Genomic DNA, 243,793 nt, shown 5'->3' with positions numbered 1-243,793 from the left:
TTACTGGGAAATTCTAATTATTGCAGGGTTCGTTGAATTAATTCAAATCACACAAAATGAGCAGTGTTCCAAAATACTTGATATCTAATTCAAGTGGAAAGAAGACGTTATAAGAAAATAAAGGGCGAAAACACAGAAATAGACATTTTATTTCTTAATAACCCAGTTCAAAAAAGTATGCATTTCTCAAGAATAAGTAGGAACAAACAAATATGGACAAAAAATAAAAACAAGATAGTCTGCAAAAAGATTACACAAGAATTGGCTTTTATTCAAAAGTAAATAAAAATAAGTTGAATTATATAACTTGGCAGCAGAAAGAAACAACTGAGATTTTTTTAGTTCTTTATGAAGGGCTAGGTTACATTATTGTATAGATTAATTCATTTTTCAGAGATTACCTGAGAGTTTAGAAAATTATTGATGATGGGATAGTATAGGAGAAAACATTAATTATGCAAAGGAACATGATCAAGAATGATTAGATATTTTGGACATAAAAAGGCCTTGGATAGTAAGGAGTGGTTACCTTTGTTACAGATATTAAGCACTTACTTTGATTGTAACCAAAAAAGTTCAGTGATAGATTCAACATAAAATCTATGGTCAGCATTTTATTAGGGCAAACCTATTTTCTGTTACAATTGATAAAACGATGGAAGGCTGCTGATTATGTCTCCCTAATCTTTACCGGACTTCAGTCTCTTCACAGAGCAAAAATAAAAGCGGCAAAGGCTTAAAGGTAAAATGACAAAGGACATAAAAGGTTTCCTGCAGTGAATACAAGCTTTGACATTAGTTGAGTTTTACATTCAGCAAAAAAAGTAAATGTACCAATAGATGGCTAAAAAATAATCAATCAAGAAATAACATACATATTTTCACATCCAAAAAACTGGTTTTAAAAAAGGCTGGATTATCCCTGATTTATTTATTTTTTTAAAAAAAGAGGCAGTGTGGTATAGGCGCATCAGCATTGGAGTATGACTCTAGAGGCCAGGATACAAATCCCCACTCAGCCATGGAAATGCAAAGGGTCACACTCTCTCAGCCTCAGAGAAAGGCAATGACAACCCCCCACTTAATAACTCTTGCCAAGAAAACCCCTTGATAGTCAGGCACACCTTGTAAATAAATAAAATTATTTAAAACCATATTTTACATGAGGAAGTTATAGAAACCAAGCCTTCCCCTTTTGAGGGACATAGTTGTATTTGCCAGAAATATGCTTTTTCCATAACTAAATTTCTTTCTTCAGTTGGAACCAAAACGTTTTCCAGGATGCCCATTTAAGAGCTTGGCAGCAGTTAATATCATTTTCTGGAGGGGCGGGGAACTTGGCATTCAAACAATCATGCAGTAGGCTGATAAAAGGAAAGAATGTTTGAGATAGCTAATATTGAATTACACTCATGCACATTGTTTACGGTGTATTTCAGAAAGGTTGTATGAATCATAGAAAAGCTAGAATTAGAACAGAACAAACAAATTGCTCTGTCAATTTGCTAGCTTTCTGACGTTTTAAAAATGCTTTTAAATTGTTTTAATTCATACTTGGTTTTGATACAATAGCTTATTTCTTTTTAAATTGTTTTTCAATATTATCAGTGATTGGATTCTAGCTCTACCCAGTTTTAATTCATGTTGAAAGCTGCCTGGGATCTTCCATTAGGAGAATGGACAGATACAATTTTTTAAAAAATAGATAAATAAAAACAGTAGTGGAGAATGGTAAGAAACTGGGACATGTTAAATGAGACAATAAGTTCAGTTAAATCCCTCAAAGCCACCATTATGTTTGTTGTTATTACTGTGTGCCTTCAAATGATTTGGACTTATGGTGACTCTAAGGTGAGCTTATCACAGGGTTTTCTTGACAAGAGTTGTTCAGATATGGCTTGCCTTTGCCATCCTCTAAGGCTGAAAGAGTGTGACTTAGCCAAAATAATCCAGTAGGTTTCCATGCCTCAATAGAGATATGAACCCTGGTCTCCAGAATCATAGTCCAACACTCAACCACTACACTATGTTGTTTTTCCCACTATTATGTAGTAGAGTCAGCCCACCATATGCACAGATTTTGTATCCACAGATTCAACCACCCACAGCTTGAAAATGCAAACTTTGTTATTATCATTTTACATAAAGGACATCATTTCACTATGCCATTGTATTGAATGGAACTTGAGCATCCACGGATTTTGGTTTCCACAGTCTTGAAGCCAAACCCCAGGGTTGACTGTATCTTGATTTTAATGGAAAGAGAAACTTGAGCATCTTTCATTTGCGTAGGAGATGTAACTTGTATAAATATATGGACTTTCATTCACAGTCAGTTATACAGGTGAGATGATATTGAAACATCAGAAGAATTACCAATCACCAGCATGTTTTGAATATATACAGTTCATGGAGTACATTTAGGAATTAAGTGAGCAAGGTGTCATGTATGAGATCTAACTAAATTAGAAGGTACTATGGTATTTGATTTTTTTTTTTAAAAAAGTATCGCAAAATGTTAAGTCCTTTTATTATTCCATCCATCGCAAAGACAAACGTTAAAAACCCAGCGAGAGGAATGGGAGCTGATTGAGCCATGAGAGAAATTGTACTCATAAGATACTCAGGTTGAAGGAAAGGAAGTGGTTTGGGTGGATTCCGTTCTTTCTGGCTATAGGACTGGAAGACCCTCCAGAAAAGCATAGGAATAGGGCCTCCAAGAAAAATTTTGCAAGGCAGAACAAGACTGCTTTCAGGTTCTGGGGTAGGAGGTGTCTCCTCTGAAAATTGAGGCCTTATGGCTTGACTGAACCTTAAATCCTCAGTTTAGCCTTTTCAAGAAACATAATGGTATAACATGACATTTTTAAGTTGTATTTGTTGCCTTCTTTGAAGAAAAATATGTTTATGATAAAATAGGAACAAAATATTTGTTGTATCATTGTGAAAACATAATTCAATATGATGGCCAATCTCAGATGATCTGAATATGGCCAATGGTAAACTTCCATAAATGTTTTATTCCCTGTGCGCCAGAGTGACCTGAAAGATGCAATACATATATACTGAAATGGTGTCCTTCCTGTTTACAATGATGAACATCCAGAATTCAGAATGATGAACATCCAGAATTCAGAAGACTAAGTGAATATAAAGTAATCTCTCTATATCCAGGGATTTTTTATCCATTGAATCAACCATCCATGGATATATATATACTGTATTTTCCGGCATATAAGACGACTGGGCATATATGACGACCCCCAACTTTTCCAATTAAAATATAGAGTTTGGGATATACTCTCTGTATAAGACTACCCCTCTTCCAGCGCACATCAAATAAAAATTAAAAAAAAATCAGATTTGATTTCAATATGGTAATTTTAATTCAAATGCTTATGACATGCAGGTACTTAGCAGGAAAACCTGTTGTATACAAAGTCTGCTTGGATTGGTCAGCTCTCCCTGCCTGCCCAGCCCTCCCTGTCTCCAAGATTTTCTTCTACCATACTTGTACAGCACCGCCCTTGCTACTTTCATACGGTCACCACATACAGAGGGTATGCGGCCGCTGCCATTTTTTAGCTCCCCCCACCATATGCGGTGACCGCAGATTTTCCAGTCCGGCTCAGAAGTTTCAGCCCAATAAGACAACACCCGGCGTATAAGACGACCCCCGACTTTTGAGAAAATTTTCCTGGGCTAAAAAGTAGTCTTATACGCCAGAAAATACAGTATATATACAGTGGACCCTTGTTATACGCTGGGGTTTGATTCCAAGATCCCCCATGTATAACAAAATCCGTGTATGCTCAAGTCCCATTAAATGTAATGGCATAGCAAAATGGTGTCCCTTATCAAAAATGGAAAATCAAGGTAAATTTATACTTTTTTGGAACATTTTCAAACCGTGTATGCTTAAATCCGTGTAAAAAAATCCGTGTATAAGAAGGGCCAACTGTATATCAGAAAACAAGCTTGCTCCCTCTTCAATATGGTATCCCTTCAAGTATTTAAACAGGGCTATATATCACCTCTTAGCCTTCTCTTCTCCAGGCTAAACATACCCAGTTCCCTAAGTCGTTCCATATAGGGCATGGTTTCCAGACCCTTCACCATTTTGGTCGCCCTCCTTTGGACACTCTCCAGTTTCTCAATGTCCTTTTTGAATTGTAGTGCCCAGAACTGGACATATTATTCCAGGCAGGGCCTGACCAAAGCAGAATAGAGCGGCACTATTACTTCCCTTGATCTAGACACTGTACCTCTATTGATGCAGCCTAAAATCGCATTGGCCTTTTTAGCTGACAGATCATAGTAAAAAGCCAAGAAAATACCCGATGAGCTACATGTTTCCTAACCTATGTAAAACAATGTAAAGGAAGGGGGCTGTGAGGTGTGTGTTTTGTTTTTTTGAGGGAGAGGGCCATGAGAAATTCACATGCCCTTCCTTGGCTCTCTGAGCCCCAGACTGATGTGCCAGAAGGACCCTCCTCTTCATAGGAAATGTCACAGGGAACTGAGAGGGGAAAGGATCTGTGAAAATTTTCAGTAGGAACTTCTGCGTGCTTTTACATTACAGAATTATTGCACTAGATTGCACTTTAACTCCATGGTGACATCCTATGGAATCCTTGGATTTGTGGTTTGGGAAGGCACTAGAACGCTCTGTTGAGAATTCAAATGCTCCTCCTTAAACTACAAATCCCAGGGTTCCATAGTATGTTGCCATGGCAGTTAAAGTAAAACCATGACACTCTAACTGTTTGGTGTAAAGAGGCCATCTCTTGGATCAGGGTTTTTTCAACAAATGGCCTTCCTATTTATGGAAAGGCATGTCTGGATTTCAACCTATATTATTAATAAGGGACTGGGTCTTGGAAGTTTTTGATATATAGGATTATACCCAGAAATATGGAAATTGCTTTTCATTATATATGCCAAACTGAGAGGAAATTGTTTGAGATGTATGCCAAGATGGAACCTCAAATAATAATAAAAAAACATTGTTTTATAAGGTAACATGCATCTCAGTGTTGAAAATATTAAAAAAAAAAAAAAAAGGAAGCAGTTACTTCCAAATGTTGTGGCCATGTTTGGTAACTAGAAAATTCTGGAGTAGGATAAATATTGCAGTAAAATGCTTGCTAGAATAAACTACCATTAAATCATCTGAAAGATTTTGTCAGCTTTCACCCAAAGAAATACCTGTTAATTTTTCTAAACTTATTTTTCATATAATAATTGCAGATAGAATGTAAAGCACTGGGGAATTTTATTTGTCTACTGTAGTAAAGAGCCAGAAAATAAGACACATGAATCTGCCATCATGTCAAACTTCACAAATTATATTAAGGTGAAAAAAGAGAGACAACACTGTAATAACTTTGTCTGAAACCGGAAAACTTTTATTGCTTGCTGGCAAAATAAGGTTTAGGCATCTGAAAAGGTGGTCACACATTTAATTTGTTGTAATAACTTACAGAGGCAAAATGTGTTTTGTAAAGTGTTCTTCATCTTAGATTCTGTCATTTATGGTTGCGTATTTTTTCTGCCATGATGAGATTAGCTTCTATAAAAATTCAGAACTGAAAATCAACCTGATATTGAATACAGCTCTCCAGGTGGATTGTAGCTCCCAGCACCCTTCACTATTGGTGATGCTGGCTCAGGTTGAAGTGAGGGCTATAAAAGTCCAGCAACATTTGGAAGGCTTCATGTTCCCATACCCTGATCTAAAGAATATGCATCTTTCTGATTTTGCATAGGCTGATCCACCTACATATGCCATGCTAGCCTGCCAGCTCTCTGGGGCTCTGGCACATACTCTACCAGTTTGCTAACATGAACACAAAAGACTTTAAGCACAAAGCCAGGCTTTTAGAAGACAGCATGGGTACATTTTTTCCCTTACAATACACAACATAATTTTAAAAATCAGACTGTGTAAAACTGCCAGGAAATCCATGAGCAGGAGAGGATATGGCTAATCCTTCATCCCACACATCCACCCCAGATCCAGCACATTCTGACCAATTTGCATTTATCTTCCTCTCTCCTGTGTGGGACATGTAGGCTTTAATTAGTTCAGAGGCAGTATGTACCACTAATTAGGATCCCACAGCATTAATAAGCAGTACTATTCCTTTTTAGGAGCAGTTTTGGAGTAAGGGAGATCATAGAATCATAGAATCATAGAATTGGAAGAGACCACAAGGGCCATCCAGTCCAACCCTCTGCCATGCAGGAACTCTCAATCAAAGCATCCCTGACAGATGGCCATCCAGCCTCTGCTTAAATACCTCTAAGGAGGGAGATTCCACCACTCTCCGAGGGAGTTTGTTCCACTGGCAAACAGCCCTTACTGCCAGGAAGTTCCTCCTAATGTTGAGGTGGAATCTCTTTTCCTATAGCTTGCATCCATTGTTCCGGGTCCTGTTCTCTGGAGCAGCAGAAATCAAGCTTGCTCCCTCCTCAATATGACATCCCTTCAAATATTTAAACAAGGCTATCATATCACCTCTTAACCTTCTCTTCTTCAGGCTAAACATCCCCAGCTCCCTAAGTCGTTCCTCATAGGGCATGGTTTCCAGACCCTTCACCATTTTAGTCACCCTCCTTTGGACACACTCCAGTTTCACAATGTCCTTTTTGAATTGTGGTGCCCAGAACTGGACACCATATTCAAGGTGGGGCCTAACCAAAGCAGAATAGAGTGGCACTATTACTTCTCTTGATCTAGACACTATACTTTTATTGATGCACCCTAAAATTGCATTAGCCTTTTTGGCTGCCGCATCACACTGTTGACTCATGTTCAACTTGTGGTCTACTGGACTCCTAGATCCCTTTCACATGTAATCTCGTCCATCCTATATCTGTGCATTTCATTTTTCCACCCTTCATTTCTCTGTGTTGAATTTTATTTTGTTAACTTTGGCCCAGCTTTCTAGTCTATTCATGTTGTTTTGAATTTTGATCCTGTCCTCTGGAGTATTAGCTATTCCTCCTAATTTATGGTGGGCTGGTGTGCCTTTAGAGGCTGCAGTGGCAAAGAGGGGATGCATTGATTGACAGAACTGACCTCTGTCACATGATGAGGGAAAACAGACTCAGCTTGAATCCAGAGAAAATGGAAGTGCTCGTGATAGGTTCCCCCGGTCCGGGATTGGAGGTTTGTCCACCTGTCCTGAACGGGGTCACACTCCCCTTGAAGGACTCTGTCCGCAGCTTGGAGGTGCTCCTGGACTCGTCGCTCCACCTTACATCTCAGGTGGATGCGACGGTCCGGAGCACCTGTTATCAGCTTCGGTTGATACGCCAGCTGCGACCCTTCCTGGGCCGGGGGGACCTTGAAACGGTGGTACATGCCCTGGTAACCTCTCGTTTGGATTTCTGTAATGCATTCTACATGGGGCAACCCTTGTACCATTTTCGGAAGCTACAGTTGGTTCAAAATATGGCAGCCAGATTGGTCGCTGGATCTTCCAGGGCCACCCATATATATATATATATATATATATCACCGGTATTAAAAGATCTACACTGGCTGCCTATCCACTTCCGAGCGCAAAACAAGGTGTTGGTTATTACCTATAAAGCCCTAAATGGCCTGGGCCCAGGGTACTTGGAGAACCGCCTCACCATATAATCCGCCCCGCACACTCAGATCGGCCGGGAAGCATCTGCTGAGAGTTCCAGACTCAAAATATGCCACAACAACGCGCAGAGCCTTTTCTATCTCGGCCCCTCAGCTCTGGAACTCGCTTCCCGGTGAGCTCCGCTTGGCCACCTCCCTTGACCAGTTCAGGAAGGAGCTAAAAACCTTCCTGTTCCAACAAGCTTTCCCCTAATTGCTCCTTTTATGGCCTCCCTTCTTCCCCCTCACTGTTATTGATGTTGTACATCATAAGCTAGCTGGATATTGTTACATTGTTTAATTGTATTTGATGTTTTGCTATTTTAATGTATTTTTGCTGTGTTATTGTGTTTTTATCTGTAATGGCACTTTTTGTAACCCGCCTTGATCTCTAGAAAGGCGGGCTATAAATAAATATTTTATTTATTATTATTATTTATGAAGATCATCATGTCGTACAGGTAATACAGGTCGCATGAGCAGGTAATGGCAAATCAGAAAGAAAGTTCAGCATAAGAGTAGCAACAGAGCATCTGTACCTGGAAAGCTGCTGACCTGGGAGTCAGGACTAGACTCATCCCTCCAACAGTGGCTTCTGCAATAGGGTTGTTATTTTATCAGGATCTGAGTACTTCACATCCTTAGGAATACTATCTTTAAATACTGCCTCTTTTAAAATTACCCTTTAGATCAGTCGGTTTGCTAGAAGATCATTTCTCTCTCCATTCCTATGTTGGTATTATGAAATGAATCTAGGAAGACTAAACAAGTGAGGAAGGAGAATGCTACAGCCCCAAATTTTCCATCACTAATTCTTCTTAAGTGGAGGCTGACTTTCTGAAAAGGAGAGCCTTCTTTATTAGAAGGATTTCCCATATGATCCATAATGCTGTTCCCACCACCACCACTGAAATGTGTAGAGAACTTCACCATGGTATTTTCTCTGTAGAAAGTCACTTTCTATGTGTGAACAGAACAATGAAAACAGAGGAAAGGAGGCAGTGCACTCCTTGCATGTTTAATTGAACCAGAATCATAAGATCCTAATAAGGCTTCCTTCTTTTTTCAGAATAAAATAGCTTACTATAGTATTATAGTCACAAGAACTTTTAAATGTGTTATTACAGGAGAGAAGATGAGATTCCGTGATAAAGGACCTCCTTACATGGATTATCCCCAAAAGAAATTCTGCCACTGGTCAGGATAAACATCTTGTCATACCCTAGTCTGTCAGGAATTTCATAACCTGTCACCACCCTGCATCTAAAAAAGTAGACTCAAGTCTATGAAAGCTTCTACTACCAGTTTCTTTCAGTTAGTCTCAAAAGTACTACGAGATCCCTTTGCACCCTGCTTTGGTGAGTTTTACAACCCTGTTACCAAGCACCTCCCCTCTGGTTGGATACACCTGGATATTGATGGGCAAAGGTACTGTGCTATGATTCTTCCAACTGAAATAAATGTTGTGCCTCAGAGGAAGGGGGATTATTATTTCTGTTTCTTACCACTTTATCTTGAGTCCCTGGAGATTTCTGCTTTTTAAAAAAGTGTACATTTTTCCAGCACTAATGCCAGGAGTGAGAATTATCAGACACTAGCTGAGGTCCACACTCTAGCAGAGGGCCAACTGCTGATGCCAAGAGGACCCCCTGGCCATGTCCCTTCTCTTTGCTGCTGCCTCACTTGCACTCTCCTAGCATATGTGTAATGACAAGAGCAAGAAGAAGAAGTAGAAATCTCCTTTTGGGTGGTGGTATGGATTAGGCCCAGTGGGGAAGGGACCAAGGATATGGGCAGTAGTGACAGGGCAAGGACTTGAGCTTCTTGCCCAAAGGCCTTACAGAACACTGAGTCATTTCTGCTCATACAAAATGGGAATTTTGTTATGGCCTCATACATACATTAGATTTCTTTCTGTACTCTTCAGATATTAAGTGTAGACCTAAAAGTCTAATGTGTGGCTATGACACATACATTTGTTGATGCCAGGGCATTTGTAACAGGACAAGATCATCCCAGTCCCTGAAATTTCCAGGCCAAACCTGAGAGCTAGGGATGGCACCTTAGTGGCGTCATACTCACAGTTGGTCCTTCGTAAAGAGAGAGAGAGAACAAGAACATATTTTCTTGTTTAGAATCCAAGACAGAAATCCTAGCTAAAAAGGCTTCGTCTCAGATCAAGGTGAAGCGAGAGGATTATTTCTTCTCATTTACATAGACAGACTGGAGAAGGAACATTTATTTTAACAGTAAAAGAAAAAAAATAGCATACAAATTGCATCAAATCAAGGCTGACATTTGGAAACTGAAATCAATTAAAATTTGTAAATTGCAGCAAGCTGTATGGCTAGTTAGAACACAGAGCTTTTTTTACACAGCAAAGAAAGAAAGAAAGAGAGAGAGAGAGAGAGAGAGAGAGACAGAAAGCTTTCCTGGATGACAGAAAGCTCTCATGGATGGAGATTTACACAGTCTTTATCTTTCTCCCAGAGTTGATCCAACAAAAACTGAAGCAGGGGTTCCCAACCTAGGGGTGCAAGATAGAATTTCAGTGGGTGTGACAAATAATGACTTGTGTCCTTGAGTGATAAGTCACAAGTCATCACTTCATTTTTTTCTGAATAAATTAGAATCTAATTGTTTAATTTAGATTTGCATTTTATACATTGGGTTAAAAGCTTATTATTTTAAGCTCAATTTGTTCACTTGCAGTATTGTATGTGGTTCAATTTGAGGTTGAAAAATTAGACTTCTTCTTCTTCAAATGTGATACTGAAACATTTCCTAGGGGTGTCGGGCATAGAAAAGGTTGGGAACCATTGGAGAGTTTCAGCCTCCCCACGCCTTCTACCTGACCCATGAAAGATAGAAACACAAGGCAGAGCCCTGAGATCTGACATTCCTGCTTCCTGTATTTTTAATGGCTATGTAGAAGACAGAATTTCAGCAGGTGTTGATTATCAGACAAGCAACACTTGCTGAAATTCCTGCTTCTTCACAACCATTAGAGTATAGGAGCCCTCTCCAATTTTCACTCTAGCAAATTGGCAAGAAGGTCAGGCAAGACTGCATTCTAGTACTCTACTTGTTCAACTTGTATGCAGGGAAAAAATCATACAAAGAACAGGCTTAGAGAAGGGGTGAAGATAGGAGGAAGGAACATCAACAAGTAAGATATGCAGATGACACCATATTACTAGTGGAAAACACCAGGGACTTGGAACAATTACTGAGGAATCTCAAGGAAGAAAGTGCAAAGGCAGGCTTGCTGCTGAACATAAAGAAGACAAAATAATGACCACAGTGGACCTACACAAATTCAGCCTAGACAATGAGGAAATCAAAATAGTTAAAGATTTCTCATACCTTGGATCAAACATTGATCAGAATGGAGACTGAAGTCAAGAGATAAGAAGAAGACTAGGAATGAGAAGAGCAGCAATTAAAAACTAGACAAGATATTAAAGAGCAAAGATATACAATTGGGCACTTAAGTTAGAATCATCCAGATCATGGTATTCCCCATCACTATGTATGGATGTGAGAGCTAGACAGTTAAAAAAAGCTGATAAAAAGAAAATCAATTCATTTGCGATGTGGTGCTGGAGAACTGATGATACTGTGAACAGCCAAAAACACAAACAAATGGGTCCTTGAACAGATCAAACCTAAAATACCACTAGGAGCCAAGATTATCACATTGAGGCTGTTGTGCTTTGGCCACATCATGAGAAGGCACAACTCATTGGAAAAGACAAATAATGTTAAGTAATGTTGAAAGAGAGGAAGGCCACATGCTAGATGGATGGTCTCTATTAAGGAGGTCATGGATATGAATTTGCAGAAACTAAGCAGAACAGTGGAGGACAGAGAGTCTTGGAGATGCCTCATCCACAGGGTCATCGACTCAAGGGCAGTTAACAACAACTCCTGCTACCTAATGTGTGAAATAGCCCACAAGCATTCATTTTTTGCTGCTTGTTTGCTGGGGAAAGTTCTAAGGTTTCCCACAGAAAACTGGCACACAAAAGGAATACTGCAAACAACTGATGTTTACAAGAGCCACATGAATATGAGCTCCCCTGTTCAGGACGGTGCAATTTTGGAGGGGGATTTGACATTCCTCTCTTCCATATGATGGTGAGCTGACACATACATCCAATGGGGTGGAGTTCACCCGCCCTTCTTCAGCATATTTACTGCTTCCCAGAGTCTCACCAAGCCCTGGCTCGTGCTTTCACTCTCTTTTTATAGCTGACAGCAAGCCCTCTGTGGTGATTGATACTCGCTAGTTGTGTAATGGACATCATAAGGCTGCAGGGACTTCTTAGGAAAAATGAATCAGTCAAATGCAATTGGCCACATGAGACATCCCCTGGAATGGGGCCCGATGTCTCTGGGTTTGTATTTGTTTCTGTGAGGTCAGCTAAGCTGAAGCCCAGCACTTAAAATGTGTTTGTGTATATCGATGCTTGAGACTGGGAGCGGGTCTTGGAGAAAAATGTTACAGCTGCCTGTACAAAGACCAGGCAGGAATGCATTCCTGGAGTGATCGACTGCTGAAGTTCTTCTCAGAGGCATAATTGCAAGATAACTCATGGAAATATGGCCTTGCCCATAAAATTCTCATTACTGATACCCTCCCTCAAGCTTCAGGGGTAAAGGAGGGGGTCTTCTCTTCCCCACACAGCCATCATTTTGCCACCTCTTCCGTCTGTGCTGATGAGCAGGCTTATTAATATAAGATATGCTATTAAAAACTATAATCTTCCTTAGAGATCAACTTCTCCCTTTAAGTCACAGCAGAGTTCCAATCACACTCAGAGATAGGACACTTTGGGGTATCTCCAGTCCAGAGTATGTGGAGAATTCAAATCCTATTTTAGTTTCTGGGCATGAGAGTTGAGGGCATCCTCCACTCCACTGGAGACCACTGTAACTTCTCTGTTGTGTTTCCAATATTAGTTTGGTCAGGAAATCTAAAAACTTCATACGGCTGCACATCTATCAGTTTTCAGTCCAGAATTACATGAGATCTGTCCACCTGATGAAAGCTCCGTGGCACATCCTCTTCTCAGTACTCTCCCACCAGATATCACAAATTTCAAGAGCTTGCAACTAAGGAAATCTCTCCCTCCCTCCCTCCCTCCCTCCCTCTCTCTCTCTCACACACACACCCTGTTGAAAAGTGAGAAATGTCGTCTGTTAGTGGGACTTATCCTCTTGCAGCAGGACAGGAGTCAGAATTCTTTTGGCCACCTTTATTCTGCCATGTCGTTCCCATTTCCATGTCTCTGACTATGATCTCAGTTGACTCCTCCACCACCACATGCATTCTTAACAAGGAGGTAGGGAGAAAGACCCTGTGAGGTAGCACTGCCTTATCCTCAGCCAGATGAGCCATACTACATACTGTTGTCACATATTAATTGCCAGCAGTCTCACACAGGTCGATGGCACTGCTATGGTTTGGTCTGAATGCCTGAAATATAAATGATGTATTGGATGGCGTTCCAGACTCCTTGGCACAGTTGCAGCCTGGCAGCTAGTGTGATCAGCCAATATGAGGCATAGAAATGGAGAGAATCTGGGGATATGCCACTTACCAGTGGGCACAGAGGTGCAGCTCCAGGCTCAACAGAGCAGGTCTGTTCTACTTTTCACTTCACGGCACCAGCTATTGAACAGGAGGTCCTTGTGAGAGTCTACCCTGATGGGACACTCAAAAGAAAAGTAGTTTGCAAGCAACCTATCAGGGTTCCCTCTCTCCACCCCCTGGCTGGCAACCTGCCAACAAGCAGCTGTCAGAGGAAGAGAAGGGACAGCGTCCTCAGCTTCCCTTTTCTAGAGAGCTGGAGATTTGTATTTGTACCAAGGAAGGTGGGATGCTGCCACCCACAAAAAAGATGGGAAACCACATGTCTGGCATCAGGCCTTTCCCAAATATAATCAAAGCATTCTCATGTTTTCTGTGAAACCCAGAAAACTGGGGTGCTGTTCCCTCTTCCTTTTGGTTCAGCAAGTTTTTTTGCAGTTGTTGTTGTTGTTGTTACTGTTGTTGTGTGCCTTAAAGTAATTTCTGACTTAAGGTAACTCTGTTGTGGGGTTTTCCTGGCAAGATTTGTTCAGAAGAGGTTTGTCTTTGCCTTCCTCTGCCTTGCTCAAGATCCCATGTGGGCTTCTATGGCCAGAATGTGAACCCTGGTTTCCAGAGTCCTAGTCAAACACTATACCACACAGACACTTATAAGATCTTAGGAAACTTTACAACAGTGCTGGGCCATGGATTGCTGGTGGTTCACAAGCCATCAGCTGCTGGTCCCTGGAAATTTTTAAAGAAAGGAATACTTGTAGAGAAGAGCACAAAAAGGGTACTGATACCAGAGATGTAGCTATTGGGAGAGTGGGCAAAATAAGGGTACTATCTTGAAATAAGAATTCTTCCCCACAAAATGAAAATTTCTTCTGGTCCCCAGATTTCTAGCATTGCAGTAACTTAAAACTTCAGTTGAACATTTATAAATACAGTTTTGGCATTCAAAAAAAAAGGGGCAGACAGAGTTACCAAGGGAAAGCAAACACAGCAAATATAAGAATTCTAGATGTGAACAATTTTCACTGGCTTGCTCTGCAATGCCAGAAATGTGGGGACTGAAAGAAAATTTAATGTGTGGGACAGAATACTCTTTTGGAAGGGCAATGGCCTAATTTTACCCCCTCTGTAGCTACAAACACTAATATTGGTCCCTGGAACACTAAGGGGAAAAGATTGCTAGTCTCTCACATCAGATATCTTAAGAAGTGCTGGCTTACAACACAATATCTGAGACAACACTGCTTTGTTCTCATTCGGCACTCAGCCCCAAACAATGTCTCTCTGGCGCACATATGGCAGTAGATGGAAGGCAAGCGGGTGCTTTTGCAAAAACAGAGCACACAGCCCTCAGCTCAGCCACTCCACATTCATCCCTCTGGAAATTGCACTCTCGTAAAACAACTACTATTTATCTTTTATACAGCGCCATCAATGTGCACAGCACTTTGCAGAGCAAAGTAAGAGAGAGTCCCTGTTGAAAAGAGCTTACAAGTCAAACAAGGCAAAGAGACAAGAAGAGGAAGGGAAGAAGTGGGTCTGTGTAGCAGTCTATGTACACAGGCCCTTGGATTAGCAGGCCTATCTAGGACTATGAGTAGGGAAAGAAACGTGATTTAGAGTATAGTTCTGAATGGGCTTTGAGGAGACAGGCAAAATTAAAAAAAGGCATAGTGTATACATAAAGGCTCAGGTTTGAAAGCATCTCCAAGGAAAGAGAGGTTTGTTAGCTTTGGCCAACCACCACCACCAAAAGAAAATAAAAAGATGTTTGGATATTGCTAAAGTCTGAACCTGGTGCTAAGGTGATATGGAAAGAGCCCTCAAATGACTTAAAGGCCCATCATGCATCACAAGGAAGGCACTTCAAGGTGGGGGCCTGGGAATTCCATTGATAACTAATTTATGGGAACAGACATTCCCCTTCCTCTGCAAGGGCAGGCTTTGTGAAGACACAGCTTGGCCCTTCTATGATAGAGATGGGAGTCAGTAAATCTGCAGATATTAGAACTCAGAGACATACCCGTGTTAGTCTGCAATATCAGTATGCAAAGGGCTCTTAAAGCACCTTTGAGACTAACTGAAAGAAGTTGTACCATAAGCACCTGAGGAAGCAGACCAAATCTATGAAAGTTTATGCTTCAACTACTTTTGCTAGTCTCAAAGGTGCTACAAGAGTCCTTTGTCTACAGATATTGTCAGACTTAAAATCCCACAGCACTAGCCACTATAACTAATGGTGAAGAATACTAGGAGCATTCCAACAACATCTGGAAGGCCACATTATTTCCATTCCTGTCCTATGACCTGTCTGAAGAAAGGAATCTGGTAAAGATGAAGAGAATCTGCTATTTAACACCCATCTGTTTTTGCTGACTGAGACATTTATAAGCATTTTCTATTGCAGGGATAGGAAACTAGTGATCTTCCTGATGTTGAACACCAGCTCCCATCATCCTCCACCATCAGGTAAGTCAGACAAAGATTAAAAGCACTGGAATCTGATGTCTCAAGGGACATGTATTTCCTACCATGAGTCCTGTTCCCATTAGCAGAACCGTTTCATAAAGGAAGACTGCCCAACTATTAGGCAGTGTGTGGTGGTGCCTGTCTCAGGCAGGGGATGCTGGGACAATAATAATGAGATGATGGAGGATAGAGCTACAGATGCTAATTCCGAGTTTCTTTTCTCTGGTCCCACTCTCTTCCTCCACAGTGGATATTCCTTTGATGGAGTCATTTGGAGACAAGAAATCCTGGCAAATATCCCCCAACAACAAATAGGCCTCAAGTAGCTACCAATTTCCGATCTTTACCAAAAGCAAAAAGTAATCCTGTGGCACCTTAAAGAATATCAAAGGAAAACCTTTCATAGACAGTAGTTCACTTCCATTAGATGTGTGAAGTGTTACCCAAAATTTCAGATGAATATATACAGTACAACTTCACAAGGCTCTGCTCTGCCACCTCATCATGGTTCTGAAAGGGTATGGCAGTGGCAAACAAGGTATGAAAAATTGTACCAACTTTGCATTTATCGTCCAAGGGCCAGCCTGGCTAAGTGTAGACAGTCTGACCATCACAAGATTGGCCACCAGCAACTATGAACCCAAAACAGTAGGGAATTGTGGTGATCTTGGAGGGTCTACTCACAATGATGATGCCACAAGTCTTCAAGTATAGACAATTGACATGTTTGTAGATGTGATGGTAACGCAGTAACATCAGAGAGCAATTGAATGCAGAAAGCACTGACAACACCCACTGCTTCAAAATCAGCCATTTGGTAAAATGTTACGGATATATACAAACATTATAGCATTAGGTAAGCCAACTAATGTACATTCACCTGAATCTTTTGATTAGCCCCAACTAGAGTAAACTCATAGAATCAATGGAATTTACCTAAGTGTTGACTCACTACTCAGTCATTGGTTCAGTGGGTATGTTTTAGCTGGAGCTAACCAACATGATTCAGGCCATGGTGTAGTAAGAACCGGTGATTGGCAATTCAAACTTCTAATGATCTTTACCAGTGTTTTTTCTTGGTACAGGACACACGAGTTATGGTCCTTTGCTGAGCAAAGGGATGTTCTATGTGTGTGAACAGCAAAGTCATTATCACAGCGCTTTTGTAAAGATGCTCTTTATCTTGTGAGCATCCTTCCTGTGAAGCACAGTCCTGCCAGCAGGCAAGGTGGGGGGCAGAGGGAGGGCATGCTGTCTGTGCAAATGTGTTCTGTGCTGGAGAATGGTGGGAGGAAGATAGTTTAATGAATAATGAAACATATTTGAGGCATCAGTGACAGCTGGGCAGAGGTTCAACGGCAGAGACCGCCACAAGCTGTCTCTGGGCAGCAGCCTCTCAGTGACCGACAAGGGCGAGCACAAGACCTGACAACAGCTTTTTTTTAAATGCACTTGCTTTCATTCTGAGTTTCTAGCAACAGTGATGAGTGAGGGGACATGCTCTACCATCTCCCACCCTGTCCAGTCAGCCTCAGGAAACCTGCTTTCTCCTTATCCTGCCAACTCTTTGCTCTTTCTGCATGCTGCGGAGAAATGGTTAGTGGGCCAAACCAGAGGTGGGGGCTGAGCTATAATTAAATTACACACATGTAGCGCCAAAACCAACCCAGAACACAAAATTGACATTTTCAGTTTCTAGATGCTATGAAAATTCACTTTACAAGTTTAAAGCTTTTAGCTTAAGCATCTTGCATCTTAACTGGTGTAGAACTTTTAAGGGAGTAAGTTTAACTTTTTGGCTTCAAGATTTTAATCTGTGCCTTCCAGTCAATTCTGACTTATGGCAATCCTATCATGGGGTTTTCCTGGCAAGATTTATTCAGGGGAGGTTTGCCACTGACTTCCTTTCAGCCTGAGAGAGTATGACATGCCCAAGGTCATCAGTGGGTTTTTGTGGCTGAGGATTTGAGCGCTGGTCTCCCAGCATCTTAGTCCAGCACTCCAACCAATACACCACATTACCTCCTTTCAAAAATTTTAAGCCTTTAAAAAACAAAAGTGAGGATATCCTCAGGCATCAGGACAAGGCATTTTAGTTCCCTAGAGCCATGTTTTATTGTGAAAAAAGAATAGAACTAGATCTACAACATAGGTGATCTATAGCAGTGTCACCTACAAAGCTGTAAACAATTACTCTAGTTTCAACCACTTCCTCCATGTGGTTGAAACTACATGCGCACGCACACACATACCATGTAGCTACAGAGACCTGCTGGATAAAAAAAAAAGTCCCAACAAATCAACATACCCAGATTTACAGATGTTCTGTACCATGATTTATCTCCATTTTTAACTTGTGCGCAACTGCTGAGCTAGAGGTAGGGAGAGAGATGAGGAGAGATGGACATCAGGGTTAGGTAATGAATGGCCCTTCAACTGTTGTTGAATGCATATCACACCATCCCTCACCATTGGCTATCTTGATTACAGCTAACAGGAGTTGAAGTTCAACAACACGTGGAGGACTACAAAAAATTGCCCGGCCCTGCTGTTAGTCTATTTTCATGTTATTTTTGTCTTTATCAGTTATAAGTCATTTTCATATACTAAATAGTAGTTCCTCATAACTATTTCCTACTGGAAACAATGTATAATTCCAGCAGGAGATTAAGTCCTATTATCACCCCCACTATTAATTGATAACTAACATTTACATGATCACCATGGGAGTGGCACATAGGTTAAGGGAAACCAGATTTCTCGGGGTGCCAAATTACATAACTAAGAGCTCCCACTCCCCAATCGATGTTCTACTACTATAGACCTTATGATATAGATCTAAACTTGGAGCAAAGTAACCTGAAAACAGTACTACCATCCTTTTGTTGTGACATTTAATTTGGGATTCTATTTAGTATATATTTTAGGGCTCTTAAGAATAGTGTCTTCAATGATTCTGCATGGTTATCATAAGCACCACACAAGTCCTGATATTTTGGTCCAACATTATGTATATTCCCTAAGGAAATTGAGGGGGGGAGCCAATTAATAAAAGGGATAGTGAAATTACAATCTCATTGTATTTTGTGATTTCCAGGTGATTATAGAGCTGAGATAAAACAAAACAAAACAAGGAGAGATACAGTAACAGCTTAGAACTCTCTAGCTGAGATGCTGGCTTAAATCTCTCTCTCTCTCTCATACACATACACACACACACACAAACAGCAGGACTGTATCAGAGCTGTGTCAGAGAGTGTGGGAAGATAGAGAACCTGTTTGGATACTTCATGAGACCTGCTATCAGCATGCTCAGGACACCCTCTTCTGCTCAGCCTGTCTGAAGCCAATGTGACACAAAAGGACAGTGACAGACATGGATATAAAAATAGGGCTAACCAGGCTTACAAAGCACAGTTTACTGCTGGACAGGTTACTGAGCAGGCTTTCCTTTGTTTGCTTGTTGCTATCAAGTACCCTGAATGAAAGTGCTACAACTGAGCAAGGGCAGCAGTTCTGGCTGACGATTTCAGGGAGATGGCTGCCATTAGACACTGTGAGAAGAGACAAGTTGTTCCATGTCCCAAGGTGACACTGCCCGCTCTCCACCCTAGGATTGTGTCAGCTTTGCCTGGAAGGTGATTCAGAGGAGTGTCTGCTGGTGGGCTCCTCAGCCTCCCATGCCTGTTTCTTGGCATCTCCTTGAGCTGACCCTGGGCTTTGGTGACAGCTGAGCTGGGGAAAGTCATTCAGCTCTTTGCTTTTCTTATCATCAATTGAAAAGATAAACAAGGGGCTTTGCTTCCAGAGACAGGCCTACAGTAGAGTGACAGTTAACGAGGAGGAAACCAGGAGGGTGGCAGACTCTGCCACACTGAGAAGACATCTTTTATTTGATGAAACTGGAGAGAGATCTGGGCAGCACTGAGAACTGGCGTGCTAACAGGGAGCGCCGTGGGATTTCAGGGCCCAGCAACAAAATCAAGGCTATTGCTGTTTTTAATTTGTTTTCACTTGCTTTGTCCATCAGCTTCAAGTGACATGCAGCATTTTTGTATGCAGTTAAGTCCCATGGGGTTCAGTGAAAGTTATTCCCTAGTAAATGGTGTTTAGGACTACAGTCTTAGGCTCACAACCAATTTACACACTGCATAAAATCAGGGAGATGAAGCTTTTCCTGGCATGTAAGAAATGAAGGATCATGTTTGAATCCTGTAACATCTATTCTATAGATGCTCACAAAAAGAATAAATGTATCAAGGCGAGAGGTTGAAGTTTTGCTTCCTTCCTTGACACCTATTTTTTAAAAATGTGAAAAGAATTTTTTTTTTATTTTTTAAAAATTTTATTTTCATTACCTGGTACATCATACATCCTTTGATATTGTTACATCAACATATTTTCCAGTACCCCAGAGTCCCCTCTATTTCTTGCAGATTAATATTTACATTCTATTTTGTTAATTTTAATCTACTTCCTATCCCCAAATAACCGGAACTATCTATACAGTCTTTTTCTCTATCACATCCTATCATTTTCTTGTGACACATGTAGTCCTTAAGAAATCCTACTGGCTTACCTCCCAGGCATCATGTTAACTTAAGTTACATTGGTTATAATTTATACTAAAGAAACATTTAGACATATAAAAATATTGTGAATAGTAGTTCTTCCATCTTTTAGTATAATAGTATTCTTTGCATACATATTAACCTCAAGGGTTTCCCCTTAAACCAAATCTCTAATTTCTTGTACTTAATGTCCCCATTTCTCCTTGATTATCTGTCTTACACAATTTATAACCTATATCATAAAGATGTTATAATATATATCAGTAGAATATATATAAACAAAAGAATTATTTTTTCTGGGGAATCATTCGCATAGGTAGGTCTGCTCCCTTTTTAGAGCTTGGAATGGTACAATTCAGGCAAAGCATTTTCATTTTATTGTGCTGAATGTAGAAACTTCTAACAGTCCAAAGGCTTCAGAAAACAGCGAGGCCACTTGATATTGGTGGCTGGCAAAGGCACAAGAGAGATGCCACCAGCAGGCTTGTGGGATCAGAGTAAAATACTTGTCCTCTGATTCTTAACTTTGGAATTCAAGGCTTCCAGGGAAGAAAGGCTGGTCAAGCATCTATCTTGGATGTTTCTTTCTCTTCTGGACAGCATGCTGATGAGGTAGCCCTTCTGCCCTTTCCTTTCCCTTCTGCACTGATGTGGTGTCAATATGACACAGAAGCCTTTTCAGGACTCCTCTAGGCCAGTGAAATCCTTTTGTCGGTAGCAGGAGTCAATGCCAGCTGCCTCAGAGCAGAAAAAACAATGCCCTGTTAAGGTAACATGCCATCCTTCCTTTTGTTCTCCTTGGCCTCTGCAAGCAATTTAGAGACAGGGATCTCTCTGTTTTATGTATAATTGCTGTTACCTGTAACCTGCCCTTGAGCTCTTGTAGTAGCACTGGCTTTGCATCAAAATAAAACAGGAGTCCCAAGAATGCAGAGTATTTTGTAGGAACATGAAACAATTAGATAGTAACAGAACATCAAGGTGCGGGGCTGCTTGCTCTTGCCACACCATGGGCTGTGTTAGGCACCCCTTGGGCCTAATTTTTAGATTCAAAGCTCTTTCAGGCAAGGACTGAATGAATTATATTCCAGCACACTATTCAGCACAACAGAGCCCAAGCTGAACATGGCCTTCAATTAAAATTAAAACAGCAGCGGAGGGAAGTGAGCACCGGAGAACGAGGATCACAGTTGCACCACTGATTTCCATAAGCTCATATTACTCTTGGGTGCTTACCTGTCAGAGTGTGGGACCAGAATCCTGGACAATCAACCAGTCAGTTTGTTTAATGAAACAACAGAACTTTATTGATGGTTCCAGAATCAGCCATTCCTCATCACGCAGCTTCTAAGCTGAGACTGACCCCTCCCAATCAAAGCAATGTATCAATTACCCCTAAGCCAAAGTACTCCACCCCCAGCAAAAGCCCGCGCAGCAGGACCCCTCCTTCCTATCACTAGTTCCCATCCTCCATCCCTATTCCCTGAGCTGCTCTTCCCACAGAAACAAAACTACATTCCAAGTCTCTGCAAGCCAGCCTCTCAAGGACACTAGATAACTCACACCTGGTCCAGCCTAGCACTACATATCACCATCTCTACAAGCTATGCTAAGCGCAACCCATCCCCCAGCATCCACAGCTTGAATACATCTGGTAGAATACTTCAGGATTCTAACATTACCTAATTCAGAGTTGGTAACAGACAGCCTATAGGCTCTCCCTGAATGCTGCTCTGGTCTTTCAGGGGCCCCATCATTCTTTGCCATGCTAGACTGGAAGTGCACAGACATCATGGCCGGGAAAATCAAGCTTCCAGGCACTTTGTCCTGTGACAATCCAACCTGGGAGGTATTAAAAAGTGGCCATACTTGATCTAACAGAACAACCTAACACACTTTTTGCCCACTTATATTACAACTTTTCTAGGCAGAGGCACAATGACATATGTCCATGTAATACAAAAGCCAAAGTAATACTGGCCGATCCTGTCTTTCTGTACATTTCATAAGCAGTATGAAATTATTGGCTTAGTGGTTAAGACACCAGTTCTGATGATCATGAGGTCAGATGGTTGGCAGTTCAATGCCTAAGTGCCGCATGATGGGGTAAGCTCATATCCCAGCTTCTGCCAACCTAGCAATTCGAAAGCATGCAAATGCAAGTAGATAAATGGGTACCACTTTGGTGGGAAGGTAACAACATTCCATGCAGTCATGATGGCTACATAACAACCAGTCGTCTTTGGACAACACTGTCTCTTCGGCTTAGTAATGGAGAGAAGCACCGCCTCCTACAGTCAGTTACGACTAGACATTCATGCCAAGGGAAAACTTTTACCTTTACCATTATGAAATTAGTGCAAAACAAAGCAATATAAAATCAGTCCAAACTTATACATGTTTTAAGTTCCAGTGATTTCAATAGTAGGATTGAGCACGTGCTTCCATCTTTCCCATTTATACTGCAGGACTTGAAAATACTCAGCTTTGGCTGGACTTTGTCTTACATTTTCACTTTATGAAGGAAAAAGCTGTCTCCTTTGTGGACTTAAGGTTTGTAAAGCACTGGTTTAAATCTACAATCGTAACTATTTTAAAAAAAGCTCAAACAGCAGAATATAAAAACATAATAAATATATTTATTATGGCTTCATAGGCCTCTATAAAGGACATAATCTATTTAATACATGACAAATCTCTGTAAAGTTCATACAAAATATACAGAGGAAAGTCTGAAGTTAGGTGGGGAGTCGTACTCTTGTCAGGCAAGATTGGAAAATAAGAAGTTTTGCTTCCTGTTTCATTTTCAGGTCCCTTATCCATTACACAAGCCTCAGAATTTCTTCTTGCTCTTGAGGTTGGCTTTGGTTTGTTTCTGACTGCCTGAACCAATGGCCAGCTGCTTTTTAAAGTCCACTAGGCAGTCTTTGGCTTCAGAAATGGAGGTGAAAGTTCTAATTGGAGAGTCACTACAAGCTGCTTGAGGGAAAGAGGTTCAGATGCTCCAACTGCACTCAACCCCCTTGTCTGTCTCTGTCATGCTATGTCCAATAGAAGGGGAAATGAAAAAGAAAAATGTATGTATATATTTGAAACCAGGCAACTACCTTCAACCATGTCTTTGTGTTGCATCATGGTCCTATAGTTCATAGACTTACTAAATTCAATTGTTTTTGGTTTTCTCTCTTATAGGTTTTGTGCTCTGGTAAACATCCAGATTAGACTGCTGCAAGGGTGGGAAACCTGTAGGCCTCTAGATGTTAGTGGATCGCAGCTTACATCAGCCTTAGCATAGTGAATGGTAAAGGATAATGGGAGCTCAAGTGCCACATCTGTCGACAAGGCTCCCATTTCTGTATTATCGTAGTGTGGTATATGTGGGGCTCTCCTGGAAAATAGCTTATAAATTTGCAGATGTGTAGAATTAGATAACCAGAGTTCTAATTGGTTCATTTAAAAACACTACACTAATGCTGAAGGAATGACAATGCCTCTGTATTTATTAAGAGATCAGTTCAAGGTGCTGGGTTTTCACCCTCCAAGCTCTGAATAGTTTGGGGCTCAAACATTTCAAGGAAACATGCATCTCATCATATCTATTAAGATCTTCTGTAAACATTATCAGTGGCAGAAAAATTGGGGAGTTGCTCTATTATTACTGAGATGTTGTGATCTAGTATTTTTTATTTTAAAGCAGAGCTAAGTTAACAGGAAACTATGACACCCTCATGTTCTGCAATGTGCCCTAATATTGTCTCTTGTCTAATGTCATTAACATCCTTGTCCTGAGGAAAACGCTATGCCCCTGCAGTCATTCGCTTCCTATTCAGACAGGGCTGACTTTTTATGCCATCTTCACTAGAAAACAGTTTTGGTGTGGTCTTTTCTTTACTAAGGTTTCTTTTCCTTTGGCTTTGCTCACAGCATGATGCTGGAAACCTGCACTCAGCCTAGTGTGACCACACATTTTGCTCTGGCCTTGTTTTGCAGCTGAACAACCCAGCAGCTCACGGGGTCCTAGCTAACCTTGAGTCTTCTCCTCTGGGTGGTGTATCAGGCACCTCTGCATCTGAAATGAGAATACAGCACAGGATATTAATTCCACCAGCACAGGATAATGCCAGTCTTGGAAGACCAGCTAAACTCATTCTAAAGTACAGTCAGAGAAACATCAGTCCCTGGTAAACACAATCAAATCAAACTGGATGATGATAGGCAGGCTCTATCCCTCTTGTCTGGAGTTAAGTTTGGCAGGATGCACATGACTACATATGGAAAGAAGGGACTTAAAATATTTCTATAACTCCTGTTGACAGCAGAGATTGGGAGACCAATTTATGAAAATATCCACACTTTAAAACTGTACTTGCATGAAAGAAGGGAAAACAAAAGGGTACCATGCTGCATTGTTGTGAAATGGGCATAGTTTACAGGGCTCCTGTTTATGTTTCTTCAAGAATGTCACTGCTATTTCCTCAAGAACTCACCTCAAGTGTACTGTAGTTGTGATATATAAATGCCTTTGTATTTGGTGAGAGCAGCAGCAATCAGGATGAATTTAGACGAGCATAGCAACTATGATATGTAGTCAAAGGGCAATTACATTCTTGTAATGCCATGCAATAGAATGAAAGGCTAGTATTAACAAGTAGACAAAAAAGTGTAAATGCTGACCAAGTGCTGTCCGCCAGTCTACAGCCTTGTGTTCTGATTGGTCCAGCATATTCAGAAGTCTGCCCTCACTTCTTCGCTCCTCCTGAAACAAAGTAAAATAATATCATGCACAAAACAGTCTTCAAAACAGAATGTCTCACAGGAAACCTGACATGCAAGAGGGACCAGGGACAAATCACAGTTGGGCTGAACAAAGGAGACAGCTCCTTCACCGCCATCCCAAAGACAACTCTTGCCCTTCTTATTCTTCTACTTTAATTAGTACTGAAATAATGGGTTGCATTCAGAATTAAGAATACTTAAAGTGAACTACCCTTAAGTAAGTGAGATTGAAGGCCTTTTCACACTGCACTATGATTCCCTTTTAACTGCCATGGCTCCCTCCTGTGGAATCCTGGGGTTTGTAGTTTGGGAGGGCATTAGAACTCTCTGGCTGAGAAAGTTGATGCGGAAATCACCATGCTATTACTGTATAGTGTGAACAGGTCTCTGGTGACACCTAACCCATATCCTATCCATTTCAATAGGTCTATTCTGACTATGACTAAGTCTGGATCCAACCCATCATTTTCATGCATTCCTCTGAAACTTTCATAATCAGAAAAAATGATGTTGTAATGTTTAAAATAGCAGTGCATTGTCAAGGTCTGCAGAAGCTGCTTTGAAACCATTTCCCATGTGGGTCTTCTAAATATACATTTATCTTGTTTGTGAGGAAAGAATACTGGAAATGCAGAAAATTTTTTATCTGGAGGCCAAGTCAGGATCTGAATCTGGAGGTTCTTCATGACAACTGTCATACAACTCTGGCTTTTCATTCTGAAGACTGAAGAAAAGCTCAGACCCCTTTTTGAAGGAATTATCTTTCCCACTGAAGGCATCTAAATAATACACAAAGCAAACTAATGAAAAAGTTTCACAAGACTCTCACAGCTGAGTGGAAAAAACACAGAGAACTGACCATTTCTCCAGATCTATGAAGCTTTAACCATCTTTAGGAGATAGGCAGCATTAACAATCTAGCTGCAAAGAACTGAATCAGTTTGAGGAGGCTATGCTCTGATGGCGATGTGGAAAAGCAGCATTGTACAATTAAGATGAGACCTCCATGCAAAGCTGAGGCCTATGTACTGTTAATCCTCAAGGGATGGATGGGAAAAGATCATGCTGCTGAATCTGTTTTAAACCCACTGGTCTCCAGTGACATCCCTTCCTATGCAGAGGACACTCTCCTTGTATGTCTGTGCCACATCAAAATGCTAACTGCCATGGAAACAATTCAAATTTACATGTCTGGCTCCCTCTCCTCTAGAGATGTTCACTTGCTGTTTATGCCAGCAAAAGAATACAGTTTAAAAAGCAAAGATGGATGGTGGCATCTAATAGTAGGCAGAAATGTATAGCTGGCTCTATCAAAGGAAGGGCTAAGTGAAACTGATTTGGTAGGGGTTGACTAAAGAAACTGAGAGGATAAGTGACAAAAAAAAAAAAAAAAGCCAAAGAAATTTGATAATGAAGTTCACCGATGGTTAGACAGAATTTGAGAATTTCATGTCATGCCAAGCATATGTATCATGAAAGAGAGAGATACTCTCCCCATTACAACATGCCAGAAGGCAATAAACAACAATTCAATTTCTAAATTCAAGCTCGGATGAGCAGTGATAAGAGTTGACTGGTTCCCACCAAATGTGCTGCCCTGCCCCTTGTCCTCCCTTTCTCCCCAGCAGTGTCCAAGATTCCCAAAGACAACATGTGTCATCACCACACTCAACATTAGCCCACCTTGCCAGTGGCAGACAGAAAAAGGAGTGAAGCACTGTGAAATTATACCACCTGTTTTAGATTATTAGATGTTCTCAGGGAATGAGAAGGAAGAGAAGACAATACAATATTTTTTAATTGATTTTTTTTGGCTTCTGATTCATGTAAAATTTCATTTCAGACTAGGAATCATATGTAGCCTAGGAAATGCATTCTGATTCAGTTATGCTGTGTGTCTGTTCTATTAGCCTTCTTGCCAAAACCAAACACTATCATTAGTAATCAAATTACTTTAGTTCATTTTAACTGTACACCAAGTGCTGTGTAGGTTATCAGGTAGATTATGAAACTAAACTTGTCAGCTTTGAATATGCAGAATCTTTGCAGGTAATGATTCTCTTTAAAAAACAAAAACAAAACCCTCTTCTGCTGTACCTCAAGGAAATCTGAGCAACCATCCCTGCAGCTTTCCCCAAGAGACTAAAGGAAAGACTGGTAAAAAGCCTCAGGAGCATGCTTACAGTTCAGAGCAAACTGGACTCAGCACACATAATGCCTGGGTGAGAATATGTGGACACTCACTTGTTCCCATTATGCAGAGCCATAGGACTGCCTTTGATCTCAGGTGTCAAAGGGATGTTTGACTTGACATGCCTCTGTTTTAAGGGACAAGACAAGTTCTGACCAGATCCAGGAAACACATTTAGAAAGCAAGAGTTAGTGGTATGAACAAGAGGCTTCCCCTGTGCTGGAAACTGCATAACGCTTTGCTGTGTCCCAGCCAAACTCATCAACAGGCAATCTCATCATTTGCATGCGAATCCCTGAGGGGCTGGGGCCTGTGATGGATTTAAGGGATTAGACAAAACTGAGACATCATGTTGCATCTGCCTGCTGAGAAATCACATTGCCTTAGCACTCATGCGGCTGCCATGGATTACAACCTCGCCGTCAGAAATAAATCAGCAAGGAGACTGCCTGCAGACCTCTGCTACAAACGAGATGGGCAGGGCACATGAGGTAGCAGGCAACTGCGTCAGAAGGAGTCATGACCACCAGGATGCCAATGCCACATTTACATATCTGAGGTTAACTGCCCATAGGGGATTAACTAGTTCAACTGTGGTCACTAATATTAATAGGGAGAGCCAGCCAGATAACCTTGCATCATAACAACTAGGATTAATATCATTTTGTCAAACTAATCACAATGCACCCTTCCCTTACGTGGGGGATCCGTTCTGGAAACACCCCCCCACGAAAGGGAAATACCACATATGGTGGAGCCCACTGAAAATAATGGGGCCCGTGCCCATGCTGCACGCAACATTGCTTCTTCTGACGTGTGGCTTTCAGCATAAGCTGAAAGCTGCGTATGATGTGCGCACACTGTATATACCATGGTACAGTAAACTGGACTGCTGTGAATCAATCAAAGAAAATAGTGTTATACAATGCTGAATTTCTGTGTTTCAGAGATAAAAATTTTAAAAATATCAGTTATTCATACACATACACTTCTGTGTTCTGACAAATAGGTTCCCTATTACACCCTCAGCTCTTAGGGGAAGGAATAGTGGAGTTTTCTTCTTTGAGGCCATGAATGTTCACCAAGAAACAAATATGAGATGTGAGTTGCTGCAAGAACAGAACAACATGCATTTTCACAATACAAATGTCATATATAGTGACCAACCAAAAACATAATGGAGCCATCTAGGTGTAAAAATACAAATTATGGACATGTATGCAGGTAGATAAATTTCCCACAAGAACTCAAAAGAACAAGCTGCCAATCTGGAGACTGAAAATTGGAACAAGCTCATACAGAGAAATCATTTCAAAGTAAAATGTACTTCTGAATGTGAAGCATCCCTTAGGACTGGATGTAAAAACTGGTAGTGTTTATGGAAAAGTAATTAGAATGCAACTTAGCAAGGGGGGGCAGGTACTTATGGTGCACTGTTTGCAAAGTTTATATGCACCCCAAAACAGACATTTTGGCTCTGGTTCAGAAGGGCTGACTGCCAAGATTGGCGTCTGTGTTCAGAGCCCAGTTTTATTCATAACTAAAAGGTAAAGGTTTCCCCTTTGACAAGTTTATCTCATTGTGTCTGACTGTAGGGGATGATGCTCATCTCAGTTACTTAACAGTTGTCAATGAGAACTCTGTGATCATGTGACCAGCATGACTGCACAAAACGCTGTTACCTTTCCACCGAAGTGGTATCTATTTATCTACTTGAACTTTTAGATGACTGGCAGCAGAAGCTGGGACTAGTGATGGGAGCTCATTCCATCATGTGACGCTTGGGTCATGAAATTTGATTTTTGAGCCAAAGAGGTTGTCTTCTGAGATATACATATTTTAGCAAGTTTTCAGCCCTTGTGGAAAAATACTTAGCAGCTATTGCCATGTCAAAATAGGACCGGGGATCAGGACAGCACTTATAACATTCAAGCACCAATATTTTACATGCCTTCTCATTCCACACCAAGAATCCATAATGAATTATAATTCAGCCTTTCATTTTAGGTTACACAATCCTGTGACAAAGATTAGTTTGAAGAGAGAGAGAAAAAAGTTGTTTTCAAGAGAACAACTCATGGAAAAGCAGTTGGCAACAGCTGTTGAGATATTCAAAGGGTTTACTTCTGTAGTTTAGGGAGATTCACTTTTCTCTTGGCTCACCATATAACCCTAACTCACAATTCCTTAAAACATCCAGGGGTAGCCATGTTGGCCATATAGCAAATTCAAAAACATGTAAAATCCACCAAACAGTGACACCTTTATTGGCCAACCAAAATGCACAATATACATGTTGCAAGGTTTTGAAGCTCCACTGGCTTCTTCATTAGGCAAGGTGTTAAAAACCATACAGGAAGAGAAAAAAAATAAAGATGTTAGTCATAGGCCTGCATTTTGCTGTTTCTGTTCTCAGTTCAGATGGAATGGAGGGGTATTACTTGCAGACTTGCATCTCTTTCTTCTGGCCATGTGGCTGCTGGGAGATTCTGAAAGTCCAGGAAATTTAAAATGCATTTGCAACACAAAAAGATACTTCCTTTGCAATCCAATATGTCTCCATCCTTGAGCACAGTGCTTGGACATGTGTTGTTTTTTTAATCTTTTATGCACAGTAGGTTGATCCCATGTGGTTGGTAACAGTCTCTGCATAATGCAATCATATGGGCAAAGATCAATGGAAGCTGCCAGTTCCAAACAGGAACGTCAACAATCTCATCTCACCCACACTGCTATATCGTTTAGATGGGGGCTGAGGAACCCTGTGGCCCTCCAGTCTCCCACTCCACTGGCCTTCCTGCTGGAGCTAATGGGCGTCTTCCTGCTGGAGCTAACGGGAATTAAACTCCAACCAGCAAGCCCTACAACATCTAGAGGACCAGATGTTCCCCTCAGATTTAGAGACGGTCTGCAGCTAGGGGGGATCAGCTTAAGGAAGAGAACCTCTCAAGCAGCCAGAGGTATATCTGAAATATATCATGGCCAAACTTACTGGGAAATATACTCTGAAAAAGGAGTAGGCATAAGCAAGCCACAACTTCTTTTTTCAAAAATGATATACCCTGAAACAGGAGGAGACCTGCTGGCCTGTGCATGCAAGCACAACCTAGCACCTTTGTAGCCTTAAGAAAGAATCTACCCTTACCTTTGCCCGGCGCAACCGTGTCCGGCCCTCCAGAGCCCCACTGATGTTCTGACTCATAAGACAGCCATCAACATGCCTCTGATATGCTTTCCAAGGCACCAGAGACTTACAGATGTAACACTTCTCGTGCCTTCCAGGCCAGGAGAGAGAGAGAGAGAGAGAGAGAGAGAGAGAGAGAGAGAGAGAGAGAGAAGTGCATGAGATTTACTCTACCTGGAATATTTCTGCTTCTCCAAGGCATTCCATGGGGAAAGTTCATTGGTGGGAAATGGACCTACGCAGCAGGATGACCAATAAAACTGGTCCAACACCAAGCCAAAGGAGAAACTGATTAGCAGTATTCTCCCAACTACTCTTCTGTGTCCTGCTGCTGCAGCAGTGGGATAGTAATGAAATCAGCTCCTCTGACTATCTCAATGTCTATGTCCCTTCAGACATAAAACACACTGTCAACACAGTTGAAATGAAATGTTATGCCTTTGCAAAAGTGTGTTACATTTTGCCCCCAAACCAAGTGTGTTAAATCAGATATGTTTTTCTGAGTCTGAATGAATCTATCTAAACAATAACTCTATCAAATCTGTAAGGGTACCACCTCCATCTTAGAGTGTACAATGTTGAGAAAGCAGCACCAAACCTGTGCTGGGTGCCAGACTGTTTGGCAGAATAGCCAGCCTCTCCCAACTCCAGTTTCACTCCAACTAGCAAAATTATGTGCACAAAAGAATTTGACTCTGCTCAAGAAGGAACGGCCTGAATATGCTCAGGAGGACAGGAGAACAAAAGTGGAACTGGATGCAGCTGTTTGATTGTTGGACCTGAATTAGAGGGTTCTGACATCCCTCACTATTTCATGCCATTTAGAATGAGCCTCATGAGCCCCCTTTTTGTTACATTACTGCAGTACTTTTTCCATTTTTTCTTCCCAGTCACTGCTGATTACCAAGATAATGTGTCTAAACAGAAGCTGTCCTCTCTATAATTAGCCTAATTCCATTAGTGATGTTGCCATCCAGTGTTTGTAACAGCAAAATTATTTCCATGGCAGGGATTTTTACAGTCAGATTCTTTCTCATGATGCTGTGTGGGTGGGAGAAAGAGGAGGAGGAGGGGTGGCTATAAGAAAGATTAAACAAAACCAGTGTCATCTGCACAAAGTCTAATTTCATCAACGATATCACTATAGGTAACATCCTTGCCAACCTTCTCCATCAGTATCTGTCTCACAGAAATATGCAGATACTCATTCAAAACCAACCCACTCTTGCATTGGCTGCCTGCTTTCAAGTTTTATGTACAGCCTCTAGGGTAACCTACCACAGCTCAAAGTTTTGTTGCTTTCCAGGGCTTGTTACTTGCCTTGATTTGTTGTAGGACATGGGGGCAAAGGCTGTCCAAAGCTTTGTAGGTATACTTTTCTACTTCTACAGGATTTTCCTGGTTGGCCAATGTTATAAATCATCCTATAAAACTGAGAGCAGTTCAGAACTGCACATGTCCATCACAGTGAAAAACCATTACTGCAGAATGGTGCAAATGTACAACCTTATCCCAGGAGAAACCAGATAGAACACCTGCACCACTGGTGTGCAATCTTCTTCTGTCTAACATGGAATGGACGAAGGCAGCATGGGAAAAATAAGAGAAGGTAGAAGAAACACAACTCAGATGAATCAGGGAAACCACAATGGTGAAGGATGCCACTGACACTGGAGTACCAGCTCTACATGTTTCTGTTTTGTGCTACAGTTCACCCTCATATCCATACATTGTTTATCCACAGATTCAACCCTGGTTGCCATCAACATTCAGTGGTGGGATATGTGACCCTCAGAGAAACTGTAATTAATTCAGTGCTTTCAAAGACAAAATACAAAGGTGCTCTGGAAAAAAGAAAAAAAGAAAACAATAGACAAGAGTCAGATGCCGTTTCCCTTCATAGGAATCTTCTCGGATACTAAGGTGAACTGTAGTGGAGGTGTGTGATACTAAGGTGAACTGCCATGGATTCAGGGGCTCATACAACAGAAATATCCAGAAACAACCCTAAAGAGGCATTCAGAACTAAAAAGGAAAGTGGTGTAAAAGGGCATCATACCTACTTACTTGTCAGTGTCAACAGATTTTGATGTCTCTTTGGAACAGGCAACTTTACTCTTGGCTTCTCTTTGTCGTCGGGTCATCACTTCAAAACAAAAACAGAATAGTTGCTCCTCCTCTCTCCTTATGAACCTTAGGAGGTTTGTCAAAATACACAATACTTGTCTCAGAAAACATTTTCAAAGCCCTCCTGCTCAAGCAGTACCAGTTCATTCAGGGATATCACAGTGGGGAAAAGTGAGAAAAGGTCTTGTTTATAATGGCATTGCCTTTCCTACTGTGAGAGAATTGTAAAGCTTCCACCCAGAAAAAGAATTCACTAACTTTTCTGTTCTTCTAACACAACATAACCACACATACAAAAAACCTAATAAAGGCAGCATATAGAGCCTGACTTCACTAATCTAAACTATAGATTCTATAGCTTAATTTCAACCTTCAGACAACCTCTCTTGGCATTCTAAAATATAAGGTTAAATGTCTGCTGTTTTAGCACTTGAAATTATCTGTTTGCTCATTGAACTCTCTTGCCTAGGTGATAACAGGTATAAGAATCCCCAAGAATACAGGGATACTGTATATAGGGGTTCAGAAGCCCTGTGTCCTAGAAATGGGCCTAAATCCAATTGGACACAAAGACCCTTTTATTCAGTCAGAGGAAACAATCTCAATCAGTAAAAGCGAAAACTATTCCAGTGGCTTTGTATGATTGTGTATGACAAGTTCAGAAGCAAAAAGCTTGTACTTTGGGTTTTAAAAAAAAGTCAGTGTAGAATCCCAGAAAATCTAATTTCTATATACAGAACAACCTTTTATTTGAATTACCTTAAGACCATATCTACTCTAAGTGAAATCCTGACTTTTGGGAAATTTTGGAGTCTCTTGGCAAACATCTGAAAAATGGAAGAGAGCCAGGGGACAGGAGAGAAAAAGCCATAGGACCTCGGTGGGAGATCGGGTGAGGGAAAGAGGTAAAACAGTTAGTTTCTTTCTCTTGGATCGTATAATTCTCTTGACTTTAACAGAAGATGTGCCCCTTGTTTGCAAGCTACTCTATCCAAGGTTCCACATCTTCTAACCCAGCGTTTCTCAACCTGTGGTCGAGACTCCTTTGGGGGTCGAACAACCCTTTCACAAGGGTTGCCTAAGACCATCGGAAAACACATATTTCTGATGGTCCTAGAAACCAAGACACCCCAATTTTATGGTTGGGGATCACCACAACATGAGGAACTGTGTTAAAGGGTTGTGGCATTAGGAAGGTTGAGAACCACTGTTCTAACCGAATAGCATAAATGTTTTCTTTGACATTTTAAGGATTAGAAACATATTTACAAGGCAATGGCAAACTTTGTGATGCACTTAAGTACTGTTGTTGCTGTGTGTCTTCAAGTCATTTCCGACAGGTTTTGCTTGACAAGATTTGTTCAGAGGGGGTTTGCCTTTGTCTTCCTCTGAGGCTGAGAGAGTATGACCTGCTCAAGGTCACCCAGTGGATTTTTATAGCTGAGCAGAGATTGAGACCCGGGTCTCCAGAGAGTCACAATCCAATGCTCAAAACACCACACCATGCTGGCTGGTTCTCTTACACACTTAAGTATACATACATACATACAATCTGCCACAAAACCTGTCTCCTCTTTTTCCAGTTAGAATTGGTGGTGATGGCAATGAAATAAGGGATGTGTCTCAGTACGCTCAGCCAGCTGCCCCAGCTCTTCTCACCAAACAGCTACAAGGATAGTATTTAAATGTTTGTTTCATACAGTTGAATTCCTTTCAACATACTCCTGTTGACAGGCCACCAGCTATGCTACTTGGGGAACATATCACATATCCTCAGCCATTTCCACCAGGGTGCTAGAGTTTCTAACACAGAAACAGATGTTGCTTTAAGCACTCTTGGGCAATCTAGCGGAGGGGACAGTGTATTAGAACACTTTTATAGCCTGGTATCAGTTCTTCCTGTGCTCAATATTCTCATTAGGAGAAAGGCCTGAATCACTGTTATAGGCACTATAAAACGGTTATTGTTTGCTCAACATCTGCTGTAAAGTGGGCGCCCACAGAGTTCAAAATAGAAAGAGGCCTTATCAGTGCCAGTCTGGGCTTTGAAGTATACATTTTGGCTCTGTAGTTCTTTTGTCTTCATTAGCTTGGTGGTTACTATAAAACACTGGTTCGTCTGCTAGTTTTAATGGATGCCTCTTTACCACTTACTTGCTGTAGTGACCACTATATAGTATGTGAGCTCTCTGGACCAAGGTTTATGCTCGCTGAGGATTCTGGGATGCCTGGATGCAGGCAAGAATGGAGCTCCATGCTTGCACATTCACAGAGATGCTGACCCATCACCAAAAGAGGACCACCTGTGTTTCTGTAAGTGTGGACTGGATCTGAATCAGTGACTTGGACTCAAGAAGCTTCCATGCCCTGTTGTTAATCTTTAATTCACTTGACACTCCCCCAAGGCTTTTTAACAAACCTGTGTGCAGCTAAAGCAGAGCAGATCTTTAAGCTAGTGCACAGTTGTTAATATTCCTGTAACAGTCACGCTCAGAGTGCCTTGTGCTCAGCTCAGGTGTTAATCAGTGCTATTTTTTCCAGGAGAAGAGAACACATCTGGCTCAACAAGCCTGCTAGAAACCTTTGGGACTAGCATTACAAAAATGCCAGGAAAGACCAACAACTGTACTACTAAGAGAAGGAAGGAAAAAAATGGGATGGTGTTGGCAATGGGCTCAGCTCATCACAGACAAGTTGGACTGTTTCCATTACAAAAGCTGAGCTCTACAACAATCCCTACAGGATTGTGCCACCAAACCTTACCACCAACAGAAACACCAAATTTAGAACAAGTTTCTAAATGAGAGAGCTTGGAGTGGGACAGTCTCTTTAAGAGCAATTACTAATAAATAAATCTCTTCTTAGAGCAAAAAAAGAAAAAAACAGGGTAGTCCTACAACCATCAATATAAAATGAGCACAGCATCTTCCCTCAAAACATGCTGGGCTAAGCTATACATGTTCATAAAGCTCACTGTAGCTGAATTAAAACCTATCAGGCATTGGATTTTTCTCCGTCAGTGAAAAAAGAAACTTGTGTTCCCCTGGCTGTTCTAGATATTATGTCCTAACCGCATTTGTTGCAGTGTAGAATTGTATTTTCCATGGTCCTGTTCCAAGGAAGCCCACCACAGAATATTTGGGGAGGGACAGCATGTGGCTCCCCAGCAGCTATTTTGCATAGCTTAGTAGATTCCCAAGAGCTTCTGCTTTCATTTATTTTAAAAAATATCTTGAAAACCATGTTCATATTTTTAGAAGTGTGAGAGTCAGAGGCAGATCAAACATGAAAAGGCTTCCTGTGGCAGCTTTTGGTTAGCTTTGGTAGCCTGTGTACCCACAGATTGGGGAGAAATAGATGTGGTGCAATGCATACAAATTAAAAAAATTTAGCAAAACTTCAATTTATTCTTTTACAGAGGTTCCTTCCTGCACTCCCATTTCTATGGTAGAGCACCATGGTAGGAGTGTGGTAACAGTATTCTTCAGAGAAGCTAGCAAACCTCAGTGTTTTTTAGAGTGTTGTTATGTCATTCTTGTCCAAAAAAAAGTATATTTGTTTATCATTCACAAATACAAAAAACATGGAAGTCTGCACTTGGGAAAGCAACCCTGAATGGAACAGATGGCTCTATACAGGGCCCTCCTCCCTTCCCTTATAATAATCTATTCTCGTTTACCAAACATGCTATTTTTTTACGCGTGCTTTGTCTTATAAATGTACCGACTCATAGTACACTGGTCCTTTTAAGAAGCAGTAAAGCTTTTCTCAATGCCAGTTTTCTTACTTTTATGCTGTATCAGTGCCGCTTCTCTTGGTGTTGAAGCTTTTTTTAAAACAGCATTCACATCAGCACCACTAGGGCTGCAGCTCAGAGAAGTGATGACTATGTCACTTTGAACCTAAGGTGGAGCTGTAAAGAGGAGGAGAATGGTATATCTGACACCTTCACCTCTGTTAAGGCTGGGAATGTGGTCACTGAAAGAATGAACCTGGACACCTTCCAGGAGGAAAGGGCTGCTTTTCTTGTCCATGTACTTTTGGTGAGATCTAACCTTATACTTTGAGCTAGTGCATTCTGGGAGTCACTGCTGGGAGGAGTCTGAACCATAAATTCTACAGAAGGCTGGCAGAGGCGCGCATTAGGCGTGCGAATTTTAATTTTTCTATAGAGTCAGGGAGGTTTTGGAGAATAGAGGAGAAGCTGACCTGTAAACATTGTTGGAGGGGGGCTCTTTAATTTTTTCACTTTTCTTTTCCCTTTTTTCCTTAAGGGGCTTGTGGGAACTTTTCCTTAGAGGAAGTGAGTCAGAGACTTTCCTCTGGAAGGAGCTAGTAGCCAGGAGCTCTACATAACTATAGGCCAAGTGACTTGAACTCAGTGACAAGAGCATGGGGACAAAGGCCAAGTTTAGCAGGGGAAGCCCACAGTCTTGTTTCAGTGTCTCCTTAAGACTTCTCAGTATGGACACTGAAGGCCCTGCTGCAGTCACCTGCAACACTTGTGGGATGTTTGTCTTCTTGCCTAGGGATATGGGGAACTTCACCTGCCCCAAGTGCAAGCTGGTAGCTCTCTTAGAAGAGAAAGTACAGCAGCTGGAGGCCCAGGTCGCTACACTTCAGCATCATAGGGAGCAAGAGGTTTTCCTGACCAGAATGGACCAGATGGTCCTGGATGGGAAACACACAGAGGAAGTTGCTGGGGAGGAGGAGGTCACTTCACACACAACAGAAGGAGATAGTTGGAGCAAGGTCACACACAGAAGTAGGGAAACCAAGGAACGTTCTGTAAGCTTGCAGCTACAGAATCGATTTCAATCTCTCTCTACTATCAGGGATGATGAGGAACAGCAGCAGGGACAGACCTCAGGGACAGAGCAGAGGACCCAGAGAGCTCCACCAAAGGGAACAGCCGCTGCTTAGCCTTGGAGGAGGCGTGTGGTGGTCGTCAGGGACTCTTTGCTGAGAGGCACTGAACCAGTGGTTTGTGGGCCTGACAAGATGTCTCGGGAGGTGTGCTGTCTCCCTGGGGCAAAAGATCTGTGATGTGACGGAGAGGCTGACAAGACTTGTCAAGTCTACTAACCATTATCCCTTTCTTTTGGTTCATGTGGGAACCAATGATACTGCAAGGCACAGCCTTCAGAATATCATAAGGGATTATGAGGCTTTGGGTAGGAAGTTGAAAGAGATGGATGCACAGGTTGTCATCTCATCTCTTCTCCCAGTTGAAGGGCATGGTCCAGGAAAGGAAAAGAAAATAGCAGATGTAAATAATTGGCTCCGTAGATGGTGCCGCCAAGAACTGTTTGCATTCTTGGACCATGGGCTGCAGTTCCATGAGGAGGGACTTCTGGCAAGGGATGGGTTGCATCTCACACCAGTTGGCAAAAACATTTTTGCCAACAGTCTTCAATAATTTGATCAGGAGGGCTTTAAACTGAGTTATGTGGGGGAGGGAGACAGTATTCTGGTAGGCAAAAGGGCTGGAGAAAATAGTCAAACTGACACAGAGGGAACAAGGCAAACAGTGCAAGGACCCAAAAGTGGGAGGCAAAAGAACTTGCATAGGCAGCAAGTAAAGGGAACACATGGGCTTAGATGTCTCTACACTAATGCACAGAACATAGGAAATAAGCAAGATGAACTTCAACTCCTAGCACAACAAAGCAAATATGATATAACAGGCCTCACTGAAACCTGGTGGGATGAGTCTCACGACTGGAATGTAGAAATAGACGGGTATAACCTTTTTAAGAGAAATAGGCCAAACAGGAAAGGAGGAGGAATAGCCTTATATGTCAGGGACATTTACACCAGTGAAGAGATCCAGGACATCAGTCCTGGAAGCCAGGTGGAGAGCATCTGGATAAAAATTAAAGGGCAGGGAAACAACAAGGATGTTATTGTGGGAGTCTACTACAGACCTCCAAGTCAGACTGAGGAACTGGATGATGTCTTTCTAGAACAGATGACCACACATTTATAAAGGAGAGATGTAGTAGTGATGGGGGACTTCAACTATCCTGATATTTGCTGGAAAGCAAACTCAGCCAAATCCTCAAGGTCTAGCAAATTCCTCACTTGCCTTGGAGATAACTTCATTGTCCAAAAGGTGGAAGCGGCAAAAAGGGGATCAGCTATTTTGGATCTGATCCTAACCAATAGGGATGACCTAGTTAATGGAGTGCAAGTGGTGGGAGCCTTAGGTGGAAGTGATCATGTTCTACTGGAGTTTGTTATACAATGGAAAGGAGAAGCCAGGCATAGTCAAACACGCATTCTAGACTTTAGGAAAGCTGATTTTAGTAAACTTAAAGAAATACTGAGTGTGATCCCATGGTCAACAATACTAAAAGAGAAGCGAGTTCAAGATGGATGGGAGTTTCTAAAAAGGGAGATACTGAAGGCACAATTTCAAACAGTTCCAGTGAGGAAGAAAAATGGGAGATGTCTCAAGAAGCCAGGATGGATGACTAAAGAACTTTCAACTGAGCTAAGTTTTAAATGGGACATGTATAAGAAATGGAAAAATGGGGAAATCACCAAAGAGGAAATCACAGCAAGCCTGTGTAGAGATAAAGTCAGAAAAGCTAAAGCGCAGAATGAAGTCAGGCTTGCTAGAGAGGTTAAGAACAACAAAAAGGGCTTTTTTGGATATGTCCGCAGCAAAAGGAAGAAGAAGGAAATGGTAGGGCCACTGCGTGGAGAAGATGGCAAAATGCTAACAGGAGACAGAGAAAAGGCAGAATTACTCAACACCTTCTTTGCCTCAGTCTTCTCAGAAAAGGCAAAGGGTGCTCAACCTGAGGATAATGGAGCAGAGGAGATTAGGGGAATTTCAGCACAGAATAAGTAAAGAGATAGTAGAGGAATACCTTGTTAATTTAAATGAATTTAAGTCTCCAGGACCAGATGAACTACATCCAAGGGTATTAAAAGAACTGACAAATGTAATATCGGAGCCATTAGCAATAATCTTTGAGAACTCCTGGAAAACAGGAGAAATCCCAGCAGACTGGAGGAGGGCAAACGTTGTCCCCATCTTCAAAAAGGGGAAAAAAGAGGATCCAAACAATTATCGTCCAGTTAGTCTGACTTCAATACCAGGAAAGATTATGGAGCAGATCATTAAACAGAGAGTCTGTGAACATCTAGAATCACAAAAAGTCAACACGGGTTTCAGAGAAAGAAGTCATGCCAGACAAACCTTATCTCTTTCTTTGATAAAATTACCAGCTTGTTAGATGAAGGGAATGCTGTGGATATAGTATATCTTGATTTCAGTAAGGCCTTTGACAAAGCTCCCCATGATATTCTTGCAAACAAGCTTGTAAAATGTGGGCTAGACAAGGCAACTGTTACATGGATTTGTAATTGGTTGACCGACCGAACGCAAAGGGTGCTCAACAATGGCTCCTTTTCATCCTGGAGAGAAGTGACCAGTTGGGTCCCACAAGGCTCTGTCCTCGGGCCAGTTCTATTCAACATCTTTATCAATGACTTGGAGGACAAAATTGGGGGAATACTTATCAAATTTGCAGATGACACCAAATTAGGAGGAGTAGATAATACTCCAGAGGACAGGATCAAGATTCAAAATGACCTGAACAGACTAGAAAACTGGGCCGAAGCTAAGAAAATGAAATTCAACACGGAGAAATGTAAGGTACTGCACTTAGGGCGGAAAAATGAAAAGCACAGATATAGGATGGGGGACAACTGGCTGAATGAAAGTACATGTGAAAGGGATCTAGGAGTCCAAGTAGACCACAAGTTGAACATGAGTCAACAGTGTGATGTGGCAGCTAACAAGGCCAATGTGATTTTAGGCTGCATCAATAGAAGTATAGTGTCTAGATCCAGGGAAGTAATAGTGCCACTCTATTCTGCTTTGGTCAGGCCCCACCTGGAATACTGTGTCCAGTTCTGGGCACCACAATTAAAAAAGGACATTGAGAAACTGGAGCGTGTCCAAAGGAGAGCGACTAAAATGGTGAAAGGTCTGGAATCCATGCCCTATGAGGAACGACTTAGGGAGCTGGGGATGTTTAGCCTGGAGAAGAGAAGTGTTTTGTCCCAAGAGCAATGCTATGGACTTTAGGTGTAGTAAGGCCTCTGGCACTCAGGAACACAGCCTGAACAAAACACTTGTCCACAAATTTCTTAAGTTTTCAAAGGTTTTACTGGTTACAAACACAAATAACATGAAACTGATCTGTTCTCTCTCAATAGTCCTTCCTAAATACCTTGTTCTCTCTTTGGTGGATTCTATCTTTCTTCTTCTGAGGACTATCTTTCTTCTTTTGTGGACTTATCTTTGTCAAAGGAAAATACTCTCTCCAGGCCTGACTTGGCTGAAATCTTACTACACAACTGATACTAACTAGAGGGAGACAGTATAAGACCCTGGGATTTCCCACAATCCTTGTCTTTCTTAAAGCTATAGATCTGTATTTCCCCTCTTAAACTAATACACAGAAAACCTAATATAATCTTAACTAAATATATGTCTCAAGAGCATCAAAGATGCTCTGGAGGCATGACAAGAAGGTTAAGAGGTGATATGATAGCCCTGTTTAAATATTTGAAGGGATGTCATATTGAGGAGGGAGCAAGCTTGTTTCTGCTGCTCCAGAGACTAGGACCCGGAGCAATGGATGCAAGCTGCAGGAAAAGAGATTCCACCTCAACATTAGGAGGAACTTCCTGACAGTAAGGGCTGTTCAACAGTGGAACAAACTCCCTCGGAGTGTAGTGGAGTCTCCTTCCTTAGAGGTCTTCAAACAGAGGCTGGATGGCCATCTGTTGGGAATGCTTTGATTGTGATTTCCTGCATGGCAGGGGGTTGGACTGGATGGCCCTTGCGGCCTCTTCCAACTCTACGATTCTATGATTCTATGACACAAGCTATGACTCTGGAAGTTAACAGTCCTACCTTTTGCAAAAGGGAAACTAAAACCCTCTTTACTTAGGATCTCATTCTGACACTTGTGCAAAGGACTAAGGGATGTCATACGTTAGTGACCCAAGTACTTTCTACTCTGCTGATTTGCAGACTGCTGCACTATTGCCACCTACTTCCTTCTTATGGTGGAGGACACTTCATCTTTCTGCATGGCACAGCCATCAGAGGATGTTACTGCAGCTGTTAGCTCAGCAGGGATTTGGTAACACAACAGACCATTAAGGAACCAGCTGGCCTTATAAAGTGCCTGTCTCTGGACTGGCTCCTCAATCTGAATAGTAGTTTGCCCAGGCATAGACTCTCAGGTGGACCAACCTCATGTATTTGCTTGGCTGTTTGCTTTACAGTTTTCCTCCAGGCTTGACAAGTTACCACACTGCTCAGGTAGTTGTGTCTGTTCTGAGAGACATGTCAGCGCAACTGCTGGGGTCCAACAACCCTTGTCAGCAACTCAAACGAGTCCTGGGGTTAAGCCAGACCCTTGGAGCAGAGCTGGCAAATTTCCAGAAGCCGAAGTATGGCTCCCAGAGTCCAATTGGGATGACAGCAACTGGATGTCTTCCAGGAACTGCAGCAATGCAGGAACCTCCAGGGACACACAGCAAACCGATGCTGTAGCTTCTTCTGATGAACCACCAGAGAAACAAAAGTCCCCAAAGTGCTCTTTATTCACAGTGCTATAATACAAAACTAGGGCCTGTTACAGACAGGCCAAAATAAAGCTGCTTCGAGTCACTTTAGAGGTATGGTATTTCAATGATGCATGCATCCTAAGAGTCCAAAAGCCGCACCAAAGCCACGCTCCAGTCCTAAGGACTGGAGTGCAGCTTTGGTGCAGCTTCCAGACTCTTAGGACTCATGTATCATTGAAATACCATATCTCCAAAGTGACTCGAAGCAGCTTTATTTTGGCCTGTCTGTAACAGGCCTAGATATCTCAAACTCCACAACATACCAATCCAACTCCTACTTCAAACCCACACCACACCCTTGCAACCCCTGGGTTTATATAGACTCCAGACCATGTGGTCTCCCAAACCCAGTGAGTTCAGGTGTGTAGCCATGCCATGTGTCTCCTCTGCAATCCAGACACATGTTTTATCATCCATGGCTACGTGCGCTTGGACATTGAAGTGTCCTTGGCCCAATGAGCATCAGCTGTGGATGATCAGCCTTGCCACTGTGCTGAATGCTCATGGCCAAACACACACACACATATCAAGCATTTCCCTGTGTGCTGTGTTTTAACCCTTCAAATCCTGACAAGACAGACTCCAATCAGTCTTGTATTCAGAGAAGACACAGGTCAGTCTGATCTAAAATTTCTGAACAGCTTCAACACATCAGCCCCATGGGCACGTCCAGCCATATTATGTGCACACATCATGACCCACACCTGACCTGGGGGGGAGGAAGGGGGTGAATGGCCCTAAGTACCATCCAAGCTGAAAGAGTGTCTTCATGTTACCAGCTCAAACAAGAACCAGCAATGTTACAGTAGGCAGTAAGAGAGCAGTCATCATCAGGCAAGTCAGAGGTTCCTTTGTAAGAAAAAATACTGAAAGATGTTAAGAGTTTATAGTGCCACAGACCTTCAGAGTAAATCCAATTAAGAAGTCCTGACAGTGGATCACTGACCCTTAAACCAACAGTAAGGGAGAACTACAGCAGTCTCCTTGAAGATCAAGAAGGAGGATGGTGTAAAGAGTTTTTATTTCCTTCCATACTGCACTGCTGCCCTGATCACAGAGACAAAATATAAACACAGTTCTGAAGAAACTAGTAAAGTGCTGAGGATACACAACATAGGCATTCAGAAACACACCACTCAAACGTGTTGCAGCAATTTTAGTATTTGGTATACTGATTCAATAGAAAATTATGAAGGTGTAGTAGAGATAGGAAAGCTGTTTTGAGGTGGAATGGGCTGTAATTCTAGGCCCCAGCAAAATTTCACTTTGTACCAAAACATTGCATATCACTGATATAAGCTATGCCTTAGGAGTGGTAAATTATTAAACAAGAAGTCTATGCCACAAAACACATTCCAGTATTTTAGCTGATGGGGCCCTTTTCCCTCTCACAGCAAGGGACAGAACCAAATCCCTAAGTAACTGATCATACCCAAACTATCCACTGCCAACATGCCAAACTCCTGTGGTTGGTTGGGGTTCTTGAGTTGGGATGCATACCCAGCCAAAATTGGTTGTAATTGGTTGGCTGAACCCAAATGGCGCTCAACAATCGCTCCTTTTCATCCTGGAGAGAGATGACCAGTGGGGTGCCACAGGGTTCTGTCCTGGGCCCAGTGCTATTCAACATCTTTATCAATGACTTGGATGACAGACTTGGGAGCATACTTATCAAATTTGCAGATGACACCAAATTAGGAGGAGTAACTAATACCCCAGAGTACAGGATCAAAATTCAAAATGACCTGAACAGATTAGAAAGTTGGGTCAAAGCTAACAAAATGAAATTCAACACGGAGAAATATAAGGTACTACACTTAGGGCGGAAATGTGAAACGCACAGATATAGGTCAGGGGACCCCTGGCTGAACGAGACTACGTGTGAAAGGGATCTTGGAGTCCAAATAGATCACGTTGAACGTGAGTCAACAGTGTGATGCAGCAGCTAAAAAGGCCAATGCGATTTTAGGCTACATCAATAGAAGTATAGTGTCTAGATCAAGAGAAGTAATAGTGCCACCCTATTCTGCTTTGGTCAGGCCTCACCTGGAATACTGTGTCCAGTTCTGGGCACCACAATTCAAAAAGGATGCGGAGAAACTGGAGCATGTCCAAAGGAGGGCAACTAAAATGGTGAAGGGTCTGGAAGCCATGCCCTATGAGGAACAACTTAGGGAGCTGAGGATGTTTAGCCTGGAAAAGAGAAGGTTAAGAGGTGATATGATTGCCCTTTTTAAATACTTAAAGGGATGTCATATTGAGGAGGGAGCAAGCTTGTTTTCTCTTGCTCCAGAGAACAGGACCTGGAACAATGGATGCAAGCTACAGGAAAAGAGATTCCACCTCAGCATTAGGAGGAACTTCCTGACAGTAAGGGCTGTTCGACAGTGGAACACACTCCCTCGGAGTGTAGTGGAGTCACCTTTCTTGGCGGTCTTTAAACAGAGGATGGATGTCCATCTGTCGGGGATGCTTTGAGATCTTCTGCATGGCAGGGAGTTGGATTGGATGGCCCTTGTGGTCTCTTCCAACTCTATGATTCTATGATTCTGAAACTCATGGAGGATATGACTCTCAGGTTTTACATGATGCAAATGAAACCAAGGATGAAGTGCGCGCAGATGTGACCATCTCCCAACCTAACCTCTATGGGAACAAGCAGGTTGCTATCAGTAAATTTACTTCTTCTTCGTGGTCTCTGCGAATCATACAAATGGGTTTTACTGCGCCTGCGCAGTGCTGCTCGGAAACCTCTAGAATCACTGGGCAAAGTACACTTTGCAACATATAGAAACTTTTTGGCGGTAACCCCGCCCCCCTCCTATAAAGCCCCGGTTCCCGCTCTTTTCCCCAGTTCCTTTTTTCCGCCGCGTTTGGCTGCTGTTTGGAACCGCGCTGTTTTTGCTCGTTTTGGATCACTGGTTTTTTCGGACTTCGGACTGTTTTTGGATTTGGCTTCTCTATTTCCCCGGCTATTTGACCACTGGACTGTTCGACTTCGATTTGGATCTCCCTCGTTTTCGGCATTTGGCAAGTATGTCTCCGCCGTTCAAGAAGTGTGAGGTCTGTGGGGGTAAAGTCCCGGTCCAAGACCCACACTCATCCTGCCTCCTGTGTCTGGGAAGAGACCATGATGCGAAGGCTTGCCCATTATGTAAATCCATGTCCTCCCAGGCCAGGAAAAATAGGGAGTCGCGACTGACATCCGCGATTGCCCAAGGGAAGATCCGGGAGGTGGACCCTCGTCCTTCTTCAGCACCTTCTGCCTCGGTTGCGTTGCCTCCCGTCTCCTCGCGCAACAGCCCGGCCAGCGCTCCGCCAACATTGGCCACTCCAGGCCAGGGCTCTAGGGAGCCCAGTTTGATCTCTGATGTGGCCCGTGGTTCTGCCCAACCCAGTGCCTCCTCCAAGCCCGCCAAAAACCCCCGGGGATCGGGGTCTGCGGTGCCTGTCCCTGCCTCACCAGCCCGTGGGGACCATGCCTCTGGAGCGCCTACTTCGAAGCGAGGACCTTCAGATCATAAGGCGTCCACAGCGGCTTCGACTTCATCTTCAAGCCCGAAGAAGTCCAAGGACGCATCCAGGCATTCTAAGGCTCATTCCAAGTCTTCTAAGCCGGAGGGCTCTGAGGCTGCTAAATCGGGAGCTGACACCAAGAGGGACAAGTCGAAGTCGGGATCTAGGGTCTCGGAGCTCCCTATTCCCTTCTTCCCACTCGACGCCCCGCGGGAGCCGAGGTCTACCAAGAAGAGACCCTCCTCCGCTTCGACCTCGGACGTCGTGACATCCAAGAAGGCCAGGTCGACTCCACCTGCCAAGGCTGTCCCTCAGCGTGACCAGTCCAGGTCCCGGTCTCCATCACCAAGGGCCACATCTGACGGAGGCAGGCGCCGTCACTCTTCTCAAGGCGTGGATAGGCGTCACCATTCATCTCGAGACGACCGCCCCAGCGTTTCGGCCACAGAGGGCGTGCCTTCTGCCCCTTGCCTTTCGGAGTCAACGACTCAGGCCTCGCACCCGAGGGAGGTAGACGCTCGAATGCAGCGGAGGAGATCGCCCACCCCCCTGCCATGTTCACCGGTCCGTGACCTCGACGACGATTCCTACTTTTACGATTCCGAGACCGACCGGTACTATATGGCGGTACCGAGAGATGTAGCCATGCTCAAGTTCCCCTCCACACGGGACCGGCACCGAGAGGATAGGCGTCAAGATGTAGCCATCTCTTCTAAGTCAACTCAGGCTCCGTCTACCCACCGCCCGGCTGAACGCCCTGTGCCCAGAGTCACAGTTGACCTGCTGGCTTCCGACTCTGAACCGGACCCCCTCCCCGAGTCTGATCGTTCCTCCGACGAAGGGGACCTTCTGCAGGATTCCCCACAGGGGCTTCATCATCCGGAACCGACCTCACCGACTGACGACGTGAGGTCGTTTAGTGAGCACGTCATAAAGATGTCCCGTGCCCTTGATATAGAGTTGGCCTACCCTGACGAGACCGCCAAGGACCCGGTGGAAAGACGTGTTCACGGCCGCGTTCCGACGCCTCCCGCCATACCACTCCTGCCTTCATTAGAGACCCTAGTCAAGCGCTCCTGGGATGCCCCCTCTTCCCTTCTGGGTCCGCCCCGAAAAATAGAGTCCCTTTACAGGCTGGCTTCTCCGGTCGCCCCATGGTTGGCCTCTCACCCTCGCCAGAACTCTGCAATTGTTGAGGGAGCCCAGCAGACTGCCATCCAGCGTCAGGCCTCTTCACCCCTTGATAAAGAGGCCAAGAAAATCGATGCCTTGGCCAAGAAATCCTACTCGGCGGCCGCTTTGGTGGTCAAGGCCACTAACTATGCTGCCTGTATGGGCGCATATATTCAGACGCTTATGGAGGGCATTTCCCCGGTTATCCCGGATGAAGTACAGCGCACTCTGACTGAGATTAGGGACGAGACCCATTCCATTGGCAGCTGGTTAATTACGGCCTCAAGGAACATCGTGGAGTGCTCCGGTAGAGCAATGGCAGCTTCGATCGCTTTGCGGCGTCACGCATGGCTCCATGCCTCTGATTTGAACCCCAACGTTCGGGCCACCATTGAGGATATGCCGATTGACGACTCTGGGCTGTTCCATGCGGAGACAGATGACAAACTGAACAGAAAGTTCAGAATGAAAGCGGCCGCGAGAAAGCATGGCATGTCGGCCCCGGCGCCCTCTCCGTTCCGCAGACGCTCACGCCTGTGGCAACACCACCAAGGTCAGTCCCAGAGGTCCTTCTACCAGGACCGTCAATTCAACCAACAGGGCCAGCGTCAGAGGGATCCTTCCCAGTCTTCTTCCTCATCTGGCCGCAGCAACCAGCCTGCCCGGTACCGTAAGAGCCGCCGGCAGGACTTCGATCAGGCCAAGAAGAGGGCATGAAGATCCCTAGCGCACTTCGTCCATCCCACTCCGTTCTTTTTAGACATTCTGAGGCCCTATCTCACCATCTGGGCCTCCATTACTTCCGACTCCTGGGTCTTAAACATCGTCCGCAGGGGCTATACCCTCGAGTTCGAAGAGCTCCCGCCCACCAGAGCTTTTATTTCCACAGTCCCCTCGGACACCCTTCTCGACGAAGTGCGCTCTCTGCTCCAAAAAGGGGCAATTTCACCGGTCCCACCCGAACTGTTGTCTAGATCCTTCTTCTCAAGGTACTTCACGGTACCGAAGTCGGATGGTGGGATTAGACCTATCTTGGACTTAAGACATCTTAATCTTTTTCTTAAGTACCGACGTTTTTGAATGGTAACTTTGGCTTTTGTCTTACCATTGCTTCACCAGGACTTCTGGTTTGCCACAGTGGACCTCAAGGACGCTTATTTCCACATAGGGATTCGAGACTCCCACAGGAGATTCCTCGCCTTCGCCATCGGCTCCGACGCCTATTACTACAACGTCCTGCCGTTTGGTTTGGCCACCGCTCCAAGGGTGTTCACGAAGTGCATGGCACCGGTTGTGGCATTCCTTCACCGCAAGGGCATCAGAGTCTTCCCGTACCTGGACGATTGGCTGCTGGCAGCCCCCTCCCGAGAAGAGCTTCAGGATGCCGTCCACTTCACTCTGCTCCTCCTCTCAGATCTAGGACTGGTGGTCAACCTACAGAAATCTTCCCTGACACCATCCAAGCAGGTCCGCTTCATCGGCGCCATTCTAGACTCGGAAGAATGCACCGCGTTTCTGCCTCAAGACCGATTCTTGACCTTGTTGGCTGCGGTGAACGCCGTACGGCTCCACAGGAGAGTGAGGGCGAGAGACGTCCAAGTGGCTTTAGGGCACATGGCATCCACAACTTTCGTGACTCCTTGGGCGAGACTACGACTGAGGCCACTTCAGGCCTGGTTCCTGTCAGTCTTCAACCCCATGTCGGACTCTCCAAACAAATGGCTTACCGTACCGAGACCCGTCGCCGCCTCTCTTCTGTGGTGGTTAGACTCCCACAACGTCTGCGTCGGCATGCCTTTCGCCAAGCCCCAACCACAGCTGACCCTAACGACGGATGCGTCGATGGAGGGCTGGGGCGCCCATCTTCTGGACCTGTCTGTAAGGGAGAGGTGGTCCCGACAAGAGTGTCTTCTCCACATCAACGCACTGGAGATGTTGGCGGTGGAGAAGGCGCTGAGAGCCTTCTAATCCAGCGTCACGGACAAGGTGGTCCTTCTCAGAACGGACAACAACACCGTGATGTACTATCTAAACAAACAAGGAGGCACCAAGTCGAGGACGCTCCTGGAGATCACCCTGAGAATCTGGGACTGGTGCATCCAGAGGCACATCCTACTACAGGCGATTCATCTCCCGGGGGACGACAACACGCTAGCGGACCAGCTCAGCAGGGCCTCCTCAACCTGCCACAAGTGGAGGTTGCACCCGGAGACAGTCAGCGACTTATTCCGTCGGTGGGGAGCTCCTCGGATCGACCTGTTCGCGATGGCCTCCAACAGTCATTGCCCCCAGTTCTGCTCTCGAAGGCACCACGAGAGATCTCTCGGAGACGCCTTCGCCTTTGATTGGTCCGGAGAGACGTTGTACGCCTTTCCCCCGTTTCCCCTCCTCACCAGGGTAATCTCCAAGATGTTGAGGGACCATGTCGATGCGATCCTCATCACGCCGTGGTGGCCGAGACAGCCGTGGTTTCCGTTGCTGATCCACCTCTCCAACGACGAGTTCCTCCGGTTGGAGTCGCAGCCAGATGTCCTCACTCTCCAGGAAGGGAGAGTTCGGCATCCAGACATCGACTCGCTACCGATGGTGGCATGGAGGCTCCGCAGCTGATGTCACTCCCACCCTCGGTACAGAGGGTAATTCGCGCCGCACGCAAGCCGGCTACCCAGAAGTCTTACGCCTCCAAGTGGAGGAGATTTCTGCACTTTCTTGAAGAGAGAGCCCTGCCACCGGATGGTGTCACGGTACCGGTGGTACTGGAATTCCTAATGTCTTTAGTGGATGCGGGGCTCTGCCTCTCGTCCATTAAGGTCTATCACTCATCTATTTGTGCTCACTTCCAATACAATGGTCTGCCCTCTTTTTTCAAGGACCCCCTTGTTAAGAACTTCCTAAAGGGCTGCAACAACCTTCATCCCCAGGTCTCAGCTCCTGCCCCGGCCTGGAGCTTGGATCTGGTACTGTCTGCTCTCCAATCCAAGCCCTTTGAACCCTTGGCCACAACAGACTTGAGACTATTGACTTGGAAGACTGTATTCCTGGTGGCTATAACTTCTGCCCGCCGGGCGGGTGAACTATGTGCTTTACGGAGGGATGAGCCCTACCTTCGGTTCCATAGGGACAAGGTGGTGCTCCGGACGGATATCACCTTCCTCCCTAAGGTGGTTTCATTTTTTCACACATGCCAGGACATTGTTTTGCCCTCCTTAGCCTCGAACCCGTCCACGGCCGAAGAACGCAGCTTACATATGCTGGACGTTCGGCGAGCCTTGGCTTTCTACTTGGACAGGACTGCGGGTTCGAGCCGCTCCAAGAGACTATTCCAATGTTATTCGGAGCCGAGGAAGGGACTACCAGTATCATCTCAGAGATTGTCAAAGTGGGTGGCAAACACTATACACCTCTGTTATGAACTCTTGGGCAAGCAGGCTCCGGCCAGGGTACGCTCGCATGCGACCAGGGCGGTTGCGGCATCCTCTGCCTTTCTTGCAGGAGTTTCTTTAGAGGATGTGTGTAAGGCTGCGACTTGGTCCCAGCCTTTGACTTTTATTAAACACTACAGGCTGGACACCAGGTCTAAGAGGGATGCAGCCTTTGGGAGGGCAGTGTTGGTTTCAGGTTTACATTAACCAGGCTGCTGTCTAATCTATGTTATGATACTGTTCTTATACAGTTGTACACATTTTACCTTGTCATCCAGGGTTCGTTTTCTCCTGCCTTGGATGTTGTGTTGCCTTGTAGATAATGTAGAGTATCTCTCAGGTAACTAAGGTAACTGACACATGTTTGGACTGGTTTGAGGTTTATTGTTCAATAAAACACATTGCTTAACCTAGCTTGGTTTCAGGACACTCCCTCCGCCATGACCTAAGCTTGGCAGTCTAAACCCATTTGTATGATTCGCAGAGACCACGAAGAAGAAGGACAGGTTACTCACCTGTAATGGTATTTCTTCGAGTGGTCATCTGCGAATTCATACAAATCCCGCCCATCCTCCCCTCGGTGTCCTGCTCGATTGGCTCTGTTGACATCGCCTACTTGGCGGAAAAATTTGGAACTGGGGAAAAGAGCGGGAACTGGGGCTTTATAGGAGGGGGGCGGGGTTACCGCCAAAAAGTTTCTATATGTTGCAAAGTGTACTTTGCCCAGTGATTCTAGAGGTTTCTGAGCAGCACTGCGCAGGCGCAGTAAAACCCATTTGTATGAATTCGCAGATGACCGCTCGAAGAAATACCATTACAGGTGAGTAACCTGTCCTTCTCCATTCCATTCCCAGCTGCATAAACCCTACTAAATACAAATGAACCCTTGTATGCTACCAGACAGCTGTTATCATTTAGCCATTTTCCTGGTGATGAGACTAAAGCCCGTCTGCCTGGTGACAGAGCTCATGCTTGCTACAAAGCCCACCACTACCTCATCCCCAGACTGTTCCAGTGAGAGTCAAATTTGGCTAATGTATGAACATTGTGTGAAGGATCAGAGAGGTATTTATATATCTTTGCTCTCTGCTCTAATTGAAGAAGTAACCACAGGGCTAGTGAGGGCATGGAAAGATTTGGTACTAGCATTAGCCACTTCAAACTGAAATGGCTTGGCGGTTGATGGTGACTGACAGGAAGTGATGGTAAAGAGGAAAGGTCCTCAGGGGATTATGAAAAGATATGAGGAATAAATTTCATTCTATTTTTTATTATGGAATAAATTCTAAATTATTAAACCAGATTCACTTCTCCTATTTTCAAGATCTCCAATCACAAAGCATGTGTCCAATTACTAGCCATTTATTTATATATTTATTGTATTTATACCCTGCTCTTCAGCCACAAAGGCTCTCAGGGCAGCTTACAGATAGTTAATTAGACAGATCCCTGCCCTTAGGCTTACAATCTAAGAAGGCATGACACAAAAGGAGAAGGGAATGACAGTGGGGAAGGAATCAAGTTCAGCAGTTTTTCCCTCCCTCTGAGGCCGGATGAAGGAAGATAGACTGGAGCGAGGGCTCATCTTCTCTCTATGTCTAGGCCTGATGGAGCTGGGCCTACCTTTCTCTCTCTCTGAAGCCAGATGAAGGAAGATGGAGTGAGGGCTCTTCTTCTCTCTGTCTAGGCCTGATGGAGCTGGGCCTACCCTTTTCTGAAGATGATTTATTCTCATAACAGCAATAGTACATAGTTTAGAGGTATCTTTTTCAAAATGGCAACAAAGGCCAAACTACAGTGGTTTGAACATACTGAAAGCAAAGATTTTCTCAGTTATGCAACTGGAATCTCTGTCCCTATTAAGATATAGGTATAGGAAAGCTACGGTACCTTGCTCAAAGTTATTTCCATTGTATACACAGCACTGAGTACTGCTGCATGCAGTGCATAAATGCATGTATGCATCAGAAAATAACATACCAAAAACATATACAAGATTTCTCAACTGTATAACTAGACCAACAGATACTTCTAGGAAGTCTGCAAACTCTTGTTAGAATTCTGAGAAAAATCTTACTTAAAAAAAAAGTTACCAGTTCTCATTGCAAAAGAGAAAGATATTTGAGGAATTAATTGCAAAAGAACTTAAAGGGGGGAAATCCCTAAAAAGGAATGTAAAAAGCATCTCAGATTCACTGTATTTAACTTTCATAGTTTCTAACTCAATAGACCATGATTTCTCAAATGCTAAGTCAAGTTTTCCATATTTCAGGGCAACAATTTCCGAACGGGAATAATGGCTACTAATAATTCATTGTAGCTTTGCTTGACAATGTTAGCCCTCAAAGAAAAAGAAGCTATGCCAATTACATAATTCACATACCATTAAAAATGCAAATTGGCATCAGTCCCCTGGCTTATGATGTATTTCTAATGTTGTCCACAGTGCTTGATTAGGTGCCCTTTCCCTACCTAAACAAAAAGAATGCCAGGCACTGTATTAGCAGTCCTTTCACTTGATTTCCTGTAGTATCTCAATACAACATCAGTGAGTTTGTGGGGGGAAATTGAGTGAAATTCTTGCTAATTAATATACAAAAATGTTTCGTCATCAGAAGTAAACATTTAGTAGCAGCTGAAAGCTGTATTTAATGGGATTGCTGAGAACATTTTCCAGCATTTTGCAGGTGGAAAGATTACAACAGCTGCAGAAAGATGATGCATGTGTGCAACTTCTCTTCTAAAGGGCTGTTCTTCAGCACTGAAGGAGCCTAAGGCCCGAAACAGATGGGCCAAAAAATGCAGCTTCAGGTGGGCTTGGGCCGCCAAGCATAGACAGCGGGGAAAGGCTGCTCTTGGCTGGTGGCCTGTTCGGGGCTGCGGCGACAGCCTGCTTTCAGAGTGGGCTGTCTAGTTGCAGTGTCCCATGCAGATTAGGGGCTGACTGGGGCTGGAGCAGCCAGGGACCACTCCAAGCTATTGGTCTGTTTCACCCCTAAGACTATCAGGAAGTAACCTATACTGAATACAATGTGAGTTACACCTGAGTACACACGCAGAGGAACCTTTTGTAACAAGCAAACCTAGTTTCACTAACAACCAACCTAAGACCATTTGGAAAAAGCCTTCAGAAAGTAGCTGTTTTGCTTTAGCAACTGATGCAGGGGATGTCAATCAAAGCTATAGGCAAGATTTTTCAGTGGACATTTACCAAGTCTGTAGCCAGATGTGATCAGAAGATGAGAAACAGCAGCCAATCAAAGCCAATTAAAATACAAATTTAACTGCTCTTTAACCTGCTTTCTAATTTTTCCATCTTTAACTAAATCTTCATTTAATAATTCCATTATTATTTGGTTGTGATCTGATATTTTGTTTATTACTATTTTGGCATCTTTTACTTCCTTAAATAGTTCTTTAGAAATGAAAAACATTATCGATTCTTGAGGCTGAATTATGAGGATTTGGGGGGGGGGGGAGTATAATCTTTAATATTTTCATATTTTTGTCTCCATGGGTCAATTAGTGTAAATATATCTTACATCTCAAAAAACGTTTCAGGGAGTTTCCCTTGCTTTTCCTTTATTGTTTTCTTCGCATTTCTGTCTAAAGCTGGGTCTAAAACCCCGTTCCAATTGCCCATGAAAATACAATGTTGATATTCTAATTCTTGATTTTTTGTTTTTTTTAATTGCTTTTCTCTCCATTAGTCCATATACTCCCACTACTACTGTTTTCTTTCCATTCAATATGATTTCTATTCCAATGTATCTTCTATCCACATCATTTATACCGTATTTTCCGTCGTATAAGGCGACAGGGGGGTATAAGACGACTCCCCACGTCGCCTGCCGGCAGCGTCCCTAGACACCCTTGAGGGGGTCTTGTGCCGGCTGGAGGGGTCCTCTCTAGAGGCCTGAGAGAGGATCCTCAGCAGCTGGGCTCTCGCCACCATTTTTTTTCAAAAGGCGGCAGGGAAGGGGCTATGCCATTCGCCTGTTTCTGGGGTTTAATTCTGGCGCATAAGGCAGACTTAAAAAGTCACCTTATACGCCAGAAAATATGGTAATTTCTTTAGTTGTTATTTGATTTTTTACATATATTGCCATTCTTTTTTTTTATTGCTTGCAGCTATAAAAGGCTGTCCCATTTTAGGAATTTTAATAATAAAGAAAGAAAAAAAATTATTTATATTTTCCCGCCTTTCCCAGGTAGATCGAGGCAGGATTACAACCTGGTATAAATATACAAATACAAAACAGAGCAAAAAATACATAAACACTTAACAATTAAAAACAAGCTATCAAAAGGCAACAGTGGGATAAAGACAGTGGGGGGAAGGAGTGGCTATAATCCATAAGAACAACCTTATCTTGACGAGGATACCTCTCCGAAACTTAAGCCACATCGAGGCTATGTAACTTCGCCTGAAGGCAAGGGATAGTCTAGGGATTCTGTGGTATACTGACCACCCTGTTACTTAACAGACTCCCTAGCTGAGCTGACACAAGCAGAGCTGATGTTGGAAACTCCCAGGCTTATCATCCTGGGAGATTTCAACATCCCCCTCGAGATCAGTTCTTCAGATCTAACAGGTGCAGCTCAGGAATTCATGTGTGCCATGACCAACATAAGCCTATCCCAGATTGTCTCTGGGCCTGTGCATTGCACAGGTCATACCCTCAATGCCGTTTTTTGTTCGAAACAGGATCATCCGTGGGCGGAGGTCATCTCTACCTCCGCTCTGTCATGGATGGACCATTTCCTGGTCAAGGTTGGACTTAAGTGATTCTGTCCAAGCCTTGGTATCCACCTGGCACAACAATCTTACTAAGGCTATAGACACTATCGCTCCTGAGCGTCCTTTCCAGCCCGCTTCTAATAGAAATCCTTGGTATACTGAAGATCTTAGACTTGGTATACAGTGCGCCCGCGCCATACGCGGGTGTGCCATACGCAGCCTTGAGCATATGTGCTCAAGCCGCGGCGCGTGCGCGCGCGGGGCGGAAGGGGCAGCGCGTCCCATTCAATTGAATGGGCGCACGCGTCCGTTGCGCCCCATGCGCACCCGCGACGCCACGCACGAGCCCCATTGTTTCCAATGGGGCTCGAGCATAGGCAGAATTTGCGTCCCCCGCATAAGGCGAGGACACACTGTACAGAAGATCTTACCCCGCCGCTGGCGCTTATCCAACAAGACACACCATAAGACTTTTCTTAAAGCCTATTGAGTGGCAATAGATGCAGCAAAGAAGTCTGTATCTATTGCGTCTGCGAAGTCTCGTCCAGCAGAGCTTTTCAGGGTGGTAAGGAAGCTAACTCAGACTCTTTCCACTCTGAATCCCGTTACAACCTATGGAGGCCTGCTGCGATGCTTTTAATAACTACTTCACAGATAAAATCTCTCTGATAAGGGCCGACTTAGATGCCGGTATTAGTACAGAAACGAAAAGAGGGGTGTCCAGTGGCTCCATTAATGAGGTTTTATTGGATCAATTTCAGTCTATGAGTACTGAGGACATAGACAAGCTGCTCAGAAAGGTTAAAAAGACCACTTGCCCTCTTGATCCCTGCCCATCCTGGCTAGCTATCCAGGGAGGCGAGGCAACTTTGACTTTATTAAGATCAATAATTAACACCTCCTTCAAGGAAGGATATTTTCCAGCCAGCTTAAAACTGGCTGTGGTTAAACATTTACTCAAGAACCCTTTCCTTGATCCCCTGGAGAGCTCCAATTACCAGCCAGTTTCTCTTCTTCTGTTTTTGGGCAAGGTGATTGAGAGGGCAGTTGCAAACCAACTCCAAGCAGTCTTGATCCATTTTAAACTGGCTTCAGGTCAGGATACGGAGTGGGGACTGCCTTGGTCACCTTGGTCAATGATCTCCGTCTGGGCATGAACAGGGGAAGTGTGACCCTGTTGGTGTTCTTGGACCTCTCAGCAGCCTTTGATACCATCGACTATGATATCCTTCTGGAATGCCTGACAGAGTTAGGAATTGGCGGCTCTGCATTGCAGTGGTTCCGGCCCTACCTCTCGGACAGATTCCTGATGGTGTCGCTTGGGGACAGTTATTCGTACGAGAGGGAGCTCAAGTCGGGCATCCCTCAGAGCGCAATTCTGTCCCCAAAGCTGTTTAACATTTACATGAAGCTGCTGGGTGAGATAATCTGGAGACATGGGGCGGGGTGTTGTCAATACGCTGATGACACCCAAATTTGATTCTCTATGTCTCCAACTGCTTCAGTGACCAAAGAAGGCATCTCCCCTTTGAATGACTGTTTGAGGTCAGTAATGGATTGGATGAGGGAAAATAGACTTAAATTGAATCCAAATAAAACGGAGGTAGTCGCTATAGGAAATCCTGCACCGGCTATGGAGATTTGTTCACCAGTCCTGGACGGGGTCACACTTCCCTTAAAGGACTGTGTCCGCAGCTTGGGGGGGTACATCTGGATTTGTTGCTTCAGCTGTCTTCTCAGGTTGATGCGACGGCTAGGTGTGCCTGTTATCAGCTTCAGCTGATACGCCAGCTGCGACCCTACCTGGAGCAGAGGGACCTAGAAATGATTGTACATTCACTGGTAACCTCTCGTCTTGATTTCTGTAATGCACTCTACATGGGGCAACCTTTGTGCCACATTCGGAAGCTGCAACTGATTCAGAATATGGCAGCCAGGTTGGTCATAAGTAGAGCTAAATTCAACCCTATTACATCTATATTGAAATCTCTTCATTGACTGCCTATTAGCTTCCGGGCTCTGTACATGGTGTTGGTTATTAGCTATAAAGCCCTACATGGCTTGGGTCCAGCATACTTGAGGGAACGCCTCCTCCCATACAATCCTTCCCGCACACTCAGGTCCTACTCCAGCCAAAGAAAACCAGGCTGGTGGTGACTTCCCAGAGGACCTTTTCAGCTGCTGCTCCTAAAATATGGAATGACCTGCCGGAAGAGATCTGCCATATTACATCTTTGGAGGCGTTTAAAAAGGTGATAAAGACAGATCTCTTCCAGCAGGCCTTTCCAGACTAACCTCCAGCTGAATTAACCAAACTGATCTATTCACTCTTTCACCACCTCTCCTGATGATCTCTTGGAATAATTCGACCTGTGTCGATCCTTAGTTACTAGTACACTGTACTGGGTATATTGTATTGTGTCTTGATGTTTATGTGTAATTTTAGAAGGAGGAGGGAGGGTTAAGGGAATTAGGGAAATTTTTATTATTGTCTGTATATCTGTTTTATTAGACTGTTGTTACCCGCCCTAAATAAATAAATAAATTATTATTATTATTATTATTATTATTATTATTATTATTATTACTGCTAATTTTAATTTTGATGGAAATTTACCCTCCCTTAAGGATGCATTGAATATAGATTGTAGTAATATTTTCACAGCATCCCCACCCTGGGTGGTCAACCATGACGGGCAAGGATCGAGAGGCCACATTGTCCTCCTTACCTTTCCAAGAAGCTTGTCCACTTCATCAGTATTTACAAACTCAAATTGATCCAGTTTAATACAGTCCGTGGAGTCTGTGGACATTTCTCTAATTGTTACTGTCAAAGTGCTGGCTTCTAGATCAGCTCTTATCTGAGAGATTTTATCTGCAAAAAAAGTCATTAAAAGCGTCACAGCAGGCTTCAGTTGGTTCTAACAGCTGGCTTGGGATGGAAGATAAATCGGTTAATTCTGTAACCACCTTGAACAGCTCTGCTGGGCGAGACCTTGCAGACGCAATACATGCAGCACAAAACAAGTTCTTTGCTGCATCTATTGCAACTCCATAGAGATCCAAGAAGTCTCTATGGCGTGTCTTGTCATGTAAGCATTGATGTTTCCACCAGCGGCATTCTAGTAGTTGCGCAGTCCGCTTCATTTTCCAAAGATTTCCAGTGTACCATGGTTTTTTATTCGAAGTGGGATGGAAAGGAAGCTCAGGAGCGATACTGTCTATAGCCCTGGTAAGATCGTTATTCCAGGTATCAACCAGGGCATCAACAGGGTCACAGTCGTTCCCAGTCATGAAACCCTCTAGGGCTTCCTGGAACTTAACCAGTTCCATCAGCCTTCAAGGGCAGACCATTCTAATAAGTCCTCTACCCCTGAGGTGGATATGGGTAGTGGCCTTCAGTCTCACTTTAACCAGGAAATGGTCCGTCCATGACAGAGCACAGGTGTGAATCACCTCTGCCCACGGCTGTTCCTGATCCGTACTTGTCTCTTGTCTCCTTATTTGTGTCTCCTGAATACAAGCAATTTCTGTTTTTTCTTTTTCTAGGACATGAAATATTTGTTTTCTTTTATACGGGGAGTTCATACTCTTTACTTTCCAGGACAGGAACCTCATTTTTCTTCTTTAGTTTTCACTAATTTGTCTTTTCTTCTTCGTTTTTTCCTTCTATATCCTCTTCTTCACACTCGTTCTCTAATTGTCTGTTGTATCTTTCTCTTCCAACCTCTCCAATTAATACATCTTCTTCTGTTTCTTGTTGTAAATCCTCTTCCAATTTCTTCTTCTCTCCCTTTTCCTTCTCTTCTTTTTTGTTATTTTCCATGTCATTTTGTTTGTCTTTTTTCCTTTCTTTGCTTTCTTCTTCTTCTTCTCTAAACCAACTACTGTAGAAAATGCTCGTTTTGTCAACTGAGTCTATTTTATATTGTCTCTGTCACCAGATAAAAGAGACACCTTCCAATGTTTTCCACCTATATTTTATATTTCTCGTTTGAAGCATTTTAGTAAGTGTTACGTAATCTGGCCTTTTACGCAATACTTCAGCTGGCACGTCTTTAAACAGCATGATTTCTGTTTCATTTATCAGCACCTTCTTTTCATAGCTCGCTTTAATTATTTTATCCTTTATTCTTTTCCTAATAAAATAGAGACAATGTCTTATTTCTGGCTGCTGTAGAATTTATACAAATTTTTTTAACTACATCCATATTCAGGTATTCTTTTGAACATTCAATTAAGTTCGCAAAGGCAGGAATAATATTTTCATATAAGTTTTCATTATATTGTTCTTTTAGGCCTCTTATTTTTATACACATCTTTCTTTCTTTGATCTTTCGCATTCTGCTAAGTTCATTTTCTTGATCTTGCACTTGTGTAAGGTTTCTTGTCACTTTTTCCACCTCTGTTGCTCTGTTTTCCAAATCTCCAATTTTCTTATTTAAATCTTTGACTTCGTCTGATATTCCGTTCATTGTTTCTTTCAATTCCTCCATTTCTTCTTTAAAATCTTGTCTTATCTCATTCCTTTAATCTTTTATTTCTTGAATTATATTTATTTCTATTTTTGAATGGCTTCTAGAATTTTCAAATTCAGGTCAGACATTTTCAGTTCAATGGTAGGTTTTCTCATTATCATTTGTTTCTGTTCTGATAACTGTAAAATTTTCTTTTTTTTCTCTTGTTGTCATTAACATTTTGTCCACTTCTTAATTGTTTTAACCAATTAATCTAATTTATTCCAACTGATTAAATAATAACAATATAACTAAATTACTATACATTTCTATAGAGAAAATCAATGTTTCAGATTACACCAGTCAAGTTACCTCCCAAGCGAATTTACCAAAAAGTGATTAATCCCCTTCTATTTCACTGATCTGTATTAAATTCCTATACAGTTATTCCTATACAATAAAAGTTATTATTTTCCTATACGGTGAACCCTTTCTTTACTTGGAGGATACGTTCCAGACCCCCCTCCCATGTAAAAGAAAATATGCGTAAGCTCAAGCCCCAATGGAAATAATGGGGCTCATGTCTGCCCCGTGCCGCGGCTGTGTGGTGCCATCCGCGGGCCACGGTCACACACCCCATTACTTCTTCTGGGGTGCGTGAGGCTTTTTTTCTGGCACAGCTTCCAGCATATGCTGGAAGCCGCATATGACGCGGGCACACTGTATATAATTTTGTATCAGGATTTAAGCCAAAATCTAAATATTTAAATCTATATCAAAGTCCAAACCAGATTCAATTTATTTTATTTCAATATATACTAATTAGCTCATATGATCCAGTCTATTCAATTCTGTTCACTTGACTTTATCTTGTTGTAGTGTGGCCAAGTAGTCAATAAGTGTTGCTGTTTCTCTAGTCCCAAACTTTCTTTCCCATTTACCTTTACCTCTCGTTAAATATTGTCACTTTACTTCCGCTAAGATCACTTTTTTATGTTCGCTTGTTCAATGACCTTGAAAACGCTGACTTCAAATGTACTTTGTTCGATATGTATTATGTCCCCTTTATTATTTTTTCCCTTCTTCTCCGTCACCGTCTGCTTCTCGTCCTCGTCCGCTATCCTCCTCTCCCTCTCCATTACCATCTGCTTCGTCCACTGTTCTCCTCTCCGTCACCGTCTGCTTCTCATCCATGTCTGCTATTCCCCCTCTCCCTCTCCGTCTCTGTCTGCTTCGCATCCTCGTCATCCTCTCCTTCGGCATCACCACCTGCTTCTCATCCTAGTTTGCTGTCTTTCTCTCCTTCTCTGTCACCGTCTGTTTCTCATCTTCATCCACTGTCCTCTTCTCCTCCTCTCCTTCTCCATCACTGTCTGCTTCTTGACCTCTGTTCTCTTTCCTCTCTATCACCGTCCGGTTCTCCTCTCCTTCCTCATCTCCGTCTGCTTCTTGCTGTCAATATTTGCTTATTTATTTCATAACCTTTTAAATCACTACTCTTCTACCCCTTCAAAGTTTTTCTCACCCTCCAATGGAGTATTTGGGGTTGAGGATCTGTTTTACATCCCAACTTTATTGACTATATATCAGTCTTCTTTCCCCATCCTCTTTCTTTAAAAAAAGGGGGGGGGGGTTTCGGCAGAGTTATGCTGGAGTAATTCAACCCCAGTTCACGGCCACAGTTCACCCTTGTTCTCTCAGGGACCTCCATTCCAATCTCCCTGAAGATTGTTCTTGAGGATCGTTCTGAGAATCAAAATTAATTTCTATCTTGAGGACCCTGTGGGCCCATCTGAGTCCCTTTTATCGGGAGGACCTTTTTAGCCAGTTTGGTGTCTAAATTAGTATGCTTTGCTGGCTATAAGCTCCATGAACGATCGCTTACCACCCACTTCTGTAGTTTGTGACCATCACTCTGCCATCTTCCTGGAACTGTTTCTCTTACAAAACCTCCCTATTATTTTAAGTGATTCAATATTTAGTGAATGGAAAAAAGACCTGACAAAATTCATATGGGCTGGGGAAAAACCAAGGATCAAATGAACATTATTAATGGATACCAGAGAAAAAGGACTGTCATTGTCAGATTTAAAGCTATATTATCCATTCCTGCTATATAGATTGGTTAAAAGACTGGATACATCTAGAGAATGAAAAATTATTGGATTTGGCGGGATTTAATGTGAGATACGGCCGGCATGCCTATCTCTGGTATGGAAAGCTAGAACAAAATAAAGACTTCAACAATCATATAATAAGAAGAGCACTATGGAGGATTTGGAAGAAATACAAAGAAAAAATATACTGGCAAATTCCTGATTGGTCATCCTCACATGAGGCCTTTATGAGAAAAGAAAAATTAATGGTAAAAAGATGGTTAAAATATAAAGGAATTCTAAAAAAGAAAATGAGAAATTAGGTATGAAAAGTCATAAAGAATTAAATAAGAAGGGAATAAATTTGCAGTGGTTTCCATATTGACAATTGGTGGAAAGATTCAGAATGGACATTAAACAATACAGAATAACAAGTGAAAAAACAGAAATGGATGAAATACTTAATGATAATAAAAGAGGAAACATATCAAGAACATATAAGATGTGTTTAAAATTAGAATTAGAGAAAGAAACAATAAAATCATGTATGGTTGAATGGACTAAAAATATAGGACACAGTATTCAATTAACAATGGGAAAGAGCCTGGGGCAATTATTTGAATTTCACTTAATGTATGGATATAAAGAAAAATCTTATAAAAATGATACACAGATGGTATCTAACCTCATTTAGAATTGAAAAAAATCTACAAAAATAGAGAACGTACTTGTAGGAAATGTCAAAATCAAATTGATTCCTTTTATCACATGTGGTAAACTTGCCCAAAAGTTAAGAGATATTGGAATGAAATATATAAAAGCAAGAAATCTATCAAATTAAAATTAAATGAGAACCAGATACATGCTTATTAAATATGATAGACGATAAAGAGGGAAGAAGAAATTTAAAATGGCAACGATATTTGATAACAACGGCAAGAATGACTTTAGCAAAACATTGGAAAGAATCTGAAGCTCCAAACATTGATGAATGGTTACTTAAGGCATTAGACACAATAGAGATGGACAAAGTAACAACATCGTTGAAGGATGAATCAATTAGAGAAGAACAAATATGGGATCCTTTATTAAAATATTGTAAAAAGAGATGGTCAAATAATTGAAGATAAGAACTGAAAATAGAAAGATTAAATTGGATAATGTTCTTTGGCTTCTGTAAAAAGTAGATGAAAATTAATATAGAAAAGAGAAATAAAACAGAAATGTGCATAGCCTAACACGAGTAAACAAAATATGTATATAAAGTAGTGAGAAGGGGACAGAAATAGAAATGAAAAGAGGAAATGCTGTTAAAAAATCCTCAATAACATGAATCAAATAAGGAGATGGGATGGGAGGGAGGGAAGCAAGAAAGGAGAAAATAAATATTGTAAGAATTCAAGATGGAATATGTTTTTAATTGTACATATCAATTAAGATTATTTCTTTAAAAAATGCCACAACATAACATACACAATTTCTCAAGATGCAGGCTAATATAGCATGACATCCTAAGGAAAGGCATCATACTGAATAACACACTGGATCCGTCAACTCTGTATTTTTAAAAATTAAAACTCTTAAGCTTTTAACAATTTGGTCTCCATACAATTGGACTCCATACTGACATTATTGTTGTAGTATGCCTTGACGTAGTTTTTGACTTATGGTGACTCTATCACATGGGTTTCTGGTAAGATTTTTTTCAGAGGGAGTTTGTCGTTGCCCTTCTCTGAGGCTGAGAGGATATGACTTGCCCAAGGTCACCCAGTGGGTTTCCATGGCTGAGTGGGGATTCAGACTCTGGTCTCCTGGAGCCCTAGTCCAGCACTCAATCCACTACCCACACTACCTATTTCTCCATATAGATTGCAACTGAAAAGACCAACACAAAGGCAGCTTCAACTGAGTTAATCACCACAGACAAGCAGCAGATGAGAACAGGTGTAACAAACCTGGAGCATCTTCAGTTGTATCTTCTCCTGTGCCATTACAATACATGGCATGTAGCTCAATTTCTGAAATGGGGAATCTGCGATCACACAAAGGACAGGGCGTGGGGTCTTCAGCTGGAGGGCTCTGGGCAGACATGTTCTCTGCAACTTCTTCTGCATCTGCCTGAGAAAGGGGTTAAGAGATTAGTCAAGTGGTTTTCTTGAAGCCTTAATTCTTCAAGTTCCATTGAGCTTTCTTGGCCTCCTGCAGTTTCTGACCCTCCCTAAGCTCTACACTTCCAGCATCAGTTTTTATTCTCTCTGAACAGCCAAGGAACCCTGCTTGCTTGGATGAGTAAATGCTACAGTACTAATATCTAAGGCTTACTTCAAAGACTCCCTGCCTTCCCAAATCGCCATGATGCTCCCTTGGAGATCCATGTGTTCTATTTAAAGCATAGATCACCTGCAACATCATTGTGATTCTCCTGGGAAAATGTAAAACCACCTTAAATTGAGAAAGCAAGAGGAGCAAAAAACCCAAAAACAACTGATAGAAAATTCACACACTATAAACCCAGATTTTTATCAGTCCTGAGGTGGTAGCACTGCCTTTGGAGTGTGCCGCCTTATGAGATAAAAGGATGCTGCCCTCATCCTCATGGCTGACTTGAGTCAATGGGAAGGGTTAACTTTGTTAAATCATGGACTTCACAGTAGCATGTTATGGGCATATATGCATGCATGGTAATGTTGTACCTGAATTTGGATATATCCTTTGAGAAGATATTGAATGATATCAGTGTTTCTAAATAGAAAGGCTGAGGTATCAGATTGAGACAACTGTTGCAACAGAATAAGTATTACAAGCATTTTCAGCAAGTCTTTTTATCATAGTTCTATGGTGATTCCTTGTAGACAAGACACTGGGTGTTATGCAACATTTGCTTGCATATTTCCTTTCTGGCCTTCCAGCTGGTCTCTGTATGTATGGATACTGAAATGTAGCCAATCTGCTTTATTCAGAAAGTCAAGGTATATTTGCAGGTAGAAGATCTCCCCCCCCCAAAAAAAGGTATGATTTTCTTTCCAAGAAAGCAGTATCATAAGCACACCTGTTTGAAATTGAGATTTGCTAGATACTGTGAAAAATCAGGCTCATTTTGCCCACTGATGGAGGGTACAAGAAATAAACTCTGATAACTAAGAATGATACCCTAACATAGAATTGTAAGTTTACATGTGTTCTGTTTCTTTTCTTATAGTGTATGTTTTGTTATCATTTCTCAGAAAAAATCTCTCCATGTTTTGCCTTTAGAAAATGTCCTAGTCGTTAAGCAATATTACTTCCTGGTTTGGTTTTTTGTGCCTTCAAGTCGCACTGTCTCTCAGAAGGACTGACAGCATCAACATTCCATAATTCAAGTATCAACTGTCATTCTCAACTGTCACTGAGGGAGAGTGAGACAGTTGGTCCCTCAGAGAGAGGGTGTCAGTTATGACAGTTGGTGTTAGAGTAACTGCCTCTCTGTTTTGTTGTTATGGTTGTTTGGTTGGCAAAGTAACTTATTTATTAAAGTAACTTATTTATTAAAGCCCTCGTGTAGAGTGAAGGCTTGAAGTGCTCTTGTCATTATTTCTCAAGCCAGGAGCTTAAGGCCATTTGCAGTGGTGAAGGAATATTTTCCTTCTTGGCCTGAATACCTTTGCAGACATCTCTTCAGATTCCTTCTCCCTGGCGTCCTGTCGATGTGGTTCAACTCTGTAGGTGGTCGTTGTGGACACAGCGTGTCTTTCCATGCTCTAACAACCCAACCCTATCTCTCCTTTCTATCTGATTCCAAGGAAGCTGTCTCTGTACTGAACCAATGTCTGTGGTCAGTAAAGGACTGGATGAGGGCAAACAAATTGAAACTTAATCCAGACAAGACAGAGGCGCTCCTGGTCAGCCATAAGGCAGATCAAGCAATAGGGACATTGTCTGTGCTGGATGGGGTTACACTCCCTCTGAAATCTCAGGCTCACAGCTTGGGTGTGCTCCTGGACTCCACTCTGAGCCTGGATGTCCAGGTTTCAGTAGTAACCAAGAGTGCATTTGCACAGTTAAAATGTGTGTGCCAGCTGTGTCCATTTCATGAGATGTTAGATGTGGCTACAGCGACACATGCCTTGATTACATCCTGTTTGGACTACTGCAATGCACTCTACATGGGGCAGCCTTCGGAAACTGTTCGGAATCTTCAGTGTGTGAGAAATGCCGTTGCCAGAATGCTGGTTATAGGGACCACATAACTACCTTGCTGAAACAGCTTTACTGGCTACCAGTTCGTTTCTGGGCACAATTCAAAGTGCTGGTTATGACTTATAAAGCCCTACACAGCTTAGGTTCAGATTATTTGAAAGACTGTATCTTCCCATACAAACCTGCTAGAGCGGTATGATCTTCCGGGGAAGGCCTTCTCTCGGTCCCTCCACCATCACAGGCTCGCTTGGTGAGGACACGAGAGAGTGCCTTTTCAGTGGCTGCTCCTGCCCTCTAGAATGCCCTTCTACAAGAAGCAAGACTGGCCCCTCTAAATTTAATAATTGTTCAACTTTTAAATCAATCCAATTAATAATCCATTCCAGACAGCATGCATGAAAGTATAATTTCAAATTTGGCATTCCTAATCCCCCTCTTTCTTTGTCATCCATTAATGTTGTCCGTTTAATCCTTGCCTTCCTTCTGGCCCACACGAATCTCTTTAAATCCCTTTCCCATGTTATAAAGATTCCATCATTGTAAATTATTGGCAAATTTTGAAATAAAAATAAGATTTTGGGTAGGATGGACATCTTAATTAATGCTATTTTCCCTAATAATGATAGTTGCAATTTATCCCATTTTTCCAAATTTTTCTTTATTTCCTGCCAACCCTTTTTATAATTGTTATCAAATAAATCACTATTTTTCTTAGTAATGTAGATTCCCAAATATTTCACTTTTTTTTGTATCCTAATTCCTATTTTCCCCTGAAGTGTTTCTTGTTTCTTTTTTGTTATATTGCACGTAATTATAGCTGATTTTTCTTTATTTATTTTTAATCCCGCCTGATCTCCAAATTCATTTAATATTTTTAGAACTTTTGGTGTATTTTCTATAGGATCCTCTACCACTAGTACCACATCATCTGCGTACGCCCTTACTCTTATCTCCCTACCTTTAATTTTCGTTCCCCGTATTGATTTTTCTTCTCTAATTTTATTACAGAGTATCTCCAAACATGTTATGAATAGTAAAGGTGATAATGGGCATCCCTGTCTTGTTCCTTTATTTATTAATTTCCCTGCCTTATTTCCATATTCGAACTGTCTTTGTTTTGTAAATTTCATTTTTTTAACAATTTCATCTGTCATTTTTATATTAAGTTGATTGTTCAAAACTCTTATCTCTCTATCTATTTTATTATTCTTCGGGTCCTCTATTTTTTGTTGTTGTTGCTTTCTTTGTTTTTTTTCTGAAATTATTTTTATCTCATTTTGTTCCTTTTTCTTTTTTTCCCCACTTTTTTCTTTATCAAATGGCCCCTTATTGCTGCCTTAGCTGCATCCCAAACCATTTTCATATTAGTGTCTTTTTCCAAATTTCCCTTAAAATAAAATTTTATTTGTTCCCTAATTTCTTTTTCTGTCCTTTTTTCTTTTAATAACTATTCATCTAATCTCCATCTATAATCACTTTCTTTTCTCAATAACTCCAAGTAAACTTGGTTATGATCTGAATTTTTATTTACTTTTATCTTTGTTTCTTTAATATTCCCTACCAATTCTCATGAGATGATGAACATATCTATCCTCGATGCAGACCTATGTGGGTTTGAGTAGAAAGTATAATCTTTTGTTTTCCCATTTTTATATCTCCATACATCCAATAATGAAAAAGTTTCTAACATTTCAAAAAAAGTTTCAGGCAATTTCCCCTGTTTTTCCATTATTTTTTTTGTTGATAATCTATCTAATTGCGGGTCTATCACCCCGTTCCAGTCCCCCATCAGAATATACGTTTCATAATTTAACTCTTTTATTTCTTTAGACAATTTCTTATAAAATTTAGCCTTTTTTTCCATTGGGCCATATATTTCTACAACCAATGTCTTTTTCCCATCTATAACCACTTCTATCCCAATATATCTTCCCTCACTATCATTCATCTTTTCTAATACAGATGCTTTATTTTTTATGTATATTGCTACACCATTCTTTTTTTTTCATGTCTGCTGAGATAACTGCTTCACCTAACTTCGGATTTTTCAGATATTTCACATCTTTCTTTTTGATTCTAGTTTCTTGTATACTACAAATGTCCCATCTCTGTTTCTCTAATTCATGGAAAATTTTCTTCTGCTTATATCCAGAGTTCATTCCTTTCACATTCCATGAAAGGAATTTCATCTTTTTCTATATTTGTGTTTAACCACAGTTCTCTTTGTTTTTCTCACTTTCCTCTTTTTCCCAGTCTTTCTTTTCTACTATCACAGTCTCAGGATTTTCTCTCAAAATTCTTGCTTCCTCATCCCACTCCAGATCTATTCCTCCAACTGCTCCCAACAAATTTCTTTCTTCTTCCACTTCCGTTTCTTCTTCAGGGTCTCTCAATCCTTCTTCCTTATCTTCCTGGATTTTCATTTCATCTTCATCTTGTTCTTTTCTTTTTTCTTCTTGTTCTTTCTCTTTCATCAATTGCATCTCTTTAACATCCTTATTCATCTTCTCATCCTCCTTAAACCAGCTATTGTAGAAGATCTTAGCCTTCTCCAGAGTGTCAATTTTATAAAATCTTTGTCTCCATGTAAACGATATCCCCTGTAATGGTTCCCATTTGTACCTTACATTTTTGATTTGTAACATCCTTGTCAGTGTGGCGTAATCCCTTCTCTTATGTAATATCTCACCCGGGACATCTTTAAAGATTTTTATCTCCACCCCGTCTATTGTAATCTTTTTTACATAGCTTTCCTGTATGATTCTGTCTTTGATTCTCTCCCTGGTGAAGTACACAACTATGTCCCTTGGTAGATCTCGGTTCTTTGCTGCTGCAGAATTAATTCTAAAGATCTTATCGATGTCCAGGTCTAAATATTCTGGTGTACAGTTGATCAATTTCGCCAAAACCGGTACAATTTTATCATAAAGGTCTTCATTTATACATTTTCTTCGGTCTTTTAAGTCCCTCATTCTATTCAAATCTTTCTCATGTGCTTGTGACAGTACTAGTTCCTGTGTCACTCTTTCAAGTTCCTCCGTTTTAACCTCCAACTTACTCATCTTCTTTTTTACTTCTTTCATGTCCTCTGAAAGTCCTTTCATTGCTTCTTTCAACTCCTCCATATCTCTTTTAAAATCTTGTCTTAATTCTTCTCTCGAGTCTTTAATCTCTTGACATATATTTAATTCAATTTTCTGTATGGCTTCCAATATTTTCAAATTTGAGTCCATTGATTTCAATTCTATAGAAGGTCTTCTTGTCTGACTTTGTTTTATTTCTGCTTGTTGCACCATTTTCCTTTCTTTCTCCTTCTCACTTGCTCTTGTTACTATTGTTCCTTCTATTTTTTCCATTTTGACAGTCGTTGTTATATGTCCTCCTGACCACAGGCGTTGCTCTTTTATCTGTTGTTTCTTCAGTTCTGTTCTCCTTTGCAGTCATTGTTGTTTGTCCTCCTGACCATAGGCGTCGCTCTTTTATCTGTTGTTTCTTCAGTTCTGTTCTCCTTTGCAGTCATTGTTGTGTGTCCTCCTGACCATAGGCGTCGCTCTTTTATCTGTTGTTTCTTCAGTTCTGTTCTCCTTTGCAGTCATTGTTGTGTGTCCTCCTGACCACAGGCGTCGCTCTTTTATCTGTTTTTTCAATTCTGTTCTCCTTTGCAATATCCCTCCCAACCACTCGGCGTCGCTCTGCTCTTCCGGCTTTCCCTAATCTTAACCTCCTCTATTTCTCTTGCTTCCTCTCTTTGGCCTGTTACAGACTGCCAAAATAAAGCTGCTTCGGGTCTCTTTGGAGGTATGCTGTTTAAATGATGCATGCACCCTAAGAATCTGGAAGCTGCACCAAAGCTGCACTCCAGTGCTTAGGAATGGAGTATGGCTTTGGTGCGACCTCCGGACTCTTAGGACCCATGCATCATTTAAATAGCATACCTCCAAAGAGACCCAAAGCAGCTTTATTTTGGCAGTCTGTAACAGGCCTTTGTTATCTATCTTGCTATGCAACTTCCCTTTTGGTCACTTCCTGCCCTTACACGCGGTTCCCGACCTTGAAAACACCGAGCCCACAAAAACCCACTTCCCCACCGCCAATTTCAATTGTTTTTAACAAGTCCAGAGTCTCTTATTTCTCTGTATCCTCTCTCAATCTATACAGTTCTTCACCCCTGTCGTCTTCTTCTTGTCCTTGTCCACCACCGTCTACTTCTCGTCCTCGTCCGCCGCCGTCTGCTTCTTGTCCGCCTCCATCTGCTTCTCATCCTCGTACAGTGTCCTCTATTTCTTGTTCGTGTCTGGCGTCTTTAACCACTCCTCCTCAAATCAGTGTCGACTTTCTCCTCTCCTTGGGTATCTCTACTTCTTCATCTATTTCCCAGACCTCCTAACTATATCTCGCTTCTGCTTTTCTCAGCTTTCTCCTCCCTTTCTTGCACCTGCCGTTGTTAGTTTGTCCTCCAAAAAGAAATTCTTTGTTCCAGCCGGGCGCTTTCCGTCCGTTCTGTAAGCATTCGTTAATGAATCCCAGGTATTAAAGCTTACAAACTTAGCTCTGCACGGAACTCCTCTTCTGTCAAATGAATTTTATATAGTCCTCTGATAAAGGCTTTTTGTTGAGGATCTGTCTCTGGGAAGCAGCAGCTTTTTCAAGAGACTTTTATGTCTTCCCCCCTTTAAAAGTCCGGCACGGCAAGGCTTGCCTTTACCCCTGTTTGCGGTTGCAGTCTGCCCTTATCCTCCAGTTACAGTGCCCAGATCTTCCGATCCTAGGATCCAATCTGGGCAACAATCCCTGTCTTCAGGATCCCATGAGCCCACCTGCATCCCCCTTAATGAGGGGATCGATTTAACCCCACTAATACTACCACAAACAGCACAGCTTCTCACCCGCTACTGAGAGTTGCTGTTAACGCTCCGCCATCTTTACCAGAAGTCTGTTCAGGCAGTATTTTAATGTTTAGTCATGGGATGGGTTTTATATGGGATTGGCATTGTGATTTTAATGTTTGTAATTTTATATTGTTTTTAGCTGATGTTTTAATTGCTTTATTGCAATAAGTTTTTAGAATTGTTATTGTGAGCCACCTTGGGTCCCTTCAGGGAAAAAGGCGGGATAGAAATAAAATAAAATAAAATAAAATAAAAATTCTCTGTCAGAGAGCTCTGGTTCCACAATAAACTACAAATCTCAGGATTCCCTAGCACTGAGCCAGGGCAGTTAAAGCAGTCTCAAACTGGATTATTTCTGTAGTGTGTTTTGCACCTTGGAGTAAAAGACTAGAATATATTACTGGTCAGCAGTGTTTAGCACTTGGATAGTAAACTGCCAATGAATACCAGATGCTGCAGGCTATATTTCAGAGGAAGGAACTGGCAAAACAACCTCTGACAATTCCCTGCCTTAAAAAAACCACATGAAATTCATGGGCTCACCATAAGTCAGCAGACAAGTTGAAGTTGTTGCTGTTGTTTTGCTGTTGTTGCTGCTGTTAGCATTGTTGTTAACGGCCCTCAAGTCGACTTCAATTCACTGCGACCCTGAGGATTAGACATCTCCAAGCCCCCCCTGTGCTCAACCTCTCTGCTGAAGTTGTGCAGGCCCAGGCCTCTGTCCTCCCTGATCAAGTCTAACCATCTGGTATGAGGTCTTCCTCAGTGGTGTCACTGGGATTGGCATCACATGGTGCAGTCACAGTGTCAACCCCCCCCCCCCACTGACCTCCTCCCATATCACACCATACAGAATCCTTAGAAATGTTTTTTGTACTAATGTTAGTCATAAATCATAATTCCCATATATCGCTGAATGTAATGGTAAGAGTGGTGACAACAATTAGCAAAATTAAAATTATACTTTTAACAAACATCATGATGCACACAAATCTAAGTAAAATCTAGTGTGGTGTGATTTTTTTTTTAAAAAAATTAAAATATTTTTTAAATTAAAAAAAGTAAATTTAAAAATTATTTTAAAACCTGGGGCCTCTCCTTTTTCCTCCCTTTCCCCACTGAGCCTCATCCCACTCACACCATATCTTCAGTATTTTGGAGGGATGGCAGAGAACACCACAGCCTATTTCTGTTTAAAGGCAGATATTTGGGGAGCCGTGGTGTCACACACATCCTTATGGTGTCACCTGGTGCAGTCTGCACCTCCCTAGTGATGCCACCTTTCCTAGCATCATTGCCTTTTCTAATGATTAATTTTCTTCTTCTTGATGTAACCAAAGTATGACAGCCTCAATTTAGTCATCTTGTCTTCCAGAGAGAGTTCAGGCTTGATCTGTTCTAGAGCCCAACTGTTTGTCTTCTTGGTCATCCATGGTATTCTCAGTACTTTTCTCCAGCACCACGTCTCAAAGGAGTTGATTCTCTTCCTATCAGCTTTTTAAACTGTCCAGCTCTCACATCCGTATATGATGGAATAGAACGGATTGGATGATTCTCACTTTAGTGTTCAGAGTAATGTCTTTACACGTTATGATCTTGTCTAATTCTTTCATAGCTGCCCTTCCCAATTCTTGTCTTCTGATTTCTTGACTGCAGTTTCTGATCTGATCAATATTCGAACCAAGGTATGGGACCTCTTTGACTATTTTCTAGAATTCATCCTAGACAATTTTTTTTATTATTGGCTAGGATGAATTCTTGCAGATCTTCTATGTCATTATTTTTGTTTTTTTTAATGTTCAGCATTAATCCAACTTTGGCATTCTCCTACCTGAACATCTTAAGCAATTGCTCCAGTCTTTGTTCCTGCTAATTGTATTGTGTCATCTGTGTATCTTAGGTTAAATGTTACTTCCTCCTGTTTTCATTTCTTCTTCCTCTGAGTCCAAGCCTGTTCTGTGTACGATATTTTCTGAATATAGGTTGAACGAATAGGGTGATAGAATGCAGCCTTGCCTGAGCCCTTTGCCAAGTGAGAACCATTCTGTTTCTCCACATTCTGTTCTGATGGCAGCCTCTTGTCCCGAGTATAGGTTTTGCATCAGGACAATCAGATGTTGTGGCAACTCCCATTCCTTTAAGTGCAAGCAATATCTTTTCATGATCTAGGCAGTCAAAGGCTTTGCTGTAGTCTATAAAGCACATACAGATTTTCTTCTGGAATCCCATGGTGCTCTCCATTATCCATCATATGTTTGCCATGTGATCCCTAGTGCCTCTTCCTTTCCAGAATTCAGCCCAATTGCCAGGGGACAAATGATGAAGGAAAGCTGCTGCCTTCATGCTCTGTATGTGAGCTTCCTGGAAAGGTCTGACAAATCATGTGTGCAACAGATAAGCCCTCAGCTTGATCCAGCAAGGCTTTCGATGTCTTTGTCAAATGCCCAGTTCAGCAGTCTATGAGCTTCTCATGGGCATCTGGCTAGCTACTGGTCAAGGCAAATAGGAAAGAGCTGTTTGTCCTTAACAGCTGGCAATCAGAACTATATGACTCTAAATAGGGATATTATTTCTAAGGTTTCATGAGTAAGAACCACTGAAAGATTTATCCACTCAACTCTGTTATTCTATGATTCTACTATAACTGTGTCCAATCATAGTTGAAAATGTTGGAAAGGATCCTGAAGTAAGAAAGAGGGCATTGCTTTCAAGGAGGTTCCAGGTACTCCTGTTTCTCTTTTTGTTGACTACACACTTCCATCTACCCAGACCTTTATTTCCAAAGAGCTTAGGCTTAATATGTGGATCACTGGTAGGTTAGTAAATAGCTTAGTATATAGGTCACACTGAGGAATTTATCCAAGGCCACTCAGTGAGTTTCCTGGCAAGCTGGGAGACTTGACCTGCCTCCTTACTTCAGATCTAACACAACATCCATCTCACTTCATAAATACATGGCAGCGATAAGCAGGTCCTTTGTGTTAATGTCCAATATGTATTAAAAACCACCCTATGTCTTCTTAGTTTGTGTGCGAGAAACATGTTGATTCAAAAAGATCGGCCCTAGGTCTATGGCAGGGACGTGGGATGAAAAAAACACCCATCCAAGTTCTCTCTTAGCTTTTTGTGGAATCAAGTTAAGCACTATTATCTGCATGTCATTAAGCTCACCCATTTCTTATCTCCTGCAGAGTTTCCAAGTCACTGCGCACTTCTCTTGCTGAAATATAGAGGCTCTGCCTTATTCATATTTGTAAACGGCACAAGGCTGACTACTGCCATCTTAATACTAGCTTCTACCTAGTGTCAGTCTACTCAAAAGGTTTCTAAACACTGAAAGCAAAGAAGATTTGCCAAAAGCATTAAAATGTCTTTTTTAACATTAAACTAGCTAAATGGAACCTATGGAAATAATCTAAAATGAGTGGTTTTATTGGGGTGAGACAAGGAGACATACTCTTATACAAAGGCATTTGTGTCCTTATAAATGTGCCATTCCAAGGAAATCATCACCAGAGGTAGCTTGACTGCTTAGGCATGCCTCATGTTTTGTTTTATGAGTGGTCTCCATTATGTAGGCCTGTTGCTTAGCAGCTTCATTATAGAATCTACATTGTCAAGTAAGAACCCAATTCTGTGTGAGGAATTTCATTGACTGATTGAAAACTGCTTCTATGTGTGGGTGGGTGGGTGTATGATTGGTTGTTTTTTAAAAGGACCAATCTCTAATGTGCCAAATTCCCCACTGATAAGTGATCAGTCCAAATTGCAGGAACCAACAAAAATTTTGCATGCAAAATCATACGTGAAATCTTTTTCTGCACAGATCCAAGTCCAAAGGGGAAGAATCAGGCTGAGAATTCTGCAACTGCTCAGCTACACGGCTGCTACTACTACTACAACAACCAATCTTCCTGGGTATTTCACATCTTGGCACTGCTACATCTTGTTAAGTGCCATTATGCTGTGGTGTGTCATGAAGACATACCAAGCATAGAATGAGACATGCTAAAGTTGAAGATTTTCTGATCAAATTGGTGTTATCCTAATAAGATGACACATCCACAGATGTGAAGAGCTCTCTCTCTCTGTACTCCTTCCCATTTCCACTTTATACAGCATTGCCAATCACATCTTTTGCAAATACTAGGTGTCCAAATGAACTGCTTACATTCCCACAGTAAATAACTCACTGTAAATGTAAATGCAGCATTGTGTAGCAACGCTTGTCAGCCCCCTCCTCCTGAATGATTTTTGACAAGCCCTGAGAGAACACCGTAGCTAAGAGAAGCCTCAGCTGCATGACTGACTGTCCACCCAACAAAGGGGAAAGCAGCACCATCCCACAATGTTTGCAAGAAGAGATGCCCTGAGCGACCGAGGCTTTCTCCACTCAAACAGGGCCCCTTACACCCATGGGGCAGCAGCAGAGGCAGCATTAGTGTGGACAACATTTGCTGAACAGGAAATCAAGCAGGCTGCTGCATGACTTACATCCCATTAGGCACTGAGCCATGCAAGACAAGATACTTCTCTTCTTTGTCTAAAGAGCTGAGGGTCAAGCTCTACTACACCATTCCAGTCTCTTTGCTCATCCATGTTACAGCCAGAGCTTGCAAATGTTATTTTTTTAGATTACAATTCCCAGATTACTCCAGCCAGCATAACCACTGGTTGGGTGATCTTGAGATTATATGGGAGGAGGCAATCCTGTAGATAACCTGGACCCAAACCATGTAGGGCTTTAAAGGTAATAACCAACACTTTGTACTTTGCCTGGAAACTAACTGGCAGACAGCGGAGTGATTTTAATGTTGGTGTAATATGATCACTCCTGGATATCCCAATAATCAATCTAGCTGCCTGTATTTTGAACTAACTGAAGTTTCCGAACTTGGTACAGAGGTAGCCCAATATACAGTGGATGGTAGCAGTATAGCCTTGAGATTATCAGCGTGTGCACTACCATCTTTAGGCTCTCCAGTTCTAGGTAGGGGTGCAGCTGGTGTAACAAATGAAGCTGATAGTAATTACTCATGGCCGCTGCATCTATCTGAGCTGTCATTTGGAGCAAAAGATCCAGAAGCACCCCAAGCTACTAACACAGCCCTTCACGGGGAGTATAACCCGATCCAGAACTGGGTGACACACCTCCAAACCCAGGTTAGGACCTTTTACAGTAAACACCTCTGTCTTATCTGGATTCAGCTTAATCCACCCCCCAATCCTGCCCATTACCTCCTCCAGGCTTCATTCAGAGGAGACACACTATCCTTAGCTGAAGCTATATCTGAAGGCACCCTGCCTTGTAGCTGGTAAATGGCACTGGGGACAGAATGGCACCTTGTGGTATGCTATACAACAATTCTTTTTTTGAAGATCAGCTATCCCCAAGCACCATCATCTGGAACTTGCCAGAGAAATAGGACTAGAACCACTGAAGCACAGTGCCTCCCATTCCCAAATCCACCAGGCATTCCAGAAGGACACCATGGTCGATGGTACTGAATGCTGCCGAGAGGTCCAAAAGCACTAACGGACACACTCCCCCTATTTTAAGACAAATGTCCTCCCCAACCATTCATAAAAATGTAAGAGACCATCTCATTGTTCCGACTATGTCAGAAGAGCTTTCCATTTTTATAATCACCATGCAGACGTAGCATAAGCTGTGAGAACTCAGCTAACCAATGGTTGTACTGTTCTATTAGATCAATGGCCTGAAATGTACCATTAAGAGAATAAATCAGGTTTATTAAGATAACTGTGTCAATGTAAAACTGCTCTTACATGTAATAGTCACCCTAATGCAAAGAGATACCCTGTACAGTCAGAACTGGCTTTTTACATATGGATCGTCTTATCAAGCTTTCTTCAATCCAGCTGTACTCATGTACCCTGTCAGAACAGTCCTTGGAAATCCCTTTGATAATGCCTTTCCCCTTAAACTGCAACTTAAATAGGTGTCTTTACTGCAAACAGCAGCTGAAGTCAGATGTCCCTGTTGTGACAGGTGCATGGTGACTACAGAACAGGTATGATGATACAGGAAGGCAAAACAGGTAACAGTATTCATTTGGAGGTAATCATGGGAAGTCTTTCTCTGGATTACTCTACAGAAGCATCTATGGCTGGTAAATCAAGACTCTGAATATTTGGCCAGCTCACAGAGGTGTAGTGGCAATTCCAAAACAGTCACATTCAGAACAGTGCCAAAACATGTGAGGTTCAGTCCTCTCCCTTCTTGGGTAAGCATGCATGCCTCCTCCTCCCTCAGAGGGCAGTAAAGAACCAATGACAGAAATTTAATCACACTGTGAAGTCACAGCTTTGCCAACATGCTTATAACTCCTTTGTTTAGTCAGAGATGTGTGTCTTGGGGACAAGCAGCTAACTCCTTTTCCAAGCAGGGTCGAGTGGGGTCCTTCAGCTCACACCACCTCCCAAGTAGCACACACTGATAGGTGTTGTGCACAAGATGACAAATGTGAGAAGTGAACAGCAATCTTTTCAGCTAACAAAAGGTGCCAAGTCCATGGCTGCAGAGACGGCGCAACAGAAATTACTAGGAAGAACTCTTGACAAAAGTGTGGGGGGGGGGGGGTAAGAGGAAGACCCAATGACAGCACATACATACACACACATTCCTAGACGAACATTTCCTACCAGACTATATTGTTTGCAAGGCGGCTCATTTTAGAAGACAGGCAGGAAACGAGACTCTGCATTCCAGACGCTTCACTGGCTGTTATCCCTTAGGGATTTGCTTACCTGCAGAGAGACATCTTTACTGGATGAATGGATTTCTCTGCTCTCGGGCTCAATAGCTTGCGATGGACTCGGTTGGGTCTCTGCAATAGAAGTCTCCCATGTTAGCAGCAGCCCAGCCCCTCCTGATTCTCCCAAGCCCCCTTCAACCCTGCAGCACATTCCACACTAGCTGATAAAACTTACCCCATTTACTTTACAGTGTCTTCACAGTTTCTAAACATTTTTTAGACTTGTCACAAATGTTAGCAGACAATGTGCAACAACATAGCTGGGGTAGAAGTTTAAAGCTATAGTGAAGAAATGTGTGGATAATGCCACTGATGGTCTTCAGCTTAATAGGGAACACAAATCAATAGGGTGTGTAGGCTGCATATCTGGTTAGGTTTTTGCTGGCGAACAGCACGCTGCAAGAGCCAAGATCTCCCACTCAAGAGAAAGGCCACACACCTATTGCTTTGCTCTACAGCTTGCCTTTTCTTTGTATCCTTAGAACACCACCCCTCAATTATTACCAACAATAAAAACCTCATCTAGCCTCCTGCAGAGTACCTCACAATTAAACCTATTCTTGAATGAGATGTGACAGTGGGGGGGGGGGGGGAAGCTTGCTTTAGAAAAATAAATTTCAAAATCAGATTGGTTTGGAAGAGAACAATTTAACCTTGAACAATTTTCTTGCTTACTGAATATAAGAAAATTCCTTTCACCCTAGCATGATTTCAAAAATGTATGCTTAAGGCAGATGGATTTATAAGCACTGTTGTATGACTGATTTGCTTTGAACTGAGGGGAAAAAGCATACATTGTTCAGGATTGCCATCAAAGAACCAGCAGGTGGGGACCACTGATTTCCTATTAAGTAACCCTTCTGTCAGAGCTGGGTTTGACACCCTGGACAGTCCAAATTAGCAGCTCATTGAAGCTTCACTTCTGCAAACACCTTGTTGTAGAAGGTAGAGAGGGAAGTTCATTTGCTCAACCAGAACTGGGAGGAAGAAAGGTTTCATTCAATTTCTGTCGTCGCCCCTAGGCTCTGGAACGGCCTGCCGGATGAGATCCGTCAATTAACATCTTTGGACAGCTTCAAAAAGGCTGTCAAGACGGATCTCTTCAGGCAGGCCTTCCCAGACTGAAATATCCCGGCCTCAGGATCTCAGGATTCCCCCCTCCTCAGTAATGTCTCCAAAGCCCCCTTTTCTTTAGAACTGAAGTTGCAGTGGTTTATTGGTTGGTATTATTTTGTTTAATTTATTGTTATTTTAACTAGTTATTGTGGTTTTAAATTAGATATGTTGTTTAATAACTTTTTAAGGGGGGAGGGAAATATATTGTTTTTATGCTGTATGTTATTTTAATGTTGTAAACCGCCCAGATTGGTTCGCCACAGGGCGGTATATAAATAAAATTTATTATTATTATTATTATTATTATTATTATTATTATTATTATTATGAAGCACAAGTTCAAGATTTCTTGTCCCTAAGAAATAAAGACTGACATAAAATACTTACATAAGTGGTATTAGGACAAAACAAAGCAATTTGGTAGGTGATGCTCATTCTTGTGCTTAGTCTGGTGTCAGGAAAGAAAAAAGGAACAGAAAGTGGAGCAGTTGTGCCCGCATGCTAGTAGCCTCCTTTTAGGACGCTTCAAGGAAACCATGGAAGGGAACATAAAGTCCCACTGCTTTTCAAGGGAGTCATCAGCACTACTGCCCAAGTGAAAGGTGTTTGAAGAGAGTTCAGCAGATTGCCTTCTTATGGCTGAGACAAGAAACACAAAAACTAGAGTGCAAGGGAGCAGGTAGAACTTTGTGTTTTCTAAGGCTTCTCCTAGGCACTGATCTCATCCATCTCAGATATATGGAACTTCAGAATGTAAAATCCCACAAGTAAATACAACCCTGCTTGCCAGAGAAGGATTTGACCTTCCTGATTCAAGACTGTGAGTGAACTGTAACAGGTCTCCGTACCAGGGCAAATGGTGATCTCTTCCTCAGCACGATTCTCTGTGGAAATGTCTGGGCTTCTCTTACTGTCCAGGGGGGTCAAGGCAGAAATGCTATCAAAACACAAACAACATAATAAACCAATGTCACAGCATGCAGGCCTGTGAAAGTCAGATACAGTCCTGGGAGTGCTGGCTATCCAAGAAGGGGAGCAGAGAAAGCTAGAAAAGGAAGGCACAGGTTCAAAAGAGTTCTCCTAAAACAATGGAACCACAGAGAAGCTCTTCACTAGGGACACTTTCTAATAGTAAAATATAGGGTCACTGTGTCATACAAGAGAAATAGGAATTTCTATTTAGTACTGCAAATGCTTTTTGTTGCTGGGCATAAGAGTACAGGAGGCAACAGAACAGTCCAATCCCTAGTGAGGAACTCCTTGGAATGGGAAGGGGTGGAGATGTATTTGATACCAAACTCTTTTTTCTCCTATCCTTACTGCTAAAAAATTTTATTCCTCATTTCATCATTGCACACAGCTCTCTAAAGCAGCAGGAATCTGACACAACTTAAAGCTTCCCTACAGTAAAATCCTGCCAACATGAACAGAGCATCTCCTTCATGCAGCATTTAACTGTGTCTGGCTCCTCTTATTCTGACCTTCCAGTGTCGCCATTTTCTTTGCAAAACATAACTTCCCTGCATCACAAGAAGATAACAGGCTGTGCCAATGTGACATCATCCTGTCACCCTTAGAGTTCAGCGTGGTTCTTCCACTGGATTGATCAAGTATGCAAGTATACACTTGAAAAGCACAAATCCCCATACTGACAAAAGGGAAGATTTATTAAACTCAGCCATGAGCCTCAGAGAGTCAGGAACAGCCACCATGGATTTATGATAAATAAGAAAATCCTGATGGGAAACCACAAGTGACTTCTCTCATTCTCTCTCTAAATAAACCATCTCAAAGCATTTGTTCTGAGCCCAAGCCAAACACAGCTTACTCTGTGTAAACCATCAAGACTCACTTCAAAAGGCCTCATGCTAAACAATTTGCTATGACATTTATAAAATGGGCTAATCAATTTGAAGTCAACCCGCATTGCTTGCTACACCAACTATCTCCTAGTAACAAAGCATATAATCATTTATTAAAATCTCAATCTAATGTACTTTGCACAACATAGGAAACAACAATGCTGAGTGGCCCACAGAAAGTGGGGGAGTGAGGTATCTTTTGCTAAAGCTGCTTTCAAAATCATTCTAGCAGTGTAAGAATTGAATAGCATCTAAAACCCACTGATCAGGGTGTTTGCGCATTGCCCAGCACAGGGCTCTACAGGGCCAGCTGCCAGCTGCCAGCTGGCAACACTTAATGTGCACAAAAATGAGAAAACTGTAGCCACTGTCATTTTAAACCAGATGTGCTGTCTGATGAAGTTACATGTCACAGCACGTAATGGTCAATCTTGATCCTAGCAGCTCGATGAGGGCAACTGCTGACCGCATTGGATGTTCCTAGAGCTATAGTTTGGCAAGTGGACCATCAACCCTATTGAAAAATGTAAACAGCAGCTAATAGAATCATAGAGTTGGAAGAGACCACAAGGGCCATCCAGTCCAACCCCCTGCCATGCAGGAACTCTCAGTCAAAGCATCCCTGACAGATAGCCATCAAGCTTCTGTTTAAAGACCTCCAAGGAGGGAGACTCCTCTACACTCCGAGGGAGATTGTTCCACTGTCGAACAGCCCTTACTGTCAGGAAATTCCTCCTAATGATGAGGTGGAATCTCTTTTCCTGTAGCTTGCATCCATTAATCCGGGTCTTGTTCTCTGGAGCAGGAGTAAACAAGCTTGCTCCCTCCTCCATATGGCATCCCTTTAAGTATTTAAACAGGGCTATCATATCACCTCTTAACCTTCTCTTTTCCAGGCTAAACATCCCCAGCTCCCTAAGTTGTTCCTCATAGGGCATGGTTTCCAGACCCTTCACCATTTTAGTTGCCTCCTTTGGACACGCTCCAGTTTCTCCACATCCTTTTTGAATTGTGGTGCCCAGAACTGGACACAGTATTCCAGGTGGGGCCTGACTAAAGCAGAATAGAGTGGCACTATTACTTCTCTTGATCTAGACACTATACTTTTATTGATGCAGCCTAAAACTGCATTGGCCATTTTAGCTGCAATTACCCACAGACTATCACCCACAGTCTAAGGGGGAAATGGAAGAAGCATTCAATGTAAAAGCCTTGACCAGAAAGACTGGCTGTTTCCATGAATGCTGTCACTGGGTTGGAGTCAGAAGATCTTTTCTGATCAAGCACCAGCTAATACAGGGGTAGCAAAAGTGTTGCTCACAGACCTCAACTGGCACAAAACCTTTTATTTGCGGCTCCCACATCCTTCCACCTCTCCCATTTAGGAGACAAAATCTCACTCTTAAATGGGTCAAAACTCTGCCTGGAATTATGCTGAGAAATAAAGGTTCCATATCCAGCCCCCAAATTGTCCTTTGAAATAAGAAAATTGGCTAAAAACGAATATATATATATATTTTTACACAGTGGTGCACACTCTTCTGGTTACTTCTGGCTTGTATTTTGGACAATTTGGAGTTGAAACACACACAACTACAACCAGCTATATTGGTCAAAATTCAGTCTCGCTGTAGCTGCCCACACCTTTGCTACTGGCTGTTAGTTCAATGAGAAGACATCAGACAGAGAAACACCAGTGACCTCATGCCAAGAGCATTTTAATGATAAAACCTGAGAAAGCTAACTTGAGAATCAAATAACTTTTGCTTGTGTCCACACTGCAATTATTGAAACTTTCCTGGAAAATTATTCATGAATCTTCCTGCATCTGTTCCATCTCCTACCATTTCCTGATTTCCACTGCTAGCCATCCAAACCAGCATATTTCACTCCTGCTTTGGGAAGCTTAAAGGAACCAGACCTCTCAGGAGGTATCCCTGAAACGGCCAGAGTACTAGGCCTTGCCAAAGAAGGCAGCAGGCACCCAAATGTGAAAAGCCAACAACAGCAGTCTCCCAATCCTGTCATTTAATCATCTCAAGAAAACAAGGTTTGGAACTTCCCAACTAACCGTGCCACTTGCTCATACTTGAACTGGATTTCCTGGAACATTGTTTGCTCTCTCAAGGAGACAAAGTTACTGTCGATATTAGGAAGCGTTTTCTTGGTCTTCTGTTCTTCCGTCTTCAAAGAATATATATATATATATATATATATATATATATATATATATTAAACACTGTTCCACTGAGACTCTACAAGTTATAACAACTCATCTTTTTACTACTCCCAGCTGATGGCTTTGTGGTGTCACATCAAATTAAATTGTCAGTTTATTAGGGCAAGTACTGTAGCAACCTATTATTATTATTATTATTATTAACCTTTATTTATAAAGCGCTGTAAATTTACACAGTGCTGTACATACAATCTTTTTAATTAGACGGTTCCCTGCCCTCAGGCTTAAGCTACTTTTGACTTTACATTTTAAAGACTGAGGCATTTTGCTGGTGGTTATATTCATTTACTGGAAGATATATCTAAAGGTAATGAAAGAATACTGTATTGCCATGACCTCAAAAGAGAAGATTCAATAAAGGACCAGAGTCATACACAGCATTTGATAACTGTGTAAACAAGAATGTTCTCCCTATTATCATACTTCAACACCAACATAACTTGCAGTAGACAACAGCCATGTGTATATTATTATTATTAACCTTTATTTATATAGCGCTGTAATAGACAACAATGCCCATGCTACAGCTTCCAAAGAAACAGGTAAGGCCTCAATGACCAGGTTTCGTCAGCAGGTTTGTACCTCCCAAGATCAATTACACTGAAATATACCTACTTACCTCTGTGTAATCTGCATGGGTTCTCTTTCTTCAAGCACATCTTCTGCAAATAACACTTGGGAAGCCTAAGCAGAAAGAAAATAATAATGTATCCATTATCTCTATACTCAAACATGGGGTTATTTGGCCACAGAATCATAAACAGCTGAAGAAACCAGAAGAAGAAATCTTGACTAACCTTCCAGTGTATGGCAGAATCAGCATACCAACCCTTATCTAGACGCACTATGCCACAAAAAGAGAGTTGTGGTACACTGTGTTGTGTGAATCAGGTGGTGAAGGTAGTTAAGGTCCCCAGAAAGCATTTAGCTCAAAGGATTAAATCCAAACACATTCATCTTGTCAAAGCCAAACTAAGAAAAAATCTGTCAGGAACAGAACCACTGACCACATATATTGGCTTGCAATGTTGTCCTTAGCTGGAACATAAATAGGGGGGAGGGGACTCATAATGTCACAAAATGATCTGAGAACTCAGGGGCTTATAACTGAGCACACCAATTGTAAACTAGGTCTGTGTCAGAATTAAAATGATCATAGCACTTGGAAATGGATTATCATTACAATTCAATGAAAGTCACTGAGGAATTAAATAAACAATACTCACATTGCTTATTTTACTATAAAAGCTGCAACTGAAGCAACTCTTTGAGAATCAACTCCAGAGGCCCTAAAGGTAACTAAAAAAATAAAAAGTGACCACTCTCTCACATGTTCTATCCATTTTTTCTTTGCTCCTCTTATATCCTCTCATTTTTTCCTTTATGCAGTAGTTCTCCTTCTCTTTCCCCTACTCTTAAAATACATTAGCCAAATGCAAAAGATAGCAGTGCCGCCAGAATAACCTGTCTTGAGTCAGGCACAGAATAATAATAATAGGATTTATTTATATGCCACCCAATCACTGGAAATCTGGGTGGCTTACAACAGAGGGGATAAAAGACTGTTCCCTGCCCTCAGCCTTACAATCTAAAAAGGCACGACACAAAAGGAGAAGGGAATGGTGGGGTGGAGGGGATCAGGTCCAGCATTCTTCTCTCCCTTTGAGGCCTGGACCAAGGCAGATGGACTGGAGGGAGGGCTCTTCTTCTTCAGGCATGTAATAAGGCTCTTAGAATCAGCAAATCTGTAGACTCATGCATGTCATCCCATGGCAACAGAAAACTGGGGAATCCAAAACCTGTTTTGCCCCCCCCCCCTGAACTTTCCATATCTAAAAACCCAAAATGACTTGAATACAAATTGTGAACTTCCATACTATTGCACTGAACAAGCAGAGAGCAAGGGAACCAGAATGCACTACACAGTAAATGCTCAGACCACAAAGAAGAGCAAGCAAAAATCACTGAAATGTACAAGCCAGGGGTAGGCAACCTTTTGGAGCCGGGGGCCGGGTTGCTGTCCCTCAGACAAGTCGGGGGGGGGGGCCGAAGCCGAGGGGTGGAGCTTCCACCCTCCGGGGGTGGGGCTGCATATTGGGGGCAGAGCTTCCACCCTCCAGGGGTGGAGCCACCCTCCAGGGGCGGAGCCTCCACCGAAGCCCCGCAAGGAGGAGGAGGCGTGTGCCCGCCCTCTCCTCCTCGGTCCCTTTCTGGACAAACACCCCCAACCTGCATTCCAAAACACACTCAACAGCACATTTGTGCATTTCACACTTTGGAAGGTGACACTCTCTTGGCTTCAGAAACAGTAGTTGCATGGCTCTCACATCATCATCACCATCACCACAGTATCATTGTCAAAGCAAGGGAGACTTGTTAGCATTAAAAGCACCCAAAACACACTTTGGAAGGTGACACTTTCTCAGCTTCAGAAACAGTAGTTGCATGGCTCTCAAGCTCACTCATCATCATCACCATCACCATGACCACCACCACCACTATCATTGTTACAGCAGACCTTTTAGCATTAAATGCACTGAAAATACACAGAAATGCACACCTCCTCCTCCCTTCCTCCCTCCCCTTCCTCCCTCCTTCTCTTCCTCCTTCCTCCTCTTCTTTCTCCCTCCTCTTCTTCTTTCTCCCTCCTCCTCCTCTTCTTCCTCCCTGCTTCTCTTCCTCCTCCTTCTTTCCTTCCTCCCTCCTCTTCCTCCTTCCTTCCTCCTCCTCCCTCCTCTTCCTCTTTCCTTCCTCCCTCCTCCTCCTCTTCCTCCTTCCTCCTCCTCCCCCCCCACCCCTTCCTTCCCTGCCTGGAGAGAGCCGGCCAGGGCCAAGGAGACCTCGCTACAGCGAGGTTCCTTGGCTCTGGCAGCCCTCCCGCCGGCGCAGGGAGCCGGCCAGGGCCAAGGAGACCTCGCTACAGCGAGGCTCCTTGGTTCTGGCAGCCCGCCCGCCAGTGCCAGCCCCGACCTCCCAGAGGTCCGCTGCCGCCGTCGGAGCACTATTCGAGGGCTCCGGTGGCTGCAGCGGGCCTCCTGGAGGCCGAAGTCTCACGCGACCTTTTCTGTGGTCGCGCGAGACTTCACCTCTGGGCGCCGCCATTTTTTGCCCAAAATGGCAGTGAAGTCTCGCGCGACCTTGGACAAAAAAAGGCGGCGTCCAGGGCAGCAAAAAGCCATGACCGCCGCTGCTGGTGGCGGCGGTGGCAGTGGCGGCAGCAGCAGGGGGCTGCTCCAACGGCCTCCGCGGGCTGCATCCGGCCCGCGGGCCGGAGGTTGCCAACCCCTGGTACAAGCCAATGAGTAGTGTCACACCTTGGAGAAGAAACAAATCTGAAGCCATCTTCCCTGCCCTGAGGGATAATTCCTAGCATTTTGATTTTATCCACCTGTTCAGTACACAGTGCACCTCGATGTAGTTCTAATGCCTCAAAGGAAAGGACAAGAAACATTTCAACAGGGAAAGACTGAAACTGTGGGTAGCCAAACTACAGGTCCTGCCCACAACACAGTTGCCCTAATGTATCATCCTTGTCTGCTACTAGACGCAGCCAATGAAGTAGAAGAGGGATGGGGAAATTCACATGTGCTGAACATTTCCCTACATTTAAAAGGTATGAGAAAGGAGACATACATACCCTGTGTTCTGTACGGTACATAACATTTCATTTCAGTCTAATTCTAGACAATGAATCATGACAAATGTTCATCTAAACAGACAGCAGAGGTACATATTCCCTTCTTGAAGAACAGTGGAGAGAGTTTGCAGCGGTTGCTCAGACATTGTGACTGTTGCAGATTCATTTCACTGAAACAGGACTGAACAAGGAAGCACTAGGGAAGACCTGAAGGAAACTGTAGTTACTGGCTTTGTTAATACCTCTGCAGTTCAGCAGATGAATGGGGCCCAGTCAAGTGGGCTTGGCAGCAACTCAAACCACCAGGAAAAACATGACACAGATTTCACATCCTAAACTAGGACTGATAGACCCATATTACAGATCCAACAAGTGGCTCAGGAAGGCAGGCAGCTAAGTTGAGGAGGGGGAAAAGGAGGAAGCAGCAGTCTGTACTAAGGAGGCACTTTGGCACCTTAAATGCTTTAGGGCTGCTACTACTGTCAACACAAACGGGTGCCGGAACAATGGTAGGTAATTATGGCAAAGGAAAATGCAGTGCTCAAATGAGGCTTAAAACATGGGGAAGTGGCCTTTGAATTACCTGCCATCAGCTCCATGTTCTATTACAGGTGGAAGAAAGAAAAGGGGTATTAAGAATCACCTGGTAGGCTGAAGCCCTTCCTTTACAGTGCTTTAGTGCATATTTATGAGTTAGAACTTGAGCTTTTTACATTTTAATTGTGTTTTCAGGTTGCCCCAACAACTCCATTTGTTTCTCATAGCCCTAGAGCCATTTTAAATGTCAAGTCTATTACTCCCCATTTTTGCTGGAAGACTGCTTGATACTTGTGCACTAGAAGGAAGGAGAAAGAAGGCTGATGCTGAAACTTTCTAAGGAATTCTTCCAGGAATTCATTAGGGATTAACATTAAATCCTAGCAGGTGCTATAGCAAGTGTCTTTTCTCAGCCACCAGCACTACTAGACCCCTTGGGGTTTCCTAGATTTTCATCAGCATTTCACCTGCCACAAAATCTTCCAGGTTAAATAAGGCTTGAATTTCTGAGAAAGGCAAGCAGACAAAAACAGCTTTGATACAAGTCTGGCCTGGTCATCTTCACTAATCATAAATGAGACACACGCGAAAAGGACCAACCAACAAAATCCAGGGCACAGGTCCAACACATTCTCCTTCACAGGTCACCTTTAAGGTATGTTTAAATATAGCCTCTCTAGTTTCAAGACTCGGAGACCTGAAGCACAGGCTGCACTGCACTTTTGCTTCTCAAAGAAAATGCAGACATGACAGTTTTGCCTCAGAGTGTTCAATATTACAAGACAGAATATAAATATCACAAAACAAGTTAAGTATCTTTCCATCACCAGGGTAAACAATCAAATACACTTGAAAACAGTAACAACAAGGTTGAGCCTCAGTCTGAGAGAAGATAAAGTTATACAATGATCTAGCAGTGAAGTCATTATGAAAAATGAGGGTTGGAAAAGGCTGACATAAACCTAAAATACAGCAGCAATAAATACTTCATCTGACTAGCAATCTGTTTAAAACAGCAGCAATGACCGAGAGCTGCCTCTGGCTCTCGAAATGAGACACACAGCGGCACCTAGTGGTTATGTGGCAGATGATAAAAATGACAGATTTAAAAACAATTAAAACAAGGAGAACTGAGGGTTTTTTTGGCATAAGCCACAATTTGCAGTATAAAAGCCTCCCTGTTACATCTCAGCCTATGTCCACACAAAATTAAAATTAGATATGAAAACCAGCCACTGCTGCCTAGATGCTAGAGCATGGGGAAAAGTTTCTTTTTGGATTACAACTCCCAGAATCCCTCAAGATGGCTGGTGATTCTGGAAGCTGTAGTCCAAAAAAGCAACTTTTCCAAGCTTTAGTAGATTTCATAGCTCTTCACCAATTAAACCGTACTAGTCCTGTTTTTTTCTTCCACATATTTTGTTTTAGCTACCTTATTTAGCAAAGCAGGGGGAAAGGAGACTTGTTGCTATTGCTAGAAATCTGGGAGTCAGAACTCTTTGCCAATCTACTAAGAATCACACAGAAATTTGCATCCCATCTGCCTTCTGCACACCCATAGTGTAGGCCAAATCCACAACATGAAATAAGGCCATTTCCCATGCCAGTCTTTCTTCAGATTTAAACAGTAGATAAGAGCAGAGCAAATTTACCTGACAAGAACCACTTGCTGTTTCTTCTTCACACTCAGGATTTCTCCCCTGCCTCATTTTCTCCTCTGGATTTTTGCTCAGCTCTTCATTCATTGGAGACAGATGCCACGCAACATTCCCTGGCTCTTTTTTCTCATCAATATCATCTTCTTCTTGCTCATCTGTACCGTCCCTTCTGCTAAAAACTTCCTGTTCCTTCCCATGTTCACTTCGCCTCAGGGAACATGAATTAGGAACCACAGGCTCCCCAAAGGCTGCCTTCTGCAGGAGCTGCCGCTGAGCCTGCTTCAGGCTTTTTTGGTAAACCTCAAGCTGGCACAGGATGACTTGGGTATATTTGTTAGGATCTATGCCTTTAGGGCAGAAGGGAACACCCCAGTAATAGTGCACTGTGTCTTTTTCTTCTTCTTCTTTTTGACTCGCCTCATTAGTCGTATGAAGTGAGTTAACTGGTGGAGTGCTTTCATATGTGTCAATCTTTTGCACAGACTCACTAGAAAAACATGTCTTCTTCTTACCGGACTCAAACTGATGTTCAAGCTCAGAATCTTGATGGCTAGAGGGATCCAAAATGCTATGCTTCTGAGGCACTTTATCTAGGGTTTCCAAGCAATCCACAAGGGAGGCTTTTTCTGAGCAACTTTGGAAATGTTCATCTTTTGGCTTTGAGAAGTTTCTTGCAAACAGTCTTTGAGATGTCAGGGGCCACATGCCCAAAGGTTTTTGTGGAAAAGTGGGACTTAAGGTAACTGTTGTGTCCTCTCCTAGACTCAGTGGTGTGTCACTGGAACTGCTCTCTGCTGGTGAGGAAGGATTTTCATTTGACCTTGCAAAAGGCTGGCTCTTCCCTGGAGATACAATTATACTGGAGACTAGTGAGCTTTCCACGATCTCCTGGCTTAACCGCGTCAGTACTACGAAGGGCCTCTTGGCGACATCTATCTGTCCATTTTCATCATCTTGGTCATTGGGTGAGAGGGAACTGTACCTGGAGCAAAGAGAGTGGGTGCAAGGAGGCACAGCTGGAAGGAGTTCAGGAGCCTCTTGTCCAGCTGGTTGACTTTGTGCCAGAGACCCTGGTGCCTGGGAAAGAAGAGGCACAGCAGCTGCAGCAGAAGACTCAGAAAGCTGGCAGCTCTAGAGGGGAAAAAATACACACATAAAGACAAGGGATTTTCCTTACAATATGAACCTTCCTAATTATGAAGTCAAGCTGACTGTCATTCTACCCAGAAGAGATATAAATGGACACTTCTACACTAATCTACCAAATGATAACTAAAGATGAAGTTAACTATTAGCCATGAATGAATCCATTAGCATGGTGAAGATTAGCTAATGTATTGTAAGCCTACCGTGTCAGATATATTTATGCCTTACATAAGGACTCGAATTCCAGCAGGAACATCATGTTGGACTACTTAGAAAAGTCACTTTTTGGTTACCACCTCCCACAATCCCTGCAACCAGCTAGCCATGCTGCCAGAGGATTCTGGAAACTGTAGTCCAACAATCTTCTCCAAGGTCTGGATAAATCCTTAGCATATAAGTGACTCTTCTCTTTTTTCCCCCCTTTAAAAATGTTCAAAAGTATGTGCCTCTGTAGATCAGGTCCACTGTGTACAGAAATAGGAAATTCTCCCCTGTACCCTATCTACTTGATTTTTTAAACCCACTCATGTGCAGGAGTTACTTAAAAAAAAAAGCCTGAGGCTTACTTTTTCTATTTTAGTCTCAGTGCTGGAGGTGATGGGGGGGGGGCAGTGTGAGAAGTTAGGACAAAAATTGAGTAGTGGGAGGGAAAGCTTACACCTTGCCTACCAGTGCACAGCAGTCCCAATGTAGATCAAGGCTCTGTGTACTTATTTTTAAGTAAAAAGGATGAGGGGATCAGTTGCTTGCTACGTGTTTAACACATGCAGTTTGATCTTGAGACAGGCAACCCCAAAATACCCCTTCTGAAAAAGTGAGAGAAGGATGTTAATGAGTATTTCTGGGCAGTCCAAATATCTTTCGACCAGTCCAGGAAACCCGTAGTCTTGGTTTTATTTTTTATTTTTCTCTGTCGTATATCCGCCAGATCCAGACCACATCTAAGGCAAGTAGATTCTTTTTATACAATATTGCCAAAATCCGACCATTTCTATCTGCCTCTACTGCCAAGATTCGGGTCCATGCGACTTGATTTCTGTAACCTCCTTCGGGCAGGGCTTCCTTTTTCTCACCTCCGTCCTTTAATTTCTGTCCAGCATTCAGCTGCACGTATTTTCTCTCCTTTATTGCCATCCCTTCACTGGCTCCCCCTCCCTTTCCGTATTCAGTATAAGCTTCTGTTGTTGACTTTTAAAGCCTTGCATGGGGTGGCCCCTCCTTATTTATCAGACCTTCTTTCTCCTCACCTGCCCACCCGTGCCTTCTGTTCTGGTAGTCAAGGTCTGCTGTCTCAGCCTGGGATTTTCACTGCCCTGTCTCGGCTTCGTTTCTTTTCACTTGCTGCCCCTCACTCCTGGGACCTCCTTCCCCCATGAACATGGCTCATCACTTCTTTAACCAGTTTCAAAACTGAGTTGAAGACAATCCTGTTCAGGGAAACATTCCCAGGCATTGCATGACTATTATTTGTTATTTGATGTTTTTAATTTGTTGCCTGCCTTATTTTATTGAACCCTTTCCTGTATTGTTATGTATTATTTATATGTATTATGCTATTATTTCTTAGAATGTACGCCATGGGCAAGTTTACTTTTATGTATTTTATTGTTTCTATGTACAATGCTGTGTAAATCTATAGCGCTATATAAATAAAGCATAATAATAACAATAACAACAACAATCTTTCCTCACTTACATTGAGGCTCTCTGCAATAGCTTTTCTCAGAAGCTCCTCCTCTTCCTCTTCTTGTGAGTTCAATTGCATGGCTTCTTGCTCACTCATTTTCAGAGCCAGGGCAAACTGCTCATCTTCTGTCATTTCTAAACAGTGGAAGAGAAAAGCATATGAAATAGACGACTTACAGTTCTTACACTATGAAGAACTCGGCGTGTGGTGGAGTCTCCTTCCTTGGAGGTCTTTAAACAGAGGCTGGACAGCCATCTGTCAGGGATGCTTTGATTGAGAGATCCTGCATGGCAGGGGGTTGGACTGGATGGCCCTTGTGGTCTCTTCCAGCTCTATGATTCTAAGAAAGGGCCTGGGGACTCTTCTTCACAAGGGAGGGGGGAACTAAATTTGATCAAAACTGTTACATCTCAGTTTACCTCACTGTGTACCTTCACAACTGGAACAGATAGTGCTAAATGCAGAGTAATGCATTTTGTGAAATATCAAATCATTGAACCAAAGTCAGGGCATTTAGCTGAGGTTCCCATAGTAATCTCAACTTTGACTCTTCAGGTGAATTTATCACAATGAAATATTTTTATCACATAATCACCCAGCAGTGGCTCTTTTTTGAACTTCTACATGCAATATAGCATCAAAGAGCTCAAGGGGAAAAGGAGTAGTCTTTGAACACTGAACTGTGCATGGAGCAGACTTTTACACTATGAGACAGTCTGCTGGCAGAGCAGAATGAAGTTCTTTCTGCTCAACAATTATTATTAACCAAAACATAAAATAAAAAAAACACCTCCCAATGGTTTGTGATTGATTTGCTCTCATGGGGACACTCCATGAAATTGAAGAGGGCAAGGGCCATAGGATGCATTCTCCTAGACTTACTAAAAAGAGTAGAAGCAAAGCTCAGAAAGATTATTTTGGGGGGATACAACTCCCAGAATCTTGCTACCCAGCATGAGAAACCCCTCCAAGTTTATATAAGAAGTATAACCCGGAGAATGCAGAGAACGTTCCTCACATCAAAAGAAGGTCAGTTAACTAGCCACAGCCAAATATTTCTTTGGATGCTCTCAGTCAAGTTTATTATGGTGCCAACTGTACCCTTCCTATATAAATATCTTACCTAAATGACTTTAGATGGTATCCTGAAAACGCAACTGATTTGAACAAACATAAAACAAAAATAAAACAAAAATAAAACTGTTCTGGGTGGAAAACTGTCTATTCACTGAGATTTCTGACCCTCCCATTTTATTCAGCTAAAAATATCTAAGCCTTTGGGGGGGGGGGGGGCAGAAAAAGCAACTCCAGCACCTCCCCAACTTTCTGGGGGTTTGAAAAGTACATTGAAACACACTTAGACAAACCATTTTAAGCTGATTCTGAGCATCCCTTTCCAAGAAGCCCTCTCTCACACAACTCTTAAGCAAACAAGAGCACCCAAGCTCAAAATGCCATATGAAGAGAAGTTTAGAAAAAACTAACAAAAGGAGCTTTGGACAACCAGGCCATCTGTCAGATGCAATGGATGCTGATCAGATCCCTTACTGCTCTCATCAGAAGTGTGGGAATACCAAACAAATCAGGATACTGCCTCAGTCTCCTCTACTCTGGTCAGGCCCCACCTGGAATACTGTGTCCAGTTCTGGGCACCACAATTCTAAAAGGACATTGAGAAACTGGAGCATGTCCAAAGGAGGGCAACTAAAATTGTGAAGGGTCTGGAAACCATGCCCTATGAGGAAAGACTCAGAGAGTTGGGGTTGTTTAGTCTGCAAAAGAGAAGCTTAAGAGGTGATATGATAGCACTGTTTAAATATTTGAAGGGATGTCATATTGAGGAGGGAGCAAGCTTGTTTTCTGCTGCTCTAGAGACTAGGACCCAGAACAATGGATGCAAGCTACAGGAAAAGAGATTCCAGATCAATATTAGGAAGATCCTCCTGACAGTAAGGGCTGTTAGACAGTGGAACACACTCTCTCGGAGTGTAGTGGAGTTTCCTTCATTGGAGATCTTTAAGCAGAGGTTGGATGGCCATCTGTTGGGGATGCTTTGATTGTGATTTCCTGCATGGCAGGGGGTTGGACTGGATGGTCCTTGTGGTCTCTTCCAACTCTACAATTCTGTGATATTGAAATAAGCACCTCAGAACAGCCTTGATGATATGTGGACCACTGAACCCTAATTTTCCCTTCTCCTTCTGCCTACAGGAGAAAGGTAGGCAGATTGAGCTAAAGAAAACCCCCAAAACAGCAAAATACAGTGAGTCCTTACCTTATGCAGGGGCTCTGTTCCGGACGCCCCCCCCGCCCCCCACGTAAGGCAAAAACGCATATATTTGTGGCGTGGCACAGTTTGCGTGACACAGGTGCATGTGCAATTCGTTCAGCATAATCTGAAATTCGTGTATGGTGTGCCTGTGTATGGTGTGGGTGCAGTGTATGGACTTTGAATAACCTCTGCCAATGGAAAACCCCGTCTGAAGAAACTTGCCAAAAAAACCCTGTGATAGGATTGGCATAAGTCAGAAATTACTTGATGGCACATAACAACAACAACAACAACGATCAATGTACTGAACCACAACTATGTGACATAATGTAGTTTCATTTCATTCTGCCCAATGTGCATGTTAACTAAGTATGATCTTTCTGAAATATTGAAATGGAACCCCAGTAAGAGTATTCAGGCATGCCTGTCCTGTGCCAAACAATGCAAGATAGAGCAGTAAACCCACTGATAAAAGTCAAGTTCCATGGAAAAATGAGAAGGTGATTCAAGGTCTGAGCAGACAGGATTCAAGTTAGGAACATGAGAGACAGCTTGATCAGGAGGTAGAAAATGAAGATCCTGTATGCATTACAGCTCAGGGTTTGAATAGTCTGATCACTGGATATCTATTATACTGAAGCTTGTTATGATTCAGTTATATGTAGCTCAGTCAAGAAAGGAACAGACTGAGTTTGTTGTACTTGAGCAGGGCTGTAGATGACAGGGTGTCCTGGAGGTCTCAAATTCACAGAGTTGCCTAAGCTGAAGCCAATTTGACAGCAATTATCAACAATATCACAAAGGACCTAGTAGAGTTCAAGTATTTGCAAAATATTTTAAACTGGAATTAGAATGACTGGAATTCAGATTAAGAAACCAGCTGCTTAAAAGAAACTGTTTTTAAGCGCATAACCTAATTGGATCATAGAAGTAATTTATCACTAATAGGCCTAAATCCTATTGTTACTCCTAACAAGAGAAGGTCAATTGAAGCAATAGGATCTACCTATGTGTTAATGTACCATTCAGCATTGATTGAGTTTACTGTAGTTAGAACTAACCAACTGAATTCCAGCCTTAATGAGTTACTTATAATGAATCCCCCCACCCCACTTTTTTGCAGTACTTAGTAATGTAGCAAAGCTTTAAAAATACAGCGTTACATGGTTTCACTACTTAGCTTTGTTTTATACAACAAGGTAATGGCTTACAGCATTCTGAGATTTTACTCTTGTTACTAATTCATGGTTCTCAGTTTGTGGTTCTCCAGAGGTTTTGGATTCCCTGACCACTGGCTATAGTGGCTAGGAGTTTGGAGAATTTAAGCTCCATATATATGGAAGTTGCAAACCACTGAAATATTTACTGTAGTTACTGTATTTTTGAATTATGAGAGGAGACAGAGTTTTAAAACTATAACAGAAACTGACTAGTTTGGGGCCTCAGAAAATAACTAACATATTACTTTCTAAATGCTAACTATCCTAGCTATGCATCTGATTTCGAGGTGTAAGCCCACATAAATGGGAAGCAGAATCACAATCATCATAGTTATGTATCCAAAGCCTCTTATATATGTTTGCATAAACAAACTAAGAACTACTATAAAGCACAATACAAATAAAACTCCACATAAAAAGCAATATTGTAATTTGGCCATTTCTTTGGTATTAAACATCCAAGACAAAAAATCTTCTGGCATGTCAGAGAGAAATAATAAGCTGTGTTTAATTCGCTTTTCAAATTCACAGGTGCTTAAAAATATTATTTATGTCCTTATGAAATGCCCAGCTAACACAACAGTGAAAGGAACATTCCTGAGAGTAGTAGGGCACTTGTTCTGTCAAAATCATGCTGTGTCTCCCTGGCTATCATGTATTATTCTGCTTAACATCTGATCATTTCTAAACACTGTCTTCAAACACTCACACTCTGTGTACACTTGATTACATTGATCATAATTTATGATAATTAGAAATTATAAGTAGTGTGTTAGCTTCATAGTGGTGTGGACAAACAGACTATTTAAAGAACTTGGAAATACAAAAAATAGAAGCTGAGCTCTGAGAAACAAGATCTGTCAGAATGGTTGGGCAGGTAGTCAGCATAACCAGCATTCAGCAGAGAAAAAACTATTTCCCTGTGCCTTTCAGGTAGACGCTGTCTGTATGTGCAGAACTCCATGTTAACTCTGAATAGCTCCATTATAATGCTCAAGATGTTCTCTTTGTTTGTTAAACCCAGTACAATTCACTTCTAGCAAGCATCCTGTACACTTCTAGATCTACCGATGCAGTACTAAAGCAGTAATTAAAAATACTGTAGGAAAATTTAACCTCACAGGACTATCACAATCCTAATCCTGCCAAGAAAACATGGAGGAGAGTTGTCAGAGCATTCTTTAAAAATCCTGGGGCTGGAACCAGTTCAGAACCTTCCTACAATTTACTAAGTATAGGTTGAGCATTCCTTATCTGGCAGACTAAAAACACCAGAAATGTTTCAGTTTGGGAAACTACCATTATATATGTGTGTGTGTGTGTGTGTGTGTGTGTCATACATAGTCTAGGGGCACCCCAAAGCAACTCAGTTGTGATACTTCTGCAATTAACAATAAACTACGTGGATTTTTAACAAGTGTATAGTAGCTATGTGGAGAGGATGAATTCACATTAAAAACATGGTGGAAATAGTGTGGTCTTTCAAATATTAGATTGAGACTGTAATCAGCCCTAGCTAGCATGAGCTGGTGACAAGGCAGATTATCTGAAGATGCTAAGAGTTGCAGTCCAACAATATGTTTACCACCCTGTATTAAGTCTACTGCAGAAAGGGGCTTTAACCCTTTGTCCGTACGATGGGTTGGTACTTCACCTACATTTGCTATCTGCAATGAGAAAAAACAGCCTTTATGTTAAAACCCACACAATCGCTATTGATTCAATAAGTCTAGCCTTGCCTAGAAAGGAGGGGCTAAGCCATCCCCAACCTCCCCAGGCAGCCTCTTCTCTAAGAGGCCAATTTGTCATAAAACCCAAGCAACCCTTTACAACACAGGCAGTGATTTTTATTTCAAAGAAATGAACCTTAATTTGCCTAAAAATAAACACTAAAAGGCTAATTATAGTTCTAATAAATAAAAGAGCAGACATGTAAATGGTTGTGCCTAATTAATTATTGCTAATTGAACGCTCTAATATAGTGGATGAGACCTGCATCCTAAGCAGCAAACTGAAGTAAAGACTCAGTACTTCTGCTTTGACCAGCTTCGTCAGTGGCAGCTGAGGCCACATGCTGTAACTTGTTGCATTCTCAGGGAATTCTCCCATATTGCAGGGAAGTAACTGATTTCATACATGTACTTAAGAGCAAAGGTGAGGCTTTGTGTTTCTCCAAAATGAAACCCTCTCATAGTTACATGTTGTGTCCCCCTTATATGGAATTCCAAAATCCAAAATACTCCAAAATCCAAAATTGGCCACATGAGTGCCTGAGGCAGTAACACCTTGGCTTTCTGATGGTTCAGTGCACACAAACTTTGCTTTATGCACAAAATTATTTAAACTATTGTGTATAAAAATACCTTCAGGCTATGTGTATACGATGTATATGAAACACAAATGATTTTCACATTTAGACTTGGTCCCATCTACAAGATATCTCATTATGTATATGTAAATATTCCTAAATCCAAAACAAAAAACAAAAGAATACCCAAAACACTTCTAGTCTCAAGCATTTCAGATAAGGGAGACTTTTTTCTGCTCCCATCTTAAGCCTCTTCCTCATTTGGAGTACTAATATGTACATCCTTCTTTCTCCAAAGAAACTCACAAAAGACTACATACAGACTACTGGTGTTTTTTCCACCTGGACTGCACCTGTTCTAAAGAGAGATTCATGTGTGTTTAGAAGTGAATTCCATTATATAGGGTGCTACTCATTCACTACACTCACTCACCTACCATTTACTCACTATAAATGAAGGGAATTCTGTGGATGTAACATATCTTGATTTCTGTAAGGCTTTTGACAAGGTCCCCCATGATATTCTAGCAAACAAACCAGCAGGCAATGGTATTGTTAGATGGATTTGTAATTGGTTGACTGACTGAACCCAAAGGATGCTCGCTAGTGGCTCTTCTTCATCCAGGAGAGAAGTAACTAGTGGGGTGCCATAGGATTCTGTCTTGGGCCCAGTGCTGTTCAACATCTTTATCACTGGCTTGGATGATGGAATAGGGGGGCATGCTTATGAAATTAGCGCATGACACCAAATTAGGAGGGGACATGATCATAATTCAAAATGACCTTAGCAAATGGGAGTTGGGCCAAAACTAACAAAATAAATTTCAACACAGAGAAATGTGCTACACTTAGGCAGAAAAAAAATGAAATACCCAGATATAGGATGGGGGATGCCTTGCTTGCAACAGTACATGTAAAAGAGATCTAAGTCACAGTAGAGTACAGGTTGAACATGAGTAAACTGTCACAAATCAGCTAGAAAAGCCAAAGTGATTCTAGACTGCATTAGTAGTAGTACAGTGTCTACACTGAGAGAAATAATAATACCACTCTATTCTGCTTTGGTCAGACTTCGCCTGGAACTATATCCACTTCTGAGCATCACAATTCAAAAAGGATATTGACAAACTGGAACGTGTCCAGAAGAAGGGGAACAAAATGGTAAAAGGTCTGGAAACCATGCCTTAGGAAGGCAGCTTAGGGAAGGAGGGATGTTAAGCATGGAGGAGAAACAGTTAAGAAGTGACATGATACTTATGTTTAAATATTTGAAAAGATGTCATACTGAAAGATGAAGCAAGCTTGTTTTCTGCTGCTCCAGAGACTAGGACACAGAGATTCCACCTAAACATTAGGAAGAACCTCCTGAGGGTAAGAACTATTTGACAGTGGAATACTCTCCCTTGGAGTGTGGTGGAGTTTCCTTCTCTGAAGGTTTTTAAACACAGGCTAGATGGCCATCTTTTGGGAGTGCTTTGATTGTGTCTTCCTGCATGGCAAGGGGCTGGACTGGATCGCCCTTGTAGTGTAGTGTCTTCCAACTTTTTTGATTCAATGATTCAATAAAATTCTGCAAATCTGAGTATACAGATGGAAACCTGTAGGTGTGTGTTTGACTGAGATCAAGCTGAGACTGGCTGTGTGAAATAGTAACAAACATAATCTAAGAATAATTTCAAAGACTAATTTCATGTCACAAGCAGAATAAGTAAATTTAAAAAAATAATCTGAAAGACCAATTGCTGAATAAACTGTAATGTGCACTCTGAATCTCATGACCAACTAAACTACAAGCCAGAATATTCTGTAAATAAGAAGCTCACTATAAATTCTAAACATTGTCTCCAGACAGTGCTTAGACCCAGTGAAATATTATATAGTAAGTGCCACTTTTTATCTTTCTCAGTATTCTACTGTCAAACAGCACAGCCTCTGGTAAAGTCCCAATGCAAATGACCAATGTTGTACTTTTGTATGCCCACAGTGATCCTCTGAGATCTTTGCCTCTTCTCCCATGAGGAGCATACACAATAACATTTCACTCCATACATTGGAGGTTTATGTGTTGAGTCTATGGCATGGATAAAACAAAGCAGGTAAGGTAAGGCCCTGGCACAGATATATTGCTGGCACATACGTAATAGTAGAATTCAACAACAAAAACAAACAAACAAGCAAACAACAGCAGGATATTGCTCAGTCTCCTATTCCTTCTTCCCTCACCCACCCTTGTACACATGAGACCTACGTGCAATTTTTCTTTTTGCTGCAAACTTCACTGTATCCAGCTGCTGCTTTGTTCTCTTCTTCTGCAGGTTGTGTTCCTCTTTTGACTCTTGCTGCAGGAGAAGAAATATGATAAATACATAAAACTACTGGTGGTGCTACTGTTTGCCACCCTCGCACACCCCCACCCCCACCTTCATCCAAATGTCTAAGACCAGGGGAGGAGAAAAGGGGAAAAAGAAAAGAAAAAGCTGGCATAAAGGCAGACTCCTCAATCAGTGAGAAATGTGACTTTCAGACATGAATAAAAGAGCACTCGGTAGCTATTAAAAGAACTGTGTGATAACTATTATGAGCAGCAAAAGATGCAGGCAAATGTGTAAACAGATGAGCAGAAAAGGACAATAGACTGCACACCAGTCACTGCCATGCAGAGTATCCACTGCATAGGATTTTAACGAGAAGTTATTTTGCCTTTACATTCAAAATGTGAAACTGGAAATGGAAAAGAAAACCCTTTTTAGATTAACCAGCAGGCAAGTCTAACCGGGCAGAATGCTTCCTTTGTACAGTGGGAAAGGTTTCTTCTAGCCACGCTCCTTCTACAAAGAGTAGGGGCCCGTTGGTTTAGCAAAAAACAAAAACAAAACCCAACCCAAAATACACTACTCTATCTGACACTACTCACTATGAGACAAACCATCCTACTCTGTATCATATTTCAGTCTAGCAACTCCATTTACTCCCCTCCAAAGGGAGGGGGGGGTCACATCCATCAAAACAGCTATCATGCTACGTCCTCCCTGAACTGTCAAGTAAGTATATTCTTAAGAGTCAACAGCTTGAGCATTTGTCAAGGATAGTTAAGGTCTAAAGGATGTAACAGTGGAAGCACAATTGCAAGCTACAAGAAGGAAGAGAAATTGAACAAGGCAGGCATGGGACTCATTTTAATGGGTGAAAAGCCTAAACTGGAAACTGATCCAAGGAGGAAGGTGGACAGATTACTAAAGTCAGGTATACACATCCAGCGCATATACAGCACTGGATTGATATCAGGAAACAAAGGCAGATGATGAGTTGCAAAACAACCCAAAGGGATCTGACATTATGAACAATTGGGGGGGGGGGGGAGTCTCAGTCAGCTACTCAACTCAGAAAGGGAACAGTAAAGTGTTCAATATCTGTTTTGCAAGAACAAAACAACAAAGCATTGACCCAACAAGCAATACTGTACTAACAAGGCACATGGGGGGATGCACAAAAATATCAGAAAAGAATATATAAAATTATACTTGATCAGTCTAAATGGGATGCTCATTAAATTTAAGAACCTATCAAGAATGTCCATGAATTTATTGAGAACTGGCACAATAGAGGCAAATCATAAGAAGCAAGTGTGGTGATACTATAGATATTTTGTCTGTTGGTCTAGCTCTCTTCTCTTGTCAGTTAATTCCCTTAACAGACAGAGATTATGTATGAAGGCTGCAATCTAGAGCCCATAACTATGCTATGCAAAATACAAAGTATAACAGGTACAGAGAGCTCATTCCCTTTCTTCAGCCAGGAGTAGGGAAACCCTGTTACTGTGCATCAGGCTGCCTCACAGCCCCAGATATCAATATGCATATTGATCTACTCCAAATTCATGGCCTCTTAAACCAGCATGAATTATATGAACTAAATGAAAGTACTATAAAGTAGGTAGGCAAGTGGCTAAAAATAACAGCACTTAGTGGGTAATAATGAATTAATTGATACTGTGGGGGGAGGGGGGAGAGGTAGCAGCTAGGATTCTGAAGCACTCAGTTCTGGAGCCAGTGCCATTACCATCATAAACACGGTCAATGAAAAATTATCAGAAGGGTAGAAAGCTTAGAGAGACAGCATAGTGTACTGGCTTGAGTAATGGACTAGGATGCTGGAGAACAGGATTTGAACTCTGGCTTGGTCATGAAACCCACTGGGTGAGCTTGGGCAAGTCACATGCTCCCAGCCTAAGGGGAACAATGGCAAATCCCCTCTGAACAAATCTTGCCACGAAAACCCCATGATAGGGTCACCATAACTCAGAAACAACTGGAAGGTGCACAACAACAAAAAAGCCAGGCTAATCTGTTGAGGAAAAAACAGCAAAGCATTGAAAAACTAACCAAATTATCATGGCATAAACTCTTAAAAGACTAGGGCTGGAAGCAGACACAGAGAGAAAGCCTCTGTGTCTGCTGGGGTTTCCAGATTTGCAGGGGGAATGTGCTGATCACACCACCAGCAACCAGAACAGGCTGGCAACTGATGCGCATTCCACAAAACACACACACCCACTCACACCTCTGTGTGGACAGACTCTCCATAATGGATCAGTTGTGGCTACAAGCCACTTTTTAAAAAAAGTTTTTTTATTTTGGTTTCACCCCAAAATAACTTGATGCACACAAACACACAGGTGCTGTGCTGGCAACAGCCAATAAGTTCCCTCGTCTTCCACAGCCACCAGCTCACTTGATGCCACATGCAACCGGATGCTCAATCTCACGATCAACCAACTGCCCAGTGACATATCAGCACAGCATGATCATGAAGACCCCCCCCCCCCCCCAAATCTTGTTTTCCCTCTGAAATTCACTTACTGGATCAGAGGGTTGCCACCATGGAGGGCCAGCTCAGGGAAATCCATAGTGATCTCCAAGCTCTCCTAGAACAATGAGGCCCTGTCCAGCCATCATGCCCCCCCCCCCCCAAAATACAAGCTTTCTTTCTCTTCCTTCTCCCCATGGCTTCCTGTTGGACTAGCCAATTTATCAACGTTTTCATCAAACCCATTTTATTGTTGGTAATCTAACATGTTTGTTGTTATTGATAGGGGTGCAATGGGTCAATGGCACAGCTGACCACTCATGCACTTTTGAAATTGATTTGCAGGCAGCAGGCAACATAAACAACAACAACAACAACAAATTATGGTCAGCATAGGAGCCCAAAAGTGAAAACGCTGTGTCTCATGTGGGAATTTCCAGATGACAGGAGCTTGGCAGGTTGCTTCTGATGGTCGCCTGGCCCCTGGTTTCCATGCTATTTAGAATACACATGAAAGCACTGGAAGAGGTTGTCTGGAGCATGAGGATTCAGTGCCATTAATGCATGATGATATCCAACTCTCCTCTCCACCTAAATCCAAGGAAATTATTTCAGTCCTAAAATAATAGCTAATGTCAACAATGGATTGGATGAGGGTAAACAAGTTGAAGCTTAGTTCAGACAAGAGAAGGGCACTTCTCCACAGTCAAAAGGTAGATCAGGGGATAGAGATTTGAACTGTGCTGAATAAAATTAAGTTTGCAGCATGGGCACAATCCCAAATTAATCCATGAGCATAGACATCCAGACTTTGGTGTTGGCTAGGAGTGCATTTGCACCATTAAAGTTAGCTGTGCCACTTTTGTCTGTTTCTGGAAATGTCTGATCTGGCTACAGTGAAATAGGCCATAGATGCCGAGAGCCAGTGTGGCATAGTGTGGCATTGGGACTATGACTCTGGAAACCAGGGTTCAAATCCCCATTTGTCCAAGTAAACCCATTGGATGACCTTGGGCAAGACACACTCATTCAGCTTCAGAAGATGGCAATGGCAAAACCTCTCTGAAGAAACTTTCCAAGAAAACCACGTGATAGGTTATTATTATTATTAACCTTTATTTATAAAGCGCTGTAAATTCACCTTAGGATCGCTGTAAGTCAGAAACAAGTTGAAAGCACAAAATAACAAGCACCCCACTTGGATTACTGCAACATGCTCTATGTGGAACTGCCTTTGGACATAGTTTAGAAATTTCAGTGGGTCCAAAACTTTGTACATTTGCATACTGTTATGAAGTTCATTTATTTTGTACTTACCTCCTTTGTCACATTATGATCTGAAGTAACACTTTTATTTTCTTGCTGTATTTGCAGTATTAGCTTTTGGTAACGCTCTATGCATGTTTTCTTTTTCTTTTGAAGTTGTAGTATTCTATTAAGTCGTGGTACTCTATTTTATAGAGCCAAAGTGGTATAATGGTTTGAGCGTTGGACTAGGACACTGGGAGACCAATACCAGCTCAACTATGAAAACCCACTGGGTGCCCTTCAGCAAGTCATACTTTCTCAGCCACAAAGGATGGCAATAGCAAACTCCCTCTGGAGAAATTTGCCAGGAAACCCCTTAGTGTCACCATAAATTGGAAACAATCTGAAGGCACACAACAAGTTCTATTGAGTTCTCAATATTTATATTCCTTTCCATTTGTCATCCATACTGGCTGTAAATAGCATTTGCATTTATAATTTCTATTATATTCTTTAGTGTCCTTTTGCCTATGTTTTTGTGATGCTCTTTTATAGTTTATGCATCTGTGGTTGAGACCCTTCCTTTTTGTATTTGTTTTTGTTTGATCATAGAAGTCTGCTTGAGTTTTGAGATCTTTGGGGAAGGCTGCTCTCACAGTAATGCTTGATAAGGATGTGAGAGAGAGCATTCTGAGTGGGGAAGGCTGCTCTCTCAGTAATGCTTGATAAGGATGTGAGAGAGGGCATTCTGAGTGTCTGCTCCCAGGTTATGCCCAGCCAAGGGAAGTTAGGTTAGGCTTGTGCCCTCCTTGTCCTTCTCTAAAAAGTCCCTTTTAATTCAAGTGGGCTTTTGGCAAATAACATATTATTGAGGATGAAAGGTGCATTTAATAGAGAATGCTATACAGAATTCCCAAAGGAAGTTGAAAGACCCTCTTCCCATCGAGACCTTGGAGGGAGAAAAGAATTGGCAGTACCTGCTGGACTTGATCATCTTCCCCACTGCCATTCCCTTCTCCTTTTGTGTCATGACTTTCTAGTTGTAAACTTGAGGGCTGGGGACTATCTAATTATAATCTGTAAACTGCTCTGAGAGACTCTGTGGCTGAAGAGCAAGATATAAATACTCTAAATAAATAAATACTTTTTAAAACTAATATACTTTTAAACTGCTTTAATTCAGTGATTGTTTTAATAGGAAATATATTTAATTGCATGTTAATATGGTACCTTATTTCTGTTTTAGCTCTATGCATTCTTTAATCCTTTTGAAAGCCTCAAGTGTTTACACAAGTGAACAATATTTCAACACTGATTTGTTAAAATTTTGCAAGGATTCCAATGACTTCATGGATTTTTAAAATTTAAATCCTTCTTCAAAAGAAAAAGCATTTTGATTGTGGGCATAGTGGTTGTACAAGGGAAGGTATGCAACAATTTCCCAATGCACAATGAATTGTTTGCATATGACTAGAATAGAGTTTGAAGAGACCACAAGGGCCATCCAGTCTAACCCCCTGCCATGCAGGAACTCTCAATCAAAGCATCCCCAACAGATGGCCATCCAGCCTCTGTTTAAAGACTTCTAAGGAAAGAGACCCCACCACACTCCAAGGGTGTGTGCTCCACTGTTGAACAGCTCTTACTGTCAGGAAGTTCCTCCTAATGTTGAGGTGGAATTTCTTTTTCTGTAGCTTGCATCCATTGTTTTGGGTCCTATTTTCTGGAGCAGCACAAAGGAATCTTGCCCCATCCTCAATATGTCATCCTGTCAAATATTTAAACAAGGCAATCATATCACCTCTTAGCTATCTCTTCTCCAGGCTAAACATACCCAGCTCCCTAAGTCTCTCCTCGTAGGGCATGCTTTCCAGGCCTTTCACCATTTTGGTCACCCTCCTATGGACATGATCCAGCTTCTCAACACCCTTTTTGAACTGTGGTGCCCAGAACAGGGCACAGTATTCCAGTTGGAGCCTGACCAAAGCAGAATAGACTGGCACTATTACTTTCCTTGATCTCTGGACACTGTAATATTATTGATGCAGCCTAGAATCATATTGGTTTTTAGCTGCCACATCACACTGTTGACTCATGTTCAACTTGTGGTCTATTAAAACTCCTAGATCCCTTTCACACATAGGTGCGTTACAGACCGCCCTAAAGCGGGTGGTCTGCTGCCGCCGCCATTAGCTACAGTGGGAAGCCCCAGCGGCCAGACCGCGAGGCTTCTGGCTGCAGCGAAAAAGGAGCGCCAAAATGGCGTTCCTTTTTGGCCCCCAGAAGTGGCGCCATGAAGCGCGCACTCGTGGCGTCACTTCCGGTGCGCCACATCTGGACACTGTGCGTCCAAGACATAAAAATGGCAGCGCCCATGTGGATGGGCTCTGCCATTTAGGACGCGCTCCGCGCATGTTGGGAACAGAGCCGGTTAGGAAGGGGCAACCCTTCCTAACCCTAGGACGCGCGGAGTGCGTCCTAAATGGCGGTCTGTAACCCGCCATAGTTTCATTCAGCCAGGCATACCCCATCCTATATCTATGCATTTCAATTTTTAGTCCTAAGTGCAGTACCTTACATTTCTCTGTGTTGAAATTCATTTTGTTAGCTATGGCCCAGCTTTCTAATCTATTAAGGTCATTTTGAATTTTGATCCTGTCCTCTGGGAGATTAGCTATTCCTCCTAATTAGGTGTCATCTCCAAATCTGATAAGCATGCCCCCAGTCTTTCATCTAAGTCATTGATAAAGATGTTGAATAGCACTGGGCCCAGGATATAACCCTGTCACTTCCCTCCAGGATGAAGAAGAGCCATTGCTGAGCATCCTTTGTGTTCAGTCTGTCAACCAATTACAAATCCATTTAACAACTGCATTGTCTAACCCACATTTTACTAGTTTGTTTGTAAGAATGTCATGGGGGACCTTGTCAAAGGTCTTACTGAAATAAAGATATACTATATCTACAGTGTTCTCTTCATCTACCAAGCTGGTAATTTTATCAAAAAAGAGATCAGATTAATCTGGCATGACATGTTTTTCAGAAACCCATGTTGACATTTTGTGATTATGGCATTCCATTCTAAATGTTCACAGACTCTCTGTTTAATGATCTGCTCTAGAATCTTTCCTGGTATTGATGCCAGAATAATTGGAGGATAATTGTTAGGATCCTCTTTTTTCCCTTTTTTGAAGATGGGGACGTTTGCCCTCCTCAAGTCCGCTGGGACTTCTTCTCCTGTTCTCCAGGAGTTCTCAAAGTATATTGCCAAAGACTCTGAGATTACATTTGCCAGCTCTTTTAATACTCTTGAATGTGGTTCATCTGGTCCCGTAGACTTGAATTCATTTAGATTAACAAAGTATTTCTGTACTACCTCTTTACTAATTCTGTGCAGCATTTCCCCTAATATGTCTCTGCTAGGTTATAGCTGCCATAAAAAAAAATCAAACCAGAGGCTCCAGCCACAATCCCATCCACCCATTCTGCTTAACTTTTGCTATTTCTTTGCATGCCAACATTTAATTTTCCCTCCCTAACCTAGAACAACAAATTATACTTTTGCAAACCAAGACTAATTGTGCAATCTTCTGCTCATATATGCTAATTGCTTCTGGGTCTTTAGGAATGCTATTCTGCAACAATGTATGCTTGCAGCTTCTCCTAATTTACCATCATCTGTACATTTTATAAGTGTGCAAATTCCAGTCATTAACATAGATGTTAAACTCAAGCAACCTTGACATCAGGTCCTTCCTCTCTGTACTGTTATTCAGAACTAGATTTGCTACCGTTTTCTGCTATCCTTTCATCCCAGGAATATGCTTGCCCATAAATTTCATGTTCCTGAACTATTTTTTTAAATCACCAGAATAAGCAAACCATTTAATATGACAATTGTTTTTCACCATTCTCATTCTTCCCACCTGGAGACATTTATTTAATTTTTTTTTTCCTTTTCTTCCAATAATTATTTTATTTATTTGCTTATATCTCACCTTTCTCCCAAAGTGGGAACCAAAGTGGCTTTAATCCACTTTAGCACATGGGTAGGATCAGCACATGGGTAGGGATGTTCAATCCAGATGTTATGGACTGAAAGTCCCACATTCCCTTACATTGCCCATGACAGCTAAAGCTGTTTAAAGTTGTAAAGCAAAATATTGGAAGGTATAAAGGTTCCTCACATCAGATCTGGCAGCTAAGAAACAGAGCATAAACAGGAACCAGCTAATGCTGTTAGTACCTGTTCCCTGTCACATCTCAAGCCAAAATATGATGGTTTTTCAGATACTACACCACATACTCCACCCTTTGGGCATAGAACACTGGTCCCTGAAATCACTCAAACCAGCATTCCAGATGCCATGAAACTAGCCTCTTAACTCTCCCACCCAGGTTGGTGGTTGACCTGCTAAGTTTGATTTTCATCTCTTCACGTGTGAATCTTCATAAGCTTCACACCAGACTCATAAAATCATGTTTAAAAACTCTTCCAGAATCAAAAAGAAAAATGCAGTTTCTGTAAAATGAGGTGTTATAGACCACCCTAAGGAGGGAATTATTTTACTTGGAAAGCCAACAGCCAAAAGGGCTCTGGGGGAGAGGGCAAATACCAGAAAGAGAAAGATGATCACCTTCTGATATGACTCACCAGAAGAAGCCTTCTTCAATCCTTACTACTGTGCTGTTCCAAGCCAATTGCTTCTGCCCATTATTTCAGACACTTCTTTTCCTTGCAAACTTCTTTGGATTATCATAACCCTAGCTACACTGCAAGAATATGGCTCTAGATTATCATTTTTATTAAGCAGATCCATTTCCCTCAGACCCAATATAGCCACCTACAAATCCCTTCAGACAATACAGCCCTGCCACTCTTCCCCTGTCTTTACTCCCACTGTTTTCTAATATTCCCTTGTTGTCCATTACATTTATGGTGACACCTTAGGGATGAGTCTTGAAACTACACAGAAAGCTCTTGAAGGTTGCAGTGCATTAAACCTAAAGACAGTGTTTTTAAGTAACTGTAGAAAGCTGCAGGTTGGACATGCAATAATTTCAGCAAAGAAAATAATTTTGTTTTGTCAGATCTATCACTCTTATGCTTGAAACACTATTCAAAAACTGGACAGTGGACATATGGTTACAAAAGATTAAGCAATCCATGCTCTTGTCATGGAAACGCAAATTCTAGACTTTTAATAACCTTTCACATGCACACACACACTCTCCACCACTCCTCTCTCTAGGATATCACACAGATCAGATTAACTGAAACAAAACAGCAATTTGGGTTTTGTTGGGTGGCTGGCAAATCTGAACTACTCCATCCTTTTCCTCACCTTCAGTGACAGAGAATGAGATGGGCAGTGGACCTGATTCAGGGCTATATATGAGCTAGAGAGTCGCTGTAAAGAAATTTCAGAGGACTACAAATTATTATATTTCTCATTTCCTGGGCTGCACATAACCTTCTCCCATATCACATACTCCCACAAATATTTGCTTCCATATTATTTGTAAATCAAAATGGGATGTAGGGTACCATGGCACAAGAGAATTTAACTGGACCCCTTCAGTTACCTCAGTCCACAACATGCATTTATTTGGCTGTTATTCACACAGAGGTTATAAGCAGGTAACACATTCAAAAGCCAAATGGTTGTAGACGATGAATACCAAGCATTCTAGATTACCTTCCTTTTCCTACTAGAACAGCACTTCAACCTTCATAGATTCAATACCACCAGCTCAAAATCCTACCGCTGTATACATAAAAGGTAGTCATCTCTATGTATTGGAAATAGCACACAGTTTGCAGTTATTTTGCTATTTATTAAGGAAATGTGTACTGTTCATTGTTGCAAGAAGAAGGCTTTATCTTTCTAGTGTTTGCCAGTTTAAGTTCTACATGAGGACTCCTGCAGTCCAGTAGCGTGGCAAAGGAGTGTTCTTAAAACATTTATAAAAGATTCAGTAAAAACTGCACTCTCCAATAGGCACCTATGACAATTGTGCACTCATATCCCACACTGTACTGTACTAACAACTGCAATCGCTGCACTACTAGGAGTGAAAATCACATTATCTCAATGAGAAAATATTGTTGGAAAATGCAGTTTTGGAAAGATGTGTTAATCCTCCACACTATGAGTAAGCATTTGTTGTGAAAATAAATGATAATCTCAATAGACCCTGTGTATGATTTGCTCTACTCGACAGTTACAGTCCAGGGAGATTCTGTACTGAATCCAATTAATCCTCATGGCCTAAACACACGCACAGACATTTCAGTGATTGAAATTTTAAAAAGCATACTTATGTAATAAAATTAGAAAATGAAAACACTATTTAATTAGGTCTTAGATCTGCTCATGGGAAGCTCATGTTTCTAGTGAGACCAAACTCCTTAATCCAGAAGCACTCTACATATAATAATAATAATAAAGCTTTAATGCTAGCAAGAATGGCCTTGAGATACCTTCACTGAATACAGAGAGGAAAAGAAATCAACAAAGGCAGTGGGGCTGCTCTAATCTGACCCAACCTTTTAATAATGCTCATCCGCCTATGAGTATATCACCTACTCAAGGGACCATTCAACCAACTGCCTTTTTAATAAGACTGTTAGTCCAAAAATAATCTTAATCAATTAAATATCGCCAACACTGCTACAAGGTCATTCCTAATGCAAAACTTACAAGGAAAACTAATAGTTATGCTCGATTTGATCTGCTTGCTGTACATCTTCGTTCACAGTGAGGATAAAGTCTTCCTTTCTTTTCTCTAGGTTAAACCTTTTAAAATATCACAGTCAAGAAGTAATCTACATTGCTTTATTCACATACGGATCTAGAGTTTAATTTATGCTTATACAAGCAATTCCAGTGTAAGCTTTGTCCAAACACCACAGAAGAGATTAGTTCTTAAAGCTCTACACATTTTAGTGTGAAAAGAATGGATTCTTTCCCTATTTTTATGCTTGGTAATTGGGTTGATTTCTCATAACCTAACTTTAGACCTGGAAAATAAGCCCCACTGAAATTACTTTAAATATCCTCTTCACATCCAAGGAAATTACGAGTACACAAGTGTCTAAAAATTCTAGATGTGTTGTTGTTGTTTTTGTTGTTACTATTATTATATTTTATTTGTATAGCGCTGTAGATTTACACAGCGCTGTACATACAAACAATCAAATCAATAAAAATGAAACCTGCCAATGGTGTACATTCTACAAAATACATAAAAAACAATAGATAATAATACAAGATAGAATTAGATAAAAAAGCAGACAACAAATTAAAAATATCAAGTATCAAGTATCAAATCAAATATCAGATCTCAGATAACAACTGGATGAACAATCACACAATGCTTGGGAATACTTTCCTAGTCTTAATATACTCAACACTGATTTATGCAAGAAAATATTGGGAAAGCATGGGAAATAGAGCAGAGGGAGAACACTGATGGCATCTGAAAACAAAATTATCAGGAAAATCCTTAGTCATATCAGGAAAAATTAAATTCAGAGATTGAGAATTAAAGAAATGAGTAATCTCTATGATAGGCCAAGCACAGTGAGGAAAATTAAGGCAAATTTATTATAGTAGCTCAGTCATATTCGATATAAAGATAACAGAAAAGTGCCAAATAACTTTTGAAGAAAAGCCACATACTAAGGACTGATTCAAACCATCCACTTAAAGTGTGCCTCACTTCATTTTAACTTTTGGAAGATAGTCCTATAAGTTCAAATCTGAAGACAACAGGAGAACATAGAGATATTTAGGATGAGGTGGGGAGTGTTGCTGTAAGGTACAGTTTTAGTGCAAGTAGAAAGTCAACCTGTTCTCTCAGCAACTTTGGGTCGTCCCCCCCTTTTTTTTTTAAGGAACTGGTATTAATTTCTGCGCACCAAAAAAGAATCCACCAGAAAAGACTCACTGGGCAGCTGAAACCAAGTATTCTCAAGACAAATATGGAGAAGCGTTTTGTTAGGTTCAGCCTGGAAGGGAGTTCTGATATAGGCAAAACTGGAAGCATGCCTGGCAGGAGTAAAATGGGTAAGGGGTTACTCTGAACATTACTATGGAAAGAACAGGTGTAAACTCAGAGTCTGTTCTGCATAACAGCTTATCCAACTGAAGTTTATTAAAAAGGAACAGATTTCCCCTATGAAATATACTGGATTTTCCATAAACCAAAGGGAAGGGGAAAGAAGTGGAAGAAAAAAGTGAGAGCACAGCAAGATGGCAGAATAAAACAGAAATATTTTGTAGCAATCCAAACCCACCCACACGCATCAAGCAGCATTAGCTTTTCTCTGCTACAAATATGCCATAAACAACCATCTGGGAGTCTCTGGAATGGTTAACACCTGTCAAGTTACTACAGCCAATAACAAAACAGTCCATTTCTGAACGCCTTGATAAAAGTGGAGTGCTAAAGGGAAGACTAGATTGATTTGTCTGGAAAATAGCAGCAGCAGCACACATACAAAATGACAACCTAACACCATTCATTTTTTTATCAGACTATTATTTACTAGGTGGACAGTGCAATTCAAGTAACTTGCCTTGACCATATTAAGACATTTTGTATGTTTCCTACCTCACCTTCTCCTATGCAACTTATATTGACTGCATGTTTCAATTATATAGTTCACAGCTTACTACCCTAATAATAAATTCCTCACAGGGATTCACAGTCTTTATGGCCCAATGGCAGCAGCCCAAGAGCTGCAGTCAGTGGGAGGGAGAATCAGAGGGGGTGGGGGCAGGCTTTCACTTAGTCTTTTTCTGTTCAATTTCTGTACAAAATCACTGGAGTGAGGGGGAGACTAAAGCACACATGTATTGTTATTACTAGGTGCTACCAAATTGACTGTGATCCTATGAATGAGAAGCCTCAAGTCACCTTGTCATCAACTTCATAGTGCTAGGAAAGCAACACTCATATAGATGTGTTACATATATGATACATACACAGGACTACATGAACGCTAGCCTTCAACTCAGCCATTTCTGCACAAGACTGCTGAGATAGGCAACTTAAAGCCCAATCTGGGTTACTGGTTCCCTATCATATTCAGTGGCACAAACACAGGGATGCTGGTGGCTTTGGAGTTGTTGGGGAGGGGGAGACCGAAACCCCAAGTGACAGAGCAGCAAGGGGTGAGAATATAACAGCTGCTACAAAATCTTTGCATTGGTCACCACTGAATTACTGAGACAATTCAAAAGTGTCAGTACTATTTATTTATTTAAAATATATATCCCATCCTCCATCAAAAGATCTTAGGGGGTCATCCATAAAAGTGCGGTTAAGAATCACTTTCTGCTATATCAACCATCTCAGGATTTAAGATTGATTTAAGAAACACTGTTTGTGGTGACTTTGATTAAAATGGCCCAAGGGCAAAACCACATGACAATGTCTTCTCAGTGGTAGTGGCACAAGTCACCTCCCTTATTACTGTCATTTAAATGTCAGTTTTTTAAAAAAATGTTTTTGCATGCTTTTTCCTGATGGGGAAAGGCTATATCTACAAAATCACTGATTCTTTCTGATGGATCTATCATATTTTATGATATATCTCTGACAGTAAAATCATGATTGTAATACCATTTGTGTGTTACACTGTGTATTATGTAGGCTGTTAGCCACCTGGAGCTCTTTGTGAAGATGAGTAGAATATAAATACAGAGAAATAAATAATCCAAAATGAACTGACACCTTTCATCTCCTCAGGTGAGCTATATCTTCTTCAGTTGTTATCAGACCAGACCAGCCAACCAATGACCAGAGGCTATACTAACTGAAAGAAGAAAAATATATAGGTATAATGGTCCTAGCATCAACTATTCTTAACACACTGGGACAAGTGAACAGCAGAAGTTTAAAAAAACAATGACCAAGGACAAGCATAATTACATATACAAGAGACAAAACAGTATCCTATTAACAAAATAGGAGATAATATCTCCACTCAGAAAAATCTGCATAGTTCTAGGAAATTATTATCTATGTAAGGATGTGATGTTGATATGCTCAAAAGACAACTTATATTAATAGAATTTTGGACACCACTTCCATAAGACAGGAAGGCAATGTTTTACTCTATTCCTTACTTAGTCCTTAGGGTGGAATAAATTTGCAAGAGAAATCAATGAAGATAGATTTTGGAAAAAAAAAAAAGACTTGCTAGAAAGGGTTGATGGTGCACCAGAAGACAATAACCACCTTCTAATGCATTTTCATTCCCCCCCCCCCAATCTGATAAGGCAGAAAAGCAACCAGAGAGCGTAATGGGCTTTTGTTGAAGAAGGCAAGATTTTAAACATCATGCTCTAAGTAAAGAAAAGTTAAGATGTTAATAAAAGAAGTTTGGGAGTAGCTTGACCACTGAATGACTTTAGTAGAAGAGAGCAGTTAGGCACTGGTAAGATAGTAAATATCCTTCTTAAAATCAGGCAAGCTGACCAGCCTAGATTGAGAACAGGGAAATAAAACAAAATTGCATGCCTGCCATAGGGAATAGAGAGCCATCACTTGATGCACCAAAGAACTACAGATCAATTAGTAATAATGAAGGAACATATTATTCCCTTGTGTATGTCACAGATTTTACCTGAAGCTCAGATAATAAGATGCAGCAAAGAACTATACAGTTTGCAGATTTTGTGTTATTATCCTGTTCCCAAACCAGAAACCATATTCCTTTTCTGCTTCAAAATTATCTGATTCAAGGAAAGTTTTTATTTCTCTTCATAGTCTATGCCATGAAAATGTGTTTCCCCAGACTACCTGTCCTCTTTCACAGAATGCATTAAGCCAAACATGGTAAGCAAAAACACATCCAGGCTCTCTCTTAATCCCTTCAGTAGGTAGACTCTGAGTATATTTGTAAGAAGGTTTTCAAAAGGATCAGATATGTATTGGATGAACAGCCAATCATTTCATTATATACTTATTGAATTCCAGGTTGCAGGATCAGCATCAGCTGTGCAATCTGCATATCTGAAATCAAATGGCAAAAGCAAGAATTCTTCCTCTGCAAAGCTACGTGATTTTCCCCCCAAAATGTTTTGGCTTACTCCCAAGATACTACAGTACTAAGTCTTGAAATGGAGAGACCCAGTTCAGATCTGCAAAAACAGGAATCTTTCCTTGACTATTGGAAAAGGGAGCACATATTTAAATGTTTCTATACACAACTTCCCCCAGACAGAAAGACAACACATTAGGTGGGTGTCTCTTTGCTAATCCACTAAGTTGCAAAAAGCCACTTCTCTCTCGACTTCTTCATTCAAAATGAGAGGGCAGGTGTGGCAAGAGACTGGGGGGGGGGGGGTGATGGTGGCTCTAAGCATGCTGTGTAGTTGCCATATATAGGTGGGTGTTTGCTAAGAGGGTCCCTTTAATAGTCTGACTCTCCTGTTTCATTAAATGTTTATATGTAGGGATATAAATGATGCAATATTTATGAATGCTGAATTATATGAAATTGTTCTTTTCCCCCTTGGGTACTGAATTGAAATGTTATTGAAATTTAATATCTATGTTGTTTGGTTGCTTTTTTATATACTGCTGTACTTGTTTTGATGTTATGATGAGTTACTGTGGGATTTCTTTTGCAAGAAGCAGTGCACAAACATTAAATAAAGCCTATGTAAATCTTTTCCTAAGATGCTGGTTTTCTACATACAAGGAATTGATTTTCAAAATGGAAGAATGTATAAACATATGAACCTTTAGTCAAAGGTGGTACAAGCCAGGAAGGAATATACTACTTGAAATTTCTACATGTTTCAAGTAGTTATGAGAGCATAAGAAGTGATCATGACTTATACACCACTCTCCCAAGGTGCTTCTTTTTCAGATATATGTGTTATGGGAGTTTACTATAACACGGAAAGTTCACAGAACTGAAAGCAAATCTAATACAAAGCTGACATCAAAGCCTTCACTAAAAATGCATGAACATGCATTTTTAGAAGCTACTACTGTACTGGGATTTTACCACTCAGTGCCATGCCATTTGTTCTATTGGGTACACTCTTAAACTTCATGCTTCCTAACTTTTGTATCAATCCACTGGAGACAATCACAGATGTGGAGAGAGGTATCATCAGCATGGAGGTGATAGCCAATTCTAGTTTTCTTTTACATCTATCCATGTCTGGAAGTATGAAGCCACTGAATGGAAACAGTAATGGGCTGGATGAGAGTCAATAAACTGAAGCTCAATCCTGACAAGTCAGAGGTTCTATGAGCATCTCACTCATCTCTTTGAGACATGCTATTCATCCTATTCTGTTAAAAGACATGTTTGCTCTCAGATCCAGCTTTGTCACAACCAGTGAACTGTCTCCACACTAGTGACAGTTAAATCACAGTTCTTTTCTGGACAGAAAGAGTGTAGCTATGATCTTGTAACTTCCATGTCAGAATATACAGAATACAGATACTAGGTGATTAATTGCTAACAGACACTGTGAATTCTACTTGTCAGTGCTTAAAGAGTTTCACTCTCTTCTGGGTCTCAATTCAAAATTCTGATGATTACCTTTAAAGACACTCACAACTTGGGACATGGGTACATGACAGAGCAGCACTCTTAAATTTTCTTTGTTCAAGAAAAGCCTGTTAAGAAATCCTTCAAAGTGTATTGTGACTATCATCTTTATGTAATGCTTTCTCTTCTTAGAAAAAAAAGATGGGTGTGAAAAATGCGATTTTCAATCCCTGGAATTTCCAGCTACCACAGTAAGGAAAAAATTCTGCCTGAGTCATTGGAAAGTTGGAGGAGACTGCAGAGGTTCTAAAAAAAGTAATTTTTAAACTCACAGCTCCCTCAATTCTTAAACTAGCATACCTACTGATCATGCTAATTAGAAGATTATGGGAGTCGCAGACCAAAAAGTAACTTTCCCAAAGACTGGAAACTATGGCCCTGTACAGATAGGTAGGAAGGGGCCTGGAGTGGCGTGGTGACATCTCTTGTGCGCCGCCCCATTTGCATGCTGTATGCAAGGCATGTTACTGGAGTGTGCACCATGTGAGTGCACGCATGCCAAATAGCGCCTGGAGAGGACAGAGCGTGAGGACACTCCACTCTCCTGAGCCCTAATTTTGGCCCCAGGATGGCGGTTTTTGCCCGCCTGTATCAGGCCTATGCTGAACTAGAGGTCTGAGCATTCTGAGCAGTTTTCATATGTAAAACAGATTTAATAGATTATTTAATACACTTAGAATGCTGTACAGACTTAATTCATCATTTCATCCTAATGAAAAATGCAAATCTATAGAAGAAAGCTGGTGCAATCACATTTTTCACCATGTAGCTGCCTTTATTTCCCCCCCCCCCTAGTTATTTCTTGGAAATAGCACAAGCTTCAGCCAAAATTCTGAAATAAGGCACACTTTTGTAATTTTAGGAACAAACAATTGTTGAATAGGAAGGACCTAGGAGAAGTTAGGAAATCGGAAACAATGAATATGCTGGACTTTCAAATGATTAAATGCAACTTCAGCACAGACAAAGCAACCTAACGGAAGCACATTCACTCTGTTCTACTGCAACTACTCTTCCCCTTTTGCCATCTTCTTTTAACAATAGGCTATTTTGGCATTATGATTTCCTGATCATCTAAGTCTATTTAAAGCTATATACAAGATTTTACTAGATTTGGAGTATGGTGCAATGGACAAAATGTTGGACTTTCATGTGGAAAAAAGTAGTCCAAATTGGTAGTAAAGCTTACCAGGTAGCTTTAGTTGAGTTGCTATCTTGCAGTCTAACCTATTTTGCAGAATCCTAAGCTCACTGGAAAAAGGTAGGATACAAAATAATAATAATAATAATAATAATAATAATAATAATAAATTCATTAGAGAAAGAAACATATTTTATCTGAATTCCCAGTCAATGTGCACATTATTGAGAAAGGAAACCATAATTTTCATCAACAGCAGTTAAAATAAACTGATAAGGAGGCCAACCATATACACACAGATAGCCTCAATTCTCTTTTGTCTTCAGCATGTGTTACACAGAGGCAATCAGCATCCATATCTCTCAGCTTCTACCGCAAAAACACTGGTCCATGCCCTAGTGGTCTCACGACTAGACTACTGTAACCTCCTCCTGGTAGTGCTTCCTCTCTCTCACCTCCACCCATTAATTTCTGTTCAGCATTCAGCTGCACGCATTATTTCACTCGCTCGCCGTTATGATCATGTCTCCCCTCTGTTGTCTTCCCTTCACTGGCTCCCTCTTCCTTTCTGCATCAGGTACAAACTTTTGTTACTCACCTTTAAAGCCCTGCATGGGCTGGCCCCTCTTTATTTAACTGATCTTCTCTCTCCCTACATCCCTACTCGCATTCTCCGCTCTGGTAGCCAAAGTCTCCTCTCTCAACCCAGGGTTTTCTCTGCCCCGTCCCGGATCCGTCCCTTCTCTCTTGCTGCCCCTCATTCCTGGAACCTTCTTCCTCTGCATGCATGGCTCATCACTTCCCTAACCAGTTTTAAGGCTGAGCTGAAAACCATATTGTTTAGGGAAGCGTTCTCAGGGAATTTGTGATTGTCATCTGGCTGTCTGATAATGTTTGATGTGATTTGCTTTTATATCTGATGTTTTTTAACTTGTTTTTTCTTTCCTATATTGTAATTTTATCTATTTCTCTATCCAATTGTTATTACTTTTAGAGTGTACGCCTCGGGCAGGCTTTTATATATTCCTTAATTTTACTGACTTTGTACAGCGCTGTGTATAATTACAGCGCTTTAGAAATAAAGTTTAATAATAATAATAATTAGAAAGGCCACTAGGAAGAAACATTTCTCCAAATTGTCCTTAGCAAATGCTATAACAAAATCCTAAGAAAAATAAATAAACAAACTGTAAGACAGCACAGAGGAATTTGACAATAAAGAATGACTGAGAAATACCAGGGAGACTCAGTCTGCTAGAGATGATCAAAAGTGAGATTTTGGAGATTTTCCAGCTGCAACAGATACAAAACATCCTAGCCCAAGAGGAGAACTGGAAGCTTATTCTAAAGATTTCTGTCAGGGGGATGCCAAAGAAAGGGCCCAAGGAACCTCCAACCACATCTGAACAGCTGCCAGATGAATTGTGAACGTACTCATCTCTAGAACTACCGTTTATCCCATGTATACATGATCTTTACAATAAGGAAACAAGAATGAAATTCAGGACATGAATTTTATATTGCATACCTAGCATGTCTGAGACAGTGTTTCAAGTCAGACACATTTTTTACAATTCCCAAGAAGCAGACTTTTTTTTTCCAGGAGAGAAAATGAGAAGGCAGGGTTATAGCCCAATTTGAAAACAGAACAAACAGAATAAATCCACTGACTCAACTGACTGTGAACTGTTTTCACTTAAACAGAACCTAATTGGCTCTTTAATGGCCTCCCTGCGAATATCCTGTTCTGTAATATGAGCGATTAGGCCCCCAGAATTTATACTTTATAGGCCTGAACTTACAGTCTCACCAAAGTGTCTAACATTTTTATAGATATAGTTTAAGTGCTGTTGTGCTTTCAAATGCTTATGTGATAAGATAAATAACTGTAGCCAACAAAAGGTCCTGTTCTCCCATATACAGGATACTCTCTTGAAGCTATTGTCTTCATCTTTGTTGCCAATGAAAAAAGGCAACACAGCACAAATCAGAAGTCAGTTTAGCATATTTGCCAAGCTGGAGGCTTACCACAAAGGAATAATCACTACCACATGATCTAGTTCTTTCAAGGAGTTGCGCAGCAGGGAAGATCTCCAGTAAGTGTGCAGACATTACTTCCAACATCTTTTCTTTTTCTTTTTTTTGTGATAAATCTTTTCTTAAAGTAAAATATTTTCCCTCTTGTTCATTTAACATGGTGAGGGGTAGTTCTTTTTAGCCTTTTTGTGGTGTAATAACGATTCCTTTATCAACACTAACCATGAAAGAATCCAAGTGCAACATCTATAGTAAGTATGGAAGCAGAAATCTTAGTAATGTGTAATGTGTTCCCCTCAATTTTGAAAAAGCACCGAGCAAGGATGTAAAAAACTGCAAACAGACATTTGCACGTTAGTTCCTCTGCCAGTGCAGGGCTTAGGTTCAAGTCATGGGGACACATGCCTTCCCTGGAATCAGTAATGCAATAGCTAACTCCTGAACCTGTATAAATAATGCTACTATCAGCACTGATTTAATGGTCAAGGGTCTTCATTACTGAATTCTGTAGAATGCCACACAACTTGACATTTGTGTCCTGATAGTTAAATATAAATTTGAAACACTGGACAGAACATGACTCCTCTCTAGACAGGTTCATTTCATCATCTCCTCAAACAGTTCAGCTGAACAAGATTTTGCAGAGGCTATGACAGTGGAGATTTCTTTGGATACTGCTATTGCTGGAGCATAATAATATAATAACTTGCAAACACCACAACTAGTTACTTCTGGAAAGAACTCAATATCATCGCCAGCACTTTGAATACCAGTCTATCCTGAATAGCTTCCAGAACAAGTCCTCAGACCATGTCAGCATTTTCAGGAGTTACATGTAGAACTGTTTTACTACCCCACCCCCTGGGAACTTTGCTAATAGGTGTGATACAAAATATTTTAGATAAAAATACATATACATATACATTGAAAATTGAAGCTCTGACAGCTATAATGATTTTGCTTCAACTGTGGGTATAACTCTTCCATGAAGATTTGTATCTATCAGCCTGTATTCATCCTTTCCTTTCTCAAAATTGGTTTACTACAATGAACAGTATCTTTAGCAGTAATATGAATTAGGAGTACTCCAATAATAATAATAATAATAATAATAATAATAATAATAATTTTTATTTTTATATATCTCGCCTCTCCCTACGGATCGAGACGGGAGAACAACACAAGTATAAAATTCTCTCTCTCTATGGCTTTACTTGGCGAACAAAGATTCAGGAAGTACTCATCCCGCACTTTCTACAAGCACGTTGATAACTAAAAAGGCCAATCCGAGATAAACAAGTCCGGTTGCAGAAAGCACAGCAGAATGTCTCCTTGGGTGATGTTTCCAGGTTGTGGTTCTTTCTGCGTTGTTGTTTCTCTTTGAGACTCGTTCGGCGTGAGCTTTCAAAAAAAGCTGAAGCATCGTGGATAGTGCGTCTCCATGCCTCCTGATGCGAGGCCAGGGTGGACCATTGTTGGTGATCAATTTGGCCAAGACTGAGATGTTGTTTCAGGGAGTCCTTGTATCTCTTTTTTGGGGCTGACCCATGGTGAGTTCACCGTAGAATACAATTTTGGGGAGGCGATGGCCCTTCATCCTAGAAACGTGTCCTGCCCAGCACAGCTGCGTCCTCAATAGCATGGCCTCAATGCTGGTGATCCCTGCTTGCTCAAGGACAGCAACATTTGTCACATATTCATTCCAGTGTATGTTTAGAATTGTGTGTAAACTGCACTGATGAAAGCGTTTGAGGAGTCATAGGTGTTGGTGATAGGTGACCCATCTTTCAGATCCATAAAGGAGAATAGACAGTACAATGGCTCTATACACACTGATTTTTGTGCTTCGCCTCAAGTGTTTGTTACTCCAGACTCTTTTGTGAAGCCTTCCGAATGCACTATATGCCTTTGCTAGTCTGTGATCGATCTCTTTATCAATCTTGGCATCTGAGGAGATGATGCTTCCCAGGTAGGTGAACTGCTGGACAGACTTAAGCACAGATGTGCCTATAGTGATGTGAGGATGGTAGTGTTCTTCCTGAGGTGCAGGCTGGTAGAGAACTTCCATTTTCTTCAGGCTGACTTCCAGCCCAAAGAGCTCTGCAGCTGTTGCAAAGCAGGATGTTAGGCGCTGCAGAGCTGCTTCCATGTGGGCAACGAGGGCAGCATCGTCAGCAAAAAGCAGCTCACAGACTAGTTTAGAGTCTTAGTACGAGCCCTCAGACGGCTTAAGTTAAACAGGCTACCATCAGTACGGTAGCGTATATAAATGCCGTCTTCTTCTTTGAGATCTGCCATAGCCCTTTGGAGCATCATGCTGAAGAAGACTGTAAATAGAGTTGGAGCAAGAACACAACCTTGTTTCACATCATTAGTTATTAGAAAGGGCTCCGAGAGAGCGTCGTCATATCTGACTTGACCTTGCTGGCCTTCATGCAGCAGGATAATCATTTTGAGAAATTTGGGGGCGAGGTGTTCCTGGTAAGCAGTTCTCTTCTTTGCCAACAGCTCCTGGATCTCTTGGTTGTTTTCATCAAACCAGTCTTGATTTTTCTTGAGGTAGAATCCTAAGGATTCTTCCGCAGATTGCAGGATGCTGTTTTTGATATGTTGCCAAAGCACTGTAGGAGAAGAGTCTACAGGATGGTCTTCAAGTTTTGTTTGCAAATTTGCCAGGAAGTTGTCTCTCAGGGCAGCTTGTTGAAGATTGGTGACTTGGAGTCTCTTCTTTAGGATGCCACCCCTCTTAGGTTTAAATTTAAAATGAAGATTTAGTTTACATCTTACGAGGCGATGATCTGTTTGACATTCTGCACTGGGCATCACTCGAGTATGACTGATATCGCGAATATTTCTCTGGCGCACTAGGATATAGTCAATGAAGTGCCAGTGTTTGGATTGGGGATGCATCCAGGTTGTCTTCAAGCTATCTTTCTGCTGAAAGATGGTGTTTGTAATAGTCAGCTGCTGTTCTGCACAAAACTAGCAGGAGGCGTCCGTTATCATTACAGTTTCCAACATCATGCTTGCCTAGAACAACTTTCCAGGCTTCGAAGTTCTTTCCTACTCTGGCATTGGTCACTAAGGATAATGATTTTGTCTTCTGCAGGGACTTTTTGTGTAAGGTGGCGTAGGTTTGAGTAGAATTTGTCTTTCTCCACAGGGTCGGCTTGCATAGTTGGGGCATATATACTGAAGAGAACAACATGTGGGAGGCGTAGGGAGATAATGTGATCAGAGTGTCCTGTTGGCAAGGTTTCGAGTTTGGAGGCAGTGGAGTTTTTGATCATAAAGCCTACACCTGAAAGATGTTTTTCAGTTTTGGGTTTGCCAAACCAGTAGATTGTGTAGCCGGCACTGTGTTCTTTAAGGCTGCCTTCCTTGTGGAGACAAACTTCACTAAGAGCAGCGATGTCAATGTTAAGTCGTGACAGTTCATGGGCTATTACAGCAGAACGACACTCAGGACGTCCACTATCTGCAGAATCTTGCATGGTTCTGTTGTTCCAGCATGCAAGCATTAGTCTATTTGTTAAAATATATTCTCATAATAAAAAGAAAAACTTAAAGACACATCAAAAAAACTATACATGTGCAATAACAATATCTGATTCCTGATACATGTTCCAAGTGGAGTGTCGTCTTAAAGTTGTTATAGCAGGTCTGGGGGATAGGCTCACCGGAAGAGATCCATCTTGAGTGCCTTCTTGAAGGCATCTAAGGTGGTAATAAGACTGATCTCCTCCAGCAAGCCATTCCACAGTTTGGGAGCCATCGCAGTGAATGCCCTATGGGAAGTAGATCTTAATCTGGTCCTTGGATAATCCAATAGATTCTTCCCAGTTGTTCTGAGAGTGTGGGGCGGATTGTGTAGGGAGAGGCGTTCCTTCAAGTAACTCGAGCCCAAGCCATGTAGGGCTTTAAAGGTAATAACCAACACTTTGTACTGCGCCCCGAAACTAATCGGGAGCCAGTGAAGAGATCTTAAGATTGGTGTTATGTGTTCAGACCTAGGTGTGCCGATGACCAATCTGGCTGCCACATTTTGCACCAATTGAAGTTTCCAAACTTGATACAAAGGTAGCCCCATGTAGAGCGCATTACAGAAATCAAGATGAGAGATTACCAGTGCAAGTACCACTGCTTCAAGGTCCTTTCAGTCCAGGTAGGGACGCAGTATCAACCGAAGTTGGTACCAGGCGCTTCTGGCCATCACATCGACTTGAGAAGAACCCCCAAACAGCGAACTTCGTCCTTTAGGGGAAGTGTGACCCCATCCAGGACTGGTTGACAAATCTCCATCCCTGGACTTGGGGATGATGTTAAACTCCAACATCCAGCACTGTTCACCACTGACTAGGAGGGGCTGCTAACATTTGCAGGTCAGCAGTATGTGGGACAGAGGGCAGATTCCCACCTTGATTTACAGTCTAGATGATTGCTGGGCAACTGCAGCTGGTACAAAAACATCCCTCTTCTGACACAGGAATTTCACTTGAATGCTCCATGGTCTAGCTCTCTACCATTGTTTGTTCATTTGTTTTTGTGGGGCAGGAGGAGAATTTGCAGTGTTCATTTTGATCAGAGCTGCTGCTGTCAAAAAAACACAAAAGAGTAATTTCTGCCCACAGAGTATGCAACTATTTTCACTTAATGTGGTCTACTGTATGTCTTAAATTCACAGAGATGGGATGAACTGAAATACAGTTAAAGGGCGAAATCCAAATCCTAGTCCCAATGAGGACTCTATCACACCAGGTTCATAAGGCACCGCAGTCATATTAGTCTAGCAAACACAAACATACCAAATTGGGAAACAGTCATTCTCGTACAGCTCTTCCAAATTGTGCTGGTGCTGGTTCTGTCCCAGCCTCTGTCTTCTATATGCCAACCTCCATAGCCCCACCTCCCTGCCCTATGCCCTTCCCAGCATGCCTTTCAGTCTGTATTTATTTTTATTTTATTTATTTATTTTATTTATTTTTAGCTCAATTGCTTGATCATGACAACCCATTAAATAAAAATAATGACTAGAAAAGAAATTGGAAAAAGAAAAGAGAAACAGCCCACTTAGGAATAGCAAGGGGGAGAGGAAGAGAAAATCAGAATCATGCCCACTCACACCATGTGACTGCCTGCATATTGGAAATGTTTTGGAAGGAAGGTATCACATGAGCATCAACCATGCAAAAGCAGGGCAAATGGGAGGCGCTGATGGGTTTTGCTTGTGAATGAGAAGGAGTGCTCCAGCAATGGATGGACTACAGACCAGCTACTGGACAGACACAGTGTTCTGTGATAGGGTATGGCCACAGACACTACCACCCTGTTCTAATTCCACTTTTCAAGCCTCATGTAATAAAGTCTTTAGAGTAAACCTATTGAATCAATGGGAGTTCCCAAAATTCTGAGTTAATAGTCAGCAGTTTATTCAATAGGTCACTCTATCCTGAATTACAAATTGGATTTAGGTTAAGGTTGGACTCCTACAGCCATTCAGAACTTGCTAAACTGTAAATCCCCTCAGCTCTTGTTAGTGTAATCAATGGTGAGGAATGCTGGGAGCAGAATTTCAACAAGAACTGAAGTATCACATGCTACCCAGCCCTGATTTAGGTCATAAATTATGTTGTTTATGAAGTTTAGTTAAAATATAATATGTATAAAACTCTGAATATATATATATATATATATATATATATAGAGAGAGAGAGAGAGAGAGAGAGAGAGAGAGAGAGAGAGTAGTCAGAAAAACTGGAAAGTTGTGAGCATATTTCCAATGTCATATACTTAAACTGATAAGTCTTAGATTCTGAGGTTAACAGATGATTACAGATTGAGTCTCCCTTATCTGAAATGCTTGGGATCAGACATGTTTTGGATTTTGGTTTTTTTTGGATTCTGGAATACCTGTATTTGCATATACATGCATATTTAGATATTTTGAAGATGAAATCCAAGTCAACATACAACATTCATTTATGTTTCATATACACCTTATACACATAGCCTGAAGCTAATTTTATTCAATATCTTAAATACTTTAGTGCATGAAACAAGATTTGTGTACACTGAACCATAAGAAAGCAAAAATGTCACTATTTTAGCCATTCATGAAAATCTTTTGGTTTTTAGTAATAAAAAAATTAGGGAATAAAAAAGAAATAGGGAATTTGTTAAGGAGAAAGAAAGAAAGAAAGAAAGAAAGAGCAAAGAATGGTAGGAAAACCAATAGAGAATATTATAAAACCTAATAGAAATAAAAATCTAAGAAATTCAATAAGATTGGATGAGAAGTACATATTTCTGTTTTAGTAAATTAAATGGAACTAATGTATAGAACAATGAAACTTTACATAATAAGTTAAATGTCTTTTCCATTTTAACAAAACTATAGCTACTAGATATATTGTGTGTGTTGATATATATTGTATGATATTGTTTGTTTTATATCTATGTGTTATTTAATAAAAGTTTCATTAGAAAGGAAATGTTTTGGTTTTTGGAGTATTACAGATTTTGGAATTCTGGGTAAGGGAGACTCAACTTGTACTTGGGTACTAATAAATCAATTCTTTAAAAAAATTATGTAGAAGAAATGGACTGTTGGCTCAAAAGGTCAGCTACTAACTTGACAAACAGACAGATTTAATTCTTCTATAAATATAAACAGAAGCCACTTGGTAATGTGGGATATAATATTTATGTACAAACTGAGGCTACAATGCTATATACATTTACCTTTAAGTATTAGTATTAGTAAACTACAACTATGTAGACAAACAATTCCAATTTTTGAAATGAAGTTACATGTTTACATTTATATTTGACTAAATCAAATTGCTAGTCCCAGGTAGAGTATTAAAATAAATGAGATGACCAAAATGCTGATTTACCATTCAGCAATTGACCCAATGGGTCTATGAGGGAGAGAATAGGCTGGCCCAGCTCCATCAGGGTTAGCCTGAAGAAAGAGGCTCCTTCCTCCTTAACTGTCACCCTTCGTCCTGTGAGGGAGAGAATAGGCTGGCCCAGCTCCATCGGGGTCTAGCCTGAAGAAAGAGGCTCCTCCCTCCATAACTGTCGTCTTCCGGCCTGTGAGGGAGAGAGAGTAAGCTGGCCCAGCTCCATCAGGGCTAGCCTGAAGACAAAGAGCCCTCCCTCCATAACTGTCATCTTTCAGCCTGTGTGGGAGAGAATAGGCTGTCCCAGCTCCATCAGGGCTAGCCTGAAGAGCCCTCCATCCATAACTGTCATCTTCCGGCCTGTGAGGGAGAGAATAGGCTGGCCCAGCTCCATCAGGGTTAGCCTGAAGAAGAAGAGCCCTCCCTCCAGTCCATCTGCCTTGGTCCAGGCCTCAGAGGGAGAGAAGAATGCTGGACCTGATCCCCCCCCTCACCATTCCCTTCTCCTTTTGTGTCGTGTCTTTTTAGATTGTAAGCCTGAGGGCAGGGAACCGTCTATTATCACCTCTGTTGTAAGCCGCCCAGATTCCCAGTGATTGGGCGGCATATAAATAATAATAATAATAATTATTATTATTATTAGGCACTCATCTTCCATGTGCAAGCTATTCAAGCTTTTATTCATCCTTGAATAAAATGTAGATGTGCATTTTTCTGGCTACAATTCAGACCTCCAAGCTTTCTAAATAGTTACATTAAAAATGGTAACTACTCCACTGCCCATTTTTATCTTAATCTGTGATCTTGTTATATTGTCATAATGTTATTCTTCGTTTTGTTGAATGTGTTTTCGCCATAGTTTCAAAATAAAATTGTATATTTTGTTTTAAAAAAATCTATATTATTAATGGACACAATCCATGAACATAATGAAACAACCCTTTAAAATCACTGTTAATAGTAGGCCATGCAATGATGTACATTATGGATTATGTTTTTAAACTAACTTTCCACTGGCTGTGCTCATGTTTGTTGGAAATTTTAAGCATACTCTCTCCCACTCCCTCAGATAGTTAGAGGAACAATCACTGAAGAAAATCAAAGAAAGTGCAAAGGCAGAACTACTGAAAACAAACATAATGAGCATGAAGAATTTAACATATACATGAAACCGCTGGGAGAGGTTGTCTGGAGTTTTGGTGTGCAGTGTCATCAATATGCAGATGACACACAACTCTACTACTCCTTCCCACCTCAATCCAAGGAGGATGTCCTGGTCCTAAACCAGTGTCTGTCTTCAGTAATAGACTGGATGAGGGCAAACAAGTTGAAACTTAATCCAGACAAGACAGAGGTGCTCCTAGTCAGTCGGAAGGCAGATCAGGGAATACAGATCCAGCCTATGTTAGATGGGGTCACACTCCCCCTGAAGACATAGGTCCGCAGTTTGGGGGTACTCTTGGACTCAGCTTTGAACCTGGAGGCCTAGGTCTCTGCTGTGACCAGGAGTGCTTTCGCATATTTAAAACTTGTACTCCAGCTGCGCCCATTCCTTGAGAAGCCAGATTTGGCCACGGTGGTACATGCCTTGGTTACATCTCATTTGGACTAGTGTAATGGGCTCTACATGGGGCTGCCTTTGAAAAGTATTCGGAAAATTCAGCTGGTTCAAAGAGCTGCTGCCAGGCTGTTAACAGGGGCAGATTACAGAGACCATACAATGCCCCTGTTGAAACAGCTTCATTGGCTGCCAGTTTGTTTCCGGGCACAATTCAAGGTGCTGGTAATTACCTACAAAGCCTTACATGGTTCAAGTCCACACTATTTGGCAAACCGTTTCTCCTGGTATGAACTGGCCCAGACTCTGAGATCCTCTGGAGAAGCCCTTCTCTCTGTCCCAACACCATCACAAACACAGTTGATGGGGATGCGAGAGAGGGCCTTCTCAGTGGCTGCCCCTAGACTCTGGAACTCCCTGCCCAGGGAGATCAGAATGGCTCCATCCTTGATGGCCTTCCGCAGGCAGGTGAAGACCTACATGTTCACACAGGCATTTAGGGAATTACTGTAAGGACAGGCTGGGATGTTGGACCAGTTTAAAAATCCTTTTCAATGTACTTTTTAAAAAAATATTATTATTGTACTGTTTTTTAATACTGTGAGGCTGCTCTGAGACCCAGTCCTGGGAAAAGAACAGGACGCAAATAAATAAATAAATAAATAAATAAATAAATAAATAAAATTCAACCTAGATAACAAAGAAATCAAAACAGTTAAATGTTTCCCATACCTTGGGTAAAACAGTGATCAGAATTTAGAAGGCAGTCAAGAAATCAGAAGAAGATTAGGAATGGGAAGGGCAGTTATCAAAGACCTAGATAAAACCCTAACGTGTAAAGAGATACAACTGAACATTAAAGTTTGAATCGTCCAAGCCATTGTATTTCCCATCTCTATTTACGGATGTGAAAGATGGACAGTGAAGAAAGTAGATCAGAAGAAAATTCATTCATTTGCGATATGGTGCTGGAGAAGAGTACAGAGGATACCGTGGATGGCCAAAAAGACAAACAATTGGGTCCTAGAACAACTCAAACCTGAACTCTTTCTGGAAGCCAAGATGACTAAATTGAGTGTTAAAGTACAGAGCAAAAAGAGCGGCCTGCTGGCGCCTGTTTTTCCGCCAGAGAGGATCCGCAGCCATCAAACCGCATGGCTTCCTGCAGGCAGAAGAAGAACCCATGAAAAGAGGGTTCTTTGTCTGCCACAGTGGTGGCATAATAAGTGTGCCACTGGTGCACTCATTACGTAAGTGCTGCGCAGCTCCATGCAGCACTTACATAACAATGGTGGCACCTTTGTATACAGGGTGCCGCCATTGTTACACCCTCGTCACGTGCTCGGGTTGAGGGGTGTGTGGGCGCGCTGCCCCGAGGCAACCCTAGCATGTGATGAGGGCGTCATGAAAGGCCCATCTTTTCCAGGCCATACTTTGGCCACATCATGAGAAGCCAAGACTCATTAGAAAAGACAGTGATGCTGGTTAAAGTAGAGGGCAGTAGAAAGAGGGGAAGACGCGTGTCAGATGGATACACAATCAGAGAGTCTATGGGCCTGAGACTACTAGACCTGAGCAAAAAGGGGGGCTTGGAGACATCTCGTTCACAACATCGCCGTGAGTCAAGGTTGACTTGAAGGCAGCAAACAACAAACAAAACCTCATACAAAGAGATTTTCGTCTCTCTGTCTGGTTGTCATCTCCCTCCTCCCACATCTTTCTCCAGAGAGATGGTGAGATTAAAGATTTCTTCTTTTACCTGACCTATTCATTGGCTTAGCTAGGATGTAGACTCCCTTGCATATGTAGATTCAAGCTATTAGTAAACTTTTGTTAAACTACAAGCTGTTTGTTGTTTGTTGATTCTGAGGTCCAAAACACACTGCAGAAATAATCCAGTTTGAGACTGCTTTAACTGCCCTGGCTCAGTGCTAGGGAATCCTGGGAATTGTAGTTTGTTGGAGCATCAGAGCTCTCTGACTGAGAACGTTAGATGTCTCACAAAGCTGCAGTACCCAGGATTCCCTAGCATTGAGCCAGGGCAGTTATTTCTGCAGTGTGTTTTGAATCTGAGTCAGTCTCAGTTCTCAGAGAAGCATCATCAGACAAAGATGTTTCTGTTACTCTACAGATTTAAAGCTAGACTCTAACAGACTTTGATATTTTTGATGTTTAATTACAGTCAGCCCTCCATATCCATGGATTCTTTATCCATGGATTCAAGCATCCATGGTTTGAAAATATTCCCTAAAAATATAAATTCCAAAAAGCAACCTTGATTTTGCCATTTTATATATGGAACACCATTTTACTAGACCATTGTATATAATGGGACTTGAATATCCATAGTTTCTGGTATCCACAGGGAGTCCTGGAACCAAACCCCAGCAGACACCAAGGGCCCACTGTATTTGTTTCCTAACCAAAGGCTGAAGTCTTAGGAAACTTTTATTGTCCAATAATATTCTTGATCACTCACCTCTCCATCACTATCAGATATGACAATACATGCATCTGCAAAACTGCTCTTCAAGTTGACATCTGATAGTTTCCTTGAATCATCTTCTTGATTCTGGCCCTGGACATCAGGCCTATCTGCCGTTTTCCGCTTCTTCTTTGGCATCCTTTCCACTGAAACATAAAAACTTAACTTATTAGTTGTCCCTGTTTAGTGTCCCCCCAAAAGGTTGCTGCCTTATTACTTTGAGACAAAACATCCAAGATGTTCTTTCTTGTCACAGAGCCCCATACGTTCCAGAGTTGTTAGGAGAGACACCTAAGTCTCTGCTCATCCAATAAAGAGCACCTTATATAGCCGATTAAGCTTAGGAAAAGGTTGGAAAACCCAGACTAACGACATGCTCAACTAATGAGTAAGAAAGCTTATTCCAGACCTGCCCAAAGCTATGTGTTTAACATCAAACGTCTATCCCAAACCACTATTAGGCTCAACCCTGTTCCACTGCTGATGCAGAGCAAACTGAAGGAGGGACAGATAGTGGATCATGCCAGCCTTAGCACTCCAGAAGGGAAGACTAAAGCATCAGCAGTTGCCAGCTTTCATATTCACTTAGGAATAGGTTAGGAATTGCATTTTTCAAATAGCAGGCTCACAGACAGAGGAACAGCTTGGAGGTACACTGCAGAAATAAGCAATGGTCAGAAGAAAGGGAGGAGGACCCAACCCTAAATGACAATTAGAGAGAGGAAAAGTCAAGGACACTTGGGCTCCTGTTAAAGACAAAGCTGCCCACCAAACAGTGTGTTCAGAGTGCCCTCTGGTGGGGCAGACTGTGGCTATCTTTGTTATTTGCCTTCAAGTCGTTTCCCACTTATGGTGATTCTATCCCATGGTTTTCTTGGCAAGATTTTCTCAGAGTGGATTTGCCTTTGTCTTCCTCTCTAATTTCTAATTTACACCAGTTACACCCACTGGAGTAACTGGCAGATACTATGCCGAAGACAATTTAGGAAAAACGCGGCTGTATTGTTGTCTCATATTTAGTGGCTGAGACTGTGCATCTTAGTAAATATCTGAAATAAAAAACTTGGGGGAAGAGGTCTCACAAGTTTGTCAAAACAACAACAAAAAACCAACAACATTCACATCAGCAGTCAAGTCCTATAGATTGCACAATGTATTTCTGCTAAATGGGATCACATTAGATAAGGGGTACCTAAAATGCACTAACTGGAGATGACTCCCTTATCTTTTATGTTTTCAAGATCACACACAAAGATTTAACCACACAGCTTTAGTCCCTTAACAACATAAACTGAGGAGCCTAAGATAAGTCAAGAAGCACTGAAATGTTGTTTTGCTTTCATGACTCCCTTTTTTCTCTATCCCTCTCTCTCTTCCTCTCTCCAGGAGTCTATTGTTATCTGAGGTCCATATTTGGTTTCAGCAAATGGAACAGGTAAAATAATTAATTACTTGCTACTAATTCTGCAGACTGGCTCACAGGCTGGTTTGCTAGTCATCTGAGCTTTCCCCCCCCATCTTGGGACTCTAAGAACATTTCTTTCTCTAAACTCAGCCAGCCAAGGTGACCCATTAATAAGTGAACCCATGCGTGCTTCATTGTAGAGCTTACAACTTTTCAGGGGTATCCTTGAAAATTCCTCATTTATGATTATTTGCCATTTTCTTTCATCATCATCTATCACTCTGATGAATCAGAATACAATTACCAGCAGGATAATTCACAATCTTGACACTGCAGCCACTAGACCTGTCAAGCTGTGACAGCTTAGAATGCTCAAACACAGAGCCAAAAATGAATGACTCTCATTCCCAAATGAGTTTCTGAGAGGCCCAAGCTACCTGCTACTGATTTCTAAGTTGCTACTCCAGACTTAGGAATGATAAGTATATCGCTGATAAGCAGCACCATAAACTAAGAAGTCCTCATTATTGAACTCACAAGTGGGCAAAAATAACACAGAGGATCTTCCATCCTGAAAGGTTGAACACACTTAGCAAACATTAAAATTTGCATCTGACACAAAAGACTGGTTTATTGTACCCTCTGCTCTGAAGACACCATAAAAGATACGAGCTGCGATACTTATCTAGAACCATGCTACCAAAATTTCAGATATCTTCTGACTGCTCAAAATTAATGAGATTGTTATGAGAGCCTATTGCATGGGGCCTGCATCTTCTTGTGAAGTCCTTTCTGTGTAACTGTCAAAGCCAAGACAAAGAATAAGAGGGGTGGACTACAAGATTGACCCAAATCTGGTAAAATTGATCCAATGGATCAATGTTTAGATGCACTCAGCTGTTACAAGTAATGATTAATTCCACAGTTTTCCAGATGCAGAGCAAACTGGTGATGCTTTTGATATCAGCTGCATGTAAGGGCTGAAAAGAACAAATAGCAGCAAAGTGGGAATAAGGATTCAGAGGTAAAGAGTGGCAAATTCATACCTTATGCATCAGACAAGTCTTTTTTCTACAGTGACTGCAAGTCAAAGCATACCTTGAAAGTTTCACTGAAATCAAAGGCATGTATTTCCAAGAAAACATGTTTAAGCTTAAGATGGCTGCTTGCACAGTCTCCCATCCTCCCCCTGCAACATATCTGGCTTCAGGCTCTTGCCTTTGAACATTCATGCCCCAGTAATCAAGTTTGCCTCTGGGGGGCTGCAGACATTCTGCTACTGAATAGGTCCTTGGCTGGTAGATCAACCAGTGGCATATGGAGGTTGCTAAAAACATCTTCTGTGTGGCAGCACTCTGAATACCAGAGAGCAATGCTTGTATTGTGTTGAATACATTGTCATCCCAACTGCATGGAATCTCTCCATATCCATGTTGTACTTCCCTTATACTGTAGTATTTAGAACTTACACAATGTTTTATGTAATTGGCCTGGATCATGTAATATGTCCTTCTACGTCACACAGAAGCACTATCAAGATCCACCACATGGAATAAATAGTGTTCTAAAGTAATGTAAGTACAGTCGGCCCTCTCCTTACGCGGTGGATCCGTTCTGGACCCCTCCACATAAGGTGAATTCCACCTATGCTCAAGCCCCATTGGAAACAATCGGGCTTGTGCACGGCGGCGCAGCAGTGTGCGGGCACAACGGGTGCGTGCGCCCATTCAATTGAATGGGACGCGTCGCCCCTTCCGCCCCACATGCTCCCCACGGCTTGAGCGTGTAAGCTCAAGTCCACGTAAAGCGTGCCCGCGTATGATGCGGACGCGCTGTACTCCTTGGATGTCAACTTACAGTCAACATGGTATCAATCCTAGAATATCTTTGAGTCATCCCTCCCTTCAATGAGCACCCAAGATAATATGCAAATTATGTGTCAAGATATTGACACATAAACAATTTGTACATTTTTCTACATTAAAGTCAGGGATTATTAATAAGAACAGAAGCTGGCATTAACAACTAAAGGTTTGGCAGAACAATCTTTCTTTATAAATTGTCTGAATGACAGCAGAAAGGAAACAAGCTAATCTTCTCTGGAAAGGAAGCTCCATGGTTGGTGTGTTGATACTCAAAAAATGCATCTTGAGTACTCACTAATCTCTTGTCTCCAGGAGGTGAGACATGTAACAGAGCCTCAATTGGTAAATACAGGCTTCAGATAGCTCATATGGTAGGAAATATTATTTCTCATATCTTAGAACCAAACCATTTAGGCTTATAAAAGAGATGAAAGAACAAAAGACACATGGGAAGAATGATTCATATGAAGAGAAACACCAAATTGTGGAAAGTGAAGTGAAAGCTGCACTGAAAGGAATAGGGAACAGTAAATCACCAGGAAGATGACTTTGCTAACTAATAATAATAATAACTAAGGCACGGTACAGACCACCCCTTCAGGGGCGGCCTGCACCCACCCCTTTTCTTGCCGGATTGGGTGCAGGGCAGCCTCACCGGCAGCCCAGAGGCCCCAACCCAGTGTTTTTCGGGACCATGGAGAAGTCCTCCCTTCATAACTGCCATCCTCCGGCCTGCGAGGGAGTTGACCAGGCAGGCCCAGCTCCATCAGGGCTAGCCTGAAGAAGAAGAGCCCTCCCTCCAGTCCATCTGCCTTGGTCCAGGCCTCAGAGGGAGAGAAGAATGCTGGACCTGATCCCCTCCCCCCCTCACCATTCCCTTCTCCTTTTGTGTCGTGTCTTTTTAGATTGTAAGCCTGAGGGCAGGGAAGCGTCTATAATCCCCTCTGTTGTAAGCCACCCGGATTCCCAGTTTGGGCGGCATATAAATAAATCCTATCATCATCATCATCATCATCATCATCATCATCATCATCATCATCATCATCATCTTCATTATTATTATTATTCTCTGTGGTATCAAAAAGGGGTGTCCTTGGGGCTTCATGCCCCAGGACACCAAAACAGGCGCAGCCATGAGAGAAAGGGGCTGCCTGGCTCCTTTCTCCCATGGCTTCATTCCAGTGGCCGTCTGGTTGCCGTGGGAATGAAGCTTACAGTGGCATAACAAAAAGGATCTGCCTAGAGCAGCTCCTTTGTTGCAGCGCCACAACCAAGAAGTGACGCCGTCATGACACCACTTCCTGTGAACCACGTTTGGGTGCTCAGTGGCAGCACCGGCATCATGGCAGCCCCCATGTAAATGGGAGGCCGCCATGATGACGCCACCGCCACATAGTAGAGTTGCGGGACATGCGGACGCTCCACCCCCAGGCAACCCTACTATGTGTCTAGGCCGGCACAAAGCGTTGGTCTGGACTGGACCTAAAATTTGCCAAGAACTATGAAAAACAAAATAGTGGCCCACAGATTGGAAATAATCAGTTTACATTCCCAGCCACAAAAACAGAGACATAGACTATTGCAGTAACTACAGGGCCACTGCATTAATTTTCCAAACAAGCAAGGTCATGCTCAAAATTCTGCAGCAGAGACTCCTACCATATATGGAACAAGAAATTCCAGGGATGCAAGTTTGGTTCACAAAAGGAGGAGGGAACTGCATATACCAAATACCTTGTACATAATCCTTGCTATGGGAAACTGACATTTATGACTCAAGAAATAAAATCTTGTGTGGTGTTTGCATGTGGCCATTACGCGCATCAGCTATGAAGCATTGGACACTTACAAATAAATAATTGCTATCAAAGAAGCATTCAAGGCTCTGTTTCCATGGACTCCAAATGATGCTGGATATCAGATGAAGAAAAAGTTGATTATTGTATACTGACTTTTTTGTAATCCTGTACAATTGTAACTGCATCACGGGTAGGGGTGGAAAACAGAAGTATTCTGGTTTATTTCTTAGACTGTTATTTAAAATAAAAAGTGTTAGGAAGGCATAAATGTAACCAGTATCACACTGTATATATTAGACCAATGTTTGTCCTGTATAAGAATTACTAAATTGTAAACAGCAGTTTCATTTAAACTTCTGGGTTGTGTTTGAGCCTGAAATTTGAATGAAGTGCAATACTGAGTGTGCCTCATATCTTGCAGCTGTAAACATAATGGAATGTATATGTCAATAAAGCCGGTGTACATTTTTATACAGTGAAAGTCTAAAAAAAAAAAAAAGGAGGAGGGAACAGGGGCCACACTGCAAACATATGAGGGATAATGGAGTGCACCAGAGAATTTGAGAAGAAAATCAGCATGTGCTTTATAGATTACAGCAAAGACTTTGATGCATGGATCACTAAAGCTATGGAGTGCTCTTAAAGAAATGGGAGTGTAATTACATTTGATTGTCCTCATGAGAAACCTGTACTCAGGACAAGAGGCTATCAGTAGAAGAAAATATGGAGAAACAGAATGGTTTCTAATTGACAAAGAAGTCAGGCAAGGCTGCATTCTGTCACACTAATTTCTCAACTTGTGTGCAGAAAACATCATACACAGAGCACGTTTATACTTGGAGGAAGGAGTGAAGATTGGAGGAAGAAATATCAACAATCTGAGATAAGCGGACAACATACTCCAGCAGAAAACAACAGACTTTGGAACAATTCATAAAGAAAATCAAAGAAAAAAGTGTTAAGGTAGGCTTAATGTTGAATACTAACAAAAATCATGACCACAGAAAATTTACATAAATTAAATCTAGATGATAATAATAACAACAATAATAAATTTTATTTATAGTTTTTTGTGGGTTTTTCGGGCAATGTGGCCATGTTCTAGAAGAGTTTCTTCCTGACATTTCACCAGCATCTGTGGCTGGCATCTTCAGAGAATGCTTGCCTGGAAAAAGTGTTCTAGAACATGGTCACATAGCCCCAAAAACCCACAAAAAACTATGGATGCCGGCCATGAAAGCCTTCAACTTCAAATTATATTTCCCACCTCTCCCGATGGATTGAGGCAGGATTACTACCATAAAACAACAGTAACATCTAGATTGCATGCAATAAAAAAATACATTACTCAAAAATACAGTTTAAAACAATAAAAAACATCATCTAAAATGCACAATTACAGCCAGAAGTGGGATTTTTCTTAGGTTCTTTATAAAAGATTGGGTGGATAGGCCCGCCAGAAGAGATCCATCTTAAGTGCCTTCTTGAAAGCATCTAAGGTGGTAATAAGACAGATCTCTTCCGGCAAGTTGTTCCATAAACTTGGGGCTATGGTTGTATAGGCTCTATGGGAAGTTGATGTTCACCTGGTCTTTGAATATTCTAATAGATTCTTCCCAGATGTTCTGAGAGTGCAGGGCAAATTATGTAAGGAGAGGCGTTCCCTCAAGTAACTCAGGCCCCAAGCCATAGGGCTTTAAAAGTAATGACCAACACTTTGTATTGCACCCAGAAGCTAATTGGCAGCCAATGACTAAATTTTAGCATTGGTGTTATATACTCTGACCTAGATGTTCCAGTGACCAATCTGGCTGCTGCATTTTGAACCAACTGAAGCTTCCAAACTTGGTACAAAGGTAGCCCCATGTAGAGCGTGTTACAGAAATCTAAACAAGAGATTAACACTGTTTCAAGTTCCTTTTGGTTCAGGTATATCAACATATCATGAGAAGACTTGACTCACTAGAAAAGACAATAATGCTTGGCAAATTACAAGGCAGTAGGAAAAGAGGAAGACCACAATACAGGTGGATAGACTCAATCAAGGAAGCCACAGCCCTGAGTCTGCAAGATAGGAGCAGGGCTGTTGATGATATTATGGTGACTTGGAGATTGGAGATCTGTCACTCATAGGTTTGACATAAGACAAAGTCTGCTTGACAGCAGTTAACAAGAACAACAACAGAATTATATGCAATTTAAAAGCATACCTATTAACAAATACTAAGCACAGACAACGCAGCACATTATTAAAAAGCCCTTTTCCCCATAAGCATTCAATTTCCAGCAGTGTGTTACAGAAATGTGAAGAAATTAAGGCACTGGCCAGATCACTATGACCAAATCTGCTTTCCTCTGGTTGCTACACAACCGGTGCAACTGTCAAAGCCGGGCAAAGATGTTCCTGGCTGCCACCACTACCCGACCATTCAGACTCTAGTAGATCCAAAAGTGTACCTAGATGTTCATAGGGAGTGCTAAACTATCTAGAATCGGTTGAATTCCCAATACCAGTTTCATTTGTCTTCCAGTCAACAGGACCATCAACTTGTCTAGACAGAACCTCAGCTTGTTTGTTCATATCCAGTCCTACTCAGATACTGGTACAGATCTTTCACAGTCTCCTAGAGCAAAGGCAGCCTCTGTACATCATGTTACAACAATCTAAAAAAGATGAACTAAGGCATGTGTCAGCATGGACATGTTCGAAAAAGGGCACAGCTGGCATGCAAGCCTTAACTGTGTAACTGCACTCCTGGCATCTGCAAAAACCTGAGCTTCCTGGATCAAGTTTTAATCCAGGAGCACACCCAAGCTGCGGACCTGCTTCTTCAGGGAGAGTGTAACTCCATCCAGCATAGGTAAAGCCCTATTCACTGATCTGCATTTCGACTAACTAGGAGCACCTAGGTGGATTAAGTTTCAACTTGTTTAATTTAATCCAGTCCATTACTCATGGCAGGTACCAGTTTAGGACTGAAACCATTTCCTTGGATTGAGATGGAAATAATTATTGGAAATATAATTGGATTGAGATGGAAATAATTAACACAGTTGGGTGTCATCTGTATGCTTATAGCACTAGACCACAAATCTCCAGACAACCTCTCCCAACAGTTATGTTAAATAGCATATGGATCAGAACCATATGCTATTTAACATAACCAAATGGTCGAACAGAAATCCCCAAGCACTACTTGAACCAAGCTTGAAACTAGATTGAAATGGATCTAGACAATCTACCTCATCCAGAACTCCAAGAGCTGTGAAGGCACCACACACCCCAGTACCTAGTCCCAAACAGAAATGTTAGACAGTGGCCAATAATTATCCAATATGGTGGGATCTAGTGCTAGATAGCTATTTTAGTGACTTTTGAAAACTTTTAAAGTGTTGTAGTTATAACACAACTGACTTCTGGAAGGGGGAAAATTAAGATTATAACAGTAACTAATTGCTTTTTTAAAGTAACTTTAAATGCTGTATTGGCTCCATGTAAACAAGCATGGGGGCTACAAAGACCAGCAGCCCAAAATAAGCAATGATTTCCCAATATCACATTAAAACAGAAGAAGAACCACAGAAAAACAGTACCTCCAAATCCCACATTTCTCAAAAATCCCAGAGGGCATCATAACTTAAAGTATCAAACACAGTTGGAAGGTTCACCAAAACTACTTCTCCCTGCCTAACTTCCAGCGTACATCATTTACCAAAGATGTTTATTTTCCCAAACTAAAGTTGAACCCAGATTGAAAAGAATCCAGATGAACAGTAACAATTAAGAAAACCTGCAGAACTAATGTTTTCTTCAAGACCTTGCTCAAAAGAGGAGCATTAAAAACTGCACATAGACCTCATTTAAGGAAACTCAGGCGCGTTACACACCGCCATAAGGGACGTCCTTAGGACGTCCCAATTTGAAAAAGGGGCGTCTCTTCCAGACGCCCCTTACCCTATTACGGACAGAGTCCGTAACAAATGGCGGCGGCCGTTCCACATGGCCACTGTCATTTTGACATAGCGGACGCTCTGCGTCGGCACGTCGCAGCCCAGAAGTGACGCCGCGAGTGCGTGCTTTGGCACTTGTGGCGTCTCTTCCGGGTTGCCGGAAGAAGCGCAATTTTCACGCTCCTTCTTTGCAGCGTGGAGGAGTCGCGCGGTTTGGCTGCGGCGTCTCCTCCGCGCTGCAACTGGCAGCGGCCCAAGACCACCTCTTTTGGGCAGTCTGTAACGGGCCACTAATATCTTTTACCATACAATGGGCCAGATCTTATAAAGCCAGAATAATACAAATTTTAAAGTGCACAATAGTTATTCTCACATTTCCTAATAACTTATCCCTATTCCTTCTTAGGCTGAATCTCAGCAAAACTGGACAAACAGCTACATTGCAAGGATCTTATTTGCCAGGAAATGCTTTAACTGAAACTAATAGTGATCCAGCGTGATTTAGTGGTTTGCGTATTTGAGTGTGACTCTCTGTAGAGCAAAGTTTGAATCCTGGCTCAGTCATGTAAACCCACTGGGTGACCTTGAGAAAGTCACATTCTCTCATCCTCAGAGGATAGCAATGGCAAACCACCTAATGAAACTTGCCAAGAAAATAAACCCAGAACAACATCAATTCTACAAACTGGTGCTTATTATGAATGTAATGCAACAGTTCTGAATTTATAAAGAAAGAAACCTAATGACGACCTCATGTTACATTATATGCTACCCTATTTTTTTTTAGAAGTACTTAATTATTACACAACATCTCTTATTTAAAACTATTCCTAATCTTTAGTGGGCAAATCACTAAATTCATACTATCCCAAAGAGACATTCAAGTCTGCCAATCCCCCCACCTTATAGACATTAGTTTCCCTAATGAATTGCTCGTTTTCATTTTCAATAAAATATCCAACACCTTATTTTCCCCTTCTGGCCTAGATGGGGATTGCCTAGTGTTTAGAGGGAAAGGACTGAGAAAGGTATTAATTTGAAGTCCTGCACAACCAACCAACCGCTCCCCCCTCCCCCGCCCCCCCGGCCGGGATACAGGATAACAAATCTAAGGATACCAGAGTTCCATTTATTTTCCTTTGCAGGATCATCCTACATGGATCTTACAACACTATTTCAAGTCCCAGTGATACAAAATATAGATGCCTGGTGCAAGAATACAATGCTACATAAAATACATCTTTCTGTGAGAAGATAATGCTCTTCTGTGCTCCTTGTTTTCCTGTGCAGTAAATATGTTTTCCTACTAGCACCTGTAACATCACCAACTAAGCAAAGTGGACAAAACTTCCTTTAATACACATACACAACATTAAAGGAAATGTGCACCACATTTGTGTGGCACAGTATACAGCCTTTACATATTTAAAGAAGCAAATTAAAGAATGCAAAGATAAATGCAGGCAGCAGAATGTGAGCAGAGAAAGCCAAAAACTTGATCGTTTGTCACTGGAAAGTTGATTGTTTTAAAGGAAGGATGGTGGCTACTATAATTTAACACAGTTTTAAAAGTTTGGGTTCTGAAGATTCAGAAAATAAAAATTAACTCCTCGTTGCACACCTTCATTTCTGACTCGTGGCAACCCTAAAGCAAGCCTATCATGGGATTCTGTTGGCAAGATTTGCCTTTGCCTCATTCAAAGGCTGAGGGTATTATTGTTGTTGTTGTTGTTGTTATTATTATTATTATTATTAAGCTTTATTTATATATGTGACTTGGCCAAGGTCAATCAGTGGGTTTTCACAGCTGAGGACGGATGTGGACCTTGGTCTCCAGAGTCATAGTCCAAGGCTCAAACCACACCAACACTGGCTCCCAAATCTAGTCTTTAAAAATTACAACCTGTGCTAGTACTGTATGATTAAAAATGCAACTTCCATGCAATAGCTGTGCTATCAACATTCCAAGCAATACTTGAGGAGCAGCTTACAAAATATTGCAGAAACTTCTCTGAAACAATGCTAATTTTAAGTATCCGTGTGCCAGTTTAGTTTCTTTTCACACAACATAATAATAATAATATTTATTTCTACCCCACCTTTCCAACAAGATCAAAGTGGCTTACATCAATAAAATCCATACAATACAATAGAATAAAATCCCACAATCCTCCTCCCTCCTTAACCCCAAATCAACAATAGATACAAACATAACAATAACTATAATAAAATACAATTAAGATTATTAAAACGATTAATAAATCAAGAAATCGGACAGTCAATGGGATAATCAATAGGATGGTCCGTGCCAGTGGGGGCAACTGAGTCAGTTGTTCTGGGAAGGCCTGGCGGAAGAGATCTGTCTTGACAGCTTTTTTAAAGCTGTCAAGGTTGGTAATATGTTGGATCTCCTCCGGCAGGCCATTCCATAATTTGGGAGCGACAGATGAAGCGGCCCTATGGGTAACCGTGGCCAGCCTGGTCTTTGTTGGCTGCAATACATTTTTTTCAGAGGACCTAAGTGCACAGGACGGATTATATGGAAGAAGACAATCCCACAGATAAGCTGGCCCCAAGCCATGAAGGGCTTTAAAGGTCATCACCAACACCTCGTACTATGCCCAGAAACTAATAGGCAGCCAGTGAAGAGATTTTTAAAATCAGTGTTGTATGGTCACCTCTCGATCTCCTGGTGACCAATATGTCCACCATGTTTTGGACTAATTGAAGTTTCTGGACTAGGCACAAGGGTAGCCCCATGTACAGCATATTACAGAGGTCAAGTTGTGAAGTTACCAGCAAGTGTACCACGATTTTTAGGTCCCCAGGCTCCGGGAAGGGGTGCAGCTAGCGCATCAGCTGAAGTTGATAGCAAGCACTCCTGGCCGTCACATCTATCTGAGCTGATATCTGAAATGAAGGATGCAGGAGCACCCCCAAGCTGCGAACACATTCCTTTAGGGGAAGTGACCCTGTTTAGGACCAGTTGATAAACCTCAACACCTGGCTTAGGGGCTCCAACAACAAGTACCTACGTCTTATCAGGATTCAGTTTCAATCTGGTTTTCCTTATCCAGTCCATTACTGCCTTAAGGCATTCATCAAGGGGGGAGATGCCATCTTTAGATAATGCTGTAGTTCGAGGCATGGAAAGATGTATCTGGGTGTCATCAGCATACTGATAACACCCTGCCCCATGCCTCCAGATGATCTCTCCCAGTGGTTTCACGTAGATCAGTGGTTCCCAACCTGTGGGTTGGGAACCCTTTGGGGGTCGCATAACCCTTTCATGGGGGTCGCCTAAGACCATTGGAAAACACCTATTTAATTACAGTTATGAAGTAGCAACGAAAATAATTTCATGGGTTTGGGTCACCACAACATGAGGAACTGTATTAAGGGGTCACGGCATTAGGAAGGTTGGGAACCACTGATATAGATGTTAAATAGCATTGGGGACAGTATGGTGCCTTGAGGGATGTCATATTTAAGCTCCCTTTTAGAGGAGCAACTGTCCCAAGCATCACCGTCTGGAATCTACATGCATCACCTTTGAGACTATGGAAATTATCAGACGGGGGATGGGACGTCCCGCCCTTCCCACATGATCGTGGAAAGGACTTTCACATGACATCACGCTTCTCTGGACACTGTCCCATCTAGGAAGCCTGAGTGACCGTGATTTCACAAGACTTTTAGATGATGTCACACTGATCCTGTCATTGTCCCGTCATTGAAGTAGAATTGTCCTGACATTTTGTATTAACGGGAGTTTGTGTTAATACAATTCCACTTCAGTGAGAGAATAATGACAGAATCAGTGCTATGTATATGAACAAGGTTTTTGTATGATCATAGTTATAAATGAGATAAGCACAGGAGAGTGATCCCAACCCTGTTCCATCCCTGTATGATAATCTCCTACGATTACTGCACTACACTGTTATAGCGCTATTCCATTTTTACTGCTGTGGATGCCTCCTGTGGCATTCTGGGGGTTGTAGTTCAGTGAAGCCTAAAAGCTCTCTGGCTGAGAATTCTAAATGCACCACTTTAAACTGCAAATCCCAGAATGCAACAAGAGGCAGCCAGAGTAGTTAAAGTGCAATAGCAGTGCTATAAGAGTGTACTGCAGTAATCTCCTTTACTGAAAGAGACATATTCAGGGGTAGCTATGTTGACCATATAGCAAAGTACAATAACATGTAATATGCACAAAACAATGATAGCTCAGCCAAAAACACATAATGTAAGCTTTGAAGGCTTGCATCTGTACCTTGCGCTTTTTGGTTGATCAAATGAACGTATCATTGTGATGTGGAAAACTGAAACAGAGTACAGTAGTAACATGAGCCTACTTCTTCAAGGAGGAAGGTATAATCACCCCTCCGTTTTCATGGACTTGAAGTCCGTGTTGCTCACCTGTTGACAGGCAGCAAATGGAGGACAAAATGAGGTGTGTGCCCATGGTGCGCACACACACAGGTACCACAGGCATGCACCACCATTCAAGCCAATGGGGTTTGAATATAGGTGAATTTCTGTTATGGGGGGGGGGGGGTGTCCAGAACGGAAGGGCGACTGTATTTCCTGATAGGATTGTGTGCAATAGGAAGGTTAGGTTGAGCAACTGTGGTGTAGTGAATTCAGTGTTGGACTATGGTTCTGGAGACCAGATTTCAAATCCTAACTCAAAACTCCTAGGCAACTTTGGGCAAGTCACACTTTCTCAGCCTAAGACAGTGGTTCTCAACCTTCCTAATGCTGCAACCCTTTAGTACAGTTCCTCATGTTGTGGTGACCCCCAACCATAAAATTATTTTCGTTGCTACTTTATAACTATAATTTTGCTAAGTGTTTTGCAATGGTCTTAGGCGCCCCTGTGAAAGGGTCATTTGACACCCAAAGGGGTTGCGACCCACAGGTTGAGAACCGCTGGCCTGAGAGGATGGGAATGGCAAATCCCCTCTGATAAAACTTGCCCTGTGACAGGTTTGCCTTAAGAGTTGCCTCCTAGCAGCTTAAACACTTTTGCTCAACTTCCACTTCGACTTTTAACATTTATTGCTTACATGCCAAAGAAAACCCCATGAAAGGTTCATCTTAGGGTTGCCGTTAAATCAGGAAACACACAACGACAAATATCAGCTTGTCAGGTTCTTCTTCTGCAAGGCTGTCAAAACTTGGAAAGAGCCCACCCCCACACACTTGTCCCTGCTTGGTTTTTGAACACCGCGGCTGGAACATCAGGCAAGGCCCCTCTCCATGGCCAGAAAGACTGCTTTTGCTCATTTCTGCATATTCAATAAACAACGACAACTGGCCATGCTGGGACTCTTGACCCTTCTCAGACAACTCTCTGCCAATGCTTCTCACATTTGGTCAGGAGAGAGGCAGCCGGTCGTCCAGCGCTGCACCCACATCCTGTCTGACACCGTTTTGAACTGCCATGGCTCCATGCTATGGAATTCTGGGAATGGTCAAACTGCCATGGCTCCATGTTATGGAATTCTGGGAATGGTCGTTTATTGTGGCACCAGAGCTTCCACAGTATGGAGCCGTAACAGCTAAAAGCGGTGTCAAACCGGATCATTCCTCCAGTGTGGATGCAAGAAAGTACTAGGCCCTGAGGGCCCACTAACTAGTAGGGAAGGGGTGTCAGACCTAACAGGGACTCCCCAAAGGCAGGGAGGGAAGGGGAGGGTGGGTAGGCCCAGGCGGGAGGAAGGACGGGCCTGCGGGGTGAAGCTGGGTACTCACCGGCCCCAGCCTCTCCCGCACCAGGCCTCAACGGAAGCCGGCGACTCCGGTGCCTGGCGTTGGGGCTCGCGTGGTGGCGGCGGCGGCGGCGGCGGCGGCGGCGCGAGCAAGCAGCTCCTTTGCCCTCATCCAAGGCGGCGCCACGCGCTTCGCTTCCCTCAACTGCAATGGAACTCTTGGGCCGCGCTCCGGGGGTCACGTGACCTCTTTCCTTACGATCTCATCTGAAGCCTTCGCCGGCATCTTGGGTGAGGGCAAGAGGGCGGGCTTTATGGACGGTCTCTCCTTTAGATGGAGTGTAGGCTATGGGACGGTCCTGGCTCCCCGCGGCTGTAACATGAGACATAAGGGAAGGCGTTCAGGTCCACTGGCTGTTCTCCTTTTCCAGGACGTGACCTACCTTTCCAGCCTCCTCTCCAGGAGGAATTCCAAAATGCCCTCCATTTTGAGCACGGGTTAATGTTTATATACACTTGTCCCTCTGTATTCGCTAGGGTTAGAGGCACAAGACCCCCGTAAATAATAAGAACACCATGTTTTTACCCGAGAGGACCCCTCTCTAGGAACCTCCAGGGCAACTCAGGCTGTGGTCAACATCCAACAGACATTGACCATGGAACTGCGCTGGAGGAGCTCCAAAGGCCCAGGAGAGCATTCTCTCTAGGAATCTCTAGGCCTTTCAGGGGCCAACTTTTAGTTAAAGTTGGCCATAGAGTTGCAATCTAGGAGGACCTAGAGATTCCTAGAAAGAACATATTAACCAAATCCATGAATAATCAAATCCACAAATATCAAAGCTGCAGATATGGAGGGATGAGTGTATTAGTGTTTTTTATTTGGTCACACCCTACGTTTTTCCTCGGGTGCCCTACATTTTGCAGTGCCTTGTCCTCCTTTGTGGTGAGGACCACCTGTCCCACTGCTGCCATTGCAAACCGAGCCCGTCATTTTGGATTTTGTTTTCCTTCTTCTTTAGTTTTAATTTTTCCATAGTAAGAGCCACAGTGGTGTTGTGGTGTGAGTGTTGGACTATTTCTCTGGAGACCAGGGTTCCAGTCCCAGCTCAGCCATGGAAATCCACTGGGCAAGTCACACTCTCTCAGCCTCAGAGGAAGGCAATGGCAAACCCCCTCTGAAAAACTCTTGCCAACAAAACCCCTGATAGAGTCGCCTTAAGTTGGATTCGAAGGCAGACAACAGCAACAAAGCAGGAGAGCAAGGGTGGCTTTTCTATACATCCCTTCTGCTTGGGACACAAGGACTCTCTTGCCATGGCTTCACATAAACTGCAGTCCGTCTGGGTTTCTGTTCTTAATTGTTTCTCATTGTTTTAAATGCTCAACCACCGGCCATCCCTCATCTCCCTCATCGTTTATACCTCTCTGACAATGTGTGCCTTCTCCCACACTAATGGCAGATAGCTCAGCCAGAGCTGACACTAACAGCCACAAACGTGGGCTCAGGGTGATCGGGTGCCAATAAAAGGAGGGCCAGGCACCGCAAAATGGAAGACATTCAAGACAAAATGGGAGGACGTGATCGATAGGAAGGTATTTGATAAGAAGTGATAAGTTCTATCAGGAAAGATGGTATGTGAACAAAGTTGGAGAAATCATAAGAGTTGATGAAGATGGTTATTAATTATGTTAACAACTGAGCAGAATTTAATAGGAAATGACATGGAAGTTATTTGGAATAACAACATGTATGGTAAAGTTATTATATACTTTATTTTCTTCATTGTCTTATTCATAATAAATATATGTATATCTGAGTATATGTTAAGTGTGTGTTGTATGTTGTTTATTTGATATGTTTGTTTTAAACAAACAAAAATAAAAAAGAGGAATTCCTTCTGGAGAGAAGGTTGAAATGTGGGGCATTTCCTGGAAAAGGAGGACGTCTCCTCAGCCTGAGGCTGGGAGAGTGTGACTTGTCCCTCAGTGGGTTTACATTCGGAGGTAACTTCTTTCGCCTAATTGGCATGAATGGGATAAATTACAGCAGAGGCCTAGTCCCGTCGCCATGGAAACCACGCCTGGACTCGCTTAGGGTGGCCAAGAAGCGGCTTCGCTTCGGTCACGTGGTTTTCTTCAGACCGCCCACCCCGGAAGCCAAATATCGCGAGACTGCACGACATTTCGCGGCCTTTCCGATTCCCGGGCTGACGGACGGAAGCTCTCGCGATGCATCCCTTTGAGAGAGATGGACTCTCGCGAGACTTTGGGAGGTCTGGGGCAAAGAGGGAGCCCTCGGGGGCGGCAACGCTGGGAGAAGATGGCCGACGAGGAGGGTAGCAACGGGGACGCTTCTGCCCTGCCGGTGGGGAAGGAGGCAGGTGAGGTTGGGGCCCCCCGGGATCAGCTTCAGCCGTTTCTCACGTTAAGCAACTTATTGTTGTATAAGGGCTGCATCCACACTGGAGAGATAACGCGGTTTGGCACCGCTTTAACGTTTTGTCTCAAGGCTATGGAATTCTGGGAGTTGGAATTTGTTGTGGGCCCAGAGCTCCGCTCCGCTCTGGGCCCACAACAAACTCCAACTCCCAGAATTCCATAGCCTTGAGCAAGACAGAAGAGTTAAAGCGGTGCCAAACCGGGTTATCTCTCCAGTGTGGATGCAGCCAAGGTTTCCTAAAAGGACGAGGGTCTGGAAAACTGAGCCTTGAAGGCGTCGTGGGTGCATCTACACTGTAGAAATAATAATAATAATAATAACAACAATAGTAATAGTTTTATTTATATCCCGCCTCTCCAGAAGGATCGAGGCGGGTTACAACAGTAAAGATACACAGTGCAATACATAAATGCATACATAAATAAAAATATACGTTTTTGACAGGAGTGGTCTTTCTCAGTTGTTTAATGCACTAGCAAAGGATTCCACCTTTGTGGGTAGAATTCAAAGACAAAGCCTGTCAGTCTAGATCACTGCAAAGGGGTATTGTAGCACCCTTGAAAGGAAGAGGTTGGCAGGATAATTTTTTGTACACTTCAGTCTCCCTCTTCAGATGAATGGAGTAAAGTGGCCAAGAACAGACCTTTGTAACCAGGCTATGTGAATAGCAGTAGAAATGCAGAAGTAGTAGGCATAGTCATAGGGCAAGAACTGATGAACTAAAGAAAGTTCAGTTCTAAGGATGGTTGGGGACAAAGGCAAGAGGGAGGATGTTGCCTAAAGCCAAGGTGAGCAGATAACCATAGGAATGAATGAAAAAGAGGTGGCGCAGTGGTTAAATGCCTGTACTGCAGCCACTCACTCACAAACCATAAGGTTGTGAGTTCAGTACCAGCAAAAGGGCTCAAGCTCAACTCAGGCTTGCATCTTCTGAAGTCACTAAAATGAGTACCCAGCTTGTTGGGGCGATTAGCTTACGCTTTGTAAACCGCCTAGGGGTTTCTTAAGTGCACTGATAAGCGGTATGGAAATGCTACTGCTATAAAGTTGGTGAGTGTTGTTGGAATGTATTGTGATCCTGCAACAGAGGATAACGACATAAATAGAGATGTGAATATCCAAACAAAAAACAGTTGCAGAACACTTCAGTGTTCCTGGGCATTCCATTTCAGACCTCAGAACTGCTGACCTAGAACAACAATAACAAAAAGTCTACAAAGGAACGTTACAAAATGAAACAGCAGAACTGGAATATATCTACAAATTCCAGTCCATCAACAATGATCAATAAGAGACAATGGTTTCCTGACACACTGCACATCATAACGCTATTTAACTCCCCAAGCCCCATGAGAGCTCTCTTGGTCAGTTCATCGCATAGCAGTATTAAGTACATTTCTATACTGCTTACCAATGTACTAAGCAATGTACGAAGTGTAAGCTAATTGCCCCCAACAAGCTGGGTACTCATTTTAGCAACCTACAGAAGGATGCCAGGCTGAGTCAACTTGGAGCCCCTGGCTAGTATTGAACTCGCAACCTTGCAATAGCAAATGATTCCTATGGTGGTTTGTAGTTGTGGTTTGTGACCTTGTGGTTTATGAGTGACTGGGTGCACTACAGGCATTTAACCACTGTGCCACCAGGGCTCCATCTCTCTTCTGGTTCCCAGCCAGTATCACATAACATTCCAACAACACCAACCAACATTCATATCATTATCTACTCACCTTGGATTTAGACAGCATCCATCCTCTTGCCTTCGTCCCCCCATCCATTATTATACCCACTAATTTTGCATTTCTGTTGCTATTCTCATTGTTACTTATAAAGGGCTGTTCCTGGACACTTCCCTTTATGCATCTGATTAATTAGACTGAAATCTACAAAACTTTATGCTACCATCTTCTTTCTTTCTCTGTTAGTCTCAGAGATGCTACAATGCCCCTTTGCAAATGATTCCTAGGTCATGATACATTAGCAGGCTCTCCTTAACATATGACATTGACAGCACTGGGATGTGTGCTATCTTCATTATCTTTCCCCCTGTGCTTTAGGGATGGGTTTGGTGTTTTGTGTTACTTGACATACATGTCCAGCTCCTCTTAGTCTTTTACACACACTGACCCAGTTGACCTCCAGAGAGTACTGTCTTAATGTAGGCTTGCTGCTTTCTGAGAAGTCAGGAAATTGGTTGTAAATATAGTGAGACCTTGTTCTCCGCTGGGGATTGGTTGCAGGATCCCCCGTGGATAACAAAATCCATGCATGCTCAAGTCTCATTAAATATAATGGCAGAATAAAATGTGTCCCTTATATAAAATGGAAAATCAAGGGCGAGTTATAAACCGCTGCTTTGAGGCGGTCTGCCGCCGCCGCCGTTTGCTCCGTGCGGGAGCCGCAGCAGCCACACCGCGCGGCTCCCGCATGGACCGAAAAAGAAGTTCCAAATTGGAGCTTCTTTAAGCGGCGCCTCTATGACGTCGCGAGGCGCCAGGGGCGGACTCGCGACATCATAGACGCCGCGACACGTGCGGACGCACAGCGTCCGATACGTAAACATGGCGGCCCCCATGGAATACGTACTAGGGTTAGGGGGGTGCGGAAGCACCGCCCCTTCCTAACCCTAATACGTATTCCATACGTATTTTTTGGCAGTTTGTAATCCGCCTTGGTTTGGAATTTTTTCAAGCCGTGGGTGCTTGAATCTGTGGATAAAAAAATCAGTGGATAAGCAGGGCCAACTGTATGATTTTTGAAATGCCACTTGTGGCAGGTAGGAGTTGAGAAATAACAGGATACAAGTGTAATGTAAAGATGGTTGCGAATTCCATAATATGATTACTTAATATATATTTGTTTTAAATTTGCCTGGTGTGGTTTACAGTAAAACTGAATAAAACAAATATGTGTCAGTAGTATTTATTAGAGAAGCTAACTGACCTCTTCTAACTGAGCAATTTATGCCCTCCTTTTTGTCTCACCTGTGCGGGCAGTGGTTTGTGTGAGGACAAGGGGAAAGGACTTCTTTATGGCAACAACTAGTTGTGGAATGTCCATCCCTTTAGAGCCTTGATTGATGCCAGTGTTGTCTTTGGGTATACAGTATCTACACTGTAGAGTACCCAGCTTGTTGCGGCAATTAGCTTACACATTGAATACCACTTAGGGGTTGCTTAGTTCACTGATAAGTGTATAGAAATGTACAGTTGCCCCTTCCTATACCCCCCCCCCCCACATATGGGAAAATAGTGTATGGTTAAATCCCATTATTTTCTATGGCAGGACAGCTTGCCCAATGCATAAGCTCAGATCCGAGTATGGCAAGCCCGTGTATGGCACGGGCACACTGTACTTGCTATTGCTAAATAATGTAGTTTGATAGCACTTTTAAGTTCTGTAGCCCCAGGAAGTCCTGGGATTTGTAGTTTTACCAGGTCTTTAGCCTTCTCTGCCAAAGAATGCTGGTGTCTCACAAAACTATAAATAGGAGAATTCTGTAGGATGGAACCATGGTAGTTAAAGTGGTGTCAAACTACATTATTTCTACAGTGTATATGCATCCTTCATTTCAGCACCAAGTTAAAACATGAATTTTTAGTGAAGCCTTTCAGGTATAGTGCTTTTATCCATTTTATACTTGTACATAGTTTTGACTATTTTAATGCTTTAGATGGTGTAATATATTTCAGACTGTATACTGCCTTGTACTAATTGACATTTTAAATTGTTTTAAATTATTCAAATTGAATTTATTTACTATCCTGGAATCCTTGGATGTAGAATAAGATAATAAATAAATAAGATATAAATATTTTAATAAAATAAATAAATTGTGAATTCAAACAAACTAGAATCAGTTTCAATTGACCTGAAACTGTGAATATTTTGACATGTATTGTCTGACTGGTCTCAGGTCTCAAACAGAGGGGCCAGATAAAGTGGGCCGTGGCTACACTGGGGCTGCAGTGGCCACGCACGCATGGCCCTAATTCAGGCCGCTGCTGCGGTTTTGAACCAGGCTTGCAAAAGGAGTGGTTTTTGTCTGTTCTTTTTTCTCCCTGTTATTTTGCTTTGTAGTGGCATTGGAGTGGCTTACAGCTGCGTTTGGGGTGTGAGTCGTCTAGACACCACATCCCCAACGCAGTCTGATGGCAAACCTTTTGGTCCATCTGTTTGAGTCCTCAAGCTGCACTGCAGAAATAATGCAGTTTGACACTGCTTTACCTGCTGTGGCTCGGTGCTATGGGATCTAGGGATTATAGTTTGTTGTAGCACCGGAGGTCTCTTGCAGAAAAGGCTACATATCTCAGAAAACTACAAATCCCAGATATCCATAGCATTGAGCCATGACAATTAGAGGTGTCAAACTGAATAATTTCTGCAGTGCAAATGCAGCCTTAATAGTCAGCCATTGGTTATTGTAAAGTACAGATCTACCACAATACTTTGTACTCTCAAAGATAAAAAAAAAGTAAATGGTTTTGAAATCAGACCTTAAATGCAGAACTATGTTAATAGAAGGAAAGTTATGTTTTAAATGTTAACAAGGATTTGGATTTATTATTACTAGAAATCCCTTTGTTGTGCTTTTACAAAAGAAAATTATACAGTTTCTATCCTTGAACAAATATTAAAAAAACCACTTACATTTATTTAAAACTAAATAGATGAAAACACTATCAAACTGGCATCTTGTACTTGTAGTCCACTTGAGGATCTTACCCTGAAGCTGATGAAGTCAATTATTCATGGGCAATTATTCTGTGTCCATGAATAATTGACTATATTTTGCCCTCAGATATCAGCAATCCTAAGTTTCTATTCTTAAAAACTGTTACGTACATAACAGTAAAATAGGTCTATTGGAAGCTGTTGGGTCTCAAAAAGAAAAGAAACAGTAATTTCAAGTGGCACTCCAGGTTGGTCTGGCTCAGTCTGAAGATGATTGAGTGCATCCTTTACCTGAAGCACAGGACACTTAGCCATCAGTGTAAATTATCCACTGGAACAGAGCATTGCTGCTACAGTGATACTTGCCTACAATGTTTAAAGCAAAGTATAACGTAACTTAAAACTTCCCATTTTCTCCATCTCCCCATCTTTTGAATGAGAATAACAGCCAGAGAAGACTATAAATCTACTTCCAGTGTTGACCTCCACATTTCTTTGATAGTGTTAGTTAGTAACCATTCAGGGATGTATTTCATCTTCCCTCTATTGTACTTGGGAGCTTCCAAGGGCTTTGAAGTTGAGGGTACTGAAAATTGTAAGGAGTCACATGTCCCCTGTAGATACCCAGATTTAGAGATTATTGTATTGATGTTCTTGTCTTGGTCTGGTTTTTACTATAGTTTCAAAACAGATGTGTTTCTTGGATTCACAGGGTTTTTTTTAAAGGAAATAATATTGAATCTTCTCTCCTGATTAAAAAAAATCCATCCCAGTACTTGCATAGTTTCTAACTAATTAATAAAGTCTTTACATAATGTAACATAATGTATACATTTTTAAGTATTTTAATGAAATGGATATAAAACCTTAGTGGCATGGCAATCTTGTAACGCAGCATCAAACATAGTAGTGTATCCATACCCTAACTCAAATTATTGTTCTAAAGGTAATTCCTAGTCAACACAAATAATGTATGAGTGACTATAAATAATGCCATTCTGTAGGTGATTGGATCTCAGATGAGTGAGTTCTTAGAACATACTACAGAGAATCCTTGACTTGCTGGCGTGTGACCTGACTTGCTGTACTATTGCTCAGTACAGACTGGTGTTTTACACCAGCCTGGGGCCAATTCTAGAGCTCGTAGGGCTGGGCGTCCATATGCACCCAACCCTACTTCCGGCGCCCGTGCATCATCTTGCCACGTGACCATGACATTCTTCAAAAGAAGCTGCTTGGAGCGGCTCCTTTTTAGGGAGTGCATTGGTGCCACGCCATGCAGCTGGCATGGCACTGATGAGGGGAAAAACCAGGCGGCATGAAGCCGCCTGTCTGTATCCCCCCATGTTAGTCTACAGGTTGCATTAAATGTATTTTGCAATATGTAACTTAAAATAAAATAAAATAAAACATTTGGTAGAAATAATGACATGACATAAGAATCAAAAATGAGGATGGAATTTGGGTAGTGGGTTTATGAACATATGAGTGTGTAGCAAAAATGCAGGAAGGATCTTGTGTAGGAAGCTGTGAAGGATATGTAATTTTCCTGTTTTTTACTGAAAGCATGACCTGGGCTTGTTGAAACTAAATAAGATAGTTTTGCTTATAAGATTTTTATGCACTGCCCAACTTACAATTTGCCTCAAAACAGTTTGCCAATACAAAAAATACAACAAAATGACAGAGCAAACTAATCAGCCCAAATCATGTTAAAATATTAAAATATTAAGAGCCAGCCTTAAAACCCAAGTAGTAAAAATAAGTAACAGCTGACTACCACTCAGGAAGGCCTTAGCCTGACACTAAATGCTAGTAAAGGAAATGATAGCTGGATTTCCCTTGTAAAGAGCTGAAAAGGCTATTTATTTATTTATTTATTTAACTTTTGACACAACCTTTTCACAACAATGGGCCTCAAGGCAAACACGTTAATAGCTGTACAGAAACATCAGTGTCACCTAAACAAAAGTTAAGCCCTTTAAAAGTCATTAAAAGACTGCATACTCGGCCACAAAACAGCACAACAGCTTTGTGAGGAAGAAAACTCAAGAGAAGACCCTCTGAAGATTACCTTAATAATCAAGTAAGAACATAAGGGAGTAAGAATTTCTTCAGGTGGACCAATTCTAGGTTGTTTAGAGCTACAAATGGTAGTAACCAACTCTTTGATGCAGGTGTGGAAACTGCCCAGTAAACAAGTCACCATTAGTTTCCAGATTAGAACCTGGAAACTGACACTATCCTCTTAAATCAGGTGTATACAACTGTTGAGTGAGGGCTACTATTTTGCCAGGCTATTGATATCTCTGCGTCTTAGGTTTGCATGTGTTTTTATGTTTTATGTGTTGTTGAGTTAAAATCCATTAAAATTATATTTATGTAGAACAAGTAGAAATTATTAAATAGCCTAACTAAATGGGAAAATCTTGTTTTAAGTTAATTATTGCAGACTATATTAAATTCATTGTAAAATATTCTTTTGAGTATAAATCAGTGATGTGAGCTCTCTGGGGAAAGGAGAACTGGGAAAATTTACCATTCCTCTAAAACTGACAGTGGAATACAAGCCTTGGAGTGTGATGGAGTCTCCTTCTTTGCAGGTTTTTAAACAGTGGCTGGACAGACATCTGTAGGGAGACCTTTGGCTGTGTCTTCCTGCATGGCAGGGGCTTGGACTGAATCGCCCTTGAGGTCTCTTCCAACTCTGTGATTCTATGAAATAGTATTACTTCAATTAGCATGTTTGCTTCAGATATTATGTTCAAAGACTTTATTGAAATATTGAAATGTATATTGCTCTTACATTTATTAAGAAGCAACTGCACCTCAAAGAACACTTTAAAAAAATGACATACTGATATATAACTATTGTACCTTCAGCTTAATTCTCTCACTCCGGACAATTTATCAGTTTCATTTCAAGTTGAGAAAAAACTGATTCAGTACAACTAGTTGAACATTTTATTGGAAGTATGTGAATGAGCACAGGGAACTTACCACATTCTATTTTTATTGCTTGTATTTGAGACTGATTGAGAATCAAGAAATTTTGCAAAATAGAAACAAATTTAGCAGAGCATGCATTCATCTGTTCTACTGAACATTGGAGTTCATCAGTGCTTGTCTCCATAGCATTTTCACATTGGAAAATATTTCATGAATAATTTTTCATTCCATATCTCTGCTTAAAATCAAGTTGGAATACTATGAACTTTTAAGTTACTGGTAGGTTAATGCCCTTAGTGAAGTAACAAAACCAACACCACCAATACAAACTGGCTACTAGCCTTTAAAATGCTTGCAAACCAATCAGTTTTTTTTTTGGGGGGGGGGGTTAATGTGGTGTTTTAAATTGGGTTTAAACTTTTTGTAAACATTTCTAATTTGTTGTTGTGGAATCTGCTGTGGGTTCTATCCTGGGAGAACGGGGGGCAAATAAATAAATAAGCAAGTGCTTCCTGGCTGAATTAATTGATTCACAGCTTTGGGGGTGTGGCATACGCACAACACATGCTCTGATGCTGCCCTGAAGCCGACATTACACTGCTCCACTGTCCACACAGGGGCAGCTTTTCAGAACTCCGGCAGCACTGCATTTAGACAGCACATGCCACAGGAGCACCAAAAAGCCATGATGGCAGAAAAGGTGGCATTTTCCAGGGCAAAAAGCTGGATTGGGGCCATAGTGTGGTTGTCACGGCTCCAACGATCAAAGGGGCAGCATCAAGCACTCTGTTTCAGCACTGTGTTAGTCAGCGTCACTGTTGGTTGCTGGCTATAGTATTGAGGGAGTATATTTTTCTTGAGGTGTTTGGTGCGGGCATAAAAAGGGGCTTGAGGTGCATACAGCTGATGGGCCATGCCCTGCCCACCCTGTCTTGAATTGCTGAACCAATCACTGATTCTGTTTTGTATTCCCAGACCCCAGCAGGATTCCAGATGTTCTGCCAAGCAGATTGATAGGGTTGGGTGGTGGGACTGAAGCATTAGCAGGCAAGCAAAGCTGTAGTTGCTTTGTTTACTGTTTCATCAAGTCATTGAAAGGGTTAGTGCAAATACATACAGTGTTTCTGTTGTTACTGTTTGTTGTCTTAAATATTATTAATGGAAAGTTTGGTTATAAATTTAACAAATAAGCAAGCAGATAAACTGCTAGTATTAACTTGGAATTTCAAGTTCTGCAGATAAAATTTCAGTATTTTAAAGACCACCTGGGATGCACAAAAGTCAGAGTCCCCTCTGAAGAATCAGTTCAGAGTTACTGAGTATTCATTAGCTGCTACAAACATCAGTTTCATTGAGGCATGAAGTTTTTGGTGCTGATCTTGCATGTTTAAAGGCATGTTTCCTTCCTTGAAATGCCATTGGAATATTTAGGTGTTCGTTCCTTTTTTGTCCTTTTTGTTTTAGTAATGTGCTATGTTGGTGATGTGTAGCACTTTGCATTTGCTATTTCCTTTTTTATTGATTTTGTGGAAATATGTTAGTTACTATAGGAAAATCATGGAATCATACAATCAAAGAGTTGAAAGAAGCTTCAGGGGTAATCAGTTCCAAACCCCTGCCATACAGGAATATATAATCCAGTACCTCTGACAGATGGCCATCCATCCTCTGTTTAAAAACCTCCAAAGGAGATTCCACTGCTCTCCAAGGCAGTGTGTTCCACTGTTAAACAGCTCTTACTGTTAGGACATTCATCCCAATGTTGAGGTGGAATCTCTTTTCCTGCACTTTAAATCCATTGCTCTGGGTCTTGTTCTCTGGAGCTGCTGAAAACAAACTTGCTCCATCTTCGTTATGACATCCCTTCAAATATTAAAACAGGGCTGTCATAGCACCTCTTGACCTTCTCTTCTCCATGCTAAACATACCCAACCCCCTAAGTAGCTCCTCATAGGACATAGTTTCCAGACCCTTCACAATTTTGGTTGCCCTCATCTGGAAATGTTCCATCTTGTCAACATCCTTTTTGAATTGTGGTGCCCAGAACTGGACACAGTTCTAGATGAGGCTTGACCAAAGCAGAATAGAGTGGCACTATTACTTCCCTTAATATAGACACTATACTTCTGTTGATGCAGCCTAGACTCTCATTGGCTTTTCTAGCTGCAGCATCATACTGTTCACCTATGTTCAACTTGTGGTCTACTAGGACTCCTAGGTTACTTTCACATGAATTCACATCAAGCCAGATGTCTCCCATCTTGTGTCTCTGCATCTCATTTTTCTCCCTCTAAGTGTAGTACCTTACATTTATCCGTTACAATTCATTTTGTCAATTTTGGCCCAGCTTTCTAATCTGTAAAGATTAAGGTATATGAATCCCCTTGTGAGAGAAAGGCGGGATATAAATATTTGAAAGAAAACATCAATACATACATTTTGAATTTTGAGCCTGTCCTCTAGACTGGTAGCAACCCCTCCTAATTTGGGTCATCTGCAAATTTGATAAGCAGGCCCTCTATTTCCTCCTCCCACTTGCTCCTACTAGACAGGAAAAAACAAAACAAAACCTGGTCCCCATGGGAGTGGTTATCCCCCTTCGGAAGCTAGTCTTTGTGTCTGCGCTCCTAGTAGTCTGTGTATTGGGAGAAAGGCAGGATATAAGAAATATAATAATATAATAATAATAATAATAATAATAATAAGCTACATCTGGAAAAGCTAGCTACCTTTCTACAGGATCAGCATTTTCAGCTTTTTTTTCTTGGCCTTCTTCCCTTCCTTTCCTCCCCTCTCCCTTCTTGGGCCTAAGCCGGTGTATGATGGCTGGAGAGGGGTCTGAATCTCCAGCCAGGGGATCACCCTCTTCCCAGCCCACCGGAGAGCAGCCTGAGCTACCGCCCACGCAGACAAAGCCTGGGGAAGGGTTTACCCTCCAAGTCACTGTGGAGTCACTTCATCCACATCACTGATAAAGTTGTTGAATAGCACTTGGCCCAGGGCAGAATCCTGTGGCACCCCACTGGTCACATCTCTCCAGGATTAAAGGAGCCATTAGTTAGCACCCTTTGCATTCAATCAGTCAAGTACAAATCCAGCTAATAGTAGCATTGTCTAGGCCACATTTTACTAGCTTTTTTGCCAAAATATCATGGGGGACTTTGTCAACAGCCTTACTTAGAGAAATCAAGATATGCTACATCCACAGCATTCCCTTCATCTACCAAGCTGGTAATTTTATCAAAAAAAGATTTTATCAAAAACCTTATCAATTTTTATCAAAAAAAATTATCAAATTTTTATCAAAAAAGGAGCCCTGGTGGCGCAGTGGTTAAATGCCTGTACTGCAGCCATTCACTCAAAACCACAAGGTTGCGAGTTCAAGACCAGCAAAAGGGCCCAAGCTCGACTCAGGCTTGCATCCTTCCAAGGTCGCTAAAATGAGTACCCAGACTATTGGGGGCAAATTAGCTTACTTGCTGTTCACCGCTATGATCTTTGGAATAGCGGTATATAAATAAAACAAATTATTATTATTATTATTATTATTATTATTATTATTATTATTAGATTAGTATGGCAAGACATGTTTTTGAGAAACCCATGAGCCTGTACAGACAGGCCAAAATAAAGCTGCTTCAAGTCACTTTGGAGGTATGCTGTTCAAATAATGCATGTGTCCTAACAGGCCAGAAGCCATGCCAAAGCCATGCTCCAGCTTTGGCGCAGCTTCTGGCCTTTTAAGATGTGTGTGTCATTTAAACAACATACCTCCAAAGAGACCTGAAGCAGCATTATTTTGGCCTGTCTGTACAGCCCCCTATGTTGACTTTTTATGATTATGATATTTCTTTCTAAATATTTACAGACTGTTTAGTGATCTGCTCTAAAATCTTTCCTGGTATTTATGTCAGCAAAGGTGAAATATAGTCACTTCTTATAACATTATTGATGCTTATTGTATTTTAAAGCTTCCCCTCACTGTTGTTTTATTGGTATGATCCATTTGTGATCCTTTGATGGAAATAAATGCAATACGTCCAGGCTCCATTTAAACTTGCTATTTCTTGTTCTGCTATATATATATATATATATGCCTTAGAAAATGGTCTCTGCTGTTCTCAACAGCATTTGAGAAATTACTTTTCCTGTAAACTGTTATTTCATGGCTGTTCTGAGATATTTCTAGTGAAATCTCTTCAACTTTTCAGTCCATGTTTTCATTAGATTTTGATGGACTTTGGGCCAGCCCATGCTATTATTTTATTTTTCTAAGAGCTGCACTCATCAAAATCTTGATCCCTGCACATAATGTCTGTACTAACCTATTTTCTTGTTGTTGTAGACATACGTACAACCATAGTTATATGCAGTAATTTGAAAGTCATTTGCGGCAAAGGTTGCATGACAGGTTGGATTCCAAGAAGAAGAAGGAAAGATAGATGTTCTTGTGATAGGACATAACTTTGCCTGAGTTTAAGCAGAATATTTTGGTGTGTGGAATATAAATATGCCTTGTAAATGGACACATGCTGTACTAGAAGATCACTTTCCAACATACACATAGATATGTAGTTTCTTTAAATGCTGATTGGCATTTTTTTAATGGCCTGGTAATTACTGGCATGTTGGACCATATGGCATAGCTACATAACATACTACTCTTGCTTAGATGCCAACCAGAACACTAAAAATGGGAGAGCAAAAGTCTCTTTAAAGAAATAGTTGCTTTGGAATTTTTGGAATCTGATTCTTCTCTTCAGTTTCAAGTGCCTTGGTAAGAGTAGGAGACCAAAAGCAAAATCATCTGAGTACTACAACACAACATGCTGTATGACTCTACACTGTGAATTGATACAATACAAAAAACAAAGGGTTTCTTGGGTCCAAAACACAGACAGTAGAATTAATCCAGTTTGAGACCACTTTAACTGCCCTGGCTCAGTGCTAGGGAATCCTGGGAATTGTAGTTTATTGTGGCAGAAGAGCTGTCTGGCAGAGAAGGCTAGAAGTCTCACAAAACTACAGTTCCCTATCATTGAGCCAGGGCAGTTAAAGCAGTCTCAAACTGGATTATTCCTGCAATGTGTTTTGGACCTAGTTTAGAATTCATCTTTCATGTGACTTAAAGTACATGGCAGGAACAAATGGTCCAGGTCTGTCTGTACATCTTCTACATGTCAACTAGGTCTAAATTTAGTGTAGAAACAGCATGTTGAGCAATAACCTTTGCCTGGATTAATAACCCTTTGGGAGGATCCAGATAACTAATGCTTCTATACAATTAAGCGTATTTGCTGCCAAATGGAAATAAAAAGAAAAGGGAAAATGCAACACTTTTTAATAAGTAGAGTGTATCTCCCCATAAAACTCCTCAGTTTTGAGATCTTCCTGGGAGGTTTTTGTTTTAGTCCTGTAACCATCCCAGCCACATTGGTGAGGACATATAAGAACACCTTCTTGGTGGCTGCTTCCAGGCTGTAGAACTCCATCTCCACAGCAGACTAGTCTGGCTCTCTTCTGTGCTGTCCTTCCTTCAGGAGGCACAGGCCAAGCCTGTGATACCCTGACCAAGGTCAGTCCCCTGCCTGGCACAGGGATGGGTGGCAGTTACCCACCTGTCACTTCACACCTCTTACCTTTATCCACCATTGTGTCTAATGAAAAGACCCCCATTGCAGTATCTGACATGGAAACAGGGCACCTGGCTACACTCACATGGCCAGGCACCCCCTTTCCACATCAGAAGCTGCAATGAAGGTCTTCTCAGTAGCAGCAACAGTGGAGGAAGATAAGGCGCATGGGGGACTGTCCAATCTTTTGGGTGTTGCCACTGAGTTTCCTAGAAGATCTGTGGCAAACAGTGGGTCTACCCCCAATCCTGGCTTGGGGGTATTGGCCTGCATATCCAAGGCCAGGGGGAACACAGGCCTTTTGACACGTGCATACAGACCCATAGACATTTTTGTATGGACAGGCTTTTAGTAATTAACTGATAAACTTAGCTATATACTGTTCTGACCAGCCTTAGTCCCACAGGGTGCAATATAGGGTAAATGAATTAATTTAAAATGATCTCAATGTTTCATCCATCCATTTCCAAGATCTGGAATTCTGTAACAATGTGCTCTAGTACAATAGTTGATTGCTGTGCATTCATACGGAATACATATCTTCACTACCTGCTCTCTGATTCTAAACATGAACACTAGCAAACATCTGCAACAGCACTGAAGAATCTTGTGATTATCTGATACATTAGCAGAAATACTGTACTAAGGGCTATTTGTACAGCAAGTTCTTTTTACATTTTTTTTGAAAAATTTAATTGTTGCTTGTTGGAATAGGAGACAAAATTTTATTCCCACTATTTTCCTTTGGCTCCATAGAGCATATGGAGAGTAATCATTAAATCAGAAATGAACCAAAAATAAAATCATTTAACAGCTAAAAATGTGAAAAGCCATAGATGTCTTTACAGATAATTGAAAACAGGGTATCTTGCATTAAAACAATATTAATGGTTAAAGCATAACTACTAAAGTCATTACATTGTGGCTATCATAAGTGACTATGAGTGAGATGACTAATGTAAAAGGTAGTTAATTAAAGAATAATAGCTTATAAATGTATTATAAGAAATACTGTTTTAATACATATTGAATTATTATTATTGTTATTATTAGGGGGGAGGAGGCACTAATACCCCAGAGGAGAGGATTAAATTCAAAATGACCTGAATAGATTAGAAACCCAAAATTTACAAAATAAATTTGAACACGGAAAAATGTACAGATCATCCAGAGACATGGGGCAGGGTGTTATCAGTATGCTGATAACACCCAAATTTGTTTTTCCATGTCTCGGACTGCTTCAGTTACCAAGGAAGGCATCTCCCCTCTGAATGACTGCCTGAAGTCAGTAATTGATTGAATGAGGGAAAATAGACTTAAATTGAATCCAAATAAAACGGGGAGGTACTCGCTATAGGCAATCCAATCTGGGCATGGTGATAAGCTTTCCAGTTCTGGATGGGGTCACACTTTCCCTAAAGGACTGTGTCCGTAGCTTGGGGGTGCTCTTGGATTCGTCACTTCAGCTGTCATCCCAGGTGGATGCGACAGCCAGGAGCACCCATTATCAGCTTCGGGTGATTCACCACCTATGACCCTTCCTGGAACAGGAAAACCTAGAAACGGTTGTACATTCACTGGTAACCTTTCATCTCGGTTTCTGCAATGCGCTGCACATGGGGCAACCCTCATGCCATGTTTTGCAATTGGTGCAAAATATGGCAACCAGATTGGTGACAAGGAGTTCCAAATTTGATTTTATTACACCTATCTTAAAATCCCTACACTGGCTGACCATTAGCTTCCGGGCACAGTATAAGGTGTTGGTTATTACCTATAAAGCCCTGCATGGCTTGGGCCCAGCTTACCTGACGGAATGCCTCCTCCCTTACAATCCTTCCCGCACTCTCAGGTCCTCTGAGAAGAACCTACAGCAGTTAGAGAGAACTAGACTGAAGATGACTTCCCAGAGGACATTCTCTGTTGCCGCTCCAAAAATCTGGAATGACCTGCTGGATGAGATCCGCCATCTAACATCTTTGGAGGCCTTTAAGAAGGCAATAAAAACGGATCTCTTTTGGAGGCCTTCCCAAACTGATCTCCTCAGAATTTTCACTCTGTCCTTTGTTTAGCTGTACCCACTGGATTTGATTTATTTTTATTTATTTTATTAACCATTTTATTGGGAATTGTTTTTAATGATATTTAGGGTGGGAGACATATTGGGGAACTAGGATCTAATATGTCCTGTTATGCTTTTATCTATTGATAGTCATGTTTGATTTTATTGTTTTTGTTCGTTGTTACCCACCTTGATCCAATACACGGAGAGGCGGGATACAAATAGTGGTATTAGCTGGGGAGGAATGGAGAGGGATCAGAAGGTGGGGGGCACTGTGTGGTCTTCTTTCAACCTCCCCCCTCCCCCCTTTCAAGCCCTGCAGCAGGCCGGACTCCTGACAGCGATCATATCCACAAATTCTCAAGGTGTGTACTGTGAGGCAAAAAATTTGAAGAACACCCCACCACCACCATCATGATCTATATTGGTTGGGCTTTTTTAACGTTTTTTCCCAACCCTGCAAAGTGGGCTTTAATGAGTTTAATGCTTAAACTGCATTAAGTCTGTTGGTATTTTAAGGTGTCACAGGTTGGAGAGTGTGTCTTAATTCCTTTATGCTGTTGCTTGCAACTAGCGGACATAATTCAAATTAGATCATTTCTAATGTGGTTAATGACAGTATATTTGAAGTGCAATTTGTCATATCAATATACTGATTTGCTTGATTTTGTAAAATTAATGGATGGAATATGTTTTTAAAGACAATTACAGATTAGTCATAGCTGGGTAGATTTTGAGCCCACACACTTGCAGTTTTCCGGTCTGCTTCTGAAATCAGTGTGCAAACAGCAGCTTTTTCCTTCTAAAATCATCATTGTTAGATATACACGCAGTCTAATGGTGTTGCAGGCCATAGCAACCCTTTGCTACCAGATGAGGCAGTAGGCAGAGTATGAGACACTGGGTATGGTAGACCAGGTCTGACTATTAGTTGAAGACTTACTGTACATAAGCATTGGCATTGTATTTAAAATGAACATAGATCAGTGCCAGGAAGAACTGTTGTCCCTTCTGACTTGAATAGCATTATTTACAAGGTAGATTATTAAATGAAGGATTTGAAATAGTTTAATTTTGAACTGGCATCCTAGTATGTGAAATAACCTTATTCCTGCCTCTGTGTCTTTAAGTATCATAGACCTGCCCTTTATCTAGTAAATTATTCAGTTATACAGTTCAGTCATGAGAGCAAATTTGCCCTGCAGTATAGCAAAGAAACAGACATTTTATTATTTTGCTTTGTTACTACTGAGCGATATCTTTTCTTTCTCCATTAATTATGTACATTTTCTCCCATGTGGTGAGAATTAAATAGATATATGTAATTTTCCTTTCTTGTCTCTCACAAGCATTTACATTACTTTTTCCTGACTGGGGAATTAGAATTGTGAGTACAGAACTCTGAAGTCACATGTTTGTCATGACCATTGTTGGAAGCTGGTGAAGACAGCTAGCAGACTGATTCTGGCATAGCCCCTGAGGATAGCTATGCCCTTGCCAAACCTTCCCATTTGTTTTTTAAGATTGGTATACTTGCTTTTTGCAGTGGACCGTCTGATCAAAGAGAACAGCCACATCTTTACGGATACTCAGTGCAAAGTATGTAGTGCAGTGCTCATCTCTGAGTCCCAGAAGCTTGCTCATTATCAGGTATGCGTCAAGCTATAGGCCGAAACAGTTGCTCTACATGTAGGATACCCAGTACATTTATATTGCTCTTTGTTTTTTGTTCCTCCAGAGCAAGAAACATGCAAACAAAGTTCGGCGGTACATGACTATCCATGGTGAGGAGGAGCTCACCCAGAGTAAGAAAATAAAGTTGGATACAAATGAGGTAATGACAGTAAAGTCAGACGTCAAAGTAGGAGAAAGCTAATACGTTTAATGTACTGAAAAGACTGACAAATCTACTCAGTATAGCATTTCTTCAATTATAGGGCTATGGGCCAAAGGTGTTTCTATGACCAGGCACTTTCATAAGAAAAAGTCCATGCTTTGTTCTGCTAGAGTAAACATGCATTTAAAATGTACTCACCTAAACAAATGCGCACTTGTATACTGAGAATAATGCATAGAAGCTGAGTGAAAGAAGATAACTCATTTTAAAACATTATACACCATATTTATAGTGAACCTTTCCATCCTAAATTGGTTTGAAAACTAGGCTTCAGTCTTCAGTGTTTACCAAGATAAACACTGTTAATTCAGTGTTTATCAAAATAATAATAATATGATTTATTTGTATACCGCTGCCTAGAAAGAGTAAATCTGTCTTGCTGCTTGATATGTTCTGTTTAATCCTTTCAACAAGACATATCAAGCAGCAAGAGAGATTTAATCTTTAGCTTCTTCAAATAAAGTCAAAATTGTTCAGTAGATAATAGCCTGAAGTTGCATTAACAAATTACAGTCAGGTTCCTCAACTTGGAATATTTTTATTTCTACATTTTTCCTCAATCTCTTTAGAGACAGTCAGTTTGTTTTCCTTTTTGCCAACAGCAGAGCAACAACGGAGAAGACAGAAACAAATGCTGCCCCATCTGTAACATGACCTTTTCCTCCCCTGTTGTGGCTAACTCCCACTACCTTGGCAAAACTCATGCCAAGAATCTGAAGCTGAAGCAGCAGTCTCCTAAAGCAGAAGGTATGATCAGGAAGATGCTGAAGAATTGTCCCACAATGTTTGCACATGAAAAGTCCTTGTCATAATAGCCCAGCTCTCTTGAGTATCCATTGTACAAATGAGAGATTTCAGGGAAACATACTTTCTATTTGAGAATTTGCATGCTGGTGTCAGTCTATTCCTTCATAGCCATTACAGTGGTATGTATCTTGACAGATGTCATCAGAACAGGTCCTGCACCAAAATCTTTCAGAGGAGTCAGACAGACAGGCAAAAGAAAGCAGCTTCCAGCCAATTTGAAGGCAGGGTGTTTATATGACGCATGCCTTGAAGGCAGGTGGAAAAACAAAGCTTTGTCTTTTAAGTTTTTGTATTTTCCTTTGGATTAATTTTTTCAGCATCTGTACCAGTTCAAAAACAGACGGCTAATCTTCCTCCCACTACTGTGTCCTCTCATGAAGAGAATCAGAACACTTCTGACCCAAACAAATTCTGCAGTCTCTGTCATGCCACATTCAATAATCCTTTGATGGCAAAACAGCACTACGCAGGCAAGAAACACAAAAAGCAAGAAACCAAACTTAAACTAATGGCACACTATGGCAGAACCCCCGAGGAACCTGCAGCTTCAACAGGTAAGTGTTTTGCAACAATCCTTCTAGAGTAAAGAGCAGGCCTATTTGTAGAAGTTACAAAGTGACAGTTAAGCTCTCTTTTGGAGTTTCAAGCATGGAATCTTAACACATTTCTATCGTGTACAATTGAAAAAAGGGACGCCTTTTCAATTCCCATAATGTTTTGTTCTATTACTTCAAGAAGTGTATCACATATAAGTCTAGAAATTTTAGTCAAAAATTGACCCCAAAACCCCTGAATCGAGTTATCTCTGAGTCAATGTAAGAATTGTTCTTTAACTTCAATAAAAAAGGAATCATTCCCTGGTGAAAGACAAGAGTGTCATCTGTCCTGGAAGCACTGAACCCCCTTTACTTTCTTATCCATCCAGCCTTTACTTTGAGCACAAATAGTTATGCCTGCTGGAATTTTGTAAGTTCTTTGGCATTGTTTTCTTTTGCTTCATCCTTTAGATCCTTTATTACATGCCTCTTAAGTTTTACCCTCACTTATCCATGGGTCATAATAAAATTCATAATTTTGGCCCCAGAAACTGCCCTCGATTTATACATAAGGTCAATTTATAGTCGAGTATATACAGTATATATAGAGAGAAGCTAGTGTTTTCCCTAAAGGGCATGAAAGGTAAGCAGAAGTATTTTGGTCTTGGATGAAGAGGCTCCTAGCTCTTTCCAAGCAACTTTCTATTTATATATGTCCCCACTCTTTTCTGTGTTTCAGTTCACAATATTTCCTTCCCACCCAAAATAACCCCACCTTATTCTGGGTTCAGGAGATCCTTGGGAATATCATTTATTTATTATTTTATTTATTTGCTGTAAATAGAGTGGCTTACAGATAGTTAATTAAACAGTTCTCTGCCCTCAGGTTTACAGTCTAAAAAAAGACATGACACAAAAGGAGAAGGAAATGGTAGTGCAGAAGGAAAATAAATCCAGTGGTTCTTCACTCTCTCTGAGGCCTGGACCATGACAGATAGACTGGCAGGAGGGCCATTCTTCTTTTAGGCCAGGCCCAATGAAGCTGGCCAGCTTTTCTCTCCCTCTGGGGAATATGACACAGGAGGCTTACCGTGTGTAAATCATCAGAAATCGTGGGAAACCTGTGATTTGTGTTCACGCCCCCGCGTGCTTCTCCCGTGAGTAAATCATTATGGAGGTGTTGCACTCGTTCATCCCATCAGTAAAGATCCCATTACAGCCAAATGGCAGCTCCAAGAATGCTTTACTGACAGGACAAGCGAGCACCAATGCCCCCATGACGATTTACTCACAATGATTTACTCACAGGAGAAGTGTACGAGAGTGTGAACTCAGATCAAGGGTTTCCCACAATTTCTGATGATTTCCTGATGATTTACACATGGTAAGCCTCCCATGTGATATTCTCCCTTGAGGCCAGATGATGTCAAATGGCAAAGAGGGAGGGCTCTTCTTACTTTAGGCCAGGCCATGGAGCTTGCAGGCCCTTCTCTCCCTCTGAGGCTGGCTGATATCAGATGGCAAAGAGGGAGGACTCTTCTTATTTTAGGCCAATACAGATGCAGCTGCCCAGCCTTTCTGTCCCTCTGAGGCTGGATGATGTCAGATGGCAAAGAAGGAGGGCTCATTTTCTTAGTTTAGGCCAGGCCATATTAGTTATTGATGGGCTACTAATGGTTAGGTTGGGATGGTGCCAAAAATTGTGCCCTCCACATGGAGCAACACTATCCTTCCACTCAGACAAAACACCTCTGGGTCCCATCTTATTTTCATGGAACTAAGAGTTGTTAATTTAAGAAGTGTATCTTGTGAAGAATAACTATTTGCATATTTTAGATGTGCCAGGTATTATTATATATGTGCACATTTCTACTACTCATGGAAACACATTTTGAGGGCAGATTTGGGAGGGAATTTCTATAGATATACAGTGGTGTGTTGAATATTCAAAAGGTATCTGTTCTGTGAAAGGTATCTGTCTTATTGGCCTTCCATGGGACCTTGGAGAAGTGCACACACACACACACACACACTATTGTATCTGGCGGGGAAATGAATCCACCCCACAAAATTTGGCCCAACATAGTTTCCAAAATATCTTAATATACACACATTGTAATAGATGCAACTTTGTAATGAATATGTCTCAGATTTTAGCAAGTCTATTTAATACAACTAATTTTGGATCAAGTTCCAATGTGTTGCAACACGATAGTATGGAGAAATAACATCTGTTTTTTAATTGGAAGATATTATCTGTCCTTAGCAACAAAGTCCAGCACTAGTACATCCATGGCTGTCACGTGTATGTTTCTGTAGAAATGTGACATAGAAATCTTGTAAATGAATATATATCAACTGATTGATCATGTATTGGTATTCCTCAGTAATTACATTGTTGTTGTGTGCCTTCAAGTCATTTCTGATTTATTGTGACCTTAAGGCCAATCCCAATTCATGGGATTTTCTTGGCAGAATTTGTTCAGAGGAAGTTTGCCATTGCTTTCCTCTGAGGCCAAGAGAGTGTGACTTGCCCAAGGTCACCCACTGAGTTTCTATAGCTAAGTAAAAATTTGAACCTCAGTTTCCAGTCAGTCTAACACCCAAACTCTTATGCCATACTGACTCTCTGAATAATTACATAGAATGACATATTTTAACACATAGTTTGAATGCATAGATTGGACAAAAATTAATCATAGGTGTAGTTTATAATTTACAATTGAGGAGTTAAGGAAACTTTCCTACAACATAATTTAACTAAATTAACTTTGTGTGGGAACTAGAAAAGTGATATGATGAATTGGCCAAGAGAACCCACATGAGGATGGGAGGATCAATAACTCCTGGAAGATACTGTTGAAATGTAGTGTGTAGTGTGCCAAGAAACCATTGTCCCTGTTCAACCTACTAATGGTGTTCCCTTATGGCTAAGATGACTAACACACATTTCAGCACTATCTAACCCCTCATCCTCATGAGGGTGCCCTTGACCAGTTCATCACATCTCCTCTCTGGTGCCCACACTACATTCCAATACTCATTCATATGGTAAGCTACTCTTCTTGGCTTTAGGTAACATCCTTTGTCCCCCAGTAACCATCATTAAAACTGAAATTGCCACCTTATCTCTATATCTACAAAGGTTTTGAATTTCAACTGACATTCTCACACACATCTGGCTTACATAGGTCTGTCTCTGGATTCTCCACTCCACCCCATGCATCTGAGGAAATATGCTCATCTACGAAAGCTCATGGTACCAGATTCTTTCTTTCAGTTAGGCCTGAAACAGATGGGCCAAATAGAGTGGCTTCCGGCCACTTTGGGGGCTTGTCATTTATATGATGCACACCCACGAAGCAGCAAGAAGCTGCTGTGAGGCTGGCTAAGGCTGCCTGAGGCTGCCAGCAAAAGGAGCAGGCTAAATCACCTTCTGCCAGAGGCCTGTTTGGGACTGCAGCTGCCGCCTGTGGTAGAATTGAGCTATTTGGTTGCCACATTCTCAGACTGATCAAGGCCAGACCAGACTCTGGGCACTCCTTTTGGCCAGTCTGCTTCGGGCCCTAGTCGCATCCCTTTGTGTACTGATTTTCCAGTCTTTGACTTCAGGTACATATTGTTTTTGCTCCAGTTAGATACCATTTATATGAAACGTGTGAAATTTACCAATCTGAAATCCAGTAATACTCAAAATTCAGATGTTATAGAAGATACCTTTATAATCTGTGTGCTAGATCCTCATCCCCAAGCAGTGTACACAGGGGAAAAAATGTAATGTAGGCTGAGCTTCCCTTATCCATAATTGTAAAATCCAAAAAATTCCAAAAACCAAAACTTTTTTCATGGGTGGCTAAAATAGTGCCACTTTTGCTTTCTGGTGGTTCAGTGTATAGAAACTTTATTTAAAGTATTGCATAAAATTGCCCTCAGGCTATGTGTATAAGGTGTACATGAAACAGAAATGAATTTTGTGTTTCGACTCAGCTCCCATCTCCAAGATATCTCATTATGTACATATATGCAAATACAGGTATTTCAACATCCAGAAAAAAAATCCAAAATACTATTGATCCCAAGCATTGTGGATAAGGGAGATTCAACCTGTAAGTGGTTCCTGAAGTCTCAAGAATGTGACTGAAAAAGAGTGAATGAGAACTATGTCTATCAAAGGTGACATCATGGCTACAAACAGGATTGGGTGGGGGGAATAGAAGATAAAATTATGAGCACATGATGTAGGTATGTGTAATCCTTACAGCTCACATCTCTTCCTAGTCCTTGTTAATACACTCGTCCCCCGGGTTACGAAATTAATTCGTTCCGGCGCCATTTTCGTAACCCGGGGGACTTTCGTTAGCCGAATCCCCATAGGCGCTAATGGGGAAAAGCCGCGGCTCCGCCGCGGCTCCATTTAAAACAGCGCCGGCTTTTTTTCGCAAGCCGGGGAAACCTTCGTAACCCGGAAATAATTAATTAATTTTTTTTTTTTCGTATCCCGGGATTTTCGTATCGCGGCGCGTTCGTATCCCGGGGTACCAGTGTACTGAAGTTTTTTTTTCATATGTAGCTTTTCTGAAATTGGTTGCACAAAAGTAATAAGAACCTGACTCTAGAAACAACAAAGGCATCATGTTAACATCTCATTATGTTAGTCAAATGCAATAAGTAACACAAGACTGGGAAATCTAGGATTGAAAGATAGCTATGAAATCCCAACAGGTCATCTCTGTACAAAAGAATAACACAAAAATACTGTATTGAACGGTGAGAGCTAGAAAACTGGTGGGGAGGGGAGTACACATGCTCACTGCATTTGGAAAGATGAGTGATTTTACTATAAAGTTTATTCCAAATACAAAATCTTTTGAAGCATTTAAGACCTGAATAGTTGAGTTTGTGGAACAGGGAGCAGCAGAGAGAGATCTGTGGAGAGAATGCTGTGAATGAAGCATAAACAAATAAGAAAATAAATGTTACTGAACACAATTGCAAAATATAATGAAGGTGATCTCTGCAGCCATTGTGAATAACATGCTTATGAATACAGAAATACAGACCTGAGTGAAATATGACAATTTACAACAAAAATGTAAACATACCAGTATATGGAGCACTGCCTAAAATAATTCCACAAGTTATAGCAAAGTCAACATAAATAAAACATAAGATATAAAACAAAAGAATAAATGCAATCTGTAACAGTTTGCAGAAATATACTTCCTTAGTTGCTGACAAATCAGTAACAGTTTTTAATTACTGGCAACAAATCTGTAACTTTTGGTGGGGGGATAGTGATGGAGGCAAGCAATCTTTAAGATTCCTGGGAACTGTGTAGTTGTTTCATTGTGTTTCATCCTCAATAAGATATTTCCCATATTTAATGTGCCAGTTTCAATGGTGCCTGGGTTCTCAATGATAACTCACTCCTTTGGTTGCATTCTTGAAAAGACACTGCCTTGTATGTTGTGTCATTCCGTTTAGGTCTGTATTTTTGTAATCATTTGTCATTTATGTTGGCTATAGATATTACTTTCATTATATTTTTCAAGTGCATTCCTTATTATTATTATTATTAACCTTTATTTATAAAGTGCTGTAAATTTACACAGCGCTGTACATACAATCTTTTTAATTAGATGGTTCCCTGCCCTCAGGCTTACAATCTAAAAAGACACGACACAAAAGGAGAAGGGAGTGGTAGTGGGGAAGGGGATGAGGTCCAGCAGTTCTTTTCAACCTCCGAGGCCTGGACTGAGGCAGATGGACTGGAGGGAGGACTTGGCTTCTTGGAGCTAGCCTGCCTCTCTCTCCCTCAAGATGGTGGCTGAAGGGAGGGCTTGTCTTCTTCCAGGCAGGCCTGTTGGAGCTAGCCTGCCTCTATCTCCCTCAATACTTATAACTGTTTTGTTATTTGAACATGTATTTGTGATGGTCATTTTTGGTTTTTGTGTCTGTGGTTGAGACCCTTCCCTTCTGTATTTGTTGGTGTTATGGATGAAATAGCACTTTTCAGAATATCTGTTATAGAGCCAGAACTGGGAGATACCTTGGAGGGCATCTAGTTCATTCCCTTTCTCAGTGCAGCATCCCATAATGTGTTATGTAAGTACAAAATTATTGCTGTCTGTCTGTCTAACAGCTCTTACCATTAAAACATCCCTCCCAAAATTTAGCAAAATCTCCTTCTGGAAATTTACATCCACTGGTTTTAGGCCTGTCCTCAGGAGTAACAGAGAGCCAGCAGCCTGCTTTATATAATTAGGGAAGATATTCACATTTGTGGGCTTAACCAATCTTTCAGATGAAACTATGGGAAAAGCTTAATAATGTATTTTCAGAAGTGTCTTACCAAGATGATTATGACAATAGACATTGAAAAATAAGTACCATCTTGGAAGCACAGGGTGTAACAAATGAATCTATGGCTTATCCAGTTCAAACAGGTTTCTTCCAATACATGAACTGAAATATGCAAGAGACTGAACTATAAATTGAATTTCTCAGTCTTTTCGCTGTCAGTTTAGAGTATTTGGGATTAACAGAAATTCTGTTCAGAGTTCCATGCAGTAACAGGCAAATGCATATTGTTTTGATTTTTTATTAGACTGTTACACATCTAAAGAAAATACAGTGGTACCCCGGGTTACGAAATTAATTCGTTCCGCCGCCGCTTTCGTAACCCGGAAACTTTCGCTAGCCGAAAAGCCCATAGGCGCTAATAGCGAAAGCCGCGATTCCGTGTGAAATCGCGCCGAAAAGCACCAAATTTTTCTTCGTAACCCGAAATAACCTTCGTAACCCGGAAAAATGTTTTTAAATGGATTTTTTTCGTAACCCGGAAATTTCGTAAGGCGGCGCATTCGTATCCCGGGGTACTAGTGTACTGCATTGTGGTAGCTTGAGGAGGGATTGCAGCAACATTATAAAAGAGAAAAAGTCTATTTAACCTACTGCTTATGCTGACAGAAATCTCTTTCATTATTGCCACTCAAATTAACATTAAATTTTGTGTGTTGCTTCAGTGGTTCCAGTGAAACGTGCTTGTGGCAATCTGGCATTTTATGAAATTTCATTAAATCTATGACCCCTTATTTGGTGGAGATTTCCAGTGACTATCACAGTTTTATTGTTTCTCATGTCAAGCCACAGTCAATTTATTTGAAAAACAGTTCCCTGTGGCCAATATTCAAAATATGCAACTTGAGAAAAAAATGAGAGCTGATTCAGATTTGTATAATTTTTCCTTGAAAGAAGAAATGGAAGAGTGCACATAGCTATATCCACTTGCAGTACAAGTATGGTTGGATATTTAATATACTAACTACAGTATATAGCTGAATTCTCAGAGAAATTTGGTTTTTTTTACATTTTATATCTGCTATCCTGACATGGAAGAATGACCTCTGTGTGATAATATTAACATCATTTTATTTGAGGGCCTAGTAGAAACATTTATTACAGCAGAGATCAAACATTGACACAGTGTAGCTAAGCAAAGGAAATACTCAAAAGAATTTCTCAGTAATAAGTAGTATCAAACATTATACTGGTGCTGACAGAACCACACAATCCAGCAGAACTTGGAGTGATCCCACCTCCTTGTAGCCCTAAGTGTGCCTTCAAAGAAACTGTCTCTGTGCTGAACCAGTGTCTGTTTGTCAGTAGGAGACTGGATGAGAGCAAACGAGACAAGACACAGCTGCTCCTGGTTAGCCATAGGACAGATAAGGTAGTAGGGACTTTGTCTGTGCTGGATGGGGTTACCCTCCCCCTGAAATCTCAGACTCACAACTTGGGTGTTCTTTTGGACTGAGAATGGATGCCCAGGTTTTTGCAGTGTTCAGGAGTGCATTTGCACTGTTAAAACTAGTGTGCCAGCTGCTCCCGTTCCTTGAGATCTGACCAGGCTTTGATGACACATGCCTTGATTCCATCCTACTTGGACTACTGTAGCACACTCTGTTAAGGAAAATGCAACATGGGATATACAGTGACTGAAATAAAACATGTATGTGAGAGTCAGGATGACTCAGCAAAAGCAATTAGAAGCCACACTGGTGTAAATGGTAATGTAATTAGCAAGTCCTAAATGCCAAGGACAGAAATACAAAGTGGATAATTGAACACACCTGAGAATTGTTAAGTGGACAAGGTGAGATGGGATGGGATGAACAAAGAGAACCAATGAAAATGGTTGTACACACCCACTGGGTGGAAACTGACAGGAATGGGTGGTGTTTTCCAAGGGCTATAATAATTGCTATGAATCCCAATGTATTTTGTGGGTAGTAGTGAGGAGTATTGGATAATTTTGGAGCTGTATATAGTAGAATAAAGTAGATCTTTTATATAAGACTACTGAGTTGTCTGGTGTCTTGAGTGAAGATACAAGAGCCAGCTGGATCCTGAAGAAGTGTGAAGACTTCTGTGGAAGCAAGAGTGAGAAGGCTTGGAGAGTTTGTCAGGGTCTTCAGCCTATTCTCTGTAACTCTGCTGCTTTAGAGCAAAGCTTTAACCACTGGCCAAAACTGGTCAGCGCCGGTGTGTAACAAGGTGGTGAGTTCGAGCCAGAGGTGAAGAGCTACAACTCCCATCATCCCTGACACACTCTATGTGAGGCTGCCTTTGGAAACGGTTCAGAAATTTTAGCGGATTCAAAGCACAGCAGCCGGAATGCTGACCGGGACCAGTTACAGGGAGCGTGTTAACTCCCTTGTTGAAACAGCTTCATTGGCTAACAGTTTATTTCTGGGCACAATTCAAAGTGCTGGTCATGACCTATAAAGCCCTACACAGCTTAGGTCAAGACTGTTTGAAAAGCCATATTTCCCTATATCTGCCAGAGTTTTAAGATCATCTCTTTCTCTCAGTCACACCACCATCACAAACTTGCCTGCAGAGGACACAAGAGAGCTCTTTCTCGGTGGCTGTTCCCACCCTCTGGAATGTCAGGGATGATGGGAGTTGTAGCTCTTCACCTCTGGCTCGAACTCACCACCTTGTTACGCACCGGCGCTGACCAGTTTTGATCAGTGGTTAAAGCTTTGCTTCAAAAACAGCAGAGTTACAGAGAATAGGCTGAAGACCCTGACAAACTCTCCAAGCCTTCTCACTCTTGCTTCCACAGAAGTCTTCCCACTTCTTCAGGATCCAGCTGGCTCTTGTGTCTTCACTCAAGACACCAGACAACTCAGTAGTCTTATATAAAAGATCTACTTTATTCTACTATATACAGCTCCAAAACTATCCAATACAACAATACTCCTCACTCCTACTACCCACACAATACATTAGGAATCATAGCCATTATTATAGTCCTTGGATCATACCACCCACTCTTGTCAGTATCCACCCAGTGGGCGTGTACATCCACTCTCATTGGTTCTCTTGTTTCTACCCAGAATTGATGATTTCATCATCTCAGCCTTGACCACTTAACAATTCTCAGGTGTGTTCAATTATCCACTTTACATTTCTGTCCTTGGCATTCAGGACTTGTTAATTCCATTACCTTCTACACCTGTGTGGCTCTTAATTTGCTTCTGCTGAGTCACCCTGACTCTCACATACATGTTTTATTTCAATCACTGTATGTCCCATGTTGCTTTTTCCTTAACATGGAACTCCCTCCCAAAGGCAGCTACGTTGGCCCCCTCCCTGTTTTCTTTTTGCCAGCAGGCAAAAACATTTTTACTTAAGCAAGCTTTTTAATGCTTAAACAGATAAGGTTTTTAATGTAGATGTATGTTTTATCCATTTATAACTTTTTTCTGTTTTTTATCAGATTCATAGTATTTTAATGTGATATTTTTAAAATTTTGCTTCAACTTTTTGTAAACATTTTAAATATATTATGGAAACAATCTTGTATCCTGGCCTGGGAGAAAGGTGGCATATAAATAAAATAAATAAAGGATTCCACCTGACATGCTTCCCTGGAGTGTGGTGGAGTCTCCTCCTTTGGAGGTTTTAAACAGAGGTTGGATGGCCATCTGTCAGGGGTGCTTTGATTGTGTATTCCTTCATGGCAGAGGATTGGACTGGATGACCCTTGTAGTCTCTTCCAACTCTCAGATTCTAGAGAAATCCTAGAAAACTATTCCGAATGCTTGTCAGTGCTTTGTCATTAAACCAGAGCAAGCTTTTGAATGAGGTGTTAACAGTGCTTTGTCCTGATCCGCATACTCTTCAACTTCTATGTCAATCACTTAGATCAGAACTGGGCAGCTGTGTTAGGTATTGGGGCCAGTTTTTACACACCCTTGCAGCAGACCCACAGCTAGCCTCAGGACTGAAAAATAATCTGGAATCCCAACTTGGAAGTGACTAGAATTCATTCTGACCTCTGATGATTTTGGGGGGTTTCTGGGAGCTGCAACTGAGTATAATGTCAATTTTGACTCCTCCCCCAATTTTTAGCAGTACGGGGACCGGGGAGAGTCAACATGTCTGGGTGACAGTGCAAATTAACACCTAGAGCAAATTTGCCAACTGCCAAGAATGGAGAGTCCCACATTGGCTACATTCCCACCCCAAAACATGTCTACAGTCAGTTCCAGGACCCATGGTGAATACCAAAATCCATGAATGCTTAACCTCATGGATACCTAAGTCTCCTTATATACAATGGCATAGTAAAATGGTGCTCCCTTATAGAATGGCAAATTCAAGTTTTTTTAAAATTATTTTTTAAAACTATTTTCAAGCTGTGAATGGTCGCATCCAGGGATGTGGAGGAGAGACTATATATGGTGTTTGATTGTATTTTAATTGTGTGCAGATTTGTCCTTCATACTCTCTAGGCGGGAGCCGGGGGGGGGGGGCATTTTGATTAAAAAAAAGTTGTGTGCGATGAGGTTCTGGGAGCCTCAAAGTGGCCTTGGATGCCCACATACAGCTCATGGGCCATACCTTGCCCATCCTTGTTCTAGGAGATGCAGAGTATCAGAGACAGTCTCTGTGCTGAAATGGATTGCACTGCCAGACATGATATTTTCTGATGATTATTAATGGTTTAAGGCTGTTTTGAGGTGCCATTCCCCCAGGTTTTAATGCTAAAAAGTGCAGGTATTTTTTTTTCAGCTGCAAAAGTGGGAGTCACTCTAAAAAATGGGAGACAGGGGCTTTAGAGTACCAAAGACTACACACAACCCATCTCCCTAAAGTGCTGCTTGTGAGAGGCAACATAATTCCTATCCCTGACTTAGAACTTAGAAAGGATATGGTTGCCCTGTTTAAATATTTGAAGGGATGTCATATTGAGGAGGGAGCAAGCTTGTTTTCTGCTGCTCCAGAGAGCAGGACCTGGAACAATGGATGCAAGCTACAGGAAAAGAGATTCCACCTCAACATTAGGAGGAATGTCCTGACAGTAAGGGCTGTTCGACAGTGGAACACACTCCCTCGGAGTGTGGTGGAGTCTCCTTCTTTGGAGGTCTTTAAGCAGAGGCTGGATGGCCATCTGTCAGATATGCTTTGATTGAGATTTCCTGCATGGCAGGGGGCTGGACTGGATGGCCCTTGTGGTCTCTTCCAACTCTACGATTCTATGAGACAAACCTTACACCTCGCCTGGTCAACAGCTTTTTGTGTATTTGAAGTATGTTGTTGTTGTTGTGTGCCATCAAGTCATTTCCAACTTATGGCGGCCCTAAGGCAAACTATCTTGGGCTGTTCTTGGCAAGATTTGTTCAGAGAGGTTTGCCTTTGCCTTCCTCTGAGGCTGAGAGAGAATGACTTGCCCAAGTTCGCCCTGTGAAAGGGCATTTGAACCTTGGTCTCCAGAGTTGTAGTCCAACACTCAAACCACTACACCACATATTATCATGTCCTAAAGTAGTTTCAAGTTTTATCTAGTTTGAAAAAGACAAGTATTGACTAAAGTGGAAGAATTAGTCGGATAAACAATAAAATAATTTTTAAAAGAATCATTTGTGATTGCAGCTTTAATAATTGGTGCTGAAGGTGCTGTTTAGCAGGTAAATGTAATGAAGGCACAGAAGGCAGTGGATGGATGAAAGAGAAAACCAAAGTGCATATTAAAACCTTGTTAGGCTGAACAATGACAGACTAAACACAAGGATCAAAGGTGTTGTTTATTGTTTCCCATGAAAATAAACATGTAGCTTTTGTGCATTTGCTTGTAAATAAGAACTACAGTGTGCAACAGGATTCATTCTAAAGTAAGTGAACATAGGACTGCAGTCTTAAATGTTAAATATGTAGACTGTGGCTTAAAGTGTTGAGTGTTAATAAAATGTTGTTGTAGTTTACAGCTACTAAGGTCTTTTGTTTTCTGTAACAGTTTGCAAAGTTACTTTCTGTTTCCTGTTTCTTTTAATATTTCTCTATAAACATGTTTATTAGGAATATACATAAACCCCAAAAAGGGATAAATTAAGTGTACATCTAAATAGCCACCTAAATATTAGTGGCAGTTCAGAAGGCAGACAGCAAAATTCATTGGCAGCAGGAACAGTTTTTTTGTTGACTTCTTCTTTCCCCTGTTAAATGCTCCATAATCAAATAGCATCATTTTAAACATATTTGGATGGTTTGTTTGTTTTTAAATGACCAGCTGAAGCAGGAGGAGCAGAGCTGTCACTGGTGCATTTTGCCCCTTTAAACCCAAATTTGCCTTTTGTGCCAAAATTCATAGTGATTTCAGCTTCGTTTTTTCCTCCTTGCCCCTCATCCCAAATTTGGGAGTAAAGTTCCCAAATAAAAATATTGTGCCTCAGTCCTAATATAATCTATTTAGAACAGTAGAAATAATAATCAAGGAAAATATGTTTTAACTGACAGAATCTTGACAACTTAAAAATGGCATCAAAAATCCCCTGAAGAAAAGGGGAGAAGTGTAGTTCTTCTAAAAGTAAATGCATAATATTCAAAAAGTATGCATAGGCCGGTTACACACCGGCACTTTAGTGCGTGACGAGCACGCACTAGGGTTACAAAAGGGCGGTGCTTCCGCACCGCCCTAACCCTAGTGCGTGCTCATCACGCACTAAATGGCGGCGGCCCTTCCATACGGCCGCCGCCGTGAGGACGTCACAGCTGCGCCGCCTCTAGACGGGGCGGCGCGGACGTGACGTCCTCAATCCGCAGCAGGGCACCTAGGGCGCCCTTTCCGCGGACCAGGAAGGAGCTCTGTTTCGGAGCTCCTTCTTGGTCCGCGGCGCCGCTTTGCTTTGCTGGGCGCAGCCTTCAGATGGCTGTGCCCAGCGAAGCAAGGGAGAAAGGGGCCAAGTGGCCCCTTTCTCCCCCTCCCCGCCGCCGCGGGGTGTCCTTGGGGCTTGAAGCCCCAGGGACACCCCTTTTCAGGCTGCAGGGAAGCAGCGTTTTGCTGCTTCCCCGCAGCCTGAAAAGCGGCGGATCGGGGCCTCAGCGGCTGCCGGTGTAGCCACTGAAGCCCCGATACTCCGGGGAAAGGGGCGGGTCCAGACTGCCCCAAATGGGCGGTCTATAACCCGCCCCCGAGAAGAAGGTACTTATTTAACTGTAAATATATTACAAATTAAATAATAATATATTTTCTTTAATATAAATCAAATTGTGAGGGAAATCCAGAATGAAAGAGTCACAGCTCTTAATGTCCATGGAAAAAGTGGACAGAAATATTGTTGGTAAGAATTGCAGGAGAATACAAAAACAGCAGCAATGGTAAACAAATTGTGCTGTTTTCAGCTAACAGAACTAATTCTTATCCAAGTTGCAGTGGGTTTATAGGGCAAGTGAATATTGTTTATTTTTTGTTTGTTTTATTAATTTATATCCCGCCTTTCTCTCAATAATGAAACTTTAAGGTAGCTGAGAGCATATTTAAAATAATACAGATTAAATTACAGAAAACAGTCAATAAAATATAAATATAAAAGTTATTTAAAATAACTTACGAAATTGAAAACATTTAAAACATTAAAATTCATTAAATGACTACATGCAAATTTTAAAACAGCACCGCCCAGCATTAAAAGCCCACGCCAGTCAGCCTGGTGGCATAGAAATATTTCAACTTGCTGATGGAAGGGCAAGGATGGGCCATTCTGGCTTCCTTAGGGAGGAAGTGCCAAAGTGAGAGCAGCAGCCAAGAAGGTCCTCTTCCTTTTTCCCACCAAACAAGCCTGAGAAAATGATGGGACAGAATGAAACAGTGATGATGGAGAGAATCCCTGGGAATAGCAAGGAAAGAAACATATGTATCCTATAGTAAGCTATAATCTCCAATTTGAAATTGCTTTACTTGAAAACAACATGGACATTATTGTGTGGAATGAACAGAAATGATGAAAACAATGGGCTCTACTTAGTTGCTTGTCTGAATTCAGAAGAAGCTTTAAAGCTCTAAAAAATGTAGAACCAGCTTCCCAAGTTCAGATTATTTAAGTATTTTATCCTACACTGCTGCTAATACTAATAATAGTTCCTCTTTTTGTCATTTATATCTTGTCACCTTCTCAGTTATCCTTTTATCCCCTTATACAGTTAAAACATATTCCAACTTCGTTTCTGCTAAGCTTGCATTCCTGATGCCTAGTGTGTTCTCTCCAGGCTTTTCTCATCCCAACATATACTACTTTATAAATGTAATCCTCTTTCCAAAATAAATTAATTTCAGCAAGAGGATAGGCCAGTAGAAATGCATTACACATCCGGAACAGCCTCTGTTAAAAGGAAATGGTTCACTTAATGGAGACAGAGTAGAAGTGTGTCTGAAATCAGTTGTACAGAGTATTTTCTGCTCTTGTCCTGCTTTTGTTTTACCATGCTGAAAGTGCCCTCCATAGATCAAAAGCAGTGACTTGCAAACCAGTAGGCAAAAGAAGTGAGCAGGAGCCAATAGTATTTAAACTAGTGTCATGAGAGTTATGAAACTATCAGTTTGATTCTTTTTAGAACACTCTTTCATTAGACTTCTTAAAATATTTATATTTCTCTTCATTCTAGAGTAAAAGTTATAGAACTCCAGTCCTTGGTTAGAATCCACCTGTTTGGCTGTTTTTGTTTTGTTTTGTTTTTTAAATGAGCAAATAGAAGCAGGTCCTTAAGCAGAGGCCCCCAAAATGTCAACTTTTATTAAGATCTAAGCATTTCAAAGCTACAGTACTTGCAGGTTAGGATGAACAAATGCTTCAAGGCACTCAGAATAAAAACACCATAGCCATGGTAGGGATGTAAGTTTAGATATTGGAGCTCAGCATGGCTGAGGATGACAGTGGCAAACTCCCTCTGAAGAAACTTGCCAAGAAAACCCTATGATAGGTTCACTTTAGGGTTGCCTTAAGTCAGAAATGACTTGAAGGCACGCAACAACAACAAAGGGAAAGGCCTAGGACTGATGGCTGCCATTATGTTCTCAAGTGGATGGTTCAACTTGTTCAGACCACATATTGCATCCATAGGATGGTGGAGATATATGCCCTCAATCTTCTATCCCATAAACTCTTATTTTGGGTCGCATATTCCATGATGTGATAGAAATGCACAATATAAATAAGTTTTATAACAGGATCAGGATTATAAGGAAGGCTAAAGGAGAAATCCACTATCACTGGTAATGGTAATACCTTGTGCTAGGTGTCCAAGGCAAGAGATCGATGTTCCAATCTGTTACTGCCTTTGCTCCTTACTCTTTCCTTCAATTTTTCTTCTACCTTGCCATCTGGTCAAATAACTTTTCATTCTCTACGTATCTAGTGTTAAATTAATAATCAATTCTACGTAATTTAAAAAAAAAAAAAAACTAATAGCCAGTTGGAAAGCAATGTCAGCTAAAGGGGAATTAACAAAGAGGAAAAGGAGGAATTCAGAATCAGATGAGGATGGAAAAGTGCTCTGTACCTCCACACTAAAAAGATGCTGGAGACTAGAAACATCACTAAAACTACTTAGGTAGGCGCAGGCATGCCATCCTTAGAGCAAGGAAATGAAGAAAAACTTATTACTGATAAGTCAGTTGGTTGCCAAGAAGCATTTTACAGACCAAATTTTAGAATCAATATTGAAGAATATTTTCCTGACATCTAGTGGGACCGAGGCAGAAGGGAAGACCCTGTTAAACACAACCATTCTAGAAGTGGTAAGAATTAAAACAACAATAGTTTAAAAGTGGTTGATTGTTACCAAGAATGGCCATTCTAGGAACACTGATAAAGCTATCTGTAAACTTTTCTGTATTGTTCAATTGTGTAGTCATGCAAGGTTATATAACAAACTGAAGGAGAGAGTAAGGAGCAACAATAATAACAGATTGGAGAATTGGTCTCCTGCGTTTGGCATAAGGGAGTAACCCATTAGTAATGGATTACTCCTTCAGCCTTCCTAGAAGGACCATTTTTGGTAAGTATCAACCCCTCATTTTGTCAGTAAATGCCATCTATTTTCCATGACGCATTTGCTAGATGAAACTATTCTGATGTAACTTCAGGTTGTACAGAATTATTGTTTCCTACTTACATAGATTTTCAGAAGTGCTTAAAGCTGTTGAAGAGAGGTTTTTTCCCCCAAGCGTTAAGAAAAGGTTAGTTCAATAGTTTAGTTACTGAAGAGATTGGTATTTACTATAGTGGGTGAAACCCAGTGAGAGAGAACATTGGGGCCATTTCAGCAGAGGAAAAAGCAACAAAGGCAGAACACATCAGATTTCTGTTCAAATTAGAATTAGGAGGTACTAATTTGTCTGTCTGTAATCCAGTGATTCTACAAGTAGTTGGGATCACATGTTAAGTAGCCATTCTGCAATATTGCCTAATAAATTTCTTTCTGAGCTAAACATATTTTAAGCATCTAGTTCACAGTTGTCCCGCTACTATACCCATTTTTCATCCTTTCCTATATCATAGAAAACATTTTTGCAGTGTTTTCATGAAAACACTGATGTATTCCTCATCTCTAAATTTTCCCTGTCACTGACGTTGTTTCCCAGATGATCTAACATCTAACATAAATCTTTTCACTGGAAGTTTTACAAACAGCTTCAATAAAGCAACTGTGAAGAAAATCTGTCAACAAATATTGCATATATTGTAATATTTATAAAAGATGATCTAATCTGGTACATCCAGTTCAGTTTCTTTAAATAAATAAAAAATTTGCTTCCCTCTGGTAAATGTTTGAATCTGAGAAAGAAAGAAATAGAAAAAATAGCATTGCAGCAGAAAAAAACATGATAGTGCCTTTTTACTCTGTTTTTGCAATCTATCATGAAACCACAGCATTAATATTTCAGTCAAATGCAAGTCCCTCTCCAGTTGTGGTAAAGTACAAATAGAAATTTTGGGAGATATAGTCACAGATGTGTAGTTGACTCTGAGCAGAGTATCCTATGAATGTTTAGCATAGTGAAGTAAGCTGCATGCTGTTAGTTACCTTTCATTGACAGTGACCAAGAAGCTATATCACATTACCTAGAGCTCCTGATGTTATCTTTAGCAGTCTTTAGCATAATCACTGTGAATACCATTTAGCAAGTCTTAATTCACATTCAGATTTTTTTTTCCCATAAACCATGCTTCTATTTAACACTGTCTTTCAGCTGGAAAAGGCTATCCCTGTGAAGACTGTAATATAGTACTGAACTCCATAGAGCAGTACCAAGCTCACATCAGCGGCTTCAAACACAAGAACCAGTAAGTGTTTAAATGTTCTGCTGTCTGGAGTAGCTAATTATGCATCCTGCCACAATAGGAAGCTCTGTCACAAATATGGGTTACATGTGCTGGCCAAATGGCTGTAATAAAGTTATTATTATTATTATAATATGGGTTACATTTAATAATTAGATTGTAATTATTAAAATGAAGATACACATTTCCTAAACAATGATGTATATATGGCAAATAAAATGTATTAATGTACAAATATAATATTGTTTTTAGGTGTTCATTGTTACAACCAGGCCTTACATGTGTTGGTTGTACTGTACCATACTATACCATATATACTTGACTATAAGTCAACCTCATGTATAAGTCAAGGACAGGTATTGGGGCCAAAATTATGGATTTTGCCATGACCTGTGGATAAGTCAAGGGTAAAACCTGGAGGCTCTTTCAGTGTGTGTATGTGTGTGCACAGCAAGAGAGACTCTAAGTGATGCTATTTGCTTCAGCCTTCACCCAAACAGAAGGGGCAGGAGAGGGACTCTGTTTAACAGCAGTTATCCAGGACTTTTCCTGCTTGGTTCAAGAAGAAAAGAAACTCTGTCCCTACCACATGGGGAAATCTGAAAGAGCTGCTATCACATTACCATACTGACCTGTAAATAAATCGACCTGGGATTTTGGGCTCAATTTTTGGACATACATTTTTAGATTTATAGACGAGTATATATGGTATATATTTTGCATACTTTTCCTGGCCCATCTGTCCATATCTGATAGGTTGAAATAAGATTTTCTTAGTGTGCAGGTGAAGCATTTGATCAGATGAAAATGAAATGCTTGTGTTTCTAGGTAGGTCATAAATATGCATACAGTGTGGCTTTTTTTTACGCAGGGGATCTGTTCTGGAACCACCACAACCCCCCCCCTCGCATTAAAAAAATGCGTATGCTCGAGCCCCATTGAAAATAATGAGGCTTGTGCGTGACGCGGTGCGGCGCCAGAGGCACGCACCCCAAAACTCTTAATGGGATGCATCACCTTGCGCGCTTCCGCAGGCTTTCTGGCAGCTTTCAGCATATGCTGAAAGCCGCGTATGGTGCGTCCGCATATGACGCGGGCGCACTGTATTTGAAAAACAATTTTTAATGATTCTTCATTTACGTAGAAAACCTTTGTTTGCTGCAATGTATCTGGAAGAGATACTGTTTTATTTAGAAACCAACTGTATGTTTGGATTATTTAACGTTAGCCTCATACTTAAGAGGAAATTAATAGCTTTACTTTTTAATTTAACAAAAATAAAAAATCTGATTTTTAAAAAATCTATAACAATCCTTTTTTGTACAAATTACAGTAGTTCTCTTGGCTTACCTGTAATAAGATCCAATTAATCTGCAAGCTTCTCAAATATGGGATACTGAAGTAAAAGGTCTGCTTGTACCAAAATAAGCACTTTCAGGAACAGTGGCATTTATAAGCCAAATGAGCACAGTGCAGAATTTCCAAATGACATCATCTCATCTGACTCTCTTTCACTTCGCCTGAAGAAATACAAAGAAGACAATTAGCAACTGTACCTTCTTTAGTATGGATGTTGTCTTCTGGTTTTCTTCACATGAGCTTCAAGCACTTTGAGACATCAGCCCTCTTATCTCCTTGGTTACTCTCTTTATGAGCAGCAAGTTCAAGGTGTCATACACACTACCATTCAGTTTCCCTAACATTTTTCATTTGGATGAAGCTTGCAATAAAAACATCTTAATATAACCTGCCATAAAAAGACCAAATCACCAGAGGATTTCTCAAAAAACTGCATAGAGCAAAACCTTTCACAAAGGGCATGCTGCCCGGTATTGTGTGCAAGAACATGACGAGTTTTCAGGATGGGGAAGAATAAAAGGAAAACCTTTCTACTACATCCTTTGACATACAGATTATTTTTTATGTATTCATTTTTCTGTGGTCACTTAGAATACCATGGAGTCACCACAGAACCTGGAGACTCAATGGATATGAATTAAATGAACAAAATTTCAGTGTAATTGAGCTGGGTAATGCTAGATTACTGTGGTAACTTGTAGTCCATGAAAGTCTATTGAATGCTACATGCAGCATACTGATACATTTTCTTTGTCAAGTCTGCTGTATATTAAGATATTAGTATTTTAATGGCAAACCTAACATTTCTGGCTAGAACACTGCAAGTAGGATTTTCAACCTGATGTAGGCAATTGATTTAATGTATTTTGAAAGAGTATAAATAATCTTCATTGGTCCTTCCTTATCTCATTCTACAGTATACCAGGAGGAATTCCTGTTACAGCTCGGTATCCGAGGACGCTGTATACACGGGAGGAGACAACCGGCCCTGATGGTTACAGCTATTTCAGCCAAGATCTCTAGAACACGTTCCAGTGCTATTTTTGGATTGCCAGTGGCCAAAAGTGAACATCTTTTACCAGCCCACTATGATTTTATTGTTCCTCTGGCTAAATGAAACCCTCCTGTCCTGCAGTGTACTGGATTAGCAGGGTGAGGACTAACTATTGGCTAAAGGAGCTAGAAAGGACAGATATACTAGTTGACATTTGCTCAGTCCTTTAGAATAGTTTTCATTGTGTATTCTCTTGCTGTACTAGCTGATGGGTGGGGTGGGGGTTGTGTCTGACACAAGCAAGGCTTGGCATCTGACAGTGTTCCATCTTGAGCCCATCCTTTCCTTCTGCCTAGAAGAAGCAGAAGAAAATTCTACATCCAGTACCAGCCAGAGGAGATGAACTTTTGGAAGAAAGCTTGTTATTCCTGGTAACAGTGCTTGTTAAGTGTGAGATATAAAATGGGCTTAACAGACAGATGAATGATGATATTCTCCTCACCTGGAATGGAGCATTACATTGCTGTGTTTGTCTTGCTCCCTCCTGAATTAACTGGGTTTGTGTGAAGACTTTCCTAGGTCATCAGTTTGCCATTTGCATCCTTTTTGTTGTTCTGCAGATTTTGGTTCTGGAACATCTGGTGATTAATAAAATTGTTTCCATTAGTACTGTGACGAATCTGCTTCAGAAGGGCAAGCAGGTGGAGGCCCTGCTGAAGCAATTAGCAGTGGTTCCAGCAAACTGCACTTCTTTCTCAGTTCCTCAAATTCTTCTTATTGGAAACTGTGTTTGAACCTAGATGTGTATACAAGGTTCTGTTGTGTTAAAATGTTTATCAAAAATCTCTAGATGTAGTGGAGACTTCTAAATTTTGTTATTTCTCAGAAGTTTAAAGAATTTTAGCAGATATTTACACAGGAATGGCAAAACCAAGAGAAATGTGACACAAGAAGCTAAATTTTGCTGTTACCTTTCTTATTCCTGATATCATCTTTGTCCTCATTCTAAATGAGAGAACAGTACTTTGCATAGCAGTTCTAAGCTTTGTAAATTGAATTGCCACCTCTCAAGGCTCTGGCTGTAGATACCCTACCTTAAAAAGCCTTTATATATTAACCCTTACAGTTCCATTTGTGCAAAATCTATTTCTGAATTGTCTCTGTGCTCTAGAGATTCTATTTTAGAGATCTATTTCTAATAACTTCCTGAGACTCAGGAAGGAATGTAGGTGCCTGATGAGAGTGCTGATTGAGATGAATTGATTCCATAATTCACTTGGAAAGGAGATAAAATGAGATTATGTATTGGCCACTTCCTTTCCATTTTCATGTGTACAAGGATCTGGTAAACTTGAAGTCTGCTAACATCTAGGTTAGTTTGGAGTTTACAAGATGGCTTGTTTCCAGAAGTTAATTAAAATTCTGTCTTACTTGTCCAAAAAGAAAGTTTATAGCACATGGCATAAAATTGGGACATTGTGAGATACTCACTCTTACCTACCCTTTTCTGCTTTTGTTTAAAACAAACAGTAGCTCTTATTTTTCTTCTTTGCCTTTCTGTGATCTGCTTCACGATCAATCTTGACTATAACCTTTAGTATGCCCCTGCTTGCAAGTTTAACTCATGAGTCAGTCCCATAATTAGTAGAAGGCCCATATATTCTGTTGAGTAATTCAATTCTGTGTACTGTATCAGTTCTCCTATTTTCTATTACATTCCTAACAATCTTGATGGCAAAAATGTTTTCAGAACTGGATATGAAAATTCAGAGTCCTGTCCTTTATCTTGTCTGTTAGCATTACATGTGAATTTGTATGCCCTCTTCTTCTGGTGGGGTGAGATTATTGGCTGGTAGTCTTTGTTTCTCCATATGAATATTACTAACTGTACACTTTATATACAGCTCCTCTGGTAGGTATGTATATACCTATTCCCTCTCTGCCACCCTAGAAAAGTTAAGGGTGTGTGTCTTTGTTTCACTTCTTTCCTAGCAGTAATGTTAATCAAGGTAATATTTAGGTCAAGCCAGACTATCAGTGCATTTTCTTGTATTCCTCATATCTGCAATGATGATATATTGCAGTTCATTCTACATAAGGAATCATCATCAGCATTACCTGCTTTTTCCTTTTTGATACTACCAGGCTTTTGTGTGGAAGATAACTCTCCACCTCTGGAAATCAAGCAGAAAATGTGTATGTGTGGTTTTTTAAAAAATGTCAAGTTTATCTTTGCAACTTTAAGTTATGATAGGGTTGATGAGATTAGTTGTCTTGGATTTGCATTTCTTATTTGCAACAGATTGGAAAGTATCTCCTGTCAGCTGCCCCCATCACCTCATTTTTTTGTTTAGCGTTTATCAAATGGTATGACTAAAGTGAGAAGGAGGAAAGTGTAAAAGAAGCATGTGCATACAGATTTGCTCTGACATGTATAAAGAAAAGCTACACGAGCACTTATGCTGTAGAACAGTGATGGCGAACCTATGGCACGCGTGCCAGAGGTGGCACTCAGAGCCCTCTCTGTGGGCACATATGCTGTTGCCCTAGCACAGAGTTTGCCAGAGTTTCTTACTAGAAAGTCAGAGGGACATGGCACTTTGCAATAAATAAGTGGGGTCTGGGCTGCAGTTTGGGCACTTGGTCTGTAAAAGGTTCACCATCACTGCTGTAGAACTTTCCTTTGAATAACTGAGGGGACAACTCTGTATCTTCTGACTTGCCAATAGCTGTGTATGCATAAGCCTTGATTTAGAAGCTTCATCTTCTGCTCTTAATTTGTGTCCTTTGGAATTCTCCCAACATCTTTCACTGTATTTGGAATATGATTTCTGACATACCCAGTGAGCATCCTCAGTCTACAGAGCAGAGACCTGGACACCATGATTGCCTCCATGGAGTTCTGGTTTTAGATTTGATTTTTACTATACATTACATTATGTTGTTGTTGCTAACAGTTAATATTTTTGGCAAGTACAAGAATAAGTAAGTATTTTGTTACATCAGTAAAATGATCAGTGTGCTGGCAGATGATAAATTCATGAATTTCTATTTGTCTCTTGCCTTTCTTTCCTTTAAATAGTCAGGCTTCATCATTTGATAGATTAAAGCATTTTTTTTCTGTTCATAACAAATGTACTTGTTCTGTTTTTCCTTGTGCCACCTCTATACCCTTGAGCAATTTGTCTCCCTTTGGAGCTAGGTATCACCATAAAGCTTTGTTCCAAGAAAATCTGAATGCTTCTCTCAGAAAGAAATGATATAAAATAAGAAATTCACTTAAGGAGCATAGATTGGAAATGCTTGTAGCCATGCCTATATCTACAGTTGTTTTGAAAAGAGCTTGCTTGAAGCGGCACTGTGGATTAGAGACATAGCTGCTGCCTTCCGCTTTGACCACAATTATTAGATTCAAATATTGGGAGCCAAAACTCTAAGCAAGAATACAAAGACATAGGCCAAACATTGTGTCATTTTTCAGATAGCACTAATGTCATATACAGAAGACGTGCTCTTCAGAATCTGGGAAGTCGTTCTATTTACTAAGTAAGAGTAGGCAATTTATTTCTTTAGATTTTTATTCTGAAGAGTTTGGATGATACGTAACATAGTTTAAAATTGAGGCCCAAAATGCTTACAAGACTAAACCATGATAATAGAGGAGTCAGAGTCAGAGGCCCATGGATAGGTTTATTGCATATCAGGATCCAAAAGAACTAAGATGTTAGCATTTGGGGCTTGGCTAGCATGCATTTTGCATGTGACAGTGGAAAAGAGCTTGTGTCTTTTGGGTTTAATCTCCCCGACCTCGGAGTCTTTAAGGAGAGTTTGTTGGGTAACGACTGTTGGGGTAAGGCTGTTGGTTTGTGTGAGCTGGAAGAAGGCTTGTTTTTGTGCGTGTTAGTGTTAGTGTTCTGTTCTTTTGTTTGTAGGCCCAGGTCTTCCGGCTGAACACATGGTCTCAGGGGAGTGAGGCAGCTGCTGAGAGGAAGTGAGTCAGACGGTTGGGAGAGGAGCTAGCAACCACTAGCTCTCTATATAGCTGCAGCACCATTCCTGGAACTAAGCAAACAGGCGTTTTTTGTGGGTATTAACGGTGGTGGTGGGGGGGGGGGTTTCAAGGACAAGGCCTGCTTTCTGTTTCAGTGCCTACTTAAGAAGTGGTGGTATGGAGGACATAGGCAGTTATACCTGTAGCAAGTACAAGTTGGTTGTCCTGTTGGATGAGAAGGTCCAGGAACTTGAGGGCTATCTATCTACTCTTCAGCATATTAGGGAGCATGATGTTTTCTCGGAGGGAGCGGAACAGACTGTCCTGCATGTGGAACACACACGAGATGATTCTGAGGAGGAGATCAGCTCCCAAACTCAGCAGATAGACATTTGGAGGAATGTAACAGATATATGTGGAAGGACCAGGGATCATTCTGTGGTTTTGGAGCTACACAATCGATATGAACAATATTGCAGGGGATTATGAGGTTCTGGATAGGGAGCTAAAGGACCTTGATGCACAGGTTGTCTTTTCGTCTCTCTTTCCAGTTGAAGGACATTGACAAGGAATGGAGAGAAGACTAGCAGAAGTGAACAACTGGCTCTGCAGCTAGTGCTGTCAAGAATGACTTGGTTTCTTGGAACATATTCTACATTTTCATGAAGATGAACATCTGGCAAGTGATGGGTTGCACCTGACAGCAATTTGTAGGAACATTTTTGCTAAGAATCTCACAAACCTGTTCAGGAGGGCTTTAAACTGAGTTACATGGGGGAGGGAGACAGTATTCTTGATGACAGGAGTTCATCATGTGCTGGAGATAATATCCCAAATATTATAGAGAAAACTGAGTGAATAGTACAAGAACCCAATCATGGGAGAGAAAACCCTTTAAATAAGCAGATAGGGAAAATGATCATGGTCTTAGGTGTCATAGAATCGTAGAGTTGGAAGAGACCACAAAGGCCGTCCAGTCCAACCCCCTGCCATGCAGGAAGTCTCAAAGCATCCCCGACAGATGGCCATCCAGCCTGTTTAAAGACCTCCAGGGAAGGAGACTCCACTACAATCCGAAGGAGTGTGTTCCAGTGTCGAACAGCCCTTACTGTCAGGAAGTTCCTTCTAATGTTGAAGTGGAATCTCTTTTCCTGTAGCTTGTATCCATTGTTCCGAGTCCTGTTCTCTGGAGCAGCAGAAAACAAGCTTGCTTCCTCCTCAGTAATGACAACCCTTCAAATATTTAAACAGGGCTATCATATCACCTCTTAAACCTTCTCTTCTTCAGGCTAAACATCCCCAGCTCCCTAAGGCATTCCTTATAGGGCATGGTTTCCAGGCCCTTCACCATTTTAGTCGCCCTCCTTTGGACATGCTCCAGTTTCTCAACATCCATTTTGAAATGTGGTGCCCAGAACTGGACACAATATTCCAGGTGGGGCCTGACCAAAGCAGAATAGAGTGGCACTATTACTCTCTTGATCTAGACACTATACTTTTATTGATGCTACCTAAAATTGCATTGGCCTTTTTAGCTGTCACATTGCACTGTTGACTCATGTTCAACTTGTGGTCTACTTGGACTCCTAGATCTCTTTCACACATAGTTTCATTCAGCCAGGTCCCCCATCCTATAGCTGTGCATTTCATTTTTCTACCCTAAGTGCAGTACCTTACATTTCTCCATGTTGAATATCATTTTGTTAGCTTTGGCCCAGCTTTCTAGTTTATTCAGGTCATTTTGAATTTTGATCCTATCCTCTGGGGTATTTGCTTCTCCTCCTAATTTGGTTTCATCTGCAAATTTGTTAAGTATGCCCCCAATTCTGTCATCCAAATCATTGATAAAGATGTTGAATAGCGCTGGGCCCAGGACAGAACCCTTTGGGACCGCACTGGTCACTTCTCTCCAGGATGAAAAGGAACCATTGTTGAGCACCCTTTGGGTTCGGCCAGTCAACCAATTACAAATCCATGTAACGGTTACCTTGTTTATCCCACATTTTAAAAGCTTGTTTGCAAGAATGTCATGGGGAACCTTGTCAAAGGACTTACTGAAATCAAGATATACTATATCCACAGCATTTCCTTCATCTACCAAGCTGGTAATTTTATCAGAAAAAGAGATTAGATTTGTCTGGCATTTGTCTTGTTGCTCTGAAAACCATGTTGGCTTTTTGTGATTATGGCATTGCCTTCTAAATTTTCACAGACTCTCTTTTTAATGATCTTCTCCAGAATCTTTCCTGGTATTGATGTCAGACTAACTGGATGACAATTGTTGGTATCCTCTTTTTTCCCCTTTTTGAAAATGGGGACGTTCCCCACTAACATTCTCCACTAATGCACAGAGCCTGGGAAATAAACAAGATGAACTTGACCTCTTAAAATAGCTATGCAAATATTATATAATAGCATCACTGACACCTGGTGGGATGAGTTTCATGACTGGAATGTAGTAATAAAGTAATAGAGGGATATAACCTATTTCAGAGAGGCAGACCAAACAGGAAAGGAGGAAAGGGTAGTATTATATGTCAAGGATGTTTATACCTGAAGAGATCCATGATTTAAATCCTGGGTAAAAATTATTGGGGGAATAAATAACAGTGATGTCATTATGGGGGTCTACTAGAGATCCCTAAACCAGATTGAGAACTTGGATGATGCATTCCTGGAACAGATACCACACATTCAGAAATGAGAGATGTAGTAGCAGTTAACAAAGATTTCTACTATCCTGATATTATTAGAAGTTGTTATACAGTGGAATGGGGAAGCCAGATACACATTCTAGACTTTAAGAAAGCCGATTTCAGTAATCTTAAGGAAATACTAGGGGTAATTAGGAATGCTAAAAGTGAAAGAAGTTAATGATGGATGGAGTTCCTTAAAAGTCAGATATTAAAGGCACAATTTCAGAAAGTTCCATTGGGGAGAAAAAATGGGAGGTGTCTAAAAATAATAGGATAGATGTCTAAAGACTTTCCAACTGAGCTAAGATTTTAAAGAAACATGTGCAATAAATGGAAAAGGGGGAAATCGCTAAAGAGGAATTGAAACAAATAATGCATGTAGGGAGAAAGCTAAAGCACAGAATGAGCTCATGATTGCTAGAGAGGTCAAAAAGAATAAAAGCATATTTGGTTATGTCCATAGCCAAAGGTAAAACAAGGAAATGATAGGACCACTGTGGAGAAGACAGCAAAATGCTAACAAGGAACAGAGAAGGCAGGACTAGTCAACACCTTCTTTGCCTTGGTGTTCACTCAAAAGGAAAACACAGCTCAACCTGGGAAAAACAGGGCAGATGATGCAGTTGGGAAAATGCAGCACAGGAATATCTGGCTACTACTCTGGTCTCCAGATTGAGATGAGCTACATCCAAGGGTATTAAAAGAACTGGCAGAAGTAATCTCAGAACTACTGGCAATAATATTTGAGAATTCTTGGAAAACAGGAGAAGTCCCAGCAGACTACAGAGGGCAAATGTTGATCCCATATTTAAAAAAAAAAAAAAAAGGGGGGGGGGGAGGACTCAAACAATTATTGCCCAGTCCACCTGATATCAATACCAAGGAGGATTTTAAACAAGATCATGAAACAGTCTGTAAACAATTAGAAAAGAATGCCATGTCACCAAGTCAACATGAGTTTCTCAAAACAAGTCATTCCAGACGTAATCTCTCTTTTTTCTTTTCTTTTTTAATTTTTGTTAAATAGAGTTACAAGCTTGGTAGATGAAGAGAATGGTGTGGATGTAGCATACCTTGATTTCATTAAGGCCTTTGACAAGGTACCATATGATATTCTTGCAAACAAGCTAGTACAGTATTGGTTAGACAATGTGATGGCTAGGTGGATTTGTAATTGGTTGACCATCCAAAATGAAAGGTGCTCACCAACAGCTTTTCTTCATCCTGGAGAGAAGTGACTAGTGGGGTGCCACAGGGTTATGTCTTGGGCCCAGTGCTACTGAACATCTTTATCAGTGATTTGGATGATGCAATAGGGAGCATACTTATGACAATCTGCAGATGACAGCAAATTAGGAGGTGTAGCTACCACTTCAGTGGGAAGGTAACAGCGTTCTGTACAGTCATCCTGACCATATGATCACAGAGTTGTCTTTGACAACGCTGGCTCTTTGTCTTAGTAACAGAGATAAGCACCTTCCCTACAATCAAACACAACTTGACAACCTTGTCAAAGGGGAAACCTTTACAGCTGATACCTCAGAGGACAAGATCAGAATTAAAATTGGCTTTAACAAGTTAGAAAGTTGGGCCAAAATGAATTTCAACAGGGGGAAATGTAAAGTACTACCCTTAAGTAGAAAAAAATGTGATGCACAGCTATAGGACAGGTGACACCGGGCTTGACAACAGTACACATGAAAGGGATCTAGGAGTCTTAGTAGACTACAAGCTGATTGTGAGTCAACAGCGCTGCAGCAACTAAAAAGAAAGAAAGCTACTGCATTTCTAGGCTGGATCAATAGAAATATAGTGTCTAGATCAAGGGAAGTAGTAGTACCACTCTATTCTGCAATATTTGAAAGGATATCATACTGAAAATGGAGCAAGTTTGTTTTCAGCAGCTCCAGAGAATAAGACCCAGAGCAATGGTTTCAAACTACAGGAAAAGAGATTCCACCTAAGCATTAGGAAGAACGCCCTGATGGTAAGAGCTGTTCAACAATGGAATAACGTGGTTGGAGTCTCCTTTGGAGATTTTTAAACAGAAGCTGTGTGGGGCCCTGGATGGCAGGGAGTTGGACTGCATGGCCCTTGGGATCTCTTCCATTTCTATGATACAAACAAAATAAAATTCTCATGGCTACAATACTATGGCCTGTTACAGACAGCCAAAATAAAGCTGCTTCGAGTCACTTTGGAGGTATGCTGTTTAAATGATACATACATCCTAAGAGTCCATAAGCCGCACCAAAGCCACGCCCCAGTCCGAAGGACTCTTAGGACGCATGCATCATTGAAACACCATACCTCCAAAGTGACTCGAAGCAGCTTTATTTTGGCTGTCTGTATAGGGCCTTAGTTACTCTTTACAGAAGATACTAAAAGTTCTTCAAGAGTAGCCTCCACATTTTTCTGCATCTTTACTCCTGATGTAACAGGAGTAACAGAAAGTTGGACTGCAGTATCTAAATGCATGTTTTGGTACACAGAAGGTCTTCCAGTAAAAGTAGAAGATAGAAGTAGTCATATTCTAACCAAAAAGAAGATTGTGAAGATTATTGAACTACACTCTTATAGAATTGTTATTCCACTTTAACTGCTCTAGCTGGCTCCTGTTGCATTCTGGGGGTTGTAGTTCAGTGAGACCTAAAAGCTCTCTGGCTGAATATTCTAAATGCACCTCCCTAAACTGCAAATCCCAGAATGCACCAGGAAGCAGCCAGAGCAGTAAAAGTGGAATAGCAATGCTGCAACATTGTAGTGTAATAATCTTACGTGGCTCTTAGAATGGGTGATTGGTCACTTCTTCATTACATTGGGACAACTCACTTTCCACATGATCTGCCCACTTAACCTGTGATACTAATGTAGGAGGGCAAGCTGCATTTTTTTTTAATTTGTGGTTTGTTTTATGCTGTCTACCAAGCTGCTTTTTCAGAGAATTGAAAAGCCAATCTTGTCTTTCTCTTTTTTTAAAAATATCCAGAATGGGTCTAGCAGAGTTTTACTAAGGCCTTATTCATACTGACCTTTTTGCGCTGGAAGGAACTGGGAAGATTCGGTCCCCCCCCCGCCCCGAATCCCTCCGGAAGCAAGTGCTCGCTGCCTTAATCAGGGTATTTTAACCCTGAATGTCTTTAAGCTCTTGTGGAGAAATCCGTTTAAAATGAAGGCGCCTTTGTTGTCAATCAAATTCTGCTTTCGTCATAGGTGACGTTTCCTACACCCATTGGGCAATCGGAAGTGCTTCCCCCCTCCTTTTTTTAAAAAAAACCAGGCGCCAGTATACGCTTATTTTGTCAAATTTAAAAACCTCCTCTGTGTGTGTGTGTGTGTGTGTGTGTGTGTGTGTGTGTGTGTGTGTGTGTTGTGGGTATTTGGGTCACTGCAGGTTATGGATCTTCCCTTGTCCCCATTTTCAACCCCAAAATGCAATCTAATGCCATCTCTGCATCCTGCATCCTCCCTCCTTGCCACCCCAGAGTGCCTCATACACATGTTGTTGTTGTTGTTATTAATATTAATTCCTCACCTCGGAATGCCAGAAAAGGATGCCATGCATCCTTTGCTTTCCCTCAGCTACCCCTGAATTCCTTACAGACAGTAGCAAAAGCATTCTGTATCTATTTGCCAAATTGGAAAGAGAAACGTTTGTAACATTCACATTGTAGCATTCACAAAGAAAGCCTTCTGCAAAGTGCCTTGCTGCTGGAAGCAAGGAAATGAAAGGGAAAGGGAACAGGCAGGCAGCCACATTCTATCAATATATCTATCTACCTGTAGCAAAAAACATGTGCATAGTCTGTCAAAAATAATTTTAAAAAAAATAAAAAGAGAGAGAGAAAGCTGCCTGGTGTGAGAGCGGAGGCTTGCTCCGTCCTGTGCCCTCCCTCTGATCTAAACCCCTCCCATGAACTTGACCCGATCATGATTGGGGGCAAGTTCATATTCGCCAAACCCATTTTTTATCCAAAAGATATAGCTTTTACCCCAGTTCCAAATGACCTGCGCTAAGAGGCATTTGCCCCGAAACGATTGTGGAAGCCCCAGATTCGCTTGTGGGAGATTCAGAGCGAATATGAACTTCGTGTGCATAATTCGGTTCCTGATCTGGGGTAAAAGGTAGTCTGAATGGCCCCTAAATTGTAAAGGGATGCCCAGAATGACAAATATATAAGTTTTAAAAGCCTGGTGTAAATGAGCCCTCAGCATACTATGAAGAAGCACCTAAGCTGCATAGCACTAGTTGTAGTGTAACTTTCTCAGAGCATTCCCATGCAGATACAAGACATTTTGTGGGTGGGGTGGGGAATTCTGCTTGATAACAATTTTGTAATTTGAATGCTGGGAAAATGTGATATCCTGAAGAAACACTGCTTTGAGAAGGACTACTGAATCTCCTACAATAAATTAAATGATGTACATACACATACACACTCCACTTGTTAGAATGTTGTAGAATTCCTGTACATTTGAGTGCAGAATTACAGTGGTCACCTCCTTTCTTGTGTGCCTTCAAGTCATCTTTGACTTATGGCAACCCAAGGCAAATCACAGAGTTTTCTTGGCATAATTTTTTCAGAGGGAGTTTGTCCTTGCCTTCCTCTGAGGCTGAAAGAGTGTGACTTGCCCAAGGTTACCCGGTGGGTTTCCATGGCAGAGCAGGACTTCAAACCCTGGTCTCCCTGTGTCCTAGTTCAGTGCTCAAACCAGTACACCATACTGGCTCTCTTCATCCTTGTAGAGTTCCTCTATATTTTCTTATCCAGCATTCTTGTTACTAATAGTTCAGTGTGGCTGTTCTTTTCTCATACCCCTGGCTTTTTGTCTTTTCCAATGGAGGAAGAGGTCTCCATCTTACCATGCAGAAAATCAGGTTTGTCTATCCTGGTAGGATTGGCCCCTTCCTGTGTCAAACAGTACATTTACCAGACATAATAGATGAATTCAAGACTTGTACACACGTGGAATATTTTATTGCTAATATTGGCTCTCTGTTAGGTGAACTGAACAAAGTTGAACTTTATTGCTTTCCAGACTTATGAAAACTAATTTCATCCTGACAAATAACACCTTTTTCTGTGACAAGGGCTAGAATCCAAAACCCTAAATTCTAAGATAGGAGGTCTGAAATTATGTTAGGGCAACATGAACTTCTTTGGGAATATGTGAACCCAATTAATTTGGAGGGAGGGAGAAGACTGTGTTTCTTAGTGATATTGTGGCAGTGTATGAATCCTGAAAAATCTTAACTCAGTCTTCTTGTATTAAGAGGACAATTGTGTATAAAATCAGTGTGTGTTGTAGGCAACTGGATAAACAAATGACTTCTCAATTAAGAGAAGAAATACCTGCTTATAGACCTCAGTAGAAGTTGCTGGAGTAATTCCTGTTCATTAGGATTTTTAGGATCACCCCTTGGAAGAGGATTATACTTAAAAACAAAGAAACCATATTTAATGTATAGAATATGCTTGGTGGCAAATATTGTCATATATTGTGTTAACATTGCTTTCTGAATTTAGTTTGAAAGTTACTGATCTTTTGAGATCATTCAGATTTCTAAAATCCAATGTTGCTTCCTTGCCATGCCAAAATAGCGTACTCATGTTCCTGGTGGTATAGCAAAGTGTTACTAGCTTCAGACCCTCCAAGACTCCCAAGCATATAGCCCATCAGAACACCAGTTTTTTCCTGGCCAAGAGCTGTATGCCGAAAAGGAGAAGAGAGGAAGACATAGCACAATCTACTATTACTGTACAGTAGGTTTTAAGGGACAGGAGCATAGATGTCCTCAGTGTCTTTTGCCCTTCTGTGCCTCCTTCCTTGGTCACACAGAACAGAAACGAATGAGTTATGCCTGTTCTGACTTAAGCCTATTATTTACAAACAACAGATGAGGTGGTAAGCCTCTCTGTATCTTGGGTGAGGGCTTTTACAGTAAAATGTTCCCAAATGAAGAAGCATCTCTAACACGTGAAGCAAAAAGGCTAGCCTAGCATGCTGCTTTTGGGCCTGTTTTTATTTTTAGGGGTATTTTTGTATGGAGGAGCATCCTGTCTTATACTGCACTTAAATGTATTGGGGGTTTGTAGTGAAGAGGGGAAGGATGAGGGGAGAGTTGGTCGGAGTGAGATGAGGAGGGAAGGAAAGGAGGACCCAGGGGAGGAGGAAGGGGAGGAGCTGAGATCAGTAGGAGGAGCTATAAAAGGGGAGGGAGAGGTGAGCGCGGGTTGGAGGGAAACGCGGAAGAACAGGATGTGGTCAGGAGAGGGTGAGGAAAAATAACCCAAAGTCCCAAGAGAGAGGACCGACCAGTGTCTCTTCAAGGAAGGCACGGGCTGTTGAGAGTGGGACCGCACATGGAGGTAAAATTGAGGCACCCCAAGGAAGATGGGGATTTTAGATACCCTTGGGAAGGGGAGTGGCAAGAGAAGGAAGGAGGCACTTTGGAAGGGGAGCGGTGGGACCCAAGACGGGAGCGGTGGGAGCAAGCCCCGATTCCCATGGGGCGGGACAAGTCTGAGCTGGAGCCGTTGGAGAAGTGCTTTGGGCCGCAACCTGAGGGGGCGGAAGATGAACCATGAAGAAACGGAAGCCATTGGAAACTGTGTTTATGTTTTGAGTCAGGGTACTTTGGATAAAGTTACAATGTTTAGTAAAGTTTGAGAGCATCTAAGTCTCGAATCTGAAAGTTTGTTACTCATGTGGCAGTGAAGAGACCATGTGCGTCCAGGGTGCAGACGGGAGTACAGGCCCCGCCCACAGGGTCCCATCCAGTTCTGTGATATCTAAACTTGCAATCTGAAGTAGTCACATACAAGGCACACACTGTAGTTTCTGTGACAGGGGAATTTGGTGAAATACTCAGTCTGGATTCTCTTTTAGGCTGGTGATCCCATCTTTAAAATTACATTCTTATTTGCTGGTTGTGAGCAGTAGTTTAAATAATCAGTTAAATCAGTGGTCCCCAAATTGTGCTCTTTAAGGGATTTTGGACTTCAGCTCCCAAAATCCCAGACTATTGGCCAACATGGCTGAGGCTTCTGGGAGCTGAAGTCCAAAATCTCTTAAAGGACACAGTTTAGGGACCCCTGAGTTAAATCAATCTTCTAAATAGAGTACACAGCCTTAAATATATCTCGGTACCAGTGGGCTGGAGTATAACTAGTTTTTTAAAAAACAGAGCCAGGAGAGAGAGAGAAAACTATAGGTCAGTTCACTTAATGTCCCAGGTAAATCAATGGAAAGTGTTACAAAACATAAAACCATCAGGCACACCGATGGGCAAGCTATGCTGGAGAGGAATCAACATGGCTTCTGCAAAGGTAAATCCTGTCACTAACCCATGGTTCTCAAATGTTGAGGTGGGATCCCCTGAAGGAGCATGAGAGTCGTTCAAGGGGGGCACAAAACTTGGAGGCTATGAATCCTTCTCCTCGTTCTAAACTTTAATGTGTAAAATTTACACATGTGTTCAGTAACTAATTTACTTAAATAAAGCTGTTTTATCTTGAATATTTCCTTACAAAATGTTAAAATATGAATATACATGAATGTGCAAATGAAAATATGCATACTAAATAAAATATTTTTATTCATATGCTACATCGAATGGAGGGTGCAATGTCCACATGTAGGTGTAAAGGGGAGAAGTCCCAAGGGTAAAAAGTTTGAGTACCACTGCACTAACCCCATTGTAGAGTTCTTTGAATGTCAGTAGACGTGAGCAGGAGTTGATAATTAGACATTGTCTTCTTGAATTTCCAAAAGCCATTTGATAAGTCTCACATCAAAAATTCCTGGGCCAATTTTAACAGAAAGGATATGTGTTCTTATCAATCAAACACTTTCTAAAGCAGGAAGCAGAGAGGAGGAATAAATAGTTGGTTCCCAAAATAGAGGAATGGGACTATATTGGGATAGCTGTCTTTTAACTTGTTCCTAAATGACCTGTAGTTAGAAGTGAATAGTGAGACGACCAGATTTGTTGATTATTTCTTAGGGTGATGACAGCAAAAATGGATTGCAAAGAGATTGTAAATGATCTCCAAACTTGGAGAGTGAGCTGTGAATGACAAATGAAATTCAGTGTAAAGAAACAGAAAAGGTGATTCATATGGGGCAAAAATCCTCACAGATGGCATTTGAGCTGGCAGTGACTGACTATGAGATGGCTCTTCAGTTAGTGGTAGATAGTTCATTGAAAATGTTGCCCCAATGTACTCTTAAACAAAAGCTATCATGTTGGGGCATAAATAGAGAACTGAAGATAAAATTGACCGTATTCTCCTAGCCTTATGTACATCCCTGGTGTGCCTTCATCTGGATAACTGTACAATTCTGGTAACTGCACCATTAACGGGGAGTACAGATTCTGTAGAGCTGGAAATAGTACAGAAAAAGTCAAAAGGATCACGTGGCTGGAACATCAGTCCTATAAGGAAAAGTTACAATGTTTTGGAATTATTTAGCTTTTTAAAAATGTAAGCAAGGGTAACAGTTTATAAAATTGTGCATGATGTAGAAAAAGAAGATACTGTATGGAGAAACTTTTCCTTCAGAATACTGCATAAACCAAGAGTGATCCACTGAAGCAAAGCAGAGGGGAATCAGGGCAGATAAAAGGAAGAACTGCACATTATATATGGTTAAGTTGGAGAATTCACTGTCACAAGATGTAGTTGTGGCTGCCAATTTAGATGACTAAAGGGGAATTGAATAAATTCATGGAGGAGGATGCCATCAGTCGCTGCTAACAGGATAGCTACATAACACTTCAGTGGATTCAGTTGTCCGTGGGGCCCCATTCAGTTCCACAATGCCATGATTCTACCAGAGGTGGTATGCTTCTGTGTATCAGTTGTGGTAAGCATAAGAGGGATGATGGAGTTGCAGTCATAAGCTGCTAGTGAGTTTCCGGCAGGGATTGGCCACTGTATAAACATAATGTTCTCTAAATATTCTCCACTATTGGAGGAGTAGCTTCTATTCGCGCACACAAGGCACACACTGTACTTCCCGTGGCTGGGGAATTTAGTGAAATAGTCAATCTGGAGAATGTCAACAGGCAATTCACAACCGCCTCATCAGTTCCAGCTCAAAAGAAGAATAAATACAGCATTGCTGAGATTTTACCATATCTGACCACATGGGGGTGATCAAGCAACACTGAGCCATCTATTCCTTAAGGACACCATCCAAAACATACTTGAAAAGAAACCCCAAGTTCAGTTCAATTGATTTTTTGAGGCATAAATAAATTCAGGGTTGCTGTGCATGTTTCCTAATCTGATGTGAACTGTTTTCCTTGGCATCTCCCAGAATACTCCCTCGCTGGCTCGCTGATTCTTAGAAACTGCAGTTCATTTCAGTAGTAGGGTTTTGTTTTTTTCCCATTTTCTGATACGTAAGCAAGCAATGAATGGGGAAAGGAGTGCCACAAGTTTGAAAATGGTTATGGGTCTCCTTAACAAATAGAATGGGGCCCCTGGGTTTGCTTCTAGAACTTTCTGAGTTAGTAGTACTTAAAATTCCTAGGAAAATCATACATTTGCTTTCTATGCAGAAAGTCCCAGGTATAATGTCGTGCACAATTTGAAAGTTTAGATAGTGGTAATAACAGGAAAAATTGAAACCCCAGAGAGCTGGGGGCCTTTCACACTGCACAGTTAAAGTGATCTCACCTTAACTACCATGGCTACACCCTTGGTACTTTCTGGGTTGTGCAGTTTAGGGAGGAGTACTTAGAATTTTCAGTCAGAGAGTTCTAGTCCCTACAAAAACGTAGATGGCACACAGCCTAAGGCAGCTTTTAAGACTCCACTCTTATCTCCCTTTTCACTAGGTTTTGCACATAACTACAGTGGCTGTTGTCCCAGTGTCAGCTATTGCGTTTCTTGGTAATACCAACATGCACTCTGAAGCAGTGGTTCCCAACTTTCATGTTTGTGGTCTTTAGAAACATGTCATGGTCATGCTCCCTAGGGCTTCTGGGAGGTGATGTCCAAAACATTTGAAGGACTAAAAATATAGAACTGCTGTAATAAAGGTTATGAATACTGCATGCAAACAGCAGCATCCATGAATACTAAAAAGTGGGTTTGTATGTTTGTTTACAGGGAATCAACCTATCCATTATGTACTAGTGTGATTGTGTGGTGACAGGACATGGTGATGGGAAGGGGAACTGTGGGATAGCTTAAGATACTCAAGTTGAAGAGACTAGTTGAAGAGGCTTAACAACTTAGTTCTATGCCTCTAGTGCTGACAGATTGGCTTCTAAGGAAATTATACAGTGTATGTCACCCTTACTATGACATTCCTAGCATAGTTTCAGGGTATATTTAGGGTTGGAGGCCATTTTTCTGCACCCAACATCCATTTTGCCAGAAAGGACCCTCCTTCCATGCTTTCTTCCCTCCAACATTTATTTCAACCCCCTCCTCGCTTTTCACTTAATGGTCTTACAAAGAACTTTACAACCATGAAATCTGAGCTGAAATCACTACACCATGAATGAATATCATGTGGCTGAACTGCAACTCCTGGATCTCCAGCCAGCTTAGCCAATCATGAGATGATGGGAGTTGTGGCTCAACAACATCTAGAGACAGTTACACAAACACCTGCCCTACTCTAAAAGTTTATGTAAGCAGTGCTCACTGGTAATGGTGGAAATTGTAGTCTACCACTATGGAGCATAATTGCTTGGGGAAGGCTATGACAGAGCATCACAGAGGCATATTCAAAACACCAGAGTATAAACAAATGGTGAAGAATGTTTCCCAGAACACTGATGAAGAAGGGAGAGTTTCTCCTGAAAGCCCACAGTGAGGAAGCAACCCAAGAGAGAGCCTATCGCCATAAAGTTACTGTATGTCCAGGCAACTGTGTGAAGAAGCGTATTGCAAAAGGTACCTGAGGGGAAGTAGGCAAAAGGAATTAGATATCAGTGAAAATAGTAAAGCAAACTTTTGGCCCTCAAAACCTTTTAGACTACTCCTGTAATCCTCACCATTGGTCATATTGGGTGGGCTGATGAGAGCTCAAATCCCAAACGCTAGATAGGCCAGAAATTCCCTTCCCTTGCTTTATTAGATGAGCTTTTGTTCAGATCCACTGGAATTCTTGCATTTTACTCCCTTCATAAAGCAGCTACCTGAACATGAGTTTCTAGGGACTGCAATGTAGTGGCAGCATCTACCATGTGCACCTAAACTAGATTCATGTTCTCAGGGTGGTGGAGGCTGCTGAGACCAGTGTTGAGGATTCAAATGTTAGTTTAGTTGGATTCTTTATTTGAAATGCAAAAGAGGAGCCAACTTGCTAGGAAAAAATATTGTGGCCCAAACCTGTTCCCATTTTTCTTGTTATACCTACTCCCCACAAACCCCCAGGTTTCTTGTTAAATTTAGTATAATGAGTCATGTAGTGCTGTGGCCTGTATCTCCATAGGCTTTCCCTGCAAGTGACAACTCTTGCAGGGCCTGCTGATCCAGGGGTGCAGCTGCAGGAGGGGCATAATCCCCAATAAGAATTCTGCCTCATGTTCTTTGATTATTCCCCACATTTCTATCATAGCAGAGAGTGACACATGGAAAATCATTTGTTCCTGGAACACTCATGCATGCTGTGTCCACATTCCCTTGGTAACTTTGGATGCCCAAACTGTATCTCTAAAGAGATCTTGTTGCAGCTTTGAGACTACCTGAAAGAAAGAAGTCGGCAGTATGAGCTTTCACAGACTTAAGTCTACTTCCTCAGGTGGATTTGGTCGAGATGAAATGCATCTGAGGGAGCAGAACTGCAGTCTATGAAAGTTCATGCTGCCAACTTCTTTCTTTCAGGTAGTCTCAAAGGTACTACAAGATCTCTGAATACTGATTCTTCAGACTAACACAGCTGTATGCTTGTATTTCTAAATGCTCAGCTGAAGTTTTAAGGTACTGCAATGCTAAAAATTTGAGGATTGAAAGGAAAATTTGTTGTGAGGGAGGCAAGGCCCTTGCTTCTCTACAGCCGTACCGCTGTGCTGATCCCACCATAAAGCTCTACTGTGCTAGTTCTGCAACTCTGCACCCTTCTTGCTGCCACCTCCTCCTCTGCACCCTAAAGCATCCCAGGGAGCAGAGCCCTCCCCACAGCCCATCCCTTCACATCCCAGGGCTTGCTGACCTCTTCCCAGAGATGGATGAGACAATCTCGGCCCCTCTCCGTGACTAGAATAGGCTGGCTGGATTAAGCATTCCTTCTGCCTGGCTGGGAGGAGGGGGAGCTGAGGGTTGTGCACTGGGAATGGGGAGGCCTGACAGGCACAACATAGCTTCTCTTGGAAGGAATGGAATGGCAGAGCTCTTAATTCCTGGCCATGGCTGTGGGTGGGAGAGGGAAAGGGGATTAGCATTTTCCTGGTAGGCACAGATTGGGCAGGCATGTGGAATAAGGAGCCAAAGAGGTGCCGCTGATCACTCTGCCGCCCTCAGAATGGTAAGAGGTCAGGTCACTCCAGCTGCCAGTTCTCCAGGATTCTCTGCCTACCAGGCTTCTCTGTGGATGAGAGGACTATGGCCACAATGTCCAAGGAGGAGACCAACCATCTCTTTTGCAGGCAGACACACCATAGGTAGATGGGCAACCTGAAGGTACACACATACAAAGAGAAAATAGAGCCTTCTCAAAATATTGTTAAGGGAAACTCAAGAGGGATGAATATTATGGAAGAAGGTATATAGGCTTTTTTTTTCTTTTTTCTTTTCTTTTTTTACTATTAATTGAATTATAAAGATGCATCCCCACATAACAATTGTAATCTTGTCTCCTGACACTGATTTATACAGCTTCACAGCAAACATTTAAGACTAGGGACCAAAGGTGTTCACCTCCTTTTTCTATATACCGTATATACTTGACTATCAGTTGACCTCATTTATAAGCAGAGAATGTGTTTTGGGGCTGAAATTATGGATTTTGATATGACCCATTGATAAGAGGGTAAAATTTAGGGATATATAGCAAAGGATTTAAAGTATGAAGCAAAGCAAAACAATGTCAAAGAACTTACAAAATTCCAGCAGATATAGCTCTTTGTGCTCACTTTTAAGGCTGGATGGATGAAAGAGTAGAGGGGACCGGTGCTTCCAAGACAGATTATACTCTTGCCTTATACCAGGGGATGGTTCCTTCTTTTATTTAAGAGTTAAGATACAGTACTTACATTGACTTGTGGATAAGTCCACTCAGGTTTTTTTGGGTCAGTTATTTTGACCTAAATTTCTAGACTTATACATGAGTATATACAGTACTTCAAGTCCCCTGTACAGTACTTGTATTTTTTTTTCAATGAGAGAACCAGAAATATATATTTTGCCTAAGGGTGCTTCCAGATAGTCATCTCTTTGTTGTTCTTCAATCATTCTTCTTCTACTACTGGAAATGGTATAAAGAATTGTTACTGACTTTCCACATTCTGGGAGTTGTAATACAGTCACCTCCATATCCATGGTTTCTGCATCCATGGATTTAACTATCCACTGCTTTTAAAAAAGTTGTTGTTGGAGAATACTATGTGTACCACACAATCTACCCTTAAACTAGCCTGCTGCACTCCTGCATACTGTCCTCTCACTAGTAATGATGTAGATTTCAGCTGCTGCTCTGGTTGGATTTCATGCACAGAGTGAAAGGAAGGGATACTATCTTGTCTGATTGCCTCAGGGAGCCAAATATATTGAGACCACACTGAATCCAACCTACTGGTAAACTGATTGCTTCCACTTTAGTTATATTTCATATACCCTCAAAGGAGAAGAGAAAATGTGATTTGGGGGTGGGTAGGAAGGACAAATTTTTGAGAGTTGCAGGGGAAGAAATACCCCTAGATCCCATTCCTAGAAATGGGACCACAGCCAATGTTCTGCCATAGATTTGAGAAAGATCTGATACTATTCTACTGAGAATAGTATGAAACAGGTGCTGGAGGGTGACTAATAGACTGGAGAAAGTACCCATAATTTCTAGCCTTACTATGGGATAGTAAACAATTTTAAAATGTTAGTGGTACTATAACAGATATTGTTGGGCACATACTGTTCTGTACTGAATGTGAAAAGGAATGATCCAAAAGTATCTGCTGGTGAGTGGGAAGAAAAGATAAAATGTTATTACCACTATTTTATCTTTCCTTCACCTAGGGGTTGTTCTCACTAGGTGAAACCCCGCGTTCTGAATCGAATCCAAGGAGTGGCATTCCTATTAGGATCCGATTTAAACCTAGAACGGTTCTAGAGCAACCCGCAATCGTCTCCACTACAAATCGAATTGTAGAGCGGAATAAAATTTTGATTCGAGTTTTCCTCATTTAACGCGTGTTAAAAAAACACTAGGGTCTGACCTACATTTTTCCATTGATTCGATTTAGGAACCGGAGCATTTAAATAGGAACGACAGCCTTTGAAATTGCGTTAGATGAATGGGAGGAGCGGAGTGCGATGGGGCTGGCCTTGGGGGAGTTGCCCTTTCTGTCCCCATCCGTCTGGCTGTCGCCATTTTTGCTTCCCTCACCCCTTTGTCCGCTGTGGTCTTTCAATAAGAGATAAGGATTATTTTTATTTTTTATTTTAATGGTTTACAGGCGCTTAATCTCTTCAGCGCTTTAAACACCTGAAGTCCCGGCTGCTCAAGGCTTCCCCCGGTGGATTGCAACCTCCCCTCTGTGTGGGGAGAGCCCATTTCTAACGGAGGAGAGGCAGGAAGGGAAGGCTCCTCTCAAAGAGGCATTCCCTGCCCGCTTGGGCACTGATCTCACCCAGGCAGGGAAGGGAAGGCTCCTCGCGAGGAGGCATCTGATCTCACCCAGGCAAGGAAGGGCTCTGATCAATTGGGGGGGGGGGGATAGAGCCTTTCTCCCTCCCTTTCTCAAATGGAATCTGCCTTCTCCTCCAATCCTGGAAAGAGAATCTTTGGGAAGAGTGCTCCCTCCCTGCTTTTCCAGCAGCCTCCTTCATTGATCTCTGTGCTCTCTGAAGGGATTCTCCCTGGCTGTCCTGGGAGACAGGATGCTGCCCTCCAAAACCTATCCCATAGTTCCTCTGGAAAGAGCTTCGCTTTTTGCCAGCAGCCTCCTTCATTGATCTCTGTGCTCTCTGAAGGGATTCTCCCTGGCTGTCAATGAAATGGAAACGATGCCAAAAGATAAATCGCTTCCAAATATTCCGGATTAACGTTATGTCATTCTGACGTACTATTGATTGACAGCTCCAAATAAGGTATGGAGGAGAAGAATCGCTTTATTTAAACACCAATTTCATGCCAAGTAGGAACGCTTGCAGGTAAAAACTTCGATTTAAACAACCAGATGGGAACGATGAACAAAGCGATTCGGATAGCGGGATAAGAACAGTGTTATTTTTGAATCGATTTTATTAAAAACGTTGTATTTTAAATCGTTTCAAATCTTAAGTGGGAACAACCCTCTAGGGTTCAGGATGTATAGATAAAAGTTTACATCTTTTGCACTCCTGAGCCACAAGACTCCAAAATATGGGAACACTTTGTTGCTTATAAATAGAAAATTGCACAGAGCTTCTGGGTCAACTGATTGATGTTCCATTCCAGTACAGTACTTTGGCCACAAGAACAGGAAGTACCTCATGAAGGTAGAGAGATTTCCTGCTTCATGCTCTCTTTTGTGGGTTATACTCTCTTTTTCAAAGTTGGTATCTCAACTTGATCTCAATTGGCATTCTTGTCACTGAACGAGTCAAGAAGGCCTTGTCACTGAAGAATCAAGAGTCAATGCATGCAGAAAGGGAAATAGATTTCCATGTAGGTGGGAATTCCACAGTTAGGATGCCACCAGTCAAAACACTGTCTTCCTGATAAACTACTTCCTTCATCTTTTGATCTCAGGAAAGGGAGGGAAAGCATCCATGTCAACCTCAGTCTTTGGACAGGTGAAGGTGAGCAGGAGAAGGTGCTCCTAAAGTATCAAGTACTTAGAGCCTTAAAGATAATGACCAGCACTTGGAATGAGGTTTGGGAAACTAGCAGCCTATCAATTTATTGTAAATACTGACAGGATAGATTCCTAATTATTGATCCCAGTTATAAGACTGTCCTAGCTGTAGTTCCCAGTCGACAGCCAGGTGTGGACTGTGGTAACAAACGCAGTGTTCACACCTATTGCTCTGGGGAATGTCTTATCATGCACAAGCACTGCTCAGCAGCTAAGTCACTCACCCACCCATGCAGGAGTAACCAGGTTAGGCTCAGGACCCCTATTTACTTGTTCCATGCCAATAGGGGGATAGGTTCTCCCGCTCTCACCCCCTCTAACCCTAGTGCTAAATTGAGTTGCAAGGCATGTTGGTCCCATCTCCGGTGAGAGCGACGGGTAAACAATGGGGGCTTTTCAGCTTGACATCTCAATGAGCAGGAGATGGAGAGAGAGCCCCTCCCGCCCCCTCAACTCTCCCTGGGCCCAGCTTTGTTTGGGGAGCAGACAGCAACCTCCAGGCCCCGGGAGCCTTTCAGTACCTAGGGGCAGCCATTCGTCATGGATTACAGCCCCCCTCCCCACTCCCTCAGCTGGTCGTCTGGGCAGGGAATTCACACACTTGTCAGCCCAGGGTAGGGAGAGGAGGCTTTGTGCTTAATGGGGCCTGGACCTGGAGATGGGTGAGATGGGTCAGAAGGTTGGGGGTGGAGGGAGAAGAGAGGAAAGAGAAGAGAAGTTGGGGTGGGGGGAAGAGGGAGACGTGACATTCTTCTCCAGGAAGTGCTCCAGGAAGTACAGGAATAAGTGGCTTCTGGAAAATTACTTTGAACATTGACAGCTAAATCCAACAAAAGGGGTTGGATGGTTTCTCGTGGCATTTCCCCCCAGGATTATCACTCAGGCCCAGGAATGATATACGCCATATCAAGTGCAATGCTCAGAAAAGGTGTACACACACACACACACACCCCTGCCAACATCTCACTCTGGGGTAAGCAGAACATGATCTCAAAGTGTCTATAGCTATGTTCTTATGCACACTTACCTGTGAGTAAGGTCCGTTGAGCTCAGTGGGGGCTCTTTCTGAGAAACACAAGCATTGCTCTCTAAGGAGAGGGGAATCCCACATCCATTTGGCTTCAATTTGAGAATCACAGCAGAATGACATGAACTACTTTCAGGGAGGTCTCAGCTAAAAAGATTTCTAAGCATAACTGTAATTCCAATTGGTAGTTCTTTTTCTCATCCTCTTACAAAAAAAGAGGTATAATATATGGTATAATGCTTTGAGTGTTGGACTGAAACTCCGGGAGACCAGGACTAATGATACCCAGATCTGGGACATCTGTCCAGAATCTGCTATTTGTTGTCAAGGCTGGCATTAGCCAGCATGGTGTAAGTAGTTTGAGTGTTGGACTATGGCTCTGGAGAGCAGGGTTTGATTCCCAACTCAGCCTTTAAACACACTGGATGATCTTGGGTAAGTCACTTTCTCTCAGCCTCAGAGAAAGGCAATAGCAAACCCACTCAAAAGGAATCTTGCTAAGAAAGACCTGTGACAAGGTCATCTTGGGGTGCCATGAGTGCAAAATGACAAAGGCACACAATGACAACAAAAAGCAAGTGGGCAAGCTTGAATGACTCAATTTCTTAAAATAAATAATAATAATAATAAATAAAAATTTTATTTATATACCGCCCTTCCATCGGATCAGGGCGGTTTACAACAGTTAAAATACAACAGTACAATAATAGGCATTAAAATTATACAAAATTACGTAAGACATAAAAACAAAACAAAAGCAAAAAGGCCCCCCGGTTAGCCAATCCCATTGCCAGTGCGGCGGGGGGGCCTATGGGACCTTATTCAGGGAATGCTAACTCAAACAGGTGGGTCTTCAAGTCCCATCTGAATTGGGCCAGGGAGGTAGCTGAGCGGAGCTCTATGGGCAGCGTATTCCAAAGGGCCGGGGCGGCGATGGAAAAAGTCCTCCGAGAATTTCTTGGCCTTACACCATCTGTGTGTATACCTTCAACTCACCTGTTGACCTGTTCAGACCCCATGAATTTCATAGAATTTTCTTAGGCAAGGGATACAATGGTAATATTGACTACTTCCTTCATAGGACTAGAAATCCAGAATGTCACTGTTCTAATGCAGGCTATGTGCTTAACCATTTTATAAAAATGAAAAATAATCAGGGCTCATTCCCACTGCAGTTTGCTCCAAAGCAGGATTCAGGGCAAACAACTTTCATTCCCATTTAAAACCACTTCTGATCCCCATTGGATCAATTACAGGAGGAAAGAAGCAGGGCAAACACAAATAACCTGGGCTTCCTGACACTAGTTTTAAAGTGGTTTTGTGTGTGTGTGTGTGTGTGTGTGTGTGTGTGTTTTGTTTGTTTGTTTTTTTATAAAAATCTATTCTGAAGCATGCCCAATAAGTGGGAACACCAGATCAGAATCAATTCTTTTTTGTTTGTTTTTTAACAATAGAACTGATTGAAACATCAATCTATTGCTAAAGCAACTAATTGCTTTAGCAATAGATTGATGTTTCAATCAGTTCTATTTTTTTTTTAAATGTCTCTCGCTCTCCTCCTTCTCCCAGGTCCCCCGGCCTTCCCTTGCTTCCAGGCTTTTTACTTCCCCAGTGCTGGCGGGGCTTCCTTCCTTCCTTCCTTCCTTCCTTCCTTCCTTCCTTCCTTCCTTCCTGGGTCCCTCTTTCCCCTACGGAAGACCCCCGGCGGCAGTGCAGCAGCAACACTGGAAGTCCTGCCAACACTGGGCTGCGCCTCCACCACTTCCCTGGGACTGGTGGGGCTTGCGGCACTGCTACCGCACTGCACCAGGCAAGCAGCAGTAACATGGCAGCAGTGGCAAGAAGGAAAGACAGCAGGAAGGTAGGAAGGAAGGAAGGAAGGAGTGAAGGAAAAGAGAAAGGAAGAGAGAGAGAGAGAGAGAGAGAGAGAGAGAGAGAGAGAGAGAGAGAGAAGGTCCAGTTGGAACCTTCTGAAGAGGTTCCGGGGGGGGGGGGGGGGCGCAACCAGCTGAAGGGCTGCCGCCTTCCCCAGCTCCATCTAATGGGAATGAGAAGTGTTCTCAGCAAAAGAAGCAATTCCACAAAAAGTCCCTTTTCCTAATGAGAATGAGGGACCTTTTTGAATCGCTTCAGTAAGCAGAGTAGAGCTGGATCAGAACGCAGATTATAACCCAAGTGGGAATGACCCCCTAATCTGAAGATTTGCATAGACCTGGGAAAACCTAGGGGGCTAAGTCCAATTGCTAGTCTCAACTACAGTAGAGCAGTGAGCTTCTAAATCAGTGGAATTAGCACAAGTGTTAATTTACTGTTTGGCAAATTATTCAACAGGTCTAATTCCATAGCAGCTAGCAACTGGATTTAGGGGAGGGATGGGAATCCTACAGCCCTCCAGAATGTTGGATCTCCCAACATTCCTAACCATTGGCTAAGCTGAGAAGACTTGCTGTGAGCTGTAGTCCAACAGCTACTGAAGGTTCACATGATTCCCTCTCTTAGATCTACAATTACAATTACATACTGGTTGGAGGCTTTGGGGACTTGGACTCAAAAAGTAATGTTATCAAACTCAGGCTGGCTGATAATCTTTTACAAACTTAATAGTTTGGTTTGTAAAGTGAGAGGATTCCTTGTTGTCCTGTTTCAAACTATATAGCCAGGCAGATGAAATAACCACTGAATCTGCCAAGAAATTCTCAAGAGATGAAAATTTGGTCCAGGCTCTTGTCCCCTTCCTGACAGCCTTTTCTGTCCTCAGTTACTATGACTCAAGAGCTTCAGAAGGGCATTGTCAATCCTCAGGGAGTGCACCAAGAATGTGGAAATGATGCACCCCAGTCCAAGGCAGCCTGCTGGGACCCAAGGAGCTCTTTAGCTCATTGTCTGACAGCCACTGTTGCTCCTGTGAGATATTGAGGAGCCCTCCCAATACGCAGACCATCCTCTCTTGGCAGACAGAGCTGGGGCCCAGAGAGGCGGGGGCTGCAGACAGGACCGCGTGCCAGAAACACTCCTGTCCCTTGTGGCTTCATCGTCGCCAGCATTAAATTGTGTGCAGATGTGTGTGTCGGGGAGGGCGCCTGGTTGTGATTAGAGCCTTTAATTACAGGCACCCGTGCAGCCTGAGCTGAGCCCTGCCTGGATCAGGAGAAGATGCTGGGTCCATGAAGGATCCACCAGGGGGACCAGGCCATCCCAGGAGCAAAGAAGCAACCTAGGGCCTCTCATCCATAACAGTTTTTGGAGAATAGCAGCAACTCCAAAGCTGAGAAGCCAAAGGGAAAACTGGGCCCTCAAGATAGGGAATGAAGCCCCTACCCCACTTTATCTATAGTGGGCAAAGAGAACCAAGAACCTGTTTCAGAGCTCAGAAAAGCTTTAATTTTGTGTTTTGAACTATAACTTCCAGAATCCCCAAGACAACATGGCCAGTGCTCCAGGGCTGATGTCAATTCATCCTGTCTGGTTGATACAGCACAGCATGGCAAGACAATCCCACCACTGGTCACATATTAATGTGATTCATGCTCAAAGTAACAGGTACTTGAATGCACAGAGCTTGGAAATGCTACTTTGGGGCTATAATTTCTTGGCTCCTTGGCTGGCCTGGGAATTCTGGGAGTTGCAGTCCCAAGAAGTAATTTTCCAAGATGTGCCCTGCTTCTCTACATGGAATTTTTTACCATAAGTAAAAAGCTCATAGTAACCCTATACCTCAGAGAATAATTGTCCTTAACCATCATCTGGTAGTCAGGAAGACTGACTACTACAAGGTGGTTAAGGGCTATTGCTTTCTATGGGATATAGACTTCCCTCCACCAAAATCCATTTTCTAGTTCTTCTGTTTTACAAAACACAAACACATTCCAGAGTCTCTTCTCTCCCTCCTTTGGCTACAGCCTCTGTAGTGGAATGGCTAGCTCCAACTGCCTGCCTAGAAGAAGACAAGCCCTCCCTCCAGTCCATCTGCCTTGGTCCAGGCCTCAGAGGGAGAGAAGAACTGCTGGACCTGATCCCCTCCACCCCTCACCATTCCCTTCTCCTTTTGTGTCGTGTCTTTTAGATTGTAAGCCTGAGGGCAGGGAACCGTCTATTATCCCCTCTGTTGTAAACTGCTCAGATTCCCAGTAATTGGGCGGTATATAAATAAATCCGATTATTATTGTTGTTGTTGTTGTTGTTGTTGGGCTGTGGGCTTTGATCAAAAGAACTGCCTCAGGGCATAGTGGACTCTTCTTCTCTGAAGGTTTTGAAACATAGTTTGGATGGCGATCTCTCAGGAGTGCTTTAGCATGTGTATTTTGCACGGCAAAGAGTTGGCTCTTGGGGTCTCTTCCAGCTCCATGATTTTAAAAAACATGGAGCTGGAAGAGACCGCAAGTGCCAGCCCAAGCAAAAAATTGTAGCAGAAAGGGAGAACAATCCCCTTACTCCCCTCAGCTGCCTCTTTGGCAGGGTAATGACAAGAGAGAGTAGGGATTGCCATTTGCATGGTGTTTGCATATAAAAAAATTCTGTCACTTGTCAAAGATGGACGAAACAGGGTCAGTTTTTGTTACCAAGACTGGCTTTAGTGTGAATTGGAGTCAACTGGTTCTAAATACACAGTAAAGCAGTTATGTGAGTGACAGGACCTGGAACAATGGATGCAAGCTACAGGAAAAGAGATTCCACTTCAACATTAAGAGGAATGTCCTGACAGTAAGGGCTGTTCGAGAGTGGAACACACTCCCTCGGAGTGTGGTGGAGTCTCCTTCTTTGGAGGTCTTTAAGCAGAGGCTGGATGGCCATCTGTCAGATATGCTTTGATTGAGATTTCCTGCATGGCAGGGGGCTGGACTGGATGGCCCTTGTGGTCTCTTCCAACTCTACAATTCTATGAGACATTAGAATCCAGTGTCTAACATTGCACTCTAAGTCCACACTGACTGCACCACCCCTCTCAGCACTGCTTTGGGGAGCTCTGATAAGTTAGGGCCAAGTGGCAAAATAGACCATGGATAAAAAACAATCATGGGGCTGTTTTGCCACTTCCTGAGTTCTATGTGGATCTGCTGACTGCACCACACATACTCAGGTGAATAAATAGGCCCTGTAGAGCCAACAGCTCTGACAAATGATCAGAGGAACACAGCAGGTCCCAGGTCTCACAAACACGTCATTCTCCTCTAACTACAACACCGGTGTTTTTCCAGCCTTAATCCCAGGATACCAGTGACACAGGCTAATTTGTCCTCTAGACTGAGAGCACAGAATATCCTTCCTGTGGGGACTGAGTAACATGCTCACCTCCCTCAAGCTCCTTTGATCAATACTTAATTTCTTAAAATCATGTATTTCTTAATTTAAATGTTCAGGGCTTTTTAAATGTTTAAACCTACCTGGAAATCACATAGATCTACAAATCAAGTGTATAGTCTGGTTGTGAATACTCAGTGCCTAGACTTTCTCTGCATATGCTAAAACATACTGCTAGAACATTACTTCTGATATTTCCAGCATGGACAATGAAAAACAACTTCAGAGCAAAAAAATGGCTCCTTGTTCAAATGAAGACTTGAATTCTACATCTAAGTTAATCAGATAGATTATGAGTGTCATAAAATGGCTAAAAGGCGGTGCCAAAATGAGCAGGCCCTTGGGTATGTATGCACCATTAAGTTACCTGTCAACATATGGCAACCCCATTAATGTCATAGAGTTTTCTTACGGAAGAAATACTCAGAGATAGTTTTGCCAGTTCCTTCCTGTGAAATATAGCCTGCACCACCTGGTGTTCATTGGCAGTCTCCAATCCAAGTACTGAGTAGGGATTACCCTGCTTAATAGCCAGGATCACTTGGGATCTGGTGCCTTTAGAGTATTTAGGCCCTCCGCTAGTCTTTACCTCAGGACAAATGTAGTTATTAAAACAGCCTTCCTCCACTTTGCACCTGACAGACATACTGAAGTGCAACTCCCATGTTGGCTGAGGATGCTGGAGATTGTAGTTCCTCACATCTAGAGGGTGCTGGATTGGAGAACATATGTTCTGAAACATTTATCTTTGCCAGAGCTGTTCACATCAAATTGGTCTGACTTTTTCCACAACAGCAAGGAAAGCTATTTTTAGTTATCAGTGTTTGTTTCTCTCCTTCTCCAAGGAGAGTCCTCAAACAGAGTTTAACAGTGAAGTGTGTGGATCTGGTATACAGGGCATAGAGAGCTGCTGCTGCTGCTGCTGCTGCTGCTGCTGCTGCTGCTGCTGCTGCTGCTGCTGCTGCTGCTGCTGCTTCTGCTTCTTCTTCTGTTCTTAGGATGTCTACATATGAAAAATTTCCAGAGGGGTAGCTATGTTGCAGCAAAAGCTACAAAGAATCTTATGATATCTTAAAAACAAACACATTTACTATGGACATACACTTTTATAATTAAAGAGTTTATAGTTTATGGAACAATACACTAATTAGTATGAGGCAGAGATGGGCATGAGCAGAGAATCTGAGTGCTGCTTTCACCTCCTCAGGACTCCAAACAAGCTGAATTTGCAAAACCAGAAGTGATGTTTCAGTTACCTTCAGTCACAGTTTTGGGTGATTTCTGGTTGCTTCAAATAAAGGATCCATCAAAACAGAGATTAAGAAACCAACAAAAAATCCATGTCTCCTAGAGGCTTCCATTTTTCAGCCAATTTATTTTGAACCTGGAGTGGAGATCTGGAGAGGGCTCTATAGCCCAGAGAGATAAACCACCCCGAGTCCTATGCTGTTCATGGATCACATAATTCCCCCTTGCTTTAATATGTCATAAGGCACTTTGGCTGAAATGCCACGGTGCTCCTCTGGCACTGCGTCCAGACAACGCCGCGCCAAAGGAGCACCAAAAAGCCACAGTGCTGGTGGCTATGGCACCCTTTCCATGGCAGAAATAGGAGCTGCTTTTTGCAGCTCCTTTTTGCACTATGGAAAGGCCAGATCAGGGCCACGGCATGTAGTTGCCGCAACCCCAATCCGGTGTTGAAAGGGACGGTCTGTTCAGACTCTAGGTTTCCCTACAGAAATGGTTAGAAATTATGTGTGATTCAAACATTCACTTTGACTACAAGGCTGCAGAATTGGAGTTGTGCATCACATCCATTACGCATGCATGCACATTGTACCTGGATGTGGGTCCATGTGTTCATTGGAGCAGTCTTACAGAGGTGTTTGCTACAAAGGACATAGTGGGTCTCACTAAACTGCAAAGCCCAGAATTCCACAGCATGCTGCCATGGCAGTTAAAGTAGAAAAAAGCACTATAACTGTGTATTGTGATAAAACTCATAGTGATGGTATCCTAGGAAGAGGTAAAGGGGGAAAAGTTTCCTGTACAGTATAGCAGGGTTTTCTTTTTTCCAAAAGAACATTTCCAAGCTTGCCTCATCCTCCCAACTCTGCCCAATTATATTGCTGGAAAGAGGAACATTAAGAAGATCTTCCTGACAGTAAGAACTTTTGACAGTGGAACACATTCCCTTAGAGAGTGTTAGTCTCCTTCTTTGGAGGCCTTTAAACAGGCTGGATGGCCATTTTTAAAGGTGATGCATATGTGTGGACTTCATAATACGGGGAAATTGGGAGTTTAAACAGTGATTATCTCGTGAAAATCACGATTAAGATCACGGTTAAGATTTTCACACACAGCACGAGTAAAGAGCCATTATCCTGGCAATAACCAGGGAACAACCAAGCAATAAGCAGCAACAAATCATTCACAGGATTTCCCCATGAATGATTTGTTCCTATTTATTGCCTAGTTATTCCCAGGATAATGGCACTTTAATCGCAGTGTGTGAAAACCTTTATTGTGAATGCACGATTTTCACAGGATATTCCTGGGATAATGCCGCTTTAATCGCGATGTCGTGTGAAAATCTTAATTGCAAATGTGCCATTTTCACGGGATAATCACCATTTGGTCTTCCAATTTTCCCCATGTGATAGTCCTATGTCATTTTTAATGGCTACCAAATAAAACTGTTCTTATTTCTTTATTGTTAGTGTTATATTCCATCTTTCTTCCAAAGAGCTCAAGGCATACTCAAGGGTAGTCCCATCCCATCCCATCCAAAAAGTTACTTTTACAGCTGTGAGTTAACACTGAGTGCATGACTTACACAAGGTTATTAAGTGGACATTGTGGCAGAGTGCAGTTTTGGGTTTTCTTTCCTCCAAGGAACTTAAGCTGGACTCTCTTCCTCCCCTTTTTATCCTTGCAAAAACCCTATCTAGTGATCATCCTGAAGGAGAATGCCGAGCCCAAAATCACAGAATCCCTCCAGGTTCTAGGATAGTATGCTAATGACTATAAATAACCCATAGTGGAAAACTCTACAGTAGCAGTTAACAATTAATCACTTGAGACAGACATAGGGAAAAATATCACACACACACAACCAAAAAGTCAGCAAAACTGTGCTATTTAGCAAAAACAACACCAAACCAAGCAAAACCACCTAAGATGGTATGGCCAAAAAGCAGAATAAAAATATAGTATATGGAATGATAAAATCAATTAACAGTTTCCATGAAGATCAAACAAACACCGACATAGGTTCCTCGTGACATTCTTGCAAACAAGCTAGTAAAATGTGGGCTAGACAAGGTAACTGTTACATGGATTTCACCGGCTGAACAATGGCTCCTTTTCATCCTGGAGAAAAGTCACCAGTGGGGTCCCACAGGGTTCTGTCCTGGGGCCAGTGCTATTCAACATCTTTATCAGTGACTTGGATGACAGAATTGTGGGCATACTTATCAAATTTGCAGATGACACCAAATTAGGAGGAGTAGCTAACACCCCAGAGGACAGGATCAAAATTTAAAATGACCTGAATAGACTAGAAAGCTGGGCCAAACCTAACATAATAAGAAGAAATTTAAGGTACTGCACTTAGGGTGGAAAAATGAAATGCACAGATATAGGATGGGGGACATCTGGATGAATAAAACTATGTGTGAAAGGGATCTAGGAGTCCAAGTAGACCACAAGATGAACATGATTCAACAGTGCAATGCGGCAGCTAAAAAGGCCAATGCAGTTTTAGGTAGCATCAATAAAAGTATAGTGTCTAGATGAAAGGAAGTAATAGTACCACTCTATTCTACTTTGATCAGGCCCCATCTGGAATATTGTGTCCAGTTCTGGGCACCACAATTCAAAAAGGATATTGAGAAACTGGAGCATGTCCAAAGGACGGCGACTAAAATCGTGAAGGGTCTGGAAACCATGCCCTATGAGGAATGACATAGGGAGCTGGGAATGTTTAGCCTGGAGAAGAGAAGGTTAAGAGGTGATATGATAGCCCTGTTTGAATATTTGAAGGGATGTCACATTGAATCATAGAATCATAGAATTGTAGAGTTGGAAGAGACCACAAGAGCAGAGAGCAAGCTTGTTTTCTGCTGCTCCAGAGAACAGGACTTGTAACAATGGATGGAAGCTACAGGAAAAGAGATTCCACCTTAATCTTAGGAGGAACTTCCTGACAATGAGGGCTGTTTGACAGTGGAACACACTCCCTCAGAGTGTAGTGGAGTCTCCTTCCCTGGAGGTCTTTAAGCAGCGGCTTGATGGGCATCTGTTGGGGATGCTTTGATTGTGATTTCCTGCATGGCGGGGGTTGGACTGGATGGCCCTTGTGGTCTCTTCCAACTCTATGATTTTATTATTCTGTGATAGAAAATATAAAGGCAAGTAAAACAGGAGACAAAAAGATACTCACTGGTGTCAAGTTCCAGAAAATGAGTACAAACACCATGATGGTCCTGTCTTGGATGCCAACCAATCCCATCAGAATCCAGTGGAAAGTGGAGCAAGAAGGTGCAGGTGGTATCCCAAAGGAGGTGATCATCCTTAAGACACAAGACACCTTGTTGGGGGGGGGGGGGGACCTGCCAATTCTACTAATTGTGAAAAAGGGATCTAGGAGTCCTAGTAGACCACAAGTTTGAACATGAGTCAACAGTGTGATGCAGCAGCTAAAAAGACCAATGCTATTTTAGGCTGCATCAACACAGTGTCTAAATCAAGGGAAGTAATAGTGCCACTCTATTCTGGCTTGGTCAGGCCTCACCTGGAATACTGTGTTTAGTTCTGGGCACCACAATTCAAAAAGAACAGTGAGAAACTGGAGTGTGTCTAAAGGAGGGAACACATTCCCTCAGAGTGTAGTAGAGTATCCTTCCTTAGAGGTCTTTAAAGAGAGGCTGGATGGCCATCTGTTGGGGATGCTTTGATTGAGATTTCCTGCATGTCGGGGGTTGGACAAGCCCTTGCGGTCTCTTCCAACTCTATGATTCTATGACCAAAATGGTGAAGGGCCTGAAAACCATGCCTTATAAGGAAAGACTTAAGGAACTGGGTATGTTTAGCCTAGAAAAGAAATGATTAAGAGGTAATATGATAGCCCTGTTTAAGTATTTGAAGGGGTTTCACATTGAGGATGGAGCAAGCTTGTTTTCTGCTGCTCCAGAAACTAGAACACAGACCAATGGATTCAAGCTACAGGAAAAGAGATTCCACCTTAACCTTAGGAGGAACTTCCTGACAGTAAGAGCTGTTTGACAGTGGAACACACTTTCTTGGAAACTATTGGAGTCTCCTTCTTTGGTGGTCTTTAAACAGAGGCTGGATGGCCATCTGTCAGGTATGCTTTGATTGAGAGTTCCTGCATGGCAGAATGGGGTTGGACTGGATGGCCCTTGTAGTCTCTTTCAACTCTATGATTCTGTTATTCTATGGTAATGTCTTGACATTTACACCACCAACAAAGCCAAAAAAATTGGAAATATTAAAAGAGAAAGTATTTTATTAAATGTGCAACAAAACTGACCGGTTGATTACATTTATAAGGAATTAAATATCCTTTCCTCTAAGGAGCTTAGTCTGGGATCTGTGATTCACTTCCTCCTCTATTTGTCCCCACATGAACCTATGAAGTAGATCATCCTGAAGGATAATACTGAGCCCAAAGTCACACCCTGGCTCAGAGAAGTCTTGAAACCTGGTGGATGAATGCTCTAACTGCTGTATCACACTGTCTTTTAGTAACAGCATTGATAATGCAGAGCCTCTCTATTACAGGTGCAGAATTTTTGCTGTTGTCTTTTTGACAGGACTGAAATTCAGCATGTTGACATTTTTCAACATGCAATGTGAAGCTTCAAGTGCTAAATTTCTTCTTGCCACACAGCAGCTGAACAGACTGAAGACCCTGCACTGTGAGGCAGCTCTCCTCTGAGCCCAGCTAGGTAGTAACTGCCCTGACATTTGGTATACATAGGCTTGGAAGGTGGGGAAGGAGGCCTTGTCTACCAAAAGGAGAGCCTGTGCCTAAAGACAATGCAATTCAGAAGAAGCCAAGAGAAACTTCCAGAAGGAAAGAGCCCTGGAGGGCCGCCGTTCCACCTACAGGTGCAACCCCGGCGGGGAAAGGGGACACAGGCAGCCGGAGTGAGTCTGGTACAAGAGCTCTGTGTTCCCTCAAGCCCGGCCAGTGGCCAAGAGAAATATTGTTGGCACCAGGCAGGCTCGCTACTCTGGCAGCCAGACACGGGGGCTTTTCATAGCCAGAGGCAGGCACTACTGTCCAGGGGCAGAGCCAAGGGGTTAGCCCCCTCCCCACCCCACCCCCTGCTCGGTCCCAGCTTCTGCCTCCCCCTTCCGTGTGGATTTATAACAGCAGCACACAGGCAACTGTGCTCCTCTGTCAATGGCAGCTCATGTAGGTTGCCACCACACATCTACACAGGCTCAGAAGAGGCACAATGCTCACATACCTACCACTCGTGTGTACTTGAATACAAATTTGTTATTGTTATGAGCCTTCAAGTCATTGTTGACTTATGATGACCCTATGGTGAACCTATCATAGGGTTTTCTTGGCAAGTTTCTTCAGAGAGGGTTTGCTGTTACTATCCTCTGAGGCTTAGAGAGCTCACCCAGTGAGTGGGTTTTTATGCTCAAGCAGGGATTCAAACCCTGATCTCCAGAGTCATAGGATTTTATCACACGGGAGGCTAAATGCTCAAATCCTGTGCAGAAACAGGATTTAAATTCCAGAAAAATCCTGCAAAAGCGGGATCATTTTCACACACATCAGGGGAATTGAATACTAATCCGACACTAACCCGCACAGAAAATGGACAAAATTGGCTGCTTTTTACTTTCAGGAAAATCCCGAAAGTAAAAAGTGGCCAATTTTTTCCACTTTCTATGCAGGTTAATGTCGGATTAATGCCTAATGCCTCCAACATTACCTGAAAACAATCCCGCTTTTGCAGGATTTGTCCATTTTCTGTGCGGGATTCTCCCCAACATCATCTGAAAAAGATCCTGCTTTTGCAGGATTTTCCCAATTTAAATCCTGTTTCTGCATGGGATAAACTCCATGGGATAAACTCCATAGTTCAACACTCAAACCACTACACCACATGGGCAATGTTGTTGTTGTTGCTGTGTGCCTTCAAGTCATTTCCAACCTATCATTGGGTTTTCTTGGCCAGATTTGTTCAGAAGAAGTTTGCCATTGCCATCCCCTGAGGCTGAGAGCGTGTGACTTGTACCTGAATAAATTTCCTCCAGTGCAGGCTTTTTTTTTTTAGATTTATTACGATCAACTGATCAAACATCACAAACATCAATCAACAAACAACAATCAATCTACAAACATCACAATAAATCATCAAATTGTAAAAGTAAATAATATTTAAAATTTCACATATAAAATTATATTAAAAATAAAAATAAAATCTTAAAGTATAAAATCATTATAAATGTATGAAATTATTATAAAATTTTAGCAGACTAAAATATATTATGAACTTTTAAGAAACCATCTTACGCTGACAGACCATTGCTGCTGCGCAAAAACTGGCCACCCTTGTTGTTACTACTGGGCATTGGTCTGCCAGCAAATAAGGCTCTATTGTTCCACTTCTCCCTTTTTCCTCACAACAAACCTGGGAGGTAGACTAGGCTGAGACAACATTACTGGCCAAAAATCACCCACCGAGTTTCATGGCTGAGTAAAAATTAGAAGTGGATCTCCCAAGTCCAGAACTTAACTACTGCACTGCTCACTTAAGGTCACAAGCAATAAAACTCCACTTAAAAAAAAAACTGGGGTGCGTTATTGCAACTCACTCACATACCTGGACAACTCTGAAGCATCCTTCCCACCTCACTTCTTGATACTGCTGCTGGGAGTGGAAAATTGGTCAGATTGGGTGGATTGTCCACAGGATTCCAATCTTTTCTCTGCCAAATGGCTATTGAAAAGGTGGTGTCTTTCTAGGCATTGGCAGTCCTCCTCCATGAGTGGGCATGCCATTTCTCAAGGCCAGTTCATACAACCATCTGAAGGTAGCAAAGGCCACTGGAAGTTTAGGAATGTACCAACTTTAAAAGAATTGCATACAAGCCCTGCCACAAACTGAATAAAAAGACCACTTCTAAAAGACCACAGCCAAGATGCCTTTATATGGTTACTGTCTGCGGCTTGCAAAGTGCAGTCCTCCGGTTGATGGTGCTTCTACCCAGCAAGAACATGGGAGCCCATGCATGCCCATATGTTGTAAGGCAATGAAAGCCATCTTTTGAAAGGTCTTGGTCTCTAATGTGACTTGAAATGACTGCTCTTACTATGTGGTGGCAGAAAAGCACTCGCTACATGTTCAGAATTCAAAGATATAGCCGTGTTAGTCTGTAGAATCAGTATGTAGGGAGATCTTAGAGCACCTTAGAGAATCAATGAAAGAAAGAAGTCGGCAGCATGAACTTTCATAGACTTGATGGAGTAGAATGCATCTCAGGAGGTAGACTTACTGTATGTCTCCTAAAGCTCATGCTGCCAACTTCTTTCTTTCAGTTAGTCTCAAAGGTGCTACAAGAACTCTAAACATGTTCAGAGTCATTCCTTCTTACATAATTCCAAGCAAGGTATCAGAAAGGAAGTCACAGGTGAGGTCCTAGAGGATCCTAAATTGGAATGGCTTCATCATAAAGGGATACAATGAGAGTTTAATCTGGTGTTGATTGGGAGATCTGCAGTGCATCCAGTATACTTTCTAGTTGATAACACGGAGTACCACGCTCAGCTACACCCACATACTATTCATTATTGGTTTTATTAATGGCCTAATGGTTTGAGCATTGGGCTATGACTCTGGAGACCAGTGTTTGAACCCTGGTTCAGCCATGTAAGCTCACACTGGGACCAACCTTAGGCAAGTCACACACTCTCACCCTCAGGGGAAGACAATGGCAAACCTCCTCTGAACAAATCTTGCCAAGACAACCCCATGACAGGTCCACCTTGGGGTCACCATAAGTCGGAAACAACAACAATTTCCCCACTCCCCAGAAAGTTGGCCAGGCAGACAAAGAGAGAGAGGGGGGGAGTAGTTTTCCCACAATGGAGATGCAGAGATGGGGGGATGCCGCATCTGTTAAGGTGAGGGAGGGAGGGGGTGAGAGGGGCAAACCCTGTCTTGCCTTCAAGGCAGCCCAGCCACGAGGACACTACTCTGAAACAGACTTCTTCTTCTTCTTCTTATTATTATTATTATTATTATTATTATTATTATATTTGTATAGCGCTGTAGATTTACACAGCGCTGTACATACAAACAATCAAATCAATAAAAATGAAACCTGCCAATGGTGCACATTGTACAAAATACATATAAAACAATAGATAATAATACAAGGTAGAATTAAATAAAAAAGCAGACAACAAATTAAAAATTACAAATGTCAAATATCAAATCAAATATCAGATCTCAGATAACAATCGGATGAACAATCACACAATGCCTGGGAATACTTTCCTGATCAATATAGTCTTAATACACTCAACACTGATTTATGCAAGAAAATATTGGAAAAGCATTGGAGTATTGTGTCATTCTGAGATAGATTTAGGGTTTCCTTTGGAGGAAACATGCACAGACTTTAGGCAAAGTAATGATGTGGAGAGAGAGCTAACATGGTGTAGTGGTCTCAGCATAGGACAACAACTCTGGAAACCAGCGTTTGAATCCCAGCTCAGCCATGTAAACCCACTGGGTGACCTTGGGCGAGTCATATATACACTCTCAGCCTTAGATGATGGCATTGACAAACCCCCTGTGAATGTAAACCCACTGGATGACCTTGGGCAAGTCACACTCTCTCAGTCTCAAAGGATCAGAGTGACCAGGCATCCTCATTTTCCAGGACATATCCTCCATTTCAGCTTTCTATCCAAGAGGAATTCCCAAATGTCCTCCATTTTGAGCATGACTGAGAAGCATGAATTTACATTTATATGAGTGTTTGTAGCTTTTATTTTGCCATGTCTTACATTTTTCTTAAAGGTCCTATAGTTTGCAGTGCTTTGTCCTCTTTTGTGGTTGGGACATCTGGTCACCCTGCAGAGGAGGGCCATGGCAAACCCACCTCTGAATGTAAACCCACTGGGCGACCCTGGGTAAGTCACACTCTCTCAGCCTCAGAAGGAGGCAATGGCAAACCTCCTCTGAACAAATCTTGCCAAGACAACCCCATGACAGGTCCACCTTAGGGTCGCCTTCAGTCTGAAAATGACTTCAAAGCACACAACAGCAATGACATATCACAGTTTGCTTTTTTGGAACTGATGTGTTTTTTAAAATATTTTCAAGCCGTGGATGATGGGATCTGTGGTAAAAAAATATCCAGGATATGGAAGGATGACTGACTGTATAAATGCAAATCCATGCTTCTGACCTCCTTGCTTCAAATGGAGGACATTTTGGAATTCCTCCCGGACAGAAGCCAGGAAGGGAGGACGTGTCCTTGAAAAGGAGGACTCCTGGTCCTCTGCAGCTGAGAGAGTGTGACTTGCACAAGGTCACCCAGTGGGTGTCTACATCGAGAGGGGGTTTGCCATTGCTATCCTCTGAGGCTGAGAGAGTGTCCTGGAAAAGGAGGACGCCTGGTCACCCTGAGGCCCGTTGTGGGGATGCAGTGGGGCCCAAGAGGGAGGCCAAAATGTGCAGCCCCCCAATCCCCCCAGACCCTCCTTTTGATTGCCCCTCCGTCCCGGGGGCTTCCGCCTTGGGCTTCCTGGCCATCCTGCCTGCCTGCCTGCCTCCCCAGCCGCAGGATCAGAGGCCGGCTGCCTGCCCCTCCTCGGGGGCCTCCCGCGGTTAGGGAGGGACCCACAAGCCTCCAGCCTCCGCCGCCGGGGCTCCCCCTCGGCCCTCCCTCCTCCCAGGCGCCCTCCTTTCTCCGGACACGTCCTCCATTTCAGCCTTTTGTCCAGGAAGAACTCCACTATGTCCTCCATTTGGAGCATCACTAAGAAGAAGCATGGGCTTACATTTCTATGGCTGTTTCCAGCTTTTCTTTGGTCATGTCCCTTCCTTTTCCTTTTCCAAGACATGTCCTCCATGTCAGCCTTCTGGCCAGCAGGGATTCCCAAATGCCCTCCATTTGGAGCATCACTAAAAAGCATGGACTTATATTTCTGTTAGTGTTTTCAGCTTTTATTTGGTCATGTTTCTCCATTTTCCCTTTCTAGGACATGTCCTCCATGTCATCCTTTTGTGCAGGAAGGATTCCCAAATGTCCTCCATTTGGAGCATGACTAAGAAGTATGGATTTACATTTCTATGACTGTTTTTAGGTTTTACTTGGTCATGTCCTCCATTTTTTGAACGCCCTACATTTTGCCAGGCCTTGTCCTCCTTTGCAGTTAGGACATCCAGTCCCCAGGGGAAAAGGAAGACAAGAGGGCTGTGGGGTGGCTTTAAAAGTTCATCGCCTTTTGAGAAGGAGTGCAGGAGCCAGGGAACCAGGGGCTGGAGTGGATCCATAGGGGAGCTGTGGTTGTAAGTGTGGATAGCATGAATGCCCTCTCAAGACAGTTCTGCAATCGGAGACACCATTCCCTGAGACTGCCTCTTTTTCTTTTTTTTTTTTTTTGGACTCAGGAGGGATTGCACCCACACTGCAGAAATAATCCAGTTTGACACCACTTTACCTGCCATACTCAATGCTGTGGAATTCTGAGAATTGTATGTAGAGAGATCTTGTAGCATCTTTGAGACTCTCGGAAAGAAAGAAGTTGGTCAACTTCTTTCTTTGTCTCAAAGGTGCTACAAGATCTCTCTACATACTGATTCTACAGACAAACGTGACTATATCTTTGAATTCTACCACTTTGGAAATTGTAGTTTGTTTTGTGGCACCAGAGCTATCCGACAGAGAAGGCTAAATGTTTCACAAAACTTGTTGTTGTTGTCCACCCTTGAGTCAATCTTGACCCATGGTGACCCTGTAGATGAGACACCTCCAAGATTACCTGTCCTTCACTGCAACTACAACTCCCAAAATTCTATAGCATTGAACCAGTTAAAGTGGTGTTAAAACTGGATTACTTTTGCAGTGTAAATGCAGCCAGGGTTACTCTTCAACAGCCACACTGAGGACTGCACTGTTATTCCAGCATTTATATTGCAGATTGAAATCACCTTTGGAGGCAAGCATTTCTAGGTAGCTGACTGTCATAATCATGGAAACATGTCCAGAGTAGCCGTGTTGGCCATATAGCAAAGTACAATAAAGTACAAAACACAATAAAAGCCAGATTCCACAAAACAGTGATACCTTTATTGGGTTAACCAAAATGCATAAAATATATTCAATAAATGTATCCCTGTTCTGTGGATTTTGGATGTTATTATACTTAGTCATGATCATGCACAGAGAGCCACTATAGTATAGTGGTTTGAGCGTTGGACTATAACTCAAGACCAGGATTCAAATGCCAACTCAGCCACTGAAACCCATGGATTGATCGTGGCCAAGTCACACTCAGTTTCAGAGAAAAGCAGAGGCAAATACCCTCTGAAGAAACTTGCCAAGAAAAACCTGACAGGTTCACCTTAAGGTTGCTATAAGTCAGAAACAAAGGCACACAACAACAATAACAACATAATCATGCATTTGAGGAAGTAGACCATGTCTAAGCTTATGCTACAACTTCCTTCCCAGTAAGTCTCAAAGGTGCTACAAGATCCCCTTGTATAGTCATAATCATGAATAAAGAAAGCATTTTAAACTAATTCTAAAAAGTGTAGAGTTAAAAGCAGCAGATACACTAGCAATATTAAAAACCTATCTTTTTAATGGGATTTAAACACTTTGATTTTTTTTTCAAAAAAGGTCTTTCCCTGGCCCCCAAAAGACACAACAGTAAGTGCAAGGAGAGTCCCTTTGAGCAGACTAGTCCAAAGGTTGGCATGTCACAGCTAAAAAGACCCTTTCCCCAATTTCTGACTGCCTTGTCCCAGATGCATGGGCTTCACAGAGTAGAGACTTTGCCCAAAGCGCGACAATTTATGCCCTAGAGTAGAAGTCAAAATCATGCAGCCCTCTAAATCTTGTTGAACTGCAACCCTTAGAATTCATCATAATTGGCTGTGTTGGCTAGGGCTGCTGGGACATGCAGTCCAACATCTGGAGGATGCTATGATTCCTACCACTGGTCTAGATGTTGGACTTCAACTCCCATCAACCCTAGCTAATACAGCCAGTAGTGAGTGATCATGGGAGTTGAGTCCCAACAACTTCTGGGAGGACATGCACCCGCCCGGATTCCTTGTGATTGGCTGGGATACAAATAAATAATTTATTATTATTATTATTATTATTATTATTATTATTATTATTATTATTATTATTTCCCAACCCTGCCCTAGAGTGATAGTTAAATGGAAGAGCAAGGGGTCCTTCAGGTGACCATGCTGTGTATCACACAGGGCTTTCAAAGAAAATATCAGCCTTTGAAATTGTACTTGGAAGTGGTTCAGGAAGCAGGGGAACATTTCTGAAATTGTTATCCTCTGCTTGTTCCAGTGAACAAAGTGGCTTTATTTTGAACTAATTACAGCTTTCAAATTGTCTTTAAAAAGAGCCCAATTACCTTACAGTGATCTAAACGATGTAGAGAACTGGATTTCAGATTACCCTTGGACTTCATACTTGATCCATTTGAACAAGGGTGGGCAAATTTGTTTCTATCTAGGACCTTACCTTTGAGGGTAATTCTATTAGAGGTTGCATATTGGTGATAGGGATGGCTAATGCCAGTAGGCAACCAAAAGCCCATCCTTTTTCTTTCTGTTGCTAACCTCTTCTCTCTTCCCTCTCCCTCTTTCTCCCGGCCAGTGATGTAGCTGTGAGGGAAGCAACATGAAGGTATTGCCCGCCCACCCAAAGGAAATCCTTCCCACCTCTGAAATGAAATTTTCCTTCAGTTGTCAACTTGCAGAAACCTGAAATGGCAATAGAGTGTTCAGAAACAGTTTAAGAACCCAAAGAAAAGGGCTAAACAAACTAGATTATTGCACTACACTCTTCTAGTGCTGCTATTCCACTTTAACTGTTCTGGCTGCCTCCTGTTGCATTCTGGGATTAGCAGTACAGGGAGAGGCGTTTAGAATTCTCAGCCAGGGAGCTCTTATGCCTCACTGAACTACAAATCCCAGAATACCACAGGAGGCAGCCAGAGCAGTAAAAGTTGAATAGCAGCACTAGAAGAGTGTAGTGTGGTAATGTGGAAAGTTACCAGGAGAAAGTGAGATGTAATCATTCTAGGTGTGAGCAATTTTAATTGTCTCACTTTCTGCAATACTAGCAATTTGGGGAGTGAAGGAATATTTCACTTGAAGGGATAGAATTCTTATTTGGTGGCTATGTTTTCATCCCCCTCCTGCATAGCTATATTGCTTCTCACCACACATTTACAGAGGCTTGATTTGACCTCATCACAAGGACTTTAGGCCAAGGACTTCAAGAGCCCCATCTGAGAGCTGTCTGTGCCCCTAATGCATTGTGTCTTTGGTCCAATAACCCACCCACCAACAGTGTCGCTATCTTTCAGGGCTAATACTAAGTTAATGCACTTTCATCCAGTTGCTGACTGGTATCAGACCCAGATTTAGCACTTCCACTGCCTCACCTGAATCAAATGCAAAAGAGCTGATGTCATCTCAACATTTCATTCCAGATCCACTGGATAATCTCATTGAAGAGTTTTGTGTGGTTTTGCCCATGATGGAATGCCTTGGGGTTTCATACCACAAATGCCATGGAGCATCACTTTCCAGAACTGATGTTTGAGGTAGGAACAGAAACATTGGTGTGCGCAGCATCCAATCTCCAACCAAGATAAGCTGTACAGAAGGAAACCGTGGCTGATGGTATCACAAGGTACAGGAGTGTTCACTGTTTGCCTTTTTCCAAATGTAGGTCATGCATCCACCAAGGGAACCACAGTATGGTCTCTATGCCTGTTTCTGGTTTGATGTGCTGAACTTTGTCAAGAAGGTTATGCTGAAGGTCAGTAGATTATATTGCCATAAAATCAGATTCCCAGATTACTGTTATTTTACTAAATGGTTACCTATAATAGCCAGGACATTCTAAAGTTTAAGGCTGGAATAGGTGATGTCCAGCCTGCCAGATGTTGCTGGGCAACATATCCAAGCATCCTTCACCATTGGCTATACAGACTACACCTACAGGTTTGTACTTTGCCTACACCAGTTTAAAGAAAAATTGTCTCTCTAAGCATGTAAAGTAGAAATTAAAAAAGTGCCTTTGGGGCTATATAGAGTATTTTCCTTCAACACACATATCCCTGGAATCAAAGGGATGATTTCAAGACAGTGTCAAACCCCAGTATCTTCCATTTGAGAAACTAAGAACCAATCATATGTTGTGGGGCTGGGGGACATGTGGCCCTCCATATGTTGCTGGACAGCAGCTCCCATCAGTTCTAGCCATCCAAGGCATTGATGAGGAATATAGAGAGTTGCAATCCAACATTTAGAGCATGACAAGCCACCTCCTGACATACTGTAACACATTTGTTGTTGTTGTTGTTAACTGCCCTTGAGTTTATCTCAACCCATGGGGATGAGACATCTCCAAGACTCCCTGTCCTCCACTGTTCTGCATAATTCCTGTAACACATACCCCTGCCATATTGGGACATTGCACTCTCTTGATTTCCATAAAACATAAAATATCTCACCTGAAATTACAAGAATCTAAATAATAATAATAATAATAATAATAATAATAATAATAATAGTTATTATTTCTATTTCGCACCTCTCCCTGTGGATCGAGGCGGGATTACAGCAGTCTGCAAATTTCAACAATAAAAACATCAAATACATAGATAAAAATATATATTACTATCAATACAATACAGTTCGTCGATTCTCTGTAAAAAACATACAATACTAACAGAGGTGAGATATATTGCAGCAGGTTTGGTGAGTAGGCTCGCTGGAAGAGATCCATCTTCAGTGCTTTCTTGAAAGCATCTAGGGTGGTAATAAGATGGATCTCTTCTGGCAAATCATTCCACAACTTAGGGGCCATGGCAGAAAATGCTCTGTGGGAAGTGGTCACTAGCCTGGTTGCTACGTAGTCAAGTGATTTCTTCCCAGATATTCTGAGAGTGCAGGGCGGATTCTGTAGGGAGAGGCGTTCCCTCAAGTAACTCGGGCCCAAGCCATTCAGGGCTTTAAAGGTAATAACCAACATTTTGTATTGCGCCCAGAAGCTAATCGCTGCCAGTGCAGAGATTTTAATATTGGTGTTATATGGGCAAACCTCGATGCTCCGGTGACCAATCTAGCTGCTGCATTTTAAACAAATTGAAGCTTCCGAACTTGGTACAAAGGTAGCCCCATGTAGAGCACATTACAAAATTCTAAATGAGAGAATACCAGTGCAAGTACCACTGCTTCAAGGTCCTTTTGCTCCAGGTAAGGGCACAGTTGGCGTATCAACCGAAGCTGATACCAAGCACTCCTAGCCATTGCATTTACTTGAGATGACAACTGCAGAGACGGATCTAGGAGTACTCCCAAACTACGCACTTCATCCTTTAGGGGAAGTGTGACCCTGTCCAGGACAAGTTGACAAAGTTCCCTGCCTGGACCTGGGGATCCTATCGCTAATACCTCCGTTTTCTCTGGATTCAACTTGAGTTTGTTTTCTCTCATCCACCCCATTATCAACTCGAGGCAGGCATTTAGAGGAGAGATGCCATCCTTGGTCACTGCAAGAGTCGGAGACATATAGATTGGGGTGTCATCAGCATACTGATAACACTGTGCCCCATGTCTCCGGATGATCTCTCCCAGTGGCTTCATGTAAACAGGGGGATTACCAGACAAAGAAAATAAATCTAGTTCCTTGTCTATGGGCTAAGGAGCATATGGAGTGCGCACCTGGTGGCACCACTGCAACCACCTAAGGGTTCAGGCTGTTGTGTGCACATTCACATGGCAGACTTGGGCTTCAGGGGGGTGGTACCCAAGCGCCAAGCACACATTTGATGTGCTCCATAATGAAGCTTGAGGCTATTGTGTGAATGTGCAGGCAGCCTCAGGTGTTGGTGGTAGTGCCCAGTGCCAGGCTTGCACTCTGCATGCTTCAACCTCTGGGGAGCCTGCCAACCACCCACTTTGCAAGCCCCAGGAGTGTGCAGCCTTTGCTGCTGCCCACCGATTTTTCCACTTTTACAGAGGTCATGTGCCTCTAACCCCTGTGAATGTGGAGGGCTGACTAATTTGAAAGTTGGCATATTGTATCTAGTCAAAATAAAATGATGGTTTCTCTTGTTCTGTATGTTCAGCTCTGACTGTATTTTAATAGTAATAAAAGAGCCTTTCCTGTACACAGCATATGTATGATTAAAAGTACTTGTGAGATGTTTGGGGACAGAGGTATTGAGAATTTAGATTGGCCCATAAAACTATTTGGCTTGGGGAGCAGGGAGGAAGGGGAAAGGAATGCTGGAACAGGGTGAGAGATCAGTGTTTGCATTTCAGAGAGGAAATCTGGGGATCTCTTGTAGGATTTGGTGCTTTTTTGAAAGCAGCAGGTCTGAAAAATGGGAAGCCTTTCGAATGTCGGAACTGGGGCATTTTGTATCTGAGGATGGGCATTTGGGTGGGGTGCAGAGCTTGTGAAGTTGTGATGAGGAGGGGTATTTCATTTGTGATGTGGGGTTTTGCTGTTTGTATGTATCTGGGGAGAGCAGGGAGTGAAAGGAGGGGTCTCAATGCACAATCCCCTGTTGTGTGGTGCTCTGGGACTGGGGGATGGGGGCACGGGAAAGAGCTGTGGGCAGAGGGATGTGGTGACACTGGTATGCAGCTGAAACCAGGGAGGCAGCTAGCTCCCTGCACTGCCATGAAGGGCTTTTTGTTTGACTGGAGTTATGGACTATAAATCAGGAGCAGTGCCCCAGCCCCGGCCCCTCTTGTAGGGGAGGGGAGAGGAAGAGACCCTGTCCAAGGCCTGAGCCTGCTGCATCTAGAAAGGGCTCCGTTGGCTTTGCTGGGTCCTCACTGGGTGGCCTGGGAGCAGAGGTTTGCAGCAATGCTGCCACACAGGCTTTGTGGAAAAGCCAAGTGAGAACCCATTGCAGACACAGATGGGGGCTGGGGCTGAGTGAGGGGGGAGACTGCACAAAGAGGTATGAAAGATGTGTTGGCCCCACACCAAAAGAGTCCTCTGGTTGCCAAAACTCAACACACAAAAGTAAGGCCTTTTAAAGACATGCGAGGCCCGAAGCAGCATGTTCACTTGAGGCCCCTTCTCTGGGACTAGTGTGGTATAGTGGACAGAACCTATTTAACTCAGATTCAGGAGATCCGGGTTCCAGTTCCCACTTAGCCATGAAGTTCACTAGGTGACTGGAGAGTTGCTGACTCCTAGCCTAAGCTTCTTCACAGAGTTGTTGTGAGGACAGAATAAAGAAGCAGCAGCAGCATGGATGTAGCTATGTAGGGGGAGCAAAATTAGTCCATTGTCCCTCCAAATAAGAATTATGCCCCCCAAATGAAATTTTCCTTCAGTCCCCAAATGCCTAGCATCATAGAGAGTGAGACACTGAAAATAATTTAAATATTATATTTACTGTGTTTGTATTCCTTTGGTCATTTTGCCTGCCCCTTTTCTTTGGAGGCCTAACTGTATCTCTAAATGCTCCACTGAAGTTGTAAGTTGCTACAATGCTAGAAATGTGGGGACCAAAATAAAATTACATTTGGGAGGACAAGAGTTGTATTTGGGGGGCAAATTTGGTGTGCGTGTGCACACCCACACCAGTAGCTACATCCCTGAGTGTTGTGTAAGCTGCCTTGGGTTCTTGAGAGAGGGGGGGTATAAATACATTTTTTTAAAAAAAGTATGAATATGATGGGGCATTTTCCCATCATCAATGCTGCTTACAGCTGTGACCATCTTATTCACATTGTCATGATAAAAGATGACTGCTACTAATAGAGTTTGTTCATTTTTTCCATTTAGAAAAATGTTAAGATTTTGAGATTCTGAAAGAAATTATTTGGCAACAATGCAGCATTGCAAGTGTGGATGTGGCCATCCCCATATCTGAACAATTGCCCCATGTCCTCTCTCACACACCTTAAAAAGACCCCGAATGAAATAAAAGATGAACCTGGGGATCTGCTAGTGTCTGCAATTTGTTAAGGTTATAAGAACAAAACCAGTAAAGAAAAGTTGGCAACCCTATACTGGCTAGGGTGAGGAGATGAAAGTGCAGATTTAAGAACTGTATTAAAGGGAATATGCATCCCCCTTTCATTCCCTTCATAGGCATCAGAAGCAGTACAGTACTATTTTCAGCTTTGAACTTAAACTTATGGCTGACATTCTCCCTTAAAAGACTGATTGGTAAATGGTAAATGGTGCCATACACTTATCCCCACCCACTCACATACCAGAATGATATGCCTTACTTCTTTATGGCTGTTGTAAAAATAAGAGGATATAACTAGTTTCCTTCTGAAGGGTTCCCATTAAAATAGAGTTGATAAGTGACCTAGCAGAAAATTCCTGCAGCTTTTCACAGCAGCTTGATCTGCAGAAATCAGCAGTAAAGGTTTTCTTGTTGTATATCAGGGATGGGCAACTTATTTTGGTTCAAACATCAATCTGGCTGCAAAGAAGGTCTTTGGAAGTGGTGGGGCAGATTTCACACATGCTACCTGGTGTTGTGGAACCAGGGTTCATTGGATAATAGTTTCATATATTTAACAGGGATGATGACATTGTAATTTTAATGATCAGAGATTATGATGTCATCTTAGAATCGTAGGGTTGGAAGAGACCACAAGGGCCATCCAGTCCAACCCCCTGCCATGCAGGAAATCTCAGTTAAGCATCCCTGACAGATGGCCATCCAGCCTCTGCTTAAAGACCTCCAAAGAAGGAGACTCCACCACACTCCGAGGGAGTGTGTTCCACTGTCGAACAGCCATTACTGTCAGGAAGTTCCTCCTAATGTTGAGGTGGAATCTCTTTTCCTGCAGCTTGCATCCATTGCTACGGGTCATGTGCCCGGGAGCAGCAGAAAACAAGCTTGCTCCCTCCTCAATATGACATCCCTTCAAATATTTAAACAGAGCTATCATATCACCTCTTAACCTTCTTTTCTCCAGGCTAAACATCCCCAGTTCCCTAAGTCTTTCCTCATAGGGCATGGTTTCCAGACCCTTCACCATTTTAGTCACCCTCCTCTGGACACGCTCCAGTTTCTCAATGTCCTTTTTAAATTGTGGTGCCCAGAACTGGACACAATATTCCAGGTGGGGCCTGACCAAAGCAGAATATAGTGGCACTATTACTTCTCTTGATCTAGACACTTTACTTTTATTGATGCAGCCTAAAATTGCATTCGCTTTTTTAGCTGCCGCATCACACTGTTGACTCATGTTCAACTTGTGGTCTACTTGGACTCCAAGATCCCTTTCACATGTAGTCTCGTTCAGCCAGGGGTCATCCATCCTATATCTCTGCATTTCATTTTTCTGCCCTAAGTGCAGTACCTTACATTTCTCCGTGTTGAATTTCATTTGGTTAGCTTTGGCCCAGCTTTCTAGTCTATTCAGGTCGTTTTGAATTTTGATCCTGTCCTCTGAGGCATTAGCTATTCCTCCTAATTTGGTGTCATATGCAAATTTAATGAGTATGCCCCCAAGTCTGTCATCCAAGTCATTGATAAAGATGTTGAATAATACTGGCCCCAGGACAGAGCCCTGTGGGACCCCAGTGGTCACTTCTCTCCAGGATGAAAAGGAGCCATTGTTGAGCACCCTTTGGGTTCGGCCAGTCAACCAATTACAAATCCATGTCACAGTTACCTTGTCTAGCCCACGTTTTAAAAGCTTGTTTGCAAGAATGTCATGGGAAACCTTGTCAAAGGCCTTACTGAAATCAAGATATGCTATATCCACAGCATTCGCTTCATCTACCAAGCTGGTAATTTTATCATTTTGATTAGTAGGGATGATGGCATCATCTGTCACTCCTCTCAGGCGTCTGTGTTTCATCTGCATTTACTTACATTCCTTACAGTAGTTGGGAAGGTACATTGTTAATGAGCTATATTTCTTGTCTTGAATCATATTGTTATTTTGCGGTGGCATGGTCTTTAGCTCTGCAAAAGACTTGTTCCTAATGAGGATGAAAAGTGCAACTGGCTGATTGATATTGATCAAAGAAATTGCCTCAATGTATAGAATCTCCTTGAGGCCATGGCTACCATGAAGAGAAGTGTATATATTTTAAAATTTACCACTGCTTCCATGAGCTCCCCCCAACACACACATAGGCCAACATGTTATGGCTCCCCTGTCACCAGTCCAGGACTTACCATGTGCCTGCGACAACCACACCCAACAGCCACTCTGTGTTTAGTGAAGGGGGATGAGTCAAAGAAACCTCTGGTCATGTTGTCCTAGCCAGACTTAAACCAAAGACATCTTCTGCCAAAATCTCCTGGTGTGCACTGGAGGTCTCAGCAGATGTTATCATCAGTTTGCATTTAGTTATGGGAACATAGCCAGACATTTCTCTGTAACCTTCCATGTTCCACCAGCCATGGAATGACTGTTGGAGGTGGCTAACACAGCAAAACAATGAGCCCTAAAAGGGGGGGGGGTGTTTGTGGAGGGAGAAAGGGAATGCCAACATCTGCAACAACTGAAAAAAAATAATTTGTTGTTATTAATTTCTGTCAAGGTGACTTTGACATATGGTGGCCTTGTGAGCGAGAGAACTCCAAGTCACCTTGTCACCACCAGCACAGCCCAGGTCTTGCAGACTCAGGGCCATGTCTTCCTTGATTGAGTCTATCCAACTGTAATGCAATTTTCCTCTTTTCTTACCACCATCTGTCTCATCAAGTATTATTGTCTTTTCTAGTAAGTCATGTCTTCTCATGATATGCCCAAAATGCAATAGGCTTAATTATCTTGGCTTCTATGAAAAGTTCAGGCTTGATTTGCTCAAAGACCTATTTATTTGTCTTTTTAGCAGTACAGTATCCATAAAACTCTTCCCCAGTACCCTATTTCAAATGAGTTGATTTTCTTCTTATTTGTGTTCTTTACTGTCAAGCTTTCACAACCATACATGGAAATTGAAAATATGATAGCATGAGCAATCCTAGCTTTGCTATTCAGTTATATATCTTTACACTTGTATACTTCCTTCATCGCTGCCCTTCCAGGTCCTAGCCTTCAGCTTTCTTGACTGCAGTCTCCATTTTGATTAATGAATGAGTCAAGGTATGGAAAATCTTGAGTATTATTTCAATGTCTTCATAATTTACTTTAAAGTTATGCAAATAATTGGTGGTCATTATTTTTGTTTTCTTAATGTTCAACAACCTTTGCATTTGACTTTCTTCCTGGAGTTTCTTCAATAATCCTTCCAAATCTTTTCTATTTTCTGCTAACAGTATAATGTCATCTGTATATCTTAAATAGTTTATATTCCTTCCTTCAATTTTTATACCTCCTTCATACATAAATACATACATTCATACATACACACACACATAAGCATAAAGTAGAATTATACTTCCATATGTCACTAACAGGGTGTTGGCCAATGGCTGGCATCCTATTGGTTATTCTCCATTAGTTAGATCCATTCCAACAATTGAAGGTATATCACATTATGCAATTAGTCTCCTCTAATTAAGACTATTAACAAGATGTAGGCTACACACACACAAATGCACACGTTTGCCCGCCACTCACCATGCCATCGGAGGGATAAAGAAACACAATCTGCCAGCACCTGAGGGAGCATCTTCTGAAGGCAGTGGCTGAGCCCCAAGCTGGTTCCACCTCTTGCCAGCCATCCCCCACAGCAGGCAAAGTCCTTTGAAATGCTGTTTTGAGACAGCTTCACCCACCACTAGCCATTCCCCATCATGGAAGGTGTACAGGGGCTGTTTGAGTCTGCAGCCTTCTTCACTATATCCTTGTCTTCAACCAAGAGACACGGGAACAAAGGCAACAGAGCCCTGGACTAGAGAAGTGGACTAGAGAGGATGGGATTTTGGGGAGGGAAGGACCCTCAGTGTTGGGCAGAGCCTTGTCTGAAGTTCTGGTGGCCCAGATGAAAAGGCTAGGTGGACTGAATTTGGCTTAGGGATGAAAGGTTGTTTGCCACTGGTATAAACAGAAGAATGATCATCTGCTTTATTACTTGGATCCTGTTGGTTAGTTCTAATTAAAGTAGGCCCATTCAATCAGTTGTTGAGTGACAAGTCAACATATAAGTAGATCTCATTTGTTTCTCAGTTCAGGTTGGTGTCTACAGATCAAACTGCTCAGCATAGGAACAGTGGCTGAAAAAAATGACAACCTTATATCTTAAGTCCTCACGTTCTTTTTTAAATCTGCTTTTTACAGTAGCTCTATATGTGATTTATAATTGGCTATGTGCCTTATGAAGGGTAAGAGCAACAGCTCTATGATTCTGTGATTCTATATAATAGTGACATGAACAATTGGGGCATATGCCCTTCTGTTCCAGTTTAGCTCCAGTTAAACTTTGAACTATGCAAGGCTGAAGTCACTGACAGCACTTTATCAACTTCCCTTCCTGGTTGCCCCTTTCTGTCATGGCTCATTTGCTGGTTAGAAAGCCAGGATGAGGGGCCAGAAACTATACCTAGAAACAAATATCAGTAATGGCCAGGGGATTTGGGGAGTTATAGTCTGGAAAAAAAAGGAGCTCTGCAGGGAACCTTATAGGACTAAACTTAATAAAGTGTGAGGCTCTATTAAGTAGCTGTATGATTAAGAGTTGGCTGGCCTCAAGAAAAACTCCACACAGAGAGACACCCCTACCTTTTCCCTGCAAGCTGGGCCTTTGCTTTATCCAACTAAAGTGCTAGACCCCAAGGGACAGTTTCTTATTTATGTGAAAATAGGAAGCAAGGGGTCATCATCACTCATCTAAATAAGGACCTGAGGTTTATATGCCCCTGTGCCCTAACATAGGCTTAGAACTAACCTATATCATATATCTCCATGATGAGGAGACTGTCCACTTTAAGATAAATAGTAATTCTCTTCCATCAATGTGACCATTTTTTGTGCAAGGTACATTAATGCCTAATGGCGCCCGATGACAATCACAAATAGGGAACTGGGCCTCTGCAACCCCCAGTAAGCTTAAATGAGAATAATCTCAGGGCAGAAAGTCTGAAGGTACCAAAGGCCAGGGAGAAAGAGCTCAACTGCTCTGCCTGTTGCAGCCATCCAGGAAAGAAAGAAGCAGAGGGGAAGCACCCCCCAAACCCCTCACCACTCCCTGCCGCCCTCCCACCCCCTGAGCTCAGCCACAGGCGCCTGGCTCCAACTCCAAACAAATGATTAGAAAGCTGGTTATAATTGGAATGGGGGGGGGGGAGAGAAGGAGGGGCTCGCCTGCTGAGAGCCACTTGGATCCAGGATGGGAGAGAGACAAGGGCTGCTGGCAGCTACCCCAAAAGGAAGACTCTGATCCTCCTTTCAGCAGAAACTGTGCTGGCCGCAGGGTGACAGAACAGGCAGTTGCAATGGAAAGAGGCTGGTTTGGGTTTTGGCTTCCTCAAGCTAATCGCTGAGCTGCCTTCATTTCCTCTCCCAAGTTGGCCATGCACAGAGTGGGGGTCAGGGTGGGTAAGGAAGAGACTTAGTGTAAGGCTCCTATTATCCATTTGAACATATGAGCTCAGCTGCTGAAGCCAGTCGGTGAAACAGTCCAGCAGTTTACAAAATCACAGGATGCGATGCTTTCTCTAGGGGCACAGATGCTTTTGTACCCAGCAGCTGCTCTAATCCAGAAGTGCATTGCTATGTCCACAGCAGGCCAACTCAGCAGCTGGAAATCAATAAAGGGGATAGGGGACATGGCTTATCTCAGATAAATCACCTTGATTTAGCAAGGACTTGCCAACCAGGATGTAACCTCACCTGACATAAAAGGAGCTTAGCCCTCCTGGATTCAATAAGACACAATGTATTAATAAATTGGCATTGCTTGGAAGACTGGCAGAGGGTTAAGGAATACAATTCATTTAAATCTGCAGCTGCCCCCCTCCTTTTTTCTTTTTCTTTTTTTTAAAGGAGCCAGGAGGGTTATCCTCCAATTGTCTGAAGCTGGCATGACTACTGGACCCAAAGAGTCAAATTTACCACTGGGTGCCAGCATATCATATGGGCTGAGCAGGGTGGGCTGAGCAGGGGGACCGTCACCCTAATATGGTGGTATGAACTTCTCTACCACCATTTTAACCACAAGCTACCTCTGCCATCTAATAGAGAGTGCAAAAGTAGAAATACAGACTCAGAAGCCATCTTCACACCCTGATGGTATGGCGCATGAACCTATGCGTCACCTGGAGTTGCCTTATACCAAGAATGGGCAAAGGGGCACCACAAGTTATTGGACCTCAACTTCTATCAGCCTTAGCTAACTTAGGAGGGGGTGAGGAATGAGAGTTTCTTCACTTACTGGCACTTACTGTGGAATTTCAAACCAAAGTATAGTTGTCTCTCCCGATTCACAGGGGATCTGTTCCAGATCCCCCATGAATCCCAAAAAGTGCAAATACTCAGGTCCCCATTGACTATAATGGCCGCAAGCTCCTGCACGCACCATTTTGTTCCTCCTGGCTTGCCGTCTGTGAAGGATCAAAACCATGGGTGCCAAGTCCGCGAACAGGGAGGGACAAGTGCATTTTGCAGTCCTGGCAGGATATATCAGCAACTGAGCCTTCCACTTTTTACATGTAATGTATATAAAACAATGACCCACAGCCCTTATCCCTATTTAATCAAATGTGGGTCCCACTAATTTCACTGAGGCCCACACCCAAGTATGTGTTCAAAGTATTATAGCATTAGAGCAATTTTTTTCTTTTCCTATTTCTCTAACGTAGGTGTATGCATGTATTAGGGAAAAAGTTTTATTTTCCATTCCACTATATTTGAAGATGGCATGTTCCTGATTAAAAGGATCTCTTAGGGGTGAAAGAAACCACCCCAAAACGGCGGGCTGGAAGCACCCATTTTAACTCCGGAGGGATGCTGCAGCAGCCAAACCATGCGGCGTCCCTCCAGAATAAAAAGAATCTGCGAAAAGCTGGTTCTTTTTATGGAGGCTGATGTCACAAGTGTGTCAATGACGCACCGGTGACGTAAGCGATGTGCAGCAACATCTGTATGCTGCGTGTCCCTTACGTCATCATGGCGGCATCCATGTGGATGGGATGCCACCATGACACTGCCGCCCGTACGGACTAGGCTTCCAGAACGTGTGGTTGCTGTGCACTCTAGAATCCTAGTATCGGCGGCGGCATTCCACTTCAGGCCCATCTGTCCCAGGCCTTAGATCCATTGGCAAAAGACCAGGTTGGGAGCTATCCCAGTAAGCCAATAGAACCAAAGCTACAGAGTCATGCTTCTATGTAAGTGACTGTACAACATCTAATATGGTTTCATTTTATTTTTATTCTGAAAATAGATTCTAGATGATAGTGTAGCTGAAACCTACATATTATTTTTTTAAACTGGTAAGTGACAGTCCAGTTATAGCCATCATCTCACTTAACTTTGTTTTTTTTTTTAAAGTAAAGTGCTCATGTTTGTTCAGCATTTTCCAGAAACCCTCTTGAGAAAAATAATAATTCAGCAGCGTTCTTAATTTAGGTAGTCTGTTGCGCTAATGAAATTGCCATCTACTCAAAGGGGACAGTTTCCCCATGTTAAATCTGCATTCCGGGAGCTTTCTTCTGCTGACAAACAGTGGCTCTTCCGACCTCTTTTAATGTACCAAGTCTCAAGCACTGGCTGTGATCATGATGCCACTCCTGCCCTGAGCAGACCTACCCTTTCTAAAAACCTAATCCAGAATCAAAGGACAGAAGAGAGCTACAGCTAGCATGCAGCTGGGTGACAGTCAATGAGTAGGGTGTATGCTTAGATTCTGCAGGTTTAATCTTTAACAGAACTCTGTGATTGTTTCTTGTGTTTTGGGGGGAGGGGTATTTTCATTCCAAAGGCATTGCAGTCCAAAGGCATTGCAGTCAGGGTAGTCTCACTCCTTCCCCTATTACTCATTTTCTGTGTGCAGCACAGTAGGTCTGAGGGAACCATCACCCTTCACGATCACATTTCACAACAAGGCTGTGTGGGCAGAACCTGAGAAAGTTACATTTTTAGACTGCAATTCCGAACATTCACCAACTAGCATTTCCAGCAGCATATGGTTGTGGTATGACTGACCAATGGTGTACAGGGGCAATCCAAGCAGGATATTTTGAGCAGAGCTTGGAAAAGTGATGTTTGCCAGCAGCCATGCTGGCTTGGGATATTCTGGGAGTTGTAGTCCTTCCCTCAAAAGTATTTCCCCTGCAAGCTCTGGCTTTGGGGTGTGGAGTTTTGGTGAACCTAGAGAAAAGTATACTGTTGTGCTGTGAAGGGAAGTGGATGCTTTGTGCAGATGCCAGTGTGGGGGTGAATGGCAGACTCAGAGCCACTCCTTTCTTCCTGGGCTTTGGAAAGAGCCAAAGCCCTTTCCCTTCTGTCCCCACTGTGTGCTCTGCCTGGCCCTCCTTCTGCTGCCTGTCCTCCTCTCAGCCCTACGTGCCTCCGAAAAGCATCAACAACAGCCTCAGAGGGCTTTGAAGTGCCTCCCACTACCTCCCCCTCCCTCCTGCCTCCCATCCCATCCACTTGCTATGGCAGCTGCCTGCCCTTTGCTCTGCCGAGGTCAGAGTGCTGGCTTAGGGCGATGACTGGCACATCTGGTGCTCTCTGCATGGACCCAAAGAAAGTGAAGCAAAGGTGAAGGCGGGAAGGGCTGGGGAGAAGAAGCAACCAAATATAGTGTTTGTGGGTCCTGCTGCAACCAGATGACACACACAAATACATGCACACATATAGGACTTCACTCTGCTTTTTGCAGTTCAGCAAAGCTTTCCAGACCCAGTAAATAGATGTGTACCCTCTGTGATCATTCACCAATCACATCTTATAAGAGAGCTCTGAGCTGCTAAAAACCCATAAGATAAAGACGTAGGAAATCATGACTTGGGGTGTTGATACTTTTGGCTTCTGACTCCTGTTCCTCTGATTTGTCTTCCATCCAGGAAAGCCGAAAACGTAAAATGACAGAAGACGTGCGCTCATAACACAAGCTTTATTAGCAATGCTCAGTATTTCACCATGATGACATCACGGTGCATGAAAATAACCCCATCTTCCCGTCTGCTGCTTGGCAACGGGAACAAAGTGCTCGTTAAAACACTTATGTTCAACAAGGATCAGCAGATGGGGAACTTTGGATGAAGAGAAGGAAAGCTGCTTTTTACCGCTTTCTGGATATTTCCTAAGCTTTGCCAATAGGAAAACAGTAGCAGAGTGTCTTCTGGACTGAGATCTACTGTCCCAAGGAGCAAGTGCTGGAAAAGAACCAGCAGTCTCTCTGTGTTAAGCTGAAACTTTAAGGAAAATAATAGTTTCTTGCAAGAACTGCTGAACTAAAGGGCAAACACCTCCCACATAATAAGTCAGGACTTAATGGTACTGTAACTGATACTCACATTGGGGACAGTCAAAAGCAACAGGAGAGGGAGAAATCAGAGAAGAGAAGCCACAGTTTTAGCCTTAAAAGTCTGATTCTTGGAGCACAACCATGATATGGGGATCTGGCTCACTAACACTGCCTCCTTAGTGCTGGCTGCCCTGCTTAGCTCTTGGAGGAGCTATGATGGAAACATTCATTGCATTGTGTGGTTAAGGTCCAAGTGTTTTGCTTAAATGCTATTTGCTGGGTCCTGATCCAGGTTGGTGGCCTCATACCAGAAAATAATTCTAGGGAAAAGATGGAGAAGAATGCTGTATCTTACAAGTAAATGTGTGTAATATTTCCCTTCCATCAAAAGAGAGAAAGGAATCGGATCTTTGTTGGATTTATTTCTTTAATGAAAGGCAGCTTTAGAAAGCTCTCATTTTTGACTGGCAGAATCATTAGAACTTCCCATCTTA

At 42.0% G+C, this 243,793-nt stretch overlaps 2 protein-coding genes and 1 long non-coding RNA gene across 10 annotated transcripts; 2 read left to right on the top strand and 1 right to left on the bottom strand.

Annotated features, from left to right (window-relative positions):
• The first annotated feature begins 8,967 nt into the window (after positions 1–8,967).
• Positions 8,968–22,792, top strand: LOC149321706 (uncharacterized). The gene is made up of 3 exons (XR_016278254.1): positions 8,968–9,067; positions 15,640–15,701; positions 22,741–22,792. It is a non-coding gene; the product is annotated as an uncharacterized LOC149321706 (long non-coding RNA).
• Positions 22,793–22,893: 101 nt separating this feature from the next.
• On the bottom strand, positions 22,894–144,886 carry UIMC1 (ubiquitin interaction motif containing 1). Of its 6 annotated transcripts, XM_089527227.1 has the most exons (14): positions 144,688–144,881; positions 129,902–130,053; positions 99,390–99,480; positions 91,351–91,475; positions 88,503–89,639; positions 83,296–83,360; positions 79,424–79,512; positions 77,452–77,531; positions 63,571–63,733; positions 32,491–32,569; positions 30,385–30,514; positions 24,947–25,028; positions 24,299–24,341; positions 22,894–23,313 (listed from the first exon to the last, which is right to left on the bottom strand). In XM_089527227.1, the coding sequence occupies exons 2-14, from the start codon at positions 130,043–130,045 to the stop codon at positions 23,268–23,270; spliced, it is 2,274 nt and encodes a 757-aa protein (XP_089383353.1). In that variant the 5' UTR covers positions 130,046–130,053; positions 144,688–144,881; the 3' UTR covers positions 22,894–23,267. The 6 variants fall into 6 exon arrangements, 4 of the variants coding, with proteins under 4 accessions (XP_089383353.1, XP_089383358.1, XP_089383368.1 ...); XR_016281463.1 differs by lacking the exons at positions 22,894–23,313; positions 30,385–30,514 and having other exon boundaries at positions 144,688–144,883; XM_089527232.1 differs by lacking the exons at positions 22,894–23,313; positions 24,299–24,341 and having other exon boundaries at positions 24,947–29,728; positions 144,688–144,884.
• A 1,486-nt stretch (positions 144,887–146,372) lies between these two features.
• ZNF346 (zinc finger protein 346) lies at positions 146,373–186,291 on the top strand. 3 transcript variants are annotated; one of them, XM_089527221.1, is made up of 7 exons: positions 146,373–146,397; positions 163,949–164,052; positions 164,141–164,236; positions 164,902–165,046; positions 165,424–165,660; positions 183,182–183,275; positions 185,549–186,291. In XM_089527221.1, exons 1-7 carry the CDS (start codon positions 146,391–146,393, stop codon positions 185,652–185,654), a joined length of 789 nt encoding a protein of 262 aa, XP_089383347.1. In that variant the 5' UTR covers positions 146,373–146,390; the 3' UTR covers positions 185,655–186,291. The 3 variants fall into 3 exon arrangements, with proteins under 3 accessions (XP_089383347.1, XP_089383343.1, XP_089383338.1); XM_089527217.1 differs by lacking the exon at positions 146,373–146,397 and adding an exon at positions 146,904–147,025 and having other exon boundaries at positions 164,905–165,046; XM_089527212.1 differs by lacking the exon at positions 146,373–146,397 and adding an exon at positions 146,905–147,025.
• Positions 186,292–243,793: the final 57,502 nt, after the last annotated feature.

Source organism: Sceloporus occidentalis, unplaced genomic scaffold, assembly GCF_023333645.1.
Source record: "Sceloporus occidentalis isolate IW3139 unplaced genomic scaffold, rSceOcc1.0.p SCAF_1, whole genome shotgun sequence".
Lineage (NCBI taxonomy): Eukaryota > Metazoa > Chordata > Lepidosauria > Squamata > Phrynosomatidae > Sceloporus > Sceloporus occidentalis.
This window is presented reverse-complemented; position numbering and strand designations above follow the sequence as displayed.

What these genes read in the sequence shown, in the direction of transcription:
- UIMC1 (XM_089527227.1), bottom strand. Translation starts at nt 130,045, where the DNA reads ATGCCAAAGAAGAAGCGGAAAACGGCAGATAGGCCTGATGTCCAGGGC. An exon ending in AGCAAAAAGAAAAATTGCAC is followed by an intron (nt 91,476 to 99,389) that starts GTAGGTCTCATG and finishes TCCACTGTTTAG; the next exon opens with AAATGACAGAAGATGAGCAG. An exon ending in TACAACTGAAGATGCTCCAG is followed by an intron (nt 32,570 to 63,570) that starts GTTTGTTACACC and finishes TTTGTTTTGAAG; the next exon opens with TGATGACCCGACGACAAAGA.
- ZNF346 (XM_089527212.1), top strand. Translation starts at nt 146,965, where the DNA reads ATGGCCGACGAGGAGGGTAGCAACGGGGACGCTTCTGCCCTGCCGGTG. An exon ending in AGAAGCTTGCTCATTATCAG is followed by an intron (nt 164,053 to 164,140) that starts GTATGCGTCAAG and finishes TTGTTCCTCCAG; the next exon opens with AGCAAGAAACATGCAAACAA. An exon ending in TAAAGTTGGATACAAATGAG is followed by an intron (nt 164,237 to 164,901) that starts GTAATGACAGTA and finishes TTTTGCCAACAG; the next exon opens with CAGAGCAACAACGGAGAAGA.